Source organism: Phallusia mammillata, chromosome 1 (assembly GCF_965637545.1).
Source record: "Phallusia mammillata chromosome 1, kaPhaMamm4.hap1.1, whole genome shotgun sequence".
Lineage (NCBI taxonomy): Eukaryota > Metazoa > Chordata > Ascidiacea > Phlebobranchia > Ascidiidae > Phallusia > Phallusia mammillata.
Genome location: NC_137252.1, coordinates 19,374,986 through 19,631,950, shown reverse-complemented (window position 1 = coordinate 19,631,950; position 256,965 = coordinate 19,374,986). Strand labels below are relative to the sequence as shown.

General features: G+C 36.1%; 16 protein-coding genes, 2 long non-coding RNA genes and 1 pseudogene across 36 annotated transcripts; 8 read left to right on the top strand and 11 right to left on the bottom strand.

The window, feature by feature from the left end:
• The first annotated feature begins 2,568 nt into the window (after nucleotides 1-2,568).
• Nucleotides 2,569-12,022, top strand: LOC145225970 (myosin-6-like). Of its 2 annotated transcripts, XM_080092253.1 has the most exons (39): nucleotides 2,569-2,642; nucleotides 2,732-2,846; nucleotides 3,105-3,211; nucleotides 3,281-3,424; nucleotides 3,501-3,657; nucleotides 3,732-3,759; nucleotides 3,859-3,955; nucleotides 4,019-4,111; nucleotides 4,175-4,238; nucleotides 4,298-4,396; nucleotides 4,462-4,565; nucleotides 4,695-4,833; nucleotides 4,912-5,030; nucleotides 5,591-5,740; nucleotides 5,803-5,973; nucleotides 6,039-6,212; nucleotides 6,273-6,405; nucleotides 6,577-6,679; nucleotides 6,741-6,914; nucleotides 6,976-7,099; nucleotides 7,168-7,304; nucleotides 7,373-7,628; nucleotides 7,687-7,929; nucleotides 8,000-8,176; nucleotides 8,242-8,622; nucleotides 8,680-8,817; nucleotides 8,882-9,116; nucleotides 9,199-9,347; nucleotides 9,410-9,576; nucleotides 9,641-9,824; nucleotides 9,895-10,060; nucleotides 10,150-10,390; nucleotides 10,453-10,645; nucleotides 10,719-10,894; nucleotides 10,956-11,109; nucleotides 11,177-11,347; nucleotides 11,419-11,619; nucleotides 11,689-11,817; nucleotides 11,902-12,022. In XM_080092253.1, exons 2-39 carry the CDS (start codon nucleotides 2,750-2,752, stop codon nucleotides 11,905-11,907), a joined length of 5,781 nt encoding a protein of 1,926 aa, XP_079948379.1. In that variant the 5' UTR covers nucleotides 2,569-2,642; nucleotides 2,732-2,749; the 3' UTR covers nucleotides 11,908-12,022. The 2 variants fall into 2 exon arrangements, with proteins under 2 accessions (XP_079948379.1, XP_079948380.1); XM_080092254.1 differs by lacking the exon at nucleotides 6,039-6,212.
• Nucleotides 12,023-18,123: 6,101 nt separating this feature from the next.
• LOC145223403 (uncharacterized) lies at nucleotides 18,124-40,124 on the bottom strand. 2 transcript variants are annotated; one of them, XM_080089839.1, is made up of 19 exons: nucleotides 40,092-40,108; nucleotides 39,925-40,020; nucleotides 38,876-38,949; nucleotides 38,664-38,728; nucleotides 37,942-38,082; nucleotides 37,319-37,418; nucleotides 36,918-37,002; nucleotides 36,638-36,752; nucleotides 32,559-32,672; nucleotides 32,220-32,264; nucleotides 28,926-28,966; nucleotides 26,563-26,665; nucleotides 25,055-25,212; nucleotides 23,457-23,520; nucleotides 23,165-23,285; nucleotides 23,009-23,090; nucleotides 22,373-22,397; nucleotides 18,862-19,875; nucleotides 18,124-18,622 (listed from the first exon to the last, which is right to left on the bottom strand). In XM_080089839.1, exons 2-19 carry the CDS (start codon nucleotides 39,997-39,999, stop codon nucleotides 18,450-18,452), a joined length of 2,595 nt encoding a protein of 864 aa, XP_079945965.1. In that variant the 5' UTR covers nucleotides 40,000-40,020; nucleotides 40,092-40,108; the 3' UTR covers nucleotides 18,124-18,449. The 2 variants fall into 2 exon arrangements, with proteins under 2 accessions (XP_079945965.1, XP_079945958.1); XM_080089832.1 differs by having other exon boundaries at nucleotides 39,925-40,124.
• Nucleotides 40,125-49,595: 9,471 nt separating this feature from the next.
• Nucleotides 49,596-52,702, top strand: LOC145214877 (uncharacterized). 2 transcript variants are annotated; one of them, XM_080083489.1, is made up of 8 exons: nucleotides 49,596-49,910; nucleotides 49,972-50,602; nucleotides 50,728-50,796; nucleotides 50,857-50,950; nucleotides 51,054-51,373; nucleotides 51,454-51,609; nucleotides 51,771-52,467; nucleotides 52,548-52,702. In XM_080083489.1, exons 2-8 carry the CDS (start codon nucleotides 50,600-50,602, stop codon nucleotides 52,700-52,702), a joined length of 1,494 nt encoding a protein of 497 aa, XP_079939615.1. In that variant the 5' UTR covers nucleotides 49,596-49,910; nucleotides 49,972-50,599. The 2 variants fall into 2 exon arrangements, with proteins under 2 accessions (XP_079939615.1, XP_079939622.1); XM_080083496.1 differs by having other exon boundaries at nucleotides 50,728-50,950; nucleotides 51,054-51,193; nucleotides 51,260-51,373.
• A 10-nt stretch (nucleotides 52,703-52,712) lies between these two features.
• LOC145214903 (uncharacterized) lies at nucleotides 52,713-54,027 on the top strand (annotated as a pseudogene).
• Nucleotides 54,028-54,043: 16 nt separating this feature from the next.
• Nucleotides 54,044-56,085, bottom strand: LOC145214912 (uncharacterized). Its single transcript, XR_013857150.1, has 6 exons — nucleotides 55,330-56,085; nucleotides 55,229-55,254; nucleotides 55,106-55,141; nucleotides 55,014-55,040; nucleotides 54,918-54,949; nucleotides 54,044-54,856 (listed from the first exon to the last, which is right to left on the bottom strand). It is a non-coding gene; the product is annotated as an uncharacterized LOC145214912 (long non-coding RNA).
• A 95-nt stretch (nucleotides 56,086-56,180) lies between these two features.
• On the top strand, nucleotides 56,181-57,745 carry LOC145214919 (uncharacterized). The gene is made up of 2 exons (XR_013857158.1): nucleotides 56,181-56,402; nucleotides 56,762-57,745. It is a non-coding gene; the product is annotated as an uncharacterized LOC145214919 (long non-coding RNA).
• A 49-nt stretch (nucleotides 57,746-57,794) lies between these two features.
• On the bottom strand, nucleotides 57,795-70,409 carry LOC145214891 (G protein-activated inward rectifier potassium channel 4-like). Of its 2 annotated transcripts, none has more exons than XM_080083506.1 (11): nucleotides 70,221-70,409; nucleotides 68,692-68,808; nucleotides 68,244-68,432; nucleotides 67,028-67,118; nucleotides 66,807-66,911; nucleotides 65,947-66,059; nucleotides 65,594-65,744; nucleotides 64,626-64,752; nucleotides 64,160-64,257; nucleotides 62,453-62,542; nucleotides 57,795-60,304 (listed from the first exon to the last, which is right to left on the bottom strand). In XM_080083506.1, the coding sequence occupies exons 1-11, from the start codon at nucleotides 70,313-70,315 to the stop codon at nucleotides 60,302-60,304; spliced, it is 1,179 nt and encodes a 392-aa protein (XP_079939632.1). In that variant the 5' UTR covers nucleotides 70,316-70,409; the 3' UTR covers nucleotides 57,795-60,301. The 2 variants fall into 2 exon arrangements, with proteins under 2 accessions (XP_079939632.1, XP_079939641.1); XM_080083515.1 differs by lacking the exon at nucleotides 70,221-70,409 and adding an exon at nucleotides 69,439-69,705.
• Nucleotides 70,410-80,769: 10,360 nt separating this feature from the next.
• On the bottom strand, nucleotides 80,770-101,459 carry LOC145229627 (radial spoke head 10 homolog B-like). The gene is made up of 18 exons (XM_080094970.1): nucleotides 101,206-101,459; nucleotides 100,620-100,747; nucleotides 97,469-97,583; nucleotides 96,937-97,137; nucleotides 96,668-96,844; nucleotides 96,413-96,551; nucleotides 95,574-95,692; nucleotides 95,327-95,513; nucleotides 89,638-89,752; nucleotides 89,282-89,519; nucleotides 88,967-89,074; nucleotides 88,362-88,447; nucleotides 84,213-84,273; nucleotides 83,945-83,993; nucleotides 83,712-83,804; nucleotides 83,402-83,582; nucleotides 80,968-81,025; nucleotides 80,770-80,883 (listed from the first exon to the last, which is right to left on the bottom strand). Exons 1-18 carry the CDS (start codon nucleotides 101,377-101,379, stop codon nucleotides 80,839-80,841), a joined length of 2,274 nt encoding a protein of 757 aa, XP_079951096.1. The 5' UTR covers nucleotides 101,380-101,459; the 3' UTR covers nucleotides 80,770-80,838.
• A 7,804-nt stretch (nucleotides 101,460-109,263) lies between these two features.
• LOC145231479 (uncharacterized) lies at nucleotides 109,264-127,170 on the top strand. Of its 2 annotated transcripts, none has more exons than XM_080096344.1 (12): nucleotides 109,264-110,064; nucleotides 113,746-113,846; nucleotides 117,090-117,159; nucleotides 117,408-117,512; nucleotides 120,942-121,034; nucleotides 121,180-121,311; nucleotides 121,370-121,399; nucleotides 122,244-122,399; nucleotides 122,508-122,760; nucleotides 124,448-124,594; nucleotides 124,839-125,001; nucleotides 125,438-127,170. In XM_080096344.1, the coding sequence occupies exons 1-12, from the start codon at nucleotides 109,282-109,284 to the stop codon at nucleotides 126,291-126,293; spliced, it is 2,889 nt and encodes a 962-aa protein (XP_079952470.1). In that variant the 5' UTR covers nucleotides 109,264-109,281; the 3' UTR covers nucleotides 126,294-127,170. The 2 variants fall into 2 exon arrangements, with proteins under 2 accessions (XP_079952470.1, XP_079952471.1); XM_080096345.1 differs by lacking the exon at nucleotides 109,264-110,064 and adding an exon at nucleotides 113,391-113,546.
• Nucleotides 127,171-128,695: 1,525 nt separating this feature from the next.
• LOC145224931 (lysosomal protective protein-like) lies at nucleotides 128,696-134,682 on the bottom strand. The gene is made up of 11 exons (XM_080091570.1): nucleotides 134,069-134,682; nucleotides 133,849-133,957; nucleotides 133,189-133,323; nucleotides 132,587-132,754; nucleotides 132,158-132,337; nucleotides 131,940-132,101; nucleotides 131,749-131,870; nucleotides 131,620-131,695; nucleotides 130,990-131,082; nucleotides 130,371-130,475; nucleotides 128,696-129,657 (listed from the first exon to the last, which is right to left on the bottom strand). The coding sequence occupies exons 1-11, from the start codon at nucleotides 134,257-134,259 to the stop codon at nucleotides 129,574-129,576; spliced, it is 1,425 nt and encodes a 474-aa protein (XP_079947696.1). The 5' UTR covers nucleotides 134,260-134,682; the 3' UTR covers nucleotides 128,696-129,573.
• Nucleotides 134,683-134,748: 66 nt separating this feature from the next.
• LOC145224918 (uncharacterized) lies at nucleotides 134,749-152,085 on the bottom strand. Of its 3 annotated transcripts, XM_080091558.1 has the most exons (17): nucleotides 150,279-150,461; nucleotides 150,000-150,225; nucleotides 144,759-144,929; nucleotides 144,537-144,698; nucleotides 144,155-144,331; nucleotides 143,669-143,776; nucleotides 143,476-143,597; nucleotides 143,316-143,389; nucleotides 143,174-143,246; nucleotides 141,089-141,172; nucleotides 140,889-141,017; nucleotides 136,853-136,934; nucleotides 136,517-136,661; nucleotides 136,370-136,412; nucleotides 136,050-136,182; nucleotides 135,843-135,979; nucleotides 134,749-135,490 (listed from the first exon to the last, which is right to left on the bottom strand). In XM_080091558.1, the coding sequence occupies exons 2-17, from the start codon at nucleotides 150,144-150,146 to the stop codon at nucleotides 135,100-135,102; spliced, it is 2,178 nt and encodes a 725-aa protein (XP_079947684.1). In that variant the 5' UTR covers nucleotides 150,147-150,225; nucleotides 150,279-150,461; the 3' UTR covers nucleotides 134,749-135,099. The 3 variants fall into 3 exon arrangements, with proteins under 3 accessions (XP_079947684.1, XP_079947676.1, XP_079947667.1); XM_080091550.1 differs by lacking the exon at nucleotides 150,279-150,461 and adding an exon at nucleotides 151,937-152,085 and having other exon boundaries at nucleotides 144,537-144,929; XM_080091541.1 differs by having other exon boundaries at nucleotides 144,537-144,929.
• Nucleotides 152,086-152,805: 720 nt separating this feature from the next.
• On the bottom strand, nucleotides 152,806-167,758 carry LOC145231521 (uncharacterized). 2 transcript variants are annotated; one of them, XM_080096346.1, is made up of 13 exons: nucleotides 165,816-167,758; nucleotides 164,075-164,304; nucleotides 163,887-163,975; nucleotides 163,596-163,685; nucleotides 161,521-161,650; nucleotides 156,436-156,530; nucleotides 154,947-155,152; nucleotides 154,717-154,823; nucleotides 154,514-154,661; nucleotides 154,387-154,454; nucleotides 154,148-154,215; nucleotides 153,967-154,048; nucleotides 152,806-153,904 (listed from the first exon to the last, which is right to left on the bottom strand). In XM_080096346.1, the coding sequence occupies exons 1-13, from the start codon at nucleotides 165,935-165,937 to the stop codon at nucleotides 153,090-153,092; spliced, it is 2,250 nt and encodes a 749-aa protein (XP_079952472.1). In that variant the 5' UTR covers nucleotides 165,938-167,758; the 3' UTR covers nucleotides 152,806-153,089. The 2 variants fall into 2 exon arrangements, with proteins under 2 accessions (XP_079952472.1, XP_079952473.1); XM_080096347.1 differs by having other exon boundaries at nucleotides 154,148-154,197; nucleotides 165,816-167,757.
• A 5,092-nt stretch (nucleotides 167,759-172,850) lies between these two features.
• Nucleotides 172,851-199,701, top strand: LOC145218048 (girdin-like). Of its 2 annotated transcripts, XM_080085441.1 has the most exons (37): nucleotides 172,851-172,967; nucleotides 173,165-173,284; nucleotides 173,951-174,033; nucleotides 176,128-176,236; nucleotides 176,295-176,423; nucleotides 176,526-176,609; nucleotides 176,668-176,808; nucleotides 177,072-177,232; nucleotides 177,567-177,648; nucleotides 177,715-177,893; nucleotides 178,110-178,236; nucleotides 181,153-181,288; nucleotides 181,417-181,553; nucleotides 181,658-181,735; nucleotides 182,093-182,314; nucleotides 182,822-182,947; nucleotides 183,129-183,250; nucleotides 183,492-183,600; nucleotides 185,669-185,806; nucleotides 185,867-185,986; nucleotides 191,087-191,239; nucleotides 191,300-191,463; nucleotides 191,798-191,950; nucleotides 192,017-192,155; nucleotides 192,403-192,543; nucleotides 192,598-192,759; nucleotides 192,831-193,088; nucleotides 193,475-193,599; nucleotides 193,888-194,020; nucleotides 194,081-194,280; nucleotides 194,354-194,451; nucleotides 194,571-194,807; nucleotides 196,148-196,240; nucleotides 197,435-197,566; nucleotides 198,184-198,261; nucleotides 198,326-198,444; nucleotides 198,598-199,701. In XM_080085441.1, the coding sequence occupies exons 2-37, from the start codon at nucleotides 173,213-173,215 to the stop codon at nucleotides 199,168-199,170; spliced, it is 5,313 nt and encodes a 1,770-aa protein (XP_079941567.1). In that variant the 5' UTR covers nucleotides 172,851-172,967; nucleotides 173,165-173,212; the 3' UTR covers nucleotides 199,171-199,701. The 2 variants fall into 2 exon arrangements, with proteins under 2 accessions (XP_079941567.1, XP_079941572.1); XM_080085446.1 differs by lacking the exon at nucleotides 196,148-196,240.
• A 1,986-nt stretch (nucleotides 199,702-201,687) lies between these two features.
• On the top strand, nucleotides 201,688-205,130 carry LOC145224438 (uncharacterized). 2 transcript variants are annotated; one of them, XM_080090937.1, is made up of 8 exons: nucleotides 201,688-201,816; nucleotides 201,900-202,466; nucleotides 202,893-203,142; nucleotides 203,387-203,511; nucleotides 203,860-203,980; nucleotides 204,292-204,473; nucleotides 204,527-204,653; nucleotides 204,778-205,130. In XM_080090937.1, exons 2-8 carry the CDS (start codon nucleotides 201,924-201,926, stop codon nucleotides 204,921-204,923), a joined length of 1,494 nt encoding a protein of 497 aa, XP_079947063.1. In that variant the 5' UTR covers nucleotides 201,688-201,816; nucleotides 201,900-201,923; the 3' UTR covers nucleotides 204,924-205,130. The 2 variants fall into 2 exon arrangements, with proteins under 2 accessions (XP_079947063.1, XP_079947054.1); XM_080090928.1 differs by having other exon boundaries at nucleotides 204,524-204,653.
• Nucleotides 205,131-205,198: 68 nt separating this feature from the next.
• On the top strand, nucleotides 205,199-208,569 carry LOC145224454 (guanine nucleotide-binding protein G(q) subunit alpha-like). The gene is made up of 6 exons (XM_080090947.1): nucleotides 205,199-205,805; nucleotides 206,620-206,737; nucleotides 207,108-207,252; nucleotides 207,347-207,440; nucleotides 207,518-207,687; nucleotides 207,788-208,569. The coding sequence occupies exons 1-6, from the start codon at nucleotides 205,638-205,640 to the stop codon at nucleotides 208,455-208,457; spliced, it is 1,365 nt and encodes a 454-aa protein (XP_079947073.1). The 5' UTR covers nucleotides 205,199-205,637; the 3' UTR covers nucleotides 208,458-208,569.
• LOC145224463 (TBC1 domain family member 10A-like) lies at nucleotides 208,271-218,417 on the bottom strand. 2 transcript variants are annotated; one of them, XM_080090960.1, is made up of 9 exons: nucleotides 218,245-218,417; nucleotides 217,941-218,043; nucleotides 216,684-216,791; nucleotides 213,645-213,866; nucleotides 213,408-213,473; nucleotides 210,512-210,701; nucleotides 210,182-210,336; nucleotides 209,939-210,106; nucleotides 208,271-209,706 (listed from the first exon to the last, which is right to left on the bottom strand). In XM_080090960.1, exons 1-9 carry the CDS (start codon nucleotides 218,349-218,351, stop codon nucleotides 209,470-209,472), a joined length of 1,356 nt encoding a protein of 451 aa, XP_079947086.1. In that variant the 5' UTR covers nucleotides 218,352-218,417; the 3' UTR covers nucleotides 208,271-209,469. The 2 variants fall into 2 exon arrangements, with proteins under 2 accessions (XP_079947086.1, XP_079947096.1); XM_080090970.1 differs by lacking the exon at nucleotides 216,684-216,791.
• A 1,186-nt stretch (nucleotides 218,418-219,603) lies between these two features.
• LOC145225526 (uncharacterized) lies at nucleotides 219,604-227,923 on the bottom strand. Of its 3 annotated transcripts, none has more exons than XM_080092219.1 (10): nucleotides 227,197-227,923; nucleotides 226,780-226,852; nucleotides 226,244-226,352; nucleotides 224,575-224,671; nucleotides 224,243-224,325; nucleotides 223,858-224,006; nucleotides 221,752-221,882; nucleotides 221,177-221,243; nucleotides 221,049-221,107; nucleotides 219,604-220,289 (listed from the first exon to the last, which is right to left on the bottom strand). In XM_080092219.1, exons 1-10 carry the CDS (start codon nucleotides 227,336-227,338, stop codon nucleotides 220,162-220,164), a joined length of 1,038 nt encoding a protein of 345 aa, XP_079948345.1. In that variant the 5' UTR covers nucleotides 227,339-227,923; the 3' UTR covers nucleotides 219,604-220,161. The 3 variants fall into 3 exon arrangements, with proteins under 3 accessions (XP_079948345.1, XP_079948346.1, XP_079948347.1); XM_080092220.1 differs by lacking the exon at nucleotides 227,197-227,923 and adding an exon at nucleotides 226,527-226,638 and having other exon boundaries at nucleotides 226,780-226,847; XM_080092221.1 differs by lacking the exon at nucleotides 227,197-227,923 and adding an exon at nucleotides 226,527-226,652 and having other exon boundaries at nucleotides 226,780-226,842.
• A 1,263-nt stretch (nucleotides 227,924-229,186) lies between these two features.
• On the bottom strand, nucleotides 229,187-234,198 carry LOC145225562 (ubiquitin carboxyl-terminal hydrolase 44-B-like). Of its 4 annotated transcripts, none has more exons than XM_080092222.1 (9): nucleotides 233,979-234,198; nucleotides 233,529-233,589; nucleotides 233,014-233,174; nucleotides 232,737-232,806; nucleotides 232,433-232,581; nucleotides 231,661-231,719; nucleotides 231,224-231,381; nucleotides 230,866-231,107; nucleotides 229,187-230,679 (listed from the first exon to the last, which is right to left on the bottom strand). In XM_080092222.1, the coding sequence occupies exons 5-8, from the start codon at nucleotides 232,446-232,448 to the stop codon at nucleotides 230,996-230,998; spliced, it is 345 nt and encodes a 114-aa protein (XP_079948348.1). In that variant the 5' UTR covers nucleotides 232,449-232,581; nucleotides 232,737-232,806; nucleotides 233,014-233,174; nucleotides 233,529-233,589; nucleotides 233,979-234,198; the 3' UTR covers nucleotides 229,187-230,679; nucleotides 230,866-230,995. The 4 variants fall into 4 exon arrangements, with proteins under 4 accessions (XP_079948348.1, XP_079948350.1, XP_079948351.1 ...); XM_080092224.1 differs by lacking the exon at nucleotides 233,979-234,198 and adding an exon at nucleotides 233,675-233,964; XM_080092225.1 differs by lacking the exon at nucleotides 233,014-233,174.
• Nucleotides 234,199-235,027: 829 nt separating this feature from the next.
• Nucleotides 235,028-246,536, bottom strand: LOC145238391 (uncharacterized). 3 transcript variants are annotated; one of them, XM_080101536.1, is made up of 18 exons: nucleotides 246,314-246,535; nucleotides 242,798-242,889; nucleotides 242,488-242,585; nucleotides 242,327-242,397; nucleotides 242,128-242,251; nucleotides 241,682-241,855; nucleotides 241,046-241,165; nucleotides 240,706-240,788; nucleotides 240,414-240,480; nucleotides 240,150-240,308; nucleotides 238,057-238,209; nucleotides 237,822-237,971; nucleotides 237,624-237,763; nucleotides 237,189-237,350; nucleotides 236,006-236,131; nucleotides 235,900-235,942; nucleotides 235,737-235,829; nucleotides 235,028-235,453 (listed from the first exon to the last, which is right to left on the bottom strand). In XM_080101536.1, the coding sequence occupies exons 1-18, from the start codon at nucleotides 246,385-246,387 to the stop codon at nucleotides 235,403-235,405; spliced, it is 1,980 nt and encodes a 659-aa protein (XP_079957662.1). In that variant the 5' UTR covers nucleotides 246,388-246,535; the 3' UTR covers nucleotides 235,028-235,402. The 3 variants fall into 3 exon arrangements, with proteins under 3 accessions (XP_079957662.1, XP_079957671.1, XP_079957675.1); XM_080101545.1 differs by having other exon boundaries at nucleotides 242,327-242,382; nucleotides 246,314-246,534; XM_080101549.1 differs by lacking the exon at nucleotides 237,189-237,350 and having other exon boundaries at nucleotides 246,314-246,536.
• Nucleotides 246,537-256,965: the final 10,429 nt, after the last annotated feature.

The following is a 256,965-nucleotide window of genomic DNA, read 5'->3' as shown; positions in this document are numbered from 1 at the left end:
AGCTTACTGTTAAACTTCTTCACATAGCGCACTAGTCACAATATATTAGGGTTGCCATACGTCAGGATTTTCCCTGACATGTCAGGGAATTTAGTGTTTAAATCTGCGCCGGGGAGAAATGTTAAAATGTACTTAAAAGTCAGGAATTTAAGAAAAAAATAAATATATAAACTTATATACTATTAAATTAATGTACCAACGGAGAAAGTTTCTTGTAGTTAGCTACAACCGCGTCTATACCATCAAACGTAAAGAAGTAAACTGGCGGCGCGCAAGTTGGCGCTCAAAGTTACTGTTTCGTTTGGCATTTTGTGTGCGCGCGTAACAATACCTGTTTGTTACCAGTTGTCTAACAGTACGCGTCAAATACACAATTAAAAATCCGCGTCTCAAGAAAACACAGCATTCGATACTACGTGGGAACCTGGGAAATTTCATTTGCTTTAACTGTCTACCTAATATGCAAGGAACTAACTAACAACGAAAAGTCGAATGTCGTGAGACATAAAAACGTTTTTGCAGTGGCATTTTATTTCAAATTTAAGAAGGTCTTTGTGGCTCCCGTTGTTAGTTTTTTTCTGTGTGAAATTGGTCCGAATGGTTTTTAGAGTGGTAAAGGTTGGAGACCCCTGATATATGTGCTTATTGTTGGGGTAGTGAGTTTAGCCTAATAAACTTAACTAAACGGAAGCCTACACAGAAAGTTAATTGACAAGGATCAGAGCACCGTATCTAACGTTTTCCCGTGTCGCCGTCCGTGTGACTTACGAATATTCTAAATTTATTCCGGAATAGAAGTGTTTGGATCGCAAAAATTGTTAACGCAGCGGTTCTCAAACTGGGATCCGCGGTCCTTTAGGGCAGGCCTGTCAAACACGCGGCCCGCGGGCCGCATGCGGCCCACGAACAGTCAACAACAATTGTAGTATTTTGTCAGATTTTTATCTAATTATACTAAATTTTTCTTACTTTTCAAGTTTAAAGCTATTGTTTAAACCAGTGGTTCTCAAACTTTTTTGATCGCGACCCAAATCTGAGTTTTATGAATATTTCACGACCCAAGCCTCAAACATCACAAAATTTAAATATTATTATTAACGAGACGAACTGCAATTTCGAGGCCACGCCGTCGCCGCATAGGAGTCTGCCGATGTCTAAATGGCTGCAGGCTTAACGAGGTCGATTCGTTTGACAACACTGCATTACAAAACACACATTGTGGCTTTGCAGCACCATAATCATTGATAGAAGTGAATCCCAAATCTAAGAAGTTTCCTTGTATGAATACTTATTAATCCTTAAACGCTAACTGTTACATCTCCACGTCTAGTTTCGCAAGATTACCTTGTCCTATTATTCCCCGTGCTAGACGTTACAATCGCTATGTGCGTAACAGTAAAATTGGAAGGCTATTGTCGGTATGTTGTAATGATTGGTTCATTTACTGTACAACGTGTCGAGTGAGGTGACTTTACTACTACATTAAGAAATTTGGTTTGTGTTTACTTGATACAGTAATAGTTCGCTTGGGCAGAATTAAATCACTACAGCGCGACCCATTTTTTGACCCTGCGCGACCCATGTTTGGGTCGCGACCCATACTTTGAGAACCACTGGTTTAAACAGACGTTTACCGAAATACGAAAAGCGTCACAATATAGATTATGACGTAATAATAGAGTTAAAACTGCTGGTCTTCACATTGTGGAGCTTAATCTGTACATTAAGTTGGAAATTAATCTGCGCTTTTGGGGCGTCAGTAGATGGTATATATATGATATACCTTTTTCTTGTAATTTTTAAACAAAACCAGCAGATAATTGGCGGCCGTTGGTGAAATAAGGATGTGCAATGCGGTCGTCGTAGCGAAAAGGTTGTTTAAGCGTATAAAACTAGACTAAAGATTACCTGCGGCCCTCGGCATAATTCCCAAACTGCAATGTGGCCCGCGAACCCCGCGAGTTTGACACCCCTGCTTTAGGGTATTTTGCGAGGACCGCGAAAAGGTGGAAGTAATTCTATATTTATATTTGGCGTCAGTTTGTGCAACTGAACAAGTTTAAATCAAAGTGAAAGTGAGAATCGACCCTTTCCATTGCTAAACAATAGGCTTTATTGCATGACAAGCAACAATAACTAGTTAAAATCCTGCAATCAACTTTCGTTTTTCTGAAATACACATTCAGGCTTAACGACAGCGCGCCTTTGAAATAATGGCAAAGGGACCGTTTAGAAAAAATAACGAAAATGTTTGAGAAAAACTGGGTTAACGTAACCGAGATACATTTTGTCTGGGATTGTGCATCATAAAATATGGCAACCCTACAATATATTTGCGTAATACTAAACAAACAAACAAATACTAGCGTTTTGCCCGAAACGAAATAATTAAAGATTTACTTTTGAACAAACACTTTGTTTTATTTTAACGGCTTGTATTCGAGACAGACGCCGGTGTTGTCACTATACAGTGATAACATTCGCGGTTTATGTCTTGATGTGACGACATATAGGTAAGAATGATGACGTGAAGAGGTGATGACGCGGCAGCTGTAAAGAAAAAAATGCTGGGCAATATAAGCAACTGCAACAGTAACAAGGACATCAGTTGCTTAACGTCAACTTAATTTTATCAACTAAAGGTAAGTTTCCACTGCCAACGTCTGCTTGTATTTATACGACTCACGCGTACGGCTCTATTTTTGACAACTGCTGTCAATTGCTATTCCAGGTTAGATTGCTTACCAGTATGGCTACGTTTGACTACGAAGCAGTTCAGGATGCTGCCCCCTATCTTCGAATGACCCACGAAAAGATTTTAGAGAATCAAACCAAGAAACCGGACGGTGAGCAAAAATGTTTGTGTCGCTCCGAACCCGAAACTTAATGGAATTGTGAAGTGAAGTAGCGCCCGAATCATTCCCGCAGTATTCAGACTTGGCCTATATGCAACTTGCAAAACTCCAACATTGTTTTTGGAACTAAGACGTACTTGCGAATTTTTATGGGTTCGGATATATTTATCACCTAGATATGTTGGTAAAATATTAGGATTTGAATCTATTTCGGTTTTGGGAGTTCTTTTAATAATTTTATAAACGCAGGCAAGAAATACGTTTGGTTTCCCGACAAACAGAACGCTTACGTTGTCGGTGAGCTGATCAAAAATGAAGGTGGAAAATGTACAATCAAGTCAATGGATGAAGGAAAAGTAAAAACAGTTTTATTGCGGTATAAGCTGAGTGACAAAAAGTAAATGTAACAAACTCTGCTGCTATAGGAAATTACAGTGAAAGAAGATGACTTACAAGAAATGAATCCACCAAGATATGAAAAATGTGAAGATATGGCAAACATGACTTTTCTAAACGAAGCTAGCGTGTTAAACAACTTGAGAAGCCGTTATGAATCATTCATGATCTACGTAAGTTTTATGGCCAGTGGTCTAACTGTGAAAAATCACCACTTAATAATTAGGAAACATGGCATTTGTGGTGTAGACATACTCTGGCCTCTTCTGTGTCACCGTGAATCCCTACAAGATGTTGCCTGTGTACGCTCCATATGTCATCTCTGCGTACAAAGGCAAGCGACGAACTGAAATGCCTCCCCATCTGTATTCGATTGCTGACAACGCCTACGCTAGCATGTTAATGAGTAAGTGCTGCAACTGACATAGTTCAGATCGGCTAAGCGAGCTTTCACATCATGAATATTTTGTATTCTTTCAGATCGAGAGAATCAATCTATGTTGATCACGTAAGTTTATTAAAAGATTATTACAGCCAACTTTTATGTTTAATTAATTTGGCGTCTATAAATATTGTTTGTAAATTTTAATGTTTTATTTTCTGTTAGGGGTGAATCTGGAGCTGGAAAAACCGTCAACACGAAGAAAGTTATCCAATATTTTGCTTTAGTTGCTGCTTTCGGGGGCAAACAAGATGATTCAAAGGTTTGTTTCACAAAATCATAATTTTAGACAGTTGTCACATGTTACAAAATGATTTGTACAAAGGGAACTATGGAAGATCAAATTGTGCAGTGTAACCCGGCTATGGAAGCTTTCGGCAACGCCAAGACTGTTCGTAATGATAATTCTTCACGTTTTGTAAGTTGTATTTACACTTGGACAGGCTATTTTGAGTCTTACTAACTCAATGTTTATTCATAGGGCAAATTTATTCGAATTCATTTCGGAAGCACTGGAATGTTGGCATCAGGAGACATTGAACATTGTTAGTTATTATTAAATAGTCGACAACAAATCCCATGTTATGTATGAATTATTATTTAGACTTGTTGGAGAAATCTCGTGTCATCTATCAGCTGGAAGGTGAACGCAATTACCACATCTTTTATCAAATCATCTCTGGAGGGAAACCGGAACTTATTGGTGAGTTTGATGTTAACTTACACCCGCCATGTCCTCAACCAATTATAATTCAACTTTATACATAGATCAACTGTTGGTTTCCAAGGATCCTTACGAATACAGAACTATCAGCCAGGGTGTCGTAACAGTCGACAATCTGGATGACAGCGAGGAATTGTTATTGACCGACGTAAGGATGTTTCCGTTACACACCAGTGAAGAACTTCTTTTTGCTGATGTTATGAGCATTTTCCGAAACAAATAAAGCTTGTCAATTTTTACGTATCCGTTAAAAGTTTTTTGATTTTTTTAATTCTAGGAAGCTTTCCGCATCCTCGGATTCAGTCAAGAGGAAATCAGTGGTATCTACCGACTTATGGCTGGCATCCTTCACCAACAAAACATGAAATTCAAGAATAAACAACGAGAGGAGCAAGCTGAACCTGACGGCACTGAAGGTATGTAAACGAAAAGTTGATAAGCTTATAAGTTAGTTTAGTATTTAATTTGGATTCATCGAATGTTACGTTTTGCAGAGGCCGACAAAGTAGCCTACCTTTATGGTCTTAACTCTACCGATTTTATCAAGTACTTGTGCCATCCCCGTGTCAAGGTTGGAAACGAATTCGTTACCAAAGGACAATCGTGCAGTCAGGTGAATTCAAATTGTGCAATATTTTATTGCGGTTTGTTTTCTTTTTGTATTTTTTTCTTTTGTATTTATTGTTTAAGCATTGTTGTTTAATTTTTTTTTATTTTTGGTTTAATTCATCGAAGTGTTTTAACCAGTATCCTCATTTACTGTTTTTCGTAAATATTATCTGCATATAAGTCGAAAGTTAACTAATAATGAAGACTGGGGATTTGTAGTCTGTTCTTCTTTCCGGCGCCTAAAACTAGCAGGGTTTCCTCTTTCCCCAACTCGGGTGGTTGGTTTTTAGCCCCCCTCGACTGTTCCCACCATCGTTTTTCCCTCAGTCGTATTATACTGCGCGCCACACACACTTTCTTGTGAGCTCCTAAAAACGGTTTAGCTACAGCGCGTTTAGCCATTTGTGCCCGCCATTGTTTCGTGCTCCATAACGTTTTAACGTTGCACCGCTATTTCCGGCTTGGTGATTTCAACAAGCGAAATATACGCTCATGTAGTGACGTGTTTAGATGCTTCTCTTGTTCGTGATACGCTTTTAATATTTTTTTATCATTTCCGAACAGGTTTCTTATGGGCTGGGCGCTCTTAGCAAAGCCTTGTTCGGTCGCCATTTCGACTGGTTGGTAAAACTTATTAACCAAACTCTTAGTACCAAGTTGCCAAGAAGCTTCTTTATCGGCGTGCTTGATATCGCTGGGTTTGAGATCTTTGATGTAAGTAAACTTGCTGTCAGCAGAAAGCCAAAAATCGTATTCACCAACACTTCCGTTTACAGTGCAACAGCTTCGAACAACTGTGCATTAATTTTACCAACGAAAAGCTTCAGCAGTTTTTCAACCACCACATGTTCGTCCTCGAACAAGAAGAGTACAAAAAGGAGGGAATCCAGTGGACCTTTATTGATTTCGGAATGGATTTGGCTGCTTGCATTGAACTTATTGAAAAGGTATGTCAATTTTTAATCCAAAAACTATTCACACAAGCAACAAGTTAAGTGGGGTTGGTACGCAGCCTCTTGGTATTATGTCGATTCTCGAGGAAGAATGCATGTTCCCAAAAGCATCAGATAACAGCTTTAAGGAAAAACTTTACCAAAATCATCTTGGAAAGAGCAAAGCTTTCGGAAAACCCACTAAGAAAACCAAATATGAAGCTCACTTTGAACTCTACCATTACGCTGGAACTGTAAGTAATGCGATTAGGTTCAATAACTTTTGTCATAATTTTGCTTTTGGTTTGAAACAGGTTGGTTACAACATTACTGGATGGTTAGAAAAAAACAAGGATCCAGTTAACAACAGCGTCGTTGATCTTTACAAGAAGGCTTCATTGAAACTGATGCAAACCATTTGGGATGGCTGGGTGAGCCCAGACGAAGGTAATATTTGTGTGCAACAAACGCCAAAGATATTCGTCGCGATCAGTTTAAAGCTGTGTGGTTTAAAATTAAAACTTGAAGGTGTTTTAGTCTAAATAAATATTCACAAGTTGTCCTGAAAACCTTGGTATCAAGCTTAGTTGCTGGAAATTCAACATAATTTTGTTTCAGCTAGCGGCGGAGGAAAGGGAGGAAAGCGTAAGAAGGGTGGATCCTTTAATACAGTTTCTTCTCTCCACAGGCAATCACTCAATAATCTTATGACCAACTTAAGGTAAGAGTCAATTGGTTTACTATTGTCCGGAAATCACATTCCGATGATGTTTTTGTCGCAGATCAACCTCCCCTCACTTTGTGCGCTGTCTCATTCCGAATGAACAAAAGCAACCAGGAATGATGGAATCACATCTCGTTCTACATCAACTTCGTTGTAACGGTGTATTGGAGGGTATTCGTATCTGCAGGAAGGGATTTCCCAACAGAATTCCTTATGGTGACTTCAAACAACGGTTCGTTTAATTCCCTGTTTATGTCCACCTCACCGAGTTTGTAATGAAGAGGTTTGTTTAGTTACCGCATCTTGAACCCAAATGCCGCACCTGAAGGTCAATTCATGGACAGCAAGAAATCATCTGAAAAGCTTCTTGGAAGCATTGACATCGACCATGAGAGTTACAAGCTTGGCCACACCAAAGTAAACCTTTATTTATATTTATACCTGATAGCAGTGTAGCATATAAATTTGCTTTTCAACGTACTTAGGTGTTCTTCCGCGCCGGTATGATCGGTAGGCTTGAAGAAATGCGCGATAACAAACTTTCGTCAATCTTCAAACTGGTCCAAGCCCGTATGAGAGGAATGATCATGAGACTTGAATATCAGAAAATGATTGAGAGAAGGTAAAAACTCGTTGTCAGTGCCACTGAGCAAATTTAGAATTTGGTAACTTACATATTGCCTCATATAGACAAGCCTGTCGCGTCATTCAATCGAACTTGAGAGCTTACTTTGGAATGGCCACATGGGAGTGGATGAAACTTATGTTTAAGATCAAACCACTCTTGAAGACAGCTGAAGCTGCAAAAGAACTTGAAGTTCTTGAGAAGGATTACGAGGAATGCAAAGTAAATTTGGAAAAAGAAGTAAAAAGGCGAAAGGAATTGGAAGAAATGCAAGTGTCGTTCATTCAAGAGAAAAACGATCTTCTCATGCAACTTCAAGCTGTAAGTTTTAAGTAAATCAAATCAAAACTCATTTAATCAGCATATCGAACTTCTTTAGCAACAAGATCAAATTGATGATGGCGAAGACAGATGCGATCAACTGATCAAGACCAAAGTTGAGTTGGATGGAAAGATTAAGGAACTCACCGAGCGTTTAGAGGATGAAGAAGAGCTGAACAATGAGCTGGTTTCCAAGAAACGGAAGTTGGAAGATGAATGCTCCGAGTTGAAAAAAGACATCGATGATCTTGAGATTACTTTGGCCAAAGTTGAAAAAGAAAAACATGCAACTGAAAACAAAGTAAATATTTTTTGTAGATGTGGTGTCGGGTCATCCGATCTTACAGGAAATAAATTTAATTTGTTTGCAGTTGAAAAACCTCCAGGAGGAATTAGCTACACAAGATGAACAAATCGCCAAACTGCAAAAAGAGAAAAAGGCTCTTCAAGAAGCTCACCAACAAACTCTGGATGATCTTCAATCTGAAGAGGACAAAGTTAACAGTTTGACAAAGCAAAAGTCAAAACTTGAACAACAAGTTGATGATGTAAGTTTGGGAGAACACCTTCTTGCAACTATTTCGTGCAACAACTTGACGTTTATAATTTACAGTTGGAGGCTTCCCTTGAACAAGAGAAGAAACTTCGAATGGAACTTGAAAGAACCAAGAGGAAGTTGGAAGGTGATCTTCGCCTTACGCAAGAAACAGTGATGGATCTTGAAAATGACAAACAGCGATTAGAAGAGAAATTGAAAAAGCAGGAATTCGAATACAGTCAGCTCGCTACGAAGTTAGAAGATGAACAGGCTTTGGTTTCGCAACTGCAGAAAAAAATCAAAGAACTTCAGGCAAGAATTGAAGAGCTAGAAGAAGAATTGGAAGCAGAACGTGCTGCTCGTGCCAAAGTTGAAAAGCAAAGAGCTGATCTATCACGGGAACTGGAAGAGCTCAGTGAGCGACTTGAGGAGGCTGGTGGTGCAACTGCTGCACAGGTAACATAAATAAGCCAAGTAGTGGATAGACTTGCCTTTAAACGTTTGACTGTTCAGATTGAACTCAACAAGCGTCGTGAAGCTGAATTCGCCAAACTTCGACGTGAGTTAGAAGAATCCAACTTATCTCATGAAGCTACTGTCTCTACTTTGCGAAAGAAGCATGCAGATACTTCAGCTGAAATGAGCGAACAGGTTAAGATGTTTTACATACAGTAGATTAAAAACGTTTCACTTTTAATGGTTTTGTGTTGCGCAGATCGATAATTTACAACGAGTAAAGCAAAAATTGGAGAAGGAGAAAAGCGAGATGAAGATGGAGATTGATGATCTCGCATCAAATGTCGAGAGCGTCACCAAATCTAAGCTCAACTACGAGAAGATGTCTCGTAACTTGGAGGAACAATTGAATGAGGCAAAAATGAAGAATGACAACTTTACCAAGGAGGTCAACGAATTGAACGCCGCCAAAGCAAGGCTTTCATCTGAGAACGGTGAGAATTCAAAATCCTGAGCAAAGATCCTAGATTTAATGAAGCGAATTCTTAAATTCACATACTTATTCTTGTATCTCAGGTGAATTCGGTCGACAATTGGAAGAGCGTGAGCACCTAATGGCCCAACTGACGCGCAGCAAGAACAGCTCATCTCAACAAATTGATGAACTGAAGCGAGTAGTTGAAGAGGAAACCAAAGCTAAGGCAGCACTCGCTCATGCAGTGCAGGTAAACTTATTGAATAAATATATCTGGGCACAAATTAATCTCACAACTAACGCACTTTTAAGGCCGCCCGCCACGATAACGACCTGTTGCGGGAACAATACGAGGAAGAGCAAGAAGCAAAGGCTGAACTTCAACGAGCTCTGTCAAAGGCAAACGCTGAAGTTGCTCAATGGAGAAACAAATACGAGACTGATGCAATCCAAAGAACCGAGGAACTTGAAGATGCAAAGTAACAATTAGCCCCCAAAAATGTAATTTTTAAAATGACATTTTCTTAACAAAGCAATATACAGGAAAAAACTCGCTATTCGACTCCAGGACGCTGAGGAACAAGTTGAAGCAATGCAAGCTAAAGCCTCAAGTCTTGAAAAGACCAAAAATCGACTTCAAGGAGAAATTGAAGATCTCACAATTGACTTAGAGAGATCCAATTCTGCAGCTGCTTCTCTAGACAAAAAGCAACGAAATTTCGACAAGGTTTTAATATTTTAGTAGTTTACAGGTTTTTGGGCAAACTTTGGAACATAACTTAACATATTTTCTTCAGGTACTTGCTGAGCATAAACAAAAGCACGAAGAAGTTCAAGTCGAGTTGGAACAGTCACAGAAAGAGTCTCGAAGTCTTTCAACCGAACTCTTTAAGATGAAGAACGCCTACGAAGAATCTCTTGATGCCCTTGAAACTGTAAAGCGTGAAAACAAAAACTTACAAGGTTCGTTTTATTCTGAATTACACTTATATATTAATATTATACTTCTATTTTGTAATTATGAAACCACAAGAACATTTTCCACTTCACAGAGGAAATTGCTGATCTCACTGATCAATTGGGAGAAGGCGGGAAGAGCATCCATGAACTTGAAAAGGCCAAGAGGACTTTAGAGCATGAAAGAAACGAGATGCAAGCCGCCCTTGAGGAAGCTGAAGGAGCAATCGAAGGAGAAGAGTCAAAGGTTCTTAGATTGCAAATAGAACTTGCTCAAGTAAAACAAGAGTTTGAGAGACGAGTTTCAGAAAAGGAGGAGGAGATCGACAACCAAAGGTAAATCTTATGAAAACTTACTTTGACGACATATAATGTTGTAATTTCGCGATACTTTTCAGGCGCAACCAACAGCGTGCGATCGAATCTATGCAAACCACTTTGGATTCGGAAAGCAAGGCACGCCAGGAAGCTGTTCGTATTAAGAAGAAGATGGAGGGTGACCTTAATGACCTTGAGATTCAGCTTGGCCATGCCACCAGACAAGCTTCTGAAGCTCAAAAACAAGCAAAATCTGTACAAGCTCATATTAAAGTAAGTAAAGAATATAATATTAAACAAGCCTTCTAACCTTTAGTTCACAGAAATTAACGAAGTTTGTTGTCAGGATCTAGAAATGCAAGTTGACGAGGCACAAAGACACTCTGAAGATTTGCAGGAACAGACAGCTGTTATTGAGCGTCGTGGTAACCTTCTCACTGCTGAAATTGAAGAACTGCGGTCCGCACTTGATCAAGCTGAACGCGGTAGAAAACTGGCTGAAACCGAATTACTTGAAAGCAGGTTTGTCTTAATTTTATTAACAGACCAACTGATATGTACTGATCGAACATGTTCCACACAGCGAACGATCAAATCTCTTGCACACACAAAACACAGCTCTTATCAATCAGAAGCGAAAACTTGAAGGGGAACTGCAAACTATGCAGTCTGAAGTTGAGGAATCAGTCCAAGAACAACGCAACGCTGAAGAAAAGGCAAAGAAGGCGATCGTTGATGTAAGTGAAATCCTCAGATAAACAATGCTTTTGTCATTTATCCTAAATTTTGTTTTTCGTGTATAAGGCTGCAACGATGGCAGAGGAATTGAAAAAGGAACAAGATTTGTCTTCTCATTTGGAGAGAATGAAGAAGAACATGGAGCAGACTGTAAAGGACTTGCAGCAACGACTGGATGAAGCTGAGAACATTGCGCTAAAGGGTGGAAAGAAACAAGTTCAGAAACTTGAGACAAGAGTAAGTCTTCTTACTTATCTTTATTGATCACCTTAACGACGCTAATTGTTTTTGTTTGTTTTTTCTTACAGATTCGCGAACTTGAGAACGAGCTTGATTCTGAACAGAGGCGCAACGGTGATTCGGTAAAGTCACAGCGTAAACTTGAACGCAAGTTAAAGGAGATTACTTACCAAGGTGAAGAAGACAAAAAGAATCTAACCAGAATCCAAGATCTTGTTGACAAACTTCAAATTAAAGTCAAGACATACAAGAGACAGGCTGAGGAGGCTGTAAGTATTTTTTTGTGAAAAACGCGTCTCTTTAAAAGCGATTGTCGTCTTAATGCGTTTGATTGACAGGAGGAACAAGCAAATACGAACTTAAGCAAGTACCGAAAACTTCAACACGAACTGGACGATGCTGAGGAGAGGGCTGAAATGGCAGAGTCTGCTCTCAACAAGATGAGATCTAAAGCTAGAGATCGCAAGGTGCGTGTGTTCAGAAAAAAAATGTCATAGTTTTTTTAAACCATTATTTGGATTGAAAAAACCGTATGTTTTTATTTTTGTCAGGAGTAATCACCACTTCACCCACCAAAGATCAGACAACTGTTGTGTTTATTTATTTTGTTTTCCAATTTTTCTACATACAACGCAATAAAAACTGATCTGTCAGTTTGGGCAGTGAAACAAATCTTTAGTGGCATATTATGACTTGTTTAAGTTTTGAGTTCAATTAGGTTTTGTAAGGTACAGATATTGAACACTGTTTTGATTCTCATCCGTCTAATTCAGTGACTATTGACCTTTGTAGTTTGTGTCGATACCCTTTCGATTTCAAGAAAATTAGACCACACAGAAAATCGGCGGTATACGTACATACAGAATAGCTAAAAAAGCAAAGAGACGCTCCGATCGCCTCAAGTCCGACTTAGTACAAGTAGCGTAGCCTTCACTCAAATATGGTTTAGGAATTTTCTCGCAATTGATTTAATGATGGCTAGGAAGTTGGCTTTTCTATATACTTCCATTTTTTATATTATATATCCTATTTACCAAGTTACTATACACGCCATTTCTACACGTATAACGATTGTTTTTGCAAGCAAAAACGAATGGGTCCCCACACACGTGTTCATGCGAATTGGTTACTTGAGGTATTAAGATGGTGCGATGATTTTTAGATTCTCAAGGAAAATTATTAGAAAGCATTAACTCAAACTAAAAAAGTTTAGTCCTATTTTACAAAATACCACAATATTTCTGTCAAAGGTTAGTTTTCAAGCACAAATTTTCCTAGAAAACTTAACAGTTGTTTTAGAGACACTATAAATTAAAAAGCCATTTGCTACAAAGGTATAGCTTACATAACAGATTGTTGACTGACTGACTGACTGACTGACTGACTGACTGACTGACTGACTGACTGACTGACTGACTGACTGACTGACTGACTGACTGACTGACTGACTGACTGACTGACTGACTGACTGACTGACTGACTGACTGACTGACTGACTGACTGACTGACTGACTGACTGACTGACTGACTGACTGACTGACTGACTGACTGACTGACTGACTGACTGACTGACTGACTGACTGACTGACTGACTGACTGACTGACTGACTGACTGACTGACTGACTGACTGACTGACTGACTGACTGACTGACTGACTGACTGACTGACTGACTGACTGACTGACTGACTGACTGACTGACTGACTGACTGACTGACTGACTGACTGACTGACTGACTGACTGACTGACTGACTGACTGACTGACTGACTGACTGACTGACTGACTGACTGACTGACTGACTGACTGACTGACTGACTGACTGACTGACTGACTGACTGACTGACTGACTGACTGACTGACTGACTGACTGACTGACTGACTGACTGACTGACTGACTGACTGACTGACTGACTGACTGACTGACTGACTGACTGACTGACTGACTGACTGACTGACTGACTGACTGACTGACTGACTGACTGACTGACTGACTGACTGACTGACTGACTGACTGACTGACTGACTGACTGACTGACTGACTGACTGACTGACTGACTGACTGACTGACTGACTGACTGACTGACTGACTGACTGACTGACTGACTGACTGACTGACTGACTGACTGACTGACTGACTGACTGACTGACTGACTGACTGACTGACTGACTGACTGACTGACTGACTGACTGACTGACTGACTGACTGACTGACTGACTGACTGACTGACTGACTGACTGACTGACTGACTGACTGACTGACTGACTGACTGACTGACTGACTGACTGACTGACTGACTGACTGACTGACTGACTGACTGACTGACTGACTGACTGACTGACTGACTGACTGACTGACTGACTGACTGACTGACTGACTGACTGACTGACTGACTGACTGACTGACTGACTGACTGACTGACTGACTGACTGACTGACTGACTGACTGACTGACTGACTGACTGACTGACTGACTGACTGACTGACTGACTGACTGACTGACTGACTGACTGACTGACTGACTGACTGACTGACTGACTGACTGACTGACTGACTGACTGACTGACTGACTGACTGACTGACTGACTGACTGACTGACTGACTGACTGACTGACTGACTGACTGACTGACTGACTGACTGACTGACTGACTGACTGACTGACTGACTGACTGACTGACTGACTGACTGACTGACTGACTGACTGACTGACTGACTGACTGACTGACTGACTGACTGACTGACTGACTGACTGACTGACTGACTGACTGACTGACTGACTGACTGACTGACTGACTGACTGACTGACTGACTGACTGACTGACTGACTGACTGACTGACTGACTGACTGACTGACTGACTGACTGACTGACTGACTGACTGACTGACTGACTGACTGACTGACTGACTGACTGACTGACTGACTGACTGACTGACTGACTGACTGACTGACTGACTGACTGACTGACTGACTGACTGACTGACTGACTGACTGACTGACTGACTGACTGACTGACTGACTGACTGACTGACTGACTGACTGACTGACTGACTGACTGACTGACTGACTGACTGACTGACTGACTGACTGACTGACTGATTTTTAAATACTAAACAAGTTACCCACTACAAACAATTGTTTTAAATTTCAGCACATTAGGGCTTGCATTTCTGACCTTAAGGACTACAGTCCTGGTACAGCTAAAAACGAATAGTTTGGTGTTTATAAGGGGTGAATCAAATTAAAGGTTAAAAATTCTTTGCAATGCACCAACCAACAAAGCATGAAACTCATAGATCATTTACTTTAGTCAGTACAACCGTTTTAAAAAAATACGTTTAGGATGCCTGTGGGTGAACTGTTGGGTCATTTGGGGTCAAACTTCGGAAGGATCAACTTTAAACTAGAAAAGTGGCTTTCTGATATACTTCCATTTTATATATTCTATACGATATTTACCAATTTACTATACTATACACAATTTTATCTACATATATCAGTAGTTCTCAAACTGTGAGTCGCGACGCCCTGGTGCGTCGTTTCAATTTTCCAAGGGCGTCGCAGAATATTTCCGTTTTGTGGCTTTTTGTTGTTGTATCAATAAACACAACTTTAACAATAAGTTTCCTCATTAACCTTTGTTTGCTGGTGCGTCGCAAGTCCAGAAAACTTTTCCAGGGGCGTCGCAATAAAAAAGCCACTGACATATATGATTGTTTTTTAAAGCAAAAACGAATGGGTCCCGAAACACGCGTGTTTATGTGGATTTACTGTAAACCTATGTTGCGGTTATTTTTAGATTCTTAAGGACAAATCTTTTTGCATCATTATTGTCATATAATTACAAAAAATTGGTGAAAAAAGAACGGGGAAAAGACTTTCAATTTAATCTCTTGCTTTGACCTTGATATTGTCATTCAAGTTCAGTTTTTAAACACATATTTTCCTAGAAAGCCTTAACTGTTAGATTAGACACTATATAAAAACGTCGTTTGCTACAAAGGTATACATAACAACTTGTTTTTCACTTAACTTTGCTTCGCAAAAACTTTGCCCGTTAATGACCTTTTGACAATGTTTTTAACAGCATGCAGTCCTTAGTGTTCAACAATACCGTTTTGCCTAATTTATACATAACTTAAGTACTGATTCTGGAACTGATTTGTCAAAATAAAGAAGCTACGTTATGACGAAAAATTCTTAACTGTGTTGTAATGCCTACAAGTTGACCTTTAGTGACCCGTGGTTATGGCGACGGCCAAGCTGACAACGAGAATTTAAAGACCATTTATCGCGGCGTTCGAAAAAGTTAAGTTTATTTTCTCATATTTAGGTTGATCTACGACGTTTTGCCTGACATAAACGAAATCGAAGTACGTTTATCGAGTTTAAATTACGTCTTAGGTGTAAAACCTTCGCCAAAACTGAAAATGTGCGTGATAACTCAATAATACGACACAGCATTGCTGCACAAAAAACAGCTGATTTCTAATCACCCAAATAGTGATGCACCGAACCCGCCTAAAAAGGTTCGGGCCGAAACCGAATATTCGGCCACGAAGCCGAATAATTTCGGCCGAATCAGGCCGAACCTAAAACCGCATTTCTTATGGGTGTTTTTAACTTAACCTTGTGTTTTTATGCAAGTGAACTCGATTATGACAAACCAAAATAACTTTCACAATGCAAAAGCTTCACTAAACTTGTAATATTTCGCAGACAATGTGGCCAGTATTTTATAGATACAACAAATAGTTAACTTATGATGTTTCGTATTGGCGAAAATGAAAGTTTGGGTATTAATTCCATGCAATCAAAAAGTTCGGTTTCGGCCGAATTTTCAAAAAAGTTCGGGCCGAAACCGAAACATCGAAAAACAGCGTATTCGGCCGAAATGTTTCGGTCAACCGAAACTTCGGTGCATCACTACACCCAAACGACTGTCTCGTAAAACGTCTGTCCGGACGTCAAGCTGAGCACTACCGCTCTGTCACCTTGTAAACAAGTGAATTCCTCCCTTGGGACTTATATCTGACTGATAGCGTAGGCTACACATATTATGGGTTGTAAAGGTAACTGGCAAAATTTTAAAAACTAAACAAATACCCTGCTTAAACAATTGTTAATTTTTTTAAATATTTCTGCACCAAAGGGCTTGTATTTCTGCCTTAAAACTAAAACCAAATATTTCGGGGTTTAAAGGGTGAAAAATGGGTGAATCCGAAAAAAAGATACAAAATTCTTTAAAAAAAACTTACATTGCACTAAACAACAAAGCATGAAACTCCAAGATGCTGTACTTTAGTCAGTACAGCCGTTTTAAATTTTTTACGTTTTGGGGGCCTGTGGGTGAACCGCTGGGTCAATCGGGGTCAAACTCCAGGAGGATCAAATTTGGATTATTAACCAGCATCTCTGTAAAATTGAATAAATTGAAAGCACTCTTTCTTGACCAAACACGTCTCACAAGCTAGCGTTAGACAGAAAAAAAAATACGGACAAAAACAATATGTGTCCCCATCAGGGAAGGGGACCCATAATATCTAACATTTTTGTAAATTTCAAGCACTGTTTCTTGACCAAACGTGTGGAACAATTAACCATCGTCTGACAAAAAAGAAAATTCCGACAAAAACAATATGTATCCCTTTCAGGTTCAGGGGATCCACAATTAGTTTCGTAATCAAAAGCCGGAACATAGGCTAATTTCAAGACATTTGTTGTGTTTAAAAACTGTCATTAATGTGGCAGAGTGATCAACACCACCGCCCTTAGCCTAGTGCTAACAGGATTTTCGATTCCTCTTGTGACTTTGTCTGATGTGTTTCCCGATTCCCGCGCAACATATTTGAGCACCATTGCTTCGACTAATGAAACTTGCGAGGATGAGCTAAATTAAAATAACACCTAAAAAATTAAAAAAAACATCCAACGGATCTGCAATATTACAAGTAGGCTCTTATGAACATAATAAAGCTCTAACCATTTCTACGACAATATTTTGAAGAATATGAAAAAAGAAATATCAGCGGATTTGAGTACAGCAGCCTAGCCTACTGTCCAATCAACCGACATGAAAAATATGGTTTTCATCCCAAATGAACTATTTATTTATTTGCTTTGAATTTAGCAATTATTATTCACTTAAATACGGAAATAAGTTGAAAGCTGGACATCAAAACGCGCGAATGGCATTGACAATTGTAAGTTAACTTACAGGCACCATTTTTTATAAATTAGCGGCACAATGATTTATTTTGTAATAAGTTTGCTTGCGCTCATCAAATGACAGTCCGCAAAGAAATTTCTATTTTGTCATTCCAAGAGAAGCTACAGATTATTTTATGCTATACATCGCATTGGCGTTTTTTCGGAACTTTATTACATAATTATTCTGTAGGCATAACTGCACGGGTCCCCAAACACTATCATTAGTTGCTTATCAAAAACGGTGCTGACAGAAAGAAAACATTAAAAATACCGAACACATAACATAAATTTTGTGCAAATTGACCTACAGTAAACTCTAGGTGTGTGCCAAACACGCGGACATGTGAACTTAAAACGACATTTTTCCACAAGGTTATAGTGTGGTAAAAACTTGTTTATACGTTTCAGCTGTGAATCAAACTATCAAAACGGTCGATTTTACCCCGAACCCGGGTCAAAAAGTCCGGCCCGATTTACAAATCTGTTACGCATAATCGCATATCAATCTTGAGCTAATGTTCTCCAGATGACGCTATGAAATGGCGTTTGAGCAGAGTCGCGCACCGTTTATCGTTGACATTTTTCATCCGTTTTATTGTTTGCGATTTACAGAACCAATTCACTTTCTAACAAAGCATTTTATCATTTGTGGGTCTGCAATAACAGGAGTCAAAAGCTGTGCTGCACAACATCATATGTCAATCTGGAGTGCGTGAAAATATGAAAGCGTTAAGACGATTCTAGCTAGACCAATGTGTTGCACATGTTAGACAGGGGAAAAGTGAAAATAACCCACAAGGACCCATAATAACGACTGTGCCAAAATTATTACAGCAGCACAGTAGTTTATTTCACACATGCTTTATAGTAACACTGCACTTCAATTTAATAGTCAATGGTTGGTGTGCATTATTTGTTCAGTGTTAGATTGTACGTTGCTGGGAGAATGAAGTCTTGCTGCGTCCACAGGAGTAGGGGGAAATTGGGAGTGCTTTAGAACTTCTCGACTAAACCATTGTGATAGTGGGTTTTTGAAAGTTTCCTCAGGTCGTGCAGTTTCCGCACCTAAACAAGTTGTTGGTTATTAACTAAAGACCTAGTGCGATGGGCCAATAATAGAAATTTTGGTGCATTAACTTTGAAAGAGTTGTGGTGCTGATCAGTAATTTACTGTCCTTTTTATTATAGGATTGTTTGTAACATTTTAGCAATGTTGTTCCATAACACTTTACATTTGGTTACCAACTCTGTTTTGCACATAGTAGGGGAGGTAAAACTTAGCAGTTATTTGATATTTTGCTTACCTAGATTTTTCACAGTAGAAACGTTGTCTGAGATCTTGCCACTTGCTACTCGCTGTTGATGAATAGCAGCCATAACAGCTTGTTGTTGTTGTTGTTGCTGTTGTTGAGCAACTTGAGAAGCATACATTCTTTGTTGCATGTGCAGCAAAAATGCAGGATGTGGTTGGGAAATTGTGCCCGCTGTTGGTTGAAAAACGTGGGAAAGCGCTGATTGATTTACAGGAGGCAATATTGGGTGTGCAATGTTTGAAGCCACTATGTGTGGCACAACCGGCGAAATCATTGCTGGATGTACAGGCAAAACAGTGTGATTAAATACTCTAGAGGGCACAGGTCTTGACGCTATCATTGTTGGATGGTTGTATGGTGCAGACACAGTTTCACTAGGCAATAGACAGCCATCTTGGTAGGTTGTTTCTGTCAACGTTGAAGATTTTCCTAAATTTGGTGCACTTGCAACATCTAAACCGACTTTATCTGATTGACTAAGTGACTCCTTAGCTCGGTTAGTACGCACAGTGGGTATGGAACTATGATGTACTGTACTTTGGTGAGGTGACGGCATTTGCCCATTGCCAGAATATTCCCCTTTTGGATCAATATTTACTAACTTCAAAATATCTTTGCGTGAAAATTGATTCTGTACCATTGATATAATCAGTTCCTGTTGGTCAAACGTAAGCTGTTTGAGTTGTTCCTCGGTTACACCTGCCTTTGCAAGCATTTGTGCAATTAACAGTGCACTTTCATGTTGATGAAAGGTGTTTTTAGGTGGAACACCCTCTTCCCACCGTGCGGGCTTTTTTTCCTGCTCTGTTGATGGTGCACTTATGTACGAAACAGACTGGTCCTGGCTAAGTGATTCAAACGCCAGTGGCACTGAGCTTGTGGATTGTTTCGGGGCAAGGATCTCATTATTATTTATTTTTATGCCAGGAAATTCATTTTTTCGGGACTTCACAGCTAACTTGGCTGCAAGAGAAGCAGTAGCTAATGCCCTCTCATCAGTAACAGCTGTAAACATAAATAAAATGATCAAAACTTTTTTGCACAAATAATGTACCCAATTAAAAAGAGGGTGGTTAGTGGAGTAATTCTAAAACTTTATTGCCTTTGGAAAAGTTGATTTTACGTAGACTTTCTCAGGAACCAGGGATCCCGAGAATCCCGGACAATTTCAGCAAAAAATTCTATCCCGGGATTTTCTCTTTTAAGTTGCACTCTTCAATCAGAAGGTGCGACACCCATAGGGTTTCCGTGAATTAAAAATAACAATTCAAACAGAAATGATAAATAGTTCTGTTGTTGCGAAGTTGCAAACAGTACAACAGTGTTAGAACTAGTGATGTACCGAATCGGCTAAATTTCGATTCAGCTGAAACCGAATATTCGCCAGTTTTGCCGAATAAACCGAATCATTTATGACGTCACGTCGTACAGTATGCGGTTTACAAAAAAAAACATAAGTTTGTCTACCAGGCAATTAGTTTAGAATAGTTGTGTTCGGTCCTCACTTTAGTTCTGTGGGGTTTAACATTCCTCAAGCATGGTTGCCAACCTGCCAATGAATTACTGATTTTTTTCGTTTACAGTGGGAAAAACGTTATTTTAAAAATTATGATAAAATTGTAGTTTGAAAGATTGCTTACTGCCTTACTAAGCAAAAAAAATTTACTGCCTACTAAGCAAAAAAAAATTTCAGAAAGCATTAACCCAACTTTAAAAGTTTTGTCCATATTCTTTTTGCATCATTACTGTCATATAATTAAAAAAAAGTAAAAAGAAAGGGAAAAATACTTTTAATTTAATCTCTTACTTTGACCTTGTTATTATTGTCGTTCAAGATCAGTTTTTAAACACAAATTTTCCTAGAAAGCCTTACCGTTGTATTACAGACACTATAAATTATAAGGCCATTTGCTACAAAGGTATACATAACAACTTGTTTTTCACTCAACTTTGTTTCGCAAAACGAATATCATTGACCTGTAGTAACCACTCATGGTGCAGACACCGAACGACCGTTTAATGACCTTTTGCAGTCCTTAGTGTTCAACAATACCATTTTGCCTATTTTATACACGACTTTAGTTAGTATTGATTCTTGAATTGATTTGACAAAAATAAAGAAGCTACGTTATGACGAAAAATCGTTCGTAAGTGTGTTTGTGACAATGAGAATTTAAAGACCATTTATCGCGGCTATAAGGGTAAAAGAATATCGCATTATGGTTGTAACACTGAAATCTAGTATGACACACAGGGTCAATTTCACTAAACCGGAGATTCTGGACGAAAGCCCTTCTGCTTTCCTTGGTTTAAGCCAGGGGTCTCCAACACGCGGCCCGCGGGCCACATGTGGCCCGCCAGGCAGTTTTTCGTGGCCCGCGGCGTTGTAAGCAAATGAATAAATAAATAAAAATCTTGTAAAATTTAAAGGATGTGTTTGTTTTATTCACCCTTCAAGTATTTCACAATTCAAAATCCTATATCACTAAGTCAAAAATACCAAATTTAACCTTTGTGATACATTATTATTAATGTGATGTAATAATGCAATCTTTTTCAGATTATCAAAGGGTGAAGTTAAAATCCGTCAAGTTTTTTGTGTCCACTATTTTTGTTTAGCTCAAGGATAAGGAACTTTTAAGTTCATGCAGGCCAACCAACATTTTGTTGATACTTATGTTGGCCGCATTGACTTTTTCAGATGCCTACAGGCAAAGCGTATAGTGCAAAGTCTCCAGTGGTTTCCTAACCTATTTCATTTACATAACAGACGTTTCGTAATTTTCCGCGGTCCACGATGAATTCAATGCTAAAACCATGCAATTAACCAGCTTAAGCTGCTAAAAGTAATTTAAACTTTCATCAATACAACTTTAGGATTTATTTTACCTAAATATTATCATGTGGTTACGCATATCAATGTTCTAAGAGCGGGTTGTGACATCACAGACAGACAAAACTAAGATAGGGAATTATGCGCAAACAATTGCTTTCTTTGTTGATTTTTATGAAATAAAAAAGCATTGATGAACACGGAAGTAAGATTGTAAAGTCATGAGCTCTTGGAGGTCAACGAAAATAATGCTGTTAGCCAATAAGGGACCATGAACTAGAACATTTTGACATGTAAGACTGCATGTGGCCCGCAGCCTCTAAAAAATTTGAAAATTGGCCCGGTACAACCGTTGAGTTGGAGACCCCTGGTTTAAGCTGTAATTTACAAACTGCAATGATGATCAAAATAGCGATTGTTTGAACGCCTGCATTACAATGTAATATATACACACTAACTCCCTGGGATTTATGTATGATAAAACATATCACACCTTTTTAATGTTTAGTCATTTTTTTCATAAAATGACATGCAAATAACACATTATAAGTGTTTTAGATTTGAGTAAATCTCGATTGTTTGCATTATATAAGTAGTTAAAAACAGAAGAATTTAGATGCACAAACCAACTTGAGTAGTAATAATAAAAGGGAGCCACAAACAACTTACTTGCTGGTGCCAAGTGAGTTGAAGTCTAAAAAAAACAACAGCTGTTAGGTAAAAATGGTACAGACCTGTTTTAAGTTGCCATGGTTTAGGTCAATAAAACTTTTCCACATTTCTTATTTAAAATAAAGAATAAGTTTGTGTGTTGGTTTGGGAAAGATTTCATTGATTTCTATAGATGTACTTAATATTCGGTTTGTTGAATTTATCTGGCCCAATTGGCTGTTTTTACAAAGATTCGGTTTCGCCTGAATAATTGGTGCAAATTTAAGCATAAAATGTGTCTTTTCTGCTTCACGGATTACCACACAATCTGTCAAACTCGGCCATAATTAAAATCGTATTGTTTTGGAAACAATATCGTTTTTCCCACTCCAGACAAAAAGTCAGTTATTCATTGGCAGGCTGGCATTCATGCCAATGTAACCTTAAAATGATAATGAAACGGAAATATCCTGTTGTATATCACCACTGTTTCATGAAAAAATTACATTTTCATGTGAAACATGTAGCATATGACTTTGTCCCAAATGATTTGGTCAAATTTACTAGAAAAAGTGCCGAATATTTGATTTGCTAGCCGAGTGTATCACTAATTCTAACCATAAAAATCAGTACCAGAAAAAAATGGAAACTAACCTTAACTTTGGACATAGAGTATGATGTGTGTTTATCTCCAGCTAGCATTTGCAGTGTTGACTTTTGCTGTTGTTCAATTTGCCTGGAAATTAATGTCACTTTACACAATATCACATACAAACAAGGCATCAACATTTTTGTTTGTTTAAACATTACCTTTTTTTTAATTGATACACATTCTTCTGCATTTCTAGTTGCTTTTTAAGATCTTTAGAGTGAGAAATTGGCTTAACTCCACTGTCCGAGGTTGTAACCTCGAGAGAAGACAAATGTACACCTTCAGCAAAAATTTAGAATTTGAAGATGCCATTTATACACCACTTCATTTGTTAAAAAAAAACTTTTTTAGATTCTAATTTGTATGTGCTCCAACCCATGAAAAGAGTATGAACAAAAAATTAATTACTTGATTAAACAACATTGTAACTTTAAAAACATCTTTGCTTACATTCATCATTTTTCTGTGACTTGGTAACATTCATTATGGACTGCAATGCTTGAATCTGCTGATTCTGAAATATAAAAACTACACTTGAAAGGTGGCTTTCTGATATACTTCCATTTTATATATTCTATACGATATTTACCAATTTACTATACACATCATTTGATTTACATATATGATTGTTTTTGCGAACAAAAACGAATGGGTTGCAATCTGCGTGTTTGTGCGTATTTACGGAAATTTTTTTAGATTTGCGGTTATTTTTAGATTCTTGAGGACAAATTATTAGAAAGCATTACCCCAACTTCCCCCAAACAAATTTGACCGTATTCTTTTTGCATCATTATTGTCAAATAAATTAATTGTTCTTCAGTAGACTATCGCGGTGTAGTCGCCGAACCACCGTTTGACACTGTGTTTTGCGTTTCCTACAAGTTGACCTTCAGTCGTCATAAGGCGGTCAACTTGTCAATGACCGTTTAATGGCTTTTTATTGCATCTTTGGAAAACATGTAGTTTTTTACCTTCATATTATTCAACAATGTTTGCCTGAAATGTACAATAGAGAAATATCGTTTTAATCACTTATAAGATACAAAACCTTTGCTAAAACTGAAAATACACATGCTAACTTAATGAAACCACATAGCATTACTGCGCTGATGTCTAATCATAAAAAAGACTGCCTCAAAAACGCCTGTCCACAGTGTCAAGCAGCTGTCTCCCGCAATGCATTAAATCGCCGCAGTTGTAAACTAGTGAATTACTCCCTTGGGCTTTCCAGTGTACACATATTTCGAACACTAAATGAGTAACGCGCTGCAAACATTTTTTTTTCTTAAAATTTTACATTTTAGCACATATATATAACGGGGTTGTATTTCTGACCTAAGAAACTGGAAAAACTAAAACCGATTATTTCAGGGTTAAAGGGGTGAAAATGGGTGAATCCAATAAAAAGTTAGAAAATTATTTAGAATATCTGACATTGTATCACCAACAAAGCATGAAACTCCTAGATCATGTGCTTTGGTCAGTAGTAGTACAGTCGTTTTTAAAATTATATGTTTTTTACCCTTGGGTCATTCGGGGTCAAACTTCAGGAGGATCAAATATGGATAAATAACTAACATGTGTCCAAATGCGAATAAATTTGAAGCACTCTTTCTTGACCAAAAACGTATAACAAACCAGCGTTGGACAGAAAAAACAAAAAAAAAACAGACAAAAGCAATATGTGTAAGCTGAAAGGTGGCTTGTCTATAATTCCATTTTCTATGTCCAACTTAACAATTTACTATACAGACCATTTGACATACTATCATGATTGTTTTACAAGCAAAAACAAATGGGTCCCCAAACAAATTATTCAAAGGTAATGATACAGTTTTTGTAATCCCAAAACTGTTGGCATTTATTGACAACACAAACAAGAACTTTATCTATGTTTGCAAAATTTTACTGTGATCTAGTGGCAAGCAAAGTCAATTGCAATTGCACAGGGCAAAAATATTGGACATCCCTATAGTACACATTAGTCTTGAAAGTTTTTGAGACAAAGTTTTATAAAAAATACATAAATACCCAACATACACACTTACACGCTGTTGCATTTGTTCCTTTACTTTGTCAGTTGCTTTTATGGATGCAATTAGGCGATTAAATGCGTCAGTTTCATGAACATCTGTTGAACTAGTTGATGTGTTTGAAGAGCTTGTGGTACTGGTGGTTGGTTTTATAGCACTTAAAATATCGGTTTCTGTACAAATTTAAAGAACATTAAACATTGCACAAACACTATGACCTTTTTTGAAATGTTAATATATTTCCAATACTCATTTTATATTCGGTCCTGTTTAAAAACCCTAGTTTGTTTCTGCAGTCTAAGTTGTAAATAATGCATTTCAAGAGATAACCATGTAAAAGTTTGGTGTTGTTAGATCAAACACAGTGATCAGTACTGTGCCTGACTAATCATGCCATGTAAAGTAAAAACTATCCAAATCTTATTAAATTCAGACATAAAATTCTATACTATTTGGACATAGTTAAGTTAATTTACCCATTTTAGGGGGCAATAGGGTAAATAAAGAGGCTACAGGGTAAAATATAACAATCGAAAACTCAAAACAGCATATTTCTACCAATTAAATTTCCCTATATTTAGACATTGTTTAAAAGATTTACCCATTTTAAGGGGCTAGTGGGGTAAATGTTGAGGCTATCAAGTCAAACAAAACAAATGTCACATCTACATTACTATATCTACCATCTGTAAACATTTCATCCAAATCCATCAAACATTTTATGACTAAAGAAGGTGAAAAAATAAAGTAAGCCACAACAAACAAATAGAGTGAACACAAAATATGTCCCCTATAGAAAAGGGGACCAATCATTACTGTTTCTCAAATAATTACATTTGAAAAACATAGAAAAAAAGCATCAGATTTAGAAAAAAGCAAAAAAAACATGTGACTACCATAGTTCATTTAATTATTATATGCATACAAAATATAAGGTACCTTCATCGATACAAACTACACAACTTTAAATGTGTTTTAGAACTGCAGCATGCAAAATGGGTAGTAACTTGCACATGAATTATCTTTTGCTTTACTTTTCAATCTAATTACACTCAATTCACACAGATTAGTGAAAAGACAAAACAACCCCAGAACGAAATACCTCAATGGAAATGTCTCGTGTAATTACAGCATTAAATTGTAACAGTTTAATGTGGCTGAATTTTTTTCTGAGAAGACTTGCTTTCAAACCTTGTCAGAACTATTTGATTTATTTGGGATGATCAAACATCTTATCTCAAAAATGCAAAATTCCGTTTCTTTTTACTTGCAAATGTAGTCAAACACCCCAAACAACTTAAACACTTTGAGCTGAGCACTGTGGTTAGCATGTTCGACAACACAAATTCGTGACTACAACCACCAGTAGTAAACTCAATGCACAAAAATCAATATGTGTTTCCTTTAGGAAAGTTTAGTAGTGTGCTGCACAGTCCATTATTCCATAATGAACATTAGCATTTTTGCTTATGTTGACATCTTTAGGACATGTAAGCTTGTTGTTAACTTAGTTATATACTTACCTTGTATTTCTTTTTGTTGTTGATCAAACCATTTGCTAAACCTGCTTTTCATTTCCTGGCTCTCTTCCTTTGTGTCATTTGTTTGAGATATAACTTTGGGCTCCTGTTACAAATCATTTTAGCCTCATTATAGTTTAGTTGATTCCTATTTCAAGAAATTAGCAACACTGTTTCAGCAACTTACTACAGACGAATCCGGTTAATCGCATCATCGTTTTGCCAAGGGCATTTGATGCGATTAACCGGATTATGCGATAATCCGGTTGCTATGTAAACAGTACATGCCGTTAACATAAGTGCTCATTTTCACGTCCCCAGCTAAAACAAAGTTGCAGTGACGCTCAACTATGGCAACAGAGCAGTATTTTCTCTCTTTTGTTGCCGAGAATTGAAAGAAGTACTCTTTAAGTCAAAACTAGATTTATTACTCTCAGCGCAATACATGACGTCATGCTTCCTAACTGTGGCGGGTATGGTGCAATCACCCAAGTGTGTTGAAGAAACAGTAGAAACGCACACACACTCTTTATTTGGCGCACGCGCCACAGTTCGCTTAATTTGTGCTTTCTCTTGCAGTCAGGTTTATTTGAAAAGATGTGTTACATCGCATCATAGCCAGGGGGCCCAACATTTAAATTTGGGAACTTCGCTCTGACGACGGTTTATGACGTTTTAGTCTTGTTTGGGTAGTTTCCCTTATAAATGTGCTAGGCCTCTCGCTTGATATACACATAAAATGGCCCGTTGTTTCTGACCTATTTCGTTTTCTAGTTCAAACCAACGCGTTAAGCGGCAAAGTGCTAGGTGCATACTTGCAAGCAAGCCCAAACCCGAAAGTACATGACCCAAACCTGGTCAAACTTACAACTTCGGCACATTCTACAGTGTAAGGGCACCAAGGCGAGCTGCATCAGTTTCTATTATAACCCGTTATCCAATTGACAAAAAGAATAATTGATTTCTGCGAAACCTTTAAAGACTCAGGTTGCGGCGCAACTTTCCAGCTTACTCAGCAAAACTGCAACTGCAAGATTAGCGTGACTGTCATGTGATCATTGTTTCAAAAAATTAAACCAGCAACAAATACTAAAGGAAGAAATGCCTTTCTTAATCAGTGATCTACCTGAAAAGTTGTGCAAAGTCACAAATAGAAGACATAAAATATGGCAATCATTGGCATGTTACCAATTACGTGAATCTAAACAACATAGTGTGATTACTTGCGATCTACCATTTTTTACAACCATTGCATGTTTTGTGGGTCATGAACAGTATAACAGAAAACATTTTTAACCATTTGTTTTACATTTAACATTGTTTAAATTTCAATACAGTTTAATACTTCGAACTTGGTGCAGTTGCACTTGGCAAGAAACTACAATGGACCACCGGTTTCGTAATTTTAACACGTTGAACTCTTAATTTAGACGCTGGTTAAATCACTTTTGACGATTAGATCAGCCAACAAAAAAGGAATCAATGAGCACGGCTTTGAGATAACGACTCCTTGTTATCGCACAGCGGTAAACTGAACGCCGATTTAATCTCCTTATTAACTTTTCAAAAATATTTTATGGTCGAGACATGTCATTTTCAACGTTGAAATTAGATTTTTATTTTTTATTCGAAAAACTCGTTCTGTTCGACTTTCACATAGAGATCAGCAATCCAGTTAATCGCATATTTTGTTGAAAATCGATGCGAATATCCGGTTTATGCGATTAACCGGACGATTTTTTTAACAAACGATGGGCGACGGTTTGGGATTTTTAATTGTGATGCAATTAAACAGATTATGCGATTGACCGGTATGCGATGAACCGGATTCGTCTGTATAAGTCTATCAGCGTTTTGTGTACACACAAAAGTAACATAGATGATAAAACTGTTTTCTGAGGTAAACATGTTCCAAGACATGTAACTCAGAAATTCTGTGCGAACTGCAATGGTCTAATCTACAACTGGTCGAAGCAGTGGTTCTTACCGGTGGGGAATTATGTACATGCAGAGGGAAATTGTATGATACAATGATAACTAACTTGTTGTTTTAATTTTTAATCATATCCAATATCCAAGGTCATAAATCCAATTGTTCAGTCACAAATTTAAGCATATTTCATTAAATTGAGAACTTTATTGTTAATGAACGACACAAACATCATCACAAAAATGACAGAATGGGAAATTCAAACTTGGTGATTGACTTTGATGGGAAATTACACTAAAAAGGGTAAGAACCACTGGGTCAAAGCTTTTGTAGAAAGTAAATCACATCCAAAATGAATGCATTAAGATATTGACTTGAAGTACATATCTGGTAATAATATCACATTTTCGCTTCTGGCAAAAAACAAGGCACTAACCTCTTTAATATCAGATTGTTCAGTTGCCTTTAGGTTGTTTTCTAAACATATCAAATAGGTCATGTTAAGTCCTAAAGATGTTGTGTTCTTTGTGAAACATTTAAGCATGCAAACTCCACATTTTTTCAATCAATTTGTTGGGGGGCTTGTCCCTTGTGCCAAATTTAAGACATTTGTCCATTAAGTCAAAAAAAATATCACAAAAACATCAGATATTCAGGTCACCATATGACCATGTGTGATGCTTGTTAAAAAAAAAATAAAAAAAAATAAAAAAAACTTATACTTTGATCTTCAACAAGAACTTAACAGAAACTTTTTATCAAAGAAGTCTTAAAATAAACGTTCAACTAGAAAGGTGGCTTTCCTATATATTTCCATTTTGTATATTGTGTACTTACTTATCAATTTAATATACACACCATTTGATCTACAAACATGATTGTTTTTGCAAGCAAAAACAAATGGGTCACCACACACATGTTTATGCGAATTAGTCATGGTAAAAAGCTTTTCAACCGTTTAATGATCTTTTGACACGGTTTTTAATAGCATGCAGTCCTCAGTGATGAACAATAACGCTTCTCCCAATTTATATTTAACTTATGTATTGCTTCTGGAGTATATGTGTAAAAATTAAAAAAGCTATGTTGTGACAACAAAAGCATTCTCGACTGTGTTCAGCGTTACCTACAAGTTCACTTCCGTCATAAGGCAGTGACGGTTTAATGACTTTTCATTGTATCTTTGGAAAACATGTAGTCTTTTTGTTAACTTATTAAAACCACATAGCAGTACTGCGCTGATGTCTAATCATCAAAAAGACTGCCTCATAAAACGCCTGTCGCACATCAAGCAGCGCTCTCACGCTATGCATTAAAATTTTGCTACAATTGTAAACCAGTGAATTACTCCCTTGGGCTTTCCAGTGTACACATATTATGGGCTGCAATGGTAACCATTTGGCTATTAGGCAAAAATTTGGAACACCAAATAAGTAACCTTCTGCAATCATTTTTAAAAAATTTTGGCACATATAACGGGCTTGCATTTGTGACCTAAAGCAGTGGTCTTCAACGTGTGGGTCGCGACCCCAAGTGGGGTCGCCTAAACTTTTTCTTTTTCCTAAATTAAATATATCAGCTTTTAAGTTCATTACCAAAAAAATGAAAGGTTTTTGTCCCAGTTCGCAACCTTTTCTCATGTTTTGCAGAACATCTTGGTACCTCGTGTCACAAGCCAATCATTGTGATGCAACAATCTATTTCAAAAAAAACGTTGTCCAATCCATTGTTACGCGATAAAGACCCATGAATGGCATATTGTGTCCAAAATAATACAGCGGGTAAAGTGCACACTGAATGCTAATATTTGAAGTCTACTTAAAAATTAAGCAGGCATATTGAAAATAGTTTTAGTTTCGGCATTATACCCACTATCGGAAAAAATGGGGTCGCATGTAGATGCTGTTTCAATTTTCTTTTAAATTGGGGTCGCTTTTAAAAAAGGTTGAAGACCACTGACCTAAAGGACTGGAAAACATTGCACCAACCAACAAAGCATAAAACTCCTAGATCACATACTTTGGTCAGTACAGTGGTTTTAAAATTTTTACTTTTTGCCTTTGGGTAAAACAAACCAGCGTTAGACAGAAACAAAAACACAGACAAAAACAATATGTGTCCCCTTCAGGGAAGGGGACCCATAACTAACTAGAAGGGTGACTTAGCACATATTGCCCTTGCATATACACTATGATCAATTTTAAAACATAAATATATTTCCTATGCTTATTTTGTATTGGGTCCCATATTAGCCATCGTCTTTTATAACCTTGGTTGTTTCTGCAGGCAAAAACTCATGGGTCCCCATACATGCAAAGTTGAAAATAATGCAATTCAATAGATAACAATTAAAAAAAAAACTGACCCATTTTAGGGGGCTAGTAGGTTAACTAATGGGGTCCGACACACAAACTAAAAAAATAGGAAACCTCAATGACTCAATCAATAGTACTGCAAAATTTCAGCCTAAACCGCCAATGTTAAAAATTTCGACCACTAGAGGTGTTTTGAGCAACAACCGTTAATGTTTCTTATGTCAAAGAGCTGTTAACAACCCCCGAACTGCAATGCCACAAAAACGTCCACCAAGCAACCCACAAAGTCACAAATGAGTAACATACAACTGGTTGCTCTTGTAACACTATTGTGCCACAGAAATCTTTTGTTTGTGGTGCCCAGTAACATACAAATACGTTTTACACTTTGGGGGCTTATGGGGTAAATGTTAGGGCTACAGGGTTGAACACAACAATTGACACCTATAAATGGCATACTCTACAAACTATTCCAATTTTAGCCAATTCTGACATTGTTTACAAATTCACCCCTTTTAGGGGGCTAGCGGGGTAAATACTATGGTTATTCGGACAAAAAAGGGGGATGCACATCTACATAACTACATCTACCATCTGTATAAGTTTCAGCCACATCCATCAACCATTTGATGGCAAAACAAGTCGGACAAACTTCGGGGGGAAATACCCATTTTAGGGGGCTAGCCGGGTAAATACTGGGGTTATCAACACAAACAAAGTGGTAAGCACATCTACATAACTACATCTACCATCTGTGTAAATTTCAGCCAAATCCATCAAACATTTGATGGAAAAACGAGTCGGACAAACTTCGGGGAAAAAATACCCATTTTAGGGGGCTAGCGGGGTAAATACTGGGGTTATCAACACAAACAAAGTGGGATGCACATCTACATGACTATACCTACCATCTGTGTAAGTTTCATCTAAATTCATTAAACATTTGATGGCAAAACGAGTCGGACAAACTTTGGGGTAAAAGGGGGCTAGCGGGGTAAATACTGGGGTTATCAACAAAAACAAAGTGGGATGCACATCTACATAACTATATCTACCATCTGTGTAAATTTCATCGAAATCCATCAAGAATTTGATGGAAAAACGAGTCGGACAAACTTTGGGGAGAAAAAAAAAAGAAGAAAACAAAAGAAAAAAACAAAAAACAATTTGAGTAAAATCAATATGTGTCCCCTTCAGGGAAGGGGACCCATAATTAGGTAAAAATAGGCATCAATGGACAATTGGATACAAGAGAAACTATTTATGGTCAGGTTTTCAGTGGTGTCCCAATATTAAATGTACAGCCAAGTTGTATTTTTTGCAGTAAACACTGCAACAATAATTCCAGTCATTATGGAATAACTTTAGAAGCAAATCAGTACGTCAAAATGTGTATTTCCCATTTAATTACATACCTGATAAATTGACAGCAGAACTTGAATTTGTTTTAGCACTTTTATCTAAAAACATTTTGTAATAAGCTTCAGTTTGTTTTAGGTGTGCTTTTAAACTAGAACTTCCTGACTATCAGGTATTACAGCAAAAAATTAAGTATTTTAGAACAGTATAGTATAGTATTAAAGTTTTTTTCCTGTGCTAAGTTTTGAATTTTACTACTGTAGGTTTCTTATGACAACAAAAATAGCATTGTTTTTATGCTTTATGTCAAACTTTCATTTTCTGGGCAAAGTTGCATGTTTGATGTAGATAGTAAGCAGTAGATTAGGTAAAACTATCAACATAGAAAATCTAACCAGCATCTGCTTCAAACTCAGGAATGTTATCTTCTACTTTCTTTTTTCGTGTGGGCACATCATCCATTGGTATTTCTTTTCCCATCCAACTAAAGTCATCTGCTTCTTCAAAACCTTTAAAAAACTAGAAAGGTGGCTTTCTAATATACTTCCATTTCATATATTCTATACAATATTTACCAATTTACTACACACATTATTTGATCGACCTATATATGATTGGTTTTGCAAACAAAAACGAATGGGTCCCAACACGCATGTTTGTGCGGATTTATGGAAAACAAATGTTGCAGTTATTTTTAGATTCTTAAGGGCAAATTATTAGAAAGCATTAACCCAACTTTGAAAAGTTTTGTCCGTATTCTGTTTGCATCATTATTATCATATAATTGTTCTTCAGTAGTCTATCGCAATGTAGTCGTCGAACGACCGTTAAAGATTTTTTGACACGGTTTTTAATAGCATAGCATGCAGTCTTTAGTAATTAACAACAACGTTTCTCCCAATCTATATTTAACTTACGAATTGTTTCTGGAGTATATGTGTAAAAATTAAAGAAGCTATGTTGTGCCAAAAAAATCATTCTCAACTGTGTTCTGCGTTCCCTACAAGTTCACTTCAGTCGTCATAAGGCAGCCAATTTGTCAATGACTGTTTCACGACTTTTTATTGCATCTTTGGAAAACATGTAGTTTTTTACCTTCATATTAATCAACAACGTTTGCCTGAAATGTACAATACCGAAATATCGCTTTAATAACTTCTAAGATACAAAACCTTCCCTAAAACTGAAAATATGCGTGCTAACTTATTAAAACCACATAGCATTACTGCACTGATGTCTAATCATCAAAAAGACTGCCTTGTAAAATGCCTGTCCGGGTGTCAAGCAGCGATCTCCCGCTATGCATTAAATTGCTACAAAACCAGTGAATTCCTCCCTTAGGCTTTTCAGTGTACACATATTACGGGCTGTAATGGTAACCATTCGGCCATTGAGCCAAAATTCTGAACACTAAATGAGACACCCAGTGCAAAAAAATTTTTTTCTTAAAATTTTACACTTTACCACATATATATAAGGGCATTGCATTTCTGACCTAAGCAACTGGAAAAACTAAAAACGATTATTTCGGGGTTAAATAGGGTGCAAAATGGGTGAATCCAATAAAGAGTTAGAAAATTATTTAGAATATCTCACATTGCACCAACCAACAAAGCATGAAACTCCTAGATCATGTACTTTAGTCAGTACAGTCATTTAAAAAAAATACGTTTTGGAGGCCTGTGGGTGAATCGCTGGGTCATTTGGGGTCAAACTTCAGGAGGATCAACTTTGGATCAATAGCTAACATCTTTGTAAATTTGAATAAATTTAAAACACTCTTTCTAGACCAAACGCATTTAACAAACCAGCGTTAGACAGAAACGAATATTTGGGGGTTTAAGGGGTGAAAATGGGTAAATCCTTTTTAAGGGTACAACAATCTTTAGAATACCTTACATTGCACCAAACAACAAAGCATAAAACTCCTAGATCATGTACTTTGGTCAGCACAGCTGTTTTTAAAAAATTTTGTTTTGCGGGCCTGTAGGTGAACCCTTGGGCTAGCGGGGTCAAACTTCAGGAGGATCAAATATGGATAAATATCTAACATCTGTCCAAATTTAAATAAATTGAAGCACTCTTTCTTTGACAAACGAGAATTACAAACCGGTGTTAGACAGATAAAAACAAATACAGACAAAAACAATATGTGTCCCCTTCATGGAAGTGGACTCATAAATATAACTAGAAGGGTGGCTTAGCACATTTTGCCGTTGCACATACACTATAACCTATTTTAAACCATTAATATATTTCCTATGCTTATTTTATATTGGGTCCCATATTAGCCACCGTCTTTTATAACCTTAGTTGTTTCTGCAGGCAGAAACTCATGGGTTCCCACACATGCAAATTTGAAAATAATGCATTTCAAGAGATAACCAGAAAGTTTGGTGTTATAAGGTAAAACACAGTGATCTGCACTGGACTTAAAAATATACCATGTAGATCAGTGGTCGGCAACCGCTGGTCCGCAGTGCAAAAAAGGAAGTTCGTTACAGGGCCGTATAATTTTTCAGGTTAAATGCTATAAAACATTTGCCCATGTATCCCGGGGATGATAAACTAATTTAGGCGTTTTATTGATAAATATTTGTAGATTTTAAAAAGCCGGTGCGCGATAAAAATTTTAGTTTCAAAAACGGTCCGCAGTGCAAAAAAGGTTGCCGACCCCTGATGTAGATTACAAACTATACAAATCAGATTCACCCCAGATATTGCTTGAAGTATGTCCTATTTAACGATCTCTTTAGAAAAGAAGGAGTAAATAGTGGCATATTGGGGTAAAACAAAAAAATAGACACCTGTGAAATAGCAAAATCTACAAGCTGTCCAATTTTTATTCAATTTGAACATGTGAAAAAGAGTCAACCATTGTAGGGAGCAGTTGGTTAAATTGTGGTGCTACAGGGCAAAACAAAAAGCAATTGAGGACTTTAAATAGTACGTTCACTTTGCAAATTCATTTGGTTCCGCCTTTTTTTAAATGCGCTTATTTTAGGGGGCTGGTGGGGTAAATGTTGGAGCTATAGGGTAAAACACAACAATCAACATTTATAAATGGCAAATCCTACAAGATATCCAAATTCCACTCAATTTAAATGCAGTTTAGAAAATTAACCCACTTTTGGGGGCTAGTGGAGTAAATGCTGTGGCTAAAAGGTAAAACACATCGATCAAAATCTACAAATAGCATTTTCTACATGCTACCAAAATTTTAGCCAATTCCGACACTGTTTAATAAACTCACCATTTTAGGGGGCTTGTGGGGTGAAATTGGGGCTACAAGGTTAAACACAACAATCAGCTCCTATGAATGGTAAATTTTACAAGCTGTCCAAATTTCAGCCAATTCCGACACTGTTTAAAAAACTGACCCATTTTAGGGGGCTAGTAGGGTAACTAATGGAGTTCGACACACAAACTAAAAAATATGAAACCACAATGACTCAATCAACAGTACCGCAAAATTTGATCCTAATCCACCAATGTTCAAATTTTGGACCCCTATAGGTGTTTTGAGCAACAATAGTTAATGCTTCTGATGTCATAGGGCTGTTACCAACACCCTAAATGCCATGGCGCAAAAACGTCCACCAAGCAACCCACAAACCTGAGTAACATATGACTGGTTGCCTTTGTAGCACTATTGCGCCACAGAAAACTTTCGTTTGTGGAGAGCAGTAACATACAAATATGTTTTACACTTAGGGGGCTAGTTGGGTAAATGTTGGGCCTACAGGGTTGAACACAACAATCGACACCTATAAATGGCATACTCTACAAGCTATCCAAATTTCAGCCACTTCCGACACTGTTTAAAAACTCACCCATTTTAGGGGGCTATCTGGGTAAATACTAGGGTTATCACGACAAACAAAGTGGGATGCACATCTACATAACTATGTCTACCACCTGCGTAAGTTTCAGCCAAATCCATCAAACATTTGATGGCAAAACGAGTTGAACAAACTTTTAGAGAAAAAAAAATTGTGGGGGGGGCTAGCGGGATAAATACTGGGGTTATCAACACAAACGAAGTGGGGTGCATATCTACATAACTATATCTACCATCTGTGTAAGTTTCATCCAAATCCATCAAACATTTGATGGCAAAACGAGTATGTGTCCCATTCACATAATTATTCTTTGTGTACAAATAAACGACGTAAATGATAGGTGAATCATTGAAATAGGGATTGAATAGAAACATTGACCACAAAAACTGGTTTGTGTGTATAAATTGAACAGTCACTGATCCTAAATTTATATTTGAAACAAAGTGTAGGAAATCGAGTTTTACACTTGCCAGCTTTATTTAATCTTGTTTCATCAAGCAAAATAAAATAAATGTTAACTACTTGAACCATAACACCATTCACACAGTTTAATATAACTTGCCAAAAAAGATATGTTTGATGCAACATTTGGTACAGGCAGCCAACATAAGCGCAGTATAAACCAAACTTACCTTGCAATTCGATTGTATCAAACTTGCTGCTTGGTCCATAACTAATCCATTCTGGTTCACTTTCATTAATATTACCATGAGGGAAGCGCCGTTCAGATGTTCGTTTTTTGGAGGACTGCAGTAGAATAATTTTTTTGCAGAGTTTACAAAAATTGCCCATGAATAGTCTTAAATGTGCTTATACATTTAAACTATCCAACTTGGTAATTCTGCATGCTGCATTAAACTGTGTAACAAAAAAGGGTTTAATCTTTACACAACAAATTCATGTGAAAGTTACCAAATACGATGTCTTGTTGTAGTCTTTAAATCTTCTGTGATTTTCACTACTATTGTGATCTTGTTTTTTCTTGAAATCAACATTCCTTAACAATTACAAACACAATAAATAAAGCTTATTGGTGTGTTAACATAGATATGGTTGTATACTCCCAACATTCCTGTCCACCCCAATTACTTTCAGTCACATGACAAATTGGCGGGTTGCACTTTTAAAGACATCATTAGGATAAAAACAGTATTTATAATGGATAAGATTTGACATATTCTTAACTTTGCTAAATCAAACAAAATTTTATGCTAAAACAAAAGCAAAAAAGTTTACCCAACCCCATGGAGAACGCAAGTTTTAAACAGAAAATCTCTCTCTATATATATACAGTTGTAGAAAGAATTTCATACCAGTTTGACTTATCCTCAAAGCTTCCATTGCTCCTTAAAGATCCATGTTGATCATGATCTTGGTGGCTTTGTTGTCGGGAATACTTGCTTGAGTTCCCATCTATAAAACGATACATAACTATGAATCATTTGTTCACAAAATCACTTGGTGCGATGTTACAAATATTTCACTTACTACTAACAGTAACTGCAAAACAGATCAAAGGCACATAATAGACAAGAAAAGAAGAAAAAGAGTAGCAAAATTTAAATTTTAAATGTGGCTTTCTATCATTGTCATTTTATATATTCTATGTTACCATATATCATTAGACCTACTAACTTGATTGTTTGTGTAAGCATTAATGAATGGAATTGATCACAAACAGCAACTAAAATTGCCTATAAGCAACACTTGGATTCTTGGGTGCAAAAAAAGTCATTATTATGTTTGATAATATTTGTTAACAATTTTGTTTTGAGCTAATACAAAATGTACAGGTGTTGGTCTGAAAACAAACGAGTTTTTCAAGCAAATATCGGTAATTGGATCATAGTACTTTTTGTGTTAAATATCAGTTATCGGATTGAAACTTGGGTATCTGGCCAACTCTAAATTCAAGGTGAGGAAACAAAATCTGTACCAGCAGTCTTGGCATTGGATTGATAGGTTTTTCCAACGCTGGGTTGGGACCTCACATGACAACCTCCTTGAAAACTTCTTCGTTGTGGACCTAGTACTAAACCACTTTGCGCAGGTTCATCAACATTTTCAGCAGGTTTTTCTGCATACAACAAGTGCACATCAATGCAATGGTAGTAAAAAAGTTTGTACTGTATTTACTCGATTGTAAGCTGCCCTCGATTGTAAGCCACATGTTGAGGTGTAAAAAAATAATGTAAGCCACCCTCGATTGTAAGCCACATGCTGGATTTTAGTTATGATTGTTTCATAATAATAGTTGTTACATAGCATAACTATTTGCCGATATTTGTTACTTACGTTGATAATTGTACCCAACAGAACGTATATCGACGTATAATCTGTAGATGCATACAAGTTTTGAACCCCAAATAAGTTAAAGTGTAGAAATTTTATCAGTATAAAATTAAAATGTAAGCCGCCCTCGATTGTAAGCCACCCCCGATTATAAGTCGCATAAACGTTAGGTAAAAATATAAGCCGCAGCTTACAATCAAGTAAATACGGTACCCCAATTTCAGGTTGTAAACAATGCTGAAACGGTATATTTGACCAACATAAGTTTGGTGCATCACTTATTAGCACCCTTTTATATACAATTCTGTATGAGAATTTAACAGGCTTCCTAACAAACATTCCAAACACTGTTACATAGTGACAAACCTTTTACAATAGATGACACAGAAAATGATTGATGCCAACTTTCTGGATCCCAATAACCATCCTCCCTGCACGAAAACAGAAAACACTTTTCAATGTGATACTAAACGTAACAAAAACTGAATAAACACAATTAAATATTTTCGCCACTTGAATTGTATGTAATTAAGTACCAATAAATATAGATAAAAAAATCACGAATGTGCAAAACTTACCCCACAAAATCTGCCAATAGACAACTTGGAGTTGCTTGACAGGGAGCATTTTTTGACAAGATTAAAAGCGTTTCCTAAAAAGAAGAGTTATGTTAGGCTCAAATGCATTTACTAGCATTGTAATGAAAACTTTGTGTTGTGTGATGAGCAGGATTCCTAGATTTCTTTCAATATTTTTCAAAAGTATTGGAAACAAATAATTACAATTTTCATTGTCATTGCCACTGACTTTAAAACTATTATCACACCAGCATTTCATTGATGAAGAACAAAGTTTATTTTCTCATTTCTCTAGGGCATTATTTGTTAATATTGCCATTTCGCTACCAAACCAGCAAATAATAACTGAGCAGTCGTCAAAAAATATTGTAAATTCAAAACCTAAAGAAAGCAATCTGTAGTGTGCTAACGGGTGACACTAAAATGTTGAATGGGCGGGACGTCGCGGAAACCGTTAAATATCGGGTAAATTGCTGACGGTTAGTGCTATTAGGGTTGGGTTGAGGTTTTATAAAAGTATGTGAATCAAAAAATGTCCCTGCCAAAAACTTATTCAGCTGTTTCCTGACATTCAGCAAAAATGCTTGGGCGGGAAGTCTCCCTCCGCCGCTGAATGTTTCGCTCGGTCGCGGAAGGTATCCGGGGGAATTATTTTTAATGATTTTCTATTATAAAACCTTATCCCAACCTTAATAGCACTAACCATCAGCAATTTAACCCGATATTCAGAGGTTTTCACGACGTCCCGCCATCTCCCGCCCATTCAGTGTTTTAGTGTCACCCGTGCTAACCTGAAACTTGGTTAAACATAATAGGAGATGCTACCACAAGTTACATGTTTTTTAATAGTTTTTTTTATTTTTTTAGGAATCAAGATGTACAATTTATGACTTTGACAAACCATGACTGTAAATGCTACCAGCAAGTCACGTTTTGCAGTCCAAAATGTCATATTTAACTTTTGAAGCTTAATGTTGCAGATTCTGCACGCGTATGCGTTTTATGGAATAAAATCATTATGTTCACTTTTCCATGTACAAGTAACCTACTTTGCTGTATGTAACACGACTTCTCTTTTCATTTTCTTCAGAAGATATCATTAAAATTTTTTTCAGCTCATTCATTATTTTGTTGTACCCTACCAACTTCAGAACAACAAGAAATCTGGTAGATCGAATCAGGTCGGATGAAATACTAAAATTACACAAATACTCACATACCAAACCTTTGCGGTGAGAGTGAAAACAAAACGAGTGTAAAAAATTAAATGCCCTAAGTTGAACAATTTCAGGTTGCAAACAAATCACTTATTCCTATTTTCCAGAAGGTGACGCTAATTTTTTGGATTTTTATAAATGTGGGGATTAATTTTAGAATTAAAATCAAGCCTGCATGAACACCAGTACACGGTGCTATTGGCCGTCATTGTTGTCATACAGTATACTTTGGTTAAACCGGATCTACTCCTGATAAAACTTGAGTTACGAATGATTTGTAATCAATGCCTTTCTAAACAAAGCGCTTCGGTTGATCCAGATCTTCGATCGCCTAGTCAAATAAGTGCTCTGCATATTTGTAACCAAACCACCGAACAGTTACGTTATCATTATTAACAACCGCTTACTGCTGAGTACTTTTTTCGTTGAACTGTGGCCAACTATCTATGCAACATTGTGTGATTGACGAACCGCCATTATACGCGCGTGTGACGTAGTAGACGTGTTCGAATTGCACTGTTTTTGTTCAATATGAGTTAATCGTCGTGTTTTACAATTGTTTTGGTAGAATTTTTAACGACACTACAACGGTTATATTTTTCTGTTGATGTGGATTGTTGCGTTGAGGGCTAAACGGCCACATGCGACAGTCAAGACTGATCGTCAGAATGTTCAGCTCAATCTGTGCATTAAGTTCGAAATTAATCTGGCTTTTTAGGTTCCATTAGAATAGATGGTATATATATATATATATACCTACATAGCTTATGATATAAACATATTTCTTCACGTCAGTAGGCTACATTTGAAAAACAAACAAACAGGTAATTGGCTGACGTTATTGAAATAAGGATCTGCGATGCCGTCATGGCGAAAAGATTGAGCACCCCTGACCGAGGATATTACGCGCTAAAAATGTCTCGCAAGAATGGAGCTTAAAAAACGCAAAAAATTGTGTCCTCCGGTTAAATTTTACAAAAAAGTAAGCTCAGATCTACAAAACAGTGCCCCTCTGTTGAAACGCCTATCCCGGACATCGGACTTGGATATAACTGAAAGACGGTCTAGCTATTTAGTCTGTCATCTATTCTCTATCGTCAAATATCAAATTCCGTTTAACAAATCCGTGATCTCAATCGAACATGGTGTCAATCTTAAAATAGCTTGACATAATTGATGATACACAATCCCTGACAAATTTATCTTAGTTGCGTTAACCTTTGTTGCGATCCAAACACATCTATTACGGCAGGAGTTCCCAACCTTTTTACGATCTCGTACCACTTAGACGCTCTTTACTGCCACTGTACCACTTCTGGTAGAACAACTTATTTGATCGAATCATATTTTTTTCAAGAGAATAATTTTGGCCTACTAAAATAACACTAAAGACCCACAAATATTTTTGTTTGTTTACTGTTCACACAACAAAACCAGATAAATAATAATAAAGTTGTGAATCCAGGTTTTTGTGAAAAAAAAACGGACGCTACTCGCGTCCACCTGAAAAACCTTCGCGTACCACTAGTGGTACACGTATCACAGGTTGGGAACTCCTGTATTACGGAATAAATTTAGAATATTCGAAAGTCACACGGACGGCGACACGAGAAAACGTTAGATACGATACTCTGATCCTTGTCAATTAACTTTTTGCGTAGGCTTCTGCTGCACTTGGCATACCATTTTCGTCAGCAGTGAAAGCAAATGAAACTTCCCACGCAGCATTGAATGCTCTGTTTTCTTCAGACGCGGATTTTTATTTCTATATTTAACGCGTATTTTTGGACAACTATTAACAAACAGGTATTGTTACGCGCGCACACACACTACAAAACAAAACAGTGACCTGTGCGCCGCCGGCTTACGTTTCATGGTATAGACGCGGTTGTAGGCAGAGGTGGAATTCAAATTTTTTGTCACCCGGTTCTATCACAAAAGTCATGTTTTTCAGCCGGCTCTGTTACAAAAAGTCCATTGACAGTAACCAGTAATGCTAACCGGTTCGCTGATCTCATAAAATTTCGTGAGACGGTTCTATAGAACCGGTGCGAACCGGCTGAATCCCACCACTGGTTGTAGCTAACTACTAGAAACTTTCTCTGTTGGTACATTAAATTCATAAAATATATGTGTATATTTGCTTAAATTCCGGACTTTTAAGTACGTTTCAACATTTCTCCCTGGCGCACATTTAAACACTAAATTCGCTGACATGTCAGGGAAAATCCTGACGTATGACAACCCTACCGTATAGGCTCATACTGACAATAATGCATATGTAGGCTAGGCTAGGCCTATGTAGCTTAACGTAAATAAGGTGCAGAAACCTTTTCCTGCGTTATGAATGTTGGTTCAACAAAATAGTGTTGTTGCTTGCAAAATAAATAAAAAATAACAAAATAGCCTAGTGTCCAAAACATCAAAACTACGTTAAATCGTCTTTTCTGGTTAAGGAGTAGGAGTTAAGGAGTCTAGGCTAGCAGAATATATCTATCACATTTAAAATAGCTACGCAAGATTTAAACTGTATGGAGCGCAAAACAGTTAAGGGCTCAGGTACTCACAAGAACGTAAGAATGGTGCATTAATTGTGAGTAAACACGACTGGATATGGGACGTTGGTGGACCCAATCGAGAGCCCCCTGTAGCGGTCATGATATTAATGTGTACAATGTTGACATTAACGTGAGAATTTTCGTGTGCAAGAGCATTTCATACAACAACAGGAAATGTGTTTCACTCGTCACAATAAGTTTTGTAAGATATTTGGAGTCATTCGGTTATTCTAGAATGTTCTGCACAAACATAAGGTGTTTGTTCATCATTACGCATACTTCCTCTTGTTTATACTATCGTTTCCGTTTCAAGTTTCAAGTAGAGCACAGCCGCTCGTACTTGAGAAGAAGCATAGCAGCTCGGTTAGAGGACGCTATGACATTATAAATCGCACCTTTGCCACAAAATAAATTCTATAACTTAAAGGAAAAAAGGTTTCTTGTAAAACCAAGTTTTCGCATTTCTATAAATAGCTTGTTTTCGACTTTGTCGACTATTTTTTGTCATCTGGTAGTCTATTTTCTTCTATTTTTCTCCCTTTGGGGATGTGGAAGCTGATTTAATCGTTCGCCTTTAAACGTTTACTCAAGAATACAAAGAAATAAGAGACACTCTGTGGGGCTGTTAATCAGTCAGCTGTTATTGAGATGCAAAGATCAGACTTACCAAACAATTTGCAATGAACATCATAGTTTACACTGTAGCCGCCTTTAACAAGTCGTCATCGAGGCAGGCATGGCTACACCCCCAAAATACTTCGGCTACCACCCGTGTTAGGGAATGAGTGCGGGGTTCGACATGAAAATAAGCCCTGCGGGATAGTTTCGCCGGAATAGCGCCGGAAGAAAACACACACAAAAATTACATTACATTTAAATAACTTAATTACTAAATTTTGGACTATTATTGTATTGTGAATTGAGATGATATGATCACTTTGCTCCGTAGAGGAGAATTAAGACTGACATCATCACAAGCATGGGCTCCGCAGCCGGGGGACTGTTTTCACGAGTAAGGTCTCAGCTGGTGACAAGACATTACCGGCATACAGGGTAGCCACTAAAATTGTGACATACGGAAGCGTGAGTTCCGCTTACTTCAATATAGATGTACGTAAAAATCACTTGGCAGTGACCAAATTATTGTACTTTCCAAGACAAAGTTTTGCAATTGGTAAATTCTGGTCCGAAATTTGTCCCAATTATGTCAAGGCTGATGTTTTCAAAGAAATCATTTCTACTTTTGTAACTCTTGAAGAGGTATGTTGTGGTTATTTCTTTTGTTTTATATGCCAACTGCACCATGTGTAACTGTAAGTAAGTTTCTCAGCAAATATGATCCAAACACCTACCTATCCAGAAACTGGATATAGAAATTAGTGGCAAAGCGGTTCAACCTTTTTTATAGTTCACTGAATTTTAGTGCTTTTCTAAAATTGCCATACAAAAATTTCCCTTATTAAATTTTTTATCTGAGTTTCTTGTGATTTAAACTATGATGGCATAGCTGAATACAGGTGGGGTGTAAAATCCACACTGCATTTACTCCCAAGACCCCAAAAGGAGACACATTTTACTCTAGGACAGCAGTTCTCAACGGGGGCGCCAGCGCCCCCCTGGGAGCGTTTGCTCTCACTAAGGGGGCGCTGGAGAATAATTGGGCGATTGAGGGGCGCTGGGAAAAGATAGAGTAGGTAAAACAAAAGAAAACGTCAAAATTTTTTTGTCATATCTCTTCCATCTGCCACCATTTAAAGTAGATTTGACAAGTATTCACTGTATTGTGTACTTTGTTTGCTGCGTGATTTTGACTGTGATGTCTCAATGCATTTTATCAAATCACAATGGTCATTTGTGGGGGTTTGTCTCCGCTTTGATAGCAAAATTCGCAGGTAGCAATTGACTTGTGCTTGGCCGAACCGAGCTAGAACCCGAGTACTTGATACCGAGCATCGCACATCGCAATCTTTGATGCTCGGCGCTCGGCCGCATTAACTAAGCCGTTAGACCTGGGGTCACCAAACTACGACGTCATTTCATCCGGCCTGCGAGAGTGTTTCGTCCTAATATATGTCTAGGAAAAATTAAAGAAAAAAATAAAAAATAAAAAAAAAATAAAAAATAAAGAGTTAAACGTTAAAAGTTAATCTGCAACAAACATGCAGGACTAAGTTCACCTAGTTTTACAGAACCCACAAAATGATCCAAAAGTTGTTTGTTTTATAGCAGACAAAACTAAAACTATCAATGCCTTCATTCCTGTGCGCGAACAAACGGCTTTCTATTGTTAATTGTGATAGAATAAATGAGTTTTACCTGTAGAAGAGATTCTACAATTTTACTGTTTGACAGTAGCACGATCTGACTCTAACAACGATTGCAGTTTTGTTGGTCCCGGAATGACGCGCGTTAGGGCTTCTAAGCTATGTGGCCCTCGCATGATATTTTTAACGTTATCCGGCCCGCAGTGAAAAAGGTTTGGTGACCCCTTCGTTAGACAATCACTACAAAACCATACTGCGAATTGATTACTTGCTTATTACCCAATAATGTAAAAGGCAATTCATAAACGGTTTTTGTGACACCACAATTGAACGTGTGGTTTGTTTACCTCTGACGTACAGAAGTAGGGTCCCTAAGAATAAAAGTGACTGTTTTCGAAAACGTCCAATAGTGTTAACAATCTCAAACGCCGTTTGTTACATAAAAAACGTTGGTGTTTCACTTGGCGTTGGCTTTCCTTACGTGTTATGCAGAAAAGACCTATACACAGGGTTGCCATACCGTCCTTATTTCTAAGATTTGTCCTTATTTTGAAGGGCTATGTCAGGGGTGTCCAACCTTTTTGGCCAAAGGGCCACATGCGGTTTACGAATGATTGCGCGGGCCACTTGAGTGTTAACTGCTAATTTGTAATCTTAAAATGGCTGTCCACATGTCCACTTTTCTTAGTATATTCTGTTAGCGTTACTTGCTTTTCGTTTCTTATTTGGCATAATCTATATCACTGCAGAGTGCGTGAGATATTTCACTGCTGAATGCGTTTTGCGCGAGTGTTTGATTTTAGATGTACAACAATGAAGCAATAAATATTGACTGACTCTTGAAGCAAGAGTAAGATTGTAGACGTAACAAGGCAGAAATTGTGATGCGTAACAATGTGCATTGTGATGCAATAAATGTAACTTGAACAGTTGTGTATTACTCTATTGACAAAGAAATAAAGCAAACAATAAATGCCAATCCTCGGAATGTAAGATCGCCATAAATTGAGCAAGCGTTAATTAAAGTTCATAATATGAGTCATTTCGAAAAATACCGCGCGGGCCACTCAGAACCTTCCTGCGGGCCACGGGTTGGACACCCCTGGGCTATGTCTTAGAAAAGTTCGTTGTCCTTATTTCTAAGAAATGTCCTTGTTTTTGACTTGAGTCCTTCTTTTGTCTTATTTTAAACAACTACAAGTCAAATCCGTGCTACAATTAATAGTAAACCTAGACCTGTGCTGTTGTAAGATGCAAAAAGTATTTTCTTCGAACAATTAGAAGTTACTGCAATGGATTGTTTCCGGCCAAAATATTGCATATGATGTATCATAGCTCGTGTAAATGCAAAGATTTGTTCAAAAACGTTTAAATCGTTTCATCTAAAAATATAATTTTTCGTTTGTCCTTATTTTTGGCTTCAAGTCGATGGCAACCCTGTCTATACAATACGGCCCTGGGGGCTAAAAAGGGGGCAAGTAAAAACATAAAATTGGAAACGTTTCTGACGTCACAATACACCGAGCGTTAACGTGAGATGCTCGGTGCTCGACCAAACAAAACACTTGCAGTTTTGGCCCGTCACGTGTACCAAGCTAAAAGCAATGAGCACTGTCTGCAGTCAGTTTTATTATGCTGAATTAACCATTAGAATATTTATGATTAAGTGCTGAAACATAGCTTGTTAAACATTCGGCTCTTAATTATCGCATTGAAATAAAATCGTATTTGTTTTTGTCAGTTTTGAGGGGGGCGTTAAATAAATAACGAACACGTAAAAGGGGCGGTACAAGAAAAAAGGTTGAGAAACACTGCTCTAGGACATGCAAAAACTGTATGGTCTTTCAGAACCCTATTAAACTCAAGCAAATTACAAACGCCAGCCTAGTATAACATTACTGTACTAATTTCTTCAAACAACTGACATTTGTTTTCAGGTACCAATGTTATGACTTTTACAGTTAAGCTTTAAAGCTAATAGAATGAACAAAAATATGGAGTTCCTATTTACTTTTATAATAAACATAGGTTTTTGCAGGGTGCACCAGAACAAATGTATTATTTTTCAACTTGATTGATGACATTCACCCTGGCAAACAATCGTGTAAATAAAATTAAGAATGGAAATTTAACAGAAGAAAGGTTTTCAAAGGGAATTCAAACTGAACAAGAAGATAAAAACAAATCAATGCGCTTTTGATATGCAGTACTTTTTATTTTACTTGTATTCATTGCCACTAAAAATATACATTACTTGGGCACAAGTTTTGTTTGTTGTTGTTTTAAGACAGTTTTATGAAGGTGTCCAATAAGTTTCAAATAAAATATATCTTCATGTTGACCTTTTCAGTAACCTGTTTGTTGAATTGAAAAATTTATGAAATTGATTGACCAAACTCCGTGGTGCAAGTAGAAATGTGTCCTAAATAGCATTTTGTGAAAGAGGTATGATAAAATTTCCAGGTGGACAACTTGGCACAAACCATTTATTAGTTTTTTTGACACAAAACGAATGGGTCCCCTGGACAAATTAGCAGAAACAACTTGTTGCATTCCAAGAACTTCACATGCATTTTTGCGAACTTGTGCATATTTTTGTACGAATGTTCTCGTTTGGTGTTTAATAAATATTGCTGTATAGTTGATTAAATGATTGACCTACAGACACCAGGACAAACGTCTGGTACATCTACTACTACACTTTTAGGCATTTTCGCAGCACAAGAATATATATCTTTCACTTCTTGAGTTGATACATCGGTCTTGGTAGCATTGAGACAACCTGTACTCTGTTCCTGGACATTCAACCCTGGTTGCCCTGGTCGTTACTTCTTCTAAATTCATCTTTAGGTATGCTTTGCATCCAAAAAAATAAGTACCGACTGGCTGGATTTTTATTTACTAGAACAAATTTTAAGAAAAGTTTAAAGCGTCCTATGCAATCACTAGCAAAAACAAATAAAAATGATCACGTGGCAACGGTTTATCCAAGCGTGACCAATCTGCAGAGGATGATCAAAAACAAAGGTGCCGCAATTCTTTATTTGTTTTTCTTTGCAAAACTAAAACTCTATTCCAAAGAATAAAGTAGTAAAATACCTTCTTGCTTCAAAAATTATATGTATTTGCTAAGCAAGAAAGTTATGATTGATTTCACGCTTGAGTGAACAATCAGTTACCGTATTTACTCGATTGTAAGCCGCCCTCGATTGAATTTTTGATGTTATTGATTCTTAAATACATCTTTCTGTTGTTACATAGCACAACTATTTACCCATATTTGTTAGTTACGTTGATAACTGTACCCAACATAACGCATATCGACGTATAATCTGTACATGCATGCATGTTTTGAACCCCAAATAATTTAAAACGTTGGAGTGTAGAAATAATTTCGGTATAAAATTAAAATATAAGCCGCCCTCGATTATAAGCTGCACAAACGGCAGCTAAAAACAATATAAGCCGCGGCTTACAATCAAGTAAATACGGTACCTCTCTAGTATTAGTGCTCTATGGTAGCACTGTCAGATGATTTTTTTCTGAAATACCGTTTATCGAAGGGCGACGTGGCGATGGTATTGCCCTCCCCTGTATTTTTTCCTGCGGATGCCCATCACAAGCCTAAATATTGTTGGTCTAATTTCTTTTCAGTGGTCCAAAGCACTAACTTAAAATGAACTAAATGATAAATGCAGCTGTAAAGTCACGTAACTCGCTATAATATCAAGTGTTGGACTTGTGTGGTAACGGTATATGTGGCCATGGCGCCTTGATGGTGATGGTGGTGAGATTGTGTATTTGCGTACAAATGCTGCATTGCGTGTTAAACTCCGACTTGATCTCATCATATCAAATCAGCAAGCTCAGGCTTCGCATTAACAGAAGTATTGCTTGTGCGATTATTATTTTTGTTTCTTAATTTTAATTCCGTTTGTAGTGTGGTTTTGTCACAATATTCAACATTTTTTTTTAAGTTGGCCGTGAGCTGGAAAAGGTTGGGAAGCACTGTACTAGCTGATATCTGCACAATAAGTATTCACCGTGCTGTCGTGGTAGCGACTTTCTCGGTGGACTAATTTCTGCTCAGTGAAGTTATTTTTGCAAGTTGAGTCTCTAACCATTTAAGAAAAATCAAATTACAATTCAGTCGGATAAAAATTGATTCGTTTTGAAATCACCTCGTTGTGGCGGTTTTAAAGTGACCGTTAGCAGTTTAGGGAAATTTTACCTGCTAACAAAAGGTTCTATTATCCGTTAATTAGACATGTTACAAATTATAAAAAAAAACGTGATAAAAGTGAAGTCAGCAATATAATTTGAAACAATTGCACCATATACTCGGTGTAATTGTGATAAAACAACATTTGTAGTAACAATCACAAGTAGTGGTAGCCACAAAAGGTGGCTTTCCTGTATGTTGCAATTTTAAAAATATTTGACCTTTTTTAAACGTGTTACCATAGATAACTTAATTAAGTTATCTATGGTGTTACCAGAGCCACTATATTGGGTAGAGCTACTAACACCATAACGAGAATCTATCTCACCTCAAAATGATCCTAATTTCCGGTAGGTGACGCAATAGAGCATTCGCGCCACGTTTGTAACTAGTTTAATTAACTGTGGTGTGTAAACGCCACGTTTGTAACTAGTTTAATTAAGTGTGGTGTGTAATTAGTTTAATTAAGCGTGGTGTGTAAATAGTTTAATTAAGTGTGGTTTGTAGTGAAATTAAGCTATAGTGAAATTAAGCTAAGCTTTAGTGAAATTAAGCTGAATTTAATTAAGTGTAGCTCATAAATAATTTATTTTCGCAAACAAACATGGTGGAGGACTCAAATTCACAAGATATGACTTCATGCAATGCTAAAGAAGCCACGTAGGTTGTTTTGTAAATAAATTGAGAACAAAAGGATAGTTATTTTTTTGCAGAGATGAAAATGCAAGAACCTTGCATGAATTTGATTTTGCAACATCAAACCAAATTCAAAAGGTTGGTAATTGCGTGAAAATTTTGATTTGATTTGTCTTAAAGTATATTTTATTGGCTGAAGTGGTTTCAATGTAAAGAAAATGCAGAGAAAGCATTTCTTCAATTCCAAACTGCAACTGCTTTAAAGCTGAATTTGCATAAATCAAAGACATATGGTGGGTCTACATTTTAACCTTAGTTTCAATAAATTTATTCATCTGCATATATATAACATTACATCAATAACATATTTGTATATGTACATATATTAACACATAAACTTACAGACATAAAAAAAGCAAAGTGTGTTGGAACAATGACACTCCATACATTATTGTTCAAAGTAATTGCTGGAAATCATTTCAGCAAAATGAGGAGATGGTTTTCCAGCATGCTTACACGATAAAAATGTTTGAAGTTACCATGTTTCAAACATTTAAGGTATCAAAGTTTAATAATTTTAAATATGTAATTTAATTGAAAATAAGGTATGGTTTATTAACCTGTCCTTTATACATGTTCTTTGTGTTGTGATAAACAAATATTTCAGATACTTGGTTCATTTTTTCATTTTTCTGCTTTATATGTAGAACAAGTCACAGTTTAGACGGCGGGTAGTAGGCAAACACATTAAAGAAGCACTTTCAACTGGAAAGCAGCTGTCTCAACAAACCGCATTTTACTTAAACTTTTTAAAAATTCCCATTGACATGGTTTGTATAAAACTAAATGTACTAAGTTTTCCTTTTGTGAACCTTGTTGTTATGTAAGAAACATGTCCTTCTTACATGAAATATTTTCCAGCTCCCCTAAAGTCATTTTATTATATTTGTAACAGTTAACGGAGACCCTGCCTACAGAAAAAGTATACAAGCAAACCAACAACGTTGATGAAACAAATTTAAAGGTTTTGTTTGTTCATACTTTTTTATGTGGTTTAATAAACTATTATTTTAATACATTTCAGTGGTTTTCTACGTTTAAACAAGCCGAAAGGGCAGTTGAAGAGTTTGAAATTACCACTTTAACCAAATTTAATGTGTACCAAAAAAAGTCTTATGGTATGTGGAACATTTCCATTGTATACTATTTTGTAAAAACCGACTGTGGCATATTTATGTATGTACATGTATATTTATTGCTGATCATGTTATGTTGACAAAGATATCTCAAAAAGCGGTATACGATGGGACAAAGATTTAATCCCATATGTTATTGTAAAAAGTGTGTGGCTGGAGTGCCAACATGCAAAAGATCAAAACAAGAAAAAAAATGAAAAACGTAAACCATGCATTCCCAAACAGGTATGCTTGTGTGATACTCAGTACATTGACTTGAAGACAAAAATAGTATTTTGTTGTTGTGTACAGTTGCTTGACCATCCAAATCCTGCGAAAAAACAGATGTGTATTGAAGGTTCAAAAAAGTGTAACTGCAAAGCAAAAATACTAATGCAAGAAACACTGAGGTTTCCCCAATTTCAAGTGAGTATTTTTTCTATGGTAATGCGTTACCATTCCAATAAAAAATATTTTGATATATGCATTTGCTTTTTGAATATCAGGTAACGGCAAGATCTCGATACGCTAGGAATAAGTCAGCTGTGCTTATTCACAAGGCTTTGAAAGACGAAGCTTCAAGGGAGTCTATGTTAAAGGAATGTGCCTGTAGCATTTCTTTCCCAAGCAGTGGTGATCATTCTGGCCATGTTATTGGAGAAGTATGTGATAAACACCAATATTGATTCCAACATATAAATGATTTATTTTTGATTTAAAAATCTTTACCTTTTATTCTTTTTACCAAATATCTCTATAAGTGATCATTGTTTCACCTACTATAATAATTTGACATACATATATGTGTTTATTTGTATTGTAGGCGGCAGGATTTCTTCAAATGGTTGATAAGCGGATTATTGCTAAAATTGATGAAATGGTAAAAGAAGGCATATGCAATATTGGGGAGATCATGAGAGGCCTAAAATTATTTGTGATGCATGAACTGTTTAAAAATGATAATATACCATCAAACACAAACAGAAGATTTTTTCCGACAAGAAAGGATGTCGAGAGCCACTTCTACAGGGCATTTTCCAAACGTAAACTGGCTAAAATGGATCAAACAAATGTCCAATGTTTGGTTGATGAGTGGGTCAAATCTGGTGATCCAGAGGACAACATTTTTTTTAGACCATATATTCCTAATGTGGTAAACACCACTAATTTAGACCTTACAGATGAAAAAACACCTCCTGTAATTGCATCAGAGCAAACTATGTTGTTTGTCCATCAACTTCATTGGCAGCGAAAACTTCTTCTTCGTTACGGGCAGGACATTTGCCTACTAGATGCTACATACAAGACTTCAAAATATGCCCTGCCATTGTTTTTTGTGTGTGTTAAAACAAACATGAACTACCAGGTTGTGGCTAGTTTTATCACACAAAATGAGAGACAAATTGATATTGAAGAAGCTCTTTCAATTTTGAAGAAATGGACACCTGGCTGGAAACCAACTTTTTTTATGACAGACAAATGTGATGCTGAAATACATGCCATTGAAACTGTTTTTTCAGGTAAGCTTGTTTTTAATTTTGAACTTAGTTATGCGTATGTTTAATGAAAAGACTAATATATAAACTATATACTTTGGCAGATTGCCATGTTTTAATATGCGACTTTCATCGTGAGCAAGCATGGGAGCGTTGGGTTAAAAAGTCTGAAAACGGTGTTCGGGATAGCAAAGATGAAGTAGTATTAAGACACTCCAATACAGCAAACCATCCGGAAATTCAACGATTTGTTGGTTGACATAAAAAATATGTCTTATGATGTAACATCCCAAAAAGCTTTGGAGCAAGCTATTCAAGACCTGGAATGCATCAAAGATAACTTAGCAAAAACCTGTTGTTATGATGATGGACTTAGAATTTCAAAAATTCCAAAACACAAATCTGTTAAAACAAAAAGAAAGGTGCTTTGGTCTGAAAGTGGTGATGAGCTTCCCCGTAAACGACCAAAGGTGAACCCATTTACATCAAGAGTGGGAGCTTCTCCAAATACTCTGCAGCCATTGTACCAAGTGACTACTATGCCTTCCCCTTCCTACAAGGTAACTTCAACAGCTCCCATTGTCAAGCCAATTTTAAACAGTTTTACACCAAGTGTAGAAAGCCTTAGAGGTTACAAACTTAATGAACAAATTTTGGTAAATAGAACACATTCCCTTTCAATTGTGGAGTTAAAGTCACTGGAACCAACTTTACCAAAACATGAAGAGCAACTATTAAAAAGAGTTGATGAACGCTTTGTAGCTGGATGGCTTTATGGCGAAGTAATTAACAGTTTTTTGTGGCAGATAGTTTCTGCCAACAACCATACTTTGTATGTCTGTTCTATGGTGGCACAACACCTTGAAAAAAAGGGTCCCATTGAAAATCTTTGGCGTGGCATGTCCCTTACAGACAAAAAGCTTATTTTCATTCCATGGAACCCATCGGATTCTTTTGACAATTGATATTGAAAACAAAAAACTTATTTACTTGGATCCTATTGAAATGCCTTGTATTAGGACAAGTATGAAGATTCAAGCTGCAAAGGAGTTGGCTAATTACCTGCTGGCTGAAAAATTCCATTTCCAACTAGAATCAGTGGAAGTTCCAATGCGAACCCCACAAAATGATTCTTCTAGTTGTGGTGTTTTCATTTGCATGTACGCAAAATGGCTTGCAGCAGGCACAAACCTTATGCAGCCTGCTTTCACATTTTTATATCAAAAAAATATGTTCCACTGTGTTTCTGGTAACTGTCTTCAAGGAAGTCTGAAGAGAGACCAGTGTAAAATATGTCAAACTGGCACCATGTTAGACAATACCAGCATTATGAAAAGGGAATGGGTTAAGTGTGTGAGATGCAAACAAGGATTTTACACCAGCTGTCTTTACACAATTTCACAATGTTCCATTGTGGACAATAGGTTTATATGCCCTTAAATGCTGCAATATCTAGTTGTGCATGTAATAGACAAAATATTTTTTTTGCATTACATTGTTTAAAAAGTTTATCAGTATCAGTACAAATGCTTTAAAAGTGTTATTACCTAATAAGCATTTTTCCTGAAACACATTATTGTGGTCAACCCTTAAGCTTTTTCGCTTGAACGCCTGAGTGTGGTTAACCCTTAAGCTTTTTTGCTTGAACGCCTGAATGTGGTTAACCCTTAAGCATTTAGCTTGAACGCCTGAGTGTGATTGACTCACTGCAATAGTATTTTACTATTACGGCAAGAAGTTTTGAACACTTCAACAGGTGTGGTTAGCCTTAAGTCTTCAGATTTAAACCCTGTAGTCTTGAACGCTTAAAGGTGTGGTTAACCGAAAAGCCTAAGGCAGTAAAAAAAAACAAGGCTTGAACGCTCAACAGGTGTGGTTGTACTACAAACCCCCAGTTTCATAGGGCTACTGGCGAGGCGTCTGGGTTATCAAAAATGCCAACGACCACAAATGAGAGCCCCATGGGTGTGGTTGGAATTCTCATGATAGTTTACATGAGTTCTCATATTAGTAAATAAAATCCTAAATATTGTTATCTTTTCATCATAAACATAACTGCCAAAGAACTTGTGTATATGGAACACATTATGCAGACACTTTAACAATCACTGTTGTGATCATCAGTACATTGTTATTTTTACTTAAAAACTTTCAAAAAAGACACTATAAACCACTTGTTCATTTTTATTTCTCTTCTTTCTGCAAAGCACAGCAACAGTTTCAAAAAACTTTACACTTAAAGGCTTTTACCATACTTACATTTTCCACTGGGGTGTCCTACAAAAATGGTGATGTCATTAGCTCTATCATAGACATAATCAATTGGCATAAACACCTTACTGAAATCCACTGTCTATGTGTTATTAACAATGTCACATACTTAATTTTTTTTTTAATGGGACTCTTCTTAAGTCTAAAAACACAATGTTGTCATCTATTTTATAAACAAGCATATTTTGAAAAATTGGTCTTACTTCTATTCTGAAATTTGCTTCTGGGAAGCCATCTGTAAATAATAATGCAATAGATGGATTAATTATACCAAATTTCAGTTACACCACATTGCTTACTTTGCATTTGGAGATATTTTATTTTGTCTGTAAAATATAAGACATGTAATAGTAACACATTGTATGGTAATGATTATAAACAGGTCACTTACTGTTGTAGGGCCCTAAATTTTCGATAAGGCATAAACCTGTAAAATTGAACATATATACAGCATTTTTATTTATGTTAAATCATCGGGCACACAGATTTCCTAATTAACAATCAACTTTATTACCTTTTTTGGTGATTTTCTTTATTTATCTGTATAATAAACACAATAAATTAAGTTCTCTTGCTAAATTTTTAACGACTACTTTACAATTTAAAACAACTCACTTTGCTGTCAGCTTGTTGCTGCAGCTCTATGTGACAATTATCACAGTTTATAAATTTTACGTCCATTTTTTGGCAACTCTACATGACAATTAATAAATTTAATGTCAATTTTATAAAACAAATAAAACATATTTAAACTACACACCACAATCTAAGTACTCTTTAAATAATACACCTTTTCGGCGCGAATGCTCTATTGCGCCACCTACCGGAAATTAGGATCATTTTGAGGTGAGATTCTCGTTATGGTGTTAGTAGCTCTACCACTATATTGACGTGCCTGGACAGTGGACACTCCTGCTCTAACCAATCAGACCCGTCTGCCGCGTCACGGTCCAGTTGTGTTACTTAACGCATCAACAATTTTCCATTTCAAGCGTGTGTTTCGGCAGGAGACAGAGGAAGAAAAATGTCAACAAATCTCGTTTGGAGAAATATTTTAGCTTTTTTGCCTTTTCACAATTTTATGAAGAATTTAGTGGTCCAGTGCTTATTATCCAATGAAAAAAAGCTTAAATTGTCTGTACAGTACAGACATTGCGGATGCACTGGGAAGACGTATCATTTACGAGTTGTATCAATTAGTTTATGTGCAATATCAAGATTTTACGTCTGTTTCTTCGTTTTTTTTGTTATGAACCCAACAAAATAGCTTTTTTCTTTACACAAGACGATGTAATATAAGGTGTATCATTACCTTATGTCTATTGGTATGCACCAAGGGTGGGCAAACTTTTGGCGATATATAGCCAGCGCCCAGCTGCATATGCTGCCAACCTACATGTTTTTTTTACTGTTTAGCTAAAATGATAGTGTGTTATTGCCACGGTATAAACATTGCTGTATTTATTTTTAAATGTTCCTTTAGATCACAAGAAAAAAATATTTTGCAATTTTTTGGATGTGTCACCTTGATAATATAAGCAAGAACTGAATATAAATGCATCACTATTTTTTGTACACATTTTGGGTTGTTACAATTTATGGTCTGCAAGTCAAGATTGAATGGTTTCAAAATCCAGTCGTGTTTAATGATGATGAACAAAATGATTTCAAACATATTTACAATAGAGGTATGTGTACTTGAACTTAACTTAGTAGGTTTTTAGGTTATGCATAAAATTTGTGAACTGTTTGAAAATTAAAGTTCAGTAAAATGGGCGTTCAATAGCTTTTGGAATGAACAACAATAATCAACATTACAACAACTGGTATTATCCTTAGTAGTTAAAATCTATGTTGCCTAGTTTTTAAATTAGTCTAGACCACAGTCACCAAGCATATCAAATGCTTAAAGATTTAAATCTTTTGGTTCTTTCATTGCAACTGACTTTATGCAGATATAGATATGTTTAGAACATGATTCTTAAATTTGGTGCAAAGAAATGTTATGCTTTGTATTCACTAATTACTCTTTTTGGTTTGTTTTTAGGAACGCTTCACGCCTACAAGTTGGCATTTGAAATCACAGGACAAGGTGTCTGAAGCAAAAAGCCATATATACATGAATTCAGTCAGAGAATACATGCAATTAATCATTCACAAATGTTAAAAAATACCTGTGATTTAGGGGTGTGATTTTTATTGAAAAGCTAACCTACATAGAAGTTGCTCACATTACAAAGGTGTTTTATTGATCACTTTTTATTTGATTACCATGGGGAAAAACTCAAATCATTCCATGATTTGGTTGATTGGCATTTTCCATGTGCTGTTTTGTTGTAAAGAACTTGTTTTCTAAGTAGTTCAGTCAATCACATTGCATAAGAATATCCTCAGATTCGAAATTATTTTCTGATCATACTTTTAAATGATGAAAAGAGGGACTCCAGATTGCAAGTTGTTTTTTCACTCCATTACTGCAAATCCCCATTAACATTTGTAGCAACTAAAAGTTGGTCAAAATCTCTGGTGGGTGATTGTAGGTGTTGCAATTGAATCAACTTGCAGCAATTTTTCATTAGATGTGTTTTTTCCCCTTACATACAGAAAAAAGTTGGAAAATACATTTCTATGAACACTTCCTCAAATGTAATCACATACCTGCTGTTTATGCAAAGGCACTTCAGTTGTAGCCACGCCTGTTTTAATGCCAGTAATAGAGGGAGCAGTTTACTGAGAACTATATTCTTGGGGGACATTCTTCCCTGTGCACAAAGCTTTTTCACTGGACATTTTTATCTCACTAGTAAGGTTTGTAAACAAAGCTCCATTAGCTCGAGCTTTCTCAACTTTGGATTGTAGTTGAAATAAAGTCATCGTTGTATTAAAAACAGTGCTTTTGTCCACTTATTGGCAACCCCTAGCAAACGTCTTCTCATAATTTCTATAATTATCTGTGTTGCAGTTTGATTACATGCTTTATAGTCAATGTAACTCGCCATCGGAATAAAGCATATTACGCTTTTCTTGCAGTACAGAACTTACATCCAACTAAAATTCGCAACGTCTTGCAGGCTACAATGTGCAGAATCACCTCTTTTTGTAACACAACTGAAGCGTGAAGCGGCAGACGGGTCGAAAACGAGCGGCGCTTTTAAGAGAAAGAAAGAAACAAAGAACAAAAAAAGAAAAAGGCGGCAGTGACCAGGCACGTCAATATAGTGCAGGGACGGGCAACTTCTTCAGTCGGCGGGCCTGATATGGGAAAATGAAGTACTTGGCGGGCCGGATTCCTGAATCGATACATTAATCGCGTATTTATCCAGTGATTTACAACGGAATTTTGACCGCCTAAACCAAATACAGTCAAGAACGTCACAATTACAATACAGTCCGAACAATCTAACTGATATAACATAAATTATTGACCACAGCAAATTTAATGCATACACCACAGACTTAGATACTGCTGAAACACTAACGAGGCTGCACATGTGGAAACAAAGGAAACCGTGAAAGAAGGGTAGTACCACTAACACTGTAATTTGGCTGGCCCCTGGTTAAAAATTGTTCGATAGGTGGCGCAACGGAGCATAGGCGGTTATGGTGCCATATACCCAAATTGCTGAGTCAGCACCATAAACGCCTATGCTCCGTTGCGTCACCTATCGAACAATTTTTAACCAGGGGCCAGCCAAATTACAGTGTTAGTAGTTCTACCTGAAAGCAGGCGGTAGAGCTACTGACGTGGTGCCTCCTAGGAGATCCAAAAGTGCTTAATTTTCGATAAGTGGCGTAAAGAGCTGAATTATTTATTTAGCGGCTAAAGAGGGTTGGTTTAGGATGCAAAATGTTTAAAAATTTTACAACTAATGGTAACAACGGCGGGAAAGTTTTTTGCTATTGGGGAGCGTTACTGTCCGTTACAACTATAATTTGACGTAGTAAGCAAGTAGTGGGGAATTGCGACAGAGTGTGGCCGCGGGCCAAATTATCATGTAAGACCGGTAACTGTCTGCGGGCCGCTCAAAATCCCGTCGCGGGCCGGATCCGGCCCGAGGGCCGTATGTTGCCCGCCCCTGATATAGTGGCTCTGGTGTTACTATAAACTAGTGATGTACCGAATCGGCGAAATTTCGATTCGGCCGAAACCGAATATTCGGCGGTTTTGCCGAACAAATTCGGCCGAATCAACCGAATCATTTATGACAGTGGTTCTCAAAGTATGGGTCGTATAGGGTAAAAAAATGGGTCGCGCACACAATAGCCTTCCCACTATACTGTTTCGCACATGGCGATTGTAACGTCATAGCACGGAAAATAATAGGATAAGTTAATCTTGCGTTAACTGAACTTGGCCATGTGGCAGTTAGCGTTAGAGTATGAGTAAGTATTCGTACAAGAAAATAAAATAAATTTTTTGTTGTTTGAGGCTTGGGTCGTGAGGTGTTTATAAAACTCAGATTTGGGTCGCGGTCAAAAAAGTTTGAGAACCACTATTTTATGACGTCACGCGAAGTCGTACGCTACGCGTTTGACATGAAAATTTTACCAGGCAATTAGTGCAGAATAGTTGTGTTTCGTCCTCATTTCAGTTCTGTGGGGTTTAAAATTGCCTCAAGCGTGATTGGCAACCTGCCAATGGGTTGCTAATTGTTTTGCCAACAGTGAGAAACCGATAATGTGTTGAAAAAGATAAAAATTGACGCGATTTTCGTTATGTTTGGGCTTTGCGTGGTACCTTAAGCAGAAAAAACACGTTTGACGCTTAACATTTGTGTTCGTAAAAGACTCGGTTTCGGCTGAATCGCAACAAATTATTCGGCCGAAACCGAATCTTTGCAAAAATGACCGATTCGGCCGAATAAATCCGGCAAACCGAATATTCGGTACATCTCTGCTATAAACACCATTTGACCAACCGACATAATTTTATTTTACAACGTGCTCATGCGAATTGGTAACAGTATTAATATGGCCCTTATTTTAAGATTCTGAAGACAAATTACAGCATTTCCTAAAAAACTCAATATTGACTGCAAAATTAAAAAGCCATGATCAGGCCAGTGTGTGACAAATTGTTTTTAACTATTGCAATGCCTGTGTGTTGACCTGCAGCAGCTTCTGGCTGCAAAGTAGCCAAGCTGATGATCGTTCAATGACCTTTTACCGAGATGTTCGGTAAGACACAGTTAAGTCTTTATGTTCAACAACAATGTTTCATAAAAGTTTAAACCTTCAGTTTTTCCCCATATAAAGGAAATGAAAAAAAGGAATCCTGCATTTTTTGACCAGGCGTGACTGTTATATATTCAACTTACCCACAATTCATTGCAAGTTGCAACATTAGATGATATCAATGTACAACAACAAAACTGGAAAAAACGACTGGTCACAAGGACTTGACATGAAAAAAGGTTGAAAGGATTGTAGCAAATCAAAACTTTTAGTCACTTGAAGACAGTTAAGTTTTAAACAATGTACACAATAACACAGTACTTTGTGTATATTTACACTTTGTATATAGGGTCTTTGTGCAAAAATTGATGAAATCCACTCCTTGACCCTTCTTTAGAAGTTTTCTAAGAGTTCACTGAAAACAAAATCAGTGTTTTTCAGAAAGTAACTAGAATAGTGGTTTGCGGATATATTGCCAGTTTATATATACTACATCATATTTAACGATGTATCACATATCCATTTACTATATTTATAATGGATATATATTTGGCACCTACATTTCATTGGGTCCCTATCTTTTTCCTGGCACTTTATAACCTAATTGTTTCTGCAAGCATAATCTAATGGGTCCCCACACATATGCATATGCGATTTGGTAACAGTAAAAATAGGGCACAATCACTGTTAGATATTTACCAATTTACTATACACATCATTTGATCTACACATATGATTGTTTTTGCAAGCAAAAACGAATGGGTCCCCACACGCGCGTTTGTGTGGATTTATGGTAAACAAACACCCTGGTTATTTTTAGATTCCTAAGGACAAGCTTAACCAACTTTAGCCTTAACCCAAAAAGTTTTGCCCGTATTGTTTTTGCATCATTATTGTTATATAATTACAAAAAACAGTCAATAGGAACAGGAAAAATACTTTCAATTTATTCTCATGCTTTGACCTTGATATTGTCGTTCAAGGTCAGTTTTTAAACACAATTTTCCAAAACTTAAAATGTGCTTGATAACTTAATAAAATGACATAGCATAGCTGCGCAAAAACAGCTGATTTCAGAGGCATTTTTTTTCTATGCACCACTATGGTCAATCACTCCCATTGTGTCAGCTGTGCACTGAGCGAGCACAAATATGACAGAAGACAGCATGTAAAAACATATTTTTACTATTACTGAGCCGATTGCACTGCATTTTTACCAGCCAACAAGGAGCACCCTATCCACAGCTGTTAAAAATTTCAGCAGGTTAAGTCTTGTATTTCTGGCCTCAATAACATGTGAACAAACAAACAAATATTTAGGGGTAAAGGGGTGAAAATGGATATATACAACTTCAAGTTACAAAATAGTTTTAGTTTAAAATACGCTGCAATGTACCAATCAAAAAGTATGAAACTCCAGAAACATCTGCTTTAGCAAGTATAGCCGTTTTAAAAATTTCACGTTTTGGGGGGCTGTGGGTGAACCGAGGGGTCAAACGGGGTCAAAATTCACATGGACCATCTTTTGACCAATATCTATAATAAGTGTAAATTTGAAAAAGTTTGAACCATTCTTTCTTGACCAAAACGTGGGAACAAATCTGCGTTAAGAAATTCACGTTTTGGGGGGCTGTGGGTGAACTGAGGGATCAAATGGGGTTAAAATTCACATGGACCATCTTTAGACCAATATCTATAATGTGTGTGTAAATTTGAAAAAGTTTGAACCATTCTTTCTTGACCAAAACGTGGGAACAAATGCGCGTTAGAAAGAAAAAAAGAAAAAAAAATATAGACAAAAACAATATGTGTCCCCTTCAGGGAAGGGGACCCATAACTACCTAATGGTAGAGCAAATGTACACTGGGTTCCATATTTGGCAACGTCTTGATGGAGTGACAGGGTGATCTATTGACAAGAGTTAACATTCTACAAAATGTCAAAATTGCAAACAATTTCAACATTGTTTATAAATGTCACCCATTTTTTGGGATAGTGTGGTCATGGAAAGGACATGTAAGACATAGTAGTATGAAGTGTAGTGTGAAACACAATTATCTACATCCTGCAATGCCACATCCCACAAACTATTAAAATTTCAACAATAATTTGAATACACCACCCAACTTTTTGTGGTAACTGGCACCATGAAAAAGTTTTTTCCCTTTTATTAAATTTCAACAGATAAATGCTTTATTACTGATTAAAAGAGTATATGACCTGGAAAAATAAATACATAATTATCCTACTTATTTGGGTTTAAAAAAGATAAATTCAAAAAACATTTAATACTTCTGAAATTACCAATCAACAAAATCTTTGGTCATTTGCTATGGAAATTATGGTTGTTGTTAAATTTTTACATTTTGGAGCCTGTAAAATCACTGTGTCAACCAGCGTGAAAGTTTATGGTGCATAAGTTCTATCTGTCACATGTGTAAATTAAAGACAAAGTTTGAACTTTTCTTTCTTGACAAAATGTATGTAACAAGTCGGTTTAAAAAATGTAGATGAAAAGTTTAGGATTATAAATAAACAATTAGCAGTAAATATGATATCTTACTTCTGCAGAAGCAATTTGGCACAGTTGTTCCCTTGCACTGACAGAAGGTGTGTCAACTTCAAAATGCTCATGAAAATTTGAGTAATTTACCTTGAATTGTAAAAATCAGTTTTAAACGCAGACAAAATAGACTAAATATTTATTATATATCACAAGAATGCTTGTTATACTATATATCACAAATGCAGAAGAAGTTGCTTTACACCTTGTCATAATTTAAAGAGGTGGTTCCAACTGTTTGGTGTGGTAAACAGTTTATATGGCGGTAAAAAAGCAGCCAAGCTGAGAATGGCCATTTATCTAAATGACCATTTTGACTTTCAGAGATGTGTCAAGTTCACTTTTTAACCTTTTTGTTGATCAACACCGTTTTGCCTGACATATACGAAAAGGAAGTACAGTTTATTGAGTTAATCACGTCTAGTGTGAAACCTTTGCACAACTGAAAATGTGCGTGTTATGATAAAAAAAACGCATAGCATTGCTGCGCAAAACAACTGATTTTTAATCATCAAAAAGACTGCCTTGTTAAATGTATATGCAAGCATCAAGCAGAGGCCACCCACTCCGCATTAAATCGCCTCTATTGTAAACTAGTGAATTACACCCTTGGGACTTCTATTTGACTGACTGACTGGCTGTTCAGTGCATACATATTATATGCTGTAAAGATAACCATTGAGCTGATTGATCTAAAATCATGTATAAATACGAAACGAGGAACTCACTACAAACAACCGTTAAAAATTTCACCACAGAAGGGCTTGTATTTCTGAGCTAAAGGACCAGTAATGCTAAATTCAAAAATTAAGGGGTTTAGGGGTAAGAATGAGTGAATCCAACTAAAAGTTGGATTACAAAATACTTTAGAATGTGTTACAATACACCAACCAACAAATTATCGAACTTCTAGATCAGGGGTGTGCAACCCGCGGCCTGCGGGCCACAATCCAGCCCGCCAAGCCATTAAGTGTGGCCCTCAACAACACTCCGATTCAGAGCAAGTAGAAAATGCACATTCTAGCAAACAATCCCCGCTAGTTTTCGGTAAATCTCCTTAGTTGCTATACGTAAGAATAAGCTAAGCCGGCGCATGGAAGTTAATTCACCCAGTTCTATGGTCTTCTATTCGCACTGGATGCTTGTTGCATATCTATACCGAATGTGACGTAATATACCTCTTTGTCTAGTAAACAATTACTTTGTTGTAAAAGGCAGTGTTGCGACGAAACTTACATGTACGTAACATTTTAAAGTTAAATGCAAAATAAAACAAAACGCAGCGGTGTGGAAATAATATCGACATGATATTATAATGCAAGCCGCACCAACAGGAGGGTAAAAAATGTGTAATACGGTACATGAAAAAAATTTTGTGGCCCTCGCTTGATGTCCGAAATTGGTTATATGGCCCACCGACGAAAAAGGTTGCACACCCCTGTTCTAGATCATGGACTTTAGTCAGTACAGCGGTTTTTAAAATATACATTTTGGGGGTCTGTGGATAAATCACTGGGTCATTTGGGGTCAATTTCAGTCAAATTTGGATAACAACCAAATATGTGTGTAAATTTGAATAAATTGCAAGCACTCTTTCTTCACCAAACACGTAAAACAAACCTACATAAAAGAAATACGCACAAAAACAAAATGTGTCCCCTGGGAAGGAGACTCATAAATAGACACAATTAATAAAATGTGACTTACCTCATAAAATCCCTTTTCCAACATTAATACAGGCATAAATCGCTGGCCCCACAGTACTTCATCTTCCACATACGAGCTTCTTGCTTGGCAGGTCATTCCTTAAAATTAAAATTAGGTGATTTGTAGGCTAAAACTGTACTAGCAAAATGATTTGAAGAAAGAGAAGGCCATTTTTTAATATGTTGTTCTTACTTGAGTAATTAGCAATTTTGTCAAATTTGTTTTCATGTAAAAGCGCTTGTTGGATGTAATTGGCAGCATAAAATGAAATTTCACGCTTTTGTCTACCAGGGTAAAACAGATGGCACAATTAGATGACTTTATCCTCCTTGTGTAAAAGTTTCATCAAAATTTGTCAATCATAACATTATAAAAGATGCAGAGCAAACTTTTTACTGTACCGTCCTATTTAACACAAAACTCATGACAACTTTAAACTACCACCAAAGAATATATATATATATACCTGTTGCTTCCACCATACCCTCCAGAATAACAACAATTTCAAATTCTTCTTCTTGTAAATCAGTGGCAGACATGTTCCAAAATGGTGATTTTTCATTTATAGTGTGGCATATTATCAATGGAGTTACCTAAATGTGTTCAATCTATTTGTTTTTCTAACTTTCATTTTAACATTGCTAACCGGACCATAATATAGGATGTACATTGTAAGTCACCTACAGTGTGGGTAAAACAACCAAATTACAAGAGAAAAAAAAGTTAAGAAGAAGATATTTATTTTAATAAAACGTAACTATACAGAAATATATTTTAGTGCCATTTGTAAGGAGTTAACATACATTTTTTTCCACCTATCGACATGCATTTTCACCTACATTATTCATTTTTCACTGATGTTGACAATTGTTTTTGTCAAAATGTAAATGTCTACATTTTATTCCAATTTATTTTGTTCCAGTTGCCAATTTATATGCACATCATAGTTTCAACCACTGTGTTGCAACACAGTATTGTGCCTTGATTTTCAAGTACCAAAGAAGTTATTTTTGAAGAGTGGAGCTATCACTTGATCATATTAGTAAAGCCTTAAGCATTTAGGTGCGCTCTACAACATTATCCCATTATCACAATGATCCAAGATTTACCCACCAATGATTATAAGTTTTGTTACTTTTGAATTTAAAGCTTTATGACTTCACAAGAAATTGCACTGCATGAATATTCCACAAGGAAATGATGACAATAAGATAAAGAGAACTACTCCCTATAACCATTAGTAAACAAGGCATTTTAAGACTACAAATATACAAAAATAGACACTGTATAAATTGGTGAAATGGTATCAGAGTTAAAACACATCAACAGAAGCTGATGTATAGGAAATGCATCAGCAGATTCGATTTGTATTTTTTATAGGAAAAACAATGACAAATATTCACATGTAAAAAAAATTTATAATTTTAAATTTACCAAAAAAAGTCTATCAGCCCCAGTGGTATATCCTACGTCCAAATCTGTCTGATCCAAGGCCATGAATTCGCCTTCTTGGGTTTGTCGGGATTTAATGAGTTTGGCCCTAATTTGTGCTTCAACAATGTGGGAACTTCGCAAGTCTCCAACCCTGTAAGTGCACAGTGTTACCTAAAACTACAAGAACTACAAGGGCATCATAAAAAATATATGTTATAGGATTGTAGCATTAAACCTCTCTCACTAAAAGAATCAGTGAAAATATGTTCCTACATAAAGTATGTATGTATGCAAAAGGCAACTGTAACAACTTTGAAATCACAACTATAGACAAAAAATTTGGAAAATTGTACCTGAACATTAAACACATTTTTCCATCTCTTAGAGACACCACTGCCTTTTCACTAAAAACAAGTGTTTCCGCTCTCTTGTTTGGCTGAGATATCTTCACAAACATACAACCCACCTTTCAAACATTAAAAAAAGGTTTAATGCAACATTTTAATATCAAATTGTCATACAGATGAGTTAAGGTAATCACATACCCAAACTAGAAGGGTGGCTCACCACATACACTAAAGCCTTTTTTAAAATGTTTAGACATTCGATCCCTATTTATTGGCCGCAACATTTTTTAAGAACTTGTTTGTTTCTGCAGGCATGGCTCCCACATATGGAAAGTTGCAAATCATGCACAATATGAGAGAAGCATAAGAAAGTTTGGTGCTGTAAGGCTAAACACTGTAAGGTTAAATATCAATACTCTGCTTTTATATTTATTGCATACACCAAGATATCCGTTTACAAATTTACTCTTTTTTAGAAATTATTTGGGTAAATGGTGAGGCTGCAAAGTGAAACACAATTCTGGATGCTCAGAATGGCACATTCGGCAAACTGTTCAAATTTCAACCAAACTCCACTGACGATACAAATAATAAGTGAAATCAAAATATATCCCTTTCAGGACTGTTTGATGTAAAACCAGAGTAATTGAACTAGGATGTGTTTCCTAGTTTTTCATTACCATTGTTAAACACATATTTGAAAAATGCAACAAGTTCCTAGTCATTAAAGGGATTGTATATTTTAAACCAAAACTACCAAAGAGCTTATATTTAGTAAATACAATGTAATTCAAACATAACAATCCGCCATAAAGTATTTCAAGTAAATATTTGGACTAGAATATAAAGACCAAAATTTAGCATACCATAAATGCATCCACGATTGATCCAAAAATGCTTTGAGTCAAAAGGAGAATAATTGCTTCTGGGCAGTTATCTGTAATTGCTCTTGTTCCATATCCTATTGTTACCTAATGTAAACAAAACTTTTCTGATACAAAAACAAACAAATCAGTTTACATGTTTAACAAAGTTCCCAAATCTACATTTTCAAAGACTGTCATCAATAAAGACAATGTTTCTTAACCTGTGTTTCAATAGAGAACAGAAAAGCCGAGGTGAACGAAGTGATTCCCAGAACACACACATCTTCTGGATGTTCCTTTGAAAGGTCGCCTCTTTGACAAAATGGATTGTTATTACAATTTAACCTACCCATTAACTAGAAGGGTGGCTTAGCACATTTTTTCATTGCATATACACTATAACCTATTTTGAAATGTTAATATATTCCCTGCACTTATTTTATATGGGTCCCATATTAACCGTTGTCTTTTAATCTTACTTAGTTGACACATGCAAAGTTAAAAACAATGCATTTCAAGAGAACTATCAGTAATTTAGGTGTGGTCAAAAAAAACAATGACCAGTACTGGGTTTAAGTAATCACGATATTAAAAGTACAAACTATGCAAATTTGATTCAATTCAGACATTGTTTGAAGTTTGTCCTATTTCATTTTTATAGGAAAGAAAGGGTAAATAGTTCCAAAATAAAGTAAAACACAGCAACACCAGTAAATAGCAAATTCTGCAACCTATCCAATTTCATTCAATTCCGACACTGTTTAAAAATTCACCCAATTTAGGGGGCTAGTGGGGTAAATGTTAGAGCTGTAGGTTGAAACTTAACAATCGACACCTAAAAATGGCAAAATCTACTAACTGTCCAAATTTCATCCAATTTCGACGTTGTTTACAAATTTCACCAATGTTAAATAATGGGGCTATAGGGTTCATGTAAATTTTATGCGAATCGGCCAATGTTTAAAATTTTGACCACTAGCGGTGTTTTTAGCAGCATTCATTAATGTTTCTGACGTCATAAGGCTCTTAACACCCCCTTAACTTCCATGTGCAAAAACATCCACCAAGCAATGCATAAACATATATAACATATGTTCTGTTACCTTTAGTACACTATTACACCACTTTTTTCGTATGTGGTGTGCAGCAACATAAAAAAACGTTTTACATTTTTGGGGATAGTGGTGTAAATACTGGGGCTATTAAGTCAAACGAAGCAGATGGCACATCTACATGACCATATCTAGCATCTGTAAAAGTTTCATGCCAATCCACCAAAGATTTTATGCAAAAAGTGCATGGACAAACTTCACCGCAGAAAAAAGAAACATAGTGAAATCAAGATGCGTCCCCTTCAGGGAAGGGGAACTATAAATATTTGCAGTTTTCCTAATGTTGAAGAAGGTTTTTACATCCATAAAACTTGCTGGAACATACCTGCAGTATGCTATCAACCACCAAAGAAAACCAAAGCCTAGCCAGGTCAATGTGTAAGTTGCAACAAAAATGGCAACATTATAACTCCATTTTAAATCAACAATTGATGTGAATAAATCAGCAAAGTAGCGAAGCCTGTCCTTAACATTTCCATGTCGAACATTGCAGTGTCCATGCTTGGTAACAAATCTGACAGAATAAATAACATTCCACTCGATAGTTTGTTGTTAGAAATTACAATCTTTTAAAGGGCTAGTGCAAAGGTACATGCAAAACAATTTCTATGTTCAAACAAAAATTTTATTTTTACCAAGCTAACTTTATTAATCATCTACATCTATATATCTTAGTTCAAAGCAAAAGTTTATATCCAACTGATGCTGCCCTGGTGCGTTTACTCAAAATTATCAGAATCAATTGCCTTCATAAAAATAAACAATTTGTTTACCGTGTTTGTCTTCTTTTCTTCATTGGTCTTTTAAAAGTTTTTGTTTGCGACGTTTTGACCAAACTGCTAATTGGATTTTTAGGAACTGTTGGTTGCAGACTTTCAGGGTAAAAGTTTCTGTGGGGAAGTTTAATGTAGTGAAACATATAAAGGTGAATGTTAACAATTTAAGTAACATAAAGTTAGGTAAGTATCATAAGCCATAACATTTTTTTCTGTCTGCAATAAGCAAACAAATTTTTGTACCATACATAAAAATTAATAGACATTTACAACTAATGATCTATTTTTTAAGCAAACCTTTAATAACTGTTAAATGCATCATAGATTTTTTTTATGTTTACTTAAACTTACAATTCACGATGTAACTAATCTAATGGCTTAAACATGGACAAAACATAAACACAAAGTGTTTAGTGTGCTTGTTGTAATAAATACTCATGCCCTTGCTGCATGGTATCCTATCAGTTCTGAAAACTGCTTTATACAGCTTATGCTTACGACAAAATAATTTTGGAGTATGTTTAATAACACAAACACAGATCACACAAATCTAGCACAAAGTTTGGTACCACATATTCTGGTAAGGCTGGAGGTCCATGTAATAAGTGTCCCTTGGGTAATTAAAATAGGCATATCATTTTACATTCCCCAAGGATTATATGGTAAAGGAAAACAAAACCAAAAGCTGACTAAAGAATTTGCAAGATAAAAAATAAAATTATGCTGATCACAAAAACAACTTACCAATATTGGAAAAATTGCCAAATGTTTGCACAGATACACAACAAAGAAGGTTGTGATTTATGCACAAACATTCTCACTTGCAAGGTATTACACCATCATAGAAGGTGAACGAGTTTATGGCCAAATTTTGTTTGTTCACAGTAACACCATCCACACAAATATATACAGTATGGGTTTTTGTACACATGCAATTAGTAGTTATTTTTTTTCCAGCACAGTCAAGTCAAATGGTATGCGAAAGCTTGCTTTTTTAAAGTTTCATGCTGGCAAATGATATGAACATGGGTAATAAATTATTTCCATACGTTTTCATGCTAAGTATTGACAAAAACATAAAAATATAAATAACACTCAGGCCTCTACAACGCATTATTATGATTCATGAATCATTTAGTTGAAAATTTAGTCAGATGTGACAGAAAACATTTTATCAAGAGGTTTGAAATAGAAAATTATATGTGTGACTATAGCTGACTGTACGTGGGCATTTGTTGCTAGACTTTCTCCCTTGGTTACACATCTGAATTGACAGCAATATTAGCTAATATGTCGTTCAATACGCACTCAAACATAACCAAATATCATGTATTTTCAAACTTACTTAACACCACAACCTTCTGCAAACGACCACAGCGCCAATTCGAGAAATCAATTTCAAATTTAAAAAATCATAAAACAGAGTACACTATCCGTTTAGCATTTAAAATATAAATAGTAACTCAAACATAATTGTTAAATATTGAAACATGAACAAACAAACGAGGTACGGGCAATATACTTACGTAGACTGGACCACTTGGTCGGGAGACATTATGTTTGGCGAAGTTAAAGTTTCCACAGCTGTTTCGTAGGCATAACCATTCCGTAACAACACCATTACAAGTCAGTTACCAATATTCATTACTTACAGCTATTTCTGCAGAAGCCTTCCCCAGATCAACAGGCGTGCGTTAATTGTTAATACAGAGTAACATACACTGGTAAATTAAAATTTGAACAGCTTTTTTCAACTGCCTTCGACTGAAAGGCCCAGCCCAGTGTAAATAATTTATGTCAACGTTCGGTGCTAACAGGATAAAAAACACTTGGTCCGATAACTGAAAAAACGCGTACAATCGCCGACTCGACGAATCAGTCGCGTCCCGTACATGTTGGGCAATCGATACATCGATCCGCTGATTCAATTTGATAACAAATCCACCACAGCCCATTATCTATAAATGGTCATATTCGATAGACGATATCATCACAGCTACAACATTTGGTGGCAAATTTTATGTTCCGTAGGCGTAAGTGCAAAATGCCTTTTCTTTACAAAATAACACCGAAGCGCCAATAACGGTTTCACGACAATATACGAATCGTATGTTTTTAGGCATGTATGACGCCTGGCTTGGTTTCCATGATTTAATAACGTGTGCAGAGCTCGTGTATTTCAAGCCGTTGATTGTCACACAAACTGAGTGCATTTATCGTGGAAGGGTTATATTTTGTTAAGTGAAGCGTCTGTTCCCGTCGAAAAAATTTGCGAATATCTATGAATAGAAAGGTCCACAAAACATTATACTTTGGGAAGCATTATTTCATAAACCAACATTAAAAAATAAATAAAAAATAGTGCTCTTACGAAAGGCATTCACTGACTGCAAACTTTTTTGCCAAGCTTACTTGGAATATAACCCTACCTCTAAATATTTCTAGGTCCCTCTGGTTTGACAATACGAGAGCTATTATTCGCGTTGGTATATTCCGACTTACAACGAACTGGCATAACTGTGTGCCAACAAATCAAGGATTCCCAACGTTTACAACATTAGTAGGCTATAGCTTCCATTCCAACAAAATTGGACAAAAGAGACCGAAATGGCACCAAAGAAACTATTTCAAAGGCGCCAAATTGGTCGAAGACTTTTAAGTTTCCTTATCGGTTGTTGATATTCAGTTCAAATAAACTAAACGAACCTTTATTGCTGTAAAACTACATAATAAAGGTTCGTTTAGTTCAGGGGTGTGCAACATTTTTCGTCGGGGGGCGTATAACCAATTTCGGACCTCAAGCGAGGGCCACATAACTTTTTTTCATTTGCACAATAAATTCGAAATTCTTCCAAAAGCATCAATACATTTATTTTGTACAACATACAGAGTTTCAACGCAACACTGGCTTTCGCAACAAAATAATTGTTTACTAGACAAAGGGAATTGTTACCTCACATTCGGTGAAGTAGGCTGCTTGCTGTAACTGCTGTATGATCCACCGGTTGGAAAACGCTGGTTAAGCTTATATTTGTTACGTACATTATAGCAACTTAGGAGATTTACCAAAAACTAGTGGAAATTTTTGCTAAATTCTCTGACGAATTGCATTTTTTATCTTGATCAATGTGTTGGTAGGGGACACAATAAATAGCTTGGCGGGCAGGACTGTGGCCCGCGGGCCGTATGTTGCACGCCCCTGGTTTAGTTTATTTGAGCCTACACAAATGTACGTATTATTTCCAACACAAAACAAATGATTAGGCGTTTATATTCACCTGTCGCCGCAATAGTTGCACCGTTTACTTTAACAACGTTTAATTGCCGGCTTAGGTAGGCTATAGGCCAGGGCTTCGAATCTCAAACTTTTTTGATCGCGACCCCGTTTAATCTCTTTAAATTTTCCGCGACCCTTCACGGATAAAGATAGACAATGCAAAAACTACGTTTGTTGTATTTACTAAAACGCCTAATTCGAGCGAAATCTAAAAACAACCTTAAACAGAAATTTCAACGCGACCCCATGATGGGGTCTTTATTTCACCAGCGGCCGCTTATTGCCTGCTTGCTTGTGTTTTAAACTTACTTAGTGTGTGGTTTGCATTTTGTCGCTTTAAAAGAAATTTGTCCTGCAAGTTATGTCATTATCCTGATGAAGGCGTCTTGTGTAGGACGTCGAAACGTCGATTGTTTACAATAAAACTGCTGGATGAGCAATACTTGGTCATACATTATGCCTGGCAGCAATAGCTTATTACTTATGTTAAGAAGATTCGAATATATTACATATATACCATCTAATATAGCGCCTAAAAAAGCCTAAATTAATTTCTAACTTGACACACAGATTGACAGTCTTAGCTTTTATGACGTCATAATCTTTTGTGACGTTTGTGATATCTGCTTTTTCGCGTTGTTTGCATACAATAGGCATAAAAAAGTCTGACGCATGTGGCTACTAGGCTGGAAATATTCTTTTAAGTTCCACAAAATGTGTTTAGAGCAGTTTAAAAATCAAAATATTTGGCAAAAGAGTTTTTATTTACGTCACGACCAGTGCCGGATTAAGGGTCTACTGGCCTGTAGGCATTTCTACTGATTTTAAAGTGGCCTGGATTTTTGACTGGCCTGTAGGTACGTGCCTACTTTGCCTAATGGTTAATCCAGCACTGGTCACGACCGCCAGTACATATATTCTAATAAACATGTTTACGGCCGCAAGTTGTGCATCCCTGGTATAGTCTCTACACTAGGGTTGCCATATTTTATGATACACAATTCCTGACAAAATTTATCTCGGTTGCGTTAACCCAGTTTTTCTCAAACATTTTCGTTATTTTTTTTTAAACGGTCCCTTTGCCATTATTTCGAGGGCTCGCGGTCCGCAAGCCTGAATGTGACATCACAGCCAAGACAAAAGCATTACAATTGTGCGCGAACAATGGCATTTTTGATGGTTGTCATGCAATAAAGCCTTATTGTTTAGCAATAGAGACGGTCGATCCTCACTTTCACTTTGATTAAAACTTATTCAGTTGCACAAACTGACGCCAAATAGAAATATGTAATTACTTCCACCTTTTCGCGGTCCCCGCAAAATAACCAAAAGCAGGGGTCGGCAACATTTTTTGCACTGCGGACCGATTTGAGACTAAAATTTTATATCACGGACCGGCCTTAAAGAACCACAAATAATCAGTACTGAAAACTAATCACATTTATTACAACTTTGATTCAAAATGAACCTTGAGCAAGTTTTATGCGGCCGGGCAACAAACTCCTCACGGACCGGCACCGGGCCGCGGACCAGTGGTTGCCGCCTACTGCCCTAAAGGACTGCGGATCCTTTTTTGAGAACCACTGCATTAACCATTTTTGCGATCCAAACACTTCTATTCCGGAATAAATTTGGAATATTCGGAAGTCACACAGACGTCGACACGAGAAAACGTTAGATACGGTGCAGTAGGTTTCCGTTTAGTTAAGTTTGTTAGGCTAAGCTCAGTACTCTATCCTTAAAACAATCAGCACATATATCAGGGGTCTCCAACCTTTACTACTCTGAAAACCATTCGGACCAATTTTACACAGAAATAAACTAACAACGGGAGCCAAAGACCTTTTTAAAATTGAAATAAAATCCCACTGAAAAAAACGTTTTTATGTCTCACAACATTCGACTTTTTGTTGTTAGTTAGTTCCTTGCATATTAGGTACACAGTTAAAGCAAATGAAATTTCCCATGTTCCCACGTAGCATCGAACGTGGATTTTTATTTGTGTATTTGACGCGTACTGTCAGACAACTAGTAACCAACAGGTATTGTTACGCCCGCACACACACTGCAAAACCAAACAGTAACATGTACGTTAATCTGCGCGCCACCAGTTTACCTCTTTACGTTTCATGGTATACTTAGACTAGGGTTGCTTTACGTCAGGACTTTGACATGTCAGGGAATTTAGTGTTTAAAGCTGCGTCAGGGAGAAATGTTAAAATGTGCTTAAAAGTCAGGAATTAAGAAAAAAATATACATATACTATGAAATCAATGTACCAACGGAGAAAATTTCTAGTAGTTAGCTACAATCGCGTCTATACCATGAAACGTAAAGAGGTAAACTGGCGGCGCGCAGGTTAACGCACAAGGTTACTGTTTCGTTTTGCAGTGTGTGTGCGCGTTAAATACAGAAATAAAAATCCGCGTCTCAAGAAAACACAGCGTTCGATGCTACGTGGGAAAGTGGGAAGTTTCATTTGCTTTATCTGTGTACCTAATATGCAAGGAATTAACTAACAACCAAAAGTCGGATGTCGTGAGATATAAAAACGTTTTTACAGTGGCATTTTTTTTTCACGGGGTTCGAACCCAGGACACTCCCGGGGACGAATCCCGATCAAGGTTTTTTATGTATGTATATGGGTCAGGCGCGCCAGACGTTTCAAATTTAAAAGGTCTTTAAAAGGGCGTCTCCCAGTGTGTTTTTTTCTGTGACAATTTGAAATTGATCCGAATAGTTTTTGTAGTGGCAAAGGTTGGCGACCCGTGATTATGTGCTTATTGTTTCAAGGATAGTTAGAGTAGTAAGTTTGGCCTAATAAACTTATCTAAAAAGAAGCCTGCGCAGAAAGTTAATTAACAAGGATCAGAGTATCGTATCTAACGTTTTCTCGTGTCGCTGTGACTTCCGATTTTATAAATTTATTCCGCAATAGAAGTAATTGGATCGCAAAAAAGGCTTAACCCAGTGGTTCTCAAACTGTGCGTCGCGACGCCCTGGTGCGTCGTTTCAATTTTCCAAGGGTGTCGCAGAATATTTCCGTTTCGTGACTGAACTCAGTTTATCTCATAAAAATGAGGTTTTAGTGCGGTTAACGTATATCTACGTCCAAATACTTTTTGCGTAGAGTGCGGATTGACGTAAATTTACCTCAAAAGTTTTTGATCAAAAACGCGGCTGTCCGTTAATGTACGTCGAGACCAAACAGTACAAGCAGCAAGTGCGTGATAGGCGCGTGTCTGGGGCGACGCTTGGCGGGCATTAAACTTGATCATGTGAACGGAGTCTTCATAACAATGTAACAAAGGCGACTTTTCTAAGTAATTATTGTGCAGGAGTTGCAGCAGTAAATTTTGTGCATCAGTTTATATTGTGCGTAAGTTGAAACATTACTTTCATTGTAATTCGTTATTGATGCTGTTGAGACCTTGCAGCATACAAGACAATGCAATTGTGCGCAATAATTGAAGCAATTAAAAAAAGCCCGCACGTGATTGCCGGGTGCACTAAAAGTGTTAAGTGCAGTTTTATAACTTTGTCGAAAAACAGTTAGGCTAAAATTGTTCTCTAAGTGCTGTTTAATAGATTTAAATTAACTGTTTATTGATAAGTTTCCTCATTACCTTTTATTTGCTGGTGCGTCGCAAGTCCAGAAAACTTTTCCAGAGGCGTCGCAACAAAAAAAAGTTTGAGAACCACTGCCCTAACCCAACGGTTCTCAAACTGGGGACGGGGTACGCGGTCCTTTAGGGCTCCGTGAGGTAATTTTGCGGGAACCGCAAAAAGCTGGAAGTAATTCTATATTTTAATTTAGCGTCAGTTTGTGCAACTAAATAAGTTTAAATCAAAGTGAAATTGAAAATCGACCATCTCCATTGGCAAATTTTTTTTTTAATTGTTAGCGCACAATGGCAATGCTTTTGTCTTGTCTGTAATGTCAGATTTGGATCATTGTTATGCAGAATTTTACATCACTAGCTAAAATCCTGCAATCAATTTTCATTTTTCTGAAAAACAAATTTAGGCTTAAGCACCGCAAGCCCTCGAAATAATGGCAAAGAGACCGTTTAGAGCAGTGATTCTTTACCGGTGTTCGATCGAACCCGAGGGGTTCGGCAACGCCGAATCAGGGGTTCGACGAAGGTCTTTTTGAAGTACAACACAAATACTCGTTTTTGTCAAACTTTAGGGTCTATAGTCGCTAAAAACGGCAATTTGTATTTGCTCAATATCAAAACACTGGGAGGTTAAACTTAGGCAGGGGTGTTTTAAACTGCTGTAAACAGTTTTTGTGGTACTAAAAAGAGTATTACCAGCCTACTAACCATATGTGTTAGACTTTTTGTACGCCTATTGTGTGCCAACAATGCGAACAAAACAAGTACCACAAGCATCACAATATAGATTATGACATCACAAACACTTAAGACTGATCTCCTCAATGTGCAGCTCAATCTATGCACCTAGCTAGAAATACATCTGGGCTTTTTGGGCGCTATTAGATGGTAAATACATGATACAAACCAAGTATTTTAAAACAAAAATAAGCAGCTAGGTATGGCAGTAGTTGGTGAAGAATCTACGACGCGGCCGTCTAGCAAAATGGTTGTGCAACCCTGCGGTTTTCTTTTCTTTTTTTGACGTAACAAAGAGCATTGTTCGCGTTGTTCGTAAGCAGAAAAACAATGAAATTGTGTTGGCAGCAAAAACTTATTACTTCATCTTTTTCATGTTAGTGTACAGATGCTAAAAATGCAATGCTTCATTTTGGTAAAAACTAAAAATTGCCGGAATTAAAGCAATCATGAAACAAGATGCTTGTATTATGATGTCAGAATTTAACAAAATGACAAACAGTAACTGTTGCCACTGCGTTTGAACAAAAACTAATTATGACCCACCAAACAAAATGGGTTAAAAACCTAGGATGTAACTTGGGGTTCGACCAAAGGCTGAAGAATATCGTAGGGGTTCGGCCGTTATAAAAAGGTTAAGAACCACTGGTTTAGAGAAAATAACGAAAAAGTTTGAGAACCACTGGGTTAACGCAACTGAGGTATATTTTGTCAGGGATTGTGTATCATAAAATATGGCAACCCTAGTATAGACGCGGTTGGAGCTAACTACTAGAAACTTTCTCCGTTGGTACATTAATTTAATAGTATACATATATTTATTTTTTTCTTCAATTCCTGACTTTTAAGTACATTTTAACATTTCTCCCTGACGCAGATTTAAACACTAAAATTCCCTGACATGTCAGGGAAAATCCTGACGTATGGCAACCCTACTCTACACGGGAATGATGTGTAAACAATAAATGTACGCAAGTATGCCATTTATTGTGACTAACATAATAATGTTTCGCGACCCAAAAATTGTACTACCGAACCCATTTGGGGTCGCGACCCACAGTTTGAGAAGCCCTGCACTAGGATATGAAACCAATTTGATGTCAATTACGTCTAGTGTTGGAAAATAGCTGAAGCTGAAGTTATTTAGCCTACCTTACTCAATCAATCAACTGGCAACATGCCCGAACCATCGAAGTCCCCTATGCCTACACCACATCTTCTTTGGTTTCGGTCATGCCCAGCGTGTTCCTTATGTGCTCGTTGCTGAGTTTGTCCCTCCGTGTCATTCTCACGATTGTTGTCAAGAGGCATTTCATTTCAAACAGCAGCAGAGCCATTATCTCCTGTTCTCTCCAAGACTCAGAACCGTACGTTGCTATAGGGAGATTTAAAGCCTTATATAACCTAAGTTTTAGGGTTCTGGACACGTCTCTAGAGGTCACATCATCGTAACATCGGGGGTTATTATGTCATTGTCAGATGTTTACGTGCGTAAATTTATTGTTTAAACATTTTCCCGTGTATAGGCTATATACCGCAGGGGTGCACAGGTGCGGCGACAGAGACGAGTTTGTGCGGCCGTGAAAATGTTTATTAAAATGTATGTACGGGCGGCCGTGACGTAAATACAAACTCTTTTGCCAAAATATTTTGATTTTCAAACTGCTCTAAGCACATTTTGTGAAACTTAAAGAAGTATTACCAGCCTAGAAGCCATATGCGCCAGACTTTTTGTGCCTATTGTGTGCAAACAATGCGAAAAAGCAGATACCCCAAGCGTCACAATATAGATTATGACGTCATAAAAGCTAACATTGACAATCTGTGAATGAAGTAAGAAATAAATTTAGGCTTTTCAGGCGCCATTAGATGGTATATATATATAATATAAGTATTTCTTTACATCAGTAATTTTAAAACACAGGCAAGCAGGTAATTGGCGGCCATTGGTAAAATAAATAGTCGGTCGTCATAGCGAAGAGGTTGTGCACCCCTGGGCTGTACCCATCAAGGGGTCGCGTAGAAATTTATGTTTGAAAATGGGGTCGCAGAGCAAGAAAGTTTGAGTAGCCCTGCCTTAGACGACCAAGCGCCTGTGACGCCATGGATATTTTGTGTAGGACGTCAGGGGCACAGTTAGGGATCAAACTGCCTAAGAACTTGAACTCTTTAACTTCTGGAATTATGCGTTCGTTTATTGTGATGTCTTCGTCTTCTAGGGACATGATTGCACATTTCGAAGGGTTTTTATCTTCAGGCCCTATTTTCTGCAGGCTTTTTCGGGTTCGATGGTTGATAATTTTAGTTTTTCGAACACAGTTGATATTAGCGTAGTGTCGTCTGCGTATCTTATGTCAATTGACATGTCTTCTTTCAGTCTGAACTCTCTGTCCAGGCTTTTGATGTCCTTCATCACATGCTCCAGGAATATATTGAATAGGCTTAATGGTGACATTATGCAACCTTGTCTCACTCCCACGTAACCAGTCTGTAAGTTGTCCTCCTGTATTGACCGCACATCTTGTGTCATCATATAGTGTTTTCATAATCCTGATGTATTGTGAGCCAATTCCGATTTGGCCAAGCATCTTCCAGAGCACCTCCCTCCAAACTGTGTCGAAGGCGGACTTGAAGTCGATGAAATTTAGGTGCAATGGAACTTGGTGTTCCCTTGCCTTCTGTATTATCTCTCTTGTTATGAAAATTGCATCCGTAGTTCCTTTGCCTGGTCTGAAACCGAATTGCGATTTGCCTACAAACCTTTCAATTAAGTGTTGGTTTCTGACCATCAGTATTACTTTTCCAGGGACTGATAAGAGTGAAATGGCTCTTTAGTTTTCGACATTTAGTTTGTCGCCTTTTTTGTGTATTGGGGATATAATCATCTTAGACCAATCTTGTGGTGTGTTTTTTATCTGTGATTATTTTATTGAACAACAATCCTACCTTACTATGTTTGATGATATATGTATAGATTATTGCGGGCTTGCGGCTATCGATATAAATTAAGCTTTCCCAAGTTCCAGAAAGTATAAGGCCTCTCACGGCATATTAAACTTAATTTTTCACTTTGCTGTTAATCCAGCTTTTCCTTTGCTTTTAACGAATATTTTGTGCACAATTTACGGGGTCTAGTTTTAAAACTAGGCCATTTATGTAAGTAAAACATTTATGTTAGTATAGTCTGCAGCAACATTTAACAAAGATGAAGGTTTAACTTTAAGTGTAATGTCACTACTCATTTTGCCAACCTTCCAACGACATCAAAATGTTGAACCGCAGAGGAAAAGAAGGGAAGTGGTCAAATTGAAACTAACATTTTATGTTTACGGAACAATAAAAGCCTTTGATTACTTTTCGATCATCATGCACATTTTCGAACAATGTGCGCACGTTTATACGCTGTGCAAAAAAAAACATTGTGCCAAAAACGCTGGTATAAAAAAATTTTGGGATCCAAGAACAGTTAACAACAGCGAATTATTTTGTCAATTATTTAACAGGAAACACATCAGTTATGAATAATTTTTTAACGCTGAAATTCTGGAGTAGCACCAAATTATCGACAACAAACCAGAAGAACGAAGTTTGTTTGTTTCATTTTCCTCGGTGGGCGGGCAACGCCTGAATGCGCTATGCTCACAAAGAGTCCGCCGTCCCGTCGAGATGCCTGTTTTTATTGCAAGTCCGTTGATCATTTTTTATTTGATTTTTTCGACTTAGGCCGTTGGTGACTTCAATTTAGTTCAACCCATCGGGAACCATTGTGTTGAAGCAATGCCGCTTAAGTTTATTGCTCAGGAAAACACAAGCGACCGAGACAGGATTAAAACCCATGACCTTGTGATCTCTAGGCGGTTGCGCTAACCACACGGCCAACTTGGCTTAATAATGTGTTGGGTTCCACATAAATAGACAAAAAATGCGATTGACAACGTATCGGCAGGTAGATATTTGTGGCAAGTTGTTTAATAGCTAATGAGTTTTTGCATCAAATAACATATGAGACTGCAGTTTTCCAGAATAAATCGGGCAAAAAATTATACGACTGTAGGCTACCCGGAAACAAAACTGTCAAGTGAGTCATGGTTTTTAGTTTAAACAATAGTTTTTTTGGCTTGCGATTGTAGATTTAATGTTAGTACTTTTTTGGCATGTTCAAATTTATTTAGTGAACTTTTCTCTTTTATTATTTGTGTGGGTGTGTGCTCTTCCTTCTGGTGCTTGAAGCAGGGTTTATTTTCATGCCGAACCCCACCGTCTTTCCTGACACGGCTAGTCAGATTCTGCCTGAGGACATTATGACCTAAATCAAGTCGCCATTTTAAAACTAAAGGTGTAGATGACAATTGATAATAATGTACAACAAAAACAACTAAAAAATATGGACCTGTTAATAAGCTACAGAACTCAATTATTTTGTTTTACAAATTATGGAAGACTGGTCACAGTGCTTGTATTGAATATATCTCTTATCAGTTTCAAATTCCAGTGAACATATATTTGATTTTAGGGAAGTTCATCAGATGATTTTGGTAAATCACTGCATTCAACCTGCAAATAAAACCATCACAAAATTAAAGAAAAAGCATTACAGAATTGAAGAAAAGGCACTGCAGAATTTCTTTAACAGTATACCTCGTGGTGCTCACTTGCAGTTGAAGTTACAGGGCTGTTACTTTTGATTGTCCATCGTCTATAAATGCAAAATCATATAAATCAATTTTCAACTAGAAACATGACTTTCCTATATATTTCCAACACATATTATATATCCTATTTAATAATTTACAATATGCACCATCTGAACTTCTAACGTGACTGTTTTTGGAAGGAAAAATGAATAGGTCCCCACACCTGTATATGTGCAAAAAAATTGTAAAAAGAACGGGAAAGAATACTTCCAATCCTATGAGAATTTATTCTGTAGCTTGATAATGTTGTTCAAATCCTTTTGTAATACAGTTAAAACTTCTCTTCAAACTAGAAGGGTGGCTTAGCACATATTGCCATTGCACATACACTGTGACCTATTTCTAAACATATATTTACATCCCATACTTATTTTATATTGGGTCCCATATCATCCACTGTCTTTTATAACCTTAGTTGTTTCTGCAAGCAGAAACTCATTGGTCCCCACACATGCAAAATTGTAAATAATGCATTTCAAGAGATAACAATGAGAAAGTTTGGCATTGTATCGTCAAACACAGTGATCGGTAATGTGCATAAATAAATATGCTATATGGAGTAAAGACTATTTAAATTCATTCCATTTATACATTTTTCAAGGTTTTTCTATTTTATGACTATCTGAGAAAAAGGTGCTAAATAGTGAGAAAAGAGGCTAAAACACAACAATCAGCTCCTATTAATGGTGAATTGTACATGACTGTAGGAGTCTAATGGAGTAAATGATAGGTACTACAGAGTTTAACACGACAATCAACACCTACAAATAGTACACTCTACAAACTGTCCAAATTTCATTCAATTCAGACATTGTTTAAAAAATTCACCCTTTTTAGGGGGCTAGAGGGGTAAATATTGGGGTTACAGGGTTAAACAAAACAATTGACACCTATAAATGACAAATTCTGCAAGTATTTCAAATTTCACTAAATTTCGACACCGTTTAAAAAACTCACCCATTTTAGGGGGTCAGTGGGGTAACTGATGGGGTTTAACACCCAAAAGTATAAAATATGCAACCACGATGACCTAATTAACAGTCATGTAAAATTTTATCCAAGTCGAACAATGTTTAAAATTCTAACCACTAGAGGTGTTATTAACAACATTCGTCAACGCTTCGGACGTCATAAGGCTGTTAATACCCCACTGACTGGCATGTGCAAAAACGTCCACCAAGTAATGCACAAACACAAGTACCATATGTACTGGTGCCTTTATTATACCATTACACCACAGAAATCTTTCGTTTGTGGTGCACAGCAACATACAAAAACGTTTTACACTTTGGGGTCTAGCGGGATAAATACTGGGGTTATCAAGTCAAACAAAGCAAATGGCACATCTGCATAAATATATCTACCATCTTGAAAGTTTCATCCAAATTCACCAAAGATTTCATGCCAAAAGTGCAGGACAAACTTCACCGGAGAAAAAAAAAAAAAAAAAAAAACTGAGTGAAATCAAGATGCGTCCCCATAATAAGGGGACCCATAATAACTGATACAGACACTGACAAACTAAATAAAGATGCCATACTGAGGCAAAGATATTACAAACTGTTCTTGACTTTATGTTGTTTTGCAATACATATGCATTGACCCACTGTAGCCGTTCTTGATGCAGTAGCTAACCTGAATGACCGTTAAACAACATTTTGACAAGGTTTTCTTTAACATGCAGTGAATCCTTTATTTTCAACGATAAGGTTTTTCCGAAGGAATATAATGGCCTCATGAAATGAATTCATGCCAAAAACAAGAAGTGATATTGTGGTGCATATGCAACAAACTGTTCTTGTGTTTCACAAATCACAAAATGTTTTTGTTGACCTGCTATAACTTGCCATCAAGCACAGCAAATCGGAAAACAAACCGTCAATCACTAATTTAAGTTTCAGTGAAACACATTGTATCTTTTTATTGACCACAAAGTTTGCCTGATGCATGCATACTATGAAAGTGATAAAATAGATCTATACAGAAACTGAAAATGCAAGGGTTTACTATTATCGAAAAACTGACATCACATCAACTATTTATATGGTGGCAGAGTAGCAATGCCAACAATAAATTTAATTTCCATGGCCTTTCACTGCATGATACAAGTATAAAAAAATGTTGCAAAATTATTAAAACAACGAGAACAGTGCCTGGTGGCAAAGGCCAACTAGGAATGTCACAGTAGTCTTTCATATAATTTCAAGAGTACTTGAGATTGTGTTCCAATTTTTGGACTTAACCGAAAAAAAAAAACTAAATACAATGACAAACATGTGGCAGAGAGGCAAATATAACTCTATTTTTTAAAACTTTTTAAACAGAACTGTTACAGTTTTGTTGAACAGTTTTACAAGGTGACACTATTTAATATCCACCTTTCTGCCTCAAATTCCAATCTTTGCATCCTAATACTTTCACCAGTTGATGCTTTACTTCTTGCTGCTTCACTTCGCAGGGCTACCACTTTATTCCATGCAGGGAACAAACAATGCATGAAAAAGAAGTTCAGGTTCTTTGTCCAATTTGAAAATTCTGCTTCATGTGGTGATGTCATTTCTAAAACATAGGTTATGGGATACAACTGCGTGTTTGTCATATTAGCTTCCAATATAACCACATTCGAATGAGACTCCCACCACATAACAGGCAAAACTAACTGTGAAAACATCAAACAACTATTACTACCTTCATTGTGAACTTGACTGTTGTTTGCTTCTTTTAAAGAATCATGGTCTTTATCTGGGGCAGTAAACTGTGAGAGAGTTTGCAAAAACTGCCCTGCATAGAAAATATACTTTTTGTGGGCAATTGAAAATCAAGATACACAAAATTTATAATACAAAAAAGAGAAAGGTTTAGCATTTAAGATAGTTGATTAAAAACTAATAACAATATAATAAACCCAATTTAAATGTTACCTGACTTTGGAGCGTAGTAGTTTTCCACATGGCTTTCATTGGTGACCCCCTTCAATAATTTGCAAAATAGAATAAAATTCATGTCCGCAATCTATCGAAAATTACACTGAAAGACCGAACTTACTGACACACACTTTTACGAAATGGGCTACAATTTTTCACAAATACTCTTTAACATTCCGATTCAACATGTGATTTATACATCATTTATTTAAGTTAACTACTTACAAATTAGACTGTTGTTTTAACAGGTAACACTAACATTTACCTGAAATACATCTTTAATGGGTTCAATACTTGATGCTTTAACACTCTCCAAGTTGACAGGGCTGCAAAAACAAGCAGTGATATAATAAGATGGTATCGTCTAAATCACGAGTGTAACACAATGCAGCCTACAGAATTCTTGTACTCATGAGTCATGAACACATTACACTGGCCAACACAATTTTTGGTGTCTTTAATGTTAAAACTGATATTGACTAATTTTGGGGTGCTGATTTCAAAAATCATTACGGTTTTCTTCAATCAGGTCAACTTTTTAAGTTATTTACAAAACCAAAATTTATGACCATATTGGTTCAATGACTTTAAAATCACGCTTTTATATGTTTGTTAAAGTTTTGTTACATTAAACACATCAATTTTCTACAGTGCAGTCGGTTTTTTAGCATAAACATGTGTTCTATGCTTATGCTCTGTCTAAAAATAGTTGGTGTAGGCTAGTGGTACTTTTAAACTAAACGTGTTTTATGGAGTGATTTCAGACTAGTAAAGCAAGGTGGTAAAACTAAAATTAATAGTGGCTAGGTCATCTATAAGGTGTTGCATGAATTACCAATATGTTTTATTCTACCTTACTGGTGAAAAACCCATAGAACACAACTAAAAAGAAAAAAAAGATCTGTATCAAATGTTCATATCTTGCACACTTCGTGACTTTGGGGGTTTTGGATAAGCAATGGGCTCCACTTATCTAATGTTGACTCGAATATTGCAGCAATGGACAAAAACAGTAGAAAGGGACTGAAATTATTAGAAGAGTACATAACTAAGTAATTAAGAGGTCTGAAAAAATCGGAACGAAAATGAGTATAAAGCTACACTTCCCTTAAAACGTAGGGGATAAAAATGATGAGAATTAAGCTGAAAGGTTCCAACAGGATATCAGTGAAACAAAACGTGTTGGGGAAGAGGGAATAATGTGATCCTGGCTAATTACTGTTGGTAAATTAAACGGGACGATATTGCTGCCAGTCATTTCTGAAAGTTACAGAAGTAGGCTACATGTGCTTAGGCCTATATCCGATATACCTGACAACTTACAAATTTGAAACCTTTGTTTTGTTTTTTGTGTGGAATTTTGTTTGTTAGGAGTGTCCACCTGTTACATTTAAAATTAAATCGAAACTTTGTTCTTGCAATAACGGTAATTCCACATAAAATACTCAAAACCAGTTTCACTATAGTGTATACATATAGATTGTTTTTCAAACGTGGATGTACCATAACATGAAAACTAGACGTGATACAGATAAACCGATTGCATTTTTGAAATCAGGGCACTAAAATTAGTCAAAATCAATTAAAACATTACTGACACCAGAAAAAAAATATTTTTTTGTTGCCCTGTGTTATCAGACAAAATGTGCAAAGCAACCACAATAGCTAAAACAAGAGCCTACAGCTAAGACTGTATTAGACCAGATTCTCTTGTATGTTATTTTGATTGGGAGAAATTTCCATGGTAATATCCTACCCCTTCGTAACTCTATCATCATATGTGCTGATATGTAAAACATCAATCGAAATGGAGTCAAATCACCTAATGCTGAAACATCAATCCACTTAAATCAATAAACCTTCACACTACAAAATTAAAACTATCAATAAACAGATATCCATCTCAACTTTCAAGAGATAACCATGAGAATGTTTGGTGTTGTGATCGGCAATGGGGTTAAATAATAATACTAAGTAGATTACAACTATACAAATTGGATTCAACCCAAATATTGTTTGAAGTATGCCCTATTTAAAGTTTAGATTTAAAGAAAAGACGGAGTAAATAGTGGCACAATGGGGTAAAACAGAAAAATCGACACCATGACAGGAAAAAACCTACAAGCTGTCCAATTTTCATATAATATGAACATTGTTAAAAAAAGTCACCCATTTTAGGGGCCAGTTGGGTAAATCATGGGGCTACAGGGCAAAACACAACAATTGAGGACTTTAAGTAGTTTAACTTTAAGCAGTGTTCAATAAACTTTGCAAATTTCATTCAACTTAAACGCTGTTTAGAAAATTCACCCATTTTAGGGGGCTATCGGAATAAATGTTAGGGCTAAAACGTAAAACACAACAATCGAAACCGACAAAAGGTATATTCTACATGCTATCCAAATTTTAGCCAATTCCGACACAGTTTAAAACACTCAACCATCTTAGGGGGCTAGTAGGGTAACTTATAGGGTTCGGCACACAAACTAAAAAATATGAAACCACAATGACTCAATCAAAAGTACTGCAAAATTTCAGTTCAATCAGCCAATGTTTAAAATGTTGACCACTAGAGGTGTTTTGAGCAACAACTATTATTGCTTCTGATGTCATAGGGCTGTTAACACCCCCCTAAATGCCATGGCGCAAAAACGTCCAAGAAGCAACCCACAAACACCAGTAAAATATGTTCGGTTGCCCTTGTAACACTAATGCACCACAGAAATCTTTCGCTGGTGGTCCCCAGTAACATACAAACACTTTTTACACTTTGGGGGTTAGTAGGGTAAATGTTTGGGCTACAGAGTTGAACACAACAATGGAAACCTGTAAATGGCATACTCTACAAGCTATCCAAATTTCAAACATTGATGGCAAAACAAGTCGGACAGACTTTGATAAGAAAAAATGAACAAACAAACAAGTAAAATCAATATGTGTCAGCTTCAAGGAAGGGGACCCATAATAAGGATAAAAACCTGTTGTTTGGTTGAAAAAAAGTGTTGTTCATGACAGTTTTCCAAGCTTCCACTACTGAAGCAAAAATTTAGACTAGAAGGGTGGCTTAGCACATATTGCCCTTGCATATACACTATAACCTATTTTAAAACATAAATATATTTCCTATGCTTATTTTGTATTGGGTCCCATATTAGCAATCGTCTTTTATAACTTTAGTCGTTTCTGCAGGCAAAAACTCATGGGTCCCCACACATGCAAAGTTGAAAATAATGCAATTCAAGAGATAACCATGAGAAAGTCTGGTGTTTTTAGGTAAAACACAGTGACTGGCACTGGGCTTAAATAATAATACTATGTAGAATACAAACTACAAAATTAGATTCACCCCAGATATTGTTTGAAGTATGTCCTATTTAATGTTTTAAAAAACTGACCCATTTTAGGGGGCTAGTAGGGCAACTAATTCGGTTCGACACACAAACTAAAAAATATATAAAAACCACAATGACTCAATCAATAGTACTGCAAAATTTCAGCCCAATCCGCCAATGTTTAAAATTTCGACCACTAGAGGTGTTTTGAGCAACAACCGTTACTGTTTCTGACGTCATAGGGCTGGTAACAAGCCCCTAACTGCCATGGCGCAAAAACAACCACCAAGCAACCCACCAACGAGCAACATACAACTGGTTGCCCTTGTAACACTATTGCTCCAAAGAAATCTTTCGTCTGTGGTGCCCAGTAACATACAAATACGTTTTACACTTTAGGGGCTTGTGGGGTAAATGTAGGACTACAGGGTTGAACACAACAATCGACACCTATAAATGGCATACTATACAAGAAATCCAAATTTCAGCCAATTCTGACACTGTTTAAAAACTCACCCATTTTAGGGGGCTAGCGGGGTAAATACTGGGGTTATCAACAAAAACAAAGTGGGATGCACATCTACATAACTACATCTACCATCTGTGTAAATTTCAGCCAAATCCATCAAACATTTGATGGAAAAACGAGTCGGACAAACTTTGCGTAAAAACACCCATTTTAGGGGGCGAGCGGGGTAAATACTGGGGTTATCAACAAAACCAAAGTGGGATGCACATCTACATAACTATATCTACCATCTGTGTAAATTTCAGCCAAACACATCAAACATTTGATGGAAAAATGAGTCGGACAAACTTCCGGGAAAAAATACCCATTTTAGGGGGCTAGCGGGGTAAATACTGGGGTTATCAACAAAAACAAAGTGGGATGCACATCTACATAACTATATCTACCATCTGTGTAAATTTCAGCCAAATCCATCAAACATTTGATAGAAAAACGAGTCGGACAAACTTTGGGAAGAAAAAAAAACAAAAAAAACAAAAACAATTCGAGTAAAATCAATATGTGTCCCCTTCAGGGAAGGGGACCCATAATAACACCATAGTAAGAAAAATACCTGGGAGCGTTTGTTTCACTCTCTTGCAAACTGTTGTATTGTAACGCACATCCAACCACAGCTTCAAAAAACTCCAAAAATGTCATCTGCAATTAGGGTAAATTTTGAAGCTGAACTAAGACCTAAAGTTATGAACCAATCAGCATTTGAAAACAGCTCTTAGCAGTCCATGAAAGTTACTTGCATTGTGGGGCTTATGTGGCTCTAAAGTTGTTTTTTTTATTCCAACCATGGTAAAAAAAGTTTGGTGGTAAAAAGCACCAGTAAGGTGACACAAAATTTTATTTTGGGTTAAGTAACCTAACATTAACCTGAGAAATTTAGTTAGGTATGAACTGCCATGTATGGTTCAAGCAGCCAATAGATAAACAGACTATAGTGTTAATTTAAATTGAAAAATGATAAAGCACAAATAGGTGAAAACTCATTTTATAGAATAGTACACAATTTCCAAATTTAATGCAGAAAATTGCACACACAAAATCATTATAAATAAAATACTAAATTGTGTAACATCACAGGCATCATGTGAAAGAAATTAATTGGTTAATCAAAAAAAGTTTATTATGTGCCAAAATTAATAGATAAGGATATTTTTTTAACACCTCCAACTCCATGTTGCATGTTTCACCATCTGAAACAGTAGGATCATCTACAGCCAAAATTTTTAAAACTGTTGCTGTTGGTAGATTGTTGCCTATAATCTTTAGATCCTAAAAAATTGGGTTTAGGTCATGGTTAGTAGTCCTGAGAGGTAAATAGAAACTGTATTAAATAACAGAATTTGTTTGTATCTGTAAAATGTTTTTTTTTTTTTGCCAAATCCAACAATGTGCTCACCATTTAATCATACTCGGTAAATATTTTTTTGTAAAAAATAATTACATTGTCATACATTTAGATTTTTGAAAAAAAAATACCTGCAACAAAAACAAAAACTGCCTCATTGTTAATGTTGAATCATGAGGAGTTTGGACACGCTTAGTGCAGGATTTTTGAAAAATTTGCCAACTCCTGTCCATGTATGCCAAAGCTGTTACAGCTCGACGGGGCTCAAAAAGGAAGTAACCTCCAACTTGGCAGGAAAATTTGATTAAATGTTCCTCAATTAACCACTGCAAGCAAGCAGCAATAATTGAGGCCTTTCCATCAGGGTTTCTGCACAAAATACTTTTGTAAATCCATGGCCAAGATGTTTTATGCAAGACATTTGGAAATAAATTACAAAAAACAACATAAATTGGTCTTGTACTGTATCAGTTCTAAAATTTCTTACTTATTCACTTGCCCCTCAAACAGAATGTAACTGATAATGATACAAGTGCTCAAAAACTCACGAAGAAGAATTTTTTCCATGGGATTATGAACATCTTCACCAACATTGCAATGTGCTGCAAATAACATAGCCAGATCATTTTCTAAAGCATATAAAGTAACTAGACGGGTGGCTTAGCACATTTTGCCATGGTACATACACCATACCATATTTCAAAACATGAATGTATTTCCTATACTTATTTTATATTGGGCCTCACACTTGCCAACATTTTTTATAACCTTGGTTTGTTTCTGCAAGCAGAAACTCATGGGTCCCCAAACATATCAGGTTGTGCATAATGCATTTTAGGGTGATAATCGACACCCATAAATGGCAAACTCTACACGCTATACAAGTTAAACTCTACGACATTGTTTACAAATTTACCGATTTTAGGGGACTAGTGGGGTAAACATTGGGGCTACAGGGTAAAACATAACAATCGACACCAAATTATGGCACAACAAACAAACTGTCCAAATTTCAGCTAATTTAGACATTGTTTAAAAATCACCCATTTTAGGGGGGTAGCAGGGTAAATAGTGGGGCTAACGAGTCAAATAAAGCAAATGGCACATCTACATAACTATATCTATCATATGTAAAAGTTTCATCAAAATCCATGGATTTCATGCTAAAAGTGCATGGACAAACTTCAAGGGAGAAAAAAGAAAAAAACAGAGTGAAATCAAAATGTGTCCCCTTCAGAGAAGGGGACCCATAAATATTCAGTTTACAGGGAGGGATCACCACTTGTAGTATTAGGCAACCCGGGCCTTTGGAAGTCTATTAAAGCTATTTACATAGCAAGAAGTAATCCACATACAAAAGAAATACCATCGAACATTGTTTGTTAACTTAAGCAACTTTATTGTAATGAGGTCATTAGTTGCTTTTGACTAAAGAAAAACAATTAAAAAACACAATAAAGTTTATAGGATTCATTCATTTGTAAAAGTTTTTGGGTAAACAAATACACAACCCACCACCCCAAATCCCAAATTTTAGTTACATACATTAATAGTTAATCATGGTTGTTTTCCCAAATTTTAGTTACATTCATAGTTAATCATGGTTTGTTAATCATGGAAGATTATCCTAAACTAGAAGGGTGGCTTAGCACATACTGCTATTGCACATACACTGTGACCTATTTTTTAACTTATATATATATGTCATACACTTGTTTTATAATCGGTCCCATATCATCCACTGTCTTTTATAGCCGTAGTTGTTTCTGCAGGCAGAAACTCATGGGTCCACCACACATGCAAAGTTGTAAACTAGAAGGGTGGCTTAGCACATATTGCCATTGCACATACACGTGACCTATTTCTTAACACATATATATATATATCCTTCACTTATTTTGCAATGGGTCCCATATCAGCCACTGTATTTTATAACCTTAGTTGTTTCTGCAAGCAGAAACTCATGGGTCCCCCACACATGCAAAGTTGTAAATAATGCATTTCATGAAATAACTATAATAAATTTTGGTGCTATGAGTTTAAAAATGGCCAAAAAAGTCTGCAAAAATAATTATGCTGTACGAGGCACAAACTACACAAGTTGCATTCAATTCAGCAATTGTTTGCCAAATTTACCAATTTTAGGGGTTATTGCGGCTATGGAATGGAACTCAATAATCAACACTTATAAAATGCAAAATGAACCAACTGTCCAGATTTCATCTAAGTTGGGCATTGTTTAAAAAAAATCACCCATTTTAGGGGGCCAGTGGGGTAAATATTGGGGCTACAGGATGAAACACAACTATCGACAGCTTATTATGGCAAAATAAACAAATAGTTCAAATTTCTTCTAATTCGGCATTATTTTAAAAAATCACCCATTTTAGGTGGCCAGTGGGGTAAATATTGGGGCTACAGGGTGAAACACAACTATCGACAGCCTATTATGGCAAAATGAACAAACTGTCAAAATTTCATCTAATTCGGACATTATTTTAAAAAATTCACCCATTTTAGGGGGCTAGTGGGGTAAATATTGGGGCTACAGGGTGAAACACAACTATCGACAGCTTATTATGGCAAAATGAACAAACTGTCCAAATTTCATCTCATTCGGACATTATTTAAAAAATTCACCCATTTTAGGGAGATAGTGGGGTAAATATTGGGGCTACAGGGTGAAACACAACAATCGACGCCTTAAAATGGCATAATGAACAAACTGTCCAAATTTCATCCAATTCGGACATTGTTTAAAATTTCACCCATTTTAGGGGGCTAACGGGGTAAATACTGGGGCTAGCGAGTCAAACAAAACAAAAGGCACATCTACATAACCATATCTACCATCTGTGAAAATTTCATCCAAATCCACTAAAGATTTCAGGACAAAAGCGCATGGACAAACTTCACCTCAGAAAAAAGAAAAAAAACAGAAAAAAACAAAAAACAGAGTGAAATCAAGATGCGTCCCCTTCAGGGAAGGGGACCCATAATAATGTGTTTTACAAAATAACTATGACAATTTTTAGTGCTATCTGTCAAGGCACAGATTATACAAGTCGCATTCAATTCAGCCATTGTTTGCAAAATTCACCATGAGGGCCAAGTGGGGTAAATATTGGGGCTACAGGGTGAAACACAACAATCGACGCCTTAAAATGGCATAATGAACAAACTGTCCAAATTTCATCCAATTCGGACATTGTTTAAAATTTCACCCATTTTAGGGGGCTAACGGGGTAAATACTGGGGCTAGCGAGTCAAACAAAACAAAAGGCACATCTACATAACCATATCTACCATCTGTGAAAATTTCATCCAAATCCACTAAAGATTTCAGGACAAAAGCGCATGGACAAACTTCACCTCAGAAAAAAGAAAAAAAACAGAAAAAAACAAAAAACAGAGTGAAATCAAGATGCGTCCCCTTCAGGGAAGGGGACCCATAATAATGTGTTTTACAAAATAACTATGACAATTTTTAGTGCTATCTGTCAAGGCACAGATTATACAAGTCGCATTCAATTCAGCCATTGTTTGCAAAATTCACCATGAGGGCCAAGTGGGGTAAATATTGGGGCTACAGGGTGAAACGCAATAATCAACACCTACAAATACAAAACTCTCCAAATTTCATTTAATTCGCACATTATGCAAACAATTCACCCATTTTAGGGGGCTAGTGGGGTAAATATTGGGGCTACATGATAAAACACTACAATCAACACCTAACTAGAAGGGTGGCTTAGCACATATTGCCCTTGCACATACACTATACCAGGGATGGCGAACCTTTTTGGTTGCATGGGTCAAACATGATATCAAAATTCGGAAAGAAAACAAAGTGGGTCACATATTTTATTATATGTCAATGCAAATATGCTTGTTACTGCATCTTTTCTGCAAGTCTTGTAATCCTAGATAGTTTTCAGTCTAATACACGCAGCAGTCATATCTGCGCTGAGACGATTCCTGGCACTTGATTTTATGAAATTCATGTGTGAAAACAAGGATACGCATGAATATGTGAAACCGAACAGCGTCAACAAAGTTACAACAAATCGTTTCAAGTTGTACGTTCAAATAAACATATCTGTTGCCTCACAATTGACTCAACAATCCGTATTTTAAGACAATAGGCCATCTGGCAAAGGGCTTAAAGTTAACTGTTGTGCTGCTTTTTAATCTTGGAAGTCTGGTAACCCTACCTATAGTAATCAGTATAAATTTTTAGGGGTGACATTGTGACCCGCGGGTCAGTGGATTTGCTATCCCTGCACTATACCCTATTTTGAAACATTAATATATTTCCTTTACATATTTATACTGGGTCCCATACCATCCACGTCTTTTATAACCTTGGTTGTTTCTGCAAGCAAAAACTTATGGGTCTCCACACATGCAAAGTTGTAGATAATGCAATTCAATAGATAACTATGAGTAAGTTTGGTATTGTTATGTCAAACACAGTGATTGGTACTGTGCATATTTAAATACGCTATATGGAGTACAAACTATTTAATAGGGGTTGTTCCTTTTATGAAAAAACGGGTTGTTCCTTTTATGAAAAAAGGGGTTGTTCGTTTTATGAAAAGGGGTTGTTCCTTTTATGACCTATCTGAGAAATAACTGTTAAATTGTGAGAAAATAAGCTAAAACACAACAATCAGCTCCTATTATTGGCGAATTGCACATGATTGTAGGGGGGCTAGTGGAGTAAATGATAAGGCTACAGAGTTGAACACAACAATCGAGACCTATAAATGACACACTCTACAAGCTATCCAAATTTCATTCAATTCAGACATTGTTTAAAAAATTAAACCATTTTAAGGGGCTAGTGGGGTAAATGTTGGGGCAACAGGGTAAAACACAACATTCTATACCTATAAATGGCATACTCTGCAAGCTATCTAAATTTTATTCGATTCAGACATTGTTTAAAAAAATGACCCATTTTGGGGTGCCAGTGGGGTAAATGTTGGAGCGACAGGGTTGAACATAACAATTAACAACTATAAATAACACACTACATAAGCTGTCCAAATTTCATTCAATTCGGACATTGTTTAAATAATTTACCCTTTTTAGGGGGCTAGATAGGTAAATGTTGGGGCTATAGGGTTAAACACAATAATTTAGGTGTTATAGCAACATTCGTCAACGCTTATGACGTTATAAGGCTGTTAATACCCCTCTGACTGACATGCGCAAAAACATGCACCAAGTAAGGCACAAACACAAGTACCACATGTTCTCTTGTCTTTATTATACTATTACACTGCAGAAATCTTTCGTTTGTGGTGTGCACCATCATAAAAAAACGTTTTACACTTTGGGGTCTAGTGGGGTAAATACTAGGGTTATCAAGTCAAACGAAGCAGATGGCACATCTACATAACTATATCTACCATCTGTGAAAGTTTCATCCAAATCCACCAAAGGTTTCATGCCAAAAGTGCATGGACAAATTTCACCGGAGAAAAAAGAAAAAAAAAACTGAGTGAAATCAAGATGCCTGCCCTTCAGGGCAGGGCTGCCACTGAGAATTTTAAGATATCCCAAGGTTACCTCACCAAAAATCCCAAGGTTTGTCCAAAAATCCCAAGATAACCAAAAAATGGCAAATACACAGTTTAAATCCTAGCTGGCGCAGGCAACATAATCTATATGGTTACACCAGGTCCCAGTCATCTGTACTTTTGAAAAGACGCTAAGAAATACCAGAAAAATACAAAAGAAAAAGATATTTTTTGTACATGTTTTTAGTGGCACATAATACACCGAAAAGCCTGTAGCACTAGCCTGACTCATAAGTTTTGACAGAGAACTTCGATCAACTTGCACTTCTTCGAACACAAAATTGATGAAGCACTGTTAATCGTTACATAAAAAGATGATTTTTGCAAATGGATATTTTTTGTTCGCAACAACAGTATTAATTGTATCTTAAACGTATTAAATGAATAATTTAAAAAAATCCCAAGGTTTAAAAAGTTTTTCCCAAGATCCCAAGCTCAACACTGAAATCTCAAGATCTTGGGAAAAATCCCAAGGAGTGGCAGCCCCGCTTCAGGGAAGGGGACCCATAAAACCATTGATTTTATACTATCCTAAGTTTGAACAGTAATCGTTCCTCACAGAACAGCAATAAAAATACACAGACTTACCAACAGAACGATCCAATGATGCCAAACTATGTGTGTAATGATGTAATCGACAATCTTTCAGAAACCTCCAAAATTGAAATCTTGTCATTACAAATGTATTATCTGGAGAACGATCATGTCCAAGAGCACTGTAGAAACTGTAAACTCTTCTCAGTAATGAGATATTTCGTATCATGAGGAAAGTAACCTGAATAAGACAGTTAAAAACATGTTGTTTGCTACAGTGACATGAAATTCATTGACATACCTGTTTTAACTCATGTTCCCGTTGATCTCGTGGAATGTTTTCCAAAATAAAATCAATATCAATGGTCAAGTTAGGTCCCAATACATTTCCACATCCATCATTTGACATTGTCAGTTTTCCTGTAGAACACTTTTTGATTTCGTAAAAAGCTAAAAATATCACAAAACTAAATACATATTTGCTTTTTCAAATTGTTGGTATATTTTCAACCAATTCTTCTTATTCATAAATGTGACTTCTCAACTTTTATGTTTGTACTGATAAAACATAAATATTCTCAGTTATTCTCATATGCAATAGCTGTACGGAGGTGCAGTAACCTGACCTTTTAGTGACTAGCTGGATTATAAATTCCTAATCACCAAGAAAATGCCGTGTCAATGATAATTAAACAAATTCGTAGTAAAATTAAACATCATTTATTTTTTACCTGATTTTGGCTAATAGCTAATAAGGCTTAAATTTCCAAGCTAAAATTAATGCTTACTGTGAAGCTCGCCAACAACTTTTTTCAAACATGAAAAAACACACATGGAATCCCTGTAGCAGGATTAATAAAAAATATAGCTAGATAAGTTACAGACCATAACATCACAGTTGGAAATGTCAAAAGCAAATTTGTCATTAGCAAAAAGAAAATTGTGCTTAAAAATTGTATTTCTGGCTTTTTCAACCAAAATACACATTTCATACAATTCAACCATAAAAAATTACTCCTGTTTTTGTATAAACAGGAATAATCAAAGAACAATGTTAGACAATAGCACTTATAAGAACTGGTGTCTGAAAAAATGTCGCAATTTCATTAGCCCCCTATAAAATGACAAGACCTGTTTTACCTTCCATGACTGAATCTAAAGTCAAACCAGGTGCATCAGAAGCATCACTTGCATCAAGCTCTAGGTTTGGATAATCAATCATATGATCATTTTCAAACTGACCTTCAAAGACTCGTCCATTTTTGAAAATAAACTTTCCCTGAAAGTTATCAACTGTAGTCAGAGCTCAAAAGAGACTTTATAGTTGTAACATAATACCAAAACCGAATTGAGAGCTTTGCCTCATGTTTTGTTAACAAGAAATTCGATACTCACCCAGCCGTGTTTTTTGCTGTTTTCCCATTCACCATCATACACAGCACCACTGGCAAAAAAGAATTTTCCATGCCCATGTCGCAGACCGTTTACAAAATCACCAACATACTCATTTCGAAGAGGATATTGAGATCCAGGTACACGATTCAAATACCATGTGTGAGTTCCATACCCATGCTAGGATATAAGCACATTATATGAGCCAGAAATTGTCACATAATTTGACACACATGTAAAAATATGCCAACAGCTGCAAAACATAAGTATACCTGCACTCCATTTTCCCACATTCCAGTGTATGATTCATTTGTTGTAAGCCATCGCATGGTACCATCACCATGACGCTTATCATTTATCCACTGCCCCTCATATACATTGCCAGTGTGATAGCGCCGAACACCCCAACCATGCCTATTGTTGTTGACCCAGTCTCCTTCATACCACGAGTGTTCGTTGTAGTGCATGATCCCCTGAATCAGTTTTAAAACTGTTTTTTTAGCACAGTTATGCAATGCAAAAAGCCATCTTAGATTTTTGAAGAGGGCTATAAATTCATTGAGGTACCTATTTATATATCCAGGAAAAACAGTTTTATGTCTACTAACGGTTTAAACAATTCCGTAGAATTTGCTGGATGAACTCTATATCAAAAGATAGGCTTCAAATAAGCTCACTGCCAGTAACTTACAATAGCATCATAAAGATGACAAATTGTCAGATTTTTCAGCAATTTCCAATCTTTTTTTCACAAGTTTTGACACATTTATTTTAATTGGTGAGTCTCATCATTATTAAACTTACTCTCCCATGTCTTTTACCCAAACACCATTGACCAGAATAGGAAACTCCATGTTCAGTTGACTTAAAAACACCAACTCCATGTCGAAGGCCATTAAACACTTCACCTTCATAAAAACTAAAAAAACACAATGTTTATTGATTTGTAAAAAAATGAAAAATAGAAAGGTGGTTTTCTGATATACTTCCATTTTATATATGCCATACGATATTTACCAATTTACCAATTTGCATATATGATTGTTTTTGCAAACAAAAACGAATGGGTCCCCACACACCTGTTTGTGGATTTACAGAAAACAAATGTTGCGGTTATTTTTAGATTCTTGAGAACAAATTATTAGAAAACATTACCCCAACTTTAAAAAAGTTTTGTCCGTATTCTTTTTGCATCATTATTGTCATAAAATAAATTGTTCTTCAGTAGCCTTTTTTTTCTTAAAATTTTTCGATTTTAGCACATATATATAACAGGCTTGCATTTCTGACCTAAGAAACTGGAAAAACTAAAACCAATTATTTCGGGGTTAAAGGGGTGCAAAATGGGTGAATCCAATAAACAGTTAGAAAATTATTTAGAATATCTTACATTGCACCAACCAACACAGCATGAAACTCCTAGATCAGGGGTCTCAAACTCAAATTGCTTTGGGGGCCAAAAACAAACTTTTAAGTAAGTTGGGGGCCGCACTATCGATATCGAACTAGAATATTGCAAGATTAAAAAGTAAAATGTTTATTTATGCTATTAGCTACATTAAAAAACAATATTGTAATAAACAACAAACAGATACACAGTGTAGCAAAGTGAAAGAGTCAACAGTGCTATACTGCTTTGTGTGGAAACAATGGCCTACAATGACGCAACAATACATAAAATATTACACAACAATCGCAATTAGTGATTTTATAAAAGGGTTCGTTCAATCGCGCTGTAAAAACGTTGCATATACCACCAATAGAAAATGATTGTATCATGTAAATTCACTGGTCTGACAAAAACACGTTTTGAGGGCCCGTGGGTGAACCGCTTGGTCATTTGGAGTGAAACTTCAGGAGGATCAACTTTGGATCAATTGCTAACATCTATGTAAATTTGTATAAATTTGAAGCACTCTTTCTTGACCAAACATTTGAAAAATTATGTTTTGGGGGCCTAACCGCTGGGTCATTTAGGGTCAAACTTCTGGAGGATCAAATTCGGATTAATAACTAACATCTGTCTAAATTTGAATAAATTTAAAGAAGTCTTTCTTGACCCAACGAGCGTTACAAACCAGCGTTTAAAAAATTATGTTTTGGAGGCCTGTGGGTGAACCGCTATGTCATTCAGGGTCAAGCTTCTTGCGGATCTATGTGTCCCCTTCAGGAAAGGGGACCCATAACAATAACTGCCCTCCTGTTTTTTAATTGCCTCCCCACCATCATTAAACCAAGCAATACATATGTAAAAATAACAGTCATGAAATATGAAATTGGCTGGTATTAGCAAGCGACAAACTTTAGGCTAAAGATCTAACACAGGGGTGGGGAACCTGCGGCCCGCTTGCCTTTTTAATGTGGCCCCCTTCCCAATTTTATTAAATTCTACAACATAGCATCACAAAGAAACAAACAATAAAATATTTATGTACAAATATTTCCTTGAAATGACTTCTACATTATTGGTAATTTATTTCCAATATCTCCCCATTACACATTATGCTTCACATTTCCATAAAAATTGTTACACAGTCAACCACTTGCTATATTTGTGACGTAACAGTCACTCGATTGCCTCTCCTTGCAGTAACAAATCATTTGCCATGTGGTGTTAGTTTTATCTTGATTTTTAGACTGTACGTCTTGTTTGTTGCAAACATGTAGCAGCAAAGAAAAATCAAATCTGGAGCGATGAAATATAAAACCACTTGTGTGCTTTGGATATTTTTACACGGAACTTGAAACTAAATAAATATTTGGCCCGTCCAAAGGTGTTGTGCAATTCATGCGACCCGCAGTACTAAGTAGGTTCCCCACCCCTGATCTAACAAAACATGTCTTGTGCTCACAATGAGTCTGTCTAGTTGCCTGTTTTATTGCAAGTACTTTAAATACTTTTTTATTTGTTTTTCTGACTAAGTTCCTCAGGAGAATACCAGTGGTAAATATGTGACTAGAACCCACAACCCAGTAACATAAGGTGATTAAGCTAAACATTTCACAATTTCATTGATTTTCCTACTAAAACTAGTAATGCCGCAAATCTGACCAAGATTTAAATTAAAACCAAAAAATATCCCAACAGATGTTTTGAAAATGATTTTATTTTGTTAATGAAAGAAAGCTTGTTTAGAACAAGTTTTGTAAGCCTAACTTCATCTTCCATCTCATGAACAACATAAAAATGTGTTTTGCAACCAACTGAACTACTGTATGACAACAATAGGGATAGCAAATCCCAAACAAAAAGTATTATTTCCACTACATTATAAATTTCACTTATTCTGGTTAAGTGCATAAAATCTTGGCAAATCAAGTAGGTGATTAACTAGAATGTCTGTAGTTGCAATCCTAAACTAGACTGTCTGCAGTTGCAAAAGAATGATCATCATTTGCAAACAAAAAAGACTATTTCTTTGCGAAATTCGAAAAGCTTGAATATATATGTAAAGCTTCATTAAACACCTATAGTAAATGTAGTTGGCAATTATGGATATTGGTGCAGATGTTTACATCTAAAGTATCACATGGATTAGTAATGCAAAAATCACAAAAACAAACATATGTGTTTAACAACTACACATGTCAATAGTGCATTTTTCACAGATTGTACCAAAACCAAGGGTTGTATTTAATCCAGTGGTTCTCAACCTTGTTTCTTTCGTGGCCCACTTTCATTGCAAAAAAATTCTGTGGCCCAGTAAATTTTTGAGATAGAAAGAAATCAACTATAAAATAGGTTCAGAACAAAAAACAAAACAAAAACATTCCTTCTCAATTCCTCCCCAAGCCATTATTCTTGTAAAATTGAGTGTAGTAAATTCTTAAAAAAACAAAAATTTGTTGGTCTGTGGCCCAATCAAAATGCCTCCATGGCCCACCAGTGGGCCATGGCCCACTGGTTGAGAACCACTGATTTAATCACAATAAATACTATTAACTTGAGAAATACCTTTTATCTTTCCACTGGTATCTTCCAAAGCCAGAAATTTCATTGTTAATCATTTCGCCATCATATGACATTCCGTCATTCCAAGTATATTTTCCTCGTCCATGCATTGCCCCTTTTGAAAGCGATCCCTATAACAAACCAAATTAATTGGTTAACATTGCCATCGAATTTCTTGCAGCAATAGAGAAAATTGAATTTGTGTTTGCTTTCTACAGTTTACATTTTTGTACTATTTGAAAGTATACAACTAAATGCAGTTAGAACTGATGGTTTTGTCAATGGCTAACTGAATTATGTTTGTATAGCGGCATGCATGTCATGAGAATATAGGGGTCAGTCAGCAGTCAATTTATATTTTTGCGCCCTAAACCCACACTACAAACAGACAATAAAATAGATAACATAAAATTGCAAAAATGTTTAATTTGTGCCCATATCCTTGTATTTGTGAGCCTCTGCACATTACAGTTTACTACTACAGTACAATAAAAGTATGATCCTTATGTCACCATCAGTGATATACACCTAATCTTATACATAAGTCACAACCTTTGTGTGAGCTTTTATCTATTGGGGCCATACCCACCTGGTATGTGTTTCCACCAGAAAAACTCACTTGACCTTCACCATCATAACAACCAGTTTTGTCCCGAGTGCCTTCATAATGTGATACAATAAAATCAGACAAGGAAGCTTCTTCAGCAGAAGCAGAGTCAGAACCCTTTTCCGACTGTGCCTTTTCTTCGCCAATCTCACTCATATTTTTTTTGGTTTTGAATCAAATTATTTCACAAAAATATGCATAGTCCTAAACACACAAACTAATCACAATGGATTATTATAATTAACATTTAAAAATATCACAGTAAACCGTGTCAAGTTATTGGTTCCACTAATTGGCCTGCATGGTTTAGTTGTGGCTAATATAGTTGAAAAATTGCCCTTACCTAAAAATTTACTGAAACATAAAAAACACCTAAAACTTTACCTAAAAACAAATACAATCAAATTGCTGTTTTTCACCAGTGGACGACTGCTAACCCAAGCCATCACCACGACAATATTTAAGATGCACTTTGACATGGTATCTCTCAGTACAATAATTTGGAAAATAGTGGTACCGTATTTACGGTACTCGATTCATAGATACTATTACACAACTGAATACAAACAATTTAATATGTTAAAAACTGATAATTTACGCAAAACGTCGTGAAAAAAATCTCTAATACTCTCTCAAATGGAAATCTATTTTAGGAGTATATATACTTTTTATTCACTGCAATAATGAATTTAAAACGGTTTTAGTTGGTTATTACCGCGCTATAGTTGTTGTCTCTGTATTACACCACATTACACGATACAATAAGCATAAAATTTGACTGAAACAAACTTTATTCAACTAAAGCTACACCAGGCTGTCTGCAAAATCTCGACAAGTGTACCGCTACCACTAGCGGCGTATAGTGACAACTCACTGACCCATATGTTTATAGAGATCAGTGTGACAGTATACCGCAAAAATTTCTGAAAGAAATTAAACGAAAACTTTTTACTTTTCTTTGGGGCTCCAACTGGGAGAGAGTCGGCAGGAAAATATTGTATTGTAGAATAGAGGACGGTGGCGTGGAAATGATAGACCTAGAAGCCTATGCAAAATCACTTCGTTTCTCCTGGATACGGAAACTGTTTGATGCTGACTATGTTTCTTATTGGAAAACAATTGAAACTAGTATTACTTCACTAAACGCCATGATCTGCATTGCAGCCACCAATTTAAAACTCTCGCACAAAGAGGTCACTAAACTAACTCCCCTCTCGACATTCTGGTCATCGATTGACCTATGGAAGGAATGTGTAACCCAATTTTGGAAGCAGAACACAGTTTATAACTACGGTATCTGGTTAAACAACAAAGTATTATTCAAACGAAAACCCATCGCCTTCGAAAGTTTTATAAACGCTGGTATACTAAAGTACCAACAAATTATAGACAACAATTTAGACTATCGCAGCTTCAAAAGCGTTTGCGAAAATTACCAATTGATAAACAACAATCAAAACCATGCAAACTACCAGTGCCTTATTGCGGCAATTCCAACAGCTTGGGAAGCATACACACCTGACAAACCAGACAGAGAAACAGTCCTGGACAAAATACGGACAGGAATAAAAGACAAATTATCCACAGCCAAAAATGCGTACGAGTTCTTTGCTTCGGGTAATAAACAGCAACCGATCAAGCAGCAACAAAAATGGGAACTAATTCTACAAGGGGCGCCCCTAAACTGGTCAGATATCTACAAAAACTTGCACGAATGTACAATGGAAACTAGACTGCGCTCCTTCCAAATTAAATTCAATTTAAGAGCCATTGTTCTAAACCAGGGGTTCTTAAACTTTTTCGGTCGCGCCCCACTTTACACTAATTATTTATTCTCACGCCCCCCCTAAAAAACATTAGCACTAATGATGCTTGTCTTGTTTTTCGGAAACAACATACATGGTAGGTCCCCTTTAAGCTACTGTCAAGTTAGTTCCGAACGTTGGAAAAGCCACTTCAACACTGATAAGTTGCGAAAAAGTAGGCTTTTGCGAACACAGAGACACGTTGCCAGTATTCTTTTAAACTACGCATATGTTGCCCAGAAATCGTTGATTCGCTCAAAGTCAGGGCAATCTCTAATGCGAAATTGCGCACAAATAAAGAATGTACAACCGACTATATAGTACAGGGGTCACCAAACTACGGCCTGCGAGGTCATTTCATCCGGCTCGCGATCCAATTTTTGGTTTGCCAAATCGTATTGATAGCTTTGTTACTGTCAAAACTTAATCTACTCCTTACGAAAGTTTACTGTTACGACATGTAAAATTAATATTACCGACTCTCAAAGGATTGCAACGCCCAGGATTGATCCAAACCCAGTTTATTATGTCACAGACAAAACAAAAGGTGTTAATTGTGCGCAAACAATTGCCTTATTGTGTCACTTATGACATAATATACAAGCATTCCTTGTAAGATGAGACTAACTATACAATTTAAGAGATTTTAAATGGGGTTTTAAAAAGACCATATCTTGGCGCCCATATAAAAATCGCCTCATGGGCTAAGTTTGAGAAGATGGCACTAGGGCATGTAAACTATGCGGCGGCCCGCAGTGGGAAAAGTTTGGTTAATACAACTGGACATCCATTTCAGAGTATTGAAGCGTTTATACTTTAAACAATAAGTTCGAAATCAGCGCCGACATAATTCCAATGCATTAATTTACAATTGTTTGCAAGTGAAAACTTTGCTGCCAGATTGTGCTGCGCCCCCCTTGCGAACCCTTCACGCCCCCCTAGGGGGGCGCGCCCCCCAGTTTAAGAACCCCTGTTCTAAACGATAGGCTTTATGGATTTGGGATTGCGGAGGCTGATGTGTGCACATTTTGTGGTGTGTGCAGAGAAACCATGTACCATTTATTTTGTGATTGTATTCATGTCCAGGTATACTGGGAAAGCGTAAGTGCCTGGATTGACAGTGCCATGTGTAATCGAATCGACCTTAACAATTGTATAAAACTCTTTGGAATCCACACTGAATGCTTTGAAAAAGGTTTTTTGAACTTGATTAACTGCTTGCTTTTGATTGCTAGATTTGTTATTTACAAAAGTAAGATTCAAAAACTGAGGCCAAAGGTTTTTCAAAAAATTTGTTTCTCGAAAAAATGATACTATGTGGAAATATAAAGTGAAGTGGAATGCCCACCTGCGCTAATGGCTATATGTGTTTGCTCGTTATAATCGTCTTTTTGTCGTGATGTTTATGCGCAATAAAAAAAAAAAGTGATCAGTGTGACAACTGTAGGTAGAGCTACTAACATTGAGCTTGGGCTGGCCCCAGGCCTAAGAACTTCTGGTAGGTGGCGCAAAAGAGCATAGGCGTTTATGGTGCTGTTACAGCAATTTGGGTTTATGGTAAGAATAATTGCTGAGTCTAATTGGTTCACAGAGAAACATAGAAATCTGCTTTATATCTTGGGTATGTAGTATCTACTATCTATGCTCGATTATAAGTCGCCCTCGATTGTACGCCGCACGTTAAAGGTGTCAAAAAATAATGAAAGCCGCCCTCCAATGTAGCCTAAGTCGTTTTTCTGATGTTTTTTCTTATACTATTGTTTAATAACTAGGGCAAATATTTTTTGACTTTTTTTTGAAAAAAAAGTTAAAATTTTGCCAAAATTTTTAGAATAGGTCAAAAATTGTCAAAATTGTTTACAAAGTCAAAATTGTTTACAGAGTTAAAATTGTTTAGAAACTGCATTGTCGTGGTGTTGTAGAGGTTGCACTGCCAGCAAACTGTTCGTTTTACACCTTGTAGCCTACTTTATACTGTTGTAATTGGCCCATTGCCCCAATTATTGCGAATCATAAACCATCAAGTGAGTGAAACAATTAGGTTGATAACTTGATATGGCGTGATGCTCAACACACCTCAAAACGTGCAAAATTTTGGTAGGTCCCAAGTCATTTTACGGCAGCTGCAGGTTAGGTGCAGCTCTTGCTTTGGTTTTGCTTTAGATACTTCACGTATCTTTCGTTTATACAAATGTATTGGTTTTTGCCCTTCTGTTAGACTTTTGCACATTCTTTCGCTCTAGTTAGATTAGCCTAGCCATATTTTAACTTTTTGAACGATAATGCGTAATTTAACTACTTGAATTCTTCATAGGTCAAAATTTTGTCCAAAAAAAGTTCTTTAAGGTCAAAGTTTGTCAAAATTTTCAATTTGTAGGTCAAAATTTTTCGTTTTTTAGGTCAAAAAATAATTGCCCTATTAATAACACATCTTTATATTTATAGTACAACTATTTGTCAATAATAATTGTACCTACCAGAGTATATGCTGACGTTCAAAGCCAATAGGCAAATAAAATTTTGAACGCGAAGCATATCAAAAAGCATGCGTCTTGAAATAGTATTGATATGACATAAAAATGTAGTGCGCCCTCGCTTATAACGGTAGAGCTACTAACACTGGACTTTGGCTTGCGCCCGGTGTGGAAATTTCTGGTAGGTGGCGCAACGGAGCATAGGCGTTTATGGTGCTCACTCAGCAATCATTCTTACCATAAACCCAAATTGCTGAGTGAGCACCATAAACGCCTATGCTCCGTTGCGCCACCTACCAGAAATTCCCACACCGGGCGCAAGCCAAATTCCAGTTTGTAGTTCTACCGCTTATAACAGGCCCTTCATTGTGAGCCACACGTAGTGTGGCAAATCGTCCAAATACGGTTAGTAAAATGGCAAAATAACAGGTCCTGGGAAAATTTGCGACTTTGGCGCGAAACCGTTACATTAGATTTCAGGCTAATTTAACTTTTTTTTAAAAATATTAAAAAAAAAAATAAGTGATAGTCAATCAAATGAGCAAAAATACACCAACCTATCATAGATATTATAAAACATTACATAATATCTATGATCCTATTGTATGAGCTTTATCGAGGTTATTTGTTCTGGAAAACGAGAACAACTTGCAAGTAGTAAGTATAGTTAATTGTTGCTTTTTACCATTTATAAACCCCAGTCCATTTGCAGCATAAACTTATATTTGCATGACTTTTTGATAAAAATGTTTCTTTAAAGACGTTTATGTAGAGTTGTAGACCTAGCCTACATAAACTAAGAGAATGTTAATTTGCTGATGGTTTAACGTAGTGGTGGGATTCATTTTTTTGTCAGCCAGTTCTATCACAAACGTCATATTTTTCAGTCAGTTCTTTTACCAAAAGTATATTGACATTAACCAGTAATGCTAACCGGTTCGCTGATCTCATAAAACTTCGTAAGACGGTTCTATAGAACCAGCGCGAACCGGCTGAAGCCTACCACTGGTTTGACGGCATTTTCAGATGTTATTTGAGGCAAGACAGTTTTAAAGTTAGTGGATCATTCTATAGTGGCCCCTAGCCATCTACGTTTGGGCAGCACCGTGAAATTTGTGCACAAATACACGGCTAAAAAGTCCCGTTACTGAGCGAAATGCGAAAATGTATATAAGTACAAACGTAGTTCTCGTGTAAAATATTTAAAAACTTACTTACCAACCCAATCCCTCGGTAGCTGCCAAATTGATAATTCTCAGCTCTTTGCGCTACCTATCGAAATTTATCTAAATGTTGGGCTGACGTGAGTTGTGATGCAGTATAGTAGCTATGCTCAATGCCTCACTATACTGACGTTCCCTGTTTTGTATGTTACCCAATACTATTTTTTTCTAATGCTCGCATTACACCTTGTCTCTGTTATTCCTTTTTATGAGAAAAATGAAGATTTCTGGATAACTTTGACATGGACTCCCATCTTGCGCTAATCCAGACTAAATCCCAACTTTGTTTCAAAATACAGTTGTGGGCCTTGTAAAATGCTAGTAAAAACCTTCAATAGTGGTGTCTATTGGGAACTGAGGTCGGACGTTCAGGCTATGACGCAAACGGAGAACACTGTAGTACGCAGCAGGTATAACCTCGAGGGGTGTATGTATTCATGACAGCTGGTACCTTTCAGTGTATATACTCATTACCTACACCAATTGTTGTTTACGCCGGTTTGATACCATGTGCGTTGTTATTAACCTTTTTAAACCATGCACTAAAACCACGCGGGTAAATAGAGATAGGCCTACAAAACAAATATTTTGCAGAACAGGAATAATTTTTGTATACTTGGGATAAAGAAATATTTTACCGTTTATATAAATCCCGATAGTTCCCCAAGAAAATGCATATGGGATAAAAAGTAGAGATGTACCGAATATTCGGTTTGCCGAATTTTTTGGGCCGAATCGGCCACTTTTGCAAAGATTCGGTTTCGGCCGAATAATTTATTGCGATTCGGCCGAAACCGAATCTTTTACGAACCGTGTCTTTTCTGCTTAGTACCAACGAAAATCGCGTCAATCATTATATTTTTTAACACAATATCGCTTTTCCAACTGCAGACAAAAAATCAGTAACTTAGTTCATTGTCGGGTTGGAAATCATGCTTGAGGCAATGTTAAACCCTACAGAACCAAAATAATGACGAAACACAACCATTCTGTACTAATAGCCAGGTAGATAAACTTTTGTTTTCATGTCAAACGCGTAGGACAGGGGTCGCAACCTTTTTTGCACTGCGGACCGTTTTTGAAACTAAAATTTTATCGCGGACCGGCTTTTCAAAAACTACAAATATTTATCAATAAAAACGCCTAAATTAGTTTATCATCCCCGGGATACATGGGCAAATGTTTTATAGCATCTAACCTCAAAAATTATACGGCCCGGTAACGAACTTCTCGCGGACCGGTCCAGGGCCGCGGACCGGCGGTTGCCGACCACTGGCGTAGGATACGACTTCGCGTGACATTTATTCGGCAAAACCGCCGAATATTCGGTTTCGAAATTTAGCCGATTCGGTATATCACTAATAAAAAGCATTTCTTGGCCATCGATTATAAGTCGGGGCCTGTAAGGCTTTTCCCCATAGTTGGTGCTGCTTACACTTGCATTTTAATTTCATGTCGATATTATTTCTATCCATATGCGATTTGATTTCTCTCGCGTTCAAATTTTTTTTGCATGTAGACGTCATACGTGAACATACGTTCTGCTGGTATTATGAACTATGACATGATTCATAACATCGCATTATGAAGGCACTCGAGACAAGGGATTTGCGCGTTTTTCTTCTGGATGTCGCATACTGAATTGGAAAACGTGTTAAATTGAATATAGCTGCGTTCCATTTAATATTTTTATAAAAAATGTGATTCGATCACAAAGGTGAAGTATGCACACTTCGTCACGTTAATAGTTGAAAACATGTTGTATACTTACAGGTACACAATTCACGGGTTTAGAGATTCTAACAAGAAACAAACAAGCCAATATATATGTATAGAACATGACGTTTCGACTGCAACTTGTGTCATTCTCACATGAAATGTTGTACTTTTACAAATTCTCTGCAATGTCGCATAAGCGCTAGCAAGACAAATTCCTGAGATTAAACCGGTAAACAAGGCCGTCGGTTTAAAGTGGCACCTGAGGAAACCAACTGCGTCGAAAAGCGTGACAAATCACTCGCCCAAATCATCTACCTTTTTCGTCATGTCTTGTTATTCGCACGGCAGCTACAACCTGTCATAAGATTGGAATGACTATTGTCGCTGATGTCGAACGAACACTAAAGTGTTTTTTGATCAATAAAATTAACAAGTTTTGCAAAAGAAGGTGTTGTATGCCTCGGTATGTTAAAATAGCCTGAAGCAAGAATGTTTGCACTGGCGATTAATGCGAGTGTTATTCGCATCAGTTAGAGCTTCTACTTTGGATTTAAATTAATCGCATGCTTTTGTGGATCGATGGTGGATCCCTAGAGGTACGACACATGTGTGTCCACTGGCGCAACGAAACATGTGCTTCTCTGAAATTTGATAACTGCAGCGGTTGATGCGCAGTGTTTAAATAGCCCTTTAGAAAAAATGAAATTTAGTTATATTAGCCTGTCCGTCAGGTTCATCAATCTAAATGTTTGTTTGGTAGCAAATACAGGGTGTTAACATACACGTATGTAGTCGCAATGATGATTAAGGTGATATTCGTAGCTTAGTTTTCAAATAATGAGTGCAAATCGACCATCCAGTCATTGTCGAGTGTACGTTTGCGTGCAAAGGGAAGATCAAATGTACGGAAACGAAACTGGCGACAAGTCGTCTGGCACTTTTGAGCGAGCATCGTATGGCACGGAAATAAACACAAAACCAATTGGTGATTTTTCGCTTGATGCGAATGCTGAAAATACGAAATATTGGGACCAACCGGAGATGGTAAATCCTGCCACCAGCGTTGTTTCTACGATCGGCATAAACTTTCAGCCCAGACAAATTACTCATTACAACTTTGAAAATGTTCACAACATAAGGCGAAATGCATTGGGACAAAGCGACAGCAAAAAGCATGGCCGCCCATCAAGTCTCAGTTCAGTCGCTTCATCAATATCTTCTCGCACTTCGCGTTGTAGTGATTACTTTGTTGGGTCACCTGACCATGTCGATTCCTTCCAATCTTATGAAAACACGGAGTGTAGTCAGTTAGATCGGAATGGCGTTCTGGAAGACTGTATTGAGGAGACAGCTGAGCAAAACTCAGGCTTGTTGATTCACTGTGACTCGCAAAAAGCTAACAACAATTTGCGCATTCATCGCAATGGATCAGAATTGGAAAAGCAAAGAAATGTGTCAGTCCGCGATATCAATAAACGTCTGAGCGAAGTAGACCATCTGTCTCCAATTTCTTCAATGGCAATGAGAGACGACCCTGCTCTAACTTACGTTGACAGAATAATGCTGGAGCTTGTGGAAACAGAACGAATGTACGTAAGAGCACTGGAAGATGTTTTAGGGGTAAGTTGCATAAACTTTAACGAGAATTTAGTGCAAAAGATGATAATGTTTTCATCGTTATCATTCGCAACTCTTCGAAATAATAAATGATTGCTTTCAAATTTATTCATGCAAGAGGGGAATTCATATTAATTAGTCCCATAAGCAGGGTTGTCATCGACATGGACACCAAAATAAGGACAAAAATAAATTTCCATACGAAATGAACAAACGTTTTTGTACAAATCTTTGCATTTATACGAACTATGACACAGAGTTGCAAGTCGGGCCGGGCTTTTCGGGCCGGGTTCGGGCCGGGTTCGGGCCGGGTTCGGGCTTAGGTATTTGTGAGAAAACGGGCTTAAAACGGGCCTGACTTTACGTTCCGTGTCCGCCATTTTTTTAACAAAATCACTCAGCTAAGTAACAAGTCTCTGGCTTTGACCTCATGCTCACCCGACTTTCAAGCGTATTGTTTACGACATTGTGTACTGATGTTCATTGTGTTTGTTGCCTTGATCTTTTTTTTTATTTCTCATCCTTTGTTGCAAGACTTTCGTGGATAGGCCTGTCAATCAAAATTTCGGGCCCAAACGGGCTTCTCAAAAACGTTTCGGGTTCGGGACGGGTTTCGGGCTTGTGCTTTCGGGTTCGGGCCGGGTTCGGGCTCAGATTTCGGGCCCGCTTGCAACTCTGCTATGACATATCACATGACATATTTTTTGCCAGAAACAATCTGTTCAAGCAAATCCTGGTTAGTAGAACTTATTTTGTGCGTCTCATGATAGCTCAGGTCTTGGTTTATTTTAACTTATAGCAGGGATTTCACTTGTATTTGTTGAAAATAAGTCAAAATAAGGACTCAAGTCACAAACAACGACATTTTTTTAGAAATGAGGACATAATTTTTTCTATGACATTGCCCTTCAAAATAAGGACAAATCTTAAAAATAAAGTCGATACGTCAACCCTGTCCATAAGAGACCCGTTTCTTGAATTAAAATAAATGTGGAATTTTGTAAACCTTTTGTTAAGGTTACTCTTAAAATACTCCCAGGCACTACCCTTGAACAAAAAAAACAGCATTTATGGTTTTTAGGACGCATTATTTAAAGGACGCATTATTTTAAAGGACGCATTATTTTAAGGACGCATTATTTAAAGGACGCATTATTTTAAAGGATGCATTAAATTATTTACTGAAAAGAATTTCTTGACCATGGGTTCAAAGTTCACCGAGACCATCAGTGGTTTTCGAACTTTTTGGAGCAAAATGGACTGCGAAAGCTTGCTTTCCGTTTCCTATTCTATAGTCCTATAGACTAGGGCAGGGGTGGGGAACCTGCGGCCTAAAGGCCGCATGCGGCCTTTTAGGGCACTCAGTGCGGCCTTCGATGTCAGAATACAATTTAGGATTTTGATAATACACACTGTACCAGGCACAAAAAACCATACAGAAACGTATTTTTTTACCTTTATTCCACATTATTATTTGATTGGTTCTAGGGCAGCTGTTTTCAAATTAGAGCCAAGTGGTTGCGTACTGGTACACAAAGCGATTTCCGTAGGTCTGCGAAGAGACCCAGGTTCTGCAATCTTACTTATGCTGCAAAAGAACTATTGTTTGCGCATAATCGAATGTCTTAAACTCGTCTGTGATGTCACAAGCTGATTAATATTGGTAAACAAGCGAGTTTCTACATTAATAAAATCCCGAATGTTGTAGTGAAGGTGAAAATGTAGTAAGGAATTTTATTTAGCTTGGACCGTAAGTTCAATAGCACAGCGACCAACCTGTAAGTCAAAAAGTTTGAACACCATGCACTGTCCTTGGCCTGGTAAATAGTTTGTGCGGCCTAAACGAGTGCCGATAAACCGTTTGGCGGCCTTCACAAACAAAAAGGTTCCCCACCCCTGGACTAGGGCCTCTCAAACTGTGGGTCGCGACCCCAATTGGGGTCAGGGGCGCACAACCAGTGGTGCACAACCTTGCGGCCGTACAGAGACGAGTTTGTGCGGCCGTGAACATGTTTATTAGAATGTTACATACATCTGGCGGCCGTGACGTAAAGAGAAAAAATAGACACCACAAGCGTCATAATATAGATTATGACGTCATAAATGCTAAGACTGTCAATTTGTGTATCAAGTTAGAAAATAATTTAGGCTTTTTAGGCGCCATTAGATAGTGTGTATATATATTAATATATATATATAATAAATAAGTATTTCTTTACATCAGTAATTTTAAAACACAAGCAAGCAGGTAATAAGCGGCCGCCAAAGCGAAAAGGTTGTGCACCCCTGGGCTATACCCATCAAGGGGTCGCGTAGAAATTTCTGTTTTAAGATAGGGTCGCAGAGCAAGAATGTTTGAGTAGCCCTGCTATAGACCGATACGTGTTGCGCTCCTGATGCAGTGGAAGAGTATGGATGCACCGTCGATGGGTGCGTTCCAAGGTTTACAACGCCAAGGGGCCAACGAAAAAAAACAAAAAATATTGTTCACATGTGTGTTGTGTGCATTTTACATAGTAACATAAGGTAATTTCAGGTATAACACCCCGTGTAACTATGTTTTTTGAATCCACTTGCAAGCACCCTATTTTTAAAAATCTCACTTTTAGCCTGAGAGTTTTACAGGTCATGATAAAAATCCATAGAAAACACTTCGCACGAAGTGGGTTGCGTTGTTGCGGATCAAGGGGATCGAAATGGGACGATATTCGAAATTTGCGAGAATTTCGCGCCGTGCCTTATGCAGCCGATTTGTAAAATTATTGATTTGGGTAACTTATCAATATAAAATGGTATCACATCACCGTGTTTTGTTACGCAGTATCACTTTTTGTCACCAATTGTTAGTCAGGGCGCCAAATCCACAGGGCAAAAAACTTTGTAAGCCACAACTTATAATCAAATTAATATGACATGTAAAAATTACATCTATTTATATATAACTTCTGCAAGGTATAACAGTACAATAAAAAACATTTTCCTTTTTTCTGTATTTTGACGTACGCTATACTTAATCAGACAAGTAAATTTACCCCTTTTCTGGAAATTTTATGGCCCTAAACATTCACAATATTTATGAACTTAACATCATTATCTCTCCAACCCCAAAACAATGTTTTAAATTTTAGGGTGCTTGTGTATGCACTGTTGATAAGTTTGCATTTTCCTGTTAAAGCATAACAATCTAATTGCTGAAAAACATACATTCTTTACCATAAAACATTTAATACACCCTTTACTAATCAATTTAAAATCAGAATAAATAAAGATAGACTTTCGCTGTTGGGGTGTGACTGGTTTTATGTTTTAAAACCATTTAAATTTTGCATTTATAAATTTCATGATGTTGCAGGATTAAAAGTGGTATAGTATGTATCAAAAGAGTGATAAAATGATTATAAAAGTGTTTTAATGAATTGCTATTTAGTATTTTCTAGCAGCATGTCTTTGTATTCCATGGTTTATTTACAAAAGTAATAGAGCAAGTAGGTATATTTTGTTGTTAAAACTTGTGGCTGAAAAATGTCTCACTTAACCCTGCTGTGTTTGTAGCAGTTTAACATTTGTTGTTGTGCTGTCTGTAATTTACCCCTGGCAAATAGACTAATAATCAGAGACTACAAATAATTGTGTCATTTCTAATTTGCTGTTTTTGATTTTTCAAGATAAGTAAATTTGTTTCAGGGCTATTTGCTTGCAATGAAAAGTGCATCAGAGCTATCTATCAACCATGAAACCATTGATAATCTGTTTGGAAACATCAAGAAAATTTATGCCTTTAACAGGTAAGATCAACTTTAACAGGTAAGATAATGAACAATTTTACCATTTGTTTATGACATTAATGGGGTGTACAGTTTTAACTGTTTCACCATTATTTATGGCATTATTATATGCCCATATGTTTTCACCAAGTCTAAGGATTTTTTTATAGATCCCCTTCCTTGAAGAAATTGATATTACCCTTTCAGTTTTTATGGGAAGGGGACGCATCTTGATTTCACTCAGTTTTTTTTCTCTTTTTTTCTTCTTGTTTCCCCGGTGAAGTTTGTCCATGCACTTTTGGCATGAAATCTTGGCTGGATTTGGATGAAACTTTCACAGATGGTAGATACAGTTATGCAGATGTGCCATCTGCTTCGTTTGACTTGATAACCCCAGTATTTACCCCGCTAGACCCCAAAGTGTAAAACATTTTTGTATGTTGCTGCGCACCACAAACAAAATATTTCTGTAGTGTAATAGTATAATAAAGGTAACAGAACATATGGTACTTGTGTTTGTGCAATACTTGGTGGACGTTTTTGCACATGCCCGTCAGAGGGGTATTAACAGCCTTATGGCATCAGATGTATTAATGAAGGTTGCTAACAACACCTCTAGTGGTCAGAATTTTAAACAATGTCCGATTTAGATAAAATTTACAGGGCTGTTTATTGGGTCATTGTGGTTTCATATTTTATACCATAGGCGCCGAGTAGGAGGTGGTGGGGTTGCACCACCACCTTGGGTTGGTAAAGCATGGTGGCGGCCACCGTGGATATTCTAGTTAGTTTATAGCGGTATCATACAAAATATCATAAAGTCTGAAGAAAATTAGGAACAATTTTCATTTACCAAGCGTGCTGGCGATTTAGCCGCAAAACGTGGCTTAAAACTGCAACTTGTTTTGGTTAGTGCCTTTTTTATGACATCAAATACACAATTGTGAGCCAGTGTCTGTTTGACCATTGGTGCGTGCAATGCAATTTGTTGTAATAAATGGTTAGAGCAGCAAGTTGACGAAACATTTTTTGACATTGCTACCAATGATAAATGCTACAACAACATGTTGCAATTGCCAACTAAATATTATTTCAAACATATCGTTTTTTTCTGATTTTGACGAATGTTGTATTCTATGGGAGGTTTTTGGGCTTTGAGTTCTTGTGTTTGCAAGCATAAGTAACGTCACATAAAGTGACATCATATTTTATGTCCGACACTTTTCATTTTTTGTAAAACTTGGCGCCTATGTGTTATACTTTTGGGTGTTAAAACCCATCAGTTACCCCACTAACCCCCTAAAATGGGTGAGTTTTATAAAAGGTGTCAGAATTAAATGAAACTTGGATAGCTTGTAGAGTTTATCATGAATAGATGTCAATTGTTGTGTTTCACCCAATAGCCCCAATGTTTACCCCTCTAGCCCCCTAAAAGGGGTGAATTTTTTAAACAATGACCGAATTGGATGAAATTTGGACAGCTTATAGAGTGTATTATTTATAGTTGTTGATTGTTATGTTCAACCCTGTTTCCCCAACATTTACCCCAAGGTCATTCCATGTCAAACATCCCAGAAAAATGGCAAAAGTTAACCCACCCTCTCAGATTTGTCAAATTTCATATGTCCATGCGGCTAGTTACACTGATTTCAACGAAAAAAGGGGGTGGATAAACTGCAGACAAAAACTAGAAGGGTGGATGAACCCCCTTTAATTACTGACCCATATTTCAAAAACATGAAAAACTGTAATGAGGTGATTGAGAATGTCCTAAAGGTTCACCTAACCTACTAAAATGACCACAATATATACAAACTAGAAAGAAATATGACATTTTAAACACGGTATTCAAAAAGCATTGATGCACATCGTTGCAGTGATCACATATTTGACATGGACATATAAAATTTGATAAAAAATCTGAGGGGGTGGGTTAAGTGGTCTGGGCAGTTGACATGGAATGACCCCCACTAACCCCCCAAAATGGGTCAATTTTGTAAACAATGTCTGGATTGATCGAAATTTGGATAGCTTGTACAGTGTGCCATTTATAGGTGTATATTGTTGTGTTTAACCCTGTAGCCCTATCATTTACGCCACTAGCCCCCTACAATTGTGTGCAATTCATCATTAATAGGAGCTGATTGTTGTGTTTTAGCCAATTTTCTCACTAGTTAACACTTTTTTCTCAGATAGATCATAAAATAGAAAAACCTTCAAAATTGTATAAATGGAATAAATTTAAATAGTTTTTAGTCCATATAGCATTTTTATTCATGCACAGTACCGATCACTGTGTTTGATGTTACACTACAAAACTTTCTCATAGTTATATATCTCTTGAAATGCATTATTTATGACTTTGCATTTGTGGGGACACATGCGTTTTTGCTTGCAGAAACCATCAAGGTTATAAAAGCCAGTGGATGATATGGGACTCAATATAAAATAAGTGTAGGGAATATATTAATGTTTTAAAATAGGTTACAGTGTATATGCAAGGGCAATATGTGCTAAGCCACCCTTCTAGTTTTTGTCTTCAGTTTATCCACCCCCTTGTGCCAACAAATGTTTAATGAACAACTTACAACTGGTATATGACATCTGTTTTGTATAACACACTCCACCCAGTGGTTATTCCTCCAGTCATAAAATAGAAACTGGTTTCAACTTGGGATAAAATTATAAGTGGGTGAAAGTTGGATCATTGGGATTTGATATTTTAATAGTTGGACTGTAGAACTTCTGTAATTAACCCATTTGTTAGACCCTAAAATGAGTAATTTTTTTAAACGATGTCCAAATTATATTCACAAAGTGAGGACAGGACAGATTATATTATGTAACCTTGTGGTGTGTAAATTGTTGCATATTACACTTTACCCAATTACCACTCTAAAATGTATCAATATTTTCACAAACAATATTTAGAATTTTATCTGCCTATTGTAAAATGCATAACAAATGTTGGATGTTTGGTAACCACTGCATTTCTATAGATTTAAATAAAAGTTTGACAATATAAAATTCCATTTTTAAAGCAGGTATATTACTGCATATGTGTAATAGTTAAATACACTAAGCCAGAACCTTTTTTAGTTTGTAACTGTAGTGGCAATTTGGTACAGGTATTAAAGTTGGCTTTGAGTTTTGTTTACTTATATATCAGTAATAGCCCAGTTAAAAACATTATAAAACTAGGTTTGAAGTTTTGAACTTTTTTGTGTAGCAGCGTATTGTAATAAGGTTATCAATTTATTTCAGAAAATTTTTGTCGTCCATTGAAAACTGTATTGGAGATCCAGTTGCAATAGCAAAGTGTTTTATTAAACAGGTTGGTCAAATCACAATCATATATTTCTATCAAGATGGGATAACTCACTAATAATAATGTTTGAATGATCATTAATATTTGCCTTTTTATCACTTTGAGTAACTACACAAAAAATAGGATATTTTTAAGATGTAGTTGTATCAGTACTCCAAGTCTAACACTTTAAATTCTTGAGGCTGGTTTGTTTAAACAAGTTTTGTTCAGGATAATGAATACCAGACACAAAGCCATAACTTTTGTTTAAACAGGAGAAACACTTTCAAGTTTATGCAGAATACTGCACCAATTATCCCACATCTATTGGAATATTGACTCGCTGTATGAAAGTGGCCTCATTTTCCGAATTTTTGAAGGTTTGTTCCTATAAAATTGCCATTTTTAAAAGATTGAAGCAAAAGAGATTGATGCCGTTTCAATCATTATGTAATGTATTTCAACAAGTTTAATCAAGCCATATACTAAAATACGGTTTAAAGATAAGCATCCATAAACAAGTCAAGTTTTTTTGCAGTGCCCGGTTTTGAGCAATATCAAGTTATTGCAAATACCTCAAAATCTCGCTATTGGTAATCTTTTCTGAAATTAAACGATTTGTAAGGCAGAAGTACATTGAAGCAATTTAGTTAAAGATAGTGTAAAGGTGGCTTGTCCAAAAAGTGTTTCAGCTAATTATGTTAATTATGGACTGTCTAAGGCTGGTTTGTTACATGCATTTGCAGTGATGAGGAGACTCTAGTCGAGTCACCTTTTTAAAAGACTTGACTTGACTCGAGTCTTAGCTGTACAAAGACTCGACTTGACTCGAGTCTTAGCTGTACAAAGACTCGACTTGACTTGGACTCGTCTTAGTAGAGACTTGACTCAGACTCATTATTTCACCAACAAAGCGGAAATTTCTTATAATGGATAACCTGTTCAGTCGGCTTCAACAGCAGCAATGTACTGTGCGACGCGAAGTTATTTTTGATTAATTTTAACATAGCGAAGTCACTCCTACCTTCAAAAACTTTCTTACGCTAGCATTAAGCGTTGTACTTATTGCTTTGTTTAATGTGATCGAATGCAGTACATGTCAAGGCCATGTATTCGCTTAAAGCGCTTATATTACTGTACAAACGCTCCAGTGCATGCAGTAAAATACGAATTTTGGGTTTTCAAAAACTCCTTTGGACAGATTGACGTTCTTGTCCATGCTGTTTAATGAGTGTCAATTAATGTGTTTCTTAAAGTTGACCCTACTTTAAGAAAGGGACGTTGAGGGGATTTGTTCACTGTAATAAAGTGGTGTCTGTTAAGGTAAAAAAGTCGCGATGAACCATTCAAATAGAATAACTGTCCAAACCTTTAACCTTTCCTTGCTAAAACTTTTTGGGACTTGCCTTGACTCGAACCGCTAATGACTTGACTCGACTTGAGACTCGAACCTCATTTGACTCAACTTGAGACTTGAACCCCTTCTGACTTGACTTGACTTGGGACTTGAACCTCTACTGACTTGACTTGAGACTCGACTAATAGGACTCTTTACCCAACCCTGTGCATTTGGTCGACAAAGAATGCTTCAAGTCTATTCAAAACCGGCGTTAGTTGTTTATCCAAAGTTGATCCTCCTGAAGTTTAAACCCCGGCTGACTGACTTTTACATGATCTAGGACAGTGGTTCTCAACCTTTGTGGGCTGTGGCCCCCTAAAAGTAACTTTTATGCCTCATTGGCCCCTTCACGTAAACCTATAAGACCTGTGTCCCCCTTTGGTACTAATTTCTGCTTTAAACAGGTGGAATAGAGTAAACAAGAATCGGTAATCGTGAAACATCTTAATATAGACAAATAGTATGTGAAACAGTCGAACAAATTAGGGATAAAGTAATTTGCAACAAACACTTAATTATTTGCATTGAAAAGGAAATGGCTTTTAGCGGGTGTTTCTGGTGAACCTACACCTGTGGGCCCTGGTTGAGAATCTAGAACTTCCATGTTTGGTGGTTGGTGCATTGTAAAGCGTTTAAATAATTTTGTAACTTTTAATTGGATTCCCCCCTTAACCCCTAAATACCTGTTTTTAGCTGTACCAGTCCTTTAAGTCAAACATACATGACCTCATGTGCTGAAATTTTAAACAATTGTTGGTAGGGATTACTTGTTTAGTATTTTAAACTTTGGCTCAATCGGCCATAAGGTCACCTTTACAGCCTATAATATGTGTACACTGAACAGTCAGTCAGTCGGTAAGTCTGGGCAGACATATCACAAGGCAGTCTTTTCGGTGATATGAAATCAGCTGTTTTTGCGCAGCAATTCTAAGTTATCACACACATTTTCAGTTTTAACGATGGTTTCACTCCTTGGATGTGATTTAAACCTGATAAACATAGTTTGGTTTCGTATATGTCAAACAAAACCTTATTAATCCACATAAAGGATAATAAAAGAATTTGACAGATCTGAAAGCAGCGATAAATGGTCTATAAATGATGCTTTCTAAATTTTTTTCTTGGAAATCTAAAAATAATTGCATCATTCTTATACCGTTAATAAACTAATCCGCACAAACACACGTGTGCTGATCTATTCTTTTTTGCTTGCATAAACAAGCATATGTGTGAATCAAATGGTGTGTAGTAAATAGGATATGGAATATACGAAATAGAAGTATATAGGAAGCCACCTTTCTAGTTAAAAAATAAGCTTGGGTAGAACTGTTTAGGCCTATTGACAACATTTTCTGGTTAGTCACAAAAGTGCAAAATTTTAATTTAAGAGGTAGGGATGTCCCAAAGTAGAATATCGAATCCATTATATAAATGTGTGCTCTCGTCGTTGGTTAAAATGTAAACACATGCGTTTCGTTTTTACTTCGACGCCCGGTCATTGTAAAGACAGCGAAGGTCTCATTGCCATCAAATCAGTGAGCATTATAACAACGCCATAACGTCAAGTCATGAGGCGCTATAATGACGGTGGTGCAAAAATGTTATAATTAATTTTTAACCTTATGCTAATTCTTCTGTCTTTGTGGATTTTTGGGCATTTAGTTTCAATTCAGTTGTCTTTTTTGTTTAGGTTGGTTCTTTTTTTGCATTTTAAATGAAAAAAATGTTTTATAATGTATTAAACTGGTCTGCTTTCGTTGTTGTTTTGCTGCAAGATGATTGCACAGTCAAAAATTTTATATATTTTAGATTCAAAACAATTATTCTAGAATACCCAGTTATTCTACTTTGAAAATCCCTATTAAGAGGCAGACAAATTGTATTTTTTGCAACAAAGTTATCTGCTTATTAAAGCACGCTAAAATGATTTGCTTATTAAAGCACACTAAAATGATTTGTTCTGCAAAAAAACAACATTTTGACCAGCCCCTAAAACCCATAAATTATAATATGTGATATTTTATTCAGTGATTGGGATTAGTGTTATTTATTCATGGTCTTTTTTGTTTTTCCTTGTGTATCATAATTTTTATTTAGAAAAAGCGCTTTTAGTCATATTGTTTTAAATTTGGGTTGGACCAGTTCTTGTGAAAGTGATTTGTTGAAAAAAAGTTTCTTAACTAAAGTGTAAAACAATTCCAGTTCACTGAGTTTTGGTTAGGTATCGATCTTTGCACTAATCATGCTTTATTTGCATAAAAACGCTCAGCCATTGCTAAAATGTTTGGATAAACTGTTTTAGATGTAAACTCTTTAAATTGTAGGATTTGTTTTTAAATGTAGTACATTAAGGAAGGTGATACAAAAGTTAATGTATTTTATGTCTTCCATAAAAACCTACAATTTATAGGCTCAACAAACTTCACTTCAGCATGCTCTTCCATTAGGTTCATACCTTTTGAAACCAGTGCAACGGGTCCTAAAATATCATTTACTTATTCAGGTAAGTTGCTGGAAAAAATGCCATTATGCTGTCTCAGCATTTTTAAAACTTTATGTGTCGCTGTTAAGCTAAAAACATTAAAAAACAATCTGTTGCATAAGTTTTACTTGCAAATTGTGAACAAAATTACTAAAATATTTCCAAGGATCTTGTCAAAAACTGCAGCAGTGATGTAGATGATTACAGCATAATTAAAAGAGCCTTAGATGTTATGACCAAGCTTGCCCACCATATTAATGAGATGAAACGAAAACATGAAGATACTGTCTACATACAGGTAGGATTTTTTGTAGAATGATGTAAAACTGATAAGTTGCATTTTTTATGTTTTTTAGGAAATTCAAAGCATGCTGGGAAATTGGAAGGTAAGTGGATATGAAACTTGCAATAGTATGTATTAGTGATGCCATGAAGTTTCAGTTGGCCGAATCATTTCGGCTGAATCCATTGTCTTCCAATGTTTCGGTTTCGGTCCAAACTTTTTTTTTTAATTCAGCCCAAACCGAACTTTTATGTTGCATGGAATTAAGGCCTTAAATTTTATTTTTGCCCACATGAAACAACATAACTTAAATATTTGTTGTATCTGTAAAATACGAGGCATGTTGTCTGCAAAATATTAGGTGTTTAGTAAAGCTTACGCATTGTGAAAGTGATTTTAGTTTGTCAAAACTGAGTTCTCTTACATCAACAACACAAGGTTCAGTTGAAAACATCCACAAGTAAGGGGATTTTAGGTTCGGTCCAACTCGGCCGAAATTATTCGGCTAAACTCAGCAGAATATTCACTTTCGGCCCGAACCTTTTTAGGCAGGTTCGGTGCATCACTAGTATGTATATACCAGTGGTTCTCAACCAGGGCCCGTGGCCCCCCTGGGGGGCGTAGATTCACCAGAAACACCCACTAAAATCCATTTCCTTTTTAACTTTATTCCCTAATTTAATCGACTATTTCACATACTATTTGTCTATATTGAGGTTTTTTATGATTACAAATTCTTGTTTATTCTATTCGACCTGTTTAAAGTCGAAATTAGTACCAAATTCCAACATGATATTGCCATTTAAATTTTTTAAGGGGGCCACAGGTCCTACAGGGTTATTTGGAGGGGGCCATGAGGTCCAAAAAGTACTTTTAGGGTGCCACGGTCCACGAAAGGTTGAGAACCACTGGTATATACTTAAAAAAATATCAACCATTATTCACAGGGTGATGAACTCGCAACATATGGTGAAATTGTAAAGGAAGGAGAATTGAAATTCCAAGGGGCTAAAACTGAAAGATATGTGTACCTTTTTGACAAAATGTTATTGATTACAAAAAAGAGAGATGATGGAGTCATTTTTTGCAAACATCATATTTTGGTATGATTGATTGGCATTTAAGTTGGCAACAGTAAAATAATATGTTGTTTGTTAAAAAGATTCTGTAGGTGTGCAGAATTATTGATAATAATCTGGCAATTTTAACAGTGTTCTGACATTGTTCTTCTGGAAAGCATTTCTGGAAACCCACTAAGTTTCATTGTTGCCCCATTCAATGACCTTTCTTCTTCTCATGGATTGACTAAACCTTGGGAGAAAGTCCAACATCAAATCACTGCACCCTCCATGACTGACAAACTTGATTGGACCTATCACATAAAAAAACTGATTATAAAGCATCACCATGCAGCTATTCCATTGAAGGCTCAGCGTTCAATTCTGCGCATGAATAGTTTTGGAGGTTGGTATCAGACCTTTATAGCTGTGTGCATGTATGTATATTTGTGTGGTGCACCAATCGTAGGACAATTTGTTGTTCTTGTCTGAATATATTCAAAAACAGATAAATCTATTAATGCCATCAAATTGCCAATCTTTTTTATGCAATTAACCAGAATATGTGATTTTTCAGATGTTGTATAAACAGTTCAAGTCATTATCGGAAGGGGTTTTTACACATTCTAATGAATTTACTATGATGCTCATCCATGATAACCGAGATGCTTTCTCTCTTATACATAGTTAAAAGACATAAAATTGCTTTCCTATAACCTGACCAATGCTCACACCTCAGTGCAGAATGTGACATGACATTTCCTCGATCTTGTGGTATGGTGCAATCAGCCACATGTGTTTCAAGTAAGATTAGTGGCACACAAGCATTCTACAATGTGACACACACCCCGTACACTTTAAAGTAATATCGTCTCTCGGTCTGTTTTTTCTTTAGTTTGTAGTCCCAATTGCCTTAGAGCAGAAGTTGCAGTTTGTTGCCCACTTGTTTGTTTCTATGTTGTTAAAATAAGAGAAGAGAAAGACTGTAATCATAATCACAGTAGTTAAAACAGCCTTTTTCCAATTGAAGAAATAAAGTTACTCGTTAAACACAGCTTGTTCCTATTTGCATTGCCCCAGCCCATATGAAGTTATCAGCTGCATAGAGATGGCTTCTCTCTCTTTTTTATAATAAAATACAATAACCCACTGTGCTGCAAGTAGATCAATGCTTCCACTACAGTTAAGTATATATTGGTTGGCATTTAATTGCAACAAATGCTTTAACACAAACGCTACTACAAAAGAGGGAGAAAGCAATAGTCGTAGGCTGAAAGGTGGCTCTATCACCCTAATGACTGTGCCACAAATGTGCGATGTTTTTTTTTTATTAAGGGTCTGTACATAATCTTCGTTAAAATGCAATTTGACATTATACTCTTTGCTTCAGGAACATTAATCTACTTCCAAGAAGGTAATTTATGTTGTTCTAGACCAGGGGTTGGCAACCTGCGGGCCGCATGCAGCCCTTCATTAAAGGTTGTGCGGCCCGCAGAGATGCTTGGATTTCAAAAGTACTGGCAAACGAGGCCAATTATTACATACTTTTGCGCTGATTAATGCGCCTGGTGCTAGTTTTCTGCGATCTGTCAAAATGTGGCAAGAATCAAATACGAATTATACTTTTAGTTAAGCATATTTGGTAAGAAACAAAACAAAATCACTTTGTGTTATGCACATGTGCGGCCTGCGATCTAATTTTGACATTTATAATTGGCCCTACATTAACAAAGGTTGCCCACCCTTGTTCTAGACTAAAATATATGAGAGAAAGCATTTCTGTTGCAGTAAAAACGCATCATAGTAAGATTATTTTTAGCACTTCAGTTGATAACATATTATAATTATACTATTTACACATCTTTAAAAAATCACATAAAAAAGCTTTGTATGAATTCTATTTGACAAATACAATCTGAATGGCTTGTCTGCAAATTTTATGTGACACAGGTTTGTTTTGTGTTTGAACCGACAATGTTGCACACAAAAAAGATTGTTTACTATGAAAGCTAATGGTCATTTGGTGTTTGACATGTCACTGTCAAGACAAGTAAAAGATGACTGGGTAAAACATAATTTTAAACATTTTGTAGGAATACCTGCTAATCCAATGGCCAAGAACACTGTGTCGACAACTATGGAATCATCAGAAGACAAAAAGATTTTTTCTCGCATTGGAAGTCTAGGAAAAATTAGAAGGCGGTCAGATTCTTCTTCTAAAAAATCAATACTTCTGCAGGGTTAGTTAATGTTTCTCTATTATGATGACCCTCTTATAACAAAACACATTTTCGTTTTACCTTCATCACTATGTGTTGTTAAAGTTGCAATTCTTAAACGAGACTAGTTGCCTTCCGAAATGTGTGTCTTCTAAATTTTGGCAGTAAACATTTTATGCAGGATAGACCCTCATACAGTTTAAGTCATTATGGCTGTTGGGTTCAGCAATTTAGAGACATTATCCTGTTATACTTTTAAATTTAGCTGCCAACAAAACAATGGAAATTTCAAATTCCCTTCCAAGTACACCATCTTTGCCCAATCAAACTAATTTGTTTTCCTTTGATTCTGAAAACATCAATCTTGAAAGTGTAAAAGATGATCATTTACAGTCCTCCCATTTAAAGATTAACAACATGTCGACAAGGTGATGCTTATGTGTTAAAGTTTTTTTTATGTCAGTAAGAGGGAATTGGACTTGAAATGCTTAAACAGTTTCAGACATTCATTAATTGCTTTAACTTATTTTTGGTGACCGAAATTTTTCCTGTTAATTAGTGTTCTGTAACTACATATTTACTACAGTGCTTTTCCCCTAATTATCTGCATAATATTCACTGAGTCTAAATACAAACGAATGGCATGCCAACTACTTAAGTTCACTTTTAAGCTTTCAAAGCTGATTAAAAGTTTTTTTGAGACCCAGTTCACAAACAATAATTCATTTTATCAGTGTGATATTGTAGTATTTTTTTGTGGTGGTGTACATCACAATATAGCAAAAAAGGTGTCTAGTATGGTTTAGTTTTTGTTAAAATGTCACTGATAAAGATCATTCTCACTTTTGCTTGTGTCTGTTTTAGAAATGACCCAACATACTCCAACCAAGCTGTTACCAAGTTTGATAAACAAGTCCTGGAAAATCCTGAAGGGTGCAGTGAAGAGAAGCCTGTTGAAATGCAATCACAAAACAGAAATGATGTAAAACAGTACAATGATGAAATGGATGATCTTCTGCTGCTAAATTTTGGAAACAACCGGCAAAGTGTTAGTTGGGACATACAGATCGTTGATGAAGTTTTCAACCACTATAAAAATTATTCCAGCCCACTTTCAAGACCAACGGCTAAAACAACACGGTCATCTATACCTAAAAAATTGTTGTCTGCACATTCCCCTTCTGTAAGTGAAGATGGCCTAACTGTCAGAAAAGACTCTGAAACAGAGAACGTTTCAGTCCTTCGTGTTGATTCATTTCAGTCAACCTTGCCAGATAGTAGAAAAGAAAGTGAAGACGAAACAAGAAAAGTGAGTGTACTGCCTGCGGGGGAAGTGTCCAAATGTAGTGAGCAATGCACTGTGCCGCGTGTGAAGCCCCCATCTCCTATTTTAAAGGAGAAAGGCATTTTTTTGCAAGCCAAACCATTATATAAGGAGGTTGAAATGAGCCAAAATTATCCCACTCACACTCAGTCATTCAGTATTTTTAAAGACTCTCCAAACAACTGTGATTCTGAAGAAAAATTGCCCGGTAGTCACAATTCTGCGCATGTCAAATTAACAAAACAAAAAGACATTGCCAGAAATACTTCATTTCAAACTCAGAGCAGACCAAAAGGAAGGCGCCATTTCCACAACAACATATTGAACATGGATACAAAGCGTATTCCTACAGGAATTGTTCAAGCGGCCTTAAGCAAGTATGAAAATAGTCTGTAATATTTTAGGAAAACTATTTTCTTGCTGTATTTTACTATGACAAGCAAACATGTGCATTAGAATGCTTTTTGGTCCTCATGGCATATAGTTTGATTTTTATACCTTTTGGTTTGTTATTTTGAACTTCATTTTAAGTTTACCAGTATTATATTTTGCATAAAGTTTCCAGGGAGTAAAATGTTGTAAATATCTATGGTCAACTAAAGTTTCAAACTTATCGTGCATTACATTTCTCTCAGAAAGACTTGTTGACAACAAGTCTAATAACAAGATGTTCTTCAAGCATATATATGTCTTTTGTTTGTTTTTGTTTTCATAGGGTAATGAAGTATTTTATCTCTAAAAACCTTTTCCCCACTTTTGAGAGTCTTGTACTGTTAACAAAAGCAAAAGATGTGAAATCTGAAGTCAGTTTTACCATAGAGTCTTAATTCTTCCATGTGCAGTGTGTTGGTTCCTATTTATTAAGACTTTTTTTTCCTAAATGCATCCCACAATACCATTTGTTTTTAACAAAGTGGCAGAATGTTTTTTTATTGTACCATGTACAAAAGCAAGGCTCCCAGAAATTGGTTTAATTCGATTTTTAAATGTCTTTTAAGAAATCAAAATTACCTAAATGAGTTATATGTATTTTGTGTGACGTGTCAAAGATACAGTATTATTCGACGCAATGCGTGTCACTGCGAACCATATCTTGTGTGTACATTTTTTTCTTGCCTTGTATTTCGTCAACATTTCACGTATTTAGACGTAACTGCATGGTCAAATGCCTTTTATGCACAGAATTTATATACGTGCGTAAACCACAATCATTGCCATTTGTATGCCCAAAACGGAATAATAGTTTCATCATACAATACAATGAAATAATTTAGTTAAATGTGCAAAATATTTTAAGATGTAGTGGCAGAGTATGTTGCCAGAGGTAATGTGACTGTTTTGGCTGTCACATGCTTTAAACTGGCGAAGTTGAAAGAATATGTTATGCAAAAAACGGGGAATTAACTTCCAATTTCCTCGCATACGTGTATTAGACAGTTGTGGGTGGGAAACTCGTAACTGAAATTCAAATGCACCATACTCACCCAGTCGCAAACTTTAACACCATAACGCGCGATTCCGTAAAATAATTTAACCAAAATAAAAGCGGTGAAGAAATAAAATTTTAACAAGAGATACCACTAAGTATTTTTTACTTAACTAGTCCGGGAAGTGATCAAATAAGCTATATTAATTATGGGTCTCCTTCCTTGAAGGGGGTTTGTTATACGCGTTTGGTCAAGAAAGAGTGCTTCAAATTTATTCTTACTCACACAGATGTTTATATTTATTGATCCAAATTTGATCCGCCTGAAGTTTGACCGCGAATGACCCAGCGGTTCACCCACAGGCCCCGAGGACGTTTTTTTAACGGCTGTACTGACTAAAGAACATGATCTAGGACAGGGGTGTCCAAAGTGCGGCCCGCGGGCCAAATGCGGCCCCCGACGGCATTTCGCGTGGCCCGCGGCTGTTTTTTTAAATTGTAATGCGTATGGCCCGCCATAGTTTGGATTAGGTTTTTGGGTTTTGGCCACTTGCGACTTCACGCAAAAGCCTTCCATGGAACTTTAATTACCAGTAAAACGGAAGCATACATAGTGCTGGCGTAACAAAATCCCACAATTTCCTTAAATCCCGTATATTTTGGTCTAATTCTAAAAAAACGTTGGCCCGCGGGCGTCTTCACCTGGTGAAAATTGGCCCCCATCAAAAAAAGTTTGGACACCCCTGATCTAGGAGTTTCATGCTTTGTTGGTCGGTGCATTGTAAGAAATTCTAATGAATTTTGTAACTTTTATTTAGATTCACCACTTAAACCCCGAAATATTCGGTTTTTGGTATTCCAGTTCTTTAGGTCAGAAATGCAAGCCCTAATGCTGAAATTTTAACAATTGTTTGTAGTGGAAAGCCCAAGGAAGTAATTCACTGGTTACAATTGTGGTGATTTAATGCCTGCAATTGTGGCAATTTAATGCATAGCGGGAGATCGCCGCTTGACGCATGAACGGACGTTTTACGAAGCAGTCTTTTTTGAGATAAGACATCAGCGCAGCAATTCTATGTAGTTTTCTTAGGTTAGAACACGTATTTTCAGTTTTTAGCGAAGGTTTTACATCTTTAAAGTGGCTAAAACTAGAGATGTACCGAATATTTGTTTTGCCGAATTTATTCGCTTCAATCGGTCACTTTTGCAAAAATTCGGTTTTAGCCGAATAATTTGTTGCGATTCGGCCGAATCCAAATCTTTTCTGACACAAACTTAAAGCGTTAAATTTTTTAACTTCAACTCTTTCAAACTACACTTTGAATAAAATCGCGTCGATTATTATAATTTTTAAAACATTATCGTTATAGAAACCATGCATGAGGCAATGTTAAACTCCACAGAACTGATATAAGGATGAAACACAACCATTCTGCACCAATTGCCTGGTAGATAAACTTATGTTTATATGTCAAACGCGTAGCGTACGACTTTACGTGACGTCATGAAGGAATCGGTTGATTCGACTGCCGAATATTCGGTTTCGGTCGAATCGAAAGTTAGCCGATTCGGTACATCACTAGTTAAAACATTACTTCGATTTCGTACATGTCAGGCTAACGATATTGATGCACATGAAGGTAAAAAACTAGACGTTTTCCAAAGCCGCAATAGAGAGTCATTAAACGGTCATGTTCTTTTTTACTACTTTTGTAAATATATGACAATATGATGTAAACAGGTTATGGTCAGAACCTTTTGAAGTCTGGGTTGATGCTTTCTACTGATTAGTGCTTACAGAATCTAAAAGAAATAATTCGAAAACCTGACTTATTCGCATAAACACGTGTGTGTTTATGTTACTTGCAAAAATAATCATATGTGTAGATCAAATAGTGTGTGTAGTAAACCGATAATTAGGGTACACAATATATAAAATGGAAATATATAGGAAAGCCATCCTTCTAGTTTTATCTTTGAATTTGCTTTTCATTGTTCTTCCCATGTTTTGTTCTGTTGATACCGTTTCCGTCCAAAAAAATTGACAGCTTTTACATTTTGCAGAAAAATAAAGTTGGAAAAAAATATCATTCAAATAGTTACCCCGGCTTGACTCGATGTGATGAATAAAAAGACAGTTATTATCACAATAAAAAACATGGTTTAAAAAACATGGTTCATATAGCTTATACTCCGTTTACAAAACAAGTTTTTTATACACATAAAATAGCAATATAGTTCTGAACGTTCTTATAGTGGTTCTTCCTCAATGAATCTTCGAATCATAGTGTATGCTTCAAACGGTTTATCGGCCGGAACCATATGACCAGCGCCCTGCAGAAAATACGTTGATTTGGGTTTAGCAGCACATTTGTTTTAATTACCATGCAGGAAATGCCGGCGGAAAATTACAATGTTCGTAGCCTTCGTCAGGGCAGCTTACAATTGCTTTAAATTTCGTCTTGATGAGTTGACCTTCGATCCTGCTATCTTGTCAAATGTGGTGTAAGTCTGGTCTGGTTGCGTTTTAACTGTTTTCTTCGAAAAACTTAACCTGTGGCCTTTTGTGGTAATTTGACTTCTAAGTTACCATCCTTAAGAAATTTGCAGCTGCCATTTTTTCTTTAAAACCGCAGCCCTCACTTGTGTACAAATGCAGGATAAGTTTTAATTCAAAACCTAATCGCACTTAGTTTGTTGCGGCGCCATAAAGTTTTTTTTAATCCATAAAGGGTACTATCTTCTGTGTGCCGTATTTCTTCCATGGTTAGGCTATGTTTGCGTGAGATCGCAATTTGCTTTTTAATTCAAATGTTTGATACAAACTTTATTGGGCTTATAAGTAGGCCTACAACACAATTTTTAAATACCATTACAGGCCACGACGTGGCCGCCACGTGATTTGCTGAATCATTAATACTAAAGACCTATATATACATTTTCACTTCTAAGAAATATTTATTTAAATAAACTCTAATACACTTAAATCCAGAATCATTATTCCGTTAAATACGCGGACAGAGTGTCTTTACAAATCGTTACTTTACCTTAATAGTGGCATAGATAAGTCGATCAAACTCTTTAAAAAAGCCAGCAACTTGACTTGAACCATCTTCCTTAGTAACTGTCCACTTTCTTCGTGGTAGATTAATCTTCAAACATGGACAATAAATTGTAAATTTTTGCATATACAGTTACTACCAAATATGTCAGTAAAAGAAAAAATAAATCACACAGATTTCCTATTAGCGCGAGTCTTGCGCTATACCGATTGTGGATGGACCGCGCCTTCGAACGACGAATTGCACTAAGATGATTTCCCTTAGCGTTGATTGTAATAATATTGTTAGCGTCAATCAATTCCCTCAATTAGTAGTTATAGGCAATCAGCAGGGAAAATAAATCGTATTTTCGTTTGTTTTACGTTTTAACTGCTCGGCCGTTGATTTTTTTTCAACGAAAACGTTGTGCTATGAAAGTATTTCTTACTTCAAAAACGTTATTTGCTTCTTTTAATAACCTGCAGGCCGCCCATTTCGGGAAACAAAGTCACGTACCCAATAATATTCCAACGTTACTTTTCAAAACAATTAGCCTACTCGGTTTCGCCATATTTGCTGCATCATACGTGTGGACTGAATATATATATTTTGTTTGAAACCTTACCTCATATCCAAGTTGGTCCACAAACCATTCACCGCCTAAATGATTGCATGCCATGTCAGTATCGCCGTAATATAGCAATACTCGAAAGTCTTCCTTCATACAAACAAGTTTCGTTGAAATAAATGCAGTTTGGTTAACATTAACTGTATGCCTTTTCATGCTTATTTCGCAACGTGTCTATCAAGGGAAGCCATGTCAAGCTACTCCTAATTCGTAACCCTTTACCAAACAAAAACAATAGCGAGCAGTAAAAAATGTGGTGTAGATATGACGAGGAGTATTGTTTTACATGTGGCCGGCAAGTTGTTTGATACGACTAGGCTTGGGATGGAATAATTTTTATATTGCTGTTAATGATGAAAGTAAGTCGAAACGTTATTTACGTCGTCTCGTTTGCCGGAACGGCGCTTATATTTACGCTGAAAGTCTCCGTGCTTAAATGTTACAAGTAAGTTATAAGCTATACGCTATTTCAAAAACACATCATAAAATTGTCGGATAATATTCGTTCTGTTCTCCTAATATAGCTTCTACACATTTTGTCTCACTGGTGCTTTTATAGGTGCGGTAGCCTTTAAGTTTAATTGTTTGTTTTTTGCTCTGTGCCTATATTCTAATCAAGTTACTCACTTGTGTGGCAAAAATCTGCTTTATCGTCGATGACATGTCTGGATGAGACTTTTCATACAACTTTAACACTGTTTCGCTGTAAAGAGAGATTTTAGTTGGTAAACAACGTTAGCTACCGTACCGCCTTACTTGCAAATTTCCCAAAGATTTTCGTTTACGTGTATTGCTAATTGAACATCAGGTCTGTTGAGGTATTTCGTTATCAGGGTCGAGTTTGAGCACGCAGGAACTAATCCAAGGCGACGGCTATCGTACTATGGAACGTAGAGAGTCGATTTTAGCATTTCAGATCTATAAAATTGATTTGTTTACACCAAAATACTTGCCTTTTGCATAACAGTTACGTAACTTTGGTCCATATACCGAAATTGTCGATAACGCTCAGCAGTTGCCATCAAACTCTGACTTGCGGTATAACAATCAGCGTATAAGTTGTATAAATTGATACCGTCGTTAGAGACAATATGGTGTATCCTTGCCAGCTACAGAAAACAAAAATGCAATAGCTGTGTGGAAAATGAAGTGCGCAATTGCCTACCTTGAGCATACAATCCTCATTGTGAATGGTATTAAAATTACAGTTATCTTTGTCAGCGCAGCAATACTGGTGCAATTCATTCCATAAAGTAGTTCCGTATAGGCCGTGATAAAATGCATAGTAAACCAATGAATCTTCGTTTATTGCAGTGCTAAGCAGACCGTTCCCAATCATCATACCCTGCACAAACAAAATTAAATTTTTAATACATAAGCGCTTAAAAAGTCATGAAAAAAACAAACAAACAAACAAACAAAAACAGATGAAATATGTTTACTACCAATTAGTAAGCAACAGTTTCAGATATCGATTCGACTTGCGTTATTAGCTGCGTTTGTCAATTATCTGGTTATGTAAGAAAAAGCGAAAAGTAACCCAAGGTCCAATTAATTAACCAACATTAATAGTATCCATGATCAATGCACTTACTTTTACATTTCTTCTTAGTCCTTCGTCCCCATCATTCAAAATCGCTTGAATTAATAAAGGGATGTAAACACCTGCATAACTTTCACCACTAATGTATATTTGGCAATCTTGGTAGGATGGAAATTTAAGAAAGAAGTCTTTTATAGCTCGTAAATTATCCTCTGTCGCCTGAAAAAGAACATCAAAACTTTGTAGACATATATAGTCCCAATGACGGTAAAATAAGGGTCCAAAAGGCCTTCCCAATTTTTGTCTTCGTTTTTGTAAATGCTCATTCTGTTACCACAAATTTGTGTTTGAAACCAACATGTGTGAGGTCACAAAATTGTTGGCACGCTATCAAATTTTCTTCTGACTACGCCACTTTGTATAGGCCTCGCTGTTTTTTTAATATGGAACAAATGTTAGATTAAACATAAATTGTTTAGTGATATGTATGAACTGTGTGTAGTAGCCTATATTGTGAATCACGAGTCACCAGAGACTCGCAGCACGACAGATAGAAACAGCAGTAGCGTAAAAAAAACGGTGGACGACCGAGACTTTTCAAAGTGTTCAGTCTGTTATATGTATAACTTATATTTATTTAAACGAAAACTAACCATATTGTCGTTCACCGGGGAAGATGATGTGTCGTACGAAAACCCGACTCCAACTGGTGACTCGATATACAACGTGTGACCAAGTTTGTTCCATGAATGGGGATTTTCGATAACATTTCCACTGCTTGTTTCAAACTAAAAAATTACAAAACAAATGTATATTTTTAAGGACCAACATATGCAGTAGGCTACATCCACTACATTTAGTGATAAATTGGATATATAGATGCATATTAGGCTAATTATTATTAAAAGGTGGTAAAAATGTAAGCAATAATTTTGGGTGACTTTTCAAAATTCGGTTTCAAACGAAATATACTTCAAATTGCTAGTTGTCGCATATGCTTACTTTACACAAAACTCGAGCACGACATTCTGTAAATTGGGCTATTAATTGGTCCATGGCCTAAAACGAGTTGAGAACCATAGGAATTTGACAAATAGGCTACACACTTGATTACTATATCAAATAGTTATGTACACATGTCATAAAATATATGCAGTAGATTTGCGTCAACGATAACCACAAGAACGTTACAAATTTACTTCGGTATTGCTGGAATATCATTAATCTGTTCTGTTCAAGTTTCATTTCAAAAAATCGTACGCAAGCTTTTAAAGGTTCAGAAATTTCAAGTAATTATTAGAATTTAAACAAACCTTTATTGGGCCATTTTCGATAAACAATCCATCAAGCGAACTACATCCAGGTCCACCGTTAAACCACAAGATTAGAATGCGTGACTCTGGATCAGTGCATTCGTTGAACCTAATTTATACTCAGACGTTTTTTTTATTTGAATAAAAAGGTTAATGTTCAAATAAAATAGTATATTTCAGTAAATTTTAAATGTACACATTTACAAAAATAAAAGGCTACCAGTAATGCAGTCTTTTTGTGGAAGATGCTTGCAAGTAGCCTGAAAACATATTGAATGTCGGCATTTGTTGTAGTCCAGGAAGTCGATCGATAAGATCTGCTTGTGATCTCCAGTCCAATGCATTAAAGCAACATACTTCACCCAAAATCGCAATCAAAACCACAACGCTTAAAACTGGCCTTCCCTCCATTACGATAAAATGCAGGTAACTGGTTTTTGTGAAGTAGTAAGATTGGAAGTGTTTTACGTCTCACTTAGTTTCAATTCCCGGAAAAGCATCAACTTTGCCTGGAAACGATTTCGTCAGCGCCGATTGAATATTAAACATACACCGCAAATTTGAATGCACCGCGAACCCTGTGTCCGAGTGATGATAGGTGATGTACCAGAGTTTCGGTTTGACGAATTTATACGGCCATGTCAGATTCGGTTTTGGAGAAATAATTTGTTTCTTGTTTCGATTGGGTCGAAACCCAATCTTTTGTGCACACCGAAACGTTATGAATATCAACAATATTGTCCGGGTCTTCGCTAGCCTTAAAGCATATGCAACTATATGTACATGAAAATTAAACGTAACGACCAGTCTTTTATGTGACACGAAAGGTGAATAAATGTCTGATGTTATGTTCAAGTGTATTTGTTTTTCAGAAATACACAAGAATGAACAGCATAACAATATGGTTAAATAAGTTTATTTGTGTAAATCTATCTTAACTTTTACATTAGTGCAAAAAAACATGTACAAAAACATTGTATCAACTAAACAATCTAGCACCCACTTACATACAATTGAAACATATTCTCTGTCATAGATGTTGATCTGCACTGTATGGAGGAATAATATGCATCACAGTGTGAAAAATTCTACAACTTTACAAGCACAAATAAAATTTGTAAAAAAATATATAAAATAAAGCATCTGCATTTAAAATTTACAACAAAAATATAGCGGCGTTTTTTGTTGGTCCAAATGCTTTAAAGGCAAACTCGCAGCATGCAAGATTGGAACTTCAAAAAAATAGCAACTTTATACCCATTGCGGCCCACGAAGAGATTGGGTTTTGCTGACAGATAAATTTTGTGAGGATTCAAGAAGATCATGATTGGATCGACTACAGAAATTAAAAGCACTTGGAGGAAAAAAATTATCTCTCTTTTTATAACTTGATTTTGAATCATTAAAAGGAAAATTATTAGCAGAAACAGCTTTATGTGTTTGAATGTTAGAACTTGCAATCCTTTCATTTGTTTTCACATTTTTTATTTCATCTGAAGATAATGCAATAGATGTTGAGTATCGGGAGGGATTAGTTCCTTCATGTTGCTTTGTACTCTCCATGCTTTTGGGCAGCAAAGCTCTTGTAAATGACACTGGTGTTGGAATTCTTGTTCTTCTGTCATGTTGTTTTTCCTTTCGACTAAAAATGCACAAATCCAAGCTTGTTGTAAAACAAACTGAAGTATAACATGTCTAAAAGCACAAAACACATGCCCCCACACTATTCATTATTAATCTATAAAGTTGTTTTCCCTTTGAAGTGCAGTGCTTTCTCAATAATCCATCTCTTGTACTACCAGCATTTGATTTTCAATCCTTTTATGGATTCCAATGTCAACATTAAATTAAAACAAAAAAGTGGGTTTCAAAATTGAATCGCATAGGTTTCCATCTGGTTGGATTATAAAAATATGGCCAACTACACCAGATCAGTTGGTGTTACAAATTACAAAACACAATGCTATTACTTGGACGAATAAAAAAAATAATACTTGTCCTTTCTTGGCTTTGGTAAAGTCTGTGTTTGATTGAACATTTCATCAGAAGGCTGATTAACTTCAAAGCCTTGCATGTGCAGAGCTACCTCAGAATCTTCAGAATTCATATCAGGCTCAGGTATTCTTTCAACCTAATTGATGACCGTACACAGTTTGATAGGAACGATGAATGGTACAAGTTTTGAATTTACAAGTTACAACCTGTTGACTTTCATTGAAGGAGCTGGGAACATTAGATGATACAGCAGCCTGGTTTCTAATACACTCCTTTTCAAATTCCAAAAGGATTTCCTTTTCTCTTTTATCAAGTAAATTTAAAAAGTTTGTTTCATAACTGTTGAAATAAAATATTAAAATCATTTAGAGCATTACTCAGGCTTGACAACTCATTTTTTGTCTTAAAATTTAATCAATTGAATTAAAAGCAATTGCAGTTCCAAATGACAGTCAGGAACCAAAAAAAATTCCAAAACATAATATTTGGTCTATTCAGTCAAGGACATTCAAAAATGCAAACATACCTTGTATGATCAACATTTGGTTTCATGTGTCCTCCACCAGTGGCTACAATGAATGTAAAAATATTTTTTTTGGGAAAGAGAATGTTTAACAATAAAAACATTTTGTATTCATGTTTACACAAAGTAACCAATACCAATAATCCATACCGGGTGGTCTATCTAGTTGTGATTTGCTCTGGGTTCTTCTCCAATTAGTCTTTTGACTTGTTGGAGCAGCCACTGTGTGTCTCAACTTTGGATTGTGACTTCTTGCCGTTGAAATCGACGGCTCTACAGCAGAAGTAGAAAATCTCTGCATAAAACAAAACCTGATATCAAACCTAAAATTATCAAGTTTCATCTGTAAAAAGAATATTCTCTTACATTTATAAAATGGAATGATATGATCATACTATGTCAAGAATGTAGTATTTGTCTGTTATAAGTTTAATATCCGATTTACAAACCAAAATATTACAAATCATTAATTTATCATGTACTTACATTTCTCTGTAGATTATTGGAAGGGACTGGTTGGGTCCGCAATAGACTTCCAGATTCATAATTTCTTGGTCTCATTGAGCCACTACATAAAAAAAATTGTTCTAAAAGGAAAAATTCATACAAAATCTCAACCACTACAAAAAACTTCTTGTCCAATTTTTTTTGTCTTTCTTGTTGCTAAAATGTTAGACACAATGTAAACAAAAAGAAAAAAACAAATACTCCCTGTTCTCAGAAAATTTAATCTCTAGCTTTAGCTGAGCTATTGTTTGTCAGAAGGTATAATCTTGTATGGCGTTTTGTAATTGTATAATCTTATATGGCGTCAGTTTGTGCCACTAAATAAGTTTAAATCAAAGTAGAATTAAGAATCGACTATCTCCATTGCTAAACAATAGCCTTTATTGCATAACAACTAACCAAAAAGCAATTGTTCGCACACAATCGTAATGTTTTTCTTGTCTGTGATGTCACAAGCTGTCTTTGAATCATTATTATGTGCAATTTTCTAGCTAAAATCGTGCAATCAACTTTCGTTTTTCTGAAAAACGCATTCAGGCTTAAGGACCGCGAGCCCTCGAAATAATGGCAAAGGGACCGTTTTGAAAAAATAACAAAAAAGTTTCGCTGAACCGCTGCTGTACAGCAAGGTATAATGATCGATCTAAACATGCCAGGTTGTATAGTCATGTGAAAAGTAGTGGCCATTCCCGATCACAAACCAATCAATCACTGCCATGGTCTTTTTTAAGGTAAAACTTGGAAGATGGGGCTAAAATTTCAAATAACTACCAAGGAGCAACCTGTCAAAAACTTTAACATTTAGGTAAATTATGGTTGGTTTTTCTGACCTAAAGGCCCTGTAAACCTAAAATTAATATTTAGGGGTAAAAGAGTGAAAATTGTGTAAATTTAACTAAAACTAGAAGGGTGGCTTAGCACATTTTGTTGTTGCATTTACACTATAACCTATTTTAAAACATTAATATATTTCCTATGCTTATTTTGTATTGGGTCCCATATTAGCCATTGTCTTTTATAACCTTTTCTGCAGGCAGAAACTCATGGGTCCCCACACATGCAAAGTTGAAAATAATGCATTTCAAGAGATAACCATGAGAAAGTCGGGTGTTGTAATGTAAAACACAGTGATCGGCACTGGTCTTAAATAATACCGTAATTTTCCGTGTATAATGCGCAAAATTTAATTAATTTATTGTCCTAAAATCTAGGGTGCGCATTATGCATAGGTACAACAATTTTTGAAGAAAATCTGCCTCGAAATAAAACTTGAAATCAGACCTTTCTTCTTGTTTGTTGTTAATCGCGCATCACATTTAGCCATCCTGCCCAACACACTTCGTCAGTAAAATTCATAATTGACGACACATCGTTTGATGCGATGGTGCAATCCTTGATGGTGTGTTATTGTCAAATACTGCACACTGCCCATTTAGCGACAACGTAAATGGGGTGATATCATTGCCGATATGCAACGGATCAAACTAAAATTTTGTATATAAGTTTGAATTTAATTATTCTGATTTTTAGGTATTTTAATCTGATACATATTAAACTTCATTTGTGTTTTATAAAAATGTTCTCTGCAAGTATTAAGATCGGTTCAGCTTGAACGCGACCAGTAAGATCTCGTTTGCTGTCACGATGTACCCTACACAAATCCTAAACATTTTTCGCTATCGAGTTTGCGAGCACATGCGCAGTGATACTGACCGGCAGAATAACATCCGGTTGTTTCAAAAGATGATCTTTTTTCTGAAATAATTTTACGTTTACGGATTTAAGAGTAAAAATTTGGGTGCGTATTATACATGGGTACAGGCTTTTTTCCAGCATCGACATGCCATTTTTAGGGTGCGTATTATGCACGGGGGCGCACTATACTTGGAAAATTACGGTAATACTATGTAGAGTACAAACTATATAAATTTAGATTCACCCCAGATATTGTGTGAAGTATGTCCTATTTAACATTCTTTTTCAAAGAAAAGAAGGAGTAAATAGTGGCATAATGGGGTAAAACAAAATGGACACCTATGAATAGCAAATTCAAGCCGTCCAATTTTCATTTAATGCGAACATTGTTAAAAAGGTCACCTATTTTAGGGATTAGTTGGTTAAGTTGTGGTGCTACAAGGCAAAACATAACATTTGAGGACTTAGTATGTTCAAGAAACTTTGCAAATTTTATATAATTAGGACGTTTTTCAAAAAGTTCATTTATTTTAGGGGGCTAGTTGAGTAAATGTTGGGGATACAAGGTAAAACACATCAATCGAGACCTACAAATAGCATAATCCACATGCTACCTAAATTTTAGCCAATCCCGACACTGTTTAATAAACTCACCCATTTTAGGTTGCTAGTGGGGTAACTAATGGGGTCCGACACACAAACTAAAAAAATATGAAACCTCAATGACTCAATCAATAGTACTGTAAAATTTCAGCCCAATCTACCAATGTTTAAAATTTCGACCACTAGAGGTGTTTTGAGCAACAACTGTTAATGTTTCTGACGTCATAGGGCTGTTAACAAGCTCATAACTGCCATGGCGCAAAAACGTCCACCAAGCAATCCACAAACATGAGTAACACCTGACCGGTTGCCCTTGTCACACTATTGCGCCACAGAAATCTTTCGTTCGTGGTGCCCAGTAACATACAAATACGTTTTACCCTTGGGGGGCTTGTGGGGTAAATGTTAGGGCTATTCTGACACTGTTTACAAACTCACCCATTTTAGGGGGCTAGCGGGGCAAATACTGTGGTTATCAACAAAAACAAAGTGGGATGCACATCTACATAACTATATCTATCATCTGTGTAAATTTCACCCAAATCCATCAAACATTTGATGGAAAAACGAGTCGGACAAACTTTGGGAAGAAAGAAAAACAAAGAAAGAAAAACAAACAATTTGAGTAAAATCAATATGTGTCCCCTTCAGGGAAGGGGACCCATAATTAATGCATCAATCAACAAGGTACAAAACTCCTAGCTCATGTGTTATAGTAATTATAGCCAGTTTTAAAATTTCACAATGTGAGGGTTCATCATTTTTGTTTCAACAACAACAACACTAGAAAGTGGCTTTCTCATATACTTCCATAAATTTACCAATATACTAAACACATCATTTGATCTACACATATGATTGTTTTTGCAAGCAAAAACGAATGGGTCCCCACATGCGCGTTTGTGCGGATTTACGGTAAATAAATGTTCCGGTTATGTCTAGATTCTAAGGAAATCTGTACTTTTTGCTATTTTTTGTCATTGCATATAAACTATTCAACCAAGCTTGTGTAGAAAATGTATAAAACGACTTAACGTATCACAAGTTATAATCGACATACTCTCTTCTTGTGTCTGGGTGAAAACAAAGCGCGAAGAAAAAAAGGTTGTCCGCAATTTCAATTTCACGGTTTCGTTTCTGTCAGCATAATCACTATCTCCATTGTAAACATGGAGCGAAACAAAAACCAGGCTATCGCTGTGCACATTACCCGCTGTGCATTGAGCTGTAAATCAGTGAATCACTCCCCTGGGACCAAAGTGATATAGTGTAAAACTCCATCAGAAGATTCAGTAAATGTTTTAACACATATTTGGAGCTGTAGGCTTACGGATAACCACTTGATAGATTTGGCTGATATTTTAAATAACGTACAAGTAACCCAATGTTAAACATTTCAGCACAATAGGGCTTGTATTTCTGGCCTAAAACTAAAACCGATTATTTAGGGGTTTTAGGGGTGAATCCAATAAAAAGTTGAAAAATTCTTTAGAATACTTTACATTGCACCAACCAACACAGCATGACTCTAGATTATGTACTTTACTCAGTAAAGCCGATTTAAAATTTACGTTTTGGGGGCTGTGGGTGTCATTTGGGATCAAACTTCAGGGGGATTAAATTTGGATCAATTGCCAATGTTAGACAAAAACAATATGTGTCCCCTTCAGGGAAGGAAAAACAATGGATAGTTTTTTGATAAATGCTAAATGCTAACCTGTTTTTATTAGTGGAAGGTCGATGAACTTGATGAGCTCCAGTTTTGTTTCTTTGAACTACAAGCATATCATCTTGTTGTACTAATGACTTTGAAGGAATAGGAGGTGTACTTTTGGGCCTACTAAGTCTGTTCGAAAGAGAATGACATTAAATAACAAGTTGCAAAATCAAGTCGGGGTAGTAACTTCAGTAACAAACCTATTGAAAACATTTTCTTGAGCAGTATTTCTAGTTGTACTGTAACGCTCTCCTTCGATTCGTGGAGTTATTCTACCTGATCCACTGTAAAAATTTAATAGACACACTACAAGGTCAAACCTAAACTATGCAATTTGTTTTAAACAAATACAAATCTATCATTAGTAAGAATGCAACAGAGAATAACAACAACAAAACATTTAAACACCATCCGTCACATGTAAATTCATAAACTTCATTTATCACTGGTCAACACAATTTTTAGTGTCTTTAATGTTAAAACTGATATTGACTAATTTTGGGGTGCTGATTTCAAAAATTGTTACGGTTTTCTTTAATCAGATCAACTTTTGAAGTTATTTACATAACCAAAATTTATGACATATTGATTCAATGACTTTGAAATCATGCTTTTATGTGTTTGTTAAAGTTTTATTAGATTATACACATCAATTTCCTATAGTGCAGTCAGTTTCATAGCATGAATATGCATTCTATGCTTATGCTCTGTCTAAAAATGGTTGGTGCAGGCTAGCGGTAACTTTAAACTATACGTGTTTTATGGAGTGATTTTCACACTAGTAAAGCAAGGTGGTAAAGCTAAAATTAATAGTGGCTAGGTCATCTATAAGGTGTTGCATGAATTACCAAGATGTTTTATGCTACATTACTGGTGAATACCCATACAACACAACTAAAAAGAAAAAAAAAGATCTGTATCAAATGTGCATATCTTCCACACTTCGATGTGGCTTTAGGGGTTTAGGACAAGCAATGGGCTCCACTTACCTAATGTTGACTGGAGTATTGCAGTAATGGACAAAAACAGTAGAAAGGGACTGAAATTATTAGAAAGAGTACATAACTAAGTTATTAAGCGGTCTGAAAAATTCGGTACGAAAATGAGTATAAAGCTACACTTCCCTTTAAACGTAGGGGATATAAATGATGAGAATTAAGCTGAAAGGTTCCAACAGGATATTAGTAAAACGAAACATGTCAGGGAAGAGGGAATAATGTGGTCCTGGCTAACTGCTGTTGGTCAATTAAACGGGACGATATTGCTGCGACTCAGTATCCGAAAGTTACCAAAGTACATGTGTAGGCCTATACCTGATAACTTACAAATTTGAAACATGTTTTTGTTTTTTGTGTTGAATTTGGTTTGTTTGGAGTGTCCACCTGTTACATTTAAAATTAAATTCGAAATTTTGTTCTTGCAATAATGTCAATTCCAAATAAAATACTCAAAACAAGTTTCACTATAGTGTACACATATATATATAGATTGTTTTTCAAAGGTGGATGTACCATAACAGGAAAACTAGACGTGATACAGATAAACCGATTGCATTTTTGAAATCAGGGCACTAGAATTAGTCAAAATCAGTTGAAACATTACAGACACCAGTAAAAAAATATTTTTTGTTGCCCAGTGTTATCATTGATATAACTGCTCACTGAACAATTGAATATTTACATAAAACTTTTGTTTTTAGAAATATTCACACACATTTGCAAATATACAAATTTATGCTTGTGGGTTCCCAGTGTGTTACAGAATTAATATCTACAAGTAAAGATGGCAATCCAATTACAGCTACATTTTTTAAAGTGTTGTCTTAATCATTTTATGCCAAAAACTGTGAAGTAACTGGATTTTTTTATCCTGTTGATGCAACGTTATATTCCATCTTTGTCCACCTTCTTTAAAAACAATAATGCAAAATGCATCCATTTTTTGAATTACCAGATTAGCCATTTTAAGTGCAAGTATGGCAGGAATTCTTTGCTTTGGTTTAACATTTGCTTTTCATTTAAATAATGAAGTTTGCATTAAGCAACAAATTTTGCCTTTTCCTGTACCTACATTTTTTTAAACATAATGCACAACAGAATATGGTGTATAGGTACATAGTGATATGTCTGTTCTTGTTATTTGAAATGTCATGCACTGGCATTTTAAAAGTTCAGTTCTGCATCAGACTGAATTCCATGAAATGGTAGTTACACACTGTCTTAAATTACAAACTTGGTACTACTAAACAGTTCCAAAATTTGTGGTAGGAGTTTAAGCTACCATACCTTAATCTATTTGTATCCTTTTTGTGTGGTGAATGTTGTCTATTTGCTTTGTGCTGTTCGGGCAGTTGATTCTCTAAATGTTTAAAACATTAAATAAATGTCAAAAAATCCAGACTTTATAAGCACAGGTGAATAGTTATACTTCTTGGTTTTCTAGGTGTAGATTCACTCTGCGACTGAGAAACTTGATTCGATAGACTGGATGTTCGTGAATGTCTAAAAATTAATTCTTGTTTTACTTTTTGATCCTAAAGTGAATGTTTGCAAGCATAATCTTCAGAAATGGTCCCATAAATTTTAACCTTGGTGACAAATTTTTGTCTCCTCTATGCCTTTGGCATCTACAAGGATCATGCTTGTCAAGATAATGTTCAAGAGTGTCCCATCCTCCACCAACCCGCACCATAACATGTTGACGTAAAATCTATAAAAATATTCAAATAAATTTTAAACATACTGCACAACTTGATCGTTGAAAAATTACACCTTACCAACCCTCATAAAAATTAAATTTTCTGAATCACCAACTTTGTATTTTCCATCAGAAACTTTTATCATTGGAAATTGACTTGGGCATGTGCACATTCCAAGTATAAATTGCACCTAACAAAAGTGATTTGTCAACCTTGGTACAATATGACTATATTTTCTAGTACTGTCGCTTACAAAGAAAATGGGCAGTGATGGGACAAAGAAAAGTTAGGAGATTTTGAGTGTGAAATTTGTTTTCATAGTATTGGACTTCTAATCCAAACTACACACAAAAGCTTTTGTTGTGAACTTGTCATACGTTTAAGCTGAAAGCAGTGAAAAATTGGGTATGAAATTGTGGTTTGCTCAATACATGGTATTTACTATCAATGCATGTTAAGGAATTTGACCAAATGAATTTTTGTTGTTAGTTTTTAGGTGAATATATTGAAAGAAACAATTTTGAGCTACATCCTAATCTTTAACCAATCCTTATAAATTTATTCTTACCATTTCATCTAAAGATTTGAAATCACATGAAACTTTTTGTTTAACAGGCTGTTTTGGTGTCGAATTGCCATTTTTCTGTTTGGATCTTTTATCCAACTCAATTTCATTGTCAATATCTTGTTCCATTTGAATCAGCACTGGAGCTGGAACACCAAATTTGCTTCCTTTTCGTGCGACCTTACAACACATTATGACATGAACAACAAATTATAAATTGTTCTTGTTTTCACATTTAGTTTCACACAAACCTATTACTTTTTGTACAACACACAGCACAAATTCTGTAAAGCGTTGTAGAAACTAGTAGTCTTGCATGCCTTCTTTGGTAAAGCATGCGAACCAACTTAGGTTAAGTAATATGTATGTATTCAAAATTACAAACCTCAAGAAGGCATAGAATGACATTTTTTTCATTAACACGCAGTACCAGGTCGTTTGTCTCGAACATAACACTTTCTGGAATATGTAAATCACTTCTGCACCAACCAATGAAGCTGGCAATATTATCACGGGCAAAAAAGCTGCTTGCTCGTACATACCTTCCCTGCAATTCGTACATTAAAAAAATTGGTAGAAAAGCATATAAATTTGTTTTTTTTGGTACCTGGTTATAAACCAAAACCCTTTGTGGAAAAAGTAGGTTTTGATGATTGGATGTTGTGCTTTTTATATAGTTTGCACATGTTGTAATATTGTTGGCATGCTGGCATAAAAGGGTGCCTGTTTCCAATACATCAAAAAAGTTTGTAACATTGATATCCACAGCATAAAGCCCCTAAAACCACAAAATTTGTTAAATTTATCCACTTAAAAAGCAAAAGTTCTACAATAGGACATGAAAAGCACAAAAACATCCTCCCTTTTTATACAGGACGAAAACAAAGTAATGGTATTGCATCCACAGCCATACTTGATGCTGTCAACCACAGTGTAAGTTTAAGCTAACTATTTCTTCAAAAAGCATAAACATAAATTTGTTATATCCATGACAAATTTGAAAGTGCTCATTCAATAACCACAAATATATTATTAAATTAGGATAAATCCTAAATTGTATTTGTTGATTTCTAGTTAGCTAAGGGTGATCTGCCCAGTAATAGGTTTATTAAAGTGTGGTGTGGTGATAGAAAATAGATAAAACTGATTTAAACACTGTTAGTTTACAAGACATAGTGTTAAAGCCAATACCTATAATTTCATGTATGCAACTAAACATTTCACGGTTTTAAACATCCCGTGTTTTATATTCTTAAGGACAAATTTTTCACAATGCATAAACTTAACTTTAAAAGTTCTTTTCCGTATTTTTTTAGCATCATTATTGTCATATAATTACAAAAAATCGGTGAAAAAAGAGCGGGGAAAATACATTCAATTTAATCTCTTGCTTTGACCTTGATATTGTGGTTCAAGTTCAGTTTTTAAACACAAATTTTCCTAGAAAGCCTTAACTGTTGTATTAGACCAGGGGTTCCCAACCGGTGGTACGCGTACCACTAGTGGTACGCGAAGGGTTTTCAGGTGGTACGCGAGTAGCTTCTGTTTTGTTCACAAAAACCTCAATTTGCAACTTTATATTTTGTTTGTCTGGTTTTGTTTACAAAAAAACAGTCCCCAGGCCTATTGTCATTGTTACGTAACTATTCCTGTTGTTTCGTATCATTACGATCTTCAAAATACAGGTCATGTCAATTCTCAACAAAAAGCATAGTTGCTACTTGCTATGAAAAGCCGAACAACGCTGCGGCACAGTGGGCGTTAATTATGTCAAATGATTGCTCTTGATAGATATATCTACTGCTTTGGTGCTTAAGATAGCGTTGAATGAAATATGATTCAAACAAATTAGTTGTTCTGCAAGAAGTGGTACCATAGAGCAGTGGTCGTCAACCTATGGGTCGCGACCCAAAGTGGGGTCGCCAAAACTTTTTCTGGGGTCGCAACATGTCGCCGAATTTAATTTATTGCTTTTCAAAATTGATTACAGAAAATGAAACTAATATTATGTTCTTTTAGATCGCAACTTTTGCTCTTGTTTTGTAGTACAGCTTGCTACCTCCTTTTCGTGGTAGTGGAAAAACAGAAAATGCCCTTATCGCGTAACAATGGGTTTCGACAACGTGTATTATGACCCAACACTATAAGTTTGTATTATTTAAGGTGACACCAGAACGAGTGAATAGTTATTTATGCAACGTACCCTACTATGCGAAATTTTTCTAATCCCGTTTTCAACCACGTGGCTGTGTGAAGCAGGATTTAGTGCAAGGAGTGTATTAAAAACGAAACATCGTAATCGATTGGAAGTGGAGCATGACATGCGGTTAAGCTTGTGCAAAGTCAAGGCGTGGCTTCAAAAACTTGTGGACAGTATACAGGCGCAACCATCTCACTAACAGTGCAAACTAAATGTTGAACAATTTGACAAGTTTGTGTTCTGAAAATTGGGTTTATGTCTTAAATGAAACGCCTTAAAAACTTTTTTCGTAATACTTTTGTATAGCCATTTTTTCGTAATACTTTTGTATCGCCATATTTGTTTGTAATTATGTACAGCTTGTGTAATTGTTCTTTCGGTTCCGCATTACTAAAAACATTTTTCTCAGTGTTGAAAAAAAATTTGGTCGCATGTAAATTTTGATTTCATTTTCCCTTAAATTGGGGTCGCCTATAAAAAAGGTTGAAGACCACTGCCATAGAGCACTGTAGAGCACATTAGTGCTCTATGGTGGTACGCGTGGCAGTGCAGAGCGTCCAGGTGGTACGGGATCGTAAAAAGGTTGGGAACCCCTGTATTAGACACTATATAAAAAAAAGTCGTTTGCTACAAAGGTATACACAACAACTTGTTTTCCACTTAACTTTGTTTCGCAAAAATGACCGTTTAATGACCTTTTGATACTGTTTTTAATAGCATGCAGTCCTTAGTGTTCAACAATACCGTTCGGCCTAATTTATACATAACTTAAGTACTGATTATTGAATTGATTTGTCAAAAATAAAGAAGATACATTATAACGAAAAATTCGTAACGGTGTTGTAATGCCTACAAGTTGACCTTTAGTGACCCGTGGTTATGAGACGGCCAAGCTGACAAATGTGCGTGATAACTCAATAAAACGACACAGCATTGCTGCACAAAAAAACATCTGATTTCTAATCACCCAAATGACTGTCTCGTAAAACGTCTGTCCAGACGTCAAGCTGAGCACTCCCGCTCGGCCGCCTTAATCGCAAACCAGTGAATTCCTCCCTTGGGACTTATATCTGACTGATAGCGTACACATATTATGGGTTGTAAAGGTAACTGGCAAAATTTCAAATACTAAACGAATACCCTGCTTAAACAATTGTTAACTTTTTCAAATATTTCTGCACCATAGGGCATGTATTTCTGCCTTAAAACTAAAACCGATTATTTCGGGGTTTAAAGGGTAAAAAATGGGTGAATCCGAAAAAACAATACAAAATTCTTTAAAAAACTTTACATTGCACCAAACAACAAAGCATGAAACTCCAAGATGCTGTACTTTAGTCAGTACAGCCCTTTCAAAAATTTTACGTTTTGGGGGCCTGTGGGTGAACCGCTGGGTCAATCGGGGTCACACTTCAGTAGGATCAAATTTGGATTATTAACTAACATCTCTGTAAATTTTAATAAATTTGGAGCACCCTTTCTAGACCAAACGCGTCTCACAAGCCAGCGTTAGACAGAAAAAAGAAAAAAAAATACGGACAAAAACAATATGTGTCCCCTTCAGGGAAGGGGACCCATAAAAACACACACAAAGTGAAATGTGTCCATTCCATCATTCAATTTTGTCATAAAATATTATTTTATGGCAGGGGTGCAAAATTTTTTGGGGGATTTGGTAGCGCTCAGAAAATTTTAGTAGCACATACTTTTTTGTGTATGTGTCTTTTTCCACCTAAAGCACAACCATTTCACTACTAATAGCCGTATCGCGGGTTACCATTTTGCAAACAGCCACCAAATGTCTCAAATTGTTTATACTTTAAAGAATTTTGATTTATCTTACAATATCTCATTTGCTTGTGGCTGAAAGGTTACGCCTAATCCATAGCTTGAACTGAACAGTTGGATGATCGGTCTCAATTGTTAATGACGTCACTATCTAAATTGTTAAGTTGTTTGTTGCATGACATTTGCCATTGTTTGTACACAATAGCAAAAAGTCTGTCACATATTGCTACCGAGATCTCCCTAGTAGCCCCGCAAAATCTATTTATACCAGTTTTATACCCTAAAAAAAGTTTAACTTTAAATCAACGCATGACCGCCAACGCTTATACTTCCATATACAGTTTCGCGGCTGCAACAATTCATCCCTGATGCATATGTGCTTCGATAATACCACAGCATAGCCGATTGGCATGGGGTTTGCCCGATATCTAGTTTTTAATCCGACGCCTGACGACTCGTCGTTAAAATTGCTAATCAGGCAAATCGGACTTTCGGCTCATCTAACATGTTCTCAGATACAAACAGGAAACGTCCAAACCTGAGGCAGAGATTGTGTTGCAATGTCAGCTGAGTCAAAAGTCCATGTGAAGTGACTATTTGCAAAATTAGTTGATAGCAGACTAAAAAGCATGTTTTACTCGTTTATAAATGTATCGGTATTTGTTCTGATGCCACCTAAGTATCGGATGAGTAGCGATGCCACACATAGCATCAGGTCATACAGTATTATCCGGCTAACCGTAAATACAACAACATATGTTGATTTATGTTATACGACGCATCATATGAAGATTGGAAAATATGAACTCAGTTTTTTTTGTGTGGAAAACCTTTTTTGCGAAAACATTATGTCGCTACAAATCTAAATCAGTTATAAATGTTTGTGCGGCGTGAGTGACATGTTGTTGAGTGCCTGTGCATTGCAAATTCTTTTTGAGACACACGTGTGCGATTGCACCAAACCCACGACGATTAGCATGTGTGACATCACATTCGCGGCGAATGTGTAAGAATTCTTATTATGAGAGTAACTGTTTATTTTAGGTTATAAAGAGTGTGTGGAAACCACTACTTCAACTGATGACAGTCACAGTCACGTCATGTCAATTGATGATTGCACCTTTTACATAGTCAGCGTAACATCGCAATAGTGCCTCAAAAAACATGCGACTAACGTAATTCGGTTGCGGCTTGATCCAAGCGTGTTTTTTCGCGAAAACCACATTGGTAGATCGTTGCCTAATCTCTATTTTCCCGCTAGTTGTGCCACTGCATCATTACTTTATTGTTATTCTGAGAAAATTATTTAAAATAATATAGACCACCTGTGATGGTGGCTACAAATTGCGGTCGCTCACGCAAGTTTATTGGTCGCGCGGCGCGACCGTGCGACCGCATTTTTGCACCCCTGGTTTATGGGGCTAGTTGCATAACTGGAGGGGCTATAGAGTGAAACAACAATCAATACCATATAATGGCACATTCAAGAGTTGTTTGTGGGGTATTTGCAGTGGTTCTACAGATAACTTATATAGTGCCAACCATATTTAACTAATTCAAGCAGTTCAACACCACAACCAACATTGAAAATACCACATAGAAAAAAAACTTTTAATTTGTAGTGACTGGCAGCATGAAAATTAAAATAGTACTTTTGTGTTAGTCAGATAAGCACCAAAGATATTGAATCAAACGAACAAAAAATATGGCACATCTAGATAACTATACTACCAGCTGTCAAAGTTTCACTCTAATCCATTTAACATTTGACAAAAACAACAAGTCAATCGAAATTAGATTGTGTCACAATGAAAAGAATATGTTGGTTTTTGGTGATGCAAGCAGTCCGCAATATCCTACCTTCAACCAATCAGCAAGATCCTCACGCATGGCATACAGGTACTCTTGATTGCTAGAATAGGGACGGACACTCTGATTGGCAGCATGACTGATAATTTTTCTCCCAGGATCACTGGAAGTCTTCATGTGTTTTGTAGGATTAATCATGAAAAATTGTCATTTACAACAAGACAAATTAAAATCGTTTTTCAAGCACCAATTTCCCATCCATATAAGCCACTTATCCCTGCAAGAAACAAGAGAACTAGCTTCAGGTATGACAATATTGTTTATTTATACATTTCGATTTGTTGATTGCCCAAGGCCAGGGGTCACTTCTTCCACAGCTGGTCAGAATTCAAGTACGGCCCAACTTTACAACATCTAACTGGAGTTTGGGCAGCAATTTTGTTTCATGAAGCAGATTTTTCTGTGGTATGGATGAGAGCATTCTTTTTATATGAAACTTAACAAAGCGTCCTTTTTGATCTATGTTCGATAGTATGTAATGGCAAAATAAATAAACATTATTAAGAACTTCTGATAATTTAGGTAAACATAAGAATAAATATTTGGAGGTGTGAAAATGAGTAAATCCAACTAAAAGTAATATCAAACATCAAAATCTGTAAGATATGCATTAAGCTTGGACAGCAAAGGGACCACAATGAACAAGTTTAAACATTAAAAATATGATGCCAATCCTATTGCTTTCATCCACTGAATTGGTCTGATCTTACAGACAGACTTAGGAGTAGTGTACAAGTTATGTTGTTGCTGCACACCAGAAAGAAGGGAGATACCAGAGGGAATCTCATTGAGAACAGATTTAGGTATTTCATGATTTGCACAAAGCTGGGTGTCATATACGGGTAACACAAAAAGCAGAAAAACAGAAAAGCGGGAAAAGCAGGAAATCAGCACTAAAAGCAGAAAAGAAAGGAAAAGCAGAAACAAGGGAAATTTGTGTTTTCTAAAAGCGGGAAAAAATAATTCCAGAAAAACAGAAAAATTTCTTGTTTCATAAGATTTTAAAATACGAAAAGCAGAAAAACGGGAAATGTTTCTTTATTTGTTTTTTTGCCATTCTAGCACTTAAAAACCATTCGAAAGTGTTCTAATAGCGTTCTATATTGATTGTGTCAAAATACAGAAAAGACTAGAAATAAACAAATAAAAATCATTTCTTGTTTTTCAGTATTGGACACAACACACAATCGATGTAGAACGCTAATAGATCACATTCAAATGATTTTTACGAGTTAGAAAGGGGCTCCTCCAAAATATGCAATCTATAAAATGTTGATGGTTAGGGCTTTTACGGTCTGGGTAAAGGTTTATAATAAAAATAACACTATAATTTAGTTTTAGATTCCCAGTTTGGACTTAATATTCTCATATGTGTTGAAAGTGGAACTAAGCACTGTATGGTACCACATGTTAACACTAAGAAAATTAGGTCCAAAAGGTATCTAAATTAAATTATAAAGTTATTTGTATTACAATCCCTCACCTTGACCCTTGTAGCCGTAGATTGCGTATTTTAGAGTAGCCCATTAGAAAGGTATAAAAAACAAATAAAGAAACATTTCCCGTTTTTCTGCTTTTCGTAATGAAACAAGAAATTTTACTCTTTTACTGTTTTTCGGGAATTATTTTTTCCCTGTTTTAGAAAACACTAATTTCCCTTTTTTCTGCTTTTAGTGCTGATTTCCTGCTTTTCCCTCTTTTCTGTTTTTCTGCTTTTAGTGTGACCCGTCATATAATTCATTTTTACACAATGCACTTAACTATACAAATTCACTTTTTTACCTATTGAATTATATTATTAATTGCACTTTTGTTTTTAACATGCAATTGACCGTAATATTTTACACAGTTTGTCTTCTATTTATCTATTTATTTGTACGTGCTTAATTTTTATTTAAAATAATGTCTTATGCTTAGCTAAACATTACCTGCCATTAAAACAATTCATTATTTGCTTTAAGATCACGTTCTCTACAATGTAACTGGCTGCTAAATTGTATCTACTAATCTACCGTATCAACTTTCAATTTGTTTACTCCACCTCCTTCCAAGTTGTGCGGCGCCAACCAACCAATAGCAACGCGGCAATCGATTTCTCTTGGTTACAAGCTATCCACGCCTCATTGGTTTCAGGAAAAAAAGTTACTTTTGACTACTTGTTATTTAGTTTAGCCCAGTGGTTCTTAACCTTTTTTCCTTGCTGCACCCCTTTTAAATCAACACCGAATTTTCGCACCCCCTTCTGTAATTGCTTAAATAACAAAACCATTGTAATTTCACTTTTATACAAGCATCCCCGCACCCCCTAGTAACAGTTCTCGCCCCACTTGGAGGTGCCTGCACCCCTGGTTTAGCCCGACGTCTATGTAAAAGTATATATATAAAATTTATGTTTTATAGAGACTTTGGTTTAGCCTAACTAGCTCGCAAAAACTGCAATCACCATTATGGGTTAATTAAACAAGATTATCATTATAATATTTAATTAACACTTCCTAGCTCACTTCACCAACTAATTCAATAGTAAACGCTGCTGAATTACAAACTGTAAAAATTATTTAATGCAAATTTGATGGTGTGCTCAGTTTTATTTTTATGTGCGGTCGAATCGAGGATTCGATTTCGATCGGTCGGTGTGGGGTGCTCTTGTCGTGCGGTTGGGGGGAATTTTTAATCAACTTTAGGGCGAAGCTATTTTGTAACTCTTATATCTTGTCAACCACAATAGTCTCTAGATTGTGTCACTCTTTAAAGTGTGGATTGTTTTGTTACCTCAGATTCAGATAAAAAAACAAGCTCACAATCAAAATGAACTTTTAATAGTAGTGTACAACATCTGCTTTTCTAAATGTCAGTTTATGCATAACAGTCACATATCATATAACATGTGCAGACCCTTCTAAAAATCTGTAAGTACATATTGTGCAAACGGGAACAGTTGGTTAGCACACAAACACGATGATTACACTGAACATGCACCTCAATGACTAGCACACATGAGGTAAAGTATGACATATGTGGTCCACCTGAGATTCACTGTAGAAAATAAAGCAACCACTTGAACTGTTAAATGATAAAAAGTTACACTGAAAAGGAATTGAACTTTCTGGAAATGGTAATTGGTTGAAACACAAACGGGGTGCGAAGATTACCCAAAATGTATTCTTCATTTGTGCAATACTGCAAGCTAAACGGAGCAATATTTTGAGATGGTATTGCCATTTTAGTTGTATCGTCCACTGAATTCCCAATTTCGGATGTGGTTTCATTGCAATGTGAAACATCAATAACATTTGGAAGCACAACTTTGTTAGGTGGACTAACTTTTCTCATTGGGTCTTTACGTAGTTCATCGATAATGTCTGCAATGGATGTTGGACAACATTCCATGTTATTGGGAGCAGGTAATATCTGGCTGTGCGTTGGAACAGGAGCGAAAACAGGTGACATAAATTTTACCATCGGAGCAGCAAAAATGATAGCTTTGTTAGAAGAAAGATAAGCTTCAGGAACAAATCCTGGAGCAAGCATTTTAGCTAGCACTGGATTGGCATGGAGGAGATTGGGGTTTATTCCCAATGGGTAATGGTGGTGAATAACAGAAGGAATTTGCTGTGCAGAAAACACAGTATCAGTCGCATGGCATTTTAGAACATTTGCACCAGGAGGCAAATCACTGTGATTCGACACTTCCTTGTTGGGAGGATTGAGCCAGATTTTAGAATGATCATCCAATATATTTGCTGTAGTTCTTGGTAGGCTGGAACTTCCATTTTGTGCAACAGTTTGCAACTTTTTACACATGGATCGATCCTCACTGTTGCGTTTTTCAAGTGAATTATCTTTTTTGTTTTTGGTAGATTTGTGATCTTTGTTGGCTGTACAAAAGCTCTGATCTAAAGAAAGTAAAAGGTTTAAGAGTTTGTTTGACAACAAATCTTACAAAACAATCTCTTACCTGATACAATGATTTTAAGTTTTTTGGGGCTGGTTGTTGGGGCTTCATCAATTTCATTTTTCAGTGTTTTGTTTGAGAATTGCTGCAAAGGGGAAATAACAGATGTTGATTGTTTTTAACACACCTAATTAATGTATGTCATATCACAAAATCATTGCATTCATGTATAAAAGGAACTTACTTTCTCAATTGCCTTTACTGGGGATTTTAATAATTCCTCATCACCCTTGCCTAGATGACAACATAGTTCTAACATAGAATGAATACATTCATCACAGTGTAAACAATCTACTTTTATGTCTTAAACACTTTGTTTTAAACTGATTCAGAGCTTAGTTATCAATCTAGCATAATACAAAAACAAGGCAAAACCAATTTTGCATGCAAGAAACCTGAATGCTTGGCAACATATTTTTTTACCTGAAGTGTTCAATGCTTCAGGATTTTCACTTGTAATCAAGCTGGATGTAAACAAGTTCGGCTCAGACCTGTAATTAGTACAGTTATTCGCACCTTTTCCATGATATGTTTAAGTTACACTACATACCCAAGAATATAATTAACCCAAACAAAAGTATCTTCTACATCTGGCTGACGATCCGCAAGCATTGTTACATATGACTGCATCCAAACACAGCTTCCATTTTTTAGCACCCAACGGTAATAAGGTGTTACCACTTGGCCTTTCGACAAGGCTGCATATAATTTCCAGTTAAAAATATTAGATTTGAATGCTTCACACTTGCTTACCTTGTTTATGACACTCACTAATTTTATAAATATCCAATGAATGTATAAAATGATAGAGAGATTGACCTTTTACTTCGTTAGCATTGAATGAAACATATGCTTTTACTCTGAAAAAAAAAAATGTTGTTTAGAAAATGATAAAAAACTTTTTAAAAATGATAAAACTTAAAAAAAAAAAAAAAAACCTAAGACAATTTAGTGTTCAAATTTGCTGTTTACATATGGTTCACCTTTCTTCGCAGTAGTTTACTGTCAGTGATGGGTCCAAACGTGCAATAAAAAGTGGAATATCTGATTGCACGTCGGTTAATGATGGAGGTGGCAATATGTGTCCGACACCAACAAATCCTTTGAGATCATACGATTCATCCTTTTCTCCGGAACCTAGTTTTGTTACACTACCTCTTGACCGATTTTTTCCTGTGACATGAACCACCTTTGATAAATGAACCAAGTTTAGTAACTAGAAAGGTGACTTGCCAATATATTTGCATTTTATACATACAAGATCCTATTTAATAACTAAAAGGGTGGCTAAAACCATTTTGCCATTGCAAATACACAATACATGCAAACATGTATATAATGCATTTCAAGAGATAACTATGAGAAATACTGGTGTCAAAAGGTCAACCACAGTGATCAGTATTGTGCTTAAACAATGATGCTATGTTTGCTACAAACTAACCAAATCTTATTCAATTCAAATATTACTTGCGGTTTGTCCTATTTTATGTTGTTGTTTTTTAAGGAAAGATCAAGAAGGGAGAAATAGTGGGATTATGAGGTAAAATACAACAACTGATACCTACAAATGAAAAATTCTACAAGCTGTCAAGTTTCACCCAATTTGGACATGGTTAAAACAATTTACTAGTTTATCTACAAATGCAAAATTGCACATAGTACAAAAACTTTGCATCCTAATTTAAAAAAATCACTTTTGGGGGGCCTGTGGGTGAAACATTGGGTCACCCAAAATCAAACTTTGGGAGCAGCTCTTTCTTGACCAAATGTGTAGAACAGTGTTAGACACAGAAAACAAAAACATGGATCAAAACAATATATCTGTTTAAAAAAAAACTACACAAAAAATGCTTCTGTAATCTACAGTTGGAAAGGCATCGTGGCTAAAGACTTTGGCATAGTGTATTACATAGATTATTTTGGTTTATGATTTAATTGTACTCCATATTCTTTTTTAACCCCTATTGATTGGACAAAGCTCAGTTTCGATCTCATGTTGTCTGGGCATATACATGACAACGTCTATTATTAGTGTACTATGAGGGCTGCACATGCATTTTGCTTGCATGTTCTTAAAAATACTTACGTTAAAAAAGATGTATAATTGTTAGTTGATAATAGTACCCAAGTTAACCCAGTAGTTTTGCCAAACACATCATAAAGAAACATAATTGCATTAGCGTTGCAATGATTCACTTACTTTGTTCCATTTCCGTTTTTAATACCATTACTTTAGGTTAACATACTACACTTTTATGTACATCCAGAAAACCCAAACTAACATTAAATTTCATCCAAATGAACAATTCACTTTAAATCAGCCTATGTCATTGGGTATGGTGCAGGTCTTATTATAAATGTTCCAGGGTTCAGTGGTTCATTTAAAAGGGTTCAGTGTCTACTCAAAAATGGACGTAAACCAGTTTACTTAGTTTAGTACTTAAAGTAATCAGTAAATATGGACAAACTTACCTTGTATCCTGTACTTTTTACATTCATTCCACGCCTTGATAACGTTGATCTCATTCTTACAAAAAATGAACGATCATCAGTGTGCATTTTAGATTCTGAAATTTTTGCAAAAATAGGTGAATTAACTCATGTGGTTTTGATCCAGATTTTACATGTTGGAGATCACTAAGGTACAAGACAAGGTAATAACAAAAAACATATTTGTCTGAAAATACTTGAACAACTATAATCCAAGGCTGAAGTTCCTAACCTGTGGTAAATATGACATGTTTAGGCAGGGGCGGATCTAGAAAAAAATTAAGGGGGGTGTCCAACAATTATTTGGGAAATTCCCTAATGCGGTACTGACGATTTGGGTATTCCCCTTTCCAAAAACGTCATAACCTTGACGTCACTCACGCACTAAACAAGCTGCGGTCGCAAGGTATCACTTTTGTAATTACGCAATGCTTAATGCGCAACAGAGATTTTAGGTTGGGGAAAAGCTGTTTTATTATCATGGACGCACCATTTGCTGTTTAATCGTCTCCACGGTTTGAGACCTGAGTACTATTACCCCGATGCACATTTGAAATCGCTCTGTTCTGATGCGTGCTAAAAAAATCAACGCGTTTATACCACAATACGCCTCACGCCAAAGCTAAATACTTAATTTAACGTCAAACGGGAAGTGGTTACTTGTTTCGTTGCAAATCGTCTACTAGTTCAAAACGACGCGTTAAGTGGCAGACAGAGGGCTTTATCCAGAATTGCAAGCAGGTCCGAACCAGAAAGCACAAGACCTCAACCTAACTCGCAACTTTGGCACGCAAAGGCGAGCGGAATCTTTTGTTACCAGTTATCTAATAAACAAAAGAACTATAGATTTTAGCGGAATCATTAAAATTTCCAATTATCGCTCTTGGCTCTGCTATCTAGCTTACTCAACAAAACTGCGTAAACGTGACTGCCAGGTAATCAAAATACATTAGTTACTTAAAAAACTTTAAAAGGACTGAACGCCTTTTTGAAACGAAGGGTAACCTTTTTAGTTGCGCAACGTTGCGAATGCAATAAAGTCGGTTACTATGCAAGGCATAAAAAATGCCAAGCATTGGCAAGTTACCAATTACATGTACCTTAACAACATGGTTCGATTTTTATCGATCAAATATTTGTGACAAACAATTACGTGTTTGGTAGGTCATAAACAATTTAGCATGAAACATTTTAGTCGGATTTAACATTGTTTAAATGTGAAAACAGTTTAATACATTACATTTAGTGCAGTCAGCACTTTTGACTTCAGCGTCCTTGGCGGATAATCACTTTTGTATTGTCAGCGCAATAAACTTCATTTTAACCCTTGTTACGTCACAATAGACTATTAGATGAGCCAATACAAAACGATGAAGGCGCACTGCTTTAAGATAACGACTCCTTGTAATCACGCAGCGGTCAACGGAACGTTTAGCGTATTTAAAACGCACATCTTTTTCAAAATGGGAGCCCGGCAAATTTCTGAGGGGGTTGTCAAAACACCAAACACCGCCGTCTAGATCCGCCCATGTGTTTAGGGGTAAATTTTACCATCGAAAGGAGTTGTGAGAAATTACCATAATTTACCTGCGATCTAAGGCAGTGGTTCTTAACTTGTGGGTAATTATCCCCAAACTCGATAATTTTACATTTTGGGGTAATTACATTATTGATTTATAGTTTATATCCTCATAGTCGATAAAATATTTACTTCCTTTTATGTGTTTACAGCACATTTTATTTACTAGACCACATTTGTATTTTACTAGACCACATTTGCAACTGGTAGGGATACAGGGTCAAAATGTCCTACCTACAGTTACAATTTCACTCATGTTAAACAGTGTTTAATTTTTTGTGTTCTTGCTGGGTGAAGTTATTTGCCTCACAGACAAATTGTAAACAAATTGTTTTGATATGTAAACCAGAAAGAACTAGAATAGTGGTTTTCCTATATACTGCCAGTTTATATATACTACATTATATTTAACGATGTATCACATATACCATTTACTGTATTTATAATGGATATATATTTGGCACCTACATTTCATTGGGTTCCTATCTTTTTCCTGGCACTTTATAACAAAATTGTTTCTGCAAGCATAATCTAATGGGTCCCCACACATGTGCATATGCGATTTGGTAACAGTTAAAATAGGGCACAATCATTGTTAAACTGGAATAGTGGTTTTCCTATATATTCCATTTTACAGAAACTGTGCCATATTTATGCACCATTCATTATAATTGTAAGGGATATATATTTGATGGATACATTCAGTATGGTACCAATATTTTTGTGGCCTGTTATAACATAATTGTTTTTGCAAGCAAAAACCAATGGGTCCCCACACACACATATAATTTGAATTCGAACAGGATGAATGGCGCAAGCATATGCTAGGTAAGAATTTGAATTGCACAGATGACATTTGTCGTATTCAAAAAGTTGTGTAGGAGATTTTTATAAATCAACGACAACTAATTTCATCAAATGTTATATAGGGGCAACATTTTTTCCCGTGGCTGGGGTCAATGCAAAGCTCCAGACAACAGAGGTTAGCGTCGATTTCTCACGGTTTTCATCGCGCGAATGTTAGCCTGTCGTTAACTGCCATAAGACACAAAACTGCGTGATACAACAATTGCATAACTAACGTTTTTAAATGATCTACAAACATATCTTAATTGCACAGTGCAAAAAGACTGCCTGATAGCACGTCCAGTTGTTATGCACGAGGCCGAGATATTCGCTTTTCAGTGGGCAGGTTTCCGCTTTTCGCGCCCAATTGGGCTTTTTTCGACATGGAGTTGCACGTTGTTTTTACAAGGTGGAAAATGGATGAGTCCAACTATTTAAACTTTTTTGACAAAGTTCCAACATTTTTTTTCTTAATAGCCCTTTGTTTGTTAAATTATGATTTTTAATCCGCACATAGCGTTCCCTGGTGCCGTTAAGTTTCTACATACCAACAATACGATTGCTTAGCTGCTGTAAGAGTAATTACTGAGCTGATTGCACTGAAATTTTTAACAGCCAAAAAGGAGCACTCTATCCACAGCTGTTTAAAATTTCAGCAGGTTAAGTCTTGTATTTCTGACCTCATTAACATGTGAACAAACAAACAATTAAACACAAATTTTCCTAGAAAGCCTTAACTGTTGTTTTAGACACTATAAATTAAAAACTCGTTTGCCACGAAGGTATATATACATAACAACTTGTTTTTCACTTACCTTTGTTTCACAAAAACAATCGTTTAATCACCTAAAATTCTATGTTGTAATGCCTACAAGTTGACCTTTAGTGACCCGTGGTTATGCGGCGGCCAAGCTGACAATGAGAATTTGAAGACCATATATCGCGGCTTTTGAAAACGTTAAGTTTACACCTTTATGTTGCTTGACATATACGAAACTGAAACAAGTTTATCGAATTTAAATCACATCGCAGGTGTGAAACCTTTAACAAAGCTGAAAACGTGCATGAAAACTTAATAAAACGACACCTCATTGCTGCACAAAAAAACAGCTGATTTCAAATCGCCCATATGACGGTCTCGTAAAACGTCTGTCTGGACGTCAAGCTGGTCACTCCCGCTCTGCCGCCTTAATCATGAACCTGTGAATTACTCCCTTGGGACTTATATCTGACTGATAGTGTACACATATTATGGGCTGTAAGGGTAACTGGCAAAATTTTAAATACTAAACGAATACCCTGCTCAAACAATTGTTAAAATTTTCGAAAATGGGTGAATCCAATAAAAAGTTACAAAATTCTTTAAAATACCTTACATTGCACCAACCAACAAAGCATGAAACTCTCAGATTATGTGTTATAGTCAGTACAGTCGTTTAAAAAAATCATTTTGGGGGCCTGTGGGTGAACCACTGGGTCGTCCGGGGTCAAACTTTAGGAGGATCAAATTTGGATCAATAACTAACATCTGTCCAAATTTGAAAAAAATTAAAGCACTCTTTCTGGACCAAACATGTTTAATAAACCAGCATAAGACAGAAACGAATATTGTGGGGTTTAGGGGTGAAAATGGGTAAATGATTTTTTAAGGTACAAAATTCTTTAAAATACGTTACATTGCACCAAACAACAAAGCATGACACTTCTACATTAAGTACTTTGGTCAGTACAGCTGTTTTAAAACTTTCACGTTTTGGGGGCTGTGGGTGAACCGAGGGATCAAACGGGGTCAAAATTCGCATGGACCATCTTTAGAACAATATCTATAATGTGTGTAAATTAGAAAAAGTTTGAACCATTCTTTCTTGACCAAAACGCGGGAACAAATCCGCGTTAGAAAGAAAAAATATATAGAAAGCCAGGAGTGTCCAACAATAGTATACACCAGGGGTGTCCAAAGTGCGGCCCGCGGGCCAAAAGTGGCCCTCGACGGCATTTTAGCGGCCCACAGCTGTTTCATATTTTGTTGTGTACTCCCCCCCATAATTTTAATTAGGGTTTTAGGTTGTGCAGACTTGCGATTTAAGCAAAAGCTTTTCCAGGGAACTTTATTTACTGGTAAAAAGAAAGTATACATGGTGCTAACACAACAAAATCCTAACATTTCCTTATATTTTGTGAAAATCCTAACATTTCCTTATATTTTGTGTTATAATTGTCCTGTTAAAAACATTACAGAAAAGGTTGGCCCGCGGCCGTCTTTGCCTGGTAAAAAATGGTCCCTGTTAAAAAAGTTTGGACACACCTGGTATACACAAAGAGTTCAATTATCAGCTGTAGTGAAGCGTTGCATGTGTAATAATTTGTAGCATGGTGTTGAAATACATAACAATTTGGAAAAAAAGTTTTGTAGTTAGAACATGGTCAATTGTAATTAGTTAGAACATCATTAAAACTCTAACCAGACGACGATGAAGGCTGGAAAAGTTGGCCAAATGTCTATAACATACAAGGCTTATCAGATGCCCGAAAAATTAGTTGACCATTGTTTACTAATTGTTGGCATTAGAGTGAATTTTTACACAAAAACTGACATGGCAGCATTTTTAAGTTGAACACTACATCCTTAAATGCTGACAAACCTGAGTTATTGTCAATTTTAGAAAAATGAACATTAGATGAAGCAGGGTTTTTGTGGCAAAAGGCATCTCTTACTTCCTGATGATCAGATGGATGAATGTAGTTGTAAATACTGGTTCCAACTAAATCAACCTGCAAGAAAAAAAGTATTGCTTGTTTAAATACTAAATAGGGACAAGGCATGTGTTTAATGTACTGAAATTGATAGTCATTTACCATTTTCAAAGTTTAAATGCTGTGAATGTAATAAACTCTGAACCCAATTAAAAACATCTGGAAGTAACTATTGATCAGTCATTGGCTTTAATTGCAGATAAAAACAACTTCTTTTTGACTGAGTGCACTGGCGCCCACTTATGGGGAGGCGGGGAGGCGCCGCCTCCCCGGGTATCTGCGTCGCTGACTACGTCATAAACAAGTTTTGCGGTAATTTATGCACACCCAGTTTTGTAGTAACTCTGTACTACTGCACAGTCAACAACTGTCTAGTTTGAACAGTCAAACCTTTCTGAAAAATCAAACAACGCATATTGTTACGTCACAAACGTATACTTGAAGTGTTATATGCAGGGTTGCCATACCGTCCTTATTTCTAAGATTTGTCTTTATTTTGTCTTATTTTTAACAATTACAAGTCAAATCCCTGCTAAAAGTAAACCTAGACCTGGGCTGTCGTGAGATGCACTACGTGTTTTCTACGAACAAGGAGTTGGAACAGATTGTTCCCGACAAAAAGAAATATGACATGTCAAGGCTCGTATAAATGCAAAGATTCAAAAACGTTTGTTTCGACATGAAAGTCCAATTTGTTCGTGTGTCCTTTGACATGAAAGTCCAATTGTTCGTGTGTTCTTATTTCGAGTTCCATGTCGATAGCCACCCTGGTTATATGCAATGAACCATTGGATAAAAACATGCAAGAAGTGTTTGCTAAAACTCGGTCATCAACATCGACACAAATTGACATCGTTTACAAAGGGGGTAGCCAATTGTTTTTTCAGGGTGAGCCGCATAACATGAAAATGACATTAGACGGCCACATGATCACATCGCTTACAAGCACAAACGCAGCGCCGTTCCGCAATTGTGGTCTACAAAGCGGTTTTGTGGTACCAGCAGAAGCTACATTATTATTAAGAGATAGCGCTACTGTCGAACTATAAAATTATGTGACATAAATTACTAACTTCTCTTTTATGTCATCACAATTAACCAAGAAAGGCACCTGTACACGCACAGTAACGAAAGCATTGATACTTTAAGTCTTGTCTGTGATGTAACAAACTGTTTTTGGATCATTTTTATACGTCCTGTGAAGTGTAAAACTAGGTAAACTTAAGACCACATGTTGTTGTGGGAACTCTTTGGTGGCAAATTAACTTTCAACGGTTGACTCGTTATTTTCCAAGATATATATTTAGAACAAAAACCTTCGCGGGCTTTACTTTGGTAATTCCTGATTTAAAAGTAACTAAACTTGCGTTACATGCAATTTCCTGTGTAAATAGAAAACATGGTTGAAACCAACCAAACGACCTAGAAACGTAAGAAACGATTATTATGATGGCTTTTTAGACGCATGTACGCCTTGCTGCGTAAAAATAAAACATGCTTTGTAATAATTGTTGCGGGATGAAAAAATGTATTACTGTATAGTTGGGTCGGCATCGGCTGCTAATGTTATGCATACTAGTACCGAAACACTGCAAAGGGTGTAACTTGCGACGTTAAGTGACGTCCGGGCTGAATATTTCCGTCTTTACCGAGTTATAAAATTCTGCCTCCCCGCCGATTTTAGCAAGTGGGCGCCTATGACTGAGTGTTAACGACATAACAACTTAATCTGCAAAAGACGATACAAGTTGGTACTTAAGTAAAGTGTGTTTGTCAGTCCATTCGTTTTACACACCCTTGGCAAAAAAATATAAACTAGGGTGGCAAAGCACATATTGCAATTACACATACACTATGGCCTATTTATATTCCCTACACTTATTGTAGAACCTTTGCTTGGTTCTGCAAGCAGAAACTCATGTCTGGATTATCCTATTAGTGTAGTAATACTTTCAAAACTCACCTGTGCAAGACCCAAACACACATTTACAGCATTGGAAACATAAAGAAATCGTCCATCTTCATTAAGTACAAACAAGAATCCATCCAAACTCTATCAAAACAAAAGCACTAATAAAAAAAAAAAAGTAACACATGCCTAGGTATATCAGTAGCTAATAAAGTTTATGTTCTCGTTAATCGTCAATTTTGATGATTTAACTACAAAATGTTTAATGTGTCATATGTGATAATATAACAGTTTGAAAGCAGTTGAAGCAACTGCTTCTGCAATACACAATGTTTTAAAACTAACCTGCAAGATCATGGATCCCAAATTGTTTTCAATGTATTGCTGTGCTTTTAATGTAAGCTCGGCAGGATTAGGCTGTAAAGACGATTTTTCTAACAAAAAAAGTCACATGAAAAACTATGTGGGGAATAATTTAATAATTGCAACACTAAAAGTTGCTTTTCCAAGTTTACAAAATATGTAAGACAGACCTTTCTGATGTACTTGGCTCTGTGATGCATCAAGTCTATAATTGGCATGCAAAAACAGTTGCAACTGCAAATGACTCATAGTTAAGCGAACAATTGATGCTTTGTCAAGCTGGCTTGAGGTGTCTGATGAAATTGGTAGTAACCTAGCCAACTCATAAAACTCATAATTTTCTTTTCCTCTGCGAGTTCTAGCTGCATTTCGTGATTTTTCCTTTTTATAGTGCACCAACCTGAATAAAGAGACAAAGCTAAATTTTGTTGAGAATTGTGAACTTCAAATACCTAGGTTGCGCATTTTGTTAACACCAAAAGAACAAATATGTGGTAACAGTATGCACATAAAATTATGAGGTATAAACATGAAATGTCAATAAATTTGTGCATTGTTTACCCAATTAATACCACAAGAAATTTTCATTTGTGGTGACCAGCAGCACACAAAACATGTAAAAACATTTTACACTTTGGGGGCTAACAGGGTAACCGCTAGGGGCATGGGCGGATCTAGACGGGGGTGTTTGGTGTTTTGACACCCCCCTCAGAAATTTGCCGGGCTCCGATTTTAAAAAAGTTGTGCGTAAATTAAATAGGCTAAACGTTCCGTTGACCGCTGCCTGATTACAAGGAGTCGTTATCTCAAAGCCGTGCGCCTTTATCGTTTTGTATTTGCTCATCTAATAGTCTATTGTGACGTAACAAGGGTTAAAATGAATAGTTTATTGCGCTATCCGCCAACGACGCTGAAGTCAAAAGTGCTGACTGCACTAAATGTAATGTATTAAACTGTTTTCGCATTTAAACAATGTTAAATCCGACTAAAATGTTTAAAGCTAAATTGTTTATGACCCACCAAACACGTATATAATTGTTTGTCACAAATATTCGATCGATAAAAAAGGCGTTCAGTCCTTTTAAAGTTTTTTAAGTAACTAATGTATTTTGATTACCTGGCAGTCACGTTTATGCAGTTTTGTTGAGTAAGCTAGATAGTAGAGCCAAGACCGATAATTGGAAATTTTAATGATTTCGCTAAAATCCATAGTTATTTTTTGTTTATTAGATAACTGGTAATAAAAGATTCCGCTCGCATTTGCGTGCCAAAGTTGCGAGTTAGGTTGAGGTCTTGAACTTTCTGGTTCCGACCTGCTTGCAATTCTGGACAAAGCACTCTGTCTGCCACTTAACGCGTCGTTTTGAACTAGTAGACGATTTGCAACGAAACAAGTAACCACTTCCCGTTTGACGTTAAATTAAGTATTTAGCTTTGGCGTGAGGCGTATTGTGGTATAAACGCGTTGATTTTTTTTAGCACACATCAGAACAGAGCGATTTCAAAGGTGTATCGGGGTAATAGTACTCAGGTCTCAAACCGTGGAGACGATTAAACAGCAAATGATGCGCCCATGATAATAAAACAGCTTTTCCCCAACCCCAAATCTCTGTTACGCATTAAGCACTGCGTAGTTACGAAAGTGATACCTTGCGACCGCAGCTTGTTTGGTGCGTGAGTGACGTCAAGGTTTTGACGTTTTTGGAAAGGGGAATACCCAAATCGTCAGTACCGCATTAGGGAATTTCCCAAATAATTGTTGGACACCCCCCTTAAATTTTTTCTAGATCCGCCCCTGGCTAGGGGTGTGAAGTCAAACAAAACAGATAGCACTGCTCCATAACAATATGTAGCAGCTGAGTGGAATCAAGATGTGTCCCTTTCTGGGAACCACAATGACTTTGTACTCACTTTAATAACTTTGTTTGATCTTGTCCTTTAGAATCAGAAACTTCATTGCTATCTTGATCAGGTTTCTTTCCTAGCTTAAATGAACTGTCCAACTTTTTGCGTTTGATATCCATGTCTTTCATGCATCTTTCTTTTGCCAGTTTACATTGCTCAACAGAACTCTAATCAGCGTATTAAACACAATTTGTTCAAACCAGGGAATCACCTAAAAAAAACATGTTAAAATTGAAACATTTTAATTTGGTAATTGGAATATTCACCACTGGTTTTAACTTTTAGTTTTAAAAATGCAAAAGGACTGGAATTAATAGTGGTCAGTGGACCAACATTACATTTTGCTGATTTGGTTTGGGTTATGTAAAAAGTTCCAGACCCATGACTTAAACACTTGGTCCATTAGAAAAAAGTTCAATTTCACATAAACATTCAGCCACCATGTTGTTATTGCTATTAAAATTAGAGCCTAGGCTGGAACAATGGGCTGTTTCAGCAACCATGCCATTTAACAGCCATTCGGTCTTTAATACATCTTTTTAGTGTATATATATATACAGTGTATATATATATTATAATGTTGAAGTGAATATACTGTTGCACACTACACACAGAATTGAACAGAAACTCATGCAAATAAAAAGCTTTAAAGGCATAGAATACCGTTTAAAATTTCAGTATCATATCTGTAATACTTTAAAAGCAATTGGGATTGTTGGCTGGTTTCACTCGGATCTTGGGGTGATGGTCATTGGTCACACTCACTCATGTGATCCTGTGCTGCAACAGGTTAGTAAGTATTGTGTTTTAATGCATAGTGTAACTGTAGTTTATGGAGTGCAGTGATTAAACAGTAAAATAAAAAAGCTGCTCCAGCAACGTAAAGATCAGTGGAAAATTTATAGCAATGGAAAATTATTAGTGCAATAAAAATGTGAAAAGAACCCTTTTTTGTATGTCTGTATGTTTGTGTTGGAAATATAAGGTAATTTTAGGTTATTCAGAATAGACCTGTGAAATCTTAAAGTCGCAACAAAGGAAAAAAACAGCAACAAAACGCCATAATTCCTTCACTTGTGCAAACTCTTTTATATGACTAGGTCATTGTCTGGTAGTTCCCAGTCCCACACATAATGCAATAAATGTAACCATACTGCAAAACAGCAAGGCAAAAAAATGCCTGTTATGCAATCCATATAACCCAGGAATGTAAAAATCCATAACCCAGGAATGTAAAAATCCATAACCCAGGAATGTAAAAAAGAGAAGTCTGTCGCACATAACTAAACAGTAACCACTGCATGACAGTGGTCAAGGTTAAAACAGTGCTCAGCCCAGTGCACTGTAGCCTACTCATGCACGTACTGCCAATGAACTCCATTCTTTGGTACTGCATTGAAATGAAAGGTACAGTCTCAACTCTTAAGTCAAGCAAGGTAAAACATTAAACTTTTGTGTAACTGTAAATCAAAAAACACTTCTGGGGTGGCAGCATCATCTAGATCAGGGCTACTCAAACTTTCTTGCTCTGCGACCCCATTTTAAAACAGGAATATCTACGCGACCCCTTGGTGGGTATGATGTAAAGAAATACTTATATTTTATACATATACCTTCTAATGGCGCCTAAAAAGCCGGAATTAGTTTCTAACTTGATACACAGATTGACAATCTCAGTTTTTATGACGTTATAACCTATATTGTGACGCGTGTGGTATCTACTTTTTCGCATTATTTGCACACAATAGGCATAAAAAAGTCTGGCGCATATGGCAACTAGGTTGGTAATATACTTTTAAGTTCCACAAAATATGTTTAGAGCAGTTTGAATACACGGGAATGATGTTTAAACAATAAATGTACGCACGTATACCATTTATTGTGACTGACATAATAACCCATAATGTTTCGCGACCCCAAAGTTATATTACGCGACCCCATTCGCGACCCACAGTTTGAGAAGCCCTGATCTAGATCAGTGGGCAGCATGTGGCAGCATAGAGCAGGGGTCCGTAAATAGTGGGTCGCGATCGCATTTGGGGCGCGAGACCTTCCAGTCTGCGTCGCGAAATATTTTAAATTTCCCATGAATATAAGCATCGCATCTACATTATTAGTGGAATTCAGCTTTTTTTAACCTCCTAATTATTGTAGCATTGTTACATAATACATCGTAACTGTTGCATACAACAATGTAAGAAGTTTTGTAACAATGTAACAAGTTAAAGTGCACCTGAACAAGCAATCATGCGCTTTCTGCAATATTTTATATTAAAACCAAGTAAGACCAGATGCTTGGGTCGCGAGAATTTAAAGCAAATTTTTTAGCGTCGCACCAAAAAGTATTTGCGGACCCCTGGAGTACGGTGGCCCACAAGTGCCATTTATTTTTCAGTGCAAGCATTTATTTTTCGATGCAAAACATTTATTTTTCAGTGCAACTGCAAGCATTGATTTTTTCAGTGCAAACATTTTTATTTCAGTGCAAACATTTATTTTTCCGTGCAAAAAAGTTTTTTTGTTGCAAACTTTTTTTATCCATCACCTAAGACTGTCAAAAATTGCAAAATGACATAATACCGCAGGCGCAGGCTATAGTCGGAGCTTGAGGATGCCGTAAAAAAATACACGCCGGCTTAGCCCTCGCTCGCTAAGACCCTGTTTAGTTTGTTAAGTCATCGCTTAATCAGGCTTTGCCCGGGCCAATTAAGTGTGCTAAGCGATGACTTAGTGCGGTGGTTCTCAACCTTTCATAGATCGTGGCCCCCTTCAAGTAACCTTCAGGACCTGTGCCCCCAATAAGTAACCCCTTAGGACCCGGTGACCCCTGCACAAAAAACGCAGATAAAAAACTCACTTAAATTAAAGTCCAGGATTTATAGGGATATAGTAATAAATTTCTAAAAAAACAGACAAACGGCATAAATGTTAAGACATGGGCCATGCGTAGGCCACCTTAACACGGACAGTGCTCACGTTTTACAAATTGCTATGACCATGAAATTAGGTAAAATGCCGAATCCTAAAAATAGGTAACTGCAAATCAACTTTTTAGTTCCAAAATCGTTAAAGTTTATTGTTGCCAATAAATTCAGCCCTAATCACATCAAATAAAATAGGTACGGTACTGTGTGTCACGAAGACCGAGTGGCAAATTGACGATTAAATCAAAAATACGAATGAACATCTACATGTGATAAATCCAAAGTCAAGACATTTGTAACATATCCTTTATTCTGTGCATTGCGAAAGAAAGGGGTTACGCCACGGCGGAAAAAATGACTTACCGTATATACTCGCCGATAGGTCGCGCCACCGTATAGGTCGCACTATTAGTTTTGTGTTAAAAAAGTGTAATTTAGAGTTGACTCGCACATAAGTCGCACTGAAAATCTAGGGATTTAAAAGGCCCTTTCCCTAGCTTTTTTGCATAAATAACTGGTGCAATTGGTTGTTTTTTAGCATTTAACTGCATTGCATTGAAACCGCAAAACTATGTTTTCTCAACAAAGCGGGAAAATCCAACGCACGCTGAGCCGTCGCATGTGCGTGACTGCGTGTGCGCTCATGAAACTATCTCGCATTGGTATGTGCGTGCACGAGCGCATGCACCCGTATTCGATAGCACATTTCCACTACAATTCGCGTCCATACAGACACCCTTAATTTTTTGTTGAAAATTAGTATAAAATTTTGCGCGTTATACTCGAATAAATATGTTATATCCGCCCAATAAGCCGACCGGAAAATACGGTACTTGCAATAGCCGAAAACTTTCAATTTTGTTCCGACTTGGTGGCGATTTGCACTTATGTCGAGCGGATAGGTCGCACCTATATATATTTTTTTAAATATAAGGAAAAAAGTTGCGACCTATCCGCGAGTATATACGGTAATGTCTCTTGGCGGATGTTTCTAGTGAACCGACACGGGTGGCCCCGAGGGCCCCGGTTGAGGATCACTGACGTAGTTCATTGAACAGGGGCTAAGTCTAAGCGTGTTAAGTGGGCTTAGCGAGCTAAACAAGGTCAACTAATAGCTTTACAACATTACACGGGCTAAGCAGTGGTGGGATTTAATTTTTTTGTCACCCGGTTCTATCACAAAAGTCACGTTTTTAGGCGGTTCTGTTACCAAAAGTCCATTGACAGTATAACCAGTAATTCTGACCGGTTCGCTGATCTCATAAAACTTCGTGAGACGGTTCTATAGAACCGGTGCGAACCGGCTGAATCCCACCACTGGGACTAAGTAAGGGCTATGTGGACAGATTGGGAGCGGGCTAAGCTGGCTGTGCGAGCGAAGCGGGAGTACAGTTTAGGTGTAAACGGGAGGAAGAAGGATCAATAAAGCCATATGCAGCAATGGTTTCTAAAGGACTACATACTAATTGGGCGCAAATAAAAGCGATTTTTTTATTTGAATTTTCGGGACTTGAATTAAATAGGCCTACATGTGTCGGTTTACCTACTTCACTTTGACAATATGAAGCAAAATACTTGCATCGAAAAATAAATGTTTGCACTGAAAAATAAATGTCTGCCAAAAGTTGGTGAATTGCACTTGTGGGCCATCGTAGTAGAGCACTTTTTACTGGGTCCCAGATCCCAGGCGTTGATGTTATAACTAGGACGATTATTTTTTGACCTACAAATTGAAAATTTTGACTTTAAACAACTTTTTTTTGAAAAAATTTTGACCTATGAAAAATTCAAGCAGTTAAATTACACATTATTGTACAAAAAGTTAAAATATGGCTATAGGCTACTCTGTAGAGCAGTGGTTCTCAACTAGTGGTCCATGATGACGTTTTGGGTGCCACAGGACGTCCACTAAATTTGGTTATAGGCTACACTATAGAGATGATTGCATATTACATGTTGAAAGAGTATCAAAATGTTAGCTGTATATGAATGTATCTCACTTCTTGAAAAACAGTTTTAAAGAATTGTGTTTCAAGCCCAAATGGTTGTTTCGTATGCGTAATTCAAACTTGCTCAAAAATGAAATGGTCCACGATATTATTTTGACTGTGCCGGTGGTCCATGGCCTGAAACGAGTTGAGAACAACTGCTGTAGAGCAAAAGAATGTGCAAAAGTCTAACAGAAGGGCAAAAATCTGAACACAGACCTAGCCTGTTCTAAAAAGGGAAATGAGCTAATTAAAAATCACTGCCAAAAAACTGCAGCTAAGACACGACGAAAATTATTCAATACATTTGTCTAAACGAAATATACAAAAGCAAACCGAAAGCAAAACCGAAACAAGAGCTGCACCTAACCTGCAGCTGCCGTAAAATGACATGGGACCTACCAAAATTTTGCACGTTTTGGGATGTGTTGAGCATCACGCCATATCAACCTAATTATTTCACTCATGCACTTGAGGGTTTATGATTCACAATAAGTAGGCAATGGGCCAATTACAACAGTATAAAGTAGGCTACAAGGTGTAAAATGAACAGTTCACTGACAGTGCAACCTCTACAACATCACGAAAATGCAGTTTGTAAACAATTTTAACTTTGTAAAAAATTTTGACTTTGTGAACAATTTTGACAATTTTTGACCTATCCCAAAAATTTTGACAAAATTCAAAAAAAATGTCGCCCTAGTTATAACATATGTTTCTTGTGTTAGGTGGCGAAGTTTTATCCTGTTTCCATGACCGTTGGTCCGATCGGACTTTTCCGCTTTTTGTTTGTTCTGTCTGATTTTAAACAGTTTTGTGAAAGTATAGTCATTATTAATACCTTTAAAGCGAATTCTAGAATGAAGTTATTGCATGTAATTATTGTTTTGGCCAAAAGTAACGTATTTGCTGGAACGATCGGACCACTACTTGTAACCGATCAGACCGACGGCCATGGAAACGGGATATTTGATGATCAAACCACACTAAGTACGCGTGTAGGGGTTCGTAGCGTGTCATCGCCGATATTGTCCATGCATATACTATAGGTCTACTATACGTCCTCTTTTTGGAGGACATGTCCTCCTTTTTAACAAAATCTAAATTGTTCTCCGAGGACAAGAAAAAGTGCCCAAATGTCCAATTTCTGATTTAGAAAATACATATGTGACAATTATGCCTTTGAAAACAGCCAAATATACATCTTCAGCTTATTTTTTAAAGAATACAGGTGTGTTTTACAATTGTTTGAAAATACAAGCTTATTTTGGTGTTGTGATGTGATAAACGTTAAACTTTATCCAAACTATAGTATACCGTCTAATTCTAATTCCATTTTTCAACTGTTATGCGTTTGTCCCGACCCCTGGTTTATTGCATTGTGGTGAAATCAAGTGATAAACGGTCATAAATTCCAGTTTAAGTGAATTTTGAAGCTGCTTTTGGTGCAACCCGTACTTCGGAGTGAAAGTGGGCCACGGTGGACAATTTTTCGACTAAAATCGTGATGCAAAACACTTGCTTTAAACATGGACGAAGAATATGAATATTGCTGTGCTATAGGACTTCAAGGGGTTTCATTGTATCGATGACATGTTTACTTCACCTAAGATGTCTGTAAATCAACAAAGTATTGACGCGTGACGATAACGACAATCATTATTAATGCGACGCGATTTCGCATTTCGGTTGGATAATGAATAAGGACCGCAATTAGTCAGCCGAGTACTGGCAAATTTACGGATTTTGTTTAGTGCAAGAGATATTACCAGTTGGGTTAGAGTTATTTTGAATTCTACATGTGAAAAGGTATAGGTATTATATACCTACTTAGGTTACTGACTTACTGCTTGTATAGCTTCATACTTCATAGATAGATCCACCAAACAGGTAGCATTTGCTAAATACCAAATTTTCTTTTAGGTTGAATGGTAATCCTGGTAATTGCGTCATTGCGATTCACACAGGGTAACACGATTTATTGTTGTCATATATATGATATCAACCAGAACTTAGTCGTGAATGGAAATTGGGTATAATTTTGTGGGAAGATTTTGACTGTTTTAAATATAGAATATATTTATTTTAGTTATTTTTGCTTTCAAGTTACTTTGAGGGTCTGTGACAGAGTTCATACTTCATACATGTATGGTGTACCTGTTTTAGCTTTCACTGCAATTTGGTGCTAAATTAAACAACCCACTGAAGACGGAGGGAGATTTTATTCTATGCAGATTTACAACATGGTAGGCAATTTAGAATGTTGGAAGTCAATCAGGAAATTTACTGCTAATTACACAAGTTTGATGTCAGCTTAAAAAAGGCACACCAAACTTCCATATGTGGCCTATACTCAGACTAACGTTGGACGCTTCTGATTGTGATATATGAAGATGGACAGTGTATGGAATTGCTTATTGTCCAGCTTTGTTTTATTTTGCAGATGGTGTAGTGTTTTTGTAGTGTTTTTCTCTTGCATCATATAACAAAAATGAATTCACTGTCAGGAGATGAAAAATCTGATGTAATATCAGTTTTTATGGCTTCACCACTAGTTCAATGGGTATGCATGATATCAATTTATTTATCTACTATATTCACATTTGATTGGATCGTGTCACTTGATTGTTAACAAAGATTTACAAACAACTACACAGAACTGAAGTTTTCAGTTGAATAGCAAACATTGCTTTTCAAGTCAATTGTCTTGCTGGGTTTCTGTAAACCAGTTAGCTGACCCTGCTTGAATGTGACATTTAAAGTAGCAGCTGGTTTGACATTATCACCACACCAAGTGTAAAGAGTATTAACAAGCTATTGATGTCCTGTATGTGCTGGGTGTACTTCTAAAAGGAGGCACGTCAATATGTTTTTTCTCAATTTTTAAAAGCCAAGAATGTCGACAAAAGATTATTACAGGCTCCCTATGAGTGGACACTTTTAATTTACCTTTGTTTGTTCTATGTTGTTTTCCTTTTTGAAGCATGCTATTCCCATAAGAGTAAAGGATGTACGTGCTGCCAATCACTCTGGAATGTTTTATAGTTATGTAGTTAAGGGAGAATCAAGAGCCTGATAACATTGAAACCTTTATAAAGCATGAAATAAATACAAATCTGCTGTGTTGGCACACAAATTTATTACCATTTTGACATAGAATGCAAATTAACACATAGTGCATAAAAGGTTGCTCACCCCTGATTTATATAATATATACATGTGTCTTTAGATACAACTTCTTGTAAAAAGAGAAACATTGGATGTTGAAGATTTGATTGATGGTGTTGTTCTGAATGAGATAATGCTGCAAATGTAAGTGTATTATATTTTATTTTATCCTCAGTGACCTAAACAGTGCCTGATTGTGCTATGGGATTGTCATTAAATCTGTAGAGCTGTCAGTTCTGCTCTAGATTCTGTAGCATGTGAGACGTGATTATGATTGACAGGTTTACTGACCTAATGCAGAGCAGGTGGAAAGTCCTCTGCTTCTAGCTTAAATAGGTGTGCTTCTGGACACTTTCTTAGCTGACGAGAAATCATTTTGCTTGTTGCAGTTCTATTGATATGTGAACAGGTTTTGTGCAATGTGATTTTTGTTAGTTGTAAGGCAAAAGGAAAAACTATCTTATTGTTAAAATACAGAAAAATAATGTTTTTTTTGTGACTTCAAAATTGCCAAGATCTAAAGTCTTTTTTGTATTTAATCATTTCTGTAGAAATGTGCCAAAATACTACAAAGAAATCATTCAATAAAGTTTCCATAAGTTACATGTCAGAGACCAGGAATAGCAGTTTACAATAGTGACACTTCCACATTGACCAGACTCCACTATAAAAACTAATTATTGAAACTAAACTGTCTAGTTTCCAGGATGGGGACCCATAGCTAAAGCGGTGAAACATATTTGTACAAAATGACATGAAACATATTTTGTGCCATTTATATAGCAACTCTTAAAAAAATGCACAAGCATTTCATTAAGTCAACATGTTCAGTGAAAAATGACTGCTAGGATGGCTTTTTTGTTTTTGCTGACCTGTCCTGACAAGGAAAATATGTCATTGAGTCAAACACTAGATATAACTATTTTATGCTGCTTTTACTCAATCAAACCACTTAATAAATATTTCAGGGTTATGTACTCCCAAATGCAATGAAAAACAGATAATCAGGCATAAAATACATGATAACATTGGGTTTGTTTAGAAGCAAATCATGTTATTTTTAGTATATATATTTCCTTTCGTTGAAAAAATAATACAGCGCGTTTGTAATGGCATGGATTTATGGTTAATCGTGCTTATGTTAACAGACCATATTTGAATGGCATTGTGTGATTAGAAGGCAGAAGTTTGTTCAAACTAATGGAACCATACTACCAAAGAAAACAATGGTTTGTGTGAAGAAGTGAACAAATACCTGCTCTCAAAACTTTTGTTTGCTGGACTATTGGGTGATTGCACTCAGGGCTCACATAACAAACAACTTGTGGTTACTTACACTTTAGAATTGTCCTCAACTTTACGCTGTTTGTCGGTGTTAGATTGGTGTTATCAGGTGTCAAATTAAAATCTAAAAAAATTGATGTATTTTTCTGAGCTATTAGTTCAAAAAATTAAAAATGTTTACCCAGTGTTTTTGGGACACATATGTATTCACAGTTCACAATTTTGAAAAACCATTGGGTCACATACACAGTAAAGTTGGTTGGTTACAAGAAGAAAGAATTTAAAATAGTTTGGCAGGTTACCAATTATGCTTTTCACAGTTTTTGTCATCTTCATAATTGTTCAGGGCAGTTAGCACTTCACAATAAATTCCAGGCCTGAAAGTTCCATTATATACATGCACGACACTTCTGTGGTTTTAGTGGAGTAATTTTTTTTCAACCCTTGTATATCTATTTAAAATACAGCTAAAACATTGTGTTGAAGTTGTGTCATTTGGATTTAAAACATTGTATTGAACCTGTGTCATTTGATTGAGATAAACAAATGTACTCCATGCTTTTTACACATTTGTCTTTTCAAATCCCAAAATATCCCCGCATGTAAAACATAGAAAAGGGGATCTTGGACCCACAAATGCATTTCTTGCTTTTTACATTTATCTCTAAAATGGTCAAAACATATTAATACTGTTACCTGCTCTCATATACATGTTTGTGGGGACCCACCGTTTCTACTGGCAGAAAGAATCACTATCATAAATTCTGGGTAAAGGTCCAATTAAAATTACGAAACAAATTCATGTATTTTGTTAGAATAAGGCAACTGATATATGTGGTGTGGACACCCATTATGTAGGATGTAGTACATATAAACTGGCAACTTATAGGAAAGGTACCTTTCTAGTTTTAAAAGTGACTAAAATTGTGACTTTTTACCAAACCTTTATTTCAGAGACCCAAGGCCAAAAAATCCTGTTGTAAACAAAAATGTGAGAAACGATGCAAATTTAATCCTTCAGAACCTGACAATACTTTTGTGTCACATAAAGTCATATTATGAGGTAATGACATTGACACCAAAGTTGAAGACAGTTTGTTTTAGTTTTTTTCATTTTCAAGGAAGTGCAAAAGCAAGTTGTTGTCATGCCTCTTCCAAAACTGCTCACACTTGTTAAAGGTTATAAGACTCCTGATGGATTGGCTGAGTTGGAGAAACTGTTGCTACTTATCCTTGGTTGTGCTGTACAGGTATAATAATGTCATCAGTTTAACATTGAAAAAAAAAACTTTCAAATGTTTTTAAAAAGATTTTTAAATAATTGCATTTAAAGGATAATTTGTATTTTTCAGTGCGACCATCGGGAAACATTTGTAGAAACAATGAAACAACTTACCTATGAAGGGATGGAAATAATGATGAATCACATAAAAAATGTAGGTGTTTTTATGTTAATATATAAGTCTACTACATTTAAATTCTCTCTTTTTTTAGATCACAGAGAACACTGATAATGTGCTGAACTTGCAGTGGGAAGATGTTAGTGAAATTCCACAAGAAGAGCTAAAAATTTTGCTGCAAAGAATGTCTATACATGTGCACAATTTGGTCACTGAAAGAGACAAATACAACATGGTAAAATAATTGACATTAAGATTTGCTATCTCGCCTAATGCCTCTGCTAATGATTAGGGCAGATTAGCTGAATTGTTTTGACAAACATTTAGCTCTAACCTGAAAGCAATTAATAGCCAAAGTATTTTTTCAGCAGAAGAATTTTATATGACTGACAAATATTTGACAAGGTATCACATTAAACAAATATTGAATTTAAAACTAGGACTCATTGTGTTTGGCTTTGTTACTTGTATTTTTTTAAACATGTGTTAATTGTTTAGAATTTAAATGATTTGAGTTTGGAACGAGACTATTTACAATCCCAAATTGGTGAAGGATCACCAAAACAGAGGGATGGCTTAAAATCTCCAGCCACCAAGCAACATCTTATTGTTGAGCTTAATGAAAATAAGGCTCGCCTGAGAAAAGCAAGACAAGAATTGTAAGTTTTTCTATGTAGACATTGCTATAGTGTCAGTACTTCATTACCTTTTTACAAAAGTCATTGTCCTAAAACACCAGGAAGACTAAATTGCGATAAAGTGTATTAAACAATTTTTGTTTAAAGCACGGATAAAGAGTCTAATTATAAGTGGGGTATGTTTTTTTTAATTTCCTTCTTTGTTTTAAAACCAGAAAGAAAAATGTAATATCAATATTTTTCTTTTTTCATTAAATGCGTAAATAAACTATTACCTTTGAGGGCCTAAACTTTTTCCAATGTGCTTTTGTTCATGCATAATCCACTATAAGCAAATGTTGTATTGTTTTGGAAGAGATGAAAAAGTGGAAGAAAATTCGGATTTAAAGCAGGAGCTGCAAGAAAGTCAAAACAAATTAAGAGAGATCAAAGAACAGGTGTTTTTTATTGAATTATCACTTTTTTGTATCACTTTCAAATAAACCTTGGTTATATTTGTGCAGAATATTAATTTGGTGAATGATGCAAGAGGAGCAAGAACACTTCGTGATGAAAATGACATTTTAAAGGATAAAGCAGCAAAAGCATCAAGATTGGAATTTGAGGCAGATATGTTAAAAGAAAAACTGAAAGATATTGATTTCTATCGCCAAAGAGTTGAAGAAATCAGGGAGGACAACAGGTACAAACATTATAATACAGTTAACACAAAATATTGATTGTTGTTGTTATTACACATCCTTGCTTTCTGAGGATTGAATATTTCTTTGGTAAGTGAGGAGAAGCATGAAAGTTGTGTTGTCAAGTATTTGATTGCGTGTAAGACAAACTGACACTTTTAGTGGGCATGTGGAGTTAGGTGTGCAGAATTTATCTGCAAAGTTTTGGCTTTTGTTAGAATTCTCCATGACACAAAAAACCTGCTGGAAGAACAGCTTGAATCAACTCGTTCTCGTCTTGATGATCTTGTTGATGTTGAAAAGAAAATGATTGAAATGAAACAACAAATCCATGAAATGACCCAGGTTTGTTATTTTCACAATTTGTCTTTTCATAGTCTTTTCTGTGTTGACTAATTACAACAACACAGGATGTAGACAACACATAGTTTAATGCAGCGATCTCCAACAAGCGGCACGTGGACCAGAAGTGGCCCACGAGGCAATTTCCCCTGGCCCGCGGCATCGTTAGCAAAAAATAAAAATATTGATATCTTGTTTTACTAACACGTCGAGTGTTCACCAATGGAAAAGTAATGAAACTTTAACTCACACCCATTATATCACTACGTCAAAAGTATTCAACCTTTGTGATACATAATTATGATGAAATAATCCGAACTGAGTCTGATCATCAAAGCGTAAAAACTTCAGAATCTGTTCAGTTTTTTGTGTTTACTGTATAGGCCGCATAGATTGTTTCAGATGCCTAGGAGAGTGGTTTCCTAAACATTTTATTTTCACAACAAACGTTTTGTAATTTTTCCAATTGGACTTGTGGTCCACGATAAATTCAGTACTAAAGCCAATTAAGCACTTTAGCAAAACGAAATCTTAAGCTGCTAAAAGTAATTTTTACTTTTACCACTACAGCTTTAGGGATTTATTTCACCTAAATATTATTTGCTTGGTAACGCATAGCAATGATCAAGAAGAAGTTTGTGACATCACAGACAAAACTAAGATATGAAATTATGTGCAAACAATTGTGTTCATTGTTACTTGTGATGAAATAAAAAAGCCTTGATCAACATGCAATAAGATTGTAAAGACATGACCTCTAGGAAGTCAACGAAAATAGCGCCATCAACCACTAAAGGACCAAAGATAAGGCCTTTGAAAGCATTTTGACATATAAGGGTACATGCGGCCCGCTGCTTCAAGGTAATTATGGGTCCCCTTCCTTGAAGGGGACACATCTTGATTTTACTCGATTTCTTTTTTTTTTTTTTCTTTTTTTTTCTTTTTTTTTTTTTTCTTCCCTGAAGTTTGTCCACCCCATTTTGCCCTGAAATGTTTGATGGATTTGGATGAAACTTTCACAGATGGTAGATATGGTTATGTAGATGTGCCATTTGTTTTGTTTGACTCGATAGCCCCAGTGTTTACCCCACTAGCCCCCTAAAATGGGTAAATTTTGAACAATGTCCGAATTGGATGAAATTTGGACAGTTTGTTCATTGGGCCATTTTAGGGCATCGTTTGTTGTGTTTTAACCTGTAGCCCCAATATTTACCCCACTAGCCCCCTAAAATGGGTGATTTTTTAAACAATGTCCGAATTGGATGAAATTTGGACAGTTTGTTCATTGTGCCATTTTAGGGCATCGTTTGTTGTGTTTTAACCTGTAGCCCCAATATTTACCCCACTAGCCCCCTAAAATGGGTGATTTTTTAAACAATGTCCGAATTGGATGAAATTCGGACAGTTTGTTCATTGGGCCATTTTAGGGCATCGTTTGTTGTGTTTTAACCTGTAGCCCCAATATTTACCCCACTAGCCCCCTAAAATGGGTGATTTTTTAAACAATGTCCGAATTAGATGAAATTCGGACAGTTTGTTCATTGGGCCATTTTAGGGCATCGTTTGTTGTGTTTTAACCTGTAGCCCCAATATTTACCCCACTAGCCCCCTAAAATGGGTGATTTTTTAAACAGTGTCCGAATTAGATGAAATTCGGACAGTTTGTTCATTGGGCCATTTTAGGGCATCGTTTGTTGTGTTTTAACCTGTAGCCCCAATATTTACCCCACTAGCCCCCTAAAATGGGTGATTTTTTAAACAATGTCCGAATTGGATGAAATTTGGACAGTTTGTTCATTGTGCCATTTTAGGGCATCGTTTGTTGTGTTTTACCCTGTAGCCCCAATATTTACCTCACTAGCCCCCTAAAATGGGTGATTTTTTAAACAATGTCCGAATTTCATGAAATTCGGACAGTTTGTTCATTGGGCCATTTTAGGGCATCGTTTGTTGTGTTTTAACCTGTAGCCCCAATATTTACCCCACTAGCCCCCTAAAATGGGTGATTTTTTAAACAATGTCCGATTTGAATACAATTTGGACAGTTTTTTCATTATGCTATTTTAGGGCATCGATTGTTGTGTTTTACCCTGCAGCCCCAATATTTACCCCACTAGCCCCCTAAAATGGGTGATTTTTTAAACAATGTCCGATTTGAATACAATTTGGACAGTTTTTTCATTATGCTATTTTAGGGCGTCGATTATTGTGTTTCACCATGTAGCCCAATATTTACTGCTTAAGCCACCTATTGTTTATAAAACGTCCGATTTGGATGAATTTTTGATAGTTTTTTGAATTTGGCATTTGTAGCTGTCGAATATTGTGTTTCACCCTGCAGCCCTAATATTTACCCTACCAACCCCCCAAAATGGGTGAATTAATCAACAATACATTTTGACAGTTTGTATAATATGCCGTTTTGAGATGTCAGTGTTTTATGCTATTTAGGCACACAAACTTATAACAATGTCTCAATTGCATGAGATTTGGACAGTTTGTAATTTACATAACTTCTTTTTTTAAGTAACACTACCAATTACTGTGTTTGACTTTATAGCAACGTTTCTTATGGTTGTCTGTTTACAACTTTGCGGTTTTGGGGACCCATGAGTTTCTGCCTGCAGAAACAAATCAAGATTATAAAAAATGTTGGCTAATATGGGACCCAATAAAAATAAATATAGAGAATATATTACAGTTTGCAGAATAGATTGTAGTGTATATGCTATAGTAAAATGTGCTAAGCCACCCTTCTAGTTCGAAAATTGCCCCTGGACAAATTTTGAGTTGGAGACCCCTGGTTTAATGTAAAAAACACTGATAAATTCTACACAAAGAGCTGAAATCTTTTATTAACACTAAAACATAAACCTAATTGAATTTTACTTGTTGAGAACGTCTGATGTTTTGTTTCAGGATCGTGAAAAGGACAAGTTGCAAATTCAAGAGTTGATGGACCTCAACTCTACACTGCAATACGAAAAAATGCAGAGTATGAATGAGTCTGGATCTTTAGCATATCAATTGGAACAAGCGAAAGAAAAAAATGGATGTTAGTTAGCAGCTTTATTTTTTGCATCCTTTTTTTAATGTTCAATAACTGACTGTTGCGTAGAATGTAAGTTTACATAATTTGTACCAGCTCTATTTTACGACTCTGTGTTTTTTGTTTTTTTGCAGCTGGTCGTTTGTCTATTTTTGCTGAATCAGAAGAATCCATTCACACCAGAGCACTGAGATTGGAAAAAGAAAACAAGCACCTCCAAACATTAGTCAACACCTATAAAGATTCAATGAAATCTGCAGAATTGACAGAGGTCAGTGCTTGGTGATAAAGGCTGTGTTATCATTTTCATTTTATTATTGTTACAAGTTGTGCATCTACTTCATGTGTTTCAAAGTATTGCTTTGTTTTATTTAGACAAGCTTGGCTCAGCTGGAAAAGGAAAACACAAGATTAAGTAACAAAGTCACTCAACTCCAAGATATGCTTAACAAGGTTTGTTTTATTGTTTGTTGCACTGCATTTTAGGGCATTTTCTGACATGTATTATTATGAATGTCTTTTCCTGATTTCATTTTGTTTTACTTTTTAGTTGTGGTGGTGAAGGGCTTGCATTAGTTGTTTGGTAATTAGCTACATTGTGCAACATTTATCACTAATGGGTCAAATGCAAGAAACGTCATCAGATAGCAGACGCATATTCATATAGCACAAGTTGCCGTTACTTTGTTGGCCAATAGTTGCAAGTTATTTTTATCAGTGATTTTTTAAAAATTCGAACAGTGCATGTGAAATGACAAAATTACCTAATCCACAATTGTGATTTGTTGTTAAGAAACTTTTTTTGTGCAGGAGAAACAAGCAGGTCTTGATTTTGAACAACTTTCAAATGAGCTTTCAACTGAGAGACAGAGACTTGAAACAACTTTAAAAACATCTCAGACCTCGTCTGAACGCCGAATTGCAGAATTGGAAGCAGAAAATGTGCAACTGCTTAAAACCACGGAGACACTAAGGGAAAGAGCAAAGATTGGTGGAAATGCAAAAGTCAAAGCTATTGAAAAAGAAAATAAGGTGAAGACATTAGGTTAACTTTACTGTAATTTTTTTGCCTACCAAACATATCTCTGTGTCGTAGGTACTTTGTATACTAGTAAAATGGACAATTAGATTACTTAAATGTTTTGTAAATGCACTTAGTTTGTTGTGGTTTTCATTTACCACAAATAGATTACAAAGGCGATTTAGTCTAATAAAATTCAAATCTCTGTAACTAACTAAGCAGAGACACTACTCTTGCACAAAAAATGAGAATGCAACACAAGCATAAAACTTCTCACTTGGCCTATCAAGGGTAGTTAGCACATCAATATCTGTAACTTTTATTGATTTACTTGTTACTTGCTTGCAGAATTGCAACCAACTTTTTTTGACAAACTAAATGTTGTTCAAAAATAAATTTTACTTAAAAGATTTGGATAATTTGGATCATTTATGTAACACTTATTTGGTGTTGGCATGTTGCGAAATTAGGACTGTAGTATACTAACCTTCTTTATTTATCTTTTGTTATATTTGAAGGTGTTGTCAGAATTAGTGAAAGATGTCACTGCAAAATTACATAAGAGTGAGTATGAACAGAAACAACTGACAGAAAAAGTTCTTGAAATGAAAGAAAGTGTTGAACAAGCTGAAATTATTGAAAAGGTTTGTAATGCAAACACTAATATAGCATCACACTTACATCCTTTAGTTGCCACAACTTTATCTTCAGACTATTATTAAACTAATTTTGACAAACAGGAAGCAGTATTTATAAATTGACAATAACAAGTACAGGTAAAAGAGAAAAACAACAGTTTCATAAATTATTTATTTTTGTTTGCAGGAAAATGTGAAGCTTGAAAAACAGAATGTCACTCTTGAAAAAAATGTGAAAAAACTAGAAATTGCATGCAAAAATTTTTCTACAATGGAACAAAATGCTACTGATTTGGAGGTCCAAAATAGGTAAAGCCTTGTGTAGAGCAGTGGTTCAGGATTACTTTTGGTGCGACCTACACAAAAATGCCCAAATGCCTCAACCCAACTGAACTGTGACATTAAAAACATACATTGACAAAAGCATAAGGTAAAAACTAAATAACAAAACATATGTGATAAACCACATTTGTGTCTATTTAGTTTGTGAACTTATGCAAACCAAAACACAAAACACAAATGTTTGAAGTTTTTTTCTGTGGTATTACAGGCAACTAAAGAAACGAGTTGAACATCTAACCAATCTGACTGACCAATTTGAGGCCTTGGAAGCTGACAAAACTGTCACTGAGCAAGAAGCTAGTCGATTGCGACGTCAGGTAAATTGTTAGTCTACGCCAGTGGTTTCCAAACTATTATGGATGCGGCCCAAATATTTGCGAAATTTAATTTTGTTATTTCTGTGCCATATGGGTATGCATTTTTATGTAAAAATCAGTAAAACTTAACAGAAACTTTTATCCAAACATTCCGATTTGGCCCAAATTTCCGAGCAGGTTTTAAAGCATTGACAACCAAACAACTTCTGATGTCAAAAACAAAAACTCGGTTTACTGCTTAATACAAGCTGTTATGAAATTATTATTACTCAACAGTTTAGCTATCTTGTAAAAAATAAAGACTATGAAGTAAAGTAATAAGAATACATGACTTTGTTACAAAACAAATGTGACCAGAAATATTTTTCCAAACTTTGGGAAACGCTTGTCTACACCAGGGTTCTTCATTAGGCACGATTTCAACCACCGAAGGAGCAATTGTGACTATATTTAAAATTGGGAGCAATTTTAATATTACTAAATGTGCAAAAATATATGCAAGAAATGGTAAATAAGCAAAATGCCTTAGCCAACTATAACTAACAAGCAGCTTTTATTGGTTTTGCAAACATACAGCAAGACGATTGGTACCTAAGTATGGGTCCCCTTCCCCGATTCACCCACAGCCCCCAAAAACGTGAAATTTTTGAAATGGCTATACTTGCTAAAGTACTCCATTTAGGAGTTATATGCTTTGTTGTTTGGTGCAATATAAGGTATTTCAAAGAATTTTGTGCCTTAAAAAAAGATTTACCCATTTTCACCCCTTAAACCCCAAAATATTGGTTTCTGTCTAACACTGGTTTGTTAAATGTGTTTGGTCAAGAAAGAGTGCTTTAAATTTATTCAAATTGGCACAGATGTTAGTTATTGTTCCGAATTTGATCCTCCTGAAGTTTGACCCCAAACGACCCAGCGGTTCACCCACAGGCCCCCAAAACGAAAAAAAAAAACCGCTGTACTGACCCAAGTACATAATCTGAGGGTTTCATGCTTTGTTGGTTGGTGCAATGTAAGCTATTCTAAAGAATTTTGTAACTTTTTATTGGATTCACCCATTTTTACCCCTTAAACCCCAAAATAATAAGTGTTAGGCCAGAAATACAAGCCCTAATGTGCTGAAATGTTAAACAATTGTTTGCAGTAGGTTATTCATTTAGTGTTTAAACATTTGCCTGAATCAGCCAAATAGTTACTTTTACAGCCCATAATATGTGTACACTGTCAGTCAGATAGAAGTCTCAACTCTCAAGGTAGTAATTCACTTGTTTACGATTAAGGCGGGTGAATGCAGCGGGAGTGCTCACAATTCACTCGTTTATGATAAAGGCGGGTGAATGCTGCGGGAGTGCTCAGCTTGACGCCCGGACAGACGTTTTAAGAGACAGTCGTGTTTGTGATTAGAAATTAGCTGTTTTTGCGCAGCTATGCTATGTCGTGTTATTAAGTTATCAAGCACATTTTCAGTTTTGGAAAATTGTGTTTAAAAACTGACCTTGAACGACAATATCAAGGTCAAAACATGAGAATAAATTGAAAGTATTTTTCCCGTTCTTATTTACTGTTTTTTGTAATTATATAACAATAATGATGCAAAAAGAATACAGACAAAACTTTTAAAGTTGGGTTAAGGCTTAAGTTGGTTAAGTTTTTCCTTAAGAATCTAAAAGTAATCAGGATGTTTGTTTACCGTAAATCCGCACAAAATGCTTGCAGAAACAATTTTGTTATAAAGTTCCAGGAAAAAGATAGGTACCCTATGAAATGTAGGTGCCAAATATATATCCATTATAAATATAGTAAATGGTATATGTGATACATCGTTAAATATGATGTAATATATATAAACTGGCAATATATAGGAAAACCACTATTCTAGTATAAACACTGTATGTGCTTACTGCTTAACAAAATCATCCCGACAGTTTTGGTTTCTTTGGTGTGTGATTAGTTTTGCAAAGTTTGCACTTTACCCATCTGCACTGTTGAATTCATGCTAATGTCCGAATTGGATAATTTTTTTTATTGTAAATTGTGTGTTTTGTAGTGACTTTGTGTGTTTTTTTAGGTTGAGTCATTAAAAAAATCATGCAGCAAAATGACAGAATTGGAACAAGACAAGTTAGAGGCACAAAAAACATCTCATCGACTTCAGCAAACTATAGATGCCATGAAAGTCAATGCCAAAAAAACAGAGAAACTTGAAGTAACTATATTGTTTTGCATTGCTGATGGTGGTAAAAAAACATAAATTGTATTTGTTTAGATTGTGCAGGAAGAGCTTGAAAATGAATTGGAAAGACTTCGTTCTCAACTTGACCTTACCAAACAACGATTAAATTCACGGGAAAATGACTTGCATCAATTGGAAAGAAACTATGAAAAGGTGACAAATTTTTTTTTGAAATTTGGCAGATAAGTTTGTCAATTTTATGGTTTAGCCGGTTACAATTTTTTATTTAATTCTAATTACAATATACAGGTTTAAGGTTTTAAGTCATTGTGGGTCCCCTTTTCCTTTGATTTCAGTCTGTTTTTTTTCTTGATTTTTTTCCATGCACATGTGGCATAAATTATGGGTCCCCTTCCCTGAAGGGGACACATATTGTTTTTGTCTATATTTTTTTTTTCTTTTTTCTTTTTTTCTTTTTTCTTTTTTCTTTTTTTCTTTCTAACGCAGATTTGTTCCCATGTTTTGGTCAAGAAAGAATGGTTCAAACTTTTTCAAATTTACACACATTACAGATATTGGTCTAAAGATGGTCCATGTGAATTTTGACCCCGTTTGATCCCTCGGTTCACCCACAGCCCCCCAAAACGTGAAATTTTTAGCGCGGATTTGTTCCCACGTTTTGGTCAAGAAAGAATGGTTCAAACTTTTTCAAATTTACACACATAATAGGTATTGGTCTAAAGATGGTCCATGTGAATTTTGACCCCGTTTGATCCCTCGATTCACCCACAGCACCCCAAAACGTGAAAGTTTTTAGCGCGGCTATTGTTCCCACGTTTTGGTCAAGAAAGAATGGTTCAAACTTTTTCAATTTTACACACATTACAGATATTGGTCTAAAGATGGTCCATGTGAATTTTGACCCCGTATGACCCAGAGATTCACCAACAGGCCCCCGAAACGTAAATGTGTCTAACGCTCGTTTGGTCAAGAAAGACACTGTAGGCAGAAGTACCAAGAGAGTAACTCACTGGTTTACGATAGCGGGAGGGCTCAGCTTGACGTCGGACAGACGTTTTACGAGACATCGTTTCAGTGATTAGAAATCAGCTGTTTTGCACAGCAATGCTATGTCGTTTTATTAAGTTATCACTCACATTTTTAGTTTTGGCGAAGGTTTTACACCTATGACGTGATTTAAGCCTAATAACCGTGCTTCGGTTTTGTATATGTCAAGAAAAACTTTGTTAATAAAAGTTAAGATGAAAAAATTAACTTGACTTTTTTGCCAAATAAATGTTTTTTTAAATGCTCGCTGTCAGGTTGGCCGCCGCATGATCACGGGTTACTTAAGGTCAACTAGTCGGTATTACAAACACAGCTCAGAACGTTTTTCATAACGTAGCGTTTTTTTAACAATCAATTTAGGAGTCAATACTCAAGGCATGTATAAATTAGGCTTAACAGTATTGTTGAACACGAATGACGGCGTGCTATTGAAAACGGTGTCAAAAGGTCAAACAGTCGTTTGGCGTGTGCACCCTGAGAGGTTACTACAGGTCAATGGTACTCGTTTTGCGAAACAAAGTTAAATGAAAAACAATTTGTTATGTATACACTTTTTAATTTAAAGTGTCTGTAACACAACTGTTACAGCTTTCTAAAAAAAATTGCCCGACCTTGGAGGACTATATCTGGGTCAAAGCAAGAGATTAGATTTAAGTCTTTGTTACGTTTTTTTAATGTTTTTGTAATTACATTACAATAATAGTGCAAAAAGAATACGAACAATTTTTTTTATTGTTGGGTTAATGCTTTCTAAAACTTTGTCCTTAAGAATGTAAAAATCACCGCAACATTTGTTTACCGTAAATCCGCACAAACATGCGTGTGGGGACCCATTAGTTTTTGTTTACAAAAACAATCATATGTGTAGATCAAATGATGTGTATAGTAAATTGGTAAATATCGTATAGAATATATAAAATGGAAGTATATCAGAAAGCCACTCTTCTAGTTTATTATATATATATTGTCGTATGGTTTCCACGTCTCAAAAAAACTTAGATGTGATCGGATATATTTTGAAACCAGTCGCTAAATGCTGTATCGCATTCATGTACGGTCCGATATCCACCTTGTAACTTGGTTGTGGGGCATTTTAGGACAAGATGGTCGGTGTCTTGCTTATCTGCCCCACAGTGAGGGCATTCCGAACTCGTTCTTTCGCCCCAGCGTTGAAGCATGTGGGCAGTGCGAGCGTGTTTTGATCGCAGTCGGTTCGCTGCTACCCAGTTACGTCTATGTGCTAAGTCGAAACCTGGCAGTGGAGTTGTTGGGTCGTCTACTAGCTCTCCTCCAGCGGGCATGTTATTAAACCAATATTGTTTCCATTTTTCAGTCATATCGAAAGTGTTGTCAGTCTCTAAGTTGTAGATTGGATGCCTGGATTTTAGTCTACGTGTTTTTGGTGCTTGTCTTATAATTTTGGTGAGGGGAATTTCCTCGGGAAGTGTTTGAAGATTCTGTATCATCTTCATAGCTGATGCTCTGCGTCGTAAGTGTGGGGGAGGTATTGCACTCATTGTTGGTAGCCATGTAATAGGGGTGGATTTTAGAGTTCCTGATATTATTCGCATTGTTCTGTTCAGTTGGATGTCCAATTTTTTAGTGTGAGTACTACGCTCCCATGTCGAAGCACAGTATTCTGCGGCGCTGTAACACAAAGCTAAGGCAGATGTTCTCAGGACTGATTGACTTGCTCCCCATCTGGTGGCTGCTAGTTTGTTGATCAGTGAGTTTCTAGTTTTTATCTTGTTTGATAGTTTCTCCAAATGTTGTCTATAATTTAAAGTTCTGTCTAATGTTATTCCAAGATACTTCGGATTGGGGTCCGTTGGCAGTTGCTTTCCATCAATTGTAATATTCAGTTGTTGGTTTGCGCGGTGATTGTCCAGATGGAAAAGAGTTGTCACTGTTTTAGTGGTGTTCATTTGTAGATACCATGTCGTGAAGTATTCCTGGAGAGTGGTGAGATCAGCTGTGAGTTGGTTTTGAATCGTTGTTAGACAATTTCCTTGATAAGTTAGTGCCCAGTCATCCGCATAGCCGAATTTAAGACATTTGGTTTTAGGCATGTCTCTGATGTATACGTTGAATAGTGTAGGGGCCAGTACGGAGCCCTGAGGTACCCCGTTTTTTATTTTAAAAGTTTTGCTGGTGTCGGAACCTACACATGTGTAGAAGCGACGAGTACCTGTCATTTTTGATATGATTCGCAGCATGGTTCTGCATTTTATTATTTTTGCTAGTTTTAGTAGAAGACCATCATGCCATACTGTATCGTAGGCAGCTGATAAATCTACGAATATGGCTCCAGTTGTGTTTTTTAGTTCATATCCTGTTTCAATGTGTGATGTTAAAGCAAGGACTTGTTCACTGGTGCAACGATGTTTTCTAAACCCAGATTGTTCAGAGGGTAAGAATGGTTCGACCAGTGGCGTTATTCTGGCAAGTATGATTCTTTCCAGAACTTTGTAGGTGCAGCATAGAAGAGAAATTGGCCTGTAACTGCTTGGATTGGTTGGATCTTTTCCTGGTTTCAAAATTGCTATCACCTTTGCTATTTTCCAATCTTTGGGAAGTTTTCCGGTTTGAATAATGTCTGTCAATGCGGTCCTCAGCCATTGAAGACTGTTATTTCCTAAATGTTTCAGCATTTCAGGGTAAATTCCATCTATTCCAGCAGCTTTGCTCGCTTTTGTTTGCTTTAGCGACTCTTTTAATTCTGACATTAGTATATGTGATGACAGGTTGGAATCTTCCGTGTATGTGCGGTATAGTTGTTGATATTCTTTTCTTACAGATTTTTCAAAAGTGTGGTTTGGTTTATGGTGTCCTCGTTGTTTAATTTCCTTTGCGATTTGGTTTGCACTTATCGGAGCTGCAGTTTTGGGCTTTGATGTTGAATTAAGGTCCAGTTTATGTAGAAGTGCCCATGCTTTACGGCTTGAGTGTTTGAAGTCGAGATTTTCAACTGTACTGATCCATCTGTTTCTCCTGTCTTTATTAAGTGATGATAATAGTTGGTCTGCTGTATTATTGTCATTTGTTTCTTCGTAGGCTTTGAACAAGGCCTCACTTTCTTTTGACCAGCAGGGAACATACTTTTTTCGTCTACCTCTTGGAATGTAGCGTCTTGCACTTTTTAAAACTAGTTTGTGAAATCTGGGTATTGTTTGAGCTGATGGAGGAATATGGATGCATGTCTGGTCCACGGCTTTGGCAAAGTTTTCCCAATTAGCTTGTTCGAAGTTCCATCTGTTTTTTGGAAGGGAGTTGATGATAGGAATTTTTAATCCAACTGTAGTTATTATGGGCCGATGTTGGCTATGTGGAAAGGAGGGCAGAATTTCCGTAGATGCTGGCAATGGATCGAGGTTATCGTTTTTTGATACGAGGCATAGATCTGTTGAATAATCTTTGTTCCATCTTGAGGAATGAAAGGTACCATGGGTTTTGGGGTCGTATAGTAGATGAAGATTCGTGTCATTTATCCATTGTCCTAATTGTTCGCCTGCTTTGTCGTTTTCATTATATCCCCAGTCGGTGTTGTGGCTGTTAAAGTCCCCAATGTAAACAGTGGGGTGAGGAAAGGATGGGAGAGGAGGATTCGGCCATTCTTTGTTTGGTGGTTTGTATAAGTTAACAACCGTTAGTTTCTAGTTTATTGATGGATTTGGATGGAACTTTTACAGCTGTTAGGACTGTAGATGTGCCATCTGCTTCGTTGAACTTGATAGCCGTAGCAGTTACCCCGCTAGTCCCCACTGAGTACAACATTTTAACAGTGTCATCGAGGCAACCGAACATATGTAACTTGTGATTGCAATGTACTTGCATAAAGTGTTGGCTATTTTTGCAGATGACAGTTAGGGTTTCAGCGTTGTGACATCAAAAGCGTTCATGGTTGCTGCTCAAAACATCTCTATTGGCCAAATTTTAAACATTGCCGGATTTGGATAAAAAAATTCTGTACTGTTGATTGGGTCATTGTGGTTTCATCTTTTTTAGTTTTGATGTAGAACCCCATCATTTACCCTACTAACCCTCTATAATGGGTGAACTTTGTAAACAATGTCCGCATTTCATCCATGTGTCATTGGGTCTGATGCAAATGAACATAGTGAATGTATAACCTTTGTAATGTTGGTGATTATAAATATTATAAAAGCAATATTACAATGGTTATACATTCACTATGTTCCCAGTGATAGTGCAGAGAATGGCTTTACTTCATATTTTCGGTTTTAGAAATCTTCAGAACTTAACCATACTACGCACAAACTAAAGAGATTGGAAAAAGTGGACAAAGAAAACCAAGAGTTGGTTGAAAAGAATTCCCAAATGAAATCAACCGGCAGCAAACAAAGTCATGAAATTGCCAGGCTGAAACATCAACTAGATGTATATTCTTTTTTTAGATAAATATTGGAAACATTGTTTGCAAATCTTCTTTGCTTGCAGGAAGTAACATCTGAATGTGAAACAGCACAAAGTGAACTGACAAACCTATCACGACAAAACAAAAACCTGCTTTCAACTGATGTGGAAATGCAGAAAACTGTCTCTGAACTTTCAATGAAGGAAAGGGAACTTACCAAACTTCAAAAACAGCAAGCTGTCAATAAGTAGGTGGTCAAGCAAAGATTCAGTAATAAAAATGGTCTCACATTGGTCAGACTAATTTATAGTCAATGTATCAAAAAAAGGCTACATAAGGTTTGTTGCTGTTTCTTATGGCTGATTAGCTACCACTATCCTTACAAAAAATTCAATTTAAGTCATTGTGGAAGATATTAGCCAACAAGTGATGAACATACCTGTTCAAATTAATCGTTTCCAGCCCATGCTTACCAATTTCTAAATGCATAAAGGCTTTTTTAAAAAGTTTAAACTAAAACTTCTACTTTGACAAAGATATGATGTTAAAGCAGCGTAACACATTAATTTTTGTACTAAAAGGGCTACTTTGAACGAATTGAGGGAGGAGTTGGTAAATGAAAAGTTGAATTGTCAGCAAAAGCAAGCTGAACTTGAACGACTTCAAAGTGATCTCAACAGCATTGGATTAAGCCAAGAAGATTTGGTAAAGGCATCATCCAACAAAGATAATGAGTAGGCAATTGTTTTGCAATTTATTGAATCAAACAAAACATAAAATTTTTCCCAATTTAATTTTAGGCGGTTTACAGCACTTGAATCAAGGTTTGAATCAACGTTGAAAAAGTCACTGGAAGCAAAGGAAAACAAAATTAGTTCACTTGAGTCTAGGTTGCAGGAATCTGTTCATCTCAACAATAAATTGAGAACTGATTTAAGGGTAAATAATGTGAAAATACACAGTTGTTGGGCGCAGATTCAGTTTATCCGATCTTGTTTGTTATAACCCTCATGACATGTTGTAGAGTGGCTGTGCATTGTTAATGTGTTTTTAAACAGAAAATTATCTTGAACATATATGTACACCATTGAAACTTTGTTGTTTTTCTGTGTGAACTGTGGACTTAGCTTTTCATCTGCTTTTTTTGTTTATTTTTGTAAGCTATATTTTTGTTGTTTTCTTTAAGGCAATAAAACATGATTATGAATCATTGTCCCAGCGACACCAGGAGGAAGTTATGTCAGCTGATCCAAAACAAAGGAACAAGGATTATGCTTCATCAGAGATTTTGAAAATCAAAGATCATCTTATATCTGTTGAGCGAAAAGTAAGCGGTTTGTAAAAGTGTAGGTGCCATTATTCACCGAAATATTTTTTGCAGAATGCTACACTTTTAGCTGAAAATGGGTCTTTGAAATCATCCTCTCAAGATTTGCAAAGTCATGTTAAATCACTAAAATCCCAAATTACTAATATTCAGCGACAACAAGAAAAAACACAGGAAACCAATTCAAATTTACAAAAGCAATGCATTAAACTTCAGGTATATTTTGCTCTGCCAAAATTTTTCAAAGTAAGGCTTATTTTTCTGACATTTGTTTTATATTTATCAAGGTTGAAAATTCAACATTGCAGTCACAATGTAGTTCATTGATGTCACAAAATGCACAGTCCAACAGCACACAGGTGGCAAGTGAAACTGAAAAACAAGAACTCGTGAAAGAATTTGAAACAATAAAAAAAGAGAAAAAACTTCTTGAAAAGGATCATGATGACATGTCTGTGTTGCATGAGCGGCAAACTGTTGAATTAGAGAACTTGCTGCAGGATCAACAAAAGCTTAAGCAACAAAGTCGACAAATGCGAGTAGAGGTATTTTTTACAAAAATATTAATGGGTCCCCATCCCAAAAGAGGGCACATTTTAATTTTACTTCATTTTTTTATGAGTTTATGCCTGTAGAAACAATATAAAACAAGTATAGGAAACATATTAATGTTTTTAAATAGGTTTAAGTGTATATGCAATGGCGAAATGTGCTAAGCCACCCTTACAGTTATTAGTTTTAATCAGAAACATGTTAAAATGCTTAATATTAATCTGTGGCTGCAGCCTAACATTTCGTGAAGGATTTTTTTGACACTGGTTTTTTTTCAGTAAAAATAAAATACATATTTTGGTTCATACATTTAACAAAGAGCAAACAACAAAAACTGTTTCCTGTAATCAAATTTAAGCAAAAACTGATGTTTTTGCAGTTAAAAAATACAGAAGAAAAACTGCAATCAATGATTCGACGCAGTTCCCATGAGCAGCATCAACGAGAAACAGAAACACACAGTGTGTCTGAAAATTTCGGTGCTTTAAAGGAAGCTCATGAAAAGTAAGAATAACTGAACCAATATTAGTAAACATTGATACTATAAGCTGAATTTGATTGCAAGTTTCATAATCAGTTTAGTTAAATTAATGAATTCCAAATGTTGTTTTCTGTTTGTACTGATTCTGCAAAATCATGTAAAAAAGCTGGGCAAATTGGGTATGCAACAAACTAGCATGGTCTGTACTAATATAACAGCTTGTTATTGCATATTAAGTGATTTATAATGAATTCACATACGACTTTTCCCAAACATAAAATTCTAAGTTTAAATATTAACTCTATTGATAGGCTTAACAACTCTTATAAGAATTTAAATAATGAGTATGAAGAGCTGCAAGGACAATATTCAACCCTCAAATCCAGCCTGAATCAGACAAAGCTGGAATATGCTAAATTGGAAGCAGAAAGTTCAGATATTAAGGTTGGCTTGATTGGCATGTAGCTCTATCTGCAAGTGAAGTGATATACTACATTTCTGCAGGATCATAATCAGCAGTTGGATATTACTGCTGCTAAGCTCAACAACCGCTGTGAGGTCCTGATGCAATTAAAGGCAAACCTAGAGGAAGAAAATCGCCATCTTCTGGAACAAATCAGTCGACTAATGGGTCAAAATGAAGAACTTCTATCTCAGACGTTGGAAAGCAAAGATCAAATTTATTCTGAACAAAAGCAATATACGTCAGTGTTCTATATTTCAAATAAAAAATATTTTAAATCACTACATATTATTTACAAAATCTTTAAATTTTAGTGAGCGAATGCAGGAGATTCGCCGTCAAAAAGAAAAACTTGAAGAGAAGATTATGGACCTGTATAGAGCACCAGGCCATTCACCTTCAAAACGCAAGGGTATTGGGTTTACTCATATTTTTTCACTTGCAAGTTTACTTTGTCTTTGCAAAACTAAATGTTCCTCTGTTGACATTGCCTTTAAGACACTTCATAAACATAATTTTTATTTTTTGAAGGTATTACGGCAACCATTCGTAAGACCTGGCAGAGTATTGGAAAAACAGGTGAAAGTCGCAGAAAACGCGATGGACTGCCTACAAGTTCAAGTTTGCACACACCCAACCATGACCAACGAGATACAAATCATCCTGAGTTTGTTTCCTCATCTTCAATACATAGTTTTCCCAATGAATCTGCTTCAGTTGATTCTGGTTCAGCTGAAGGTCATCTGGAAACTGGCACAAAAGAACCTGGTAAGTTTACCATTTCATTACAGTAAAAATTACAATTAACTGATATGATATAAATATTGCCTTTTAAGTTGTTGTGATCGAACTGTGCTAAACTCTTGACATCACATGAGGCGATTGAATTAGTGCTACTAAAGTTTGCCACATGTTTTTTTCTGTCTCTGTGTATTTTCAAGCACTTTTATGGCACACACAAACACATGTAGTGCAATTCTTTTATCCATGGTTACTATGGTAGAGTTGTTTTTGCTGTGATGCACCTGTTTAGATGCTAGATACACTGAACAAAAACTCGTTTGTGTGATGTTCCAATTTTGTAGTGTATATTTGACTGTTTTAAATCAGGGGTCACCAAACTTTTTTACAGACATGAAAATGTTAAGAATGGCATGCAAAGGCTCATAGCTAAAAAGCCTTATTTAGACTCGGCCCTGCAAAGCAATTTTGACTGTGGTTGCACGAATAATCTTACAAGGAGGAAACCAACTTTAATGGTTAAGCTGTATTTTTTACAGTTAGCTTGGACAGCGAAAAAACAATGGACCATTATAAAAAAATTCAATAATTGAATAATGTGCTGCCCTAAAGTAAGCCCTCAGGAAACCTAATACTACGGGTACAGACAAACAATCAACAGATTTTTGCATAGGTTAATGCCTTATATGACCAATAGAGCTTTTTTGCTTTTTTTTGTATAAAACCAATTTGAATACTTCCAGGGGCTGCATAAAACTGACATGTCACCCATGGGTTGTAGTTTGGTGGCCACTGGTTTAAGTGAATGGTATAAAAGACATGCATGTTTTACAAGAAATTTTAAATATATAATAATGAACAAGTTGGAAAAAACACCAATCAGCATGATTTTGTATTTTTCCAAAGTACCTATGTGTTTTTTTGTTCGTTGCAGCTATCAAATGCTGCAAGGGTGTAAAATTTGCAACAAAACAAATTGAGACAGTCATTTTCACTTTTAAAATATAAAGGGAGTTGTTTGAGAGACCTGTCAATCCAAATTAGTTTTGTATCAACTGTTTCAACAGTAAAAGATTTGAACTGCTAATATAACTGGCTTTGTCTCAAATCAACCAATGTATTTTAAGTGAATCTTTAAATATCACACATGACATTAGGCAGAATAATATGTCAATCCACAATTTTACTGCCTCTGTCTTAGTACTTTTCAGGATTTAGACATGCATGACTAATTTAAACATATGCAACTGTTTGTTGTTGATGACATGTCTTTGTGGCATTGTTTAGGAGTATTTTTATGGTGCAACAAATAGTGATTGACATCTTGTTGCTGTATTATATCATTGTTATTTGCATGTGCTATGTAGCAACACACAAAAACAGAAGGATGCGGCGCAATTTGAGTTTGTTTAATCAACTTCAGCGAATATATCCTGCGCGAAGGAAGGGATCATACACATGTAAGAAAGCAAGTGATCATGTATTGCATGAGGAACCACATCAGGGTGGCTGCATGTTTAGTGATCAAAATGCTTGGCATTGTAAAATTTGCATGCAGCAGTCCTTCAAAATCACATATTTTGATCCATTGAGAGACATTTTCACTGTTTCACGAGTTATTTTCTATCTCCTGAATGCTTTTAGTATCTTGCATTGGTGATGGTAAAGTGCATGTTGTAAAATGTGTTAGATAGCTCTAGCAATAAACACATGCAACATAAAAGAAAGCAGTCAATACCATTTGAAAAACAAGCAGTCTTAGGTTAATGTTACTAAAATTCAAATTCTACTGTACATTTGATGTAAAAAGGTGCATTTTCGGAACTGTAGAATACTAGTATTTTGTGCTTGCAAGGTTTGTATTCTAGTCATTTCCTAAATGACTTGTACTTTATTTACTTAACGTCAACTGTAGAAAATAAAAAACAAAAACAGTAATGTAATAACTAAAACAGACTAAAGAGTTCCTCAAACAGACTTTGTTTAGCCCTCTAATGAAAAAAATAAGCCCCCATAAGAAAGAACATAAAATGCATAGTGGTGGAATTATGTAAAAGGTTTTAAGTTGAGAAATGGTTAGTTTGGCTAGTGTTGTTCACTTACTGGATGTGGTCTTTGGTGGTTTTTGTGCATGTTTACATCCAAGATTATAACTTTGTAAAATTGGCTTTTCAACAAACTATTTATTATTATGACTGTTCGTTTGAAAAATTGATGAGTATTTTGATGAAACTTTATTGTATTTTTTGACTTATTTTCAATTTCTATCTTATGTTTAATAACGTAACTCAAAATGTGAAGTCTGAATATGCAAGTTATGCTGATCTTTCTTAGCTGCTGTATGTACACGTTTACCATTATATTGTGAATGTACTTAAATTTAAGCTTTGAACATGTTACTATCAGTGATTTAATGGTTCAAGCAATTTTTAAAGGTCATATTTTTCTGGTTATAATTGGTTGGTAGTAGCTACTTTCTGGTGATGAGATTTTTAAAAAGACATTTAAAAACTGAAAGGAAAATTATTGTCACTCTTTTTGAAACTTGGCATGGTGCACTGTTTTTTTTACCTGTATTTCTGTAATTCTCTGTCTTGTTCGTAAAAATAATTTCAGACATGTTCAATAACAGACATTTTATGGTATTTTTGCAGTAGATTCAGGAAAGGGTGAATCGCAAGACAAAAGGCGAACACAGCTCGGTGGAAACTTGGCACATTCAACCAATGCTCTTCACTCATTATCGGTATCACCACAAGTTAGGTTACACTCAAAATCATCAGCAGGTATAATAATGTTTTCAAAATCTATAACACATAACTTATTGTTAGTCTCCTTTTCTGAAGGGAAAATATATTTTTTGTACATTTTTTTGCATACTGCAAATGTTTTCCTTTTTTTTTCCCCGGTTCGTCCACAAGCTTCCAAAGCGTGAATATTTAAAAATACCTTCAAAAATTACACAACTCTTGAGTTTTACATGTTTTTGGTGGGTTATGAATTTGTCAGCAACCTATAATAATTGGTATAAGCAGAAATTTTAACAGTTTCAAATCAAACTTTGGGCATTTATATTCAGGCTATAGCAACCCTAATTTTAACATTTTCTCAAAACCATTTCCAATTCATGTGCACATGTATTAGGGGAGGCATTCGTTTTTCCTTGAAGAAACAATCATTGTTAAATTCTGAATAGAGATAGGTGCCTAATTAAAATTAGTTAACAAACATATCTGATGTATGTACAGCAACTTGTGTATGTGGTTAAACAGTAGATATAATTTGCGAATGTATGCAGTAAACCCACCATTCTAGTTGTACATGTTTTCAGTTGTCTCAAATAAGTTCTGTGGAAATTTGTAATTAGGAGAAGTTATGATAGTTTGAATTTTTGTTGTTAAAGCATCCAACTCGATAAGAGGTTCATCTTTCACTCAATATGACGCACATGGAAAATCAACCAACGACTTATCAACATTAGGTATGTCCGTACATGTAATATTTTATTACATCAAAAATATATTGACTTGTTTATTTTACAACAGGTCATGAACCAGTGGCAGGTGAAACGAGAAAAAGTGAAGATGGTGATTCTCAGGTTTCACCAAGCAAACAAGTTATCACATTGCAGCAGTTTTTAACAGAGAGTGATCACAAACCGCAGGTACATTACTCACTGTTATGTCCTAAAGCTTTGCAGTGTAAAAAGATGTACAGTTTTAAAAGTTATGTTTTTGGTTGTACCAAATAAAGCTACCTTTTTAAAAAACAAGGCATGCTGTTAATAAAAAGGTGTTAAAATCCAATTAAATTGCAGACACCACAATCCGGTCGAAAACAACCTGAAGTTGTTCTTAGAACTTCAAGTTCAAAACCAAGACCTAAAAGTATGCATAGTACCCCTGAATCCATGTCTTTGAAGTCGAAGTCCGATAACGCGACTGTACAACGGTTGGATAGTTTGGTTGGAAGTCCGCGGGCTTATGATGTGGCGAAAAATGCAAGTTTTAGTGTCAATAAGAGTAAAAAAATGCCAGTTTCACCACGAAACACGCCACCGCATAGCCGTGACATGACATCAACGCCAGTTTCTAATCGCGGAATGGAGGACTCTGGCTTAAGTCCGATACCATCTTCATTAGCTGATCACCCAACCAATCCTATTCGTCGAGACGTGCCTCCACCGTCTCTTGCAACTTATAATCCCAATCCCATTAGACGGGATGTACCCCCGGAAATTCAGCCTCGACAAAGGAGATCCGTTGCTGGAAATGATAGAAAGCCGAGATCATCATCTGTTTCTCCTGATGAACGAGCAAACGCACCGCTTTCAACTAGTAATGATGACTCAGACAAGAGCACACAATGGTATGAATATGGATGCGTTTAACGTTTGGTAAAAAATTCGTTAAGCCTGTCCTCACATACACGTAATACTTGCACTCTGTTTTGATCATGTCATTTGGCGATTTTATGTTTTTTACTGTGTTGTAGTTGCATCTTAGCGTTGCAAAATATATATGTTATTATTGGTTATCGTGTAGAGTAGACGTTACTGCTGCGCGTATTGCTTTTTGTATTTTTTCATTGCATGATAGTTTTTACAGAGCTACTGATAAGTTGGTAGATATAGATTCAACGATTTAGCCTTGAAAATGTACTGTTGTTGATGAGTGTAGTAGTGGAATATGCGGTACTGGCTTGATCTTGTATATCCTCACTGTGTGTTTGATTTGTGTCTTAAATTCCTAATTTACTTACATCCCATATTGTTGGCTGTTATTTTTTCTAAAAAGTGTACCTCTCATGTGAATAATACGATTAGCGTCGGCAAAAACTTTGTTTGCCAAAACTTACAAAAATGTTATCACAGTGCCTTTAAGTGGTTTGTGTTGAAATTAAATGGACCAAATATTGTTTACATGCGAATTTGTAATATTGTTATGGTGCCGAAGAAAGTCTTTTAAGCTTAGATTGAAAGTTTAGGATTGCGATTTTTTCGCGCAAATAACCAACGACACAACACTATTTAGTAATATGGTGGCTGACCAGGGCAACAACGTGTGCAATTTCGCCCCCAAACTTTGGTTTTCGTGGTTATGCTAGTGTAAAAATATGGCTACATTTTCTAAAATCGTATTATGCTGTTGATCAATGCGTATTAAAACGACCAACATAGTGGATTAGTATGCTAGTGTAGGTAATGGTATGTTACACTAGTTTTTGTGTACTGTAAACTATTTTAATGCGGCAGGAGAAGCGCGAAAAAAAATATTTACTGCGCCTTGATTTCAATGTTTCATCGCAATGTAAATGTTTTTGTTGGATCAATTAATTAACAACTTTTACAAAATACCTTTTCCGAAAATAGTAGGATTAATTGATCTTTGTTAAGACTAATCCAGCATAACATTAAACTTGGTAATTTAATAAGTAATCGAAAGCATGTCGAAAAGTTCTAGGACAGTGGTTCCCAAACTTTTTCATTATTTTGTCAAAACGGTCCCTTTGCCATTATTTCGAGGGCTCACGGTCCTTAAGCTGGAATGTGTATTTCAGAAAAACGAAAGTTGATTGCAGGATTTTCGCTAGTTATGCAAAATTGCGCATAATAACGATCTAAACTCTAAAGACAGCTTGTGACATTACAGACAAGACAAAAAGCAGTACGATTGTGCGCGAACAATTGCATTTTTGACAGTTGTCATTCAATAAAGGCCATTGTTTAGCAATGGAGACAGTCGATTTTTCAATTCTCTTGATTTAAAACTGACGCTAAATAAGATTATAGAATCACTTTACCCGCTTCGCGGTCCCCCCAAAATTGCCTCACGGACCCCTAAAGGACCGCGGACCCCAGTTTGGGAACCGCTGTTCTAGGAGGTGATTAATTAAAATGCTTGTGTTGGCTAATTGTTTTCACGGCAAAGTTGTTCAAGCTTGGGCCATAGGTAAAAATTCGCTGCACAATCAAGCTTACACAAAGTTTCGTTGGCACTACAAATTATGATATCTTTGGTGGGGTCGCAGAACGATTTTGTGGCACCGTAGAATACTATATTTAGTAACATACCCCATGGTGGTGTTAGTAGGTCTACGACACCCTAGAAAAAAACAGGGCGGCGCGATGCGCAGCTTGAAAACCATGAGAATGTGAGCCAAACTTAATCTTAAAAAATAAACATTTCAGAGCACAATAAAATCTCTTGTGCTGCCAGCTACGGCGCACAGTTTTGGAATCAAAGTTGCCTTGCTTTCAGCCCAGCAAGCAAAAATATTGCAGTCAAGAAGAATGTGCATTTAAGTAGGGAGTTTCCCATGTGTGCTTGACTGCTTGCACTACAAAAATCTGCAGTGCTGTGTTGCTGTGATGGTGCGTTCAAATTCGTAGGACCACAGGTTTGGCACCCAGTGCCGGATTAGGGGTCTGCTGGCCTGTAGGCACATTTTATAACTGGCCCGAAAATCAGGGTTGCCAACTAAAAAATTAGAATTATCAGTGTTGCCAAATCATTTGTTGTTGCAAGTTGCAACTATAACACAGGGTACCGTGCAAAAACTGGGTCAAATGCAAAATAATTTTTGAAAACATGACTAAATTTCTACTGATTGTAAAGTGGCCTGATTTTTTGACTGGCCTGTATGCACATGCCTACTTTGCCTAATGGTTAATCCAGCACTGTTGGCACCCCTAATGTTGTCAATTGTCATGTAAACAAAATTAACCACGCTCACCGTTTGGGCTATTCAAGAAAACAACTTTAGGGATTACATTTCAAAGAGCCGAATGCGTTTTGGGTGGAGGCTGGAGATGGTAGTGAGTGTAACTGTCTTGGATTCAAGGATTGGGCATTTTTTGGACTTATTTTGATTATCAAATAATTTTAACACTCTTAAAGTATAAAAGTAGACTGTTTTTTCTGTTTTTAAGGAGTTTGGTCTAACACTTTGACTTTGGTAGTTTACACTAAAGATCTTGTTGCCTGAACAAATACTGTACCTATAACATTCTACTGTTCTCACCTAGCTGTTATTGGTAAGTATGAGTGACATTTAAGAACATGTGAATACTTCATAAACCATTAGCTCTTCACTGATTTAAACAAATTTGTTTTTTAGGAATTGAGACTTGTTGATTTGACAATGGATTCAACTGGTATTATGGCCAATATCAGTTTTAATGTCACAAATTTAAATGAGTTAGTAGAAGCAGCAGCCAAAATCCTTCATCCTTTGAATGCACTTTTTGCAAATGGATCATTCTGTTCGTCACCTGACCAATTATACTATGTCTCAGAAGAGTTTGAAGATCTGGGAAAAATATTTTCTTCATGTATGTTCTATTGCAAAAACTTTTTACAGAAAAAATCAAACAATGAAACAGCTGCAACTGAAGTCCAACACAGATTACCAGAAGTTTCTGTGATAGAAACTTCATCAGACTCAGCTCGTTCATATGATTCTTTTATTGTGGAAAGGCATGAAGCTGGTGCCAAACATGTTAAGGAAAAGAAAAATGACAACACTTACACCGATCAATTAAGAAAATATGTTTTAGAAAATGAACAGGAATTAATAAGTTTAAGAAAAAGAAAGGCAGCATTAGAGAAAACTTTAATTGGCCAGTTGTATACAAATGAAGACATCACAAGTAAGCCAGCAAAAGAACCTACATGGAATCGGCATGTAAGATAACACCACAAAGCAATTTTGTGATTTTCATTTTGCTTATGTACCGTTTGAAAATTATATTTTTACTGTGATATTGTGGTGTTTTTACATACTTTTGTAAGAGTAAATAAAAATAGGTGTGAAAAATGATTATATCAATTTGCAGTCATAAAGAAGTATTATATATACTTAAATGCATACATTATCCAATCAAACACATTAGTTCCTTAATATAATATAACTGTCAAGCAGAGCATAACACAATTAAAAATCACAGACAAATGTTATTGTTTGTGAATTTATGTACAGGCCAATAATAATGGCATATAAACCATCAATTTTTTCAAAAAAACTTTTGCAAATTTTTGTAAACTGTTTGCTTTGGGCAAAAAAAAGGACTTAAAATAAAGTGGTTATGATAGCTGCAAATTGTTTTTACAGAAAAACACTTTCCCAACTACATTCCAAACAAACGAAACTTCACAAGGACATTATTTGGATGAGATTTATTCTGAAGCTGCTCTGTTTATTTCACAGAATGAAACTAGACCAAGATTTGTAATTGACATTTTCAAAATATTGCAGGGCCTGGATGACACAATTCATTGTGAAAATTGTTTACAGCAAATAAGTAATTTGTTTGTGGATCACTTTCATCCATTTACTTCCAAACATCATTGTCTTCATGAAGGTAAACATGTTTCAGGGTAAATTAGTTTACTGCTTTTTATAACTTCCTGCAAAGAAACTGATTGGAATTAATTGCTTTTATGCTTAATTTCAAATAGAAATGCTGATTGTAGAATAACAGGCTATTCTAGAAAAGTTGTATTCAAGGCTGGATTTAACAATTTGTATGCCACCACTGTAAATGTCACTTGCTTTAGTAACATTGTTTGAACTTTTTCTGACATTAAAAAACATATTGTTTACAGATGGTACTTTTTCTTCTGGACAAATTGTCAGTGACCAATCATTGGATTCAATCAACTTTGAAATGCCTCATCTTGAATTAGTCGGGAAATCTATCCATGCCACCTGTTGCCAATGCATTTCTCAGGTATTGATATGGCTATTTTTGCCTTGACATGAAACCTTAGATCAGAAACTACTGTATTGAATTTAGCCAGATGAAATAATTACCAAAATCTAAATAATTTTATAAAGTCGAATAAAAGTAAATATTGTATAAAAAACAATATTGGGTGATGTTTACTTTCATAAAATTTTTTGGTAATGCTGTACCACCATTCTATTATAAAAGTACAAACAATTCATTAAAAAGCATAACTGCAAGAAACATTGTAGTACATATATTTTAACAACTATGATATATTCTACACATATAAGTTCTCTGGCAGTTATGTTTTAAATTAAATACAAACAATTTAGTTCAATTGTTTTGTAGGTATTGGGCTGGATGTCTAATGATGAAAACATCTCTGCCTTTTCAGATTGCAAAATAAGGATGGTATGCTTAAATCTTTTAATGGATGCAGTTCAAAACTGCCAAGATGTTATGATTCAAGGTTTCAGACATTGTCTTTTAACTGGTTGCAACTCATGAATATTAGCATTTATTTTTTATAAAAATCTTTACTTAGGAAGCTGTTAAGTTTGCTTTTTTCTTTAATTGACCATCACTTTGCTGCTGCCCAATATCACCTTCCAATTTTGTGTTTTACCTTCTACAGTACTAGTATGTGGTCGGTTAACGTTTTTTTAGATCTTCCAAGTATAGCTTAAGATCCTATCACACATTAGTAAACTAAATAGGTCAAACTAAAATTATGCCTCCATACTTTCATAATAATATAGTGACACTATTACATACTTTCAGGTATAAAGTATATTCCAACACAATCATTTTTGGCGAAGTTTGAAATTTCATTACATGAGAACCTTACAAGGGTATGGAAGAAACATGTTAAAGAACTTCTATCATTAATCTCAGAAACAGTCCTTTCCGAATTTTCAACTACTTTTCATGAAAAACTTGCTGATGATGGAACAACTGATTCGGTTTGTAGACGATTAGTGGGTTTAAAAAATGTTAATGCACTGTTTTCTAGCAGGACTGTGATCAAGGAGAAATTGTGCCTGATGAAAATGTCAGCTTGTCAGACCATGAAATCCCAGATTTTAAGCAAAACCAAGCTAAAGATGTCACAAATCATCTGGAGGATGAATGCCAACAACAAGGTGAAACTTGCTTACTTAACATTATGTGTTACCAATAAATCCCAATACAAAAATGAGAAGTCATACAAATGGGACAAAGATCCAATGTTTTGAAAAGTCTATGAAGATTTGTGTTGTGTGACAGAGGCAGTGATTATTGATTTGTCAGCAAGTGAAACAAAACCGCTAACAAGTTACGGCAGTGGTGAAGATGAAGATGATGGTTCTGGGGAGGAATACCATGTGAGTGAGGTGGACATTGCAACATCGATGCAACACAATACATGCTAAAAGAAGTAATGACTCACTAATTGTAAATGAAAAAAAAAATTGCTGATAAAACAAGAAATACACAGTTTGCACCTGAGGAAACCAGTTAAAAACGACATTGTTTTAATTGAGTGAAGAAATTGTTCAGATGTTTAAAGCCTTTTTGTAGGTGTTTGTTCACTGTTTTTTTTACGTAGTTATATGTATAATACATTTTTGTGTGCTATATTTGTTGAGTTAGTTGCATTCTTTTCTCTCTTCCAGGCAACTAATGTGCCTAAAAAACAGAAAGCAAATCTGCACAGAAAAAATATGCTACTAAATATGCCAACGTAATGCGTGAAAATCATGATGTTTTTATATCTCGACTGAATGTTGCTCCAGCAAACGAAATGGGAAAATGCGAAAAGCTCACACCGCGGCAGGCGCCACAGAGCGATTACTACGATGCTCACGAAGCTGCAACCCTTTGTTGTGGCATAGGCTGCTTCCAACAGGAAGTTGTCATGCTATGCGATTACGCTAGTGGTGTGCATTGATGTCGGTAACAGTGAAGTTTGCTGAAGGCATGTGCTTCAGAGTTTGATTTGGAAGAAATGTTTTACAAAATTAGAGCTGATAGTGGTTTGGACCTGTAACAGTTTGAGCATCCCACTGTGTTAAAGCTAGTCTACGACTTAAATGTTCTTGTCTTGTAGACCATTATGAGCAGATAATCAATCGAAGGCTAAAATAATGTCTAACTTAGCGTCATGTTTTACTGGTTCACAATCTTCTGATGCAAAATCTGTGAGCAAAGAAATAGAAAGGCAACTTAGAGAAGCAAAAAAAGAAGCTCGAAGTCAAGTAAAATTACTTGTTCTTGGTGCCGCTGAAAGTGGAAAATCAACTTTTATTAAACAGGTTGGTTACTGTTCTGCTTCTGGTAACTATTACCCCTGATAAGGCGTTCGTCCCACAGACACTTCCGCAAAGACTTAATAGGCGTCAGCTCATAAACGTTGAGACATGTCGCTGACTTAAGCATTGCATATTGTTTGAAAAAATTGCAGCAACTTAAGATAGCTGCACATTTATGCGTACTTTTTGTTTCCACTTTTGCAATCAGGCCTGTTTCACAGCAGCCAATTCATTACATGTAATAGTTGTTTGTGGTTCGTCGAGGTCTGGAAATTTTATCTCCACGCACTCCAAAGCGACAGTAAACGGGCTGAATTGGCTATTACCAGTTTCAGTTTACGGTCAAATCAATACAAAGAACACATTTCGAGGCCATTTTTTGCAGAAAATCTTATCCAAATAAGAACCATATGGCGCAAAACACAATGTTGTTCAACGCCAAAAACGTCGCCTTTCTGCATGCAAGCGTTCTTCGATGTAATGATTCAAATGTGATGATTTATTTTTTAATGACGAAAACAAAACCTGTTGCTCGTTAAGTTGTAATACGTATCAAATTACCCAAATTGTAACGTTTGTGCATTGAAAAGCGACATATGTCCTTGAATGGCACGGTGTTCAATAATTTTTAAATGGTTTGGCAGTGCTGTATTTAGAGTTACGCATTTCCACCCGGCTCCGTCCAAATCAGTAACCAATTCCTCCAAAATTGCAACAGGGTGAAATCGAGAGTAAAACGATAATATATGCTTTTCACGTTAAGCATCGTGTAATGTACTTAAACGTAAACAAAAATGTAAATCGGTTTTATTTACAGATGAGAATTATTCATGGAAAAGGATACACTGAGGAGGACAGAAAAAGTTACATTACCCTTGTTCATCAAAACGTAAATATGACGATCAGAACAATGGCAAACGCCATGGTTAATCTAGGTACGTCGCCAACAGTTTCTTATAGTCACAAACTTTTTCAAGTGTATTTCTTAAGCCCTGCTAAAACATATTCACACAACAAGATTGCAGGAATACAAACAAATTAATTAGAAAATAACACATTCTGATGTTGTTGTACTATTAGCCTACCTAGCAAACATGACCAAAAAATGTTTACTAAATTCTATGAACTACATCTCCTATGTTGGCCTTTAGTGCATGGAAAGTCAAAATGCTGACGAGAACCTTTGCATGAAACATTATGAGTATTTGTATCGCTATTTTTAAAATACTTTTGTAATTGCTTCAACTTTTAAACTTTAAACGCGGAACATTTGGTTTTTCCGACTACATTTTTTGCACAATATAGGTATTAAATATGAGCATGAAACGAGCAAGGCAACAGCAGACAAGTTCTCCGCGTTTACCCGGGATGATGAAACTTTGGTGATGGAAAATCAAGTGACAGAACTTCTATCGTTTTGGGAAGATAGTGGTGTACAAAAATGCTACCTGTGGGTTCTCCGGCAAACTGATTTTTTGTATCAGCTTTGTATTAGGCCTACGTTGTTTTAAATTGCAAAATCTTCGTAAGTTCACTCTTTTCAGCCGAGGGAATGAATATCATTTACTCGATTCGGCAAGTTATTACATGAGTCATCTACAAAGAATAACAGCAATCAATTATCTACCAACTCTCCAGGTAAGCTCAACAGCGTCGTGTAACGTTTCCGTAAGGCCGCAAAGAACACGTAATAATAAACTACGCTTTGATTTCAGGACATACTGCGTGCTCGTCTTCCAACTTCGGGAATCACCGAATATTTATTCGACATAGATAGTTTTATTTTTGGCATAGTTGACGTAGGGGGACAAAAAACAGAACGAAGAAAATGGATTCATTGTTTTGAAAACGTCACATCCATTGTGTTTTTGGCTGCTTTAAGCGAGTAAGAACATGTTATAGACTGTGGTTAAATAGAAAACAATGACAGCATTTTGCTATTAGCGGTTTTCGTACCACAAGGCTAACATCTTTGTTATTGCAAGGTATGACCAGACAATCCCAGAGGACGAAATCAGCCAGGATCTTCGGTATACGCTGGGCAGCGTACGGCATCAACAAACTAACAAACCTATGGTAAGAACGAACTCAGAACACCTTCACATTAAGTCAGGGAGCAGCAGTCCCTCTCAAGGAGGCAAATTCGGTCGCAAACACCATCACTCCTTGCACAACCAACGTCAGCCACCACAGAGTATTTGGAAACACCAGGGATCGTTACCGCCATTTCCAAGCACCAAAGGTACTGAAAAAAATCCAAATCGAGGAAAAACAAACTCGGATTCCGTAACCGCTCAAATTAATCGACTTCGTGAAAGTTGTGCATTGTTTAAAACTATAGTAAACAGTCAATGGTTTCGAAATACTTCCGTCATTCTATTCCTGAACAAAACCGACGTTTTAAACGAGAAAATTCACCGTTCGCACGTATGCACTCACTTTCCTGAATTCACAGGACCTCAAAAAGATTCAGTTGCAGCTCGTGAATTTATTCTCAGCAAATACAGCAAAGCTTTTGACAGCATGAAGCATACAAAACGCACAATGTATGCACATTACACATGTGCCACAGACACCAATAATATTCGGTTTGTTTTTGCTGCCATTAAAGATATTATTGTGCAAAGTTACTTGATCAACTACAATTTAGTCTGACCAGTGTGTACAACAATCGTTTGTCAGATTTGACTTCTCATTTGATGTGCCAATCGTGTAAAATTTAATTTCTTTGTTTTGGCCTATTCGTTTAATAACTAATGCCACACATCAGGTTTGTTTTTTATTGATATAATTAGGTTATACACTTGCGGTCGGCCAACATATATATATATGATTTGGTTGTTACATTTTGGACATCAGGGATATACAGTTAACTTTTACTCAGACAAATTGCACAGATAAATTAAACTAAAAAAGGCCAATCTAACCACAAACGAGGCCCAAATTTATGATAATAAAACATTTAAAATTCCAATAAGCCAAAGTTGAGAAAGATTGATAAAGTTTGGAAATACACCAACTTTTGTTGTATGCCAATGCTTACAGTATCAAATATATACTATAAGCAAAAGTATCAAATTGGGAAGCCCCTTTTAAAATTTAATGTTAATCATTATTAGGATGTTTTTCACCTAAGTAAAATACAAAAATTGATCAAATTTTGTATAAATCTCTAATTTATATGCATACATTTTTTGTATATGCATACATTACAAAAGATTACATCACCTAAATAAGTATATTTGCATAACACACAGTATGCAGTACAAAATCCGATAAAATCCTACATTGGTAACAGCTGGCTTTACATAGCACTGTAAAAATTCTTATATAGTGTCATGGATGTGCAAACTCTAGGTGTTAACAATGCTCTACATTATAACTACTACATTATATGCATACAATAAGTCTGCACCAAAACATGAAACTTATCCTTCATTAACAAATCAAGTTATCTTACACAAAAATATATAAATGGCTAACAGATTATGAGTTCAAAATTAACCTTTTGATTGTTGGTATGTAGCACCGAAAATAAATGCACATACAATTTAACAAATAACATGAAACAAAACAAATTACAGTGACTTGCAGTATAAAAAGAGATCACAGTATTGCACTTGGATTGAAAACATTATTGTCAACATCCTTTTCAATGAAACTACAATCATAAGTATGTCCCCTTCGCCTGATCTACATCATTTTTCAGTTGAAAATCTTTATTTGGTCCTTCTGATTGTTGGTTGGATGTGTGTGAACTTGACAATGTAGTAATACTAGATTGGGAAATCGGCCGGTATACAGTTAAAGTCACTGCATCATTGTGTAATTTGTCTTTCTGGGGTAAAGTTGCCTGTGTTTGTTTAGCAACTTGTGATGAATCCACGCTCACTGAACTTAAATGCTGTAAACAAAATTATTACAAGGAGAGCAATATAACATCATTTACAATATTGTGAAACAGACATAAAAAACTAAAAAGGTGGCTTTCATATATGTTGCTATTCTATATCCTATTTAATGATTTATTATTTGCACCGTTTGACCAATTAACATGACTGGTTTTGCAAGCAAAGACGAATGAGTCCCTATACACATGTTTATGCGAATTTGGTTACAATATGCATTTTTATTACCTTTGTAGCTCCTGTTTTTTGCACAATGCCATGGTGTTGAAGTGTGGGGGCATATCTGTAAACTCGCTTAACAAGCTTAACAGAAGAATTCCCTTTTTTCTTAGTTATCTTCATTTGAAGCCGGTGTTCATTTTCAAGATCATTTTCGGTAATCCTTAGGGTTATAATCTGTTAAATTAAATGAGAAGTAAAAAAGAACAAAAATAGTTTAAGGAAGCACAGCAATAGTTCATGGCCACTTACAGCATGCATCAGAAATTCTGGATGCATGTCATTTTTATCCAACTTTCTTAATTTTTCCATTGTTTCATATGTATCTGGTATAATGGGAAGAGAAGCAACATTGCCTAATGAGGCCCGAAGAAGTACAAGGCCACATCGAAACAGCACTTTTACACCTAAAAGCAATGACATGTTGAGCGTTTGTGTTATGTAGGCACTCAATCAAATCATTTCAAAACATTCTACTTGTTTAACTGCAAGTCTAATAATACAAGTTTTTTGTTTCATTTCTAAATTTTTAATGATGACAAATAAAAACAAAAATACAAACAGATGAAAAATAATGAATACCTTCACAAAAAAACATATCCCACAATCTTAGCACTGAAGGCCATGGTAGTGTCCGTGCAAATATACACATGAACCATTCAGTGCAATACAACATAGGTGATATGTTTAACTTTTCCATATGTTTGTGTGCAAGAGGACAAACTTTTCTTAGTAAACTTTGCATTATTAAACCATCAACTTGAATAACTTCCTGTAAAATATTTCTTGTTACATGTTTAAAAAATATTTTTTAATGCTTTGCAAAGAAAGTTCTGACTACAAGTGTGGCTTCTCTCCGTGTTGCCAACTTATATGTTCTATATCCTTCTTAACAATTTACCATACATCTGACAAACTAATCAGATTGGGCCCCCATGCAAATGTTTATTTGAATTTAGTCAACTTAATGGTATTGAAGTGAACAATGTTACTTTAATGTTATTGCCATGCAAAAAGGGTTGATTTCTAATCAAAAAGACTGCCTAGTAACACATCTGTGGATGTAGGAAGCAAAGGACCTCCCGCTCTACATCAATTTTTTTTAAAACAAACAATAAACAACTGTATAAAATTTCAACACAATAGGGCTTTTTAGGTAATAGAACTTGTATTGCTAATAATAAAACTGCCAGAAAAGCTATGTTAAGTTTGAAATAAGTTTGTTAAAAATTTAACATACTAAACGTTGGCATGCGATGGAGTTGTAACACAAAAATTGACGAGTTGGACACCCCTGAACTAAATGCTTTTTTGAACAAATGTAGGGAACAAACCATGTTAGAAAAAACAACAAAAATGCAGATAAATCAATGTGTCCCCTTTATCAATGTGAGAAGGGGACCCTTCATTATTTTTTGACAGCCTAAAAAGAACACCATTTTCATATTGTTTAATGTGATGTAGTTAAATAAATCGTATTTTGAAGATTTTATTAGGAAGCTTTGATATCTCTTAGTGGTTTTATCATTATCTAAAGCAGTGGTTCTCAACCAGCCAGGGGGCCACAAGCTGTGTTCAGGGGGGCCACGGGTGTAGATTCACCAGACACATCCACTAAAATCCATTTACTTTTTAACTTTATTTCCTAATTTAATGACAATTTCCCATACTATTTGTCTATATTAAGATTTTTTACGATTATGGATACTTGTTTATTCTATTCGACCTGTTTAAAGCCGAAATTGGAACCAAGTTCCAACAAGAGTTTGCCATTTTAATTTTTTAAGGGGGGCACAGGTCTTACAGGGTTACTTGAAAGGGGCCACGGAGCCCAAAAGTTACTTTTAGGGGGCCACAGTCCACAAAAGGTTTAGAACCACCAATCTAAAGCAATATTTCGAGTGAATTTTATATTTTATAAAATAGTCAATACAACCTTACTATATTAAATGAATGGAAACATTTTATTGGAGTATGGTGTAATTAGTATGTGATGTTATAAAGTGACAACAATAAAAAGTGCCAAAACTGTTTACACCAGGGGTGCAAATATGCGGTCGCACAGTCGCGCAACTGTAGTTTGTAGCCACAATTGTAGGTGGTCAATATTTTTTTAACTAATTTGTATGATGCAGTGACAGAACTAGCGGAAAAATAAAGATTAGGCAACGATCTACAAATACTGTTTTCGCGAAAACATCCTTGTGATCAAGCCGCGATTACATTAATCGCATACTGAATCACATCGCATACTGAACTTTATATTTTTGAGGCAATATCCCGATGCTACGCTAACTGTGTAAAAGGTGCAATCATCAATTGATATGACATGACTGTGACTGTCATCAACTGAAGTAGTGGTTTCCGCACACTCTTTTATAACCTAAAAAGAACAGTTACTCTCATAATAAGCATTCTTATGACATCGCTACTCATCCGATGCCTGGGTACATTTATAAACGAGTAACACATGCTTTAGTCTGCCATTTCTGCAACTAATTTTGGCAACAGTCACTTCACACGGACTTTTAACTCAGTTACCATGCAACACAATCTCTGTGTCAGGTTTGGACGTTTGCTGTTTGTATCTGAGAACATTTGAGACGAGCCGAAAGACCGATTTGCCGAATCAGCAATTTTAGCAACGATTCGTCAGGTGTCGGATTAAAAACTGTATATCGGGCAAACCCCAATTCCAAAACCAACAGGCTATTTCATGATGTTATAGAATGCACAGTGCTCCACAAACCGCCACTGTATGCGTACTTGGAGACGAATTAGTGCAGCCGCGAAACTGTATATGGTCATGCGTTAATTTAAGCTTAAACTTTTTTTATAAAAAAAATAAATAGATTTTGTGGGGCTACTGTAGAGATCTCGGTAGCAACACGTGACAGACTCTACTTTGATTTAAACTTATTCAGTGGCATAAAATGACGCCAAATTATATTATAGAAGTACTTCAACCTTTTCGCGGTCCCCCCAAATTGCCTCATGGACCCCAGTTTGAGAAACGCTCATTTAGATAGTGGCTTCATTAACAATTGAGATGTTCAGTTCAATCTATGGATTAAGCATAAACTTTCAGACTCGGGCAAATGGGATATTGTGAGATAAATCAAAATTCTTTAAATCACTAGATTATAAACCAAAACATTAAGACATTTGGTCGCCGTTTGTAAAATAGGAACCTGTGATACGGCTATTATTAGCGAAATGGTTGTGCGTTAGGTGGAAAGAGACACATACACAAAAACGTATGTGCTACTAAAATTTTCTGCGCTACCAAATTCCGAAAAAAATTTTGCACCCCTGGTTTACACTAAATTGGTTTATGGCAAGTCTTTACATGTGTTTGGGGCAAGCTGCAAAGTGCAAAGTCATTCATTCCAGAAAGCTAAACACAACTGTTACCAGCCATAAATTGCTTAGTCAAATATCTACCCTGATATCTAAATACTGTAGTAACTTTGCTTACCAAGCCTTGACTATAGTATCCAGATATGTAGTAGGTAAGTATAGCAGTCATACACCAAAAGGCATCCTGTAAATAACAGACTGTAAATAAGATCTGTAAATTTGTTGGATGTTTTTAGTGATATTATTATCTGCAGTTGGTTTTTTAATTGTTATATAGGTATATACTTTTTTTGCTTAACTAGTAATCAATAAACACAATTTAAAAATTAAAAACATCTCTTGTAGCTTTGCTTACTTTTGCAGGCATATGCATTAGTAACACAGCAGCAACAGGTGCTTGTCCCTGGCAATAGCCATCCTTTGGGTTGTATGCAACATATGCATGCAAAACATCTCGAAGGTCTTGTTGCCCAGCTCCACCTCTTTGACAAAACATTTCATGAAATGGAAATTGCCGATGCAGGTCTTTTTCAATGTCCTCAGTAGCAGTTTCAGGTATTGTACTGCTTACCAGATCCTTCAGAATTAAGAATAATTTTAGCGTGGAAACACACATCAGCATAAAAATAAACCATACTAGTAGTTTAGTGTTTACACATCTGTCATTGCTTGGAACAAAAAAAGGGAATGCATTCAATGTATTGTTATGGTTATTCAAAGCACTTTCGAAATCTAATAATTGGTTTTAATCAATATGAAGCTTGAGTGTAAATGGCAACCTCAAAATGGAACTAGAAAGGTGGCTTTCATATATACTTCAATTTTATATATTCTATATGCTATTTACCAATTTACTATATACATCATTTGACCTACACATATGATTGCTTTTGCAAGCAAAAAGGAATGGGTACCCACATGCGCGTTTGTGCGGATTTACGGTAAACAAACGTCCTGGTTATTTTTAGATTCTTAAGGAAAAACTTTGAGAAAGCATTAACCCAACTTTAAAAGTTTTGTCCGTATTTGTTTTGCATCATTATTGTCATTACAAAAAACAGTAAATAAAAATGGGAAAAATACTTCAAATTTAATCTCATGCTTTGACCTTGGTATTGTCATTCAAGGTCAGTTTTTAAACACAATTTTCCAAAACTAAAACTGTGTGTGATAACTTAATAAAACTAGAAGGGTGGCTTAGCACATATTGCCCTTGCATATACACTATGATCAATTTTAAAACATAAATATATTTCCTATGCTTATTTTGTATTGGGTCCCATATTAGCCATCGTCTTTTATAACCTTGGTTGTTTCTGCAGGCAAAAACTCATGGGTCCCCATACATGCAAAGTTGAAAATAATGCAATTCAATAGATAACAATTAAAAAAAAAACTGACCCATTTTAGGGGGCTAGTAGGTTAACTAATGGGGTCCGACACACAAACTAAAAAAATAAGAAACCTCAATGACTCAATCAATAGTACTGCAAAATTTCAGCCTAAACCGCCAATGTTAAAAATTTCGACCACTAGAGGTGTTTTGAGCAACAACCGTTAATGTTTCTTATGTCAAAGGGCTGTTAACAACCCCCGAACTGCAATGGCACAAAAACGTCCACCAAGCAACCCACAAAGTCACAAATGAGTAACATACAACTGGTTGCTCTTGTAACACTATTGTGCCACAGAAATCTTTGGTTTGTGGTGCCCAGTAACATACAAATACGTTTTACACTTTGGGGGCTTGTGGGGTAAATGTTGGGCCTACAGGGTTGAACACAACAATCGACACCTATAAATGGCATACTCTACAAACTATTCCAATTTTAGCCAATTCTGACATTGTTTACAAATTCACCCCTTTTAGGGGGCTAGCGGGGTAAATACTACGGTTATTCGGACAAAAAAGGGGGATGCACATCTACATAACTACATCTACCATCTGTATAAGTTTCAGCCACATCCATCAACCATTTGATGGCAAAACAAGTCGGACAAACTTCGGGGGGAAATACCCATTTTAGGGGGCTAGCCGGGTAAATACTGGGGTTATCAACACAAACAAAGTGGTAAGCACATCTACATAACTACATCTACCGTCTGTGTAAATTTCAGCCAAATCCATCAAACATTTGATGGAAAAACGAGTCGGACAAACTTCGGGGAAAAAATACCCATTTTAGGGGGCTAGCGGGGTAAATACTGGGGTTATCAACAAAAACAAAGTGGGATGCACATCTACATAACTACATCTACCATCTGTGCAAATTTCACCCAAATCCATTAAACATTTGATGGAAAAACGAGTCGGACAAACTTTGGGTGAAAAAAACCATTTTAGGGGGCTAGCGGGGTAAATAGTGGGGTTATCAACACAAACAAAGTGGGATGCACATCTACATAACTATACCTACCATCTGTGTAAGTTTCATCTATATTCATTAAACATTTGATGGCAAAACGAGTCTGACAAACTTTGGGGTAAAAGGGGGCTAGCGGGGTAAATACTGGGGTTATCAACAAAAACAAAGTGGGATGCACATCTACATAACTATATCTACCATCTGTGTAAATTTCATCGAAATCCATCAAGGATTTGATGGAAAAACGAGTCGGACAAACTTTGGGGAGAAAAAAAAAAGAAGAAAAAAAAAGAAAAACAAACAAAAAACAAACAAACAATTTGAGTAAAATCAATATGTGTCCCCTTCAGGGAAGGGGACCCATAAAAAACCGAAATGACTGTCTCGTAAAATGTCTGTCAGGATGTCAAGCTGAGCACTCCTGCTCTGCATTTACCCGCCTTAATTGTACACCAGTGAATTACTCCCTTGAGAGATGAGATTTCTATCTGACTGACAGTGTAAAATTTGGATTATAACTAACATCTGTGCAAATTCGAATAAATTTAAAGCACTCTTTCTTGACCAAACGTGTTTAACAAACCAGCGTTAGACAGAAACGAATATTTTGGGGTTTGAGGGGTGATAATGGGTAAATCTTTTTTAAGGTACAAAATTCTTTAAAATACCTTACATTGCACCAAACAACAAAGCATATATATAACTCCTAAATGAAGTACTTTAGTCAGTACAGCCGTTAAAAAAATACGTTTTGGGGGCCTGTGGGTGAACCGTTGGGTCATTTGGGGTCAAACTTTGGATTAATAACTAACATGTGTCTAAATTTGAAGCACTCTTTCTTGACCAAACGCGTATAACAAACCAGCGTTAGACAGAAAAAAGAAAACGGACAAAAACAATATGTGTCCCCTTCATAGAAGAGGACCTACAATTTTCAGGAAATACCATTATTATTTTAATTTAATGGTAGAGTTTCAAATTTCTTTAGGAATATTAACAGTACAGTACTGATTTAACACATATATTACTTGAAACGATTGATTGCTTTGAGCTTCCAAAGGTCTGCTTCCACAAAGTAGCTGCCAGGCTCTTCCACGAAGGGATGATGGAATGCCTTTTCTGCACCGTTTTTTTAACTAGTATGGAACATACAACAATACAAACATAACTAAAAAAGTGTTTTTCTGTATTGCCAATGGTATCAGACACGGCCTGATAATACTGTGTGGACATTGACACCTGAATATACTTGAGGATTAACAATGGTGTTGAATGCAAATTTGCACAACAACTAACATAATACATAGCTACTAGAAAAGTGGATTACCCTCATATATTTGTAATTTATATACACTGTGTCTTAATGTTACTAAAATGTAACTAACAGGGTGGCTTTCATAGGTATATATATATACTGCCTACAGTGGTTCCCAACCTGGGGTTCGCGGACCCCCAAGGGGTCCGTGAGATGGTTTCAGGGGGTCCGTGGAGGCAAACATTTGTAATAGCATTAACAACAGTACAATATTTTTAAGTTCCCAAACCATTTTTGCAATCCTGCATATAAGTGCAAACTGTTTATCAAACCCTTAGAGCAGGAAAACCTGTGATTGTTACCTCCATTGTGACGTCGCAACACACATTAACAATAGAACTTTTTGGGCTTTGTTTTAAGTTTTTGTACACCAGAAAATGTATCTCTTCATTGCATTGACTGCTACAGTACAGAACCTTTTTTAGATTGAAGGATTATGAAGGTTGATTAAAATTCTGCCACCAAAATCGAAAGTATAATAACGTACAATGCAGGAAACGAAAAACATAACAAGACTAAGCTACGTTGGGGGTCTGCGGACCTATAAAATCTATAAAAGGGGTCCGTGACTACAAAAAGGTTGGGAACCACTGCTATAGGTTCTACACCAGTGGTTCTGAACTTTTTATAGATCATGCCCCCCTTTAAGCAACCTTATTAATCCTACTATTAAACTACTATTAATGATTTGTTACCTCAGTTTCGGTGACACAAGCTGTATTGCTCTATTTAACCACAAAGTTGTGCCTGATGTGTGCAAAATATGAAAAAAATGAGGGATGGAAAGCAATGCACTGACAAACAATATATATATGAAACTCCTTCATACTACACCAAATAGAGCTGTTGTCATTTTTTGTGTCTAGTGCATGAACTGCTCGGTAATCAGGATCAAACTTTAGTATTGGTAATATTGCCAACACTAAAACGTAAATAAATGAACTTTAAAAACAGAAATAGTTACACACACCTGGGGAAATCTTTTGGCCATCCATATATTCCAATTGTCAAGCATTACAAGCCACTTTGTTTCTCTTTTTCTCACTGTTTCTGCAGGAAGTTCACCAGGCACCCTAATGTAAAAAGTGTGCACACTTGTTTCTAACATCTTGATGATATGTAATATGTATAGTTTATCTTACTGCTTACAAGAGTGGACATCTTCACATATTCTTTTCAAACAATTTACACATGCAAATTGAATACTAAACTATACACCACATAAGCAATTAAGCATTGTGCAAAATGTTAGCATGAAAAAGACAAATACTAACCCTGGAAAAGTATATTGGTCCCCACCAGTAAATCCATATTTGTCAATTTCCATGTCCCTCTTTCCATTGGAAACAGGTCTTTCTGGACTAGCCATATTAATAAACATGCTTAAAAATGATTAAAACCATTCCGTCAAGTTTGAATATAAACATGAACAAATTATCTGTTTCTGCAATGACAAATGGGATTTTCCATTCATTATCTGATCATATTACTGTAGCATAATACGTAACACCACCATATTACTTCAAAAGAATGTGTAACACCTACACATTATGTTAACATTTGTTTTCTTCACTCACAAAAAGGCAATTTGAGTCATTCGGTATAAATGTGGTGGGACAAGTGTAAGCAACAGTGCAACTGCAACCCGTTTTAAAACCAGCACTTGACCTAACAGGCTTTTTTATTTTATATACTTTGGGACGGGTGTTTTCCGACATGGTTATCTCTTATCTCTACCTGCCTTGCATACAAAACTTTAACTTTAAACGCGGTGTCTAATTTTTACGGTAGAGCCACTAACACCATACCTCACGGTAGATCCATGTTCAGCTAATTTTCGATAGGTGACGAAAAGAGCTAAATTGTTTATTTAGCAGCTGAAGAGAGATCGGAAGTAAGTTTTTGTAAATTTTATATTAGAAATAAACGTCTACAGTCTACACGGCCTTATCTAACTCCAAAAGAATTTTCAGTGTGCACTGCGCGACACCTCATAGTTCGTCATTTTTAACACGCCGTGTAGCAATTATCTCGCATATTCTTTAGTACAGGGGTCGGCAACCTTTTTTGCACTGCGGACCGTTTTTGAAGCTAAAATTCTATCGCGGACCGGTCTTCAAAAAACTACATACATTTAGCAATAAAGACGCTGAAATTAGTTTATCATCCCCGGGATATATGGACAAAATGTTTTATAGCATTTAACCTGAAAAATTGTACGGCCCAGTAACGAACTCCTCGTGGTTGCCGACCACTGCTTTTAGTAGCATTCGCCGTTGAAATCAATGATTTTTCTGGTCAAAAGTAACAATATGGCTGTATTTGTATTGGTTCGGTTCAACTCTGTTTTTTTAATAAATGTAATTTACAGTTTAGATTTGGTTCGTATTTAAAGAATTATAAACCAAACCAGTACACGATCAGTTCCGGTTCGACTCCCTAGGTACATCTCTACGACGAACCATTTTTCTAAAAGTTATTGGGAATATTGATGAACAAAAGTTACCAATCCACTGTAAATTAATAAACCGTCAGCGCAAAAACTACGACTTCAGAATTCTTGAACGTTGATTGTGTGCAAACATAAAGGGACAAACTCTAAAACGCAAACTCGGTCAAAATCTACAACTTGATTTTAGTTGAAGTTTTTTTATATTTAACAACAAAACGAAGATGAAAACATAACGTAGCAAACATTTCGAAACAAGTCTGATAAACGTAGCTGACAGCAGACATTCGATTAGTTTTACTTAACCAAATTTTTGCTGCAACTTTTACGCAAGGTTTAATAATTGGTTTCGAGACCAAAGCTGGACGGTTACTCCAGTTAGATATATTGCACAATTTACGAAATCATAAACCGTGAAAATAGTTTTTGTGCACAGACAGAAATGCCAAATAATGTTTATTAGTGTGTCACTGCCCACTCAACTTCTTTTATTCGTGTTACTCAGTTACTGTATAAAACACCACGGGAGGTCGTGATGGGTGTATATCTAACACAATCGACTCTTCACGACTATCACCATGCGACAGGTCAGTCTAGCAGAGAAGCATTCTTATTTTAAATTTCCATTCACCAACACCAGCAGTTAATGTTTTCTTCCAACCAACTTTGTCATGCACAGCAGGAACAAATCCATTCAACTTCCCAAACCACTTGTAGACGTACATGTAATATCGATCTTCTATTAATTGCCGTTAAAGAACGGTCTGTAATTTCCGTTCTGGCAAACAGTGTTAAACCGGGGAAACAGATGTGGGTTCGGACGATGGAAAGGAGGTTGGTTGGGTACCCACTGTGAGGGATGGATGTAGGCTAAAAACATGTAAGTTTTTCATTAATATTAAGGATATACCGATTTTTGGATGGGCCGATAATTAGGGATTTTGTAGCTAACAGTTTTTAACAACTGTCAGACTCGGGATACATGTCTGTTAGTAACTATATTTTTACTCAATGACAGTAAATTAAGTCGGTAAATGAGTCCTTTAAAATCGTTAAACCCCGAAGTGTACGTCGAACGCACGTGTATCCTTTCCTATTGTTTTGAAGGGTTCCGTTTCGCTTTTGGTTCGGTTAGTTAGTGTTTAAGACTGTCTGAGAGTGACACTTAACGTTTTATACTACACGATGAACCACTGCACCCCAAAGATTATGACATTGTGTTTATTTTTATGCCTGTTAAGTTTTTGCACACTACATGTTCAACGCAGGCAGTAAATAAAGAATGTAAACACATATATATATATATATATATATATATATATATATATATATATATATATATATGTATATTAGATAAGAGTTTCAGTGTTTAGGGCTAGTTGATCACTTAAAACACAATTTCTAAAAGCAGTGACATTAATTATTCAATGACATATGTGCTGGTATGTATAAAACGTAAAACATGTAGGCAAGAGCAATGCAATTTCAAAATTTAGGAACTTTTTTGTCAACTATACAAAAATTCAGCTTAAAATATTAATTATCGGCTGGTTCAAAAGTCAATACTCACCAACTTGCTTAAAAACATATCAGTTAAGCTCTAATTCAAAGTAATACTATGTTATATACCTGCTTGATGGGGTACTGCTGGAAAGTTGTGAGTATTGAAGTTTGTTCCACGTTGAAAGCTGTTTTATACATATATATGTATTTTAGTTTATATTTTGTAATCACAGATAAAAAGATAAATTACATACTTCGTGCTAACATTGTGCCATGCATGTTGTTGAGGATATCTTGGATTTGAAGGTTGAGGAGAAAAAACTGTGTAACAAAAAATGTTTACTATTAGGGCATTAAAGTTTGGATTAACATAAGACCAACTGTTCCCTTAAAAAAAACTTACACTTTTGTGAGATTTTTTACACCATTGCTATCAAACTGTTTGTATTTGATGTGTACCTTGATATCTATATATATTTGATATATATACAGCAGACAGAAATTGAGGTTTGGTACTTTTTGCCTTACTTGGCATTTTAAATCATTAAATACGTTAACTGCTTTGGTGCTTCATTTATACACCCAAAGCCTGGTAAAAATGGTCACAAGTTTCCAACAAGTTTATTTTACAAAACTACTGAAATAAGTCACTACTGAAAACAGATACTTTTCATTTACCACAACATTTAACATTCAGCTCATTAACATAGACCAAATTAGTGAAATTACTAAGTCATCTTGAGTAAAAATAACATTTTAAACCCTTATATATCATGTGTTTAAATTTCCAGAAATTTAAAACATCTTGATATTTAATAAAAAATAACACCTTTCGTGGGAGGAGGTTTTGCTTTACGCTTGCAACGCTTTGCATTACGTTCCTGTTCATCATCAGAATAATCCAGACACTCAACTGGTGGTTCTGAATCCCCTAACCAAGATGCATCTGAACCTTTACTTCTGCAATAAAAGACAGAAACGCTTAGGCATTCAGCACATACATAGGCGTCGATTCCCGGGGTGGCAGGGGTGGCGTGCCTCCCCACTAAAAATCTCTGGGGTGGCAGCCATTATAAAATAGCTATGCTGCCACCCCAGAAATTGCCTGGCCGCAGTGGCGTATCCAGGGGGGTTTTGGGTCCGGACCCCCTTTCAAAAAATTTTGTGCGTAAATTAAATAGGCCCAAATCGTTCCGTTAGCGTTGCGTGATAACAGGGAGTCGTTATCTCAAAGACGCGAGCCTTCAATCTCTTGTATTCGCTTGTTATCTAATCGCCAATTGTGACGTAACAAGGGCTTAATAAGGACTTTTATGCGCTAACAAGCGGAAAGTTACGTTCCGGTTCGGACGCTGGTTTTAATTTGTTTCTAAGTGTTAAATGTACTAAATGCAACTGTTTTTGCAGTTAAACAATGTAAAATGGTTAAAAACGTTTAATGTTGTATTGTTTCTGTTAACTTTGTTAATAATAAAATAACTTAACAGTTTCGACCTGCCAAACACGTATTAGTTTGCCACACACAGGTAAACGTATACAATTTATGCCTTCTGCAGTTACCAACTTTAGTGCATCCGTGACATTGCGCAACTTAACAGTAGGATTACCGCTTCAGAAAGGCGTTCAGTTCTTTAAAAAATTGCTTCCCGTTTTTTTAAGCAACGATTTTGATTGCCTGACAGTCACGCTTATCCTTCAGCTGCAGTTTTGCTGAGTGCTGAGCGGCGGGATCAGAAAACTACAAAGCTTTTGCTAAAATTAATTTGTCTTTCTGTCTTATTCAGTCTCGTGCGGTTTAGCACTTTTGTGTGGGAAATTTTTCAAAGCGATCTAATGACGTATAATGACGTCATTAGAAAAAATCCCAAAATAAAACGTTGGACCCCCCTTTAAAAATTTCTGGATACGCCCCTGCCTGGTCCTATTTATATTCGTGCATTACAGATATGGGTTTCTTTCATTTACATGCGCTCTTTCTAATGATCGGTATATTTCGAGCATGTGCAAAACAAGCTCCGCGAAATCTCTTTTGTTTTTAAACAACGCATGGGGAAAACCGCTACTCGCTTCAGTGATTTCAAGTTTGCTCCACCAGAACAAGTCTGAACAGGACATAACAATGGCAAATTTCACGTTTTTATGTGATGTCGATGTTAATTAGCAGTTGGATATTATATTGTTACACAGAGTTCCATTTCCATGCACGGAAAATTTAATTGCAGTGGCCACCCACGTGCGCCAATTTCGTGTCGAAACTGCAATGCCGATTCGATACTTTTGCAACATTGAACATGTAAAATTAATTTACAGATCTCTGTATATGTATCACATGCTACGTTGCGTTTTGTGCGTTATGTTACCTTTTGAACCACACTACTTCGGATAAATAAGTCTACCCAGCACGAGATGCACTTTTCCCGCCACTAACCAGTACACTGCTGTGATCACATAACTAACGCATTGTGACGTCATAACTACACAAGTGACGTGACTTTCATAGTTGTTACGTCCAAGTTAAGCAAGATTGCGTACGGAGTAATATACGTGTTTATACCCTGCCAATATCCGCGAAACGCCATCTACAAACCTTAACGTGTATCGTAGTATGGTTTGATCACATAAGGAACTACCTGACCAAATTTTGCCATCCCACAAAAGAAAATTGATGCTAAAAAATCGACGCCTATGTGCACATATGTATGTATGTATTCTAATTCTGTTTGAATCACTTTAAATAAAGATAAAAAAACGTTCAGTATCTGGATCCATGTTGCAACAGCACAACCAAACAAAATTGTAATCAAAACTATTAAATTTAGTGAACAATAAAGAATGCAAGGAGTTCTGTATTAATTTTACCCCATTTATATCACCTAATACAGTAATTGCACAAATTTTTTTTATCATTCAAGGAGTAATCCAAACGAGAACAAACCTTTGTAGTTGTGAAGTTAAGACAAAAGATGTTACATCATCACATTCTGGCACAAAAAATACCTCCTCTTCCAGTTCAGCACTGATTTCAGTTGGATTAATGGTAACAACATAATGTGGCAATATGACTGGACCAAAAGTTTCAAGAATCTGTGTTAAAAATATTATCATACTTTCAAGCTGAAAAAACTATTTATTCCAAAGTTGGAACAACCAGGAACCAAAAAGGAGCCAAACTGTCATGTGCAATCATCATTGATTTTAAACTGTACAGTTGCACTACTTACAATTTTTGCTTTGTAATTTTTTTAACTTAAAAAAGCAACTTTACTAAAACAGAATAGTTTAAACTTTGCAAATTAAGACAGAATAGTTTGAATGCCTACCTTTCCAAACACTTTGCGATTCTGAAGGAATATTAAAGTATCCAAATTCAGGGCTGGAACATTTTCATATGCAACAACTACAACTGCAAAACAAACAAGTACACCATGTTTCCACATTTCCTAAAGTTAAATGGAGTCATCTTCTTCCACAGCAATTATATAAACCAAGTACAAAATTAAATAAATAACAATCACTTCAATAATATACATAACTTTGCCAACAAATATTCAAATGCAATGTCTTTCTGATTCAGGCCTCAATACTTCTACCCATTGTTATGTAACAAAAACAAAGACAAGTTCCATTTTTACCCCAACATACTTAAACCTACCCAGAGAATTCTCAATAATTTTGGAAATTTTTCCAACAGGCTTTAATGTTTTTCCAGGTGGCAGTTGGTACATCGAATCTTTACAGTCTGTATTGTCCTATAAACAACAAATATAAAAAGTTATCCAAACACCCCAAATATATAAAGGCATTGTTAAATTGGACATTTTTTAGAAAACAAAAGTTGGGCTCAGTTGCTTGGAACAAAAGTTTGTTTGTTTCACTTTTTTCTAGGTGGGCAAAAAAATTCTAACTGTGTTTTGTTTACAGTAAGTCTGCTGCCAAACTACATGTAAGTCATGTGGGCATTTTTTAATTTTGTTTTGTTGATGATATCACTGTAGCCTAACCTATTCTCTTCTATGGCAAGGGTGTCAACCTTTGTTACTGTGGGGCCAAATACAATTACCATGATTAGATCGCGGGCTGCACCTGTGTGTAACAAGGTGATTTTACTTCGTTGTTTATGCTTGGCTTAGCACATTTTGTCGTTGCATTTACACTATAACCTATTTTAAAACATAAATATATTTCCTATGCTTTTTTTGCATTGGGTCCCATATTAGCCATCGTCTTTTATAACCTTAATTGTTTCTGCAGGCAGAAACTCATGGGTCATGTAAAGTTTTAACACATGTAAAGTTAAAAAATAGTGCATTTCAAGAGATAACCATAGTCCACATGCTACCCAAATTTTAGCCAATTCCAACACTGTTTTATGAACTTACCCATTGTAGGGGGCTAGTAGGGTAACAAATCGGGTTTGACACTAAACTAAAAAAATATGAAACCTCAATGACTCAATCAATAGTATTGCAAAATTTTGACCCAATCTGCCAATGTTTAAAATTTCGACCACTAGAGGTGTTTTGAGCAACAACCGTTAATGCTTCTGACGTCATAGGGCTGTCAAGAACCCCCTAACTGCCATGGCACAAAAATGCCCACCAAGAGTAACATGCAACTGGTTGCCGTTGTAACCAGTGTTTCATACCGGAATGGAACGAAACGAAATAACGTTATTCGTTCTGAGCAAATTATTTATTTCGTTATTTCGTTCTGGACCGATATTTTTATTTCGTTCCGGTCTGACCGAAATAAATTTATAACGGTATTTTTCGGTATTTCGGTCTTAACAAAAGAACATTTCTTTCTGGTCTTTAAGCGAACTAAGAAAGATGCAACACACAAAAATTACTGTCGGTAGTTGTTACGTCACATATAACATTTGTCAATGATGGTCAAACGAATGTAAATTGTAAGAGCTTAACGGCGCGAAATTTTCAGCAATTGTTTCATGTCAAATGTTCAGAACGAAATACCGGAATAAAAAATAACAGTATTTCGTTCTGTTCCGGTATTTTGAATTTTTTTTATTTCGGTATTTCGTTCCGGTATTTGAGCCAAAAATTGTTTATTTCGTTCCGGTATGAAACACTGGTTGTAACACTATTGCGCAACAGAATTCTTTCGTTTGTGGTGCCCAGTAACATATAAACACATTTTACACTTTGGGGGCTTGTGGGGTAAATGTTGGGGCTACAGGGTTGAACACAACAATCGACACCTACAAATGCCATACTCTACAAGCTATCCAAATTTCAGTTAACATAGTGGATTGAGATACAACATTATAAATACACATTTTTTGGACATTGTATTATACCCACTTGGATTAAGAGTTCCTTAAAAATTGATGCCACCTGACTAATAGAGTTTGTTTCCTCCTGTTTGTTTCCTTTCATACAAATCTTGGCCACTTCTTTTTCCTCAGATGAACTGACACATTAAAATTGTTGTTGTTATAAAGTTGTAATAGAAATACAAAATACCATTTCGTTATTAAGGCAATTCAACAATACCAACCATCTGTCAATCTAAAATGCCCCTATTAGAGATTTAATTTGGCTCAGCACATATTGTGTGGTCTTATTGGAAAACGTATTTATTTACCTGTGTGCTATTTTCTGAGAAAAGATTGAAGTTAAATGCAAACCACCAAATATATAATCCCAGGTAAAACAAAGAAATTTACCCATTCAGTACCTGTGCATTGTCAATCTCTCTGTGAACAAGGTTCTTTCAAACAAATGTGTACATGATTGAGTAAAAAATATTTGAAAGTGTCAAAAATTAAGTGGTCATTGAGCACAATAAAGCTATTATATTATTGAACATATATACATGAGATAATTAAAACAACTACCCTGCTGTTTCAGAAGATGAGTTTTCATCCACATCATCATCATCAGTATCACTGTCGGATGGTAATGAACGTACTGTAAAATAGTTTTAACTTAAACATTACAGCAACTATTTTGCTTTGCTGCTATCCTTTAATACCATAGCCATGTAAAGTATCCTGACAGCAGTTTTTGAAACAAAACTGGTCAAGAACATGTACTGAGTTTGTCTACTACAATTTATTTCTCCTATTAATCTTCACAAAACACACTAAACGTGTCAACATAGCAACTGTACCAACATTTTTGTGATTCATAGTATTTTGATGCATGAAGCAGCACATTTGTAGAAAAGTCAAATAGAAAATGCTGCTAATAAACAACACCAACCACAAATAATTTGTTTCAAGTAATTCGTTTATCTTGCTGTTCGTGCTCACCAGGCAATGCTGGAAAAAAATTGTTGCCTATCTCCACTTTTTGGCATACAAAGTTTTCATTTCTCTCGGGGGTTGTTTTTGTAGCAGTAACATTGTCAATCAAATAGTTTAAACATTCAATAACATCCTTAGAGTATTCCATCTTTTTATAGGCTTAACACAACAGAAACAGCTGCATATAAAAAACCCAAGCAGTTTGTTTGAAAGCTATTGAAATGCAACATGCAAGGTTTAAAATGTAAAATCGAGCATAATGTAAGCAAACAAACTACCGTCTCTTTTATAGTTCGTTAGGTAAGTTACCAGTTACCACCGCACTTACAGAGAGTGGTAAATTTCACACAAACATAATTTCAATAAGTTTTAGGTGTGTGAATTGAATTGCTCAAAGGATATTCTTTTCAATATTTCTTGTCTTTCTTCAAATCTGCAAGTTCAATTCTTATCTGTAACTCCATGTGCTCTATGCAGCACAAAAATGTCACCATGACCAAACAGCAGGTTATCGCGCACGAGCCGACTGCCATCCGCCAATAGCACGTGGCTTGTGGCTTCCATATACACAAAAAAGAAACGCACACAAGTGCACAATGTTTTCCAAAACTTATTGTGGCCTACATTGAATTTATACCTATTCCGAGGATAATAAATAACGTAATGTTCAAAATTAATGTTTTGAGCACATGCAATCTTGGTAATGGGATAAGGCCCGATCCACCGGTTAATTGCTTGCACGCACGATCGCTCGCTTGGCTTGGAATTGGAGGCGGGGTTGTGACAATTCAGTGACAGGCTGTCACGTATCGCCTGTCAATGACACCCTGTCACAGATTTACTGACACCCTGTCACAAATTTACTGACACCCTGTCACAAATTTACTGACACCCTGTCACAGATTTACTGACACCCTGTCACTGATTCACTGACGCCCTGTCACTGATTCACTGACGCCCTGTCACTGATTCACTGACGCCCTGTCACTGATTTTGACACCCTGTCACAGATTTACTGACACCCTGTCACTGATTCACTGACGCCCTGTCACTGATTTATATTTTTTGAAAAAAAAGAGTATTTTTCCTTTGTCGTTTGAAGAGCCAGGTTGCAGAAAGGGGTTTGAAATAAAGATTGAAAGCAGATTTGATGCACTGTTGGAAAATAATGTTCAAGAATTAACATCTGAGTTCTCTAAAATCATGAATGCGACTGTGATGAAAACTTTGGAAAAGGCTGGAACCAGAAAGCAGCCTTGCTGGATAACACAGGAGATCTTGAATACATATGAGATAAGTGTGGCCCACGTGGACACAATCTTTGATAGTCATGATACCAAAAAAGGTAAACTAATACCTCAAATCAAGAGTGTCTTATCTGAAGAACAAACAAGGGAAGGGCATGATGGTACAGTCTACAGTCTTGTGAACCACTGGTCTAACAGATTGAATACTAGGTGAAAAAAAGAGACCACCATCAAGAACTTGGTCACAGAGGCCCTGTGGAGCACCATGAAGAAACATGGTATCAGTCTCTTCCTGATCCTCCTGATCAAATCACTGTATAATATAAAGGTCATCAATGCTGTGTTAACCAATGGAAGTGCACTAAAATAGTTTAAGACTTTGGAGTATTTCAAGAGTGCATACTGTCGCCAATCTTGTTTAATGGGTTAGCCATGTAACATGTCGCCATAGAACTCTTACATCACCATCATGCACAGGACCGACGAGGGAATAAGAAGACAAGGCAGGCCCAGAACGAACTGGCTTTGGCAATGTTCAGGGGTGGACAGGAAAATAGATCATGGAATACAACAGACTAGCAAAGAATCAAAATAGATGGGAGAAATTGCCCCAGGGGTCCCCGGACTACAGCAGTGACTTACTGTGTAAAATGACTCTTTTGTTTGTTTTAACTAGCTTTTGTTTTGAGTTTTCCAAAAATATTGGTGTTGGTACAAAAACTTTTACAGTAATTCTAAAGCATGACAAACTATTTCAGACAGCTTTTATTACTGAACAAAAAACAACGAATTTATGAATGCTTAAAGTGAAGACAAGGTGTGACAAAGAACTTAAAAAGCTAAGCAAGCACACAATATTCTCTAGCTTTCAGTATATAGATTAATACTCTCCTGTAACAATGCAATTGACACTTAAAATTCAAAAAAAAATACCCATCTTAGGGGGGATGCTACGTGCAAAATAATAAAAAATCAAACCACAATCACCCAATCAACACTTTTAAATTGTAACGCTGATAGGCGATTGTTTCCGGTGGTACTAAATACCGCATGTGACCGCATGGTATACCGCATGTTATAACATGGCAGGAAGTTGTAAAGGACTTGAATATGCCTTTACGAAAATATAGTTTTGCGAACTTTTGAAAGCGCTAACGGTTAGAGCTATTCTGGTTGGGTGAAGGTTTGTAATTAAAACAATGCTATAATCTGGTCTAATTTTCCCTTGTTGGGGCTTGTATTCTCGCATTTCACATACCATGCAGTATTTTAAGCAGAATAACATACGGTAACATGCAGTATTTAGTACCACCCATTGTTTCAGGCTGTCAAAACTGCCAAAGCAACCAGCCCGGAGTGTGTCGGATTATAAGAAAGGTTTATAACTTGGGCTGCCAGTGGGTTAAATACTGGAGCTGTTATGGCACATTTACATGACCATATCTACCATCTGGCGTGGACAGACTTCAGTTAAGAAAACAACAAATAGAATAAACCAATACACACATCCATAACATCACAATTTATAAGCAAACAGGACATTGCCAAGACTAGAAAATATTTAATGGTCTTACCAATACATTTTCATACCAAATGAAACAAAGCTTTGCATTTATAAGAGCCATGGCATTTTAGCAGGCTAGTCTACAGCCATATTGAGAAGTTATATGTCAGGGGTATCGCCATGAGGCACTTTGTCCATGAAGCACAGTGTGAGGTACACTACCAACACGAGTGAGGCTATAAGTAAAATCTTAATAGTCTGTGTGGATTGAACTAAAACTGGTAAAGTTTAGTGCCTTGTTTACATAAAACGATTTAAACTTGCCTTAATTATATTGTATATCTTATACTCAGGGTCGCCATCCTATTCTTATTTCGAAGACTTGACCTTATTTTGAAAGGCAAGGTCTTTAAAAAGTTTATTTTCCTTATTTCTAAGAAATGTCATTGATTTAGACTTGAGTCCTCAAGTCAAATCCCTACTACAAGTAAACCTGAGTTGTCATGAGATGTAAGTATTTTCTGTATACAAGCAGTTGCTCGAATAGATTGTTTCTGGCAAAAGACTAGCCTGCTAAAATGCCATGGCTCTTATTTCTATGGTGGACCTTCTTCCAGCGACTCATAACTTGCTTGATGGCGAAACTTGTGGATCTTCGTAGCACCCAGTGGTTTCATCCATTTCAATGTCACGAACGGCAAGTAAACATCGGCGGAACTTTTGCAAATGACCGAGCACCTAAAAAAATGAAATGTGGTATTCAATTTGGATAGAGTAAATACAGAACAGTCTGGAGATGGTGTTTTACTGAAATAAGACACCAGTATTGATTTTTTTCCACATAATCAGACCTTGCACTGCCACACAACAGATAATGCTGGTAAAACACCTTAAACAGGATCAAGTGTAATTTCCCTTATTAACCTTGTATCAATCCCCTTCCTTTCTGTGTTTAATGGAAAATCAGCATTAACTTGTTGCAGATCTTTAATTCTGACAAGGTTTCAAGGTGGTCATCGAGTTTTCCAATGAAGTCTTCTTGTAGTTCTGTGTTTCACTGTAGTGTGACTGTAGCACACGGTTGTTCGTCATCACTCTGACAGTGTTGGTCCTTGTTACGAACATAGTTCTGCCAGTTTCTGAAGGTTTTTCTTTGTCGAACAAACCTACATAGTAAAGACAAAAAAATTAAAATTATGTAATCTTATGAAAATTGGCAAATTTGGGCATCGAATTTTTGGAGTAACACAATTTTGTGCACTTTTACTGTGTGAAAAAGTACCTTGAATGCCAAATGGCAGTGAAAAGTCTATCATCTCTATCAAGTTGTTGCTGCTGTAATCTTCTCCTCATTTGAACATCTTCATCTGCACTTATTGTGGCTGTCCTCAGTGTGTGTCCACTACGAGTTGTGCCAGTAAAGTTTTGGTATCTAATTGCCTGGAGAAATGTTAAGAATTTCTGATTGAAGTTTTAATATTTACTATGGCACACAATACATAAACTGTTCAAATTTTACCTACTGCACAAAAGCAGCCTAAATTGTTTAACTTAATATTATTGAAATTTTACAAACAGAATTTATGAGCTAATACTTTTTGTCACATGATACAACATAAATTATTTTCCAGGCAATTTCCGACCAAGAAACCATGCCACAGAATTGTTTGGACTGACACAACTACAATTTAAAAAAGATAATAACGCAAATTTGCCTACCTGTAAAGTTTCACGTAGCACCTTGATGTTCCCCGATTTGTTGTCATTGAGAACATATTCTTCACAAGCATAGCAATATACATAGAGTTCATTGACATCAATCACTAATGGATGACCAGATTCCAAATAATGGTTTAATGCAGTGGTTCTTAACCGGTGGGAAATTTAATGTTTTTAGAGGGAAATTATGTGAGTTAGAAGTCACCAAACTTGGGCTTTTTTTATTAAATTAACCGTTGAAAGTTAATTTAATACAATATTTTCCGCAACAACATGTAAGATTAACTTCACCTAGTTTTGCAAGGTGCATAAAAATCCAACAATCGTTTGTTACGTCACAGACATTACTAAAACTATCAATGACTTTGTTATTGTTCGCGAATAAATGCATTTGGTCTGTTGATTGTGATGCGATAAATGACTATTGCAAGCACATGACATATAAATAAGATTGCAGTATACCTTTAAGGTCCAGACCAAAATTACTTCACAAAATTTTTTTGATTAAAGAATAATTTTTTGTTAATGTTGGGCACAAAACATTATTATAAAAATAACAGAGGGGGAAATTCGAACTTGGTGATTTACTTTAATGGGAAACCACACCAAAAAGGTTAAGAACCACTGGTTTAATGCATGTTCATGGATATATCTGTAGGTTATATACCATTTTATAAATACTCAAATGGTCATCCAAAACAGTCCACACATTATTTATTCATTTTTATAGACTGTAAAACATTTTGTTTTGTGTTTTGACCATGGTTCCTACCTTCCACAAGCAACATTAGGGTAGCTTAGACATGTCCAAACAGACTCAGTTGTAAGGCAAGTGTTGCAGAGCCATCTTTGTAGGTTGACAACTGAATGACGTTCACCAATAGTCATGCGCAGTATGTGCTTGCAATTGCAAATGCTTAACTAAAACAAAATTTGCACAACCCATTAGTGCATGCTTATAGTTAAATTTAGGATTTTGATAAAACTCATCACATGACAATATTTTACAGCAGAGCTAGTAAAACCATTGAAAAATGGACTTTAAATTTACTGAACCATTTAAACCTTCAACACACCTCATACTCTGTGGAGAGTCTAAAACACGTGCATCTTGTAAGATATTGACTTGCTTGCTGATACACCATCCTGAAATAACTCATTTGGTAACAAATCACTGTGTGTAATAAAAACGTTTTTGTAGAATGAACAAAAAGAGCATTTTCTGACTCGGACTTGAAAATATTTCAACAAATAAGAGATTTTAAAGTAAAATACTGTTACACACAAGAATTATTGAATCAATAATACATTATTCACTACAGAACTACAATTATTGATTGCTCGAACACATACATGTGAAAGATCAGTAGAGCGTTTCTGCTTCTGGTCAGCTTTCATCAAAGCTTCTGGACTCTTCCTGCCCATGTTTCCAAATGAAATTTGCGAACTCAATGAATTTGATTGTTTACCAGGTAACAAGCTATTTAAATTACAGAACCTATGGAATTCCTAACCTAACAAACACATAAAACATCCATACCAATTTAAACACACTTAGAAATTTATCGCACAGAGCGAATATAATTGGCTAAGTTGGCCACAAAATAACTTTAAAATAATGAACCATATTAAACTTAATTTTGTTTTTTTAGCCATTTAACCCCTTTTAACAAACTCGAAACATGGTGATTCATTTGCAGTTGTTTTTTTCTTTATTTTGTCGAAACACAGTATTTTTTAAAATCTCTGGTTATATAATGTATAAAGTTAAATCTCCAAGTAGACATTGACAATTACAAATATGTGCACACAATTCAAAGGTGCAATTAAATACAACACCTCAAACACCAATAACAACAACCAAATACTTGTGTTAATCTTGGTTATCTTTAAATCTTGGGTTTCCAATCGTTAAATGTTTGTGGCTGTCTGCAAAAAAAATAACATAAAAAAACATCAACAATTTTTTGTGTAAATATGGCAGAATCAGTTTAAATGGGTAAAAAGACATTACCACTCGTAACATTGTCCTGAAGCTAGGAAATTCTAGATGCACTATTTTTTTGAGCAGCTTTAAACGTGTTGGTCTTCATGTGTACAAAACGTTTTTTTGTTTGGAAACTCAGATAATCTCCTCTTTTTGCACATAACATTACATATTGTTAAATATTCAGATATGACAATGTGGCACAAAACAGAGGTTAGACATGTTTACATAATAAAAAAAAACTACTTAAAACAAATTGATTGAACTTTTTCGCCCTGTTAGAGCTCATCAGACTGCCTGGCAGGCAATGAAAGTTCAAAAACACACTTACCTTTGCTGCTTGCAGAATTTAAAGATTTTACCAAAAAGTCATGAGGTACATTTTTGCACGAAATTTAGATTTAAAACCTTTGCTGCTTGCAATTTTTAAAGAAAACCCTTACAAGCAAAGACCTAATAAATTCGCTTGTGTTCATACTATCGCAAGAACGCCCTGTCACCGATTTTGCCCTGTCACTGATTTTGCCCTGTCACTGATTTAATGGCACCCTGTCACTGATTTAGTGACACCCCAGCCCTGTCATTGACGCCTGTCACTAACAGTGACAAGTGTCACGAAAAAGTCACAACCCCTGTTGTGGAATTGCGTCGGCGTTGTGCACACATTTCTGCGTCATGCTTGGTTGACTGCTAACATGCTGTCAAGGCCCAAGTTTACATATACTTTGGTCAAGGCTTATAATATGAAATCCCGCACTTGTAATTCCCAAACATTTGTCAAGTGTCAACGCTAACAATGTGGATGGGGCCTAAAGATGGGCTGCTCAAAAATACGCAATCTATTAATTAAACGTGTAAAAATGCTGAAAGTTTGAGTTTTGGACAGTTTGTTATTACATTAACATTACAATTTATTTTTAGATACCGGTTTGGGATCTTAAATTGCCTAAGGACTTCTGTGAATTGCAATTTTATTTTAAGGACTTCTGTGCATTGCAAAGGCCAAAGCATTATTGCCAGTAACGAAGCAAATAGGACCATTGACTTTTCGATGTCCACTCAATGGGGTTGCTCACAACATGTGGCCCTTTTAATGCAATTTTTGGTTTGTAAAAACGCCACATGCTTCAAAAGTTTAAGCACCAAAATGAAAGAGGCCAAGGCCGAAACTATTCTTACAACTTCTTGGGCAGTATATAAATGTAATTATGTAAGTTTGGAGCAATAATGTAAAAACTTTCCATCACTGAGTATGTCTTATTTTATAAAGGCAAAGGCAAAAAAAATCTTAACATTACGCAAAATGCAATAAACACTGCTCTCTTTTACTTACTGACACTACAAACTACACAGAAACAAACTTAACAGGACTGCAAAAAATATGAACAAAATTTTATATTCAGTCAAATGGTTGGTATATCATCACTGAACAGCATAAACATGATAAACAACAAAACAATTCATGCAAAAAAAGTTTTTGTACAATAATTTCGCAACAAAATAGAAATAATTATTAACATGTTTCTTAAAGATAATGATAGTGTTTAGTGCTAAATGTAAAATAATTGAAATGCAAAAAAGTCCCAAAATAATTGCACAGTTTTACAAATTAACTATTTACAGTGTTTGACCAAAACAACTTCTTAAAATCTCTAATACTGATAAAACATGGTTTGCACAGTGACACCATTTAAATTTGTCAAAACCTTTGTGTTGCAGTGAAGTTCATAAATGTACGTTTGAAATTAGTTGTTTTCATAGATCACCATCATTAATTCCTCGTATAATACTGCTTGATTTCAGAAACTGCAATAACAAAAAATATCAGTGTACAAAGGCAAAACAAAAAGTGTACAACTTCCAAAAGCCATTTATCCATACTATACATAACAAAGGTTACAATAAACTCAACGGCATTTTGTAGTTTTCATTTTGCACATAAATATCATTACATTTTTTCCAAACCTTTCACTTATATTATTTTGGTACATGCATTTTGTCATTAGAAATACTGTAATAGCCCTGCCAGTCCACCTACTACCATGTTGGGAATAACTTGGTAATAGTAATAGACATGGGCAAAACTTACATCGTTTTCAGATCTTAACTGTTTGACACGGCTTTGCAAGTGACAGAGCAACTTCACAGTGCTGGAATCGTTTGCTGAGGTTGCACTATGGGCCTAAAACACACATTGTCCTAAATTAGTTAATGCAAATAATTGGCCAAAGGATATAAAAATCAAACATCACCTGAAGTGAAACTTGAGGATTTTGTTGAATCTTGTTTATTTTTCTAAAAACAATCATTTTAGACTGTGTTTACAACAATGCAAAACAGATGTTTAATAAATAAAACCTTTCCATTTGAAGTTGTAGCTCCTCCTGAAACTTTGTTGTCAAGCGTTGAGCTGTTAAGTCTTTCCAGTGATTCATGTTAAGTTTCAGATTTTGAATTTCTTGATCTTTCTCCTCCAAACAACCTCTAAGAAATTTAGAAATGATAAAAATGTGCTGATAATGAAACATCAATTGTTAACAACAAAAATGGTGCCCTTTCTACATGTTAGGCTTGAAAAAACATAGCAATCCTTTATATTACAATAATATAACGCCATGGGTTTTTCAAGCCTTTTCTGAACCATTACAAATTATTTTGTGACTATTAATAGGGTGCAATCATTTTATTTTGGAACAAAATTGGTGAAAGTAAAAGAGGGCACTTACTGAAATTAACTCATGCTTTTAAACTTTTTGTCTACATTTTTTGTTAGTTTAGTTCAGGGGTTGGCAACATTGTTGTTGTTAATTCAGTTCAGGGGTTGGCAACATTGTTGTTGTTAATTCTGGTAGGTCTGTGCATTTATGTTAACCTCTATGTTATTGTTTTATCACAATTGTTATTCTAACAAACAAACAACTCAACATATGTAAATTCAAGGGCAAGTAACTTTGTTGTGATAGTGTTTCAAGTACCCCAAATCAAGGGTCTGCAAATACTTTGTAGTGCGACCAACAAAAACAGTCCAATGCCCTGCGACCAAAATTACAGAAACTTTCGGTGCCACGGTCGCGAATGGTTACTTGTTTATTATCGTGTAATATAAGTGTTAAGAAAGGTAACAAAAAGTGACCGAATTTTTGTCCATTGTTTGCAATGACAGTTTCCTTGCCAAATACCGGGACAAACCCTATCAAAATATGCTGTATTTGAGAGTTTCGACAACATGACTAGAATTAAATGCAATTAAAGGGTAAAAAAACCATACAGCCCACCACAACTTGGCAAATCTTGGTTTGGCCCGTTTCATGCAAACGGTTGCCGATCCCAGGTTTAGTTGGTTTGGTATACTTTCTGACATGACTAGAATATGTATTTCATTTGGACAAGCTCAGAAAATTAACAAAGTCTTATAGTTTAACACAAAGGCATATGGAATCAAACGATATATTTTTCTGTATTTTGAAAAAGATTAAAGCGTATTAGTTTGGAGAAGCTCGTTGATTTAATAGACAAAGCAGTATGAAATCATAATAGTTACTTAAGCATTGAAAGTTCCTCAGTTGATGCAGTGTAATATGAGTTTTTTTTGCGCCCATTTCTTTTTAATCGTGCTACCTCACACAACAGTTCATTCACAGTGCGACAAACCAGTTGTACTAATTCATGAAGCCTTGCCAGTGCTTCTTTTGTAGTAGATTGTCTACAAAAAATTATGTTTTGTCTGTGAAAAAAGTAAGTACATACTTATTTGTTAAAGGACAAAAACATATTTGTTAAGGTGTCAAAAGTGATTCTTCTGAATACACCCATTGTACAAAATTGTCAGTGTTAAACTGTCAGAGCAATCTAAATTTAAATCTCTAAAAACAATATGAGTTTCTTCTGCATGTAAAGAAACTGTAAACAATTTGTTGGATCAAATAGATGCTAAACTAGATTGTACTGACTTAATTACTAAGTAGTGTTTACTTACTCTATTTCATCATAAATTCCTGACTGACAATCGTGAGATTTCATTGATTTGTACAGACATAATAGTTTTTGACATTGGTCATTAACATTAGAAATTAAAAGCCGTTCTCTATGTTCAGCTTCTACTCTTCCATTTTTTGTCTGGTAAAAAAACATGTTTATCAGTTTTTGTTTCAAAAATAAAAAATGTGGAACCTGCCTTTAGCAGTGCATCTGCTACTTCAAGCTGCAAATGTTCAATTTTTCCATGGAGGTCCTTGATCTCATTTTTTTGTTCCTGCTCCTTTTCTACGAATTCTTGCTTTTGTTGTTTTTCTCTTTTAATCATTTCAATTTCAAATTGTGAATTCTGTTCATCCAAAAGATTTTATAGTAGAAAATTGTAAAATAGTTTATGTGCATATTTTAAAAAAATAAAAAAGTTTAGTTTTCACCTGTGTAAACAGTTTTGAAATTTCTTGTCTCAAACATTCATTCTTTTCTTCAAGGTGGTTGGCTTTTTCATTCAAACCTTGCTCACGTTTTTTCAAATCTTCATTAATTATGTGATTTTTTTCTTCCAATTCTTTAGAAAGTGTTTCTTGTTTCTAAATACATGTATTTAATATTAATTTAAGATCGAGCCATTAATTTAAGATTATGTTGTTAAAATATTTCAACAATTAAGTGCCTAATAAAATGTCTACGTTTTATTCTACATCAATCGCAATTTTGTTTTTACTAAGGCTATGATTCAAGTTCGTGTCTTGTGTACCGAAGTTGAGTCCCTTAATATTCACACATTTTTTCTATCAACAGCATGATAAAACAAAAATTTTAGTATAACACTAAGCACCCGGAGCTAAGTAAATGGCAATTTTTTTGTAGCCTGATTGTTCCCCCAGTAAAAACTCATGGGCCTAAACAAGAAATAGACTGAAACTGTTTTTTCAGATTGATACAGATTATAAGTAAGCTCATACTATACTTTATATGCAGCAAAAAGACCTATATTTATTTGATAAAACTCCAATGTTGTTTAAAATGCTTACTTTAATAGACAGTAGGACAAAGCACCAAAAATTTTAATTCTAGGGTTGTGCTTTGATATATGCAAAAACCAACAAAACTGTGTAAAAACAACAACAAATAAAATATGTCTGGCACCTATTACCGGTTTATCCCTTGTCCCAACTCATTAAATGTTGATAATTACACATTTTAGAATAAAAACAACTTGGCCGAATGGCCTGGCGCGCCAGACCCATATACAAAACCTGATCGGGTTTCGTCCCCGGGAGTATCCTGGGTTCGAATCCCGTGAACGACAAAGGGCAATTTTTAGTTCTCGGACTGCCGCCTGATTGTCGAAAAATACAATAAAAACAAGCAAAAGGTGATCACCTAACTAAGATAATCCAATCTGCAGTCCAATCCTAATTTCTTTAATTTTGTCACATTTCAACAATTTAACATCATTTTTTATATGTAAGCTATTGCTGTCAGGCATAATATCAAGTTTATAGAGCTCTTCTGGCAAAAGTATTTTTATTCGTACATTTCGATGTCCTATACAGGTCGCCTTTATCAGGTAAACAACACTGTGTAGTACTTCGCGCATTCAGTGTACCGTCCTGTATAGCAGTGGTCTTCAACCTTTTTTATAGGCCACCCCAATTTAAGGGAAAATGAAATCAGAATTTACATGCGACCCCATTTTTTTTCAACACTGAGAAAAATGTTTTTAGTAATGCTGAACCAAAAGAACAATTACACAAACTGTACATAATTACAAACAAATATGGCGATACAAAAGTATTACGAAAAAATGGTTACACAAAAGTATTACGAAAAAAGTTTTTAAGGCGTTTCATTTAAGACATAAACCCAATTTTAGGAACACAAACTTGTCAAATTGTTCAACATTTAGTTTGCACTGTTAGTGAGATGGTTGCGCCTGTATACTGTCCACAAGTTTTTGAAGTCACGGCTTGACTTTGCACAAGCTTAACCGCATGTCATGTTCCACTTCCAATCGATTACGATGTTTCGTTTTAATACACTCATTGCACTAAATCTTGCTTCACACAGCCACGTGGTTGAAAACGGGATTAGAAAAATTTGGCATAGTTGGGTATGTTGCATAAATAACTATTCACTCGTTCTGGTGTCACCTTAAATAATACAAACTTATAGTGTTGAGTCATAATACACATTGTCGAAACCCATTGTTATGCGATAAAGGCATTTTCTTTTTTTCCACTACCACGATTTAATTGTAACAGGAGGTAGCAAGCTGTACCACAAAACAATTGCAAAAGTTGCGATCCAACAGAACATAATATTAGTTTCATTTTCTGTAATCAATTTTAAAATGCAATAAATTAAATTCGGCGACTCATTGCGACCCCAGAAAAAGTTTAGCCACTTGGGGTCGCGACCCATAGGTTGAAGACCACTGCTGTATAGGACGTCGGAATAAAAATACACTTGCCAGAATAGCTCTATAAACTTGATCATGTTTTATACTCTCCCAATAACATCATACCTTGGATAGATCTTCTATAATTGCAATGAGCTTCTTATTTTCTGTTTCCAGTTCGTTGATGGTAAGCATACATTTTTTTGTCGCCTTTCTTTCTCTTTCCTTACTTTCATCAAGCATGCGTTCACATTTTGCCTTTCCAGTTTTAAGAATGGATTGTTTCTGGTCATATTTACGAAGTTGTCATGTTTTACCAATTTGAAGTTTAATTTGGATATTTTTATTTTGTAAGAGTTGCAATGCTGTTAGTTTTAAAATGGTACCTACCAATTCTTCATAACCCAGTTGTTGTTCTTGTAGTTTATTTCTACTGGAATCCAGTTCTTGAGTAAGCCTAAATGTTACATTAAACATGATTGTAAAACATGACATGAAAATTTACTTTGAAATCAAATAACAAAGCAAATATTTTTAGAACAGTTTCAATTTTCATGTCAACATTGTTTCTGTAACCTGATCAATCAATAACAGTATGTAGCTTGTCATAACAACAAAGGCACAATGATCAGTTTCATGGCAAAATATCATAGAAGAGATGTGCAAAGCCCGATGACCTTACTTGTCAATCTTATTTGTCTGATTGTTAAGCTCCTTTTCCTTAGTGATGCGTTGATCATCATTTTTTTTATTCAGTGATATCACCTGAACGATCATAGAAGAAAATTACAAAAGCATCACAACAAAGTCTTTGCTAAGGATAGCAACCAATACAACATTGTTTCTGATTATTATGAACATGGTAGAAAAGCATTTATTTTAACCAGTTCAGTAATGACTTTAATAAACAAAACTATTACCACTGTTATCTAAGCAAAGGTTTGGCAAACTAAGTATTGGCTCTTTTTGTCTGCAAAAACACAAAACATTTCATTTTTGCAATGAAAACTTTATTTCTTTACCTGATCTTGTAGGGATTCCACTAACTTATCTTTCATCGAAAGTTTTTCCAAAACACTTTCAGAAAGACCATCTTTATCTGAAATGCTTGTTTCATATAAATGTTGAGCTTCTTCCAGTTTCTGCAAGTTTAGTATCATTTTATAGCTTAAAAAATGTTAAATAAATGGAACCATGACAAAGCATCTTAGCATTCTGTTACAAAAACATTGATGTGATTTGCCAAACTCAGTAAACTTCTAATGCAGTGGTTCTGAACCTTTTATGGACAGTGCCCCCCTAAAGGTATATTTTGGGTCTCATGGTCCCGTTGAAATGTAAATGGCAAACTCGTGCTAAAATGCAGTATTAATTTTGGCTTTAAATAAGGAGAATAGAGTAAACAACAAATGTTAATACTAACCAAACCTCAATATGGATAAAGAATGTTAGGAAATAAACATATTTGCAGTACACACTCAATTATACGCATTATAAAACAAAATGACTCGCTGATTTTTCTGGTGGAACTACACCCGTGGCCTCCCTGGGGGGCCGAGGACCTGGGTTGAGAACAACTGTCCTTACGCTTATTATATTTACTGTTGCAGTTAAAAAAAATTGAATTTATTTTACTGTCTTTTATGACAGATATTTACTTCTTCCAAGTCTTCAATTATTTGTCTTGACCGTTTCCTTTCCCGGAATATTTCGCTTTTTGCTGAGTGCAGAGCTCTTTCCAACTCTTGCCTTTCTTCAATACTTGTCCTTGATGCTTCACCCCGGTGTATTCGAGCTCTTAACTCATTTCTTTCCTTGATTAACCGGTCAATCTTAATAAAAATTAACCCTGTTAAGGATGACATTTTAAAACAAATCATGAATTTTGTTACACAAGATTTTATGTTCACCCGATACATATCTTTCAAACCAAAAAAATGTACATCAGTTTTTTCCAAATAAAAAAAACACAGGCCATTTCAGATTTCATCAACAAGTACAAGTTTAGGACTACTTATGTTGTTAAAATATTTCAAATCTAGATCTTACAATATCTGTCATTTATGAAATATTTTTCCATTTCAAGTTTAAAACTTTTACATACTTCTTCACTGCAGTTACAAGAATTGCAATAAGCATTCTGTTCCTTTATATTTTCTGGAAATGAAGTGCTTGCACTTGTTGACATAAAAGTTGTGAAAGAGTCACTAGGTTCCTCTGAGTCCATTCTAAAAACGGGAGTAAGCAACTACTTAATTTTTTTTCATAAGACTTAACTAAAAAAACATTAAATATGCATATACCTTGGAAATGTTTCTTCTTGTAAAACATTTTCTTCTGGAACAGTTTCATAAGATTGCTGCAAACACATGTACTAGGATGCAGTGGTTGCAAACAAAAGAAATATGTAGAAGACAAAAACAGAACAACATTTTTTAAGTGAAATTAAAAGCATTTCAAATACCTGTTGAAGCATTTTGCGCAATTTGTTTATGTCTTCATCATATGTTTTATGTGATTGAGGGTTTTCATACGAAGGTGCTTGGGTTGAGGCTATGGGCTCTAAAATAAGCAGTCATCATTAAAAAATTAGACACCGAAATCAATTGCATGCTTGGCAAGTTTTAAGCAGGTTTTCATTTAAACCGAAATAATTTTAAGGCAATTTAGAATCACTTAATGACAGAAATCATAACCATGCGTTAGTTGCAAAAAAACCTCAATTTTGGTCGGCAAAATTTTATCTTTCAGCGAGCTTATCAATCATAACTAACCTTTTGAATAGAACATTCTGTGAGCGTTTTCAGCTTTTAGTGTGAAGTCAACACAAGATGATGTTGGTGTGTTTTTTCTGTCAACAGTTAGTCTAAAAAAGTACATTAAAAAAATTACATAGCAGTTTTTACACACCGGGAATTTGCCCCTTTAAAAAATTGGGTTTTCAAGAAGCAAAAAAATGTTGCATTTTTTATTGTGTGCTCAAGAATTCGTTTAAACTATAACATAATGAGTTTGTGATTTTTACATTAAAATTTAAACCCCTACTCCCCCAAAAAAATCGTCGATCAAAAAGAAGTGAACGAATTTATAATTGGTATAAAAGATCAAGTTCAAAACTTACTTTAAGGTCTTCAGCCAAAACCCAAGCAGTAAAACTTTTTTTATCGAAGAAAAAAGCATAGCAAAACTCTCCCCAAAAAGAAAACATCGTTTTGCAGTTTTTGCCAAAGATTTAAGCGAAATAATTTTTTCTAGCATGACAAATGATTTGTGATTTCATATTTAAGTATCTTCTGGTGTAATTTGAACTAACACATTGGTTGCTTGCAGACATGGGGTCGAATACATGCGTCCTGTACTCGAATGCTTAACGAATACCTGCCTGACTGTATTCGAATTCATGAATACTTTGGTAATTTTTGAGTGACAGCAATTCGAATGGTATTGCAATAAAACAAGTCAAGTATATATTTGTATTCATGAATTGTTGACCAAACTACAACAACAAGTAATTCGAATACTATTCGAATAAACCAAAGCATTTATTCGTATTCATGAATTCTACGCAATTTTTAAAGTTCGGCAATTCGAATTGTATTTGAATGATGTGAGTCAAGTATTCGTATTCACGAATTGTTTCGTAATGTTAAGGTGGCAGCAATTCGAATTGTATTCGAATAAAATGTGTCAAGTATTAGTATTCATGAATAGTTGACCAAAAACAACAACATGTAATTCGAATACTATTCGAATAAACCCCAAGCGTGTATTCGTATTTATGAATACTTCGTACTTTTGGAGATGTAGCAATTCGAATTGTATTCTAATTAATAGTTAAAGTTGTTTGTATTCACTAATTGTTCAGTTGTTGTAAGAAGCAAACAATTCGAATAACATTCGAACGTACCGATTCGAATATTTGTAGTTGAGGAAAATAAAAGAACTCCAAAGATAAAAGGTATTCAATCAAAAAGTAAAAAGGGTTTATGTATTACAAATTTATAGGTAAAAATGTAAACCAACGAGCATTTTTGCCACATTAGCTTGACTGACTTAAATCTCCTTAATATAAATTTATGCAAATTTACATGAGATGTTTGCTTTATGAACACGCTACACCTGTCATGTGCTGAGAACAACCTAATGTTGCAAGCTTTGTAACACAATTCCATTTAAGGTAATGTCACAATTAAACTTCTATGTGTCATTGTGTCGTAACATAAACAAAAACTTGTCAAATCACGCCATCTTCACTGCTAATTTGAATTGTATTCCAATCTATTCGGCAAAAATATGTACCAACATTCGCGACTACTCCTAGTCTGGAGTTAATCAACAATTCGAATTGTATTCGTAAAAATGTAGTCATGTATTCGATTTTACAATTTGTTACCTTGTCAAAGGCCGACAACAATTCGAATTGTATTCGTCAAAAATATCATGTCTTCGAATTTGCAAATTCTAAGGTTGGCAAAAACCTACAACAATTCAAATTGTATTCAAATAACTTTTCTCAAGCTTTTGTATTCATGAATTGTTGGTTCAAAAGATAACATCCACTATTCGAATTGTATTCATGCAATATCGAACGAAAGCCAAAATCATTCGAATACAGCATGAAGGTGGCAAAACCTGTATTCGAATGCATTCGAATACGAATTGCCCCATGTCTGGTTGCTTGGGCCAGTCACAACCAGACATGGGGTCAAATACACACGTCCTGTATTCGAATACATAACAAATACCTGCATGACTGTATTCGAATTCATGAATACTTTGGTAATTTTTGAGTGACACCAATTCAAATGGTATTCGAATAAAACAAGTCAAGTATTTGTATTCATGAATTGTTGACCAAACTACAATGACAAGTAATTCGAATAATATTCGAATAAACCAAGGCATGTATTCGTATTCATGAATTCTACTCACTTTTTATAGTTTGACAATTCGAATTGTATTCGTATAATGCGAGTCAAGTATTCGTATTCAAGAATTGTTTCGTAATGTTAAGGTGGCAGCAATTTGAATTGTATTTGAATAAAACGTGTCAAGTATTAGTGTTCATCAATAGTTGACCGAAAAACAACAACGTGTAATTTGATTACTATTTAAATAAACCCCAAGCGTGTATTCATGAATGCTTCGTTCTTTTTGAGTTGTAGCAATTTGAATTGTATTCGAGTTAATAGTTCTAGTTATTTGTATTCACGAATTGTTCAGTTGTTGTAAGAAGCAAACAATTCGAATAGCATTCGAATGCACCGATTCGGATATTTGTAGTTGCGGAAAATACAAGAAATAAAAGAGCCCCGAAGTTAAAAGGTTTAGTAATAGTAACATGGGTTTATGAATTGCAAATTTATTGGTAAAAATGTAAACCAACGAGCTTTTTTGCCACATTAGCATGACTGATTTAAATCTCCATTATACAAATTTACATGATATGTTTGCTTCCAAAACATGGTTCACCTGTCATGTGCTGTGAACAACCCAATGTTGCAAGCTTTGTAACACAATTCCATTTATGTAACGTCACAATTGAACTTCTATGTGTCATTGTTTTGTAACATAAACAAAAACTTGTCAAATCAGGTCACATCCACTGCAAATTTGAATTGTATTCGAATATATTTGGCAACAATATGTAGCAAAATATTCGCGACTACTTCTAGTCTAGAGGTAATCGACAATTCGAATTGTGTTCGTAAAAATATAGTCATGTATTCGATTTTGGGAATTGTTACGTAACCAAAGGCTAACAACAATTCGAATTGTATTCGAACAAATGTAGTCATGTATTCAATTTTACGATTTGTTACCATGCCAAATGCCGAAAACAATTCGAATTGTATTCGTCAAAAATATCGTGTACTCGAATTTGCAAATTCTTAGGTTGGCAAAAACCTACAACAATTCGAATTGTATTCGAATACATTTACTCAAGCTTTTGTACTCATAAATTGTTGGTTCAAAAGATAACATCAACTATTCGAATTGAATGCATGCACTATCAAATGAAAGCCATAATCATTTGAATACAGCACGAAGGTGGAAAAACATGTATTCGAATACGAATGAGGAATCGCCCCATGTCTGGTCACAACACACCGAAACCAGGGTAAAAAAACTTATATTCAGCAGTAATTTAAGCTGGTCTACTTTACTAATTATGCTACAACTTTAAAACCACAGTGAGACTGCAACTTGACCAATGTTAGGTACATTGTATCACACAATTCATGAGTGCCCAGATAAAAATTAACCCCTAAGTTTCAGTTCCTGCATACCTTCCACTTCCAGTAGGTAGTTGTTTCAATTTTGCATCGATTTCGTCCAGAAGCTTGTCCGTTGAATCCGTCATTACCGGCTAGGAGCGGCGGTCTGTTACAGCATCTTTAAAAACAGTCCTGGATAAAGGTAAGGTACAGATGGAGCACGTAACTAACACAGCAATTTAATTCCGTTTCCAATCAACCCAAGCTGACACACATGGCTGATCACCGATCAACGAAGCGTGTAACCATAGAAGTACCTCCCGTTAACGACATTTCGCTTAAAATGACCGTCTTTCTGACTGCAAGAAATTAAGTGCATACAGAAAAATCAAAAAAATCTAAATCAGTGGTCGGCAACCACTGGGACGCGGCCCTGTGCCGGTCCGTGAACGGTTTGTTACCGGGCCGTATAAAACTTGGTCAAGGTTCACATTGAATCAAAGTTGTAATAACTGTAATTAGTTTTCAGTGCTGAACATGTGTAGTTTCTAATAGCTGGTCCGTGATAAAAATGTTAATTTTATACCGGTCCGCAGTGCAAAAAAGGTTGCCGACCCCTGCTCTAAATGATTCAATCACCACTACAATAAGGTATAGACCTGCTAACACAAGACACAAGAACTCACAGCACCAGGTTTGCTAATTCCCGCTATAGGCTATTTTAAATACAGTTTGTGGAATGGTCCGGCGCCTGGGCAGAAACTTGGCCGAATGGTCTGACGCGCCTGACCCACATACAGACAAAAAAAAACTGATCGGGATTCGTCCCCGGAAGTGTCCTGGGTTCAAACCCCGTGAAAATAAAAATAAAAAATAAAAAAATAGTCCGGCGCCTATTCTAAGTCCGACACTCGTTGAGTTTTTTTTTTTTTTTTGACACTCGAGTGCACAGCAAAATGGGAGAGAAAGCGAGCAACGCACAAGCGGCGATAAAAAGTGCAGGAAGTGCGCTGAAAAGGCCCAACTGTCTCAGTTTTAGAGCAGAAAAAATTTTAAAGCGAGAAAAATTATGGACACTATTAAAAGATGTTGATTTTCCTGTCAAAAAGGTGGTGGAAATTGCAGAAATGAAGGAAACTCAAATTAATGTTACTTGCACTAACAGAAAAAGCGTATTAAGCTATTACAGTCTCCGAACATTAGGAATGTCCGGCTATATGAAAGTGACTATACATAAATAATGGAATTGGGTGGGTAGGCTACCCATTCCCTTCCCAAGCGAAACGATAGCGGGAAAACTAACCCAACAATTTGGTGAAGTGAAAAAAAATGGCCCATACCCACAGCTAGGAAAGATAAAGAAGGGTTATTATCGGGAATGCGTATAGCAACAATGAACAAAACAGATGTATAGCAGAGAACCCCATCCCGAGTTACATAAATATTGATGGCTACGAGTTCTATGTCACATATAATGGGCAGCAATTCACCTGCAAATATTGCGGTGAAGTGGGACACAAGCAAGCAAACTGTCCCAAAAGAAGACAAGATTACCCGGAATTGCAAAGCAAAGCCAGTGACGAAGTCAAGAGCAGGAGATCGGACAACCGTTCGAACCAAATCAGACGTTATCAGGGTCAGTTCTCCGAAAGCACGCGGATGCTCGCTCGCCAATCCTTAATACACCAGAAGCGGCGAGTGATTAATCATCATCATCATCATATTTTATTTTCAGTTGCGTACGCGGTAATTGCATGCAAATGAAATATAATAGGCAAGCAACTGGTGGATGGCGAAGGGACCATATAGGTCATCGAGTCAGCCACCCGTGTACAGAAATAATGATAAAGAGGCAAGAAATAAAACAAAATAGTCACACAGCAGGAGTCATTTAATAATTAAAACTAGAGCAGCGCAGTTTGCAATAATGCAATTGAGTGATTAAGATTTGCAAACTAACCGAGATAACGGAAACGGATCTCAACCATGCAGTCCCGGAAAACCCTGTAGGGCTTAATGATTGTGAAATGGGAGCGGAAAGCATTTCGAAAGGCAACAATCCTGAAAACGAGGTCGAACCAGCCCGGTATCGTTACCAAACAGCAGTCCCAAATATGTAAAACACCAATTTCTGTTTCATGCCAAGACTGCAACAAAGAAAGCCTCCCGTCTCCGGACGCTATACATTTCTTTTGTTATAAGTGCAAACAAGACTTAAACATCGCAAAGGCCTGTTGTGACGATGATACTTGGATACTAGTTCCTGTTAAAAAAACGAAATCCAACTGTCCTAAATGTCAAGCGGTCATGCTTTGGATGCCGTGTTGTCGACAATTTCAACCTAAATTCAAGACGAACGAAAATCTCCTCGAATGCGTCAGGTGTGACAGGTACTCAATTACATGTGTGTGTAGCACGATAAACCCGATCCAAACCTCACTATAAGCCAGTCTGCAGAACATGGCAGCTCCCGACGAGATCTCGCGCATGCAGGACCGACATGTCCCGCGTGCGAGCGTGCAAGACCCGTAAGTTCGCGTGCAAGGCCTATTTCAGCAGGTGAAAAGCAAGTGATATAGGTCAAGATAGGACAATTGAATGCCTTTGGTGCAAAATTTTTGCGTGCAACCACGAAAAATTGGCGTGCAAAAGTTTTTTTTTCAAAAGAAAAATTGCGTGTGCAGCTGCCACTCTGCAGACTGGACTATAAGTAGAGAATGTTCTAACCATTTATGTAAATATAAACTGATAAATTGCAGCTGAGGAAAAAAAATCGGCTGAATGTATTGAACCTCTTAAACCCTACCGATGCTCGTGTGGGTTCGAATACGAGTGGGACATTGACCTTGGGGTTGAACGGATTTTAACTGATTTGGTTGTTTGTTACTAGTATACTAACGGTGATCTTATTTTCTGGCTTATTGTATTTTACTGTTGCTTCATTTAATCTTTCTGGGATCCGTGATCCCATCAAAAGGAATTCGATTTTTACATTTTTCCGAGAAAAAAAGTTTCAAATTGTACTTATGCAGGAAACACAATGTTCACACCGGGTCGAAAACTTTGGCAGTTGGAATGGGGAGGGGAAATAGTTTGGTCACATGGCACGAATCGAAGTAAAGGAGTAGCTGTATTGTTTTCCAGAAGTTTATCGTATTTAAAACTGACGCCATGGCTGATCCCGACGGACGGTTTTTGATTATAAACCTGACAATCGCTGATAAGAAATTAACTTTGTCCAATGGTTGCAACCAGACATGGGGCAATTCGTATTCGTCATTCGAATGCATTCGAATACAGGTTTTGCCACCTACAATTCGAATTGTTGTAGGTTTTTGCCAACCTAAGAATTTGCAAATTTGAATACACGATATTTTTTACGAATACAATTCGAATTGGTGTCGGCCTTTGGCAACGTAAGATACGTAAAATCGAATACATGACTACATTTGTACGAATACAATTCGAATTGTCGATTGCTTTCAGACTAGGAGTAGTCGAGAATATTTTGCTACATATTTTTGCCAACTAGATTGGAATACAATTTAAATTGGCAGTAAATGTGACCTGATTTGACAAGTTTTTGTTTATGTTACGAAACAATGACACATAGAAGTTTAATTGTGACGTTACATAAATGGAATTGTGATACAAAGCTTGCAACATTGGGTTGTTCTCAGCACATGACAGGTGTAACGTGTTCTCATGTAAATTTGGATAAATTTATATAACGGAGACTTAAATCAGTCAAGCTAATGTGGCAAAAAGCTCGTTGGTTTACATTTTTACCAATAAATTTGCAATTCATAAACCCATGTTACTTTTTGATCGAATACCTTTTAATTTTCGGGGCGCTTTTATTTCTTTTATTTTCCGCAACTACAAATACCCAAATCGGTGCATTCCAATGCTATTCAAATTGTTTGCTTCATACAACAACTGAACAATTCGTGAATACAAATAACTTGAACTATTAATTCGAATACAATTCGAATTGCTACATCTCAAAAAGTACGAAGTATTCATAAATACGAATACACGCTTGGGGTTTATTCGAATAGTATTCGAATTACACGTTGTTGTTTTTTGGTCAACTATTCATGAATGCTAATACTTGACAAGAATAGAATTCGAATTGCTGCCACCTTAACATTATGAAACAATTCGTGAATACGAATATTTGACTCGCATTATTCGAGTACAATTCGAATTGCCGAACTTCAAAAAGTGCGTAGAATCCATGAATACGGATATGCCGGTTTATTCGAAATATTATTCGAATTACTTGTTATTGTAGTTTGGTCAACAATTCATGAATGCAAATACTTGACTCGTTTTATTCGAATACCATTCGAATTGCTGTCACCCCAAAATTACCAAAGTATTCATGAGAATTCGAATACAGTCATGCAAGTATTCGTAAAGTATTCGAATACAGAACGCGTGTATTCGACCCCATGCCTGGTTGCAACACGATTAGACTTTCTTCTCGTGTTAAAATCACACTTTTTACCAATGTGAATGTGCCAAACGCCGATATTGCATCAGGGATCATGTCGGATCACAAAATAGTATTTCTAACTGTAGAGTTTGCCCCCGATGCGCGCGGTAGAGGCTATACCGGAAACTTAACACGCGTCTGTTAAACCACAAAGGGTATGTGGAGCTCATTAAGAAAACCATCAACGATTAATATACCTAAACCAACCCGGCGAATCACATCAACCCTCACACTCGATGGGATGCTCTTAAAGCTATTATTCGCGGCGCTTCAATTGGTTTTAGCGCAAGGGTGAAAAAGGAAAACATCGCGCGTCAAAACGAACTCGAACTAGGTATAAAATCGCTTCACGACGAATCACTTCGCGCCAATACTCCTGCAGATTCAGAAATTGTGGTTGAGTTGACACAGCTGAAAAACGACTTAGATAACCTGATCGAAAATAAAACGAAGGGAGCGATTGTTAGAAGTATAGCTCTGTGGGCCGAAAAGGATGAAAAAATACGAAGTATTTTCTTAATTTAGAAAAGCGCCACGTTGATAAAAAATCGATCAATAGGCTAAAGACGGGCGTCCGAATGTATACGGATCAACAATCCATGTTAGAGGAGTTGGCCAAATGTTACGAGGACCTTTACGAAAAACGCGACTCAAACTATACTCTCATGCACAAGTTACCAAGCATCTGGCTAACTTAAACCTCACATCTCCCTAAGTTAAATTCCACACAGGTTGAGACAAGCGATAGCCCTATTGCACAAGAAGAAATTTGTGGTGTAATTCACAAAATGCCAAGAAACAAGTCGCCGGGCCTTGAAGGTTTGCCGGTCGAATTTTATCAGACATTCTGTCCGGATACTAAAACCCTATACTTACTGATGCCTGGTCCTACACTGAAAAAATTGGTAAAATTAGTCCAAGTCAAACTCAGGGGGTCGTTACTCTCATCCCTAAACCCAGAAAAGACCCGCTAATTACAACCAATTACTGTCCTATCTCCGTATTGAACACGGACTATAAAATAATATCAAAAACACTAGATATTTTCAAAGCGTTTGATACCTTGGATTGGGATTATATTTATTCCGTATTAAATGTCTTTGGGTTTGGACAGAATCGTATAAACTCGCGTACTTTGAACCTCTTGGGTCGCATCTGTATTTTAAAAACTAACTTACAATAATCCCCATGTTGATTTATAAAGTTATAGTGTGCTCGCTATCACCCTACCGATAGCGTTTTTACGCAAACTAAAAACTAAATTGTTCAGTTTGTGTGGGGACGAAGTGGGAAAGAGTTAAACGAAAAACGCTTATCGCAAACCTGAAACAGGGAGGAGCAAATATGCTAGATGTAGATACTAGAGATGTACCGAATATTCGGTTTGCCGAATTTATTCGGCCGAATCGATCATTTTTGCAAAGATTCCGTTTAGGCCCAATAATTTGTTGCGATTCGTCCGAAACCGAATCTTTTACGAACACAAATTTAAAGCGTTTAACGTGTCTTTTCTGCTTATTAAGGTCCAGGCAATCTTTCAAAAGCCCAAACATAACGAAAATTGCGTCAATGTTTATCTTTTTCAACACATTATCGTTTTTCCCACGGTAGTCAAAAAAATAGTAATTCATTGGCAGGTTGCCAATCATGCTTAAGGCAATTTTAAACCCCACAGAAGTGAAATAAGGACGAAACACAACTATTTTGCACTGGCTGCCTGGTAGATAAACATTTTTTTCACGTCAAACGCGTAGTGCACGACTTCGCGTGACGTCATAAATGATCCGGTTGATTAGGCCGAATTTATTCGGCAAAACCGCCGAATATTCGGTTTCGGCTGAATCGAAATTTAGCCGATTCGGTACATCACTAGTAGATACTTACATTATGGCCTTAAACCTTAAATGGTGATCTAAATATTTCGACGAAACTTATAGCGCGCCTTGGAAACATTTGGAAACAAGTGTCATATCAGATTTGGAGTTGCTGGTTTCGATGATATCTGCAGCATCTAATCATTGTTCACAGATTATTCCTCTTCGACCAGTTAGGAAAATCATGCAGGAAGCTAATGCAAATAATGGAATCGACCAAGCCCTATACTAGATCGATGTGGGCCAGCCAAACCGTTGTTTTTAAATCTCGAACGTTTTATTTGAAATCGCTCATCAACGCCGAAATTCTGGATCATTCAAACTTATTATAGATACGAATATCTGTCATATGATGAATTGGCCATAAAATTCAATTTTACTCCGAACAATCACGACTTCAAAACTTTATTAAAATGATAGCGGCTCTGCCACCGAATTGGTATCGAACGAATGATAACTCCGGCGAAAAAAAAGTTCGCTAAATTTGTGCAACGAGCCCTTTCAAGCATTTGACTCTCCTAAAGCGGTTTATACTAAAATTAAAAACTACACGACGGTTCTCCTTAAAAAACAAAAACAAAATGGGAATGGTATTTGGGTATTGCTTTAAATACAACCCTTTGGGAAAAAACTATACCAAATCAACTACAATTCGACAATGGAAACAATTGCACTCCCAGATAAAACTGAATTTACGTGCCGTTGTGACCAACGATGTTTTGTATTCATTTGGTGTTACATATACAAACCAATGTGTTTTCTGTAAAAGTGAAACCGAAAAGATGAGACATATGTATTTTTTAAGTGTAATCGTGAGCAGAGCTATTGGGAAGAGGTCTTTTCATGGATCTCGGTGAAATTTTTGATCCCCCTTGATGTTAATCCTGTATACGCTTTATTTGGTGTATTTAACAAATGTAAAATATTGAACTGTTTACTAGTGTGTGTACGCTTTGTAATTTACCGTTGAACGTACGCGAAAATACTACCTATAGACTCTCGTTATTCCACCACACAGTGAAATCAGTTCAGAATTCTGAATATAGATTGCGGCTTTAAATAAACTTCCGATGTATAAAACAAATGGACAGGTCTTTCATTATTCTTCCGCTCTTACCTATAAGTGCTATTTCTTTTATCGCTCGTTTACCTTTCTTACTGTGTATAAGTTAAGGGAAAAAATGGTCCGGCGCGTCCGATCCATACGACATAATGATCGGGATTCATCCCCGGGAATGTTAGTCTGGGGTTTTATGATAATAATAACAAAAAATCAACCTTAAAACCCAGCACTTTATGTTAAATTTGGCCCCTAACCATATCCCAGTTTAACCATTTTTTGTTAAATAACTGCGCTCTTTACGTCCTCTATCGGTATTTAGCAAACAGCGTGTGTTGTGAGTTTTTCTGTTAGTAGCTCTACCCTAAAACTATGGCGCTATTCTAACTAAATAAAATGACAACTCTGTTTAAAGTAACCTAATGCTGTTTTTATTTCGTTTTTTTTGTGTGTGTGTGCTCTTCCGTTCGGCGCTTGAAACTATCTGGCAGGGTTGCTTTCGGTGGTTTGTTTTCCTGTCGGAGCCGACCCTCTTTCCTAACACGGGTGATTTAGCTTGTCGGGCCCGGATGGCCCCCACGACTGGTTCCACCATCGTTTCCCTCCCAGTCGTGCTGTACTTCCAGTGCGGCCATACTTAGAATACGGTGTAGCTGCAGAGCGTTTTGATGATTGATGTTCAGTGCCATTGTTTCAGTGCTCAACTCATTCGACAATAGTAGGCTATGAGAATTACAAACTAATTCACTTCACCAATAAAATTTACAAATAAAACATTTAAACCGTCACTTTATGACATAAAACTATATGCAATAAACGTGTAACCTACCTACACATTTTGCCATTTTTTGTGTTTGCGCCGGTAGCAAAGACCAGAGATGGTTCGGAAAATTTTGAAAAAAAATTTAATAATTATTTAATTACATTGCATATTTATAAATTCTAGTTTAAAAATCTATAAATTCTAGTTATAAAAGACAATACTACACCGGTCTAAGTGACTGGAAGTGCTAATAAAAAACTCAAAAAAAGCAGCTCGTAAATGTCCAAAGTTACCCCGGTGCCGGGACTTTTATGCTGTTGCAACTGTTTAGTGTTTGTTTGATGGAGATCAAAACCAAAAACTTTTTTAATGTTTCGTTACGTTGTACGTTATCTGACGGGGCTGTGTGCATAACGCGATCAGTATTTGCATTTATAATAGTGTGACAGAATGTTTTTAAGACGCGATTTGTTTTTGTGGTATAAGTCTCGGCAGCACACATTAAGAGTGATAGTCCACCATTATAGGCATGTTACTGATAAGGTTGGGGAATGTCGTGTAAGAAACAAACCCTGAATTCTTTTAGGAGGGAATAACACTTTTGTGCCAATTAAGTTGGTTTAAATTTAAACCAATCTGGTGATCTTAAAAATGTGCATTTATAAGTTGAACACCAATACAACACGTTATTTAATGACGTGTTGGTGCCGCCAACGTTCTGTTGCATTAATAGTGGTTGTACAGTAGTTAGTTATAAGTTTCCACAAACTCATTTTAATATTTTGTTTATTTCGATTTTGCTTAGTGCAGCTGCACATTGTATCATACCTGTGTGTTGTTGATTTATAGGGTGTTTATTGAGATTTATTCACAATCTGTAGGTTTTGCTAGAGCTGAAAGTACTAATGACCATTCCTCACGACATTTATTTTAATTTCGATAGGTGGTGCAAAGAGCTAAATTATTTGTTTAGCAGCTAAATAGGATTATAAAGTAATAGTTTTTGAACATTTTTGGCTGGGAACTAAGTTTTGAAGTTACTACTGTCATATTTTGAATGATAATACCTTATAAGGTATACACCAACCCAATTAGTCCTAACCGTCAGCATAATTTTGTCAATGTTTCCTATTTGTTGAGTGTGCTATTTAGGCCTAGCCTATTTCCAAAAAGCTTTGTTTGAAAATGCTAAACTTCCCAAGAACAGTAAAAACGTTTACTCTTTTTCTACCGTATGTGTATGAAATTCTCATGTAAAAAAGTGCGGTTGCAATTTTGAAATATATAAAACTATATATGTTTATGTTGTGTATAGATTGCTTCTATGATAAAAAATATGCAGAAAAATAGGACATGGTTGAAGTGATTTAAACTTCAATGGAAACCCCAAAATCTATGGAAACTCAATGGTTTGCCTTACTTGACATAGCTGTTAACAAAAAATAATTGATAGCCATAGACAGATAATTACTTGTGAAATTGGATCGCACTACAACCCTTTTACTGGCTATTCTCCCACGCGGTATGAAAGCAACCGTTGCGGTATCAGAGTAATTAAAGAAGATTACGCAAAACGAACAGCTTGTTAGTGCGTGACTAGTTTTAGAGACAAACAATAGTTACACACCGGGGGGCTAACGACCTACTTAGCTGTATGAAAGCTGTTGCGTTCATGATTTATTTACTTTCTCTTTCGGACCCGCCTTCCTTGCCTTATTTGGACATGGCGGACAATGTTCCTCACGAGAATACGTTTGTGTAAACTAATGTCTTGTTTTATTGAGTTCGAAAGATTTTCAAAACCTGTAGTATTCAATAACTTGCTTTGCTGTATTGTTTTTACCCTCATATTGATCACAAATTATCGCTTATTGCAAGTTACCCAACATGGCGTTTTATGACATTGATGCCATTGGGTATATGGCGCAAATGAAGCTTCGATATGGCGCAAACCACGAAAGTTAATAATTAACCGAGTTAATGGCTGATGCATATATCCGTAAGAATGTTACCAAAAAAGGCTTGTTATGGGATGGGCGACGTTTTTTTATTGGTCGACGGTCGATGGCCACTCCATATTTGGAACAACCAAACGGAACAGTTTGACAGCCCATATACTGTCAAATTTAATTCTTTCTGATTACTACGATTTAAGGTAAAAGGTAAGACCCCAATGATTCTGTGGGTGGACAAATTTTGCCACCTGAGAGCAAGGCATTGTGTTTTATTCTCCCATACCATATGAGTACCTGAAGCAAAGCGAGGCTAAGATGCCGCGTGTTTAGCAAATTGTGGTATATTCAGGATTGCGTCACACTCAGCCAATGGCATTGGCGTAAAAGGGCGAGGCTGCTGAGGCAGGTTCGAATTATAGTGGGCCTAAATCTTAACGGTAACCATGTTTGGTTTTGCTTCGTGGTATAAATGTGCTTCGGCCATGGATATAAGGCACTATTTTATCCTCCCACTAAAACTAGTTGAAAGGATAGTCGGTTATAGCAGTGCAACTATGATGAAGATTTGTTG

What these genes read in the sequence shown, in the direction of transcription:
- LOC145224454 (XM_080090947.1), top strand. Translation starts at nt 205,638, where the DNA reads ATGTCTAACTTAGCGTCATGTTTTACTGGTTCACAATCTTCTGATGCA. An exon ending in AAACGCCATGGTTAATCTAG is followed by an intron (nt 206,738 to 207,107) that starts GTACGTCGCCAA and finishes TGCACAATATAG; the next exon opens with GTATTAAATATGAGCATGAA. An exon ending in TTTTTGGCTGCTTTAAGCGA is followed by an intron (nt 207,688 to 207,787) that starts GTAAGAACATGT and finishes TGTTATTGCAAG; the next exon opens with GTATGACCAGACAATCCCAG.
- LOC145224438 (XM_080090928.1), top strand. Translation starts at nt 201,924, where the DNA reads ATGGATTCAACTGGTATTATGGCCAATATCAGTTTTAATGTCACAAAT. An exon ending in AACCTACATGGAATCGGCAT is followed by an intron (nt 202,467 to 202,892) that starts GTAAGATAACAC and finishes TTGTTTTTACAG; the next exon opens with AAAAACACTTTCCCAACTAC. An exon ending in ACATCATTGTCTTCATGAAG is followed by an intron (nt 203,143 to 203,386) that starts GTAAACATGTTT and finishes TATTGTTTACAG; the next exon opens with ATGGTACTTTTTCTTCTGGA.
- LOC145231521 (XM_080096346.1), bottom strand. Translation starts at nt 165,937, where the DNA reads ATGAAAGACATGGATATCAAACGCAAAAAGTTGGACAGTTCATTTAAG. An exon ending in TGTGTTTGGGTCTTGCACAG is followed by an intron (nt 161,651 to 163,595) that starts GTGAGTTTTGAA and finishes TTTTTCTTGCAG; the next exon opens with GTTGATTTAGTTGGAACCAG. An exon ending in TAAAAAGTACAGGATACAAG is followed by an intron (nt 155,153 to 156,435) that starts GTAAGTTTGTCC and finishes CATTTATCAAAG; the next exon opens with GTGGTTCATGTCACAGGAAA.
- LOC145229627 (XM_080094970.1), bottom strand. Translation starts at nt 101,379, where the DNA reads ATGAGTGAGATTGGCGAAGAAAAGGCACAGTCGGAAAAGGGTTCTGAC. An exon ending in CTGGTGGAAACACATACCAG is followed by an intron (nt 100,748 to 101,205) that starts GTGGGTATGGCC and finishes GGTTTGTTATAG; the next exon opens with GGATCGCTTTCAAAAGGGGC. An exon ending in AGTTTTTGTTTTTGTTGCAG is followed by an intron (nt 89,075 to 89,281) that starts GTATTTTTTTTT and finishes CCAATTTTTTAG; the next exon opens with GATCTAAAGATTATAGGCAA.
- LOC145238391 (XM_080101536.1), bottom strand. Translation starts at nt 246,387, where the DNA reads ATGACGGATTCAACGGACAAGCTTCTGGACGAAATCGATGCAAAATTG. An exon ending in AACTGGGTTATGAAGAATTG is followed by an intron (nt 240,309 to 240,413) that starts GTAGGTACCATT and finishes AAATATGACCAG; the next exon opens with AAACAATCCATTCTTAAAAC. An exon ending in GGAATTTATGATGAAATAGA is followed by an intron (nt 237,351 to 237,623) that starts GTAAGTAAACAC and finishes AATTTTTTGTAG; the next exon opens with ACAATCTACTACAAAAGAAG.
- LOC145224463 (XM_080090960.1), bottom strand. Translation starts at nt 218,351, where the DNA reads ATGTTTATTAATATGGCTAGTCCAGAAAGACCTGTTTCCAATGGAAAG. An exon ending in TGGCCAAAAGATTTCCCCAG is followed by an intron (nt 216,792 to 217,940) that starts GTGTGTGTAACT and finishes GTTCCATACTAG; the next exon opens with TTAAAAAAACGGTGCAGAAA. An exon ending in TAATGCATATGCCTGCAAAA is followed by an intron (nt 213,474 to 213,644) that starts GTAAGCAAAGCT and finishes TGTTATTTACAG; the next exon opens with GATGCCTTTTGGTGTATGAC.
- LOC145225526 (XM_080092219.1), bottom strand. Translation starts at nt 227,338, where the DNA reads ATGGAATACTCTAAGGATGTTATTGAATGTTTAAACTATTTGATTGAC. An exon ending in AATTATTGAGAATTCTCTGG is followed by an intron (nt 224,326 to 224,574) that starts GTAGGTTTAAGT and finishes TTTGTTTTGCAG; the next exon opens with TTGTAGTTGTTGCATATGAA. An exon ending in AGCAGTACCCCATCAAGCAG is followed by an intron (nt 220,290 to 221,048) that starts GTATATAACATA and finishes ACATGTTTTTAG; the next exon opens with CCTACATCCATCCCTCACAG.
- LOC145223403 (XM_080089832.1), bottom strand. Translation starts at nt 39,999, where the DNA reads ATGAATGAGCTGAAAAAAATTTTAATGATATCTTCTGAAGAAAATGAA. An exon ending in TTCTGCTGTCAATTTATCAG is followed by an intron (nt 28,967 to 32,219) that starts GTATGTAATTAA and finishes TGATATGTTTAG; the next exon opens with AAAACAACCTAAAGGCAACT. An exon ending in GTGTATCAATTAAAAAAAAG is followed by an intron (nt 23,091 to 23,164) that starts GTAATGTTTAAA and finishes ATTAATTTCCAG; the next exon opens with GCAAATTGAACAACAGCAAA.
- LOC145214877 (XM_080083489.1), top strand. An exon ending in TTGATGAAACAAATTTAAAG is followed by an intron (nt 50,797 to 50,856) that starts GTTTTGTTTGTT and finishes AATACATTTCAG; the next exon opens with TGGTTTTCTACGTTTAAACA. An exon ending in GTACCAAAAAAAGTCTTATG is followed by an intron (nt 50,951 to 51,053) that starts GTATGTGGAACA and finishes ATGTTGACAAAG; the next exon opens with ATATCTCAAAAAGCGGTATA.
- LOC145231479 (XM_080096344.1), top strand. Translation starts at nt 109,282, where the DNA reads ATGAGTGCAAATCGACCATCCAGTCATTGTCGAGTGTACGTTTGCGTG. An exon ending in CACTGGAAGATGTTTTAGGG is followed by an intron (nt 110,065 to 113,745) that starts GTAAGTTGCATA and finishes AATTTGTTTCAG; the next exon opens with GGCTATTTGCTTGCAATGAA. An exon ending in CATTTTCCGAATTTTTGAAG is followed by an intron (nt 117,513 to 120,941) that starts GTTTGTTCCTAT and finishes TACAATTTATAG; the next exon opens with GCTCAACAAACTTCACTTCA.
- LOC145225562 (XM_080092222.1), bottom strand. An exon ending in TGCTACGTGAAACTTTACAG is followed by an intron (nt 231,382 to 231,660) that starts GTAGGCAAATTT and finishes ACATTTCTCCAG; the next exon opens with GCAATTAGATACCAAAACTT. An exon ending in ACTGCCATTTGGCATTCAAG is followed by an intron (nt 231,108 to 231,223) that starts GTACTTTTTCAC and finishes TTTACTATGTAG; the next exon opens with GTTTGTTCGACAAAGAAAAA.
- LOC145225970 (XM_080092253.1), top strand. Translation starts at nt 2,750, where the DNA reads ATGGCTACGTTTGACTACGAAGCAGTTCAGGATGCTGCCCCCTATCTT. An exon ending in CAGCTGAAATGAGCGAACAG is followed by an intron (nt 8,818 to 8,881) that starts GTTAAGATGTTT and finishes TGTGTTGCGCAG; the next exon opens with ATCGATAATTTACAACGAGT. An exon ending in CACTCGCTCATGCAGTGCAG is followed by an intron (nt 9,348 to 9,409) that starts GTAAACTTATTG and finishes CGCACTTTTAAG; the next exon opens with GCCGCCCGCCACGATAACGA.
- LOC145214891 (XM_080083506.1), bottom strand. Translation starts at nt 70,315, where the DNA reads ATGGTGTTGTTACGGAATGGTTATGCCTACGAAACAGCTGTGGAAACT. An exon ending in TGGTTGATAGCATACTGCAG is followed by an intron (nt 67,119 to 68,243) that starts GTATGTTCCAGC and finishes ATTTTGTCAAAG; the next exon opens with AGGCGACCTTTCAAAGGAAC. An exon ending in AAAATGTGTTTAATGTTCAG is followed by an intron (nt 65,745 to 65,946) that starts GTACAATTTTCC and finishes GTGCACTTACAG; the next exon opens with GGTTGGAGACTTGCGAAGTT.
- LOC145224931 (XM_080091570.1), bottom strand. Translation starts at nt 134,259, where the DNA reads ATGGAGGGAAGGCCAGTTTTAAGCGTTGTGGTTTTGATTGCGATTTTG. An exon ending in TGGACCAACTTGGATATGAG is followed by an intron (nt 130,476 to 130,989) that starts GTAAGGTTTCAA and finishes CCATGTTTGAAG; the next exon opens with ATTAATCTACCACGAAGAAA. An exon ending in TTATCTATGCCACTATTAAG is followed by an intron (nt 129,658 to 130,370) that starts GTAAAGTAACGA and finishes TATTTTCTGCAG; the next exon opens with GGCGCTGGTCATATGGTTCC.
- LOC145218048 (XM_080085441.1), top strand. Translation starts at nt 173,213, where the DNA reads ATGAATTCACTGTCAGGAGATGAAAAATCTGATGTAATATCAGTTTTT. An exon ending in AAGCTGAAATTATTGAAAAG is followed by an intron (nt 182,948 to 183,128) that starts GTTTGTAATGCA and finishes TTTTGTTTGCAG; the next exon opens with GAAAATGTGAAGCTTGAAAA. An exon ending in ACACTCAAAATCATCAGCAG is followed by an intron (nt 197,567 to 198,183) that starts GTATAATAATGT and finishes TTGTTGTTAAAG; the next exon opens with CATCCAACTCGATAAGAGGT.
- LOC145224918 (XM_080091550.1), bottom strand. Translation starts at nt 150,146, where the DNA reads ATGATTAATCCTACAAAACACATGAAGACTTCCAGTGATCCTGGGAGA. An exon ending in AAAATTTAATTTTTATGAGG is followed by an intron (nt 143,598 to 143,668) that starts GTTGGTAAGGTG and finishes ATATTTTTATAG; the next exon opens with ATTTTACGTCAACATGTTAT. An exon ending in CCTTCCACTAATAAAAACAG is followed by an intron (nt 136,935 to 140,888) that starts GTTAGCATTTAG and finishes TTTTTTATGTAG; the next exon opens with TGGCTCAATGAGACCAAGAA.